Source organism: Bubalus bubalis, chromosome 16 (assembly GCF_019923935.1).
Source record: "Bubalus bubalis isolate 160015118507 breed Murrah chromosome 16, NDDB_SH_1, whole genome shotgun sequence".
Taxonomy (NCBI): Eukaryota; Metazoa; Chordata; class Mammalia; order Artiodactyla; family Bovidae; genus Bubalus; species Bubalus bubalis.
Window position 1 is genome coordinate 7,241,062 of NC_059172.1, and position 245,700 is coordinate 7,486,761.

Genomic DNA, 245,700 nt, shown 5'->3' on the forward strand with positions numbered 1-245,700 from the left:
GGTAAAAGTTGGCAAATATGGTTAAAGGATGGATTTTCGTTACTAATGCATCAATATTAGTTCATTAGTTGTGATAAATGTATCCTAGGATACTGACGTAAGTTGTTAATAGGAAAGGAAGTGGGGGAGGAGGAGTATATGGGAACTCTCTGCACTGCCTTGGAGAAGGAAATGGCAACCCACTCCAGTATTCTTGTCTGGAGAATCCCATGGACAGAGGAGCCTCGCGGGCTGCAGTCCATGGGGTTGCAAGGGGTCGGAACATGACTCAGTGACTAAAACAACAGCTGCACTACCTGTGCAACTTCTCTGTTAAATCTAAAACTCCTAAAATTAAAAGTTTATTAAACAAACACACACTGTGATAATCATTCTTGTATCTTGAAGCACACCTCTGATTCTTTCCTTAGGATACAGCCCCCAAAGTGAAATTGCTGAGTCAAAATGAACACGTATTTTTACTTACCAGAGATTATTCTTTTCTTTTCCCCAGAGATTATTCTTTTAAAGTGCTTTTTATATGAAGATGCCTTGCCGACTTCTTAGAGATGTCTTAGCCTTATGTCTTCATTTCAGCTTTTTCCTACGTGACTGATTGGAAAAGACGCTGATGCTAGGAAAGACTGAGGGTAGGAGGAGAAGGGGGCGACAGAGGATGAGATTGCTGGATGGCATCATTGACTTAATGTACATGAGTTTGAGCAAACTCCAGGAGACAGTGAAAGACAGGGAAGCCTGGCATGCTGCAGTCCATGGGGTTGCAAAGAGTTGTACATGACTGAGCGACTGAACAACAAGACTTCTTGAAGCTGAAATGAAACCAGAGGGATCATGAAACTCAGCTGCCCTGCTTTACTGATGAGGAAACTGGGGTCCAGAGGCCTGAAGTGACTTGCCCAAGGTCAAGTGGCAAGTGAACAGTGGGAAGTAGAACCCATTTCCCTGTTGACTCTTATCTGTGCTGGGCTGTCCTTGGGTGTGTCCAAATGAAATTAAATTTTCTGACTCATGGTGGAATTGGAGTCAACACTCAGACCTGTGTCTTTTTCTGTAAGTAAGTGTTTGCTTCCTTTGTCTTGGACGTGGTTGCTGGAAGCTGAAAGGATTTTTAAATAAAATTAAAGAATGGACTCAGACGCAACTAACAGAAGTGCTTGACTAAGTCCTTGGGCATATCAGTTTTCCTTTCTGAGCCACTGCTTCCTGATCAGAAAAAAAAAAAAAAAATGGAATTCCAGCACCTACTTCTTAGCATCTGACAGGTACCTTGTAGAAATTAAGCAGCTAAGTGCGGATATATCTGCAGAAGCCGAAGAAACGTCATTTAAGGAAAAGGCATTTAAATGAGAACAAAGGGCACATTCTCTGCTAAGTGGTCTGTCATGTCCCAAGAAAGTTCATTTCCTTGCCTATATAGTCTCTAGACAAGGGAAAAATCCCAGACTTGGCATGGGTAAGGATGAAGAGGGCGATGGAGAGGAAGGGAGAGAATTGTTAGACTTCTTGGCTGGAGTTCAGAAACAAATAGTTCCCGAGCCTGGCATTGTTGGGGGCCGGTGTCAGGACCAGACGAAGAAGGCAGACAAGGAACTTGACCGTTCTGACTTGGCTCCGCACACCGTTGCTCAATAGAAACTGATGCGTAAGCAGGATTCTGGAGGACGCAGGAGAAGGATAAACAGGCGCTGGGTGCGGTGTGGCTGCCTGTAGAAGCCCTGCCAGGCCCAAGATTACAGCCATCCATTTCTGACTTATTTAATTTCCAGACATCCTTGCAGGATTTGGGTGATGACAAAAGCTAGTTAAAACAATACTCAAGTCTGGGATTTAGAAAAGCACTGGCCTCTGACCTCAAACCAGAGCCTCTAATCAAAGTCCTGACCCTGACTCAAGTCTGTGAGCGTCCTTCCTTAGCGATATGGAAATAACTTATTTTATTTGCCTATAAGCGTCTGTCAGCACCTGCACCAGATTGAAACTTGGCAGGCAAAATGAGGAAGGGGTCATACTTCTTAAAACTCTATTTTTATGGTTTGAACCTTTTTACTCTTTGAAGGAATAGAACAGGAGATCGAGTTAGAGAGCTCACAGGAGGAGATGGAAGAAGAAAAAATTAAATGGATGGCAATGTCTTCTGATGGTTATTAACTGCCATCAGCATTTTGTAGTGGAAGAGGCAAAGACGCGGGTAGTTTGGTTGGCACCGCCTATGATCTCAGAGCAACAGAAGAAGTGACAGCCCTGAGGTTTTAGGGAAGGACAAAATGGGAATGGAGCATCTGAAGTGGGTGCAACTTCACAAGAATCTAGATTCAAATAAGAATCTATACTTAGCAATCTGAATCTCTAGATTCTAATTGTGTGCTTTTACAGGAAAAAGCAGCTCTGGGCTTCATGTACATGCAAGTAAAACTCTTTACTGGATCAGCTTTTTTAAAACAAAAATTTATTTATTTGGCTATGTTGGGTCTTAGTTGCAGCCCCTGTGATTTTCGTTGCATCATGTGGAGTAATCTGTATGGCCTGTGGACTTTCTCATTGTAGCACTTGGGTCCAGAGTGAACAGGTTCCAGTAGTTGTGGCCTGCAGGCTTGGCGGCTCCACGGCATGTGAGAGCTTGGTTCCCGGATCAGGGATCGAACCTTGCATTGCAAGGCGGGTCCCTAACCCCTTGACCACCAGGAAAGTCCCATTTACTGAATCAGCTTTGATCCTGGTCTTGAAGTTCAATATTAAACATATTTTACTGAGATGACTTAACTGTCCCTGTTGAGCCTGCCAAAACATCTGGTTCCTTATTGATGCCTCCAATTCCACCATCCCTTTGAATTAGATGGTGAATTGATTATGTATCACATGTCAATCCCCGTCAACTGGCAGCAGCTGTCTGAATGACTATGTCAAAACAACAATGAGGTAGGAAAGGACTCCCCCAACTGATTAGCAAGATGAGCAAGAGAGAAGAGTGACAACGCTCTGTGGGTTAAGGCAATGTGCGTTGCAGGACCCATATCTCTGGGAAGGGCAATTTATTAAGCTTTTATATCATCAGCGTCTCAGGTAAATTCATATCAGATCATTTCCGGTGCTGGTTTCAATAGGCACAGCACGCTTCGTAGAAGCAAAAGTCAGGATAGATGGTTCAACCAAGGATTTTTTTTTTCTGATTTTTGTGAATTAAATAATACATGCAAGCTCTTACAAAGATATAAAACTAACATTTAAGTAAGCATGTAATGAATCACAACATATTGAAATTTATGGGAAACATTATAGGAAAGGTGAAAAAAAATCCAAGGCATACGGTCCCCAAGGATAAATCCAAAGCCCAGGAAGATCAGGTCTGGGTGGGAACTCTAGGCTTTCACAAGCCAGCAGAAGGCCCTGCTGTCTGAATCAGGGTGGTTTCCTAACTGGGTAGAAAGAAATCATGAAAAGGGAAGTGAGATGTCACCGACACACTTCGCTTATTCCACAATTTTGCTTTTAAAAGAAACTTCTCCTGCAGGGCTCTGTTCTGGGGGTTTCCTGGGGAGAATTTCAAAATTCTAGACAGCATGTTGGGGCAATTATTAAGAACTTACAATGTCAACCTGGCTTCCCCATGAGCTACCAAGCATACAGAGATGTCTGCTGTGTTTCAACAAGGCCCACGCATATTAAGTTTCTCTACACTGGGATCAGATCAACCTTTCAAAAAAACTTTAACTATTTACAAAGTTTTTGTTTGAGATCCAATAAAATTATTACACCAAATCTATACAATGATAATGTATAATTATCTTATATAATGTATAATGATAATGTAAACTCCTCAGTAAGAAAGGAAAAGCTCTCGAGAAAGGTCCCCAGCCTTCTTACTCCAGTTCTCTCCATGCTTTTTAAGACTTTTTGCCTGGAATGCACTTTCTCCTTTTGGTACATATCTCTTTTATATTAATTAGCATATTTTACTGTCCTTTCTCCTTTGTCTCTCTATTAAACCATTGTTGTTGTTCTAAGACATGTTCTAAGTCATGTCCAGATTTTTGTGACCCCATGTACTGCAGCATGCCAGACTTCCCTGACCTTCACTATTTCCTGGAGTGTGCTCAAACTCATGTCCATTGAGTCATTGATGCTATCTAACCATCTCATCCTCTGCCACTTTCTTCTCCTTTTGCATTCGATCTTGCACAGCATCAGGGTCTTTTCCAATGAGTTGGCTCTTTGTTATCAGGTGGCCAAAGGATTGGAGCTTCAGCATCAGTCCTTCCAATGAATATTCAGGATTTATTTCCTTTTAGGGTGGACTGATTGGATCTCCTTGCAATCCAAGGGACTCTCAAGAGTCTTGTCTAGCAACACAAATTGAAAGAATCAATTCTTTGGTGCTCAGCCTTCTCTATGGTTCAACTCTAACATTCATACATGACTACTGGCAAAGCCATACTTTTGACTATACAGACCTTTGTCAGCAAAGTGATGTCTCTGCTTTTTAATACGCTGTCTAGTTAATACGATGTCTAGGTTTGTCATAGCTTTTCTTCCAAGGAGTAAGCGTCTTTTAATTTTGTGGCTGCAGTCGGGAGACTCTCAAAAGCAGAGTGTGTGAAAGTTTTATTCTGTCCACAAATACTTCATGAACACTGAGGAAGCGCTGGTCACCATGCCAGGCACCAGTGATACAACAGAAAATGAGGGAGACAAGACCCTTGACTGCACAGAACCTGTATCCTAAGGGATCTAAGTCCAGTGACTAGCACATGTCTAGTGCAATCAAGACTGCAAGTCTAAATAAACGAAGGGGAAATCAAGCTACTGGCAGGAATTTGAAATTGAGTTGCTATGATTAATTTGGTAACACATATGTGAAAGGTAATTTTTAAAAAAAAACCAGAAATAGAAAATTTTAAGTCATTTGCATTGTGGTTATATCCCAAGTCATTCTGCTATCACTAACAGCCATTATTGAAAGTGACTGTCCACATGGCAGGAAACCACATTCCTAGAACCCAGGTAGATTTTATAAAAAGTAGTCAATGTGAAATGATGCTAATTTCAATTAAAGAAATGATTACCAGGCTTCCCTGGTGGTTCAGTGGTAAAGAATCTGCCTATCAACCCAGGAAACACAGGTTCGATCTGTTATCTGGGAAGAGCCCATGGGCCACGGAGCAACTAAGCCCATGGGCCACAACTACTGAGCCTGCGCTCTAGAACCTGGGAGCCGCAACTTCTGAGCCCACGAGCCCCAGAGCCCAAGCTCCACAAGAGAAGACCCCACCAAGAGAAGACCACTCACCACAGCCAGAGAAATGCCAACAACACACACCCAACACAGCCAAAAATGAATAAAGTTAATTAAAAAAAAAAAGAGGAAACCAGAATTGAAAGAGACATGTGTACCCCAATGTTCATCACACCAGTGTTTACAATAGCCAGGACATGGAAGCAACCTAGATGTCCATCAGCAGACGAACGGATAAGAGAGCTGTGGTACATATACACAATGGAATATTACTCAGCCATTAAAAAGAATACATTTGAATCAGTTCTAATGAGGTGGATGAAACTTGAGCCTATTATACAGAGTGAAGTAAGCCAGAAAGAAAAACACCAATACAGTATACTAACACATATATATGGAATTTAGAAAGATGGTAACGATAACCCTATATGCGAGACAGCAAAAGAGACACAGATGTATAGAACAGTCTTTTGGACTCTGGGAGAGGGAGAGGGAGGGATGATTTGGGAGACTGGCACTGAAACATGTATAATATCATATGTGAAACGAATCACCAGTCCAGGTTCAATGCATGATACAGGGTGCTCCGGGCTGGTGCACTGGGATGACCCAGAGGAATGGGCTGGGGAGGGAGATGGGAAGGAGGTTCAGGATGGGGAACACATGTACACCCATTGAGGATTCATGTCAATGTATGGAAAAACCAATACAATATTGGAAAGTAAATAGCCTCCAATTAAAATAAATAAAGTTATATTAAAAAAATTTTTTAAGAAATTATTACTGAAAAATTAACTAAGATCCTTATAATTGTAAGGCATGGCTACTCACTTCTTACAATGTACCTTGAATTCACTGTGTCTAGAACATGGACACGAAGGCCAAAAAAGGCTTTGTAGTCAGGAAGACAATATGCAGTAATAGGTTTTTTTTTTTAAGAATCTTTCTTTTATTGATAAAATGTAGTAAATTAATCTTAGTGAATTTTCCCATACCTTAGTAAGCCTGAACATGCTTCCATACAAACAAGAAGTCCCCATATCCACCACAACAAAATGAAAAGTCTGAATATTTTAATATATGAGGAAAATTAAAATACAGCAGTGTTCCCCCCAATTTTTTCCCCATAGAACAATGGTCCAATGAGTTGTTCCTCGTAAAGAGTATTTGTTGTTGTTCAGTCACTAAGTCATGTCCGATTCTTTGCGACCCCATGGGCTGCAGCATGCCAGGCTTCCCTGGCCTTCACTATCTCCTGGAGTTTGCTCAAATTCATGTCCATTGAGTCAGTGATGCCATCCAACCATCTCACCCCCTTCTCCCCCTGCCCTCAATCTTTCCCAGGTTCAGCGTCTTTTCCAATGAGTCGGCTCTTCAAATCAGGTGGTGAAAGGACTGGAGCTTCAGCTTCAGCATCAGTCCTTCCAATGAAAAGAACATAGAGTCTGGGAAACGCACCGCTCGTAAGGCCCTCTTGGAGTTTTACAAAGCACACTATCACATTAATGTCTCTGAAAAGTTCTGCAGGAAAGAAACGTGTTGAACTTTGTCATCATCTCCCATACTTATTTCAACCACTGAATTCTTCTTTGAAGGAACAGCTATTCAGTTAGTGTAGGAAAATCTGCTTTGAAGTTCAATTTATAAAACTCTTCTACTTAGTGGTGATCTGGCAAATCAAGACATTCTCGAGGTAAAGCAAGATAATAGTGTCAAGCAATAAAACTATTTTTCCTATGAAAGTATTTGTAAATAAAACATGCTGCACAAACAACAATCTTAGTAACATTCTGCATTTTATTTCTAAATGAGTCATCACCTCACCACTAGATGGCAACATAACTCCATTTAAGTTACTCTGTGTGTGTGTGTGTGTGTGTGGTGTGGTGTGGTGTGGTGTGGTGTGGTGTGGTGTGGTGTGTGTGTGTGTGTGTGTTTTCCTTTGTGTCTCACTCTTTACAACCCCAGGGACTGTAGCCTGCCAGGCTCACCTGTCCATAGAATTTTCCAGACAAGAATACTGGAGCAGGTTGCCATTTCCTTCTCTGGGGGATCTTCCTGACCCAGGGATCGAATCCATGTCTCACGTTTCCTGCATTGGCAGGTGAGTTCTTTACCAGCTGAGCCACCAGGGAAGCCCCATTTATGTTACAACCACACCAAAAAGAATATTTAAGTTTTCTAAGAATGTACATGTGCATTTATTCACTTTTAGTCATTCGTCCAAACACTTATTAGGAACTTTTAAGCTCTGATGAATGTTGAAAATAAGAGGAAAAACGCGACAGCTGACTGTTGCTCAGAGGACTCGCTGGGGTACGGGGTCTTTCTTCGGCATCTGCGGAGATGTGAGAAGAGAGCTGCAGGTTGAAGTTTAAAAGGAACAAATGGAGCTTGGCAATGGGTTAAAGATGTTAGCTGCGGACTTTGAAAAGTTACATGAAAACCATCATCCAAAGAGGTAAGAATCTGCGTGATGAAATTTACATGACCAGTACAGTCTCGGCCTCAGTTTGAAGCCAGAAAGGACGCTCCAGGAGAGCGTTTTGAGAGTTTGAAGCCAGAAAGGACGCTCCAGGAGAGCGTTTTGAGAGTTTGAAGCCAGAAAGGACGCTCCAGGAGACACTGGCAGCGGTGCCCGGTCACTGCCCTGGACCCAAGGCGGAATTTCTCTTGTGTGCCTGCAGTGAGGGACAGCTGAACTGCTACACCTGAATCAAGTGAAACGATTCCTGTCCTGTTGTGTGTGAGCTGTTTCCATCTTACGTGTCCCAAAGAAGTCCCACGAGCCTGTGACGCTGGTGCATGAACCCCAGCCCTTGGCAGTGAGAGGGGACCCCTTACCACTAGACCGCCAGGGAATTCCCCACGCGGTAGGCTTGACTCCACTGTGCGTGCTAAGTCGCTTCAGCCGTGTCCGACACTTTGCGACCCTATGGACTGTAGCCCCCCAGGCTCCTCTGCCCACTGGATTCTCCAGGCAAGAATACTGGAGTGGGTTGCCATGCCCTCCTCCAGGGGGTCTACCCGACCCAGGGATCAAACTCAGGTCTCCTGCAGCTCCTGCATTGCAGGTGGATTCCTTATTGCTGAGCCACCAGGGAAGCCTTGACTCCAGAGGGGGTTGAATATAAACCCCCAGCTCTTTACTGCTGCTCTTTACGTGCCACTTGCCAGATTCTGCTCCCTCAGATCACTGTCACCCAAAAAAGAGAGCCGTCTGGGACCCTGCCAGCCTGCCCTGAATCAATCTCCTAATGCCTTCCACACACACAGACGCACACATAGAGGCACAATGATTGATTGCCTAGAATGAGTTCCCCCAGGATTTCCTCTTATCCTCAATTTTCTTTAAACTTAACCTTCGGTTTTGAGTCACTGAGTTGGCTGTTGTACCAAATGATTCTTTAGTCTTACAAGTTGTCTCCCAGGTGGGATCAGCACAGATACAGGTGCTGGTTGCTAATTTCTATAAAAATAACCGCCTCCAGAGGAGTGTCATTTAAGAGTTCTTTGTGGGGGGGAGAATTATTTGGACTTCATCTCCAATAGTAGCTAAATAATTCAAGTGACAGGTTAACGCAGAAAATCTTTTGCAGTTAATACATAACTAAGAACATCCAGAATGCAACACACACAGTTTAGGTGATATTGGTATAGTGGTGGGAGAGCAGTGATTGTAAAATGAAGATAATTAACATGTACACTGGGATTCCCAGATGGCTCAGTGGCAAAGAACCCACCTGTCAGTGCAGGAGATGCAAGAGACTTGGGTTCAATCCCTAGGTCAGGAAGAACCCCTGGAGAAGGAAATGGCAACCTGCTCCAGTATTCTTGCCTGGAGAATCCCATGTGGCCAGAGCAGCTCGGTGGGCTACAGTCCAGGGCGCCACAGAGTTGGACGCGACTGAATGCGCATGGTCGTAACATGCACACGCTCTGTTGGGGGAGACTAAGGGGAAACAGGTGTTCAGCCTAGAAAAGCATTTCTCAGTGGATTTCCTATGATGTCAATGTGGGTTAAACTTTAAAACATTTAAAAACTGACTGACTAGCATTTGTGAATTCCAGATTGAGATCCACGTAAGAGCAATGTTTTCTTCTAAGACTCAGAACATTCTTTCATAAATGAGAGTTTGTTTCCCACTAAATTGATCTTACACAGTTGACTGGTTTTGGTAACTACAGATGTGATGGCAACAGAGAAAAATAAAATATGGATAAAAATAGGGAAAAACCCAATAATCCCTGGATTCCTGGGAAATTAGGATGTCCCATCAATTTAAAAACCATATTTTTTATTGAAATTTTACTTCAACTGCACAAATGAAGGTAGCATGTAGGAAATTTAAATGACACAGTATGATAAAAATAGCAGAGAGCCAAAAACTCTAAAAAGGAAGTACACCCGAAGCATAAGAACTCGACATTCGTGTTCAATCTTCAGTTTTGATTGACACTTGCTGCCTGAAAATAAGGCACAAAATAACTCAAGCATAAATCAAAATGAAGAGCCTGGAAAATTTCTGATTTCCTACATTTTCAAAAAACTCTATCATTGCAGCATACAGGCTTTCTCCCGTTTTAATCTCAGAAGCTTCAGAGAAAGGGGAATGGATTATATGCACACACCTGAGGGCACACACAGGGTGATGAGTAGAGGATCTAGCTCCTTCTCCCTACCACGTAAGTCTCATTTTATTTACTCTTTCCCCTTTGTCTAATGATTTCTGTCACCGTAATTGCCATCATCACTGTTCCTTTACTAGTATTGCAACTTAAAATTTAAAAGCAGCTCTGCAGGTGTTAGCCCACTACACAGCCCATGGATCTCATCTGGTCTGCCACCTGCTCTTGAAAAAAGTTTGATTGGATATACTCTCCTTTGCTACAATTGTCTATGGCTATTTTTGTGCTATAATGGTGGTTACAAAGTACTGGCAAATATCTAAAATAGTTACTATCTTGCCTTTTACAGTAAAAGCTTGCCAACACCTGGTTTATAGTTTTGTACCATTTTTAACCCTATTTTTGGTAACTGTACTATGGTTATGTTAAATGTTAACATTAGGGATTAATAGAGTACAGAAATCCTTTGTATAACACTATTTTTGGAACCACTCTATAGTCTAAAATCAGAAGAGCTGACTCATTGGAAAAGACTCTGATCCTGGGAAAGACTGAAGGCAAAAGGAGAAAGGGGAAAGGGGTGGCAGAGGATGAGATGGTTAGATAGCATCACCAACTCAATGGACATGCATTTGAGCAAACTCCGGGAGGTAGTGGAGGACAGAAGAGCCTGGCGTGCTGCAGTCCACGGGGTCGCAGAGTCAGACGTGACTTAGCAACTAAACAGCAATGACAAGGCCTTGAAAAGGTCACTACATATCAGTATGACATGCACTACGGTGTGCAATTTAAAAAGCTAGTTTTGTGGTGCTTGTAATTACATTATAAACATGTCCACATGCATAAATGTAAAAAAGGTTGAAAACCTACAATGAATCTACAACATACTTTTTAAACACTTTATTTTTATGAATTTATTTTGCTGCATCAGGTCTCACTGCATCACGAGGGATCTTTCATTGCAGTGGCAGGCTTCCTAGTTGAGGTACTCGGGTTCGATAGTTGCGACTCACAGGCTTAGGTGGAATCTTAGCTCCCAGACCAGGCATTGAACCCTAGTCCCCTGCATCACAAGGCGATTATTAACCACTGGACCAGCAGGGACGTCCCAAATCTACAATATATTGTTTTACATTTGACCACTGGTTCGTATTTGTAGGAGTCATAATTTGGTAAAGCATTGTAATAATTTAGGAAGGCATCTACATCTTTTAATTCTGGATGAATTTTATGCTTGAATCTATGACATTGCATGAGGACTAAACTTGAGAAACTTCCTATCATTCTAAAATTCCTCACTCTGGACAAACCATTTTTAGGACGCTTTCTTGTAAATATCACCCTCTAAAAGCATATACAGTTCCACTTATTCTGTATTTTATGATCTTAACCTACATAGGGCTGATCTCAATTATTATCGCAACATCAAATATGACAGGGAGACAAACCTGAAACACTTACAACAGTATAACTTGCCAAATCCTTTTTTATTTATTTAGTTATTTACTTCTGGCTGTGCTGGGTATTCGCTGCCATGTGTGGGCTTTTTCCAGTTGCAGCGAGTGGGGGCTACTCTTCGTTGCGTTTGCAACTTGCCAAATTCTTCACCAACATTCTCTGAAAAAAACGAGAATTCTCAAGTCTTTCTCTCCTTTTTTTAAAATAATTTTATTATTTTTGGCTGTGCTGGGTCTGTGTTGCTGCTCAAGCTTTTCTCTAGCTGCAGCGAGCGGAGTTTAACTCGAGTTGCAGCGCTGGGGCTTCCCACAGCAGGGGTTTCTCTTGTTGCAGAGCAAGGGCTGTAGGGCACTCGGGCTTCAATAGTTGTGGCACACGGGCTTAGTTGCTCCACAGCAGGTGGGATCTTCCCAGATCAGGGATCGAACCCATATCTCCTGCATTGGCAGGCAGATTCTTAACCACTGAGCAGGCAGGGAAGCCCTCTCTTCTTTATTTTAGCAATGGATTATGGAAAATGTGCGATTTTGTCTTGACATGAAAATATTTCACGGCACGGTGATCTTACCTGATGGGTTTCGTATTTTCTATGTAACTGATACAGGAACTCCTATACGATTGTCTTCCATCTTGCTATAAAGGTCAGGGGGGAAAAAGCGGCAAGCTGGGAGAGAAACAGCCAGAGTAATAACATCTGAAGGCTTTCAAAGTATGTTGGTTTTTTCCCTCCTTTCCAACTGTTTGTCTCCATCATCTTACAGCTCACAAAATGTAAAGGTTTCATTGTTGTTAGTGTTCTTTGCAGGGGTTGGTTTTTTTGTTTTTTTTTCTCTCTCCAGATTAAAGTCCTATCTCTCCTTTGTTTCTCTAGGGAGCATTTGACTTGCTCACTTCCGGCTTGATTGCATCAGTGAGCTTTTCTTTTGGCTTAATTCTTTTCTCGTTTCATCTAAAATGTCCTGCTTCAATCTGTCCTGGTCCAGGCCCTCCGTCTGGACTCTGCCGGCACTGCCCTGTGACCAGGGTGCAGAGTCTGGTCTGTGTAATGAGTCATAGGGCCTCTGGTCAAAAAGATCTGATTTTCCTTCGGAGAATCACATCTGGAAACAACAGGTGACTTGCTGCCATTCCTTGTATTTGTTCTTTCCCAAGGTTTTCCTGTCGGTTCAGGTGTACTGGTTGAAGAGGCCTTAGAAGTTACAGGCTCTGAATCTTCATTTTTGTCCTCTTTTTGTTCTATTGTTGATCCCTTTTCAGCAATTCTTTTCCTCCTGGCCAGCAGGGCACTCATTTCTTCCACTAAATCAGTACCCTCTAGAGGAAGGGGTCCCTTTCCACGACCAGTATCTCTTTTAGATGAGGCCAAATTTACACCAATCAAACTTCCTCCGCTTGGAAAGAGGCAGTCTCCATCCGTGACACTTTGCTAAGTTTTGGGCCAGCAACTGCAGCTGCAAGTCCAGTTAAAGGGCAATTGTCTTCAGACGTGAATCCCGGGGGGGTGGGTCGGGGGTGGAATCCAGATGCAGGGAGGTGAGGAGTAGGAAGGGGGGGGTGGAGGAGGAGGGCGTACTTGACTAGGAAGAGGTGGTGGAGGAGGTGGAGGCCCTGAGGATGGAAGTGGAGTGGGTGGAGGGGACCCTGGGGGAGGAGGGGGTGCGGCTGATGCCTGGGCAGGACCTGGGCGGGGAGTGGAGGGGTGGCTGGGGTGCAGGTGGTCCCATGACAATGCCCTGAGCAGCTGCCTGAAAGCCTGGCTCCAAAGCTGAGGAGGCCCCCGGCACAGAGTTCAGAGGACTCTCCACAGAGGCAGAGGTGGGGGCATTTGATATGCACTGCTCTCGCGCCCTCTCTAGCTGCTCCTGTGCTGTTACCGTCCCCTCACCAGGTCCAGTCTCTGAAGCCTCTCCCACTCCTCTCTCCTGCTCCAGTGATCCTGACATTCCCTCTTCTCTCTCTCCAACTGCTCCTGTTCCATTCGCTCCCTCCCCGGCCTCTCCCTTTCTACCCTCTCCCTCTCCAATCTCACCCTTTCCCTTCTTTCTCTCTCCAGCCTTTCCCATGCCAGCTCCTTTTATGGCTGCTGAGCTTGTAGCTGCCTTCTTTGAATTTCCAAATTGTGATGGGCCATTGTGAACTTGGGCAGGTAGTCGGGAATTTTGTCCCTGTTTCCTATGAATTCAACACTTCTAAGGCATGCATCAGGGCACTTGTGGACACTGGCATCTTCTTTGCTGCCAAAGTTGAGACCCTACACCTGTCTAGCATCCTGCCCTGGGTGGAGGGTCTGAGTAGCTTGATTGTACTTCAACCCTTTAGAACAATACAATTTATCATGATCTGATGATGGTCCTGAATCTTCCTGCCCACCTCTCCGAATGTGTTGCTGTCTGTATGATATATATGAACTCTGCTGAACCCAGCAGAACCGCCAGCTGGCACCCACTTTTTCCTGGCATCATCTTAAACCCTACAGCAGCTCTTGCCTGATGGATATTCTGTTTAGTTTTTATTTTAAACATATTATGTGACTCCCTTCTCCTCTGCAGTTTTTGCTGAAAAACCAGCTGATAACCTTATGGGAGTTACCTTGTATGTTATCAGTTGCTTTTCCCATTGCTTTTAATATCTTCTACTTTAAATTGTTGTCATTTTGATTACAGTGTGTCATGGTGTGTTCTTCTGTGGGTTTATCCTGTTTGGAACGCTCTGTGTTTCCTATGGGTGACTGTTTCCTTTCCCAGGTTAGGGAAGTTTTCAGCTATTCTCTCTTCAAATATTTTCTCAGGCCCTCTCTCTCTCTTCTCCTTCTGAGACCCCGATAATGTGAATCTTAGGGTGCTTACTGTTGGTCCAGAGGTTTCTTAAACTGTCCTCTTTTCTTTCTTTTTTCTGCTCCACCATAGTGATTTCCCCTACTCAGCCTTCCAGCTCCCTAGTCTGCTCTGCTTCATTTACTCTACTATTGGTTCCTTCCAGTGTGCTTTTCATTCCAGTTATTGCATTGTTCAATTGTTTTGGTTGTTCTTTATACTTCCTCTTTGTTTAAAAAATCCTTCTAACTTATGGATCTGTGCATCCATTTTTCTCCCTAGTTCTTGGATCACCTTTACCACTGTTACTTTACCACTGTTTACAAGGGCTTCCCTTGTAGCTCAGTCGGTAAAGAATCTGCCTGTAGTGCAGGAGACCCAGGTTCGATCCCTGGGTTGGGAAGATCTCCTGGAGAAGGAAATGGCAACCCACTCCACTACTCTTGCCTGGAAAATCTCATGGACAGAGGAGCTTGGTGGGCTGCAGTCCATGGGGGTCGTTTGGTGGGCTGCAGTCCATGGGGTTGCAAAGAGTCGGGCACGACTGAGTGACTAACTCATGTAACTCATTACCATTGTTAGTCTGAACTCTTTCTTCGGTAGACTGCCTATCTCCACATCACTTGGATTTGCTGGAGTTTTATCTTGATTCTTCATCTGAAACAGATTCCCCTGCCACCTCATTTTGGGTTAATTGTGTTTCTCAACTCTGGAGAAGCAGCCTTCAGTAGGAGAGGTCCTATGGGTCCCAGAAGTGCCCTCCTCTCTCATCACCCAAGGGCCAGGGCCAGCGGTCCCAGGGCAGTGTCTAGCCTGCATTTGCAGACTACAGGCTGCTGGATTGTAGCTTTCTTCCTTCTAGTTTCTGCTCCCTGGTGGGTGAGAGGCTGGTCTAGAAGCTTGTGTAGGCTTCCTAGTGGAAAGAGCTGATGCCTGCTAATGGGTGGGTGGAGCTGGGTCCTGGCCCTCTGGTAGGCAGGATGGTGTCTAGGGTTGCGTCCAGAGGTGACTGTGGGATCAGGAAGTCTTTCGGCAACCTGTCTGCTAACAGGCGGAGCCGTGTTCCTGCCAGGTTAGTTGTCTGGCCTGAGGCATCCGGCTCTGAAGCCTACAGGCTGCTGAGTGGGGCCAGGTGTTGCTGCTAAGGACCCAAGCAAGATGCCTGCCTCAAGGAGAGTTCATGCAGAATAACCCCCCAAATATCTGCCACCAGCTTTTGGACCCCAGCAGGAGCCACAGCTGCGCCCCACCACCCCATGAGACCTTCCAAGACCAGCAGGGAGGTCTGCTCTAGGCTCCTATGAGATCACTGCTTTTGTCCTCAATCCCCTTGCACATGAGATTTTGTGCAATCCCTTTAAGAGTTAAGTCTGTCTCCCCCGGCCCTGTGGCGCTCCTGCAATTAAGCCCTGCTGGCCTTCATATCCTAATGCTCTGGGGAGCTCCTCTTCCCAATGCCAGACCCTCGGGTTAGGAAAAGGACTCTCACTCCTGTGGGAGAGCGTCTGTAATATAATTATTCTCCAGTGTGTGGGTCCAACCCAGGGGGTGAGACCTTCACACTCCCCCACACTGACCACTCATTGGATGCAGGGGGCATAACCATAGGCCAGGCAGCTCCCTTTAGCTGACAAGGGGTTGATTATCTTGCAGGTACACCCCTCATAACATCTTGTTGCCACTTCTTTATGCCTTCAGATGTAGACGATCTGTTTTGGCAGGTTCCGGCCTTCTTTATCGATGGCTGTCCAGCAGTTAGTTGTGATTTTGGTGTGTCCATGAGAAGAGGTTAAGCTCAAGGCTTTTCCACTTCACCATATTGAAAGAACAACTACTGTTTTCGGAAAAAAAAAAAAAAAAAGACTACATTAAATAGGCATGTGGATTGTGTGACACATTCTTATTTTTTAAAGTATTTTATTAATTTTTCTGTTATGCCATTTACAATGTAACAAATTTTTTTAATTTTTTTATACATAAAAAAATTTTAAGTATACATCATAGGAGTGAGAAAATGCAGTGTATGGATAGACAAGTACCTAAGAAATTATCATTGTCTGTACTAAGTGGCACAAAGGTCACAGGTTGTGTGACTCGGAAGTCAATTTTGACTCAGGGAGGACATGCCAGTCCTCAGACCCTGGGAGCGCCTGGGGTGGGCTCAGTTCTGAGCTTTGAAATTAAGGAGAGATGAAGCTGAAGATCCAGCCTCTCTCTGACTTTCAGACCACAGACACCAGAGCTTTAGTGCCAGGAAAGAACTTGGAAGGTCAATGAGTGCAACACCCTCTCCTAAGTAACCGAGACAGAGATCTTGGGGGACTCAAGTAACTTGAGGGGACTTCCCAAATGACAAGAGGTGAGCTGGGACAGAGCTAGACCTTGAACCCCGGTCTTCTACCGTCCAGCTGAGGTTCTTTCCAGTACTGTATCATCAATTTTGGAATTTAGAAAAGATCCTCCTTTTGCAACTACTTTTTCCCAGCTGGTCCCAGTTGGCTGCTCATCCTCAGATGATCCATCAGCCAAGAGCTGATGTGTGAGTGAATGTCTCCCACAGGATTCCCTGAGGAGATACTCAGAGGCAGAGACCTGCATGCAGGACGTTTGCTGGAGAGTGCTCCCAGAACGAGCACCTTGAAGGGACAGAGAGGGGCAGGACAGGCAGAAAGAGAAGCTGAAGCCTCAGATATTTCCAGTCACTGCTCTGGAGTGCAGATGGTCCTTCAGGGTCGTTCCAGATCCAACCCAGGGGGTGAGACCTTCACACTCCCCACACTGACCACTCACTGGATGCAGGGGGCATAACCATAGGCCAGGCAGCTCCCTTTAGCTGAGAGCAAAACTCAGTGAGCTAACATCAGGGTGTGCAGGGTTTCATTCCTTTTTGGAGACTCGAGGTGAGAATCTGTGTCTGCTTTTTGCAGCCTCCGGAGACTGACCACACTCATTGCCCATGGCCCCCTTTCTCCACCTTTACATGCCAGTCATTTCATGTAACTCTGACCTTTCTTTGGTCCTCTCATCTTTCCAACCTCAGCAGGGACGTGTTCTCTCTTTTTAAGGACTATGTGATTAGACAGGGCCCACCTGCATGATCCAGGCTCGCCTTTCCATCTCTAGATCCTTACTGTACTCATACGTAGTACAAAGTCCTGCCATGTAAGGTCACAGGTTCCAGGGATAAGGAAGTAGACATATGGGGCGGGGGCATTATTCTGCCTGCCACAATATGAATTAAATATATTTATAAGAATACTTCATATGTTCATAGCAGCATTATTCATAGTAGCCCAAAAGTGAAAATAACCCAAATGTCCAGCAACTGATGTGTGTGTATGTATGTGTATATATATAATGTTGTTCAGTTGCCAAGTCCGACTTTTTAAGACCCCATGGAGTGCAGCACACCAGGCCTCCCTGTCCCTTACCATCTCCTGGAGTTTGCCCAAGTTCTTGCCCATTGAATCAGTGATGCCATCCAATCATTTCAGCCTCTGTCGCCCTCTTCTCAGCTTTCAATCCTTCCCACCTTTAGGATCTTTTCCAATGAGTCGGCCCTTCACATCAGGTGACAAAAGGATTGGAGCTTCAGCTTCAGTATCAGTCCTTCCAAGGAGTATTCAGGGTTGATTTCCTTTAAGATTGACTCGTTTGATCTCCTTCCTGTCCAGAGGACTCAAGAGTCTTCTCCAACACCTCAGTTCAAAAGCATCAATTCTTCGGTTCTCAGCCTTCTTTACAGTCCAGTTCTCACATCCGTACATGACTACTGGAAAGACCATAGCCTTGACTATCAGACGGTAACAGGCAGGAAGGCCAGGGGTTTCCAAATGGGGGAAATAGGCTGCAAGTGTCAGACATTTCTTCTCTCTCTCTTAAGCAGCAGGAGGAAACAAACTAGTGTTACATTTTTTCCCCTTCTCTATACAAATTTAAAAAGAGGTTTCTCTTAAAATTCTGTGTTGCCATAATGACACCAGGTTCTACCTGAGCTTAACTTTTCTCAAACCTTGAGCTAACCAATGCATTTTTCTTATGCAAATGTTTGTCTTAAGCTATGTTAATGTGCTGTGTATTTACCCCAGACTCTGTCTTCAAGTTGGTTCCCGTTCTGCCTAAAGGCTCAGAACTGACTTGACAAACCAGTATGTGATACTCATGCATTGTTCTCCTAATCCATGTTAATGAAACTATGTATTTGTATGGAAATCTACCTTTCTTCAAGATTCATGTCAATCGTTTTATGGCCCAGGATGACCCACTTGGTGCCAAGGTTATTTCAAAATGCATCTTGTGGGTGAGAGGGCTGGTGCCATTCTGAGTTTTGAGACATTTCCTTTCTTTAATTAGCAGACTGCTAGTAGCTATGTAACATCCAGCTAAAGACTAGCGGGGGGTGGGGGGGAGGCACTCTTTCTGCCCCCTTCTGAACTCTATGTCAGAAGCTTTCTCTATCTCTTTTATACTTTAATAAAACTTGATTACACCAAAGCTCTGAGCGATCAAGCCTTGTCTCTGGCCCTGGATTGAATTCTCCTCCAGAGGCCAAGAATCCTGGCATCTTTCGTGGTTTAGCAACAACCTTTCAACTATATGGACCTCTGTTGGCAAAGTGATGTCTTTGCTTTTCAATACATTGTCTAGGTTTGTCATAGCTTTCCTGCCAAGAAGCAACTGTCTTCTAATTCAGGGCTACAGTCACCACCCACAGTGATTTTTAGAGCCCAAGAAGAAGGACTCTGTCACTGCTTCTACTTTCTCCCTTCTATCTGTCATGAAGTGATGCGACCCAATGCCATGATCTTAGTTTTTTTAATACTGAGTTTTAAGCCAGCTTTTTCACTCTCATTCTTCACCCTTACCAAGAGGTTCTTTAGAAACAATAGTTAGAACCTTGTATGGAACAACTGACTGATTCAGGATTGAGAAAGGAGTATGACAAGACTGTTTATCGTCATCCTGTTTATTTAACTTACATGCAGAGCACATCATGTGAAATGCCGGGCTGGATGAGTTACAAGCTGGAATCAAGATTGCCAGGAGAAATATATAAATGTAGTATAGCTAAATTTATAGAAACCTAAGTAGATTAGCAGTTCCAAGGGCTGAGGGGGCGGAAATGGTCAATGACTTTTAGGGGTGATAAAAATGTTCCCAAATGAGATTGTGGTGAGTGTTGACTGTTACAGGACTATATGAATATACCAAAGTCACTGAATGGCACAATTTAGAGGTGGGGATTTTACGGTACGTGAAGACTATCTTAAGAAAGTTGTGGGGCTTCCGTGGTGGTCCAGAGGTTAAGAGTCTGCCTTGCAGGGCAGGGGACACAGATTTGATCCCAGTCTGGGAAGATCCCACGTGCCTCAGAACAACTAAGCCCATGTGCCACAACTACTCAGCCTTCACTCTACAACCGAGAACCACAGCTACTGAAGCCGGTGTGCCCTGGAAACCGTGCTCTACAGCCAAGAACCACAGCTACCAAAGCCGGCATGCCCTGGAGCCCTATAGCCTACAGCCGAGAACCACAACTACCGAAGCCGGTGTGCCCCGGAGCCCGTGCTCTGAAACAAGAGAAGCCACTGCAATGAGAAGCCCGAGCACCACAACCAGAGAAAGCCCACACAGGAACAAAGATTCAGCACAGCCAAAAAATAAATAAACAAAAAATTATTTTAAAAAGTTGTTTAAAACTGCCTTACAGGGGATTCCCTGATGGTCCAGTGGTTAGGACTCCATGCTTTCACTGCCAAGGGCCCAGGTTCAATCCCTGGTTGGGGGACTAAGATCCTGCAAGCCTGCAAGTGCAGCCAAAAGAACAAAAGATGCCTTAGAAGTAATGTGTCTTTCATTTTATATCAAGACATTTAGGCATGAGCAACAGGGGTAGCCTAGCCTGGCCAACAGGATGCAAGCTGATCTCTAAACCCCATCCCAGACACATCCAGGAGAGCTCACAGATATGCTACAAATAACCACAGAGCCTTTTCCAACTCCTGCATATGCACCCTGGGCACACAGTGGATATAAACTAACCACAGGGGCTTCCTCAAGTAAACTTAGGCAGCTAGGAGCCCACTAAGGGTTCACTAATATTCTATATGTACATACATCTGATTATAATAGACTGAATTATGGGAAGATATGCACAACAGAGCCTATAGTTATATAACTTGCAACTGTCAACTGGCCTTGAGCATATGCCCATTTCCTTTCTTGACTGATGGTGGGTACAAGCCCTGTTTTGCACAGGACACAACCAAGAGGAGACAGGAGGGATAAAAAGGGGGAAGCCAAGAGGGATGGGTAGGACAACTTCTTTAGGCGTAGAAAGTATTACAGGGTAGGGGTCGTCCATGTGGGCTGGAGTTGAGCCTTTAGGGACCCACCTTTCCAAACCCTAGTTAGTACTTGAATCCCTGGGGCTTATAGTGGCAGTCCCTCAGAGTCCTTCTGGGTCCTGGTTGACACCCTCCAAGTGTATTTCTTGTTGGAAGTGCCCAATGGCCATAGTGTAAGATCAGAGGCTTTGAGTCTCTGGATCTAGAAAGAGGCCATTGACATAAACAAAAGGTCTCCCATATAACATCTCAGAAGCAGGCACTTTACATCTGGTTGTCCTTATTAGTGAGCAACACTAAGACTGAATTCTGGGTTAAGGTGATGCCAATGGATGGAAACTATATTTTTAACAAGCACTTCAGAAAAGTCATCTACCTTACAGGGATAATACTACTTCACAAGAGATGTGATGAAAACGAAATTAGAACATGATATAATTAGTAAAATCATAAATAATGTCCCCTCCCAAGAAAGATGTCCACACCCTAACCCCTGGAACCTGTGGTTATGCTACCTGACGTGGCAAAAGGAACCTTGCAGACATGATTCAGTTTATGTATTTAGAGATGCAGAGATTAATTTGGATTATCTGGGTGAGCTCAACCTAACCACATGAGTCCTTAGATGCAGAGAACCTTTCTCGGAGATCAGAGACAGAGATGACATTGTTGGCTTTCAAGATGAAAGAAGGGTGTCAACAGCCAAAGAACGTGCTGACCTCTAGAAGCTGGAAAAGACAAGAAAAGAGATTCTCTTTTTTGTCTCCAGGAAGAATATAGCCCTACAGACATCAGGGGATCTCTATATTCATGAAATAATCTGCTTCTGAAATAATCCATTTCTAAACAGTACAAGTACTCTATCAACTGTTTAAAACTGCTAATAAACAGCAATGTCTTACTGTATAGCATGGGGAACTATATTCAATAGCCTATGATGAACCATAACAGAAAAGAATAAGAATGAGCTTATAATAAATGAGCTTCCCTGGTGGTTCAGACAGTAAGGGATCCGCCTGCAATGCCAGAGACCTAGGTTCCATTCCTGGGTCAGGAAGATCCTCTGGAGAAAGGAAAAGCTACCCACTCCAGTATTCCTGCCTGGAGAATGCCATGGACAGAGGAGCCTGGTGGGTTACAGTCCATGGGGTCGCAAAGAGTCAGACACGACTGAGCAACTAAAACTTTTTTCATATGTATAAGTGAATCACTTTGCTGTATATCAGAAATTAGCACATTATAAATCAACTATACTTTAATAATTTTTTTAAAAGGGGATTAAAATACTCCCCCCATAAACGAGATGCTGTACTGGATAGGCTCCAGTCTCCTTTGGGGACCACCCCTGCTACACTAGACCCCAGCTCTTGCCAGGGACTCATTCCACCCCTTTGATCACCAGATTTCTGGAAAGCCTTTAAATGGGCAAAACTGCTCTGGGGTCATTCATTTTGTGGGGGAGGGAATGCTGGCTCTCTCCGTGAGAGCAGTCTCAGTGCAGCATCTGTGAACCCTCAATGGTTCATAGAATTGGTAATGAACTTGGTCTCTTTCTCATTGTAGTCCCCCATTCTGCCTCCACAGGCCTCAGAGTTCAGTCCAGTGGGAGTGGGGAGGGAGATAAATCACACCACACCCAGAATGCTCCCCTCGCCACTACAGTTAGATCCTATGGCATTAGGCAGTAACAGGTTCCTTCTCTCCCAAAGCAAGTTTGTTTCCCAAGACTCTTTTCAGTCCCCTGGCAAACAGGTTTGAAGAACAAGAAGTGAAAGGCAGTGAAAAGGTGACTGGAACAGTGGACTCCAGGTGGGATGGAGGGGCTGCACTGCTGGAGTGGGTGTCCTGGGGTTACTGAAAGGAGTTTGCAGGCCCAGCTGCTTGCCGCTCAAAAGACAACAAACAGGCCAGGATGGCGGAAAAGAAAGTTTGCTTTGTTTCAGATTCTGGCAACTGTTAGGGGAGGGTGGCAGACATCTGTCCAAAGGCCAACTCCCCCCACCCCCTCCACGAGAATGGGGTGAGAGCTTTTATAGACAGAGGGGGGCGGTGGCTACATGCAGAAAGAGCACAGTCATCTCTAACAGTCATCTTCAGATTGGTCATCAGTGGTCTGACCAGCATCACCTTGATTGTTTTCAGTACCGTTAATCTTCAGGTCCAGGGTCCCTTTGTTCTCATTTCTTTGTGGCCAATTCTTGGAATTGTGGCAACTCATGTCCTGGGTATGGTCTGGTCATTGTGTCCCTAACTTCTCCCCCTGGTACAGGATATGGCTCAGAATAGTTAGCCCTTGAGAAAGAACTAAAGGTCCTTGACTATGCTTAACAACTACATTATTATTTAGTCTCCTTTAACTGTTTTCCTTTGTTTCTGCATTTCTCACTTCTCTGATTAAACTTATTTTTTGACTAAAGTTTTTCAGTCAAAAGGCAGGCACAGGACATAGTTGGGGGAGGCGGGGGCTATGGTAAGGAACATAGGGTCCTGCTCCATCTCACTAGCAGGACTGAGCTGGAAAAACAGTGGAGAGCAGTTAGAACAGAGGAATGAAACAGGGAATGCCAGTGAAGGGTTGCGGCCACTGTTAACAACAAGAAACAACAGAAGTGCTTAACAAATGATAACTAGCAGGGGACAAAAATACCTTTTCCCCCTGCAAAGAACTATTTCCCCCCCAATAGATCCCAATTCCCCCCACAGAACATCTACTCTGCCCTGTGCTGTGTTCAGTTGTCTCACTCTTGTGACTCCATCAGTTCAGCTCAGTTGTCATGTCTAACTCTTTGTGACCCCATGGACTGCAGCACACCAGGCTTCCCTGACCATCACCAACTCCCAGAGCTTACTCAAACCCATGTCCATTGAATCAATCATGCCATCCAACCATCTTATCCTCTGTCATCCCCTTTTCCTCCTTCCTTCAATCTTTCCCAGCATCAGGGTCTTATCCAGAGTCAGCTCTTCCCATCAGGTGGCCAAAGTACTGGAGCTGCAGCTTCAGCATCAGTCCTTCCAATGAACACCCAGGACTGATCTCCTTTAGGACGGACTGGTTGGATTTCCTTGCAGTCCAAGGGACTCGCAAGAGTCTTCTCCAACACCACAGTTCAAAAGCATCAATTCTTCAGCGCTCAGCTTTCTTCACAGTCCAACTCTCACATCCATACATGACCACTGGAAAAACCATAGCCTTGACTAGACAGACCTTTGTTGGCAAAATAATATCTCTGCTTTTTAATATGCTGTCTAGGTTGGTCATAGCTTTTCTTCCAAAGAGCAAGCGCCTTTTAATTTCATGGCTGCAGTCACCATCTGCAGTGATTCTGGAGCCCCCCAAAATAAAGTCTGTCACTGTTTCCATTGTTTCCCCATCTATTTGCCATGAAGGGATGGGACCAGATGCCATGAGCTTCATTTTTTGAATGTTGAGTTTTAAGCCAACTTTTTCACTCTCCTCTTTCACTTTCATCAAGAGGCTCTTTAGTTCTTCTTCACTTTCTGCCATAAGGGTGGTGTCATCTGCATATCTGAGGTTATTGATATTTCTCCTAGAAATCTTGATTCTAGCTTGTGCTTCATCCAGCCCAGCATTTCGCATGATGTACTCTGCATGTAAGTTAAATAAGCCGGATGACAAAACAAAGCCTTGACCTATTCCTTTCCCAATTTTGAACCAGTTGTTTGTTCCATGTCCGGTTCTAACTGCTGCTTCTTGACCTGCATACAGATTTTTCAGGAGACAGGTAAGGTGGACCTTACCCCATGGACTTAGCCCATTGTGATCCCATTGACAACCTTACCCCATTGTGAACCCATGGACTTATCCCACTGTGACCCCATGGACAACCTTACCCCATTGTGACCCTATGGACTGCAGCAAATCAGGATCTTCTGTCCATAGAATTCTCTAGGCAAGAATACTGGAGTCGGTTGCCATGTCCTCCTCCAGGGGATCTTCCCAACCCAGGGATGAAACCCTTACCTCCTTGCATTGCAGGTGGATTCTTCACCGCTGAGCCACTGGGTAAGCCCCTACTCTGTCCTACATATGACTAAAACTGGAGTATCTTCCAAACACCCAAATCACAAATAGAAGAAACGGCAAATTCCTTTCACCTATGCAAGTGAGCAGCATTTACGTAATTCCAGCAGGGAGCAGCATCAATGTTTACCTGAATACATTCAGTTCAGTTCAGTTCAGTCGCTCAGTTGTGTCCGACTCTTTGCGACCCCATGAATCGCAGCACACCAGGTCTCCCTGTCCATCACCAACTCCCGGAGTTCACCCAAACTCATGTCCATCGAGTCAGTGATGCCATCCAGCCATCTCATCCTCTGTCGTCCCCTTCTCCTCCTGCCCCAAATCCCTCCCAGCATCAGGGTATTTTCCAATGAGTCAACTCTTCGCATGAGGTGGCCAAAGTATTGGAGTTTCAGCTTCAGCATCAGTCCTCCCAATGAACACCCAGGACTGATCTCCTTTAGGATGGACTGGTTGGATCTCCTAACAGTCCAAGGGACTCACAAGAGTCTTCTCCAACACCACAGTTCAAAAGCATCAATTCTTCGGCACTCAGCTTTCTTCACAGTCCAACTCTCACATCCATACATGACCTCTGGAAAAACCATAGCCTTGACTAGATGGAACTTTGTTGGCAAGGTAACATCTCTGCTTTTCAATATGCTATCTAGGTTGATCAGAACTTTCCTTCCAAGGAGTAAGCGTCTTTTAATTTCATGGCTGCAGTCACCATCTGTAGTGATTTTGGAGCCCAAAAAAATAAAGTCTGACACTGTTTCTACTGTTTCCCCATCTATTTCCCATAAAGTGATGGGACCAGATGCCATGATCTTCGTTTTCTGAATGTTGAGCTTTAAGCCAACTTTTTCACTGTCCTCTTTCACTTTCATCAAGAGGCTTTTTAGTTCTTCACTTTCTGCCATAAGGGTGGTGTCATCTGCATATCTGAGGTTACTGATATTTCTCCCGGCAATCTTGATTCCAGCTTGTGCTTCTTCCAGCCCAGCGTTTCTCATGATGTACTCTGCATGTAAGTTCAATAAGCAGGGTAACAATATGCAGCCTTGACATACTCCTTTTTCTATTTGGAACCAGTCTGTTGTTCCATGTCCAGTTCTAACGGTTGCTTCCTGACCTGCATATAGGTTTCTCAAGAGGCAGGTCAGGTGGTCTGGTATTCCCATCTCTTTCAGAATTTTCCACAGTTTATTGTGATCCACACAGTCAAAAGTTTTGGCATAATCAATAAAGCAGAAATAGATGTTTTTCTGGAACTCTCTTGCTTTTTTTGATGATCCAGCAGATGTTGGCAATTTGATCTCTGGTTCCTCTGCCTTTTCTAAAACCAGCTTGAACATGGAAGTTCTCAGTTCATGTACTGCTGAAGCCTGGCTTGGAGAATTTTGAGCATTACTTTACTAGTGTGTGAGATGCGTACAATTTTGCAGTAATTTGAGCATTCTTTGGCATTGCCTTTCTTTAGGATTGGAATGAAAACTGACCTTTTCCAATCCTGTGGCCACAGCTGAGTTTTCCAAGTTTGCTGGCATATTGAGTGCAGCACTTTCATAGCATCATCTTTCAGGATTTGAAATAGCTCAACTGGAATTCCATCACCTCCACTAGCTTTGTTTGCAGTGATGCTAAGGCCCACTTGACTTCACATTCCAGGATGTCTGGCTCTAGGTGAGTGATTACACCATCGTGATTATCTGGGTCATGAAGATCTTTTTTGTACAGTTCTTCTGTGTATTCTTGCCACCTCTTCTTAGTATCTTCTGCTTCTGTTAGGTCCATACCATTTCTGTCCTTTATCGAGCCCATCTTTGCATGAAATGTTCCCTTGGTATCTCTAATTTTCTTGAAGAGATCTCTAGTCTTTCCCATTTTGTTGTTTTCCTCTATTTTTTTGCACTGATCACTGAGGAAGGCCTTCTTATCTCTTCTTGCTATTCTTTGGAACACTGCATTCAGATGCTTATATCTTTCCTTTTCACTTCTCTTCTTTTCAAAGCTATTTGTAAGCCCTCCTCAGACAGCCATTTTGCTTTTTTGCATTTCTTTTCCATGGGGATGGTCTTGATCCCTGTCTCCTGTACAATGTCACGAACCTCCATCCATAGTTCATCAGGCACTCTATCAGATCTAGTCCCTTAAATCTATTGCTCACTTCCACTGTATAATCATAAGGGATTTGATTTAGGTCATACCTGAATGGTCTAGTGGTTTTCCCTACTTTCTTCAATTTAAGTCTGAATTTGGCAATAAGGAGTTCATGATCTGAGCCACAGTCAGCTCCTGGTCTTGTTTTTGCTGACTGTATAGAGCTTCTCCATCTTTGGCTGCAAAGAATATAATTAATCTGATTTCGGTGTTGACCATCTGGTGATGTCCATGTGTAGAGTCTTCTCTTGTGTTGTTGGAAGAGGGTGTTTGCTATGACCAGTGCATTCTCTTGGCAAAACTCTAATAGCCTTTGCCCTGCTTCATTCCATACTCCAAGGCCAAATTTGCCTGTTACTCCAGGTGTTTCTTGACTTCCTACTTTTGCATTCCAGTCCCCTATAATGAAAAGGACACCTTTTTTGGGTGTTAGTTCTAAAAGGTCTTGTAGGTCTTCATAGAACCGTTCAACTTCAGCTTCTTCAGCGTTACTGGTTGGGGCACAGGCTTGGATTACTGTGATATTGAATGGTTTGCCTTGGAAACAAACAGAGATCACTCTGTCGTTTTTGAGATTGCATCCAAGTACTGCATTTCGGACTCTCTTGTTGACCATGATGGCTACTCCATTTCTTCTAAGGGATTCTTGCCCACAGTAGTAGATATAATGGTCATCTGAGTTAAATTCACCCATTCCAGATGCGTGAATACCAGAATACATTACGGTTCGTTATACAAAAATACTCGTATACAGTCTCTCAGAAAAATTCCAACACAAAAGGACACTCTGCCCTTCACTGCCCCCGCCCCCATCACCCACCATCCCATTCCAAGGCTCGCTTAAGGGTGAATAAAAGGAGACAGAGCGGAGATGCACTGACAGACACTACGACGCAGGGAGAGGTGACCGCAAGCTCGAAACCCAGCAGAGGGCGCCCGTCTGCCGGGCCTCCCTGGACCTCGCCCCTCGCGGCAGGATGAGGCCCTATGCCCGCGCCGGCGTTTTTAAAATGGAAACAAACCCGGCCACGCCCCCTGCCCCGAGGCCGCCGGGAAAATGGCGCCGCCCCTTGGGGCTTCCTAGTCGGCCACGCAAAGGTTTCCTCAGGTGGAGTCCGCAGGCTTCCCCTAGCCCCTTCTCCCTCGGCTCCCTCCCTGCGCACCTGGTCGCCAGCTAACTCGGTGGACGCCTCACAACGCAGGATCCGGCCGCCCTCGACCTCTCCGGGCTTCTCCACCTGCCCGCCTGCTCCTCCCCCGGAAGTGACGACACCCGCCCGGCCCTGCTGGTGTCCCGTCGGGCCTCGCGGCGGCGCGGGAAGATGGCGGCGGCGGGAGCCGTGGAACGGAGCTTCGTGGAGGTCGTCGGCGCTGAGCGCGAAAGGCCGAGGCACTTTCGGGAGTTCACTGTTTGCGGCATTGGTACGGCAGCATCCCAGCAGAGCGCGATCCGAACCTTCCTCTCGGGCCTCTCCTGTGGATTCCTCAATCCCTAACCGCCCCCGTTACCCTTCTGAGCCCACATGCCTATTAGCACAGGAATCAGAGCTACCTTAGTGTCCTGCTGCCTCCTCTTTCCTCCCCTTTCATTCTGTATGGACTGTCAGTCCGTCCTCCTCTGCTTTCTCAGCGACCTCAGTCCGTGTCATCCCCAGAGAACCACGTGTGCAGGCTGACCACTGACCTTTTGCAGGAACTGCAAATGCAGCGGCCGGAGCCGTAAAATATGGTGAGAGCGCGGGAGGCTTCTACTATGTGGAAAGTGGCAAGCTGTTCTCCGTCACCAGGAACAGATTCATTCATTGGTGAGTGCTGTGTTTGGCAAACCCTCTGGAAGGTCGGGTCGTTTGGCGGCTGAATTTGCGTGTCTGTCCCTAAGGTGTCATTCATTTTCCGAGTGGTTGTAGACAAGCAAAGAAGAAAAGCCTGCTTTCTGTTTATGTCTTAATCAGTGGAGAATTAAGGAGACCCAGAGTTCTGGAAGAGGTACCCTCCCAGGCAACACTAAAAGCAGAAGAAATGTAGCATAGGGGCTAAAGCCCCAAAGACCAGTTTTAAAACATGAGCCCATTATGTGTTTGTAGTGCTTTACATTCATTCTGTGAATGAAGCTTCCTTCATCCTATGAATGTGTTTGAGCCTTTACTTGTCAGGCACTGCTAGGTGTCCTGGGGACAAAATGACTAACAAAAACAATCACCGTTTTCATCATGCAGGGTGTGGCAGTGTAAGAGAAGTGGACCTACCTTTCATGGGGCAGTTTTGAGAAGGAAAAAGGCATTAAGCTAATGTTCATACATAGGTATATCAATACAGATTTTTCATTCTTGCCTCAGAGGAGAAGAATAGGGCTTTGAGAGGCTAATGGGAAGACCAAGTATCATTGGTGGGGCTGGAAAGGCCTAAAGTAAGTCACATTTCACCTGAGATTAGAAGGGGGAAAGGTTAGCCAGGCAAGGTGTTGCGAGAGAGGGCATTTGAGCAAGTGGGATCACTATCTCCAAAATCCATGAGGTGAAAAGAATTTGACAGGTTTGAGGAACTGACTAAAGATCTATGCGGCTTAACTGCAAATGGGCAAAACGGATAAGGACGTGAGAGATGCTGAGACTAGGTAGCTGGGCCGGACTCATCATGAAGGACCTCAGGCTGTGCTTGGTCTTTGTTATGGTGCACGGGCTTCTCATTACCGCGGCTTCTCTTGTTGCAAAGCACAGGCTCTAGAGCATGGGCTTAGGTACTGCATAGCGTGTGTAATCTTCCTAGGCCAGGGATCGAACTGGTGTCCCGAGAGTTGGCAAGCAGATTCTTAACCACTAGACTACCAGGGAAGCCCCAAGATATGTGAATTTTATCCTGAGTATGTTGAGCAATCACTGAAAGTCTATAAAGGATTACTAACATGATCAAATGGAGAAGGAAATGGCAACCCACTCCAGTGTTCTTGCTTGGAGAATCCCAGGGACAGGGGAGCCTGGTGGGCTGCCATCTATGGGGTCACACAGAGTTGGACACGACTGAAGTGACTTGGCAACATGATCAAAATCACATTTTAAAATAATCAGTCTGCTTTGTGTAAAGTAGATTTGGGATGGATGGGTAAAATACAAAAGAACAGTTTGCTTTTATGATGGACAAAGTAAGACATGTTGGTGACTCAGCTGTGGGAGTGGCTAGAAAAACAGAAATAGATGGATTCGAGATACACTTACAGGGTAGCTTCATTAGGACCAGGTGATAGACTGACTATTGGATAAAGGATGGTAAGGGAAAAGGAGGGAGCAAGGACAAGTTCCTGTCTTTTGGTGTGACTGACTAGATATCCTGCAGAAGGATTGCCATCTTCTGAGATATAGAAGATGGGTTTTGGACAGATGTTAAGTCATTCTTTTAGACGTGCTATTAAAGTGTCTGTGTAGTTGCTCTTTGACAGTGTCAAGTAGGCATTGAACTTTATAGGCTCAGAAGAAAGACCTATGTTAGAGGTGCAAATCTCATTGATTTCAGAAATATTTTTGAGTGCCTAATATGTTCCGACGCTAGAGCTAAAGAATCCACCTGCCAGTACAGGGGACACAAGAGATGTGAGTTCCATCCCTAGGTCAGGAAAATCCCCTAGAGGAGGGCATGGCAACCCACTGCAATATTCTTGCCTGGAGAATCCCATGGACAGAGGATCCTGGCAAGCTATGTAGGGCTTTGGGTTGCAAAGAGTCAGACTGAAGTGACTTTGCACACACACAATGTGTTCCAGTGGACGTTTAGGGACTGGGAACATAGCAGGGAACAGAGCAGACAGTCCTTGCTCTCAGAGGGAGCTGATCAACAACAGTAAACCCAAAAAACAGTAGTTCATCAGGTAATACGTGGAATGGAGAACAGGGAAGGGAGAAGGGGAATTATTATGTTTAATATTTCACATAGGGTAGTTGGGCAAGACTCAGTGATAAGTTAACATTTGAGCAGAGGAAATAAGGGTACCCAAGGGATGAGATTTCAGGTAGAGCCTTCGAAGAAAAAGGGCAAAAATGCTGAGGCAGGAGCTTGTGTGTTGTTTTCAAAGAATGGCAAAGGGCCAGAAGTCTGCCTCTTGGGAGAATGCAGGATAGAGGAATAAGGTAACCAAGGGGCAGATTAGGGCTTTGTCAGTTATTTCAAGGCTGTGACTTTTACTTTGAGTGAGAGGAGGGTTTTAAATGAAGAGGTATAATGAAAAACAGTGTTTTTAAAAGATTGCTTGTCTGCTGTGTTGAGAACAGAGTGTAGTAGGAAGGGGTGGGAGCAGGGAGACCAATTAGAGGTTGGTGCCACAATCCACACAAAAGACGATGGCTTAAAATGAGTTTGGTATTGTTAGAGGCTGTGAGAAATGTTCTAATAGTGGATATGTTTTAAAGGTGATTTTGTTAGCATTTAGTATCAGATCAGATGTAGGGTATATTGAAAGAAAAAATCCAAGGGTGAACCCCAGATTTTTGGCTTGAGCAACTGGAAGTTACAGAGACGCCATCCATGAGTTGGAAAGAAGTGCAGGTGAAGCGGATGTTTTTTCTGGTTTGCTGGGTCCAGGAATTCTGTTTCGGACAGGTGTAGTTTGAGATCCCTGATACACAAGTGCAAGTTTGAGGCAGTGGTCAGGTGAGTGGAGAATGTGGGCTGAAAAAGATACAGATTTAGAAATTATTGTCAGTCAAAGCTGTTAAACCAAAGATGATCGCCTATAGCAGTGGTCGGCAGGCTTCTTGGCACCAAGGACCAGTTGCACGGAAGACCATTTTCCCACAGACCTGGGGTGGGGGGACTGGTTTCAGAACGATTCAGCATGTTACATCTGCTGTGCCCTTGGTTATTGTGCCATCAGCTCCACCTCAGATCATGAGGCGTTAGATCCCGGAGGCGGAAGCCCGCTGACGCAGAGAGGAGATTCGGGTGGTGCGCTAGATGAGATGGCGCTGGTTAGGACACTCCCAGCATGGTGCCGTCTGTGGTTCCGAAGCTACCACATAGCAGAGTTGTACGTGAGGAGGAGCCTACCCTGCTTCCTAGCAGGAGGAAGCTTTAGAAGGGAAACACCCACATTTATAAGATCACTGTAGTTTGATGCTATAGTAATTATATGTAGAGGCCACATTACACTATAAGGTGTGAGTGTGTGGTGTGAATTTTAATCCTGCTGCTAAGTCATGTCAGTCGTGTCCGACTCTGTGCGACCCCAGAGACGGCAGCCCACCAGGCTACCGTCCCTGGGATTCTCCAGGCAAGAATACTGGAGCGGGTTGCCATTTCTTTCTCCAGTGCATGAAAGTGAAAAAGTGAAAGTGAAGTCGCTCAGTCATGTCTGACTCTTCGCTACCCCATGGACTGTGGCCTACCAGGCTCCTCCATCCATGGGATTTTCCAGGCAAGAGTACTGGAGTGGGTTGCATCCTAGCGGAGTTTAATTGAATTGACTATTGTTCTAAAGGTTTCCCAGGTGGCGCTAGTGGTAAAGAACGCGTCTGCCAATGAGGGAGACAAAATAGACCTGGGTTCAATCCCTGGGTCGGGAAGATCCCCCCTGGAGGAGGGCATGGCAACCCACTCCAGTATTCTTGCCTGGAGAATCCTGGGGACAGAGGAGCCTGGAGGGCTGCAGTCCATAGGGTTGCAAAGAGTCTGAACTAACTGAAGCAACTTAACACTTTGTTCTAAACATACTATCAAGTTTGGAAATGTCTCCATTTAACAGAGAATCATATAATAATAGTTGAATTGTATATAATACTGTGTTTTGTAGACTATACAATGTGGTTTGGAATGGCAGAATTGATTTGAGTTTGCTTATCCAAAATTTTTGAATTAGGAGAGTTCACCTGAAAACTATTGTCATACATTTCCATGCAACAATCAGAAAGAAAAGCGTAAACTCTTTTTTTTGTTGTTTTTTACAAATGTCTCTTTTTAATAGGAAAACCTCTGGAGATACATTGGAGCTGGTGGAAGAGTCATTGGACATAAATCTGTTGAATAATGCAGTTCGCCTCAAATTCCAAAACTGCGTCCTTCTACCCGGAGGAGTTCATGTCTCTGAGACTCAGAACCATGTGATAATCTTGATATTAACCAATCAGACAGTGCATAGGTTGCTTTTACCACACCCTTCCCGGATGTATAGGAGTGTAAGTTGGTTAAGTATAATGTCCTTTATTTCTCAAGTTACTTGGTCACAAATTTAGTATTAGAGCAGTGTCCTTTGGAATTGAAGGAAGGATGGATTCCTTGCTAGCCCTAACCAAGCATACGTTCATGTTGTTATTGTTTACTCCGTAAGTCGTGATCAGCTCTTTTGCGACCCTATGGAGTATAGCCCGCCAGGCTCCTCTGTCCATGGAATTGCCCAGGCAGGAATACTGGAGTGGGTTGCCATTTCCACCTCCAGGGGATCTTCTCCACCTAGGGATCGACCCCACATCTCCTGCACTGCAGGCAGATTCTTTACCGAGGAGCCACTGGGGAAGCCTCATACTTTCCTAGTTACTATTTTAAATGATCAAATACATTTTAAGTTGCAAAAATAGTTTCATTAAAAAGAACAGCTTCCTTTTTCAACTCAACAATTTTTTTACTTTAAAAACATTGATAGCAATTGGGAGGAACTGAGCAAAATTCGTTTATTTTGATTTTAACAGATTTTTCTTTTTCATTTCTCCACAGGAGCTGGCAATCGAAAGTCAGATGCAGTCAATATTCACTGACATTGGAAAAGTTGATTTTAGGGATCCTTGCAACTATCAGCCGATCCCATCAGTGCCTGGCCTCTCCCCTGGTTCTGCCACCTCAGCAGCCTGGCTGAGCAACGATGGGGAGGCTCTGTTTGCTCTGCCATCTGCCTCCGGGGGAATCTTTGTTCTTAAACTACCTCCTTATGACGTACCTGGTAAGAACAGGAATGCAGCATGGATTTCATTTTAAACAAACATTGGCATTAAGACAGACATTAGAAGTCCAAGGCCATTATCCAGTGCAGGAACTGCTTCCAAACCACCCTAAAATGGTTATTCATTATTGCTTGCCTAATGAGTCCCTAACACTTTACAGTTTTTCCCAAGAGGGTGGGATTTTATACAGTGAATGAGGAACTGCAGCTTACTGGAACGTAGGAAAACAGGTGGCTGTAAGGTGGCCTATTCTAAGGCCTTTAGTAGGGATGAGTTGACTGATGTCTATTTTCAGTTTGAGGTGCTGTAACTAAAACAAGTTTACCTGAAACAAGGAAGCTCAGTGCTGCTACCATGCTCCAGGTTACCACCTTCTCTTAACCTGAACTATTGTATTTGCTTCCTAATATCTTCCCAGATCTGTCCTTAGCCCTCTGCAGAAACTTCTCAGGCAGACCAAGACATTTAAAACCTATGTTGAGTCATGCCATTCCACTGCTCGAAGCCTTCGGGTCAGGGCTGTTCTTCATCTCACTCCAATAAACCTAGCGTCCTATGGCAACGCCCTGCTGCCTCTCTAACTGCATCTTCTCATTCTTTCTCCCCTCCTTCTCCAAACCAGCCACATGTCTTCTGGCAGTTCCTTGAACATACCAGGCGCATCTGCCTAAGGGCTTTGGTGGTGTTCAGTCGCTCAGTTGTGTCCGACTCTTTGCGACCCAATGGACTGCAGCGCACCGGGCTTCCTGGTCCCTCACCATCTTCCAGTGCTTGCTCACACTCATGTCCATTGAGGCAGTGATGCCGTCCAACCATCTCGTCCTCTGTTGTCCCCTTCTGCCTTCAGTCTTTCCCAGCATCAGGGTGTTTTCAGTGAGTCGGCTCTTCACATCTGGTGGCCAAAGGATTGGAGCTTCAGTTTCAGCATCAGTCCTTCCAATGAATATTCAGGATTGATTTCCTTCAGGATTGACTGGTTTGATCTCCTTTGATCATCCAAGGGGCTCTCGAGTCTTCTCCAACACAGTTAAAAAGCATAAATTCTTCAGTGCCCTGCCTTCTTTATGTTCCATTCATAAATCCATGCATGACTACTGGAAGAACTATAGCTCTGACTATACAGACCTTTGTTAGCACAGTAATGTCTCTGCTTTTTAATATATTGTCTAGGTTGATCATAGCTTGTCTTCCAAGGAGTAAGCGTCTTTTAACTTCATGGCTTCAGTCACTGACCTCAGTGATTCTGGAGCCCAAGAAAATAGTGTCTCACTGTTTCCATTGTTTCCCCGTCTGTTTGGCATGAAGGAATGGGACCGGATGCCATGATCTTAGTATTTTGAATGTTGAATTTTAAGCCAGCTTTTTCACTCTCTTCTTTCATCTTCATCAAGAGGCTCTTCTTCGCTTTCTTCCATAAGGGTGGTGTCATCTGCATATCTGAGGTTGTTGATGTTTCTCCCGGCAATCTTGATTCCAAGGCTTTGGTAGGAATAGTCTGTCCCCAGCTACCATTGTGGCTCATTCTCTCAACTCCTTTAGGTCCTTTCTCAGTGGGTGATCTGACCACTTTTTAAAACTGTAACGCACGCCACCCCCTCCCCCCATTCACTGTACCCTTTCTGTGTTTTCTTTTTCTCCACTTATGGCATTCTGTTTACTTCGTTAACTGTCTGCTTCTCCCTTCCTCTCAATGGAATATTAAGTTCCAGGAGGACAAGACTGTTTTCACTTGTATTTTCTGCTGTATCTCTCGCGTCTAGAACTGCGCCTAGCTCAGGAAAGGTACTGAGTGTTGCTTTTGGAAAGAATGAAGTGCTGCTTCTGAGCAGCAACATGGGTTACCATTTGTAAATGGCAAAAATTTCCCCTTGGAATGTAAAACTGCTGTTGCTATTGATCCAGTAATGATTCAGAATATTTTAGTTAGGACAGATCTATGGAAAAGGTACAGCCTAAGACTTCCTTGGTATAGAAAGCTCACCTGTTATAAATTCCTTGTTTACGGTTGCATGCTCTTGTCTTTGGGTTTCGCCAAGTATGTCATGGGGTGCCTTGGGTATCACTAGCCTGTTTTCCGTCTTGCAGGGGTGGTGTCAGTCGTGGAGCTGAAACAAAGCTCAGTGATGCAGCGCCTGCTTATAGGCTGGATGCCCACAGCTATCAGGTGAGTGTCTCTAGCCAGTGAATCAGAGGGCCCAAGAGTGTGAGCTTTTGCCCTGGTCAGCGGCGATTAGTGCTTCCAGTCTGACTCCAAGACAAATAAATGTTACGCTGGAAAGGAGAAGGGTCTATACAACACCGCATTCCATCTATAGTAACCGGACATGAGCCAGACAGAAAGTGTGCTACTGCACACCAGCCTGGAAACTCTTGCTCCTTCCGTTAAGAGTGTATATTTATAATTTTATTTTGTCTCTTAAATTGCAAACTCTAATGATCAGGTAATTGGCACCAATAAAACGCTAATGCTCAGCCTTCCGTTTTCAGAGGTGACCAGGGGCCTTCAGATCGTCCCCTGAGCCTTGCTGTGCATTGTGTCGAGCACAATGCCTTCATCTTTGCTCTGTGTCAAGATCATAAACTACGAATGTGGTCTTACAAGGTAAATGCTACATTGATAGTTACTGTAAGTTAAAATAGGATTGTGAATTGTAGAGAAATTGAAATAAGTCTTGTTTCCTCTCGTAAAGATGATCAGATCTCTTACTTTGAAAATGATGGGCCATTTCCAGATTCAGACAGTTTTGTTTAACTTTATTTTTCATACACTTCTCCCCTAAATTTTTGTATTTTTATTTTGGAAAATTAAGTCTTACAGAAACGTTGACGTGATACCAAGTATACTCTTCACTTCACGACAAATGTGGTTTTGAAACGCAAGTTGAGAGGCTTCTGCTGGTGGTCCAGTGCTCCCAGTGCAGGGGTTGCATGTTTGATCCTTGGTTGGGGAACTAAGATCCCACATGCCACACAGTGTGGTCAAAACCTTTTTTTTTTTTTTTTTAAATAAAAACTTAAAAAAATAAAATGCAAGTTGGTAAAATAGTGTTCAACCTTTGAATACGAAACAGCTAATCATTTTATCTATCAGACCAAAGAAATGTTTTCATCTCAGCCCTTTAAAAAAAAAAACAAAAAAACCTGTAGGGCCCTTCAGCAGATAAATTACATACAGTCCTAGATATGATGGATATGCATTCTTTAAAAAGGGAAGGAGTTTTTTTTCCATCTTGAATGTTCTTTAATATCACTTACTAATTCTTTTCTTGACAGGACCAAATGTGCCTGATGGTGGCTGACATGCTGGAGTTTGTCCCCGTAAATAAAGATCTCCGGCTCACTGCTGGGACTGGACACAAATTGCGACTTGCTTATTCCCCTTCCATGGGACTCTACCTGGGAGTATACCTGCATGCACCAAAGCGAGGACAGGTACGAGACAGATAAGACGCGTATCGAGTTACTCTGTGTGTACTGGCGTGGAGCAGTAGCTGCAGACTCGAGTCTCTTCAGCTCTCACATCAGCCTCTAGATGTATCTTGCAGTGTTTCCACACAAAAAAATGTTTCCACTTTTTGTGCTACTATGTGAATTCAAAGATCTTAAAGGAAAATTCAGGATGAAAGTAGAGAGTTTAAAGGAACGTGGAAGGAAAGTGAAGTGAAAGTCGCTCAGTCGTGTCCGACTCTTTACAACCCCGTGGACTATACAGTCCATGGAATTCTGTAGGCCAGAATACTAGAGTGGGTAGCTTTTCCCTTCTCCAGGGAGCAAACCCAGGTCTCCCACATTGCAGGTGGATTCTTTACCAGCTGAGCCACAGGGGAAGTCCGTGGAAGGAGAAGTTAACCAAAACTAAACAAGAAAGAGCTAGTTTGAAAGCTCTTTCTAAACTAGAAAGAGCTAGTTTCTTCTGAGTGAAGAAAATGGAGTTGTGAACGGGCTGTAGGTGTTATTAAGTGGTGCAGGGGAAGTTAATTTTACGAAATGATTTTGTTCATCATTCAAACATTAGCTGTTGTATGTCGATGAGGTATTTGGGATACAGTACAGTGGTATAATGGTTGTCTGAGGAGGCCTTACAAAAAGCTGAGAAGAGAAGAGAAGCTAAAGGCAAAGGAGAAAAGGAAAGATACAACCATTTGAATGCAGAGTTCCAAAGAATAGCAAGGAGAAATAAGAAAGCCTTCCTCAGTGATCAGTGGAAAGAAATAGAGGAAAACAACAGAATGGGAAAGATTAGAGATCTCTTCAAGATTAGAGATACCAAGGGAGCATTTCATGCAAAGATGGGCACAATAAAGGACAGAAACAGTATGGACCTAACAAAAGCAGAAGATATTAAGAAAAGATGGCAAGAATACACAGAAGAACTGTACAAAAAAGATATTCACGACCAAGATAATCACGATGGTGTGATCACTCACCTAGAGCCAGACATCCTGGAATACAAAGTCAAATGGGCCTTAGGAAGCATCACTACAAACAAAGCTAGTGGAGGTGTTGGAAGAGCTGAGCTATTTCAAATCGTAAAAGATGATGCTATGAAAGTGCTGCATTCAGTATGCCAGCAAATTTGGAAAACTCAGCAGTGGCCACTGGACTGGAAAAGGTCGGTTTTTGTTCCAGTCCCTAAGAAAGGCAATGCCAAAGAATGTTCAAACTACCACACGATTGTACTCATCTCACACGCTAGTAAAGTAATACTGAAAATTCTCCAAGCCAGGCTTCAACAGTACATGAACCATGAAATTCCAGATGTTCAAGCTGGATTTAGAAAAGGCAGAGGAACCAGAGATCAAATTGCCAGCATCCATTGATTCATGGAAAAAGCAAGAGAGTTCCAGAAAAACATCTACTTCTGCTTTATTGACTATACTGAAGCCTTTGATGGTGTGGGTCACAGACTGTGGAAAATTCTTAAAAAGATGGGAATACCAGACCTCCTTACCTGCCTCCTGAGAGATCTGTATGCAGGTCAAGAAGCAACAGTTAGAACTGGACATGGAACAACAGACTGGTTCCAAATAGGAAAAGGAGTACGTCAAGGCTGTATATTGTCACCCTGCTTATTTAACTTCCATGCAGAGTACATCATGAGAAACACTGGGCTGGATGAAGCCCAAGCTGGAATCAGGATTGCTGGGAGAAATATCAGTAACCTCAGATATGCAGATGACACAACCCTTATGGTAGAGAGCAACAAGAACTAAGCCCTGTGGCACAGCCAAATAAATAAATAAATAGATTGTTGGATATTGTGTTTGGCACGGTTCCGGGCCCTTTATGTACATTAACAGCAAATGCCTGGACTGTGTGCTTCCTCTGGACTCACACACCACACATACCATCCATTTAATCCTAGTGACATCCCAGCGAGGTCGGGTTTGTCCTCCTCCCTCCACTGGAGCTCTGATTCCCCATGCTGGGTGCTGATCTGTCTGGGTCCCCTCCTCACTCCCGTTGGGCTCTGGGGTCCCAGTCCATCAGCAAACTCCGGGAGACAGTGAAGGACAGAGGAGCCCAGCGTGCTGCAGTCCATGAGTCAGGCACAACTGAGCGACTAAATGAGGGCGGTCCCACTCCAGGGTGCCCTTTCACGTGGATGCCCTCCACACCCCCTCAGCGCTGACACTGCGCTGGTCCACCCCCGTGCAGTGGACACCCTCCCCGCCTCCTTGGGCTCTAGTCTCCAGCGCGGGCTGTCTCTCTGTGTGGACCCTCCTCGCCCTGCGTGAGTTTCCACCCTGCCCCAGGCTTTCCACATAGGTGGACGCTTCCTCACCCTGCTCATGCTCATCTCCCAAAGCTAGGCTGCTGCCCAATACAGAGACTCTTCTTACCCCCTTGGGTTCTTTTTTTGTTTCATTTTTTACCTTTTTGGCCAAGCTGCCTCGTGTGCGGAATCTTAGTTCCCTGACCAGGGATCAGACCCATGCCCCCTGCATTGGAAGCACAGAGTCTCAACCACTGGACCACAAGAGAAGTCATTTGTCCTTGGGTTCTTGATTCATGCCACCCCCTCCCTAGGCTCAGAAATTTGTTAGAATGGCCCACAGAACTCAGGGAAACACTTACAGTTACTGGTTTATTATACAATAAATGCTGAAGACGTAGGTAGGGCAAGGTCCAGAAGGGTCTCAAGGCATTGAGGCGCACCACCGTCCAGCACATGGATGTGTTCCCCAGCCTGGGCGCTCCCCACATCCCATAGGGATAGGGGTTTTTAAGGAGGCTTCATCTCATAGGCATGATGGATTATGAAGCCAGTGGCCTTTCTTCCCTTTGTAGAAAATAGGGGTCTGGGCTGAAAGTTGCAAGATTCTATTCAGGCTTCCTCTTTCTGGTGACCAGTTGCCATCCTGAAGCTATCCAGCAGTCAGCTCTTGGAGCAAAAGGTGTTCCTGTCACTTAGGAAATGCACAGGGATTTAGGAGTCTGTGCCGGGAACCAGGGTCAAAGACCAGCTACTATAACAAAAGATGCTCCTAGCACCTCTGTCACCACTCAGAAGATTGCAGGTATTTTAGGAGCTCCGTGTCAGGAGCCAGAGACCGACATGTATGTTCATTGCTACGTCGAAGACTCTGATAGCGATTTGTTAACTCTAGATCATACTGAAAAGCATCGCCATCTTAGCAGTATTAAGGTTTCTGCTTCATGAAAATGGGATGCTTTTCCATTTAATGTTTTATAGTTTTCATGATACAGGTTTTGTAGGGGCTTTTTAATTAACTTATTCCTATGTATTTTATTCCTTTTGATACTATTGTAAGTGAAGTTATCTTAATTTCATTTCAGGTTCCTCATTGCAGGTTTATAGAAATATAATTCACTTTTTTATATTGATTTTATATATACTGAACTCTTTTTAGTTCTAGTAGTGTTATAGTGGAATCCTTGGGACTTCCTATTTATAGGACAGCAACATCTGCAAATAAAGATAGTTTTATTACTTCTTTTCCAATTTATGTGCCTTTTCTTTTTTTGTCTTAATTTCCTTGAACAGATCCTCCAGTATAATGTTGGATAGAAGTGACAAGAGTTAACACCCTTGTCTTATTCCCAGTTTAAGAGAGAAAGCTTCGGGTGTTTCACCACTGAGTATGATGTTAGCTGTGTATTTTTTGTGTTGAGGAAGTTCCTGTCTATTCCTAGCTTGTTGAATTTTTATCATGAAAGAGTATTCAGGTTGGTGCCACTGTGACATTAGGAGATCAGTAATTTCACCCACTGTTGCTTTTTTGCATAATCAGTGCAAATATTAACACAATGAAAAGGGCAAATGATGTAGAATTACTGTGAAGAGTTTTGACCTCACTGACCCCCTGAGATTAGTCTTGGGGACCTCTAGGTGTCTGTGGACCACATTTTGAGAATCTCTGCTCTAAAGATTACACTGAGATCGGATGTGTTATTCTAGGATTAGGGTCAAAGTGAGCAGAGCTACTATCTCCTTTGGTTTAAGCATTAAGGTTCTATTAATGAAGCCTAAAATCAGATACACTTCATTTTTAGCAGCCATGTAATGCTGGTGTGCCTGTTCAGAGTATAATGAAGTTGAGGTCTTTTTTTTTTTTCTTTTTCTAAACAAAAGCTGCTCTTCAGAATGTTTTTTTCTCCCTAACCTGCACATTTGAAGTTTGGTGGTGTTTTTTACCGATTTATTTGTTGGTTGTGGTGGGTCTTTGTTGCTGCACTACAGCTTTCTTTTAGTTGGGGTGAGTTGGGGCCATTCTTAGTTTGGACGCGTGGGCTTCTTGTTGTGATGGTGTCTCTTGTTGTGGAGCACAGTCTCTGTTGCTCGGAGGCCTCTAGGATCTTCCTGGACCAGGGATCGAACCGGTGTCCCTTGCATTGCAAAGCAGATTCTTAACCACTGGACCACCAAGGAAGCCCTGTTTGGTCTTTTTAATCTCTGTAGTAGTTTACATCCATTCCTGTTAGTTTCATTTGTTTCTTCTTGGTTTTCTTTTGGTTCTTTGGACACTAATTCTGTTAAGTGCATTAATTTAATCATTCTCAGCATCATGTCCTCAGTGTTATATTATGCCGTATGTATTTCCATCTGGGCTTCCTTGGGCTCAATGGTTAAGAATCCACCTTCAATGCAGGAGACATGGGTTTGATCCTTGGGTTTGGAAGATCCCCTGGAGGAAAAAATGGCAACCTGCTCCAGTATTCTTGCGTGGGAAATCCCATGGACAGAGGAGCCTGGTGGACTATAGTCCATGGGGTCGAAAAAGAGTCAGACAGGACTTAGCCACTACACAATAACAATAATAGTTTCCATCTAGGACACTAATGAAAATCTCAAACAGAAGTGCGGTAGACCTGTGATGTGGTCTGTAGAATGGTCCTGGGCCACAAATTGTTACTAGTTAGCAGTAAAATAAATACAGAAACTGAGAGAACAGAAGCATAAGTGATTTGACTTTGCCACAGACATTCATGGTTTCTGTATGTCATGAAAGTATCTTTCTGAGGGACTTCTCTAGCAGTCCAGTGATATAAGACTCCACGATTCCCCTGCAGAGTGTGCAGGTTCAGTCCCTGCTTGGGGAATTAAGATTCCCACATGCCACCCAGTGGAGCACCACCCCCCTCCCCCCCCCCAAAAAAAAGAAGAAGAATATTAGTCTGGAGCAGGTTAAAAAATGAAAGAAAAAAAAAAGCGTTCCTTTGTTCCTTTACCACAGGTGGTTTGAGAAGCGCTGCACTAGACCAGCATTCTTCCAACTTTTTGGCTGGAAGATACAACAAATAGTTTACATTGCTATCCGGACACCCTTATGTGGCGATGGACATATAACAGAAAAACAGTTTTCATGAAACGTGTTCACCGTGGGTGATCAACTGATAAACTCTCAATCTTTTTTTTTTTCTTAAATGCTGGTTGAGACCTACTAAGTTGATTCATGTCTCAGTAGTGCTTTGAGATATGTAGCTTGTGAAATGTAGCTGGAGGCGGGCATGAATGTGACCACTACATATTTTTCTCATGCTTCGTACAGTCTATTTTTCTCTCAAAGAGAATCACTGTATTTTTTTTAAAGCTTCTTGTGAGCAGTTGCTTATGGTACCAGGATAGAATCTTCATGGCTCTTATTAGTTTATAGTATATTTTCTTTGTCAAAAAATTATTTAAAATAATGTTCATTAAATATTATTTTTGAGTTTGACATCTTTTTTGTTTTGGCAGTAGAGTTAAATATGAAACATGAATTATTTTGTAGGTTTTTGTTTGTAGTGAAGATTGACTCGAGTTGATTTTTACCATGTGTATGTTTTAAATTGTTTTTGGTAAAAGCATTAAAAATAGGTTTCTGACCATAGATTCTACTTCATACCCAAGGATAGCTACCATGGCAGGGGGAAATAGTAAATATCAAGTGTTAGGGAGGATGTGGAGACATTGGAACCCTTGTGCATTACCAGTGGGGATGTAAAATGCTACAGCCACTATGGGGTACAGCTTGGCAACTCTTCAATTTCCGTATGATCAAGCAATTCCTCTTCTGGATATATACCCCAAAGAATTCAAAGTAGGGTCTTGATATTTGTACACCCACGTTCTTAGCAACAATATTCCCAATAGCCACAAAATGAAAGCAACCTAAGTCTCCATCGATGACTGAGTGGATGAACAAGATGTGGTGTTTACATAAAACGGAATATGATTCAACTTTAAGAGGAAAGAAATTCTGACACATGCTGCAGCGTGGGTAAACCTTGAGGATATTGTCCTAAGTGAAAACACAGCCCCTAAAAGACAGGTACCATTATGTAAAAGAGTCAAGATCCTAGAGATAGACGATAGGATGCTGGTTGCCCAGAGCTGGGCAGTGGGAAGGGTCGGGGAGGGGGGAATGGGGGATTTAACGAATACAGGGTTTCTCTTCTGAAAAACAAAAAAAAGTTTTGAAGATTGGTTGCACAAGTATAAATGTACTTAATACTACTAAGCTGTACAGTTAAAAATAGTTAAGTGCTACATATATTTTATCACACATATTTTTTAAAAATAGGTTTTTGAATGCTAATAAGTCTTGCTTGCTTAGAAAAATGGCATGTTGGTTATTTCAAGTATTAACTTAGCAACTTGTTTTTTATCAGTTCTGCGTTTTCCAGTTGGTGAGCGCTGAGAATAACCGCTATAGCCTAGATCACATCTCCTCACTGTTCACTTCTCAGGTAGGTTGAATCATGCTTTGCATATCACACAAGTACCGGAAAGAAGTACTGGCTAATTTACCTGTTGTAATGGGATTGTAATCTTAAAGTGGAATATTTAATGAAACTTCGTCCAAACAAAATTTGATTTGGATTTCACCCGGTTCACATGGCACCATCTTCAGTTTTCATGTTTTTACCTCTCCTGCTTATACAAGTGTAACTCACCATAAAGTAGTACCTTTTCTGTCTTATTTTAACCTCTTTTTGTTTGTTTCCTCCCTACATTTCTTTCCAGGAGACACTGATTGACTTTGCCTTAACCTCCACGGATATCTGGGCCCTGTGGCACGACGCTGAGAACCAGACAGCTGTGAAATACATCAACTTTGAACAGTAGGGGTCCCTCTCCTCTGTCCTCCTACCTTGCCCCAGGCAGAGTCACACTCAGAAAAGAAGGGAGCTCCTTGTGTAGGACACAAGTCAAATGTGTACATTTAAAGGATTCAGCCTTGGGTTTGCCTGTTTTCTGACATACCTTCTATTTCATTTTGCATTCTTACCTTAACGGTTTTAGGACAGAAAAAAGGATTCTTAGAGTTGAAATGACACAGAAAAATATGCATATATACCATCTTTATTGGGAGAGACAGCACATATCCAAAATACTTCTTTTTTGGTTTGTTTTTCAAACAAGCTCTGGGTGGTTTTATTACAGAAAAGTTGTACATGATTGACTTTTTACCAGCCTGTTCTGGCACGACCCGAATCACCTGCACCCGTTCCCCTGCACCCATGACAGCCAGTGTACAAGCTCTCGTATTTTCCACATGCTCTGCCAGTTCTGTGTTAATACCCCTATAGCGATGGAGGCCTGTTCCAGCTAATATGGCCTAGTACTGTACTTCAGATTTCCCCGAGGCTGGGTGCTTGGCAAGGATGGCCAGTTTCGTTTTGCCTTGTCTGATCGTTTTCAGCGTTTGCTCGTACCCCAGCACCTACTTTCCACTTTTCATGACGGGTTGGAGCCTAGAGTTGAGCAACTCCAGCGACTTTTTCACGTTCACCATCTTACTGCCTTACATGCGGGATGCCCCCAGCCAAGGGCAGCCTTCAAAAAGGCTGGGGAGCGAGAAAAGTCCCAAATACTTGTAATCTGCACATTTCCTTTGTTTTAAGCAAAGGCCGTTTCTGATACCCACAACTTCCAAAAGTCACTGCAGTCCCTTTGAGGTCTCAGTGTCCTCACCCTAAGATAAAAAGTAAATTCTATAACAACAGTGCTTCTCAAACTTTGTTTTTTGAACAGGAAACCCTTTTTTTTTCCTCCAAAGACAATGAACTCCAGTATTTAAACAAAACCAATATTTTATGAGTATAAAATTATAACACAATTTAACATGTTGATAATCTCTAATATTAGATATGTTTGGTATATCTGTTATTTTTATTTACATGATATTCATTTTAAGATTTTTAACAGTTACAAACACATTTAAGAACCAGTTTTGAGTCGGACACTTGTGTAATTCCTGAAACGTCTGAAGGATTCCCTGGATCCTATTTTGATGCTCCTAGAACTGCAGTTGACCTTTGAACAGCATGGATTTTGAACTGTGGGGTCCACTCAATACATCGATTTTTTTCATAGTAGTTACGCTAGTACTGTTGGATCTACAGTTGCTTGAATAAGCTGTACCTGGGTTTTTGAGGGTCGGCACCTGTAAACCCCCATGTTGTTCAAGGGTCAACTATAAAGTAATTGTACCCAAGGGGTCCCTCATGAAACCCATATTCTAGATTAGAATTCTAGGAGTGGTCGCCCCCAGGTTGACCCTGAACCACACCTCAGAAAACAGAGCATACTCCTCATAGATGGCATTCAGGCAAAGTGGGTTAAAAAAGCAAAGAATCCAGTGTTGGGTGAGTTTGAAACCTGGTTCTCCAACTTACTAGCTGTGAGATACCCTAAACCTCACTTTCGACATCTTAAAATGAGGGCAGTGTGTCCTTCAAAGAATTATCATAAGGTATAAATGAAGTGTGGGATTCCCTGGTAGCTCAGCTGATAAAGAATTCGCCTTCAATGCAGGAGACCCCAGTTTGACCTGAGTTGGGAATGTCCCCTGGGGAAGGGATAGGCTACCCACTCCAGTATTCTTGGACTTCCCTTTTGGCTCAGATGGTAAAGAATCCACCTGCAATGCGGGAGACCTGGGTTCGATCCCTGGGTTGGGAACATCCCCTGGAGAAGGGAAAGGCTACCCTCTCCAGTATCCTGGCCTGAAGAATCCCCATGGACAGAGGAGCCTGGCAGGCTACAGTTCACGGGGTCACAAAGAGTTGGACACAACTGAGCAACTAAGCACATACATGAAGTATATCCAGAATTACACCTGCAGAAGGTGTAGCGTATGGTAAATGTAGGATGAAAGTTGGCTATTATTTGTAGATTTGTGTCTAGAGTTTTAATTCAGGAAGATGCCTATTAAAAGAAGTAAGAGCACCTCTATAATGCAGACTTTGCTATGAATATGTTTCTCTTTTGGGGACTATTTTAAGTAGAATCGATCGAGCGCTTCCTGGTGTCCAGTGGTTAAGATTCCATGCTGTCGCTGCAGGGTGCACGGGTCCAGTCCCTGGTCAGGGAAATTCCGCATGTTGCCTGTTGCAGCCGGAAAAAAATAGAACTGATCGAACAGTAGTTGCAGAGGTCAGCAGTGGGACCCTTCCTGCCCAGATAGTGCTAACCGCATAAGCTTCATTTTTATTCATCATCTTTACGTAGACCGATGGACTTTTTTCTCTCTCTAGTAACGTTGCAGGTCAGTGGAGTCCAGTTTTTATGCAGCCTCTGCCAGAGGAAGAAATCGTCATCAGAGATGATCAAGACCCCAGAGTAAGCAACACTGAAGTTTTATATAAGGAGATGATTTACCCTGATCATCAGTTTGAGAAGAACCAGTTGTATTAGCAGAACTCTTTAAGCTGCAGATGAAAGAAACCCACCTCAAACTGCCTTAAGCTGAACATATTGGCTTGTGCTGCTGAGAAGTTCAGAGTTACCTGGTTTCAGCCATGGCTGGAATAATGCCTTTAGGGCTTCATCTCTCCTTTGTCTCTATTCTGCTTTCCTCCTTTTTGGGTTTATTGTTGGGCAGGTTTTCTGAACAAGCTTGCGCTTGTTCAGAAAAAAGAGCGTTTCTGTTCTAGGTCATGGAGTTGACCTTGGCCTGGCATGGTCACTCGGATCAGAAGGAATAGAATATTCTGGCTTGGCATGAGAAACATGTCCAGCCTGGACCTTCTTATTGTGGAGGGTGAAGTTCAGTTGGGTGTGGGTATAGGAGGAGTGATTCTTCAGAGAAAGGTAAGGGGCTTGTTAGTAAAAGAAAGGGAAATGGATTCTGGGCAGGCACAGACCATGGGTGTCCACTATACTAACCGTGTGAATAGATGCATAAAAACTAGAAACAAAATAAATTCTGATTGAGGTATATGCTATGAAGAACACAACTTTAAAAGGTAGTGCTGTAGAGAACAAAACAGGCCAGGCTCCCTGTTTTTCAGGGACATCCTCACGGTAAACAGAAGAAAAACTTGATTCTTTACTGTTAAAATGAACTTAAAGATTATGGGCTCTGGGTCTAAGACATTAACTCTTTGTAAGATTGGGAAACCCATTTTGAGTATCTGAAATTGAATATTGCTATATTTTTAATCCCAAGAGTTTATTGGCATTTAACTTTGATCTAGAAGTCAAAATCACATGCTGGTAAAAAAGTTCTTGTTTTTCTCCATTTTGGTCATTTTATAAATGTCGCTCAGAACCTCAGTGGAAGGAAGGAAATTTGAATGAAGGTCAACCAAATTTGCTGCTTATTGGCAAATCTGGTTTATAAAATTTGATCAAAATAATTAGACAATATGAGACTTTCCGTTTTGTTCTCCCTACTTCATGTCCCCACTTGTTAGAGCTTATTGCAGTTTCGCTTGTTTGTTTTTTATATATATAATGCCTGTTCTTATTGGTTCCTTTCCTTTTTATATGTGAACCATAAATGAGGCCTTTTGTGGATGGTGTAGAAACCAGCTTAGTTTAATTGTTCTTTTACTGGTGTTTATGACTAATAACCTAGATAAGAACTCTTCACTTTTAAGATTGGCGTTTGATAAGCTGACCCACTGAAGTGCCCCGTGAGGAACACAGCATTCTCAGTGTAGTACAACCAGTTGGTTCAGAATGCTAGAGGCTTCACTCTCAGTGTGAAAATATATGACTGCTCCGCCCCTCTGCTCTGTGCAGAGGGCAGAATTTCTACGTTCACGTAATAGAAATGCAGACTTTGGTTTTAATGTGTTGGATTCCTCATTCAAATTTTTCCAAATTTTATCTTTTTTAGAATGATGCTAATTCTTGCTTCAATGTTCTAACAGGAGATGTATTTGCAGAGTCTTTTTACACCAGGGCGATTCATTAATGCAGCTTTATGTAAAGCTTTACAGGTCAGTGAAAAAATATTTCGTGTTGATCCAAGACTCTCCTATTGCTATCATTATATAGTTAATGATTACTGTTAATTTTTGTTGTTTTGCACGTACTAACCCCAACATAGTTTTGTGATTGTATATACAGGCGTTTATAAATACTGTTGTAATTTTTTTTTTTTACTGTTCTTTCCATAAGAATATCAAGAGTCCCAGTGTGGAGAGAGGATTAAGGGCACTTTCCCACTGATAGTAAAGGAGAAACTTGCACCTATACCGTTGTAAAAACATACCTTACTACACTGCATATACACTCTATACTAGAAAGAAATTTTAAATGTTTTCTTGGATAGGTTTGCTGGTACAGTTTTTACCCTTTTGTTAGTACAGCAAAGGTCTGACTTGGTTCAGGTTCAAGGAAACTCTAAAAAAAAAAAAATCTAAGCTTCAAAGTTACAGGGTATAAGAGATGCAAGTCACTTAGACTTCATTAAATTGCCACTTAGCTTCATGAATTTGAAATAATCACTCATAGAATTAAAAAATCCCTTAGAATCTCCTGATCTGACCTCCCACACAAAGCAGAAATACATTGTGAGGCTTCTCTGACAGACAGCTAGTCAGCTTCTAGTTGTCTCTGCCTCCAGTGACAAGTATCTCAGCTCCTCCTGTGTGACTTATCGTTCAGAACTGTGCCATCTGAAAGTTTATCCCAGGGTATTCCTGCCAGTCCTGTGGTTAGGACTCGGCACCTTCACTCTTGGGGCCCAGGTTCAGTCCCTGTTTGGGGAACTAAAATCCCACAAGCCACGTGGTACAGCCAAAGAAAAGTGCATCCTGGTATTAGATCAGATTTAATCCTGCATCATTTAGGTGGCATCTTTCTTTGTGAACTTCATAGAACATGGCTCTTTTCTATAAAGCAGCTCTTCAAGTATTTTAAGCGTTTTCCGTGTTATCTTTCTCCAGGCTCAGTACACCCAGTCCTTTAACTTGCTCCCAGGTGATGTGGTTTCCAGATCCTTGACTTCTCTTCTGGGTACATTCTTGAATATCTGGCTGTTCTGTGTTTTCTTTTTTCTAATAAAACTCCAGGATGACACAATCACTTACTTCTAAGGCATTATTTCTTTCATCTCATCAGCGCTTCTTGTTAACAGTAATCAGTGTACGATTTCTCATGGTGTCTCTTGCAGACTGAGATCCTGAATAATCAGTAAGGCACCGATCACGAGCTTTACTTTAGGAGAGTCTTTCCCAGTAGAGTGACCTACCTCCAGCACTACTCTCGCTCACCTTTGCGCCTGTCAGGATGTATATTATTTGGCATCATCTTCCTTCCAGCTGAACAGTAGATGTTATGTTTCCTTTTGTTTTTTGTAATGACCCAAATATACCTTATTATAATTCTTGCAGGCTCATGAGTTTTTATAGTTCTTCCTGGACTATATAAACTATTTCAACTTGCTGTGATCTCACAATTAGAAGTTATTTGCACACTGTTAAGAGTAAATGTGTTATTTCAGACATGTCCAGTGTCTATTGTATTGTTATATATTGCCTCAGCGTCCTCTGGAGTATTTTTCATTTAGTTTTTAGTATTATGTGGCACTCTGAAGTGTCTCTTTGTGTCTCTTTTCAGATTTTCTGTCGAGGAACTGAGAGGAATTTAGATCTTTCCTGGACGGAACTAAAGAAAGAAGTTACTTTAGCTGTTGAAAGTGAGGTGAGGTTTGATTAAAGAAAGAAAGACAATTTCTTTCATCTCACTGTGGGGCAGATTGGTACCAAGAAATTGTTCAAATTGTTCATTGGACCTTGTTGTAAGAAATGTAAAATTCTAGACCTTTTAATTAAAGAATTAGATACATATTTACAGAGTCTATGGCATATATACTTTCCTATAGTTTAAGGAATATTCACTTCCCTATAGTTTAATAAAATGATAAACATTTATGTTTGGTGGAAGAAAATATCCCAAATGGTATCAAGAGTTTCTTTTTTCTTTTTTTTCTTCTTTCCCAGCTCCAAGGAAGTGTAACAGAGTATGAATTCTCCCAGGAAGAGTTCCGAAGTTTACAGCAGGAATTCTGGTGCAAGTTCTATGCCTGCTGTCTTCAGTATCAGGAAGCCCTTTCCCATCCTCTTGCCCTGCATTTGAACCCACACACAAACATGGTGTGCCTGTTGAAGAAAGTAAGAGAGCGGAAACGCACGGAAGAACTCCTGTAGGCTGTTCAGTGGGTCTTTCAGAGTGCAGTGTCTGTTGTATACTGTAGTTAGCTTTTAGGACTTTGGTGGGTTTTCTCTGGGCGGGGGGAGGGCAACCTCAGAATTATGGTTAATTTGTGTTTAAATAGTCTTCTGCAGTATTTACACTTTTCTGCATCTTGTTCACCTGTTACATTGAAATGATTCCTAATTTGAAAGTTATGAGAATAGCACAAAGCACTTCTAAATCCCCTTCACCCAGATTCACCATTTATTAACTTTCATTTGCTTTTCCTCTTGAGCCACTTGAGAGTTAGTTGTAAATATCATGCCCCTTGGTCCTGACACATTTTAGCATGTATCTAAGCACAGCAGCATTCTTTCATAACTGCAGCACAATTTAAAGATCAGGCAGTTTGATATTGGTTTATATTCAGATTTTACTAGTTGTGCCTAGAATTTTTCTTCCTTGATCTAGGATCCAATTCAAGGTCTTGCATATATTGAGTTGTCATATTTCTTTACTTAATCTCTAACTGTTGTCAGCCTTTCTCTGTCTTTCATGACACTAACTTTTTAAACTATTTATTTATTTATTTGGCTGCATCTGGTCTTAGGTGCATCCTGTAGTGTCTTTCGTTGCCACGTGCGTACTCCCTAGAAGTGGTGAGAGGGCTTAGTTGCTCCAGGCCATGTGGGATCTTAGTTCTCCGGCCAGGAATCAAGCCCTCGTGCCCTGCATTGCAAGGCAGATTCTTAAGGGAAGTCCTGACGTTGATCCTCTTTGAAGGTTACACCTGTTATTTGGTAGAGTGTCCTTCAGTTTGGATTTGTCTGGGGTCTCCTCATGATAAGATTCAGGTCTCAACTATTCTATACCTTTAAACACTGAAAAAAATAATATATTTTTTGTATTTGCAGGGGTACCTGTCTTTCCTTGTGCCTTCTTCCTTAGTGGATCATTTGTATCTCCTCCCTGATGATAATCTTTTGACAGAGGATGAGACAACCATATCTGATGGTAAGAGTGATTATTATGTCCACATTCAGGCTCCTTTCTCCATAAGCCCTATACTTTCATTCAAACAGATACAAAAAACATCGACGGCCACTGTGACCTTTCCTGGTCAGTGTACCTCATTGTACATTAAAAAAAAAAAACTGAAGAGGCCTAAGCATCTCCAAGACTTCAGATAGCTACCTGTCATGTATTCTTAATATTTTTTTAGTATAATATTAACTAGCAGCTCTTCATTGACCTGAGACGTGAATGTCACCTTCCTCTTACAGACGTGGATGTTGCTCGGGATGTCATGTGTCTTATAAAATGCCTCCGGCTGATTGGAGAGTCAGTAACTATGGATATGTCAGTAATGATGGAAATGAGCTGTTACAGCCTACAGTCTCCAGAAAAGGCTGCAGAACAGATTCTGGAAGATTTGATCACTATTGATGTGTAAGGAGAATTTAGGGTAAAGTCCATTTCCTAATGGAAATTTAGCAAATCTTAGTGTCAGTATCAGGTTTGAATGTAATTCAGATATGTACAAAGTAGTGGCTTAAAGTGAGTTGTCATGATTCTAAGTAGCTGTTTTCAGCTTTTAAACAGAAAATCTAACACATGGATTCAAGTCTGGAAACAAGACTCATGAATTATAGTCTAGCTGTTAACTATGAAGTGAAGTCGCTCAGTCGTGTCTGACTCTTTGCGACCCCATGGACTATAGCCTGCCAGGCTCCTCTGTCCATGGAATTTTCCAGGCAAGAAAACTGGAGTGGGTTGCCATTTCCTTCTCCAGGGGATCTTCCCAACCCAGGGATCGAACCTCAGTCTCCCGCATTGTAGGCAGATGCTTTTACCATCTGAGCCACCAGGGAACTGAGCTGTAAATTCTAAAATGTAAACATATTTTCCTCTAATACATTTTGTCTGTCATTTCTGGAAAAAAATGAAAGACAATTTGCTACATGGCATGAAAGTATCTTATATACCAGAGTGATTACTTCACTCCTGTATTACATGGCTGGTTTTCCTGTTTCATAGAGCATTTACCTTACAGGGGCGTAAAGAGTCTATCATATACATTCTCAGAAGTAATGGGTTTCTAACTTCCTTACAGAGACAATGTGATGGAGGATATTTGTAGTAAACTGCAGGAGATTAGGAACCCAATCCATGCCATCGGACTTCTGATACGGGAAATGGATTATGAAACAGAAGTAGAAATGGAAAAGGGATTCAGTCCAGGTAAATGACAAAGTAACAGATATACCTTTTGATTTAGAGAAAACAGTAATACAGTTAAATTTTTTTAATTATTATTATTTTTTAATTTACAGCTCAGCCTTTGAATATTCGAATGAATCTTTCTCAGCTCTACGGTAGTAGCACGTCAGGGCATATTGTTTGCCGAAGTGTGTGTAAAATTGCCAGCACGCGCTTCCTCATCTGCCGAGACCTTTTGATCTTACAGCAGCTACTAATGAGGCTAGGAGATGCCGTAAGTACTACTTGAGGGAAAGCTTGTCAAATCTGAAACCTGGTCTTGACCTGCAGGCACGTGGCAGAGCATCAGCTCCGAGAGCACAGAGACATGTGTCTTTGTTTACTGCTCTGTCCCACGTGCTTGGCCCTTCGGGGGTCCTCTGTGAATGCATGCTGATTTAAGAATGAGAGAGCCTAAATTGCAGATTAAGAATGTATATGGGGGAAAAAAAAAAGAATGTATATGAAGCAGGTTGTTTTACTCTTAACCTTTGTGTATATGATGGTGGGATAATTTTCTAGGATGCTCTCCCAAAATGTAGTATTAGTACAGCTCTGGATGTGATCACAGAGTACCATTTAGGACGGAGGAGAGAGGAAGAAAGAGAAAAAGAGCTTCTCTATTTCTCCAGTGCAGGATTTTCCCTAAGCCGTTTTGAAATTGTAGAGTTGGTTTTGGGGTCCTCCCAGCTCCATTCTGTACCTCCCTTCCCATCCTCGCCTTTTAGCCACCAGACTTCTGTTGCCAGACTGCTGTCCTTGTCTCTCCCCCTCCTCCCCACCTTGAATGTTTCACATTCCAAAGTTAACCTTTCTGCCCACCATCAGAAGACCCATTTATGTCACTCATCTGAGCCTGACAAGGAAGTAATCTGATTAAACTAATTCATATTAATATATAAATAAACTGAAAGCCCTTTGAAGCTCCTGGGGGTGTTTATACTTTTTAAATCAGAATTCATTAACTCAAGTACATGGCTAATGGCAGAATTTCAGGTAAAAGATAAGGAGAAAACATTCTGGAAGATGATTGGTTTAGGACCACCAAGGAGAAGCAGGACCCTTTCCTGAAAGTTGTCTGTCTGTCTGCCTCACAGCTCATGGGATCTTAGTTACTTGACCAGGGATTGAACCCAGGCTTTGGCAGTGAAAGCCCAAGTCCCAGCCACTGGACCACCATGGAGTTCCCTTTGTGGTTTTGTTTTTTGAGTCTGTTGTATTTTAATATTTATTTATTTGGCTGCATCCAGTCATAGCAGGTACCTGTGGGGTCTGTTCCCTGATCAGGGATTGAACCCATGCCCCTAAAGTAGAAGCGTGGAGTCTTAACCACCAGGCCAACAGAGAGTCCCAAAGTGACACACGTTTTTAAGGCTACTGATATTCTTGTCGAGCTTTCCTCTAATGCTCGTATTTATTTTTACCCCAAACCAGAAGATTAAGAAATGTCTTAGATTTCCCTGTTCCTCTTCTTGAGTCCTGAACCTACAAATTTGGTGCACGTTAAGCAGTCTGTTACTATTTTCTTTTTCGCCATCAGCTCCTGTGACCTGGTGAGCTGTTTTTTTATTATTTTGTACTGTTAAGTGGGTAGATCCTTTTGCTGCCTGCTACCCCAAAATGTAATGGGTGTGTTGCTTTTATGTATGCCCTGTGTAACTGTGTTTGTTATTTTACTGCCACCTGAACCTAAGGGTTATCGTTACTAAATGCTATTTCCTGTCTCACCCACCCACCCATGACATATAGGTAATCTTGGGAGCTGGCCAGCTCTTTCAAGCCCAGCAAGACCTACTGCATCGAACAGCTCCCCTACTCTTATCTTATTACCTCATAAAGTGGGGAAGTCAATGCTTGGCAACTGATGTTCCAGTTGATACATTGTGAGTTTCAGTGTTCTGCTTATTTTAAAAATAAATTGTGAGCTTAATGATTCTTTTCCATTGTCTGATAGAAAAGCAAATTAAATATTATGCTGTAGCATGACATGCCTTTAAAATTCAGAGCTTTCAGATAACTCCATTTTCTAAAGGTTAAAGGCAAGTTATAAGAATGAAAATAATATAAAAAAAAGAATGAAAGCAATAAATATGCATTATTATATGTGTGCATGAATGATGTGAAGACAAATGCTGTGGAAAGCAACAGAAGACGCGGGCAGCGTGCCTGTGACTCGGGAGCTCCGCCCGGGGCTGGGACAGCCCGGGTGGGGGGAGGGCGGCAGGCGCGGGAGGGCGGCAGGCGCGGGAGGGCGGCAGGCGCGGGAGGGCGGCAGGCGCGGGAGGGCGGCAGGCGCGGGAGGGCGGCAGGCGCGGGAGGGCGGCAGGCGCGGGAGGGCGGCAGGCGCGGGAGGGCGGCAGGCGCGGGAGGGCGGCAGGCGCGGGAGGGCGGCAGGCGCGGGAGGGCGGGCCGTTTCTTCACCTGTGGCTGCTTCACGTTGACGCGGCAGAAACCAGTGCAATATTGTAACAATTATCCTTCAGTTAAAGATAAATAAATATTTTTTTTAAGTTGAGGTCACAGAGAAAGTTAGGCCACACACGAACATATGCTAATTATCAAGAGAAGACTGAGAGTCTTTATAACCAAAGTAAGAAAGAAAATTTAATGTGTACCTAAAAGACTGACGTTTCAGTTAGATAAGCCACTTTGTTTTCTGGCAAGGGAAGGCTTTTCACAGCATGGAGGCCTAAGAAGTTTCTGCTCTGGCTTTTCCTTGAAGGATCACTGGGTGACATGATGGGAAACAGTCTAAACCATAGGTCATTTTCCAGATACTTTTGTGCTTTCAGTGGAGCTTTCATGTGTAATTTGTTAGTGAAATTGACAGTGTTTTAATCGGCTAACTTCCTGAAGTAATGTTGTCATAGGAAATTTTATTGAGCTTTTTTGTTTTTTTCTCCCTTCCTCACAGGGAGTCTAATCTTCAACATTTATCAGTACTGGAACTGACTGACTCTGGTGCTTTAACGGCAAATAAGTTTGGTAAGGATTGGACTGTGTATGCATTTGATTTTAAGTTTGGCATTTATTGCGTGTTCATTAAGGTGGTCTTTTGCCACCTTTGCTTTAGAAAAGGTGCCTCGGCTGTGCTTTTGGTTTGAGAGGGTGTGAGCAAGCTGTGTCCTGAGACCTCTCTGGTTGTGACAAGTAGTATCAGATCAGACTGAAATGAAGGGTGTTGCCTATGTATATGCGCACATGTGTGTTCTCAGTCGTGTCCGACACCCTGTGACCCCCAGGCTCCTCTGTCCATGGGATTTCCCAGGCAAGAATATTAGAGTAGGTTGTCATTCCCGTCTCCGGGGGATCTTCCCAACCCAGGGACTGAATCCATCTCTCTGGTATTGGCAGGCAGATTCTCTACCACTGAGCCACCTGCGAAGGCATGTATATATGTATGTACACACACCCCCGCATATACATGTGTACAACTGCTTTTCTGTTGTATACTGATACTCCAGTGATTAATCATTTTTTAAATTTACTAAGTTCATATAGCTTTTGTAATCTTGTCTTCAACAACAAATATTCAAAAGGAGTCCTCTCTCATGCTTGAGAACCATTCTGGAGAATTTATTTGTGTTTTGGTATAAAATTTAGACTCTTAGGACTATGTTTATTGGAAACACTTCGAGAGGAATGGCATGACTGTCATGTTTATTTAGTGGCTTTTTTATTGCATTTATGTAGTGCTTCATAGTTTACAGATTGCTTTTATTTATATTGCCATTGATTATACCAGTGATGCATTTTATGTTTTTAATTAATAAATGCTCTCTGTGACAGGTGTAAAATGAATTGGGAGGCTGTCTTAACTGAAAATTGATGCTACTGTCACAAGTTGGTGACTGTTAAAACTTTTTATTTTTAAGTATCTAGCCCTCAGACAATTGTGGAATTATTCTTCCAAGAAGTTGCAAGAAAACACATTATATCTCATCTGTTCTCTCAACCAAAGGCACCTCTAAGCCAAACTGGATTGAACTGGCCAGAGATGATCACTGCAGTTACCAGTTATTTATTGCAGCTCTTGTATCCTTTGATTTAAAAGCTAATTAAAGGTTTTTTTTTCTATCCAAATAGTCTAAGATTCAGGAATATTCTGCCTGTATAATGAAAAATTTTAATGAGGTTGGATGTTTACCCCCTCATCCCAATAAGAAATGATAGTTATTTTCAGGTATCCCCCCCTTTTTTTTTTTTTAATTTGTTTTTTTGCTCAGGGGTTGAGCCAGATTTTATTGGTGCACACACAGTTAATACCCAGATTGCTTTTAAAACATACATTTATCAAATATTTATTGAATGGTTTTGTATGCCAAGCCCTGTGTTAGGTACTGAGTATCCATTGGCATAGTATGCTTGGGCAATATACTAGCTGAAATTAGAAGCGAGCGCCAAGAGGTGAGACACCTGCTCTAGTTCTTTGTTGGTTGCTCTAATGCAGGTGATTAGGCTCCTAGTCTATAACCTTTCCACTGTGCTTAATATTAAAGTTACATAGTTATGTGGGAAGAACATGTGTTATACCACCTTGTCTTTACCTTCTTTTTAAAAACTAAGCCATTTCGTGGAGTTTGGGTGCCCAGTGTGTGTATTTAAGCTTTACCAAAGCAGTAAATACTCTCCTTAACCAATGACTAGGTGGCCTAGCAATCCTGGTTGTCTCTTTCTAGAATGTTTGATGGGAAATTGTCAGTATGTACAATTGCAGGTGAGTACCGTTGAACATTTCAGGACAGTTAGTCTTGTAAAGAAGGGGATTTCTAGAACTTTTTTCTTTGTAAATGTTTTCTGCATTTTAATTGGGCTGATAAGACCCACAGTAATTTACACTGGATTACACGGAAACATACACCAGAGAGATTTTCTTTACTTCATTCTTGGCAGTATGATTCCTAACACAGTGTTTTATAAAGTACTGTTTTTGTTAATTCTCTCTATTGGGTTCTCTTTATAGAAAGAAAATGTATCATTGTCTTCATATAACTCCTTCACTGGAATCTAGTCAGTTGAGCCAGTAAATACCAAAAGTTGGAGATTGCCAAGATGGAAAGTGTGCGTTTGTTTTCATGAGATAGTGTTATTAGAGTCCCGTTTGCTTTCTTAGAGTGTCTAATAACTTATTAATAGTTTAAGAATGGATTAACAGGATTTGGTTTTAACCTCCAGATGCTTTCTGAAAATACAGCTTTTGTGTCAAATGACCACTATCTTCTCTCCCTCTGAAGAACATGGAAATGAATATCTCCTTAAGGGATATTTATCCTCGAATCAGAAACCATCTTTTTTGCCTTTAAGGATTATATTCAGTTGCTGCATCCCTGGTGTCAAGTCAACGTTGGTTCCTGCAGATTTATGCTGGGACGGTGTTACCTGGTTACGGGAGAGGGACAGAAGGTAAACTGCATCTGAAAGATGAGCAAACTTTAGAACAAGGAGGACACTCAGTTTCCATCTCAGGGAGGGGATTGGAGGCATAGAATCCCCCAGATAAGGTTAAAGAAGACTAACAGTGCCAGCAAGGGGCATGATCTACCCGTGGGGACCGTTTAGCTTCATGTACTTTACAGATTATTTAGGACACAAGAAAATATGAAGAAAAATACTTTAAAACCCTCCTGCCCCTGTGCAGTGCTTTTAAGGATACATTTTTGTGACTAAAATATTTCTTAGATACATTGTTGTTTTTTTGGGTTTTTTTTAATACTACAAATATGAATTTTTTTTTAATTTAATTTTATTGTTTAACTTTACAATATTGTATTGGTTTTGCCATATATCGAAGTGAATCCGCCACAGGTATACACGTGTTCCCCATCCTGAACCCTCCTCCCTCCTCCCTCCCCATCCCTCTGGGTCATCCCAGTGCACCAGCCCCAAGCATCCAGTATCGTGCATCGAACCTGGACTGGCTACTCGTTTCATATATGATATTATACATGTTTCAATGCCATTCTCCCAAATCATCCCACCCTCTCCCTCTCCCACAGAGTCCAAAAGACTGTTCTATACATCAGTGTCTCTTTTGCTGTCTCGTATACAGGGTTATTGTTACCATCTTTCTAAATTCCATATATATGCGTTAGTATACTGTATTGGTGTAGATACATTGTTTTTATAGCATGTTTTTTTATGCTGTTTTTTTTTCCCATTATGGTAGTTTACATTTCTGATTTTTTCCCTGACATCCTGTTTTGTAAACTTGCAGACATAAAAGTCCCAAGACTTTGATACTAAATCCCCCACTCAGATGCTACAAAAATTAGCATGGTGCTATAGTTGCTGTATTACAGGTATCCATCAGGTATCTTCTTAAAGTTTGCTTTGTAATTAGCAACATTTAAGTTAAAAAGTTAGATAAGTTAAAATATTAAATAATGCATCAGAGAGAATTTAGATACAACAAACAGTAAATACAGTCATTTACTTACCTAATAATTACTTAAATAATTTTCTTTCTTTTTTCCGGCTTTTCTCGGTACAAGAACTCTTGGCTCATAGTATCTGGAAGTGGAACAATCTATTATAAGTCATTTTATATCCTTCTATTCCTCCAGGCTCTGGAGTGTTTCTGCCAGGCAGCATCCGAAGTGGGCAAAGAGGAATTCTTAGATCGCTTGATCCGTTCCGAGGATGGAGAGATTGTGTCCACCCCCCGGCTGCAGTATTATGATAAGGTTCTGGCATGGTTTGGTCCTTCTTACACCACACTGGGTAAAAATGTAATAGAGGCAGGGAGGCAGATAAATGAGAGTTTGGGGTTAACATACACACTTAAAATATATAAAATAGGTAGACAGTGAAAGTGAAGTCGCTCAGTCATGTCCAACACTTTGCGACCCCATGGACTGTAGCCTACCAGGCTTCTCAGTCCATGGGATTTTCTGAGGAACTGTACTCAATGTCTCAGTTTTGACTCCACTGGGTCTTTGTAGCCGCTCATAGGCTTTCTCCAGCTGCATGGAGCGGTGGCCCCTCTACTTGCGGTGCTCGGCCTTCTCACCGCAGTGGCTTCTCTTGGAGGCGCAGGCTCAATGGTTGTGCCTCATGAGCTTAGTTGCATGTGGGATCTTCCTGGGCCAGGGATCGAATCTGTCTTCTGCATTGGCAGGTGGACTCTTAAGCACTGGATCCCCAGGGAAGCCAAAACATGAAATAAATTGTATTCCAATCTGAAGTACTGTTATATTTCTCCCTAGGTTTTGCGTCTGCTGGATGTCGTAGGTTTGCCTGAACTGGTTATTCAGTTGGCCACATCAGCAATAACTGAAGCAGGTGATGACTGGAAAAGTCAGGTGAGGACTAACTGTATTCTGTTTATTACCCTGGAGCTTTATCATGGGTACGGTGTTTTAATTTCTGTTCTTTTTTCCCCTGTATTTGATACTTAGGCCACTTTAAGGACATGCATTTTCAAACATCATTTGGATTTAGGTCACAATAGCCAAGCCTATGAAGCATTAACCCAAATTCCTGATTCCAGCAGGTAATCAAACCCACAGTCTTACTTAGAGGAGGCATTTTACCAGCCCTGTGTAATCCACAAGGAAAATGTACACTCGTATCCCTTTCTTTCCTTCTAGGCAGTTGGATTGTCTGCGGCAGCTGGTGGTAGTTCTTTGTGAACGTTCCCAACTTCAGGATCTTGTGGAGTTTCCCTATGTGAATCTGCATAATGAGGTCATCTTATTTATCCACTGATGGCTGGACGCAGTTCTGGTGGTTGTCGTGATGGCTGCTAACGTTGATATCTGACTGCTTCCCCTCCTTTAGGTGGTGGGAATAATTGAATCCCGGGCAAGAGCTGTGGACCTTATGACTCACAATTACTATGAGCTTCTGTATGCCTTTCACATCTATCGTCACAATTACCGGAAGGGTGAGCACTTGAAGCGTGTCGTCTCTGTGGGAGGCAGCCTCATCAGTGGTTTTTCATGCTTTACAAAAAAATATTATCTGTTTGACTTACATAATTTTTACCTTACTTTTACCACTGGACAAGTGTTCTCTACAAGCATTTGGGGAATTTATATTTAAGTTCAAGATTTGCTTCACCTCTTTGTAGATTACCTGTTAATCTTAAAGATAGACACTTCTCTGCCAGAATTCCCTGGCAGTCCAGTGGTTATTAGGACTCCATGCTTTTACTGCAAAGGGCCTGGGTTTAATCCCTGGTCAGGGAACTAAGATCCCCATAAGCTGGTTGGTGCAGCCAAAAAAGATATATATTTCTCCCATTTTAGAACATTCCTGAAGCTTTTCCATTGAGATGGTGTTCTATGTGTATCTTTCATCTAATTTTAAAAGCAACTTTATTTCACTAAAGGCACTTTGAATTTTTGTGGCTGGTTTTTTGGGTTTTTTGGGGGTTTTTTTGTGGCTGGTTTTTAAGTTCCTGTACAATTTTGCCTTTGGCCTTTCTTTCTGCTCTTTGTTGTTGTTGTTGATTTACTAATTTATATATTTATTTTTGGCTGTGCGGAGCCTTCCGATTTTCTACAGTTACGGTGAGCAGCAGATACGCTCTGACTGCAGTGTTTGGGCTTCTCTTGCTGTGGAGCACGGGCTCTTGGGCACGCGGGCTTCAGTAGTTGTGGCTCCCGGCTCTAGAGCACAGCCTCAGTAGCTGTGGCACACGGGCTTCGAATCGCCCCATGGCTTGTGGGATCTTCCCAGACCAGGGACCAAACCTGTGTCTCCTTCATTGGCAGGCAGATTCTCTAGCAATGAGCCACCAGGGAAGCCTTTGGCCTTTCTTTTCTCTCACTTGTGCTGATCCTTTAGAGAGTAAGTTGTGGACATCATGACTCAATGCATAAACACTTCAGATGCATTTCAAGGACATTTTTTATATAACCGCAAATTGAGAAAATAACTAATTTTGTGAACTAAATGTAGATGTAGTGCTCTTATCCGACGTGCTCTTATTCATGTTTAAATATTGCCAAACACGGCTAGTACATTTCTCCCATACTGTCCTCACCCCCTGATCTGGGATCACGTCTTGGATTTAATTGGCCTGTTGGTTTAGTCTCCTTTTATCCGGAGCATTCCATCAGCCCTACTTTGCCTTTGATGACACTGATATGTTTGAAGAGGACCGGCCAATCATTTTTGTAGAATGTTTCTGAATTTGGATTTATTTGATGACAATGTGATCTTTATCAGGTCAGCTAAAATTAAGGGATTACATGGCTGTTTTAAGATCATATTTTACAAGATAATCATTGTGGTTATCCTTTCGAACCACTAACATTTTTATACTATTTTCACTCAGGAATTTTTTTTAGATTTCTTATTGATTTTCATTGGAAAGAATAGATGGAAATAGTCCATAGGCCTGTTCTTCATATTCCTAATGCTTAAGTGTGTTTGTGTGTTCTTTGACGAATACAAGAAAGGCAGTGTAGACTATTCAACATCTCTCACTGCTTTCACAATGACAGCATCCGTTACATCCACCCGATTAAGACCAGTTTAGCTGGATTAATGTTCAGATCTTTCTGGAGCAAGGCTGTTTTTCTGACAAAAACATCTTACATATTCCAGGCACTCAAAAGTATTTGTTGGGATGAAAAAGAGTTTGATTGGGTTTGAAAACTGAAAGAGAATTTTTAAATCTGTTTAGTTTCTGGAGTCCCATGCTGTCTTAGAACAATGATGAGAGTATGATCTTGGGGGGTCTTCTGTGGCAATCCAGTGGTTAAGACTCTGAGCTTCCAACACGGGGGACGCATGTTCAGTCCCTGGTTGGGGAGCAAAGATCCGACATGCCATGCGACTCGGCCAGAAAAAAGAAAAAAGAGTTTATGACCTTGAACAGACACTCAGATCCTGGGTGGTGATAGGTGACCACAGAATTGAAACTAGTTCTCCAAGCTAGTGTTCTGTGCTACCTGGGTATGTAGTATCTAAACTTCAAAAGTAACATTTTAGATGTTTGCAGAACTTTTTTTTTTCTGCCTTTCTTCGGGATTATAAAAGTACATGTAGCATAACCTACTGTCTTAACCGTTTTACGTGTTTAGTAGTGCTAAGCACCTTCACATGACTGTGTAGCCAGTCTCCAGAATTCTTTTCACCTTGCCAAATGGAAACTATACTCCTTAAACACCAACTTCTCATTCCCTCCTTCCCCATCTCCTGGCAACCACCATTCCACTCTCTGTCAACAAATTTGGCTACCAGAATCCTCTAGCATTTGACTTTTCATGACTGGCGTGTTTAACTTAGCATGAACTTCAAGGTTCATCCGTGTTGTAGCATCCATCAGAATTTATGATACTCTATGGATGTATTGATAACTTTGATGGAACCTTGGATGTTTCCATCTTTTGTTTGTTATGAATAACACTGCAATGAACAGGGATGTACAAATAATTCTTTAAGACTGCTTTCAGTTGGTTTTTTGGGGGGGAGGGAGTGGTTTATACACCCAAAAGTAGAATTGGTGAATTATAAAGTAATTCTGATTTTTTGAAGAACTGTTTTCCTTAGTGGCTATACCAATTTATATTCCCTCCAGCACGATACAAGGGTTCCAGTTTTTCCACATTCTTAGCAACATGTGATTTTTTTGTTGTTTTAAGTTAAACTTGATTTTTTTTTTTTAATTTTTAACATTTGGTAAGTGTGACAGATTTTCTCTGTGTCTCTAAAGTCACATTTTTGAAATCCTTATATCTGTTATTGCCTTATAGCTGGCACAGTGATGTTTGAGTATGGAATGCGTCTTGGCAGAGAGGTTCGAACTATCCGGGGACTTGAGAAGCAAGGCAACTGTTATCTGGCTGCTATTAATTGCTTACGACTTATTCGCCCAGAATATGCGTGGATTGTTCAGCCAGCATCTGGTGCAGTGGTATGAAAACTTTGTATCCTGGAATTTGGGGATCATTTAACTTATTTTGTTTGGTCCTTTAAAAATACCTCATTTTGCTTCATTTCATTTAAAACTTCCACTAGGATATTTGTGAACTTAATCTGTTTTTGCAGTGATTCATTTGTTTTATGTTACTACCCCTTTGGTTTCCAAGTTCAGAATTACTGTAGGAATAAGTATTGTTTAGGTGCTAAGTCATGTCGGACTCTTTGTGATCCCATGGACTGCGGAATGCCAGGCTTCCCTGTCCTTTACTATCTCCCGGAGCTTGCTCAAACTCATGTCCATCGCATCGGTGATGTCATCCAATCATCTCATCCTCTGTCATCCCCTTCTCCTCCCACCGTCAATCTTTCCCAGCATCAGTGAGTCAGCTCTTTATATCAGGTGGCCAAAGTATTGGAGCTTCAACTTCAGCATCAGTCCTTCCATTGAATATTCAGGATTGATTTCCTTTAGGATTGACTGGTTTGATCTCCTTGCAGTCCAAGGGACTCTTGAGAGTCTTCTCCAGCCCCACAGTGTAAAATCATCAGTTCTCTGAATAAGTATTACAGAGTGGTTTTGGAATTAGACAACCTAACTTCAGGCAAATTACTGTATCTTTTATTGTCCAGTTAGCCTCTTGCATAAAATAGGAATGATGATGATAATAATATCTACCTTCTAGGATTATTTGGGTATTAAATGAGATAACCCATCTAAGATTGCATAGAATAGTGACAGTGCCTGGCCTGCAGAAAGTGCTCAGTAAGTGCTAGCTGTTTTTATTTCATTCATTTTTGTTAATTTAATGTATTGCTATTGTTTTAAAGGAGGTGAACCTTGAGTTTTTCTTATCATGCTGATGGGGTACTCCAGTTACTTGTATAGTTCCTGCATATACTGTTCTATTTTCCAGGGTTATGAGTGGAGAATGTAATTTTGTAAACCAAGGAAGGTCGGGTGGTTTATATGGACATCAAATCAGTGTCTTTGGACTCAGTAAAATTTTAGCTAAGTGAGCCGCGTTTCTTTGTCTAGTAGTCACAGTAACTTTGTGAGAAGAGCTGTGCTAGTTGAAATGGACGTAATTTACGCTGAGAGAATTTAAGCATGAAAGCCCTGGATCATAGTTAATGATATTAAAATAAAGTACTGATTTTTCATAGTTAAATCTCTCGTCTTTTCAGTATGATCGCCCTGGAGCATCCCCTAAGAGGAATCATGATGGAGAATGCACAGCTGCCCCAAGTGAGTTGGGGAACTCAGGCCGACTTTCGCTGAATGGCACGTGTTACACTAGTTGTGTTTATATTTACTTGTTTTTTTATAGTACTTATTATAGTATAAGTACTCATATTGTAGCATATTGTATATGTATGGTAGTTACTTTGTTAAAATATAATAAAGTTTCTTATCAGTATTCTGTCTGGTTGCCCTTTGAAAACTTTGTGTGCCTGTGTGTGAAATGAAAATCCTTAAAAAAGGGTGTGTGTATGTTTGTTGCTTGTTGTGTTCGAGTCAGCTTAAGCTGCATACTTTTTAAAATTGGATTCCTTTAGTGTCTCTATAGAAGCATGATTTCCCTTCTCTTTTTTCCTTTTTTTCATGACAGTGCCTCGAGGCAAGTAGTCTCTGAGTTTTCCAACCAGGGGTTGAACCCCCATCCCCTGCCGTAGGAGCTCAGAGTCTTGGACCATGATTTCCTTCCTTAAAGAGCCTGGGCTCTAGAGTTGGACACACTTGGTTTTAATTCTGCCTCTCACTTTGGGCATGTTCCTTACCGATAAAGATGACAGTATTTCACAGTTGTAAGAGTTAATTCCTTGCAAGCGCCTCCTTGAAGCTGTTATTAGAGTACTTTGACTTGACTCGGCTCTAGAGTGAAGCAGGGTCGTTTGTTTTATTGAGCCCTTTGTTTTCACCCCATCTTCTTAACATTAAACTGACAGTGACTTAGTGTGTAGTGGAAACTGACGGCTTGCGTTTGTCTGACAGGCACTTCCTTTGTGCTCTGGGAATTGACAGTGTTTTCCTTTGGCTTATAGCGAATAGACAGATTGAAATCCTGGAACTGGAAGATCTGGAGAAGGAGTGCTCCTTGGCCCGCATTCGCCTCACCCTGGTTCAGCATGACCCCTCGGCAGCCGCCGTTGCAGGTGGGCATTCAGCACCAACAGCACATTTTAGGACCGGGCAGCAGACGTGGTGTGCCACGTGGGTGTGGAGCGTGTCGTTGTTACTCTGGGCATTCACCAAGGACGTGGTCTTTGGGTTCAGTTCATTGGCATGTCCCAGTGGTTGCACTAAATAGCTGTTTTCCACTTCTGCAGGAAGTTCATCCGCAGAGGAGATGGTCACTCTCTTGGTTCAGGCTGGCCTTTTTGACACTGCCATATCACTGTGTCAGACTTTCAAGCTTCCCTTAACGCCAGTCTTTGAAGGACTTGCTTTCAAGTATGTATAAAATTGCTTTTCTGTAGTCTTAAATTTTCTAACATAGTCTAATCTTCTAGTCTTAAATTTCTAAAATATTCTTAATTTTCTATTTACTTCTTACTGTTGCTTAGTATAAAGCAGTGATCACACAAGCCAGCATCTTACAAGCCAACTTTAAATAAGTTTTTGTGTAGTCTGAATTTTTTTTTTTTTTGGTAGTTGACTGTGAGGTTTTTGTGTGGGGGCGGGGAATTAATCTTGGTTTATAGCGTCTTTTGAGAAATCAGATCTGGCATTGCCCAGCCCACATGCCCGCATGACAGTAGGTAACCTGTGTGCCCACTTAGACAAGACATGTGTTCTCTTCAGTCCTTTAGGGCATCTCTTGGCCCACACACTGTTTAAAAGTGCTTCTTACTGATGTTACGTCACACCTAAATATTGGTCAGGTTGTTTGTGAGTTAGAAATAAACTTTCAGAATTGTTCATCATCAGTTTTCTCTTGTAAGTAAATGATCTCTTATAAGTAAATGATCTCTTAACACTTCTTAATGGCCTTATGGGTCATCCAGTTACTTGACTGTGAGGAGAGAGAAAGCCAATATCCCAGCAGGGAATTCAGTAATAGATTGGAGCTAAAGTTGTCATCTTATCTCCAGGTTTAGTAGCAACATAATGTGCATTTCAGCAAATTGACTTACTGTGTGTGGAACCATTCTCCTTTCAGATGCATCAAATTGCAGTTTGGAGGAGAGGCAGCGCAAGCAGAAGCCTGGGCCTGGCTAGCAGCCAACCAGCTCTCGTCAGTCATCACCACTAAGGAGTCTAGGTACCGCCCCAGACTCCAGCCAGCCCTGCAAGGGCGTACCCTCCACATCTGGCCCCAGTGCACCCAATAAGTGGCTACCTGAATGTATTCCAGTGTCTTCAGATCCTTCTCTAACAAGCCTCAGTACACTTCCCTTCCCTGAGTTGCATATATAATTTGTATTCTGCAGCTTAGCACTTTAGAATTACAGCATTTTGCAGTGATGAAGTCCTTTGACATTATTTTTCAGCCCCTAAATTCACACCGGAATTACTATCAAGATACAGATTACAAAACATCACTCTAATCTTCTAAATCAGAACTTCTACATGATTCTAATGCTTGGTCAGGTTTGGAAACAGGAGTCTGAGCCAATTTCATTATTTTAGAAATCTGGAACAAATAAGTAAACTAAATTGTTGAGTTCATATGTGGTTGTTGGGAAATTCTAATGCCACCTCTAAGTCACATTGGCCCTAATAATGTTAGTTATCATTTAGCTGTATTGTCAATTCGTTATGTCTAAAGATTGTTTTCCTTGTAAATACATGTTTTGAATGGTACTGTAATTATCTATTAAGAATCTGGAACTCATAAGTCCTCTCTTTTCATCAAGTGCTACAGATGAAGCGTGGCGGCTATTATCAGCTTACCTGGAAAGGTACAAAGTCCAAAACAACTTATATCACCACTGTGTAATCAACAAGCTCTTATCTCATGGAGTTCCTCTGCCTAACTGGCTAATAAACAGTTACAAGGTAAGTGGCACCTTAGCTTGTAGAGAGTAGGAACCTGGTCTTTATCATCCTGAATAACTTTATGAGATGATTAAAAAGAAAAAGAGATAATTTATGGAAATATAAAAACAGTTTCTTCAGTCCCTATGAAGTACTGGGTGTGAGATTTAAAGTTCACTCGGTTGTTGATTAAGTTAATATGTGCTGGTGTGCCCAACGAACAATGAGTATTTTAGAACAAAGAGTTTATGTGGGACATTGCATTTACTATTCATTACTCAAGAAATCACAGGAGTGGCTGGAATAGTTTTCAAATACTACAACAGTGTTTCTTTCAGGTTTTGTCAAAATTGGGTTCTTGGGCCACCTGCATTAAATTATTTGGATGGTGGGCTTCTTTGAAATATCTGATTCTTGGGTTCCATCCAAGACTTCCAGAATCAAATTGCCTGGAGTTAAGATCCAGGATATGCATTTTTAACAAGGTCCTAATTTGATTTGATGTTTGCCTAAAGTTGAGGACTACTGTTTCTGAAATACATTGGGAAGAATAGGAAAAAAGAATACAAAGCTTAAAATCAAGAAAGTTAGTCTGTTTTCTTAAGTTAGAAAGTAGAGAAGGCAGCTAAGTTGTTAACGGTTAAGATTGTGATCAAATCAGAATATAGAAAGCATAGTTGGGATAATTAGGAGAACCTTCCTAACTGAAGCTATATTCATTTCTCTCTCACCCTGAGTTCAACACAAATATAATTCAAGCATTGAAAGTTGGTGAGTCTTCATGTATTTCTTAGAATTAATGTGACTATATTGTCACTGGTACTCAGCATTTCTGGGAAGCTTTGTTGACTTTTACTGCTGTCAAAACAAAGTAGGAAAGAATGAAAATGTGTCTTAGGTCAAAAAACAGGTGAGGAAGGCCACTTAACAGAAAGGGCCTCTCAAGGTGCCCGGAGGCAACTAGGCTCTTGAGAATCCAGCCCTCATCCCAAGATAAGCAAACCATGGTGTTGGTCTATTTATAAAGAAAAGGATCAATGCCGGGGAATCGGACACTCAACATTCTTTGGATAGTGCCTGGGTTAGATGGAAACAGGTAAATGTTTTTGACCACTGACTTTTTACAGAAAGTTGATGCAGCTGAGTTGCTCCGTCTGTACTTAAACTATGACCTTTTAGAAGAAGCTGTGGAGTTGGTTTCAGAATATGTGGACGCTGTACTGGGAAAAGGACATCAGTACTTTGGAATTGAGGTAGGCTTGTCTCCACATTTCCTTTAATTCTGTATTATCATACTTGCTTTTTCCAAAGGTTTTTCCAGATAACTTGAATTAAAATTTCAGACTGGAAACAGTATCATTTATTAACAATTTAGAGAAAAGTTGTGTTGAGTGTGTTTATCCTTAATTGGCCTTCAGTTCAGTTCAGTTCAATCGCTCAGTCATGTCCGACTCTTTGCAACCCCATAAATCGCAGCACGCCAGGCCTCCCTGTCCATCACCAACTCCCGGAGTTCACTCAGACTCACGTCCATCAAGTCAGTGATGCCATCCAGTCATCTCATCCTCTGTCATCCCCTTCTCCTCTTGCCCCCAATCCTTCCCAGCATCAGAGTCTTTTCCAATGAGTCAACTCTTCGCATGAGGTGGCCAAAGTACTGGAATTTCAGGGTTAGCATCAGTCCTTCCAAAGAAATCTCAGGGCTGATCTCCTTCAGAATGGACTGGGTGGATCTCCTTGCAGTCCAAGGGACTCTCAAGAGTCTTCTCCAACACCACAGTTCAAAAGCATCAATTCTTCGGCACTCAGCTTTCTTCACAGTCCAACTCTCACATCCATACATGACCACTGGAAAAACCATAGCCTTGACTAGACAGACCTTTGTTGGCACAGTAATGTCTCTTCTTTTGAATATGCTATCTAGGTTGGTCATAACTTTCTTCCAAGGAGTAAGAGTCTTTTAATTTCATGGCTGCAGTCACCATCTGCAGTGATTTTGGAGCCCAAAAACTAAAGTCTGACACTGTTTCCACTGTTTCCCCATCTATTTCCCATGAAGTGGTGGGACCGGATGCCATGATCTTAGTCTTCTGAATGTTGAGCTATAAGCCAACTTTTTCACTCTCCTCTTTCACTTTCATCAAGAGGCTTTTTAGTTCCTCTTTACTTTCTGCCATAAGGGTGGTGTCATCTGCATATCTGAGGTTATTGATATTTCTCCCGGCAATCTTGATTCCAGCTTGTGCTTCTTCCAGCCCAGCGTTTCTCATGATTTACTCTGCATAGAAGTTAAATAAGCAGGGTGACAATATACAGCCTTGACGTACTTCTTTTCCTATTTGGAACCAGTCTGTTGTTCCATGTCCAGTTCTAACTGTTGCTTCCTGACCTGCATACAGGTTTCTCAAGAGGCAGATCAGGTGGTCTGGTATTCCCATCTCTTGAAGAATTTTCCACAGTTTATTGTGATCCACACAGTCAGAGGCTTTGGCATAGTCAATAAAGCAGAAATAGATAATTGGCCTTAGGCCTGCTTTAAGATAAAAGATGACATGAATTTAAAACTACGCATTTGATTTAACTAAGAAAAGCACTAGTTCCCCAGTTGAAAAGAGTTGGGGGAGGAGGGGTCCAGTCATGTACCTATGTGCACACGTGTGTGTGTGCATGGATGCACTTGCATGCATACACACACAATCCCTTGTTGTGAAAAGAAAAAGTGTTTCATGTTATTGAATCCTATGGAAGTAACTGCCCAGAAGAAAGGGTCAACTTTTCAGATTTTCTTCAAATGATCCATATTTTTCCTTTCAGTTCCCACTGTCCGCCACGGCTCCAATGGTGTGGCTCCCATACTCCTCCATTGATCAGCTTCTCCAGGCTCTGGGAGAGAACACTGCCAACAGTCACAACATCGCGGTGAGTAAACCCTCTCCTGAGGCACCTTAGATTCCCTAAGTCCTTGCACTAGCAGTTGCAAAGCCTGCTCTTTTGGTTCTCAGGGATTAAGAGAGGGGCCGAAGCCATGCATTGCCCTTCACGTGCTGCCCAGTCCCTCTGTGAAAAACTGAAAGGGAAGTCGCTCAGTCGTGTCTGACTCTTTGCGACCCCATGGGCTGTAGCCTTCCAGGCTCCTCCATCCATGGGATTTTCCAGGCAAGAATACTGGAGTGGGTTGCCATTTCCTTCTCCAGGGGATCTTCCCAACCCAGGGATTGAACCTGGGTCTCCCAAATTGCAGGCAGACTCTCCACCGTCTGAGCCACCAGGGAATTCTACCCTTTTACGAAATGATTAGTTAAATCACGTGTAAGCTTTCTGGTCCTGGGACAAGAGCTAATGAAGCTTTTATTAAAAATACTGGTATGATTTGCATATTTAGAAATTCATTAAGAAAACAAGTTTGGAGTATTGTATATAATAGAAAAGTCCAGTTTTAGCAGTGGAGCCACAGAGCAGACTCCTGTACTGAACGGTGATTAAATGAAGCACAGTGGCTGACAGCTTTATCAGGGGACATCTGGTTGGTGACATCAAAGTGATAACTTTAGTCTTTTTCAGTCCTTGACCTATCTCTAACAATTCCCTTCTTTTCTCCTACAGCTGTCCCAGAAAATACTTGACAAATTAGAGGACTACCAAGAAAAAGTTGATAAGGCAACACGGGATTTGTTGTATCGTCGGAACTTGTGACCTGGACGGTTGCCCAGGCTTTGTGACCGATTGGTGCCTCTTTGGGCTTGAGACTTTACCCTACAGGAAACCTAGACTCCGGGCCGGCCTTTATACCTGTAAATGACGTGTACAACGTCCGGTCTGCATTCTGCATGAGAGAGAAGGGTGGATGAGTCACAGGACCTGTGCTTGCTGGTGGTGCTAACACACAGATTTCTGGGTTTCAACCTTGGTCTCAGACAGCTGCTTTTTTATATGATTCACAAGCGTTTTTAGAGTTTATATTTTTTTAAACTACCGAAGACATTCTTTATCTGCAAATTAAACCCCACCTTCACTTTCCAAAATAGCTGAGGGTTGTTGGTTTGTTGTAGCTGACCACCAAAAGCAGTCAGTGCAAATCCTTGCATTCTTCCCTATCGCTTTTTGTATTTCAATGGAATTATTTTGGTCCAGAATTGACATGTATTTTCTGTATTGCAGACAGAGGCTAATGATTTTGCGTACTCTTTTCATTATTTATTGTGGAATTTTTTTTTTATGACCTTCAATAAAGTAGTAAATAATTTTCCTAGATTAACCCTAACATGATGACCAGCTGTTAAGGAAGATATCTTGAATCTGATTCTGAGGCTAAAGTGGAATAAACTCTTAGCTAAGAAAAAATTGAAAATTTATCATCTATAAAAATAATATTTTCCAGGTAAATTCCATAAACTGCTATGATTTATGATAATCAAGCCGGACTTGATCATACAAGTAGTCTAATAATGTATTGGACCAAAATATAAACTCTCCTGGTCAGATTTAGAGGCATTCATGGCCACAAATTTGGGGAAACATGAAAAAATAAAGTCTTGAATTTTATTCTGTATATTAAAATTTATCTTTTAAGGAAACTATCTGTATAGTACTTGCTTGTATGCCCTTTGACCTTCCTTGAGTTTTTCATAAGCATTTAATTTTTATACTGTCAAAATCCTATTTACATTATATGTTTTAAATAACACTGAGTTTCCCGGTGGTACTGCTGTTGTGGACGCTGCGGTGTATGGTTCTTCTTTCGCTTCGTCTCGACCATGATTAATGGGAAGTGCTGGATGCAGTTACAGGCAGCACGCGGCCTCGCCCTCCCAGCTCCATAAGCATGTGACTTCCACTTATAGCACAGAATATATCTTGACCTGTATATACATATATAACCAAGAGAAAGCTTTCTCACTTACATTTTCATGAGTGACTAATGGATGATAACCTGCAGTCTGAAAACTATCAAACCCTGTTGTAGCCATTTCTGGAGGAGAAGTAGCTCAAGACTGGCCCTGTTCCAGAAAGCTCCTCATTTGCATAGAAGAGCAAAGCAGTGGTTTCCATGGTAGCAGTTCATGAGACACTGACCAGCTCTTCTGTCCGTTTTCTTCCACCTTCCTCACTTTGATTTCCAACCGGAGCAGAGAGAAGGTGCGCACATTCTTTCACTTCACTTTTCACCTCGCTTTGAGTCTGCAGTTTTGTTTTCTGGACCATGTGATGTATTAATAGCATCATCTTTCCTTGTTTCTTCCAACTCGGACAATTTTCTGATTATAAATTGCTTTTAAAAGGACTCCCTTCTCTTTTAGTACTTAACTACCATTAAATACCAGGGGTAAAGAACCCACCTTTCAATGCAGGAGACATAAGAGACATGGGTTCAATGCCTCAGTCAGGAAGAGCCCCTGGAGAAGGGAATGGCAACCCTCTCCAGTATTCTTGCCTGGAGAATCCCATGGGCAGAGGAGCCTGGTGGGCTACAGTCCATAGGGTCGCAAGGAGTCAGACATGGCTGAAGCCACTTAGCATAGCATGCACCATTAAACATGTGACTCAAGGAAAACTTCATAGTTCTTAAAAAAATATAACAAAATATGACAAACAAGGTTGCACTTTTCCAGCCTGTGACAATAAAAGCAAGCATCATTTCTATTAATAACAGAATATATATATAGCACACAGTTTCATACCAACCATTCTTTTTGTGATCTAACAAAGCTCATTTGTTCTACAAAGCTCTCCATCAGTGAACACATTCTAGGTAACAACCTAATTTACTTCAACCTGATTAATACTTCTTTTTTTCTGCTAGAACACAGTATATATTATAGAAAGTTCTAAAGTTTCTTTTACTTTTTAGAGCTCTTTGTACCTGAAAACAAAGATAGTCTTGTATTACTTTTAATATAATCAGTAGCTCATCGTTAACCCTAAGCCACAAGAATATACCTGTATCTGCTTAGAATGCCATCAGCAAAAGATCAGTTTATTGCTTACATGACCTATGCCAGTTTCTATAGACTAAAAGGTGTTTCTTCCAGTAAATGAGGCTTAGTGATTTAAATGAACTTCCATGGAACACATAAGGTCAAATAATGTGATATAACAAAAAATGTATTTCTTGTTTGTCCCCATTCCTGGCAAATAGCTTATAAATCCTTGTGGAACCCTGAGTGAAAGAAATCCTTGTTATGCTAATAAGGTGACTGTGAATGGGGGCCCTGACATAGCTTTAAGATGGGGATAGTCCCTGGGGAGATCCATCCTGTGAAGGTGAATATAGGCTTAAAACTTCGGGCCAGCCCAACCTCCCGCCTTTCAGCCCAACAGCCAGCCTTTCCGCATCGGTGGTGATGGAGCACATTATTTTCTGAAGCTGTCACAGTGAATCCCCAGTCACTTACTGACCCATGGATTCTGTAAGGTAGCCTCGCATCTTCTCCTCCCACTGCCCCCACTCTGGCCAGTCCCCCTCGCTTTGTCTCTTCATGTGAATGTTCTTTGGCTACCTTAGTGGAAACACAGACCAGTTTGCTCCTCATCCTCTGAATCCAAGTGAAAGTATGATTATTTACTTTTTGGTGTATGCAGCTAAAATGCCCAGTTCAGATATGTGAAACATCAGCACATGCTAGTGACTTTTGAGAGGAGTCATGTTTGAATGCCAGTTGATGGGGGTACGGTGAAAATCAGACATGCAGATACAACTCAGGTTTCCAGGGGAACCAGGCAGGGAGAAAAACAAGACTTATATATATGAGTTGAATTGCACAATTTAGTTTTGCCATGGAGACAATTTCCATAAAGTAGGAAAAGTAGAAAGTTAAGGTTATTATAGGTATCATTCAGGAGAGGAAAGTGTATTTTTTGGAAGCAGAAAAATATTTAAAACTCTTCCTCACTTTTGATGTTTAGCAGATGCTCCAGTGTAATCACAGGCTTTGGAGTTTGGGGAAGAGGTATGGGAAATGGCCCAGGTGACCCCTTCTCCTTCATCCTTCCCTCCCTTCTCCCTTCCAGCAAAATAGACACTTAAAGCCAGCGTCAGAGTAGTTCAATGCATCTCAATAGTGTGCGCTATTTCTGAGGTTGCCCTGCAATAGAGATGAAAGCCAAACACTTTTCATGGGCTTTTGAAAGATGATGCTTGTTTGATGATGTTCAGTAGCCTAAACGAGATCAGCCCTGGGTGTTCTTCGGAAGGAATGATGCTAAAGCTGAAACTCCAGTACTTTGGCCACCTCATGCGAAGAGTTGACTCATTGGAAAAGACTGATGCTGGGAGGGATTGGGGGCAGGAGGAAAAGGGGTCGACAGAGGATGAGATGGCTGGATGGCATCACCAACTTGATGGACGTGAGTTTAAGTGAACTCTGGGAGTTGGTGATGGACAGGGAGGCCTGGCGTGCTGTAATTCATGGGGTCGCAAAGAGTCGGACACAACTGAGCGACTGAACTGAACTGAGTAGCCCTAAAAACTGTTTCTCGTTTCCTTCAACAAAGTCTAGTTTTTCCTTCAATGATTTTGCACAAAAAATAAAATTTTCTTGAAAATGTTTTGACCAAGATAAAATTAAAGGGATCTCTCTAGTTTTGTTTCTACTGCCACACACGAGGTTCCATCAAAGCTAGGCACAAAGAGTAGCTTGGGTGGTTTCTAAACTTCCTACATAGCCCCTCCTTCTCTGATTCTAGCCAGCTCTGCATTCATTTTGCTTTCTCTTATCCCCACTAGCTTCCTGCTTATTTAGAACTTGAAAAGACTTCTGTCTTTCATATACTCTAAAGCAAGCATATAATAGGTACCATTCATTGAAGGCCTGCTGAGTGCCGTGTGTGTCCAGTTTTAGGACATTTGCAAACATCTCATTTAATCTTGCCAGCATCCTTTGAGATAGGCACGATCCCATGTTTATAAACACAGTGAGGGTCAGCAGAGTAAAGCATCTTGCCCTGGCTTCTGCTGCCAATGCACAGTATAGATAGGACTTGAATGCAGGTTTCCTGACTCTGCTCCTGGATGTTGACTACCTGCGTCCTGTCCCGAGCAACGCAGGTCTCTGAGCCCCTCAGGCTTGCTAATATTTCCAAGTGGCCTCATCCAGAATGGTGGGGTTAACTCTGGTGACATCCACCTCAGTATGAGAGTGTTCCTTTCCCTTTTTCCCTTTTGCTTAAGCAAAGGAAGCTGCTAGAGGAGAGTCAGCCCTTGATCATCCGTAACTGCTCAGTTCAGTTCAGTTCAGTCGCTCAGTCCTGTCCAACTCTTTGCAACTCCATGGACTGCAGCACGCCAGGCCTCCCCGTCCATCATCAACTCCCCGGAGCTTACTCAAACTCATGTCCATTGAGTCGGTGATGCCATCCAACCATCTCATCCTCTGTTGTCCCCTTCTCCCCCAACCTTCAATCTTTCCCAGCATCAGGGTCTTTTCCAATGAGTCAGCTCTTTGCATTAGGTGGCCAAAGTACTGGAGTTTCAGCTTCTGCATCAGTCCTTCCAATGTATATTCAGAACTGATTTCCTTTAGGATGGACTGGTTGGATCTCCTTGCAGTCCAAGGAACTCTCAAGAGTCTTCTCCAACACCACAGTTCAAAAGCATCAATTCTTTGGCGCTCAGCTTTCTTGTTAGTCCAACTCTCACATCCATACATGACCACTGGAAATAGTAGTCATAGCTTTGACTAGACAGACCTTTGTTGGCAAAGTACTGTCCCTGCCTTTTAATATACTGTCTAGGTTGGTCATAGCTTTTCTTCTAAGGAGCAAGCGTCTTCTAATTTCATGGCTGCAGTCACCATCTGCAGTGATTTTGGAGCCCAAAAATTAAGTCTCTCACTGTTTCCATTGTTTCCCCATCTATTTGCCATGAAGTGATGGGACCAGATGCCATGATCTTAGTTTTCTGAATGTTGAGTTTTAAGCCAACTGTTTCACTCTCCTCTTTCACCTTCATCAAGAGACTCTTTAGTTCTTCGCTTAACTGCTCACTTGTAAGTAAAATGAGGGCTTCCCTGGTGGCTCAGCTGGTAAAGAATCTGCCTCCAGTGTGGGTTACCTGCATTGGAAGATCCTCTAAAGAAGGGAACAGCTACCCACTCCAGTATTCTGGCTTGGAGAATTCCATGGACTGTAGTCCATGGGGTCACAAAGAGTTGGACACAACTGAGTGACGTTCACGTTCAAACCTCCTGGGAAGACTGGACCAGGGGGCTGGAGATTAAGTTGAGCCACAGTGGCCAGTAAGCCAATCAACCACGCCAAGTGAAAACCGGACAGCAAGACTGAATAGGACGTCCTGGACTGAGAAGACGATGAGCTCGGAGGGAGAAGTGCTGACCTCACAGAGCGGCAGTGTGGGAACTCTGTGCTCCCTCCCAGACCTCACCTTGCGTCCTTTGTAGTAAAACTGAAATCATAAGTAGAGTGCTTTCCTGAGTTCCATGAATGTTTCTGGAGAATTATAAAATTTGAGAGGGTTGTGGAAACCTCATTATGTAGCCAACCAGAAGTGTGGGTGGCATGGGGGTCTCCCTTGAAGCTGACCTCTAATGTAAAGGCAGCTCTGGGGACACCAAGGCTTCCCTGGTGGCTCAGACGGTAAAGAATCTGCCTGTGATGCAAGAGACCGGGGTTTGATCCCTGGGTCGGGAAGATCCTCTAGAGGAGGGCAGGGCAACCCACTCCAGTATTCTTCCCTGGAGAATCCCATGGACAGAGGAACCTGGCGGGCTACAGTCCATGGGGTTGCAAACAGTTGGACACGACTGAGTGACTGACATTGCTTTCTGGGAGACTGAGCCCTTAAGCCTGTGGTGTCTGATTGCAACTCCTAGGGGTAATCCTCAAAACTGAATGCTCAAGACATGCCCAGTTGGAATTGATTGTTGACCCAAAACAAATATTCTGCCCCATTATTTCTCCAGCAAAGATGAGTTTATTCTGAAGCATCAGAGAATTGGCAATTCAGGATCTTGCAACTTTGGCAAGCCATGTGCAAGTTCCCTCAGGGCAAGGGAAGTCGCTGCTTTTTTTGGGGGGGTAGGGCTGTGCTGGGTCTTAGTTGCAACACAGAGGATCTTAAGTTGTGCCACGTAGGATCTAGTTCCCTGACGAGGGATGGAACCCACGCCCACTACATTGGGAGAGCAGAGTCTTAACCACTGGACCACCAGGAAGACTCCGTAGCTGCTTTTCTAAAGAAGTTGGGAGAACTATAGTAAAGAGCACAGGGCTTTTCATTGGCTGAGCCCTTACCAGGAAAGAAGAGGAATCTTCTTCCTATTGGGATATCATCACAGGGTGTGAAAGATTCCTGTCCTGGTCTCTACTTAATTGATATTTCTATTTATAAAATTTTTTATATAAAACACTTAGATGAATAAACACACACAACCCTAAAACTATTTTATGCTTCTGAAACTGGGCTGGCTGAAGCACAACCTGGATTCAAGATTGCTGGGAGAAATATCAATAACCTCAGATATGCAGATACCACCACCCTTATGGCAGAAAGTGAAGAACTAAAGAACCTGTTGATGAAAATGAAAGATGAGAGTAAAACAGTTGGCTTAAAACTCAACATTCAGAAAACGAAGATCATGGCATCTGGTCCCATCACTTCATGGGAAATAGATGGGGAATCAGTGGAAACAGTGTCAGACTTTATTTTTTGGGCTCCAAAATCACTGCAGATGGTGACTGCAGCCATGAAATTAGAAGACACTTGCTCCTTAGAAGAAAAGCTATGACTAACCTAGACGGCATATTAAAAAGCAGAAACATTATTTTGCCAACAAAGATCCATCTAGTCAAAGCTATGGTTTTTCCAGTAGTCAAGTATGGATGTGAGAGTTGGACTAACAAGAAAGCTGAGCGCCAAAGTATTGATGTTTTTGAACTGTGGTATTGGAGAAGACTCTTGAGAGTCCTTTGGACTGCAGGGAGATCCAACCAGTCCATCCTAAAGGAAATCAGTCCTGGGTGTTCAGTGGAAGGACTGATATTGAAGCTGAAACTCCAATACTTTGGCCACCTGATGCGAAGAGCTGACTCACTGGAAAAGACCCTGATGCTGGGAAAGATTGAAGGTGGGAGGAGAAGGGGACGACAGAGGATGAGATGGTTGAATGGCATCACCAATTCAATGGACATGAGTTTGAGTAAGCTCCGGGAGCTGGTGATGAACAGGGAAGCCTGGTGGGCTACAGGCCATGGGGTCACAAAGAGTCAGATACGACTGAGCGACTGAACTGAATTGAAATGAAATGAAGCTGGGACTTCTATGGACAGTCCCTCTCTGCAGCATACCTCCTGTTGAAGTTCCAAAAGCTAGAGTTTTAATATGGATTGGGAAGGTCAGCTTTTGAAATTAAATCAGGGGGTTCCCTGGTGGCAGAGAGGAAAGAATCTACCAATGCAGGGGCCATGGGTTTGATCCCTGTTCCAGGAAGATCCCACAGGCCACAGAGCACTTAAGCCTGTGCACAACTATCAAGCCACAGCTACTGAAGCCTGTATGCCCGAGAGCCCGTGTTCTGCAGCAAGAGAAGCCACTGTAACAAAAACTCCACGATGAAGAGTAGCCCCTGCTCACAGCAACAAGAGAGAGCCCACATGCAGCAGGGAAGGCCCAGTGCAGACCAAATTTTTTAAAATTATTAATAAAAAAGAAATAACATCAGATACAGAGTAAGGCATCGCCCACCAATTGTGATTCTAACTAAATATATTTTTAAATGGGTATTTTACTTGACAAATGTAACTCCTCATAATTTGATTTTACTGAAATAATATCATCACCACAACCAAAACATCCTCAGTAATTCCTGAGGTGGTTAGGCCCTTGGAGATCAGGCCCGATTTTTCTTTAAAAGGAGTAACTCTATGTTTATTCACTCTGTGTGGAGACATAGTCAAACCTTCCCGTAAAAAACCTTCCCGTAAAAAGCCAGATAATAGGATTTGTTGTCTACACAGGTCTCTTTTTACATAGTCTTGTTTGTTTAACCCTTTAAAAAGTAAACCTGATTTAACCATGGTTTGCCCATCCCTAGTTCAGATCCTGATACCTTCATGAGTGCCTGCGTACTAAGTCGCTTCAGTCGCGTCCCACTCCTTGCAACCCTATCGGCTCTAGCCCGCCAGGCTCCTCTGTCCATGGGATTCTCCAGGCAAGAATACTGGAGTGGGTTGTCTTCTTCCTGACCAAAGCCTTGAATCCAAATCTCTCATTGGCAGGTGGGTTGTTTATGCCACCCAGGGAAACCGCCTCCCCACTTCCGAATACCTCCTCTGAGGCCCAAAACAACAAAATATGTCTCTAAAATCAGTGGTTCTCAACCCTGGCTAAGCATTAAAATTATCTAAAGAGCTTTTAAAAAGAAAACTGATATGAGCCTTGCATTTCCACCACTGATTCAGATTCTTATGTTGCTTTAATGTTCTCTGGATCAGGGATCCCCAACCTCCAGGTCACAGACCTGTCTGGGTCTGTGGACTGTGAGGAACCGGGCCGTACAGCCAGAGGTGAGTGGCCAGTGAGTTAAAGAAGCTTCATCTGTATTTTCAGCCACGGCTTCCTATGGTTATTACCACCTGAGCTCTGCTTCCTGTCAGATCAGTGGCAGCATTCAGATTCAGTATGCAAAACATACTGCATTTGAATCATCCTAAACCATCCCCATCACCCTCTTCCTTGAAAAAATTGCTGCTGTTCCAGATGGTTCTATGGACAGACAGGATTGAGAACCCTAGTTACAAACAGTAACAGCCACCTCCAGAATTGGGAATTTCCCCCAAGGAAAACAGCCTTTCACATTTCTACACATTGTGGTTTAGTTCATAACCCCATCTTGGTTCTAGCTAGTTTTGTAATAGGGCCCGGACTTTTGTATAAACAAAATGCTCATTAACGGTAGCAATAGCTACCATAGGGCCTCCCTGTTGGTCCAGTGGTGGAGAGTTTGCCTGCCAACACAGGGGACAAGGATTCAATCCTTTGTGTGGGAGGATCCCACGTGCCAAGGGGCAACCGGGCCTGCCTGTCCACAACTACTGAAGCTCACATGCCCTAGAGCCCGTTCTCCACAAGAAGTCATTGCGATGAGAAGCCCATGCACTGCAACCAGAGAGTAACCCCCAACTCGTCACAACTAAAGAAAGCCCGCATGCAGCATGGAAGACCCAGGGCAGCCAAAATAATTAATAATATTAATAATAATAGCTACTATATAATAATTGCTTATTTTGTTCCTGGCCTAATGCAAAGAGCTTAAAATTATGATTAACAACCCTATGGGTACTGTTACTAACACATTTTAACAGTTGCAAAAACAAGTTTCAGTTCAGTTCAGTTCAGTCACTCAGTCATGTCCGACTCTTTGCAACCCCATGAATCACAGCATGCCAGGCCTCCCTGTTCATCACCAACTCCCAGAGTTCACCCAGACTTACATCCATCGAGTCAGTGATGCCATCCAGCCATCTCATCCTCTGTCATCCCCTTCTCCTCCTGCCCCCAATCCCTCCCAGCATCAGAGTCTTTTCCAATGAGTCAACTCTTCACATGAGGTGGCCAAAGTACTGGAGTTTCAGCTTTAGCATCAGTCCTTCCAAAGAAATCCCAGGGCTGATCTCCTTCAGAAAGGACTGGTTGGATCTCCCTGCAGTCCAAAGGACTCTCAAGAGTCTTCTCCAACACCACAGTTCAAAAGCATCAATTCTTTGGCACTCAGCTTTCTTCACAGTCCAACTCTCACATCCATACATGACCACTGGAAAAACCATAGCATTGACTAGATGGACCTTTGTTGACAAAGTAATGTCTCTGCTTTTGAATAGGCTGTCTAGGTTGGTCATAACTTTTCTTCCAAGGAGTAAGCGTCTTTTAATTTCATGGGTGCAATCACCATCTGCAGTGATTTTGGAGCCCAAAAAATAAAGTCTGACTCTGTTTCCACTGATTCCCCATCTATTTCCCATGAAGTGATGGGACCAGATGCCATGATCTTCGTTTTCTGAATGTTGAGCTTTAAGCCAACTTTTTCACTCTCCACTTTCACTTTCATCAAGAGGCTTTTGAGTTCCTCTTCACTTTCTGCCATAAGGGTGGTGGTATCTGCATATCTGAGGTTATTGATATTTCTCCTGGCAATCTTGATTCCAGCTTGTGCTTCTTCCAGTCCAGCGTTTCTCATGATGTACTCTGCATATAAGTTAAATAAGCAGGGTGACAATATACAGCCTTGACGAACTCCTTTTCCTATTTGGAACCAGTCTGTTGTTCCATGTCCAGTTCTAACTGTTGCTTCCTGACCTGCATACAAATTTCTCAAGAGGCAGGTCAGGTGGTCTGGTATTCCCATCTCTTGAAGAATTTTCCACAGTTTATTGTGATCCACACAGTCAAAGGCTTTGGCATAGTCAGTAAAGCAGAAATAGATGTTTTTCTGGAACTCTCTTGCTTTTTCCAGGATCCAGCGGATGTTGGCAATTTGATCTCTGGTTCCTCTGCCTTTTCTAAAACCAGCTTGAACATCAGGAAGTTCACGGTTCACATATTGCTGAAGCCTGGCTTGGAGAATTTTGAGCATTACTTTACTAGCGTGTGAGATGAGTGCAATTGTGTGGTAGTTTGAGCATTCTTTGGCATTGCCTTTCTTAGGGATTGGAATGAAAACTGACCTTTTCCAGTCCTGTGGCCACTGCTGAGTTTTCCAAATGTGCTGGCATATTGAATGCAGCACTTTCACAGCATCATCTTTCAGGATTTGAAATAGCTCAACTGGAATTCCATCACCTCCACTAGCTTTGTTCGTAGTGATGTTTTCTAAGGCCACTTGACTTCATATTCCAGGATGTCTGGCTCTAGGTTAGTGATCACACCATCGTGATTATCTGGGTCGTGAAGATCTTTTTTATACAGTTCTTCTGTGTATTCTTGCCATCTCTTCTTAATATCTTCTGCTTCTGTTAGGTCCATACCATTTCTGTTCTTTATCGAGCCCATCTTTGAATGAAATGTTCCTTTGGTATCTCTAATTTTCTTGAAGAGATCTCTAGTCTTTCCCATTCTGTTGTTTTCCTCTATTTCTTTCCATTGATCGCTGAAAAAGGCTTTCTTATCTCTTCTTGCTATTCCTTGGAACTCTGCATTCAGATGCTTATATCTTTCCTTTTCTCCTTTGCTTTTCGCTTCTCTTCTTTTCACAGCTATTTGTAAAGCCTCCCCAAACAGCCATTTTGCTTTTTTGCATTTCTTTTCCATGGGGATGGTCTTGATCCCTGTCTCCTGTACAATGTCACGAACCTCCGTCCATAGTTCATCAGGCACTCTATCTATCAGATCTAAGCCCTTAAATCTATTTCTCACTTCTACTGTATAATCATAAGGGATTTGATTTAGGTCATACCTGAATGGTTGTCCCTACCTTCTTCAATTTAAGTCTGAATTTGGCAATAAGGAGTTCATGATCTGAGCCACAGTCAGCTCCTGGTCTTGTTTTTGCTGACTGTGTAGAGCTTCTTCATCTTTGGCTGCAAAGAATATAATTAATCTGATTTTGGTGTTGACCATCTGGTGATGTCCATGTATAGAGTCTTCTCTTGTGTTGTTGGAAGAGGGTGTTTGTTATGACCAGTGCATTTTCTCGGCAAAACTCTATTGGTCTTTGCCCTGCTTCATTCTGTATTCCAAGGCCAAATTTGCCTGTTACTCCAGGTGTTTCTTGACTTCCTGCTTTTGCATTCCAGTCCCCTATAATGAAAAGGACATCTTTTTTGGGTGTTAGTTCTAAAAAAAAGTCTAGCAATTATATCTGGAAGGTACTATATCCAAATGTTTGACTTCAAAACTCCTTATGTACAACTACCATATTTCAATGTTTCTCTTAAGAAATAAATGAGAAAAAAAGAAACAAATCAGAAAATTGGTGACAGGGACTTCCCTGGCAGTCCAGCAGGTAAAGTTCCATACTCCCTATTCAGGGGACACAGGTTCGACCCCTGGTCAGGGAACTAAAATTTCACATACGACAACTAAGCCCTCACTTCACAATGAAGAGCCTTTCAGGCGCAAGGAACATCCAGTGCAGCCAAAATAATAATAAACTTTGATGACAGCTTCAAAACAGCATATACACTTGCTTCTAGTTGTTAATTTTTCAGAAGTTTTGGAAGTCTAACCTCAAGACACTCTAATCCAGTTATTCCTCCCATAGTCAAAGGAAAAACAAACAAACATTGCTACTTATATTGTTTGCATATATTAATGTGCTATATTCATTCAAAAACTCTGAGTGCTTATGTTCCAGAAAGTACATTTCAACCCAGGGAACAAAACAGACAAGTCACTGCTTTCATGGCTTTTGTACTCAACAACCAATCCAAGGGTTCATCTATAAATGAGGAATATGATCTAAAAATTAGAAATAACCATATAGATATCTATCTTATACAGTTATTGTGAAAATCAAACGTAATTCTACACATAAACTGCTTAAATGGTATGTCACACATAGTTATGTGTTCAACATGACAAATTATTAGTGTATGCTCAAGCAAGAATTGAGTGGGCCTTAGGGACACGAAAACATATACCATTGGAATTCTTCAGTCGTGTTGGACTCTTTGTGACCCCATGGACTGCAGCACACCAGGCTTCCATGACCAATTCCCAGAGCTTGCTCAAACTCATGTCTATCAAATCTGTGATGCCATCCAACCATCTCATCCTCTGTTATCTCCTTCTCCTCCTGCCTTCAATCTTGCCCAGCATCAGGAGCTTTTCCAATGAGTCAGTTCTCCACATCAAGTGACCAAAGTATTCCAGCTTCAGCTTCAGCATCAGCCCTTCCAATGACTCTTCGGTATTGACTTCCTTTAGGATTGACTGGTTTGATCTCCTTGCTGTCCAAGGGACTCTCAAGAGTCTCCTTTGATCTCCTTGCTGTCAAAAGAGCTCTCAAGAGTCTTCTCTAATTTGTAACACTGAGCATTTATTATGTGTGAGGTACCATATAAGCAGTTCATATGCAGAACTGCATTTGATTTTCACAACCTTATAGGATAGATATCTATACCATTATTTCTAGTTTATAGATCATATTACTCTTTTATACATGAACCCTGGATTTCTTAAACTCAGTGGTAGGTTAAGTGCTGGTGAGGAACTCAGCAATGAAATAAGATTCAGAGATGTAACCCCTGCAATGGGTCTTGAGGAAGGAAAACAATTTTGCCACGTGATGTTATTCCAGCTAGTCTGAAAGAATAAAGGTGAGAGAAATGCTCTGTGTGGCTGCCTCTGAAACAGGGGAGGGGAGAAAGTGCTAAAGAAAGATTAAACCTAATAAAGCGACTAGATTGGGAAGGTTCCTGGGCCCCATCGCAAAAATTTAGGCTCTTTCCTCCTATGCAGTACAAGTGATTTTTTTTTTCAGCTGATAAGCAACAATATGAGGCATCATCTTTGTGCTCCAAGAAAAAATTTACAAAACCATTAAGAGACCCCCCCTATTCTATTTAGTGTTCAATGCTAGACCCAAATTAAACCCCAATAAACAAGGCGAAACTAGGTGAAAGACCAGGAAAGCAGCATAGCATCCTAGATGACAAACGATAAGAAACATAGCCAAGACGGGCTCAAAATGGAGGACAGGGCGGCAGAGAAAAGACTCCGCAAAAAACGCAGGGGTGGAGCGTGACGTAATTTGGAAGGTAGTCTAAACTCACACTCTTCGGTACTATTGGCTTAACGCTAACCTTTTTCGTTTTCCATTGGCTCCCGGCTCCGTCAATGTGTCAAAATAACCAGTCGCTTAACCCCATGGGTAAAGTCCGCCCTCCCTTCCTGGGGGCGGGGCCAGAAAAGCACACCAGGCCCACTGCGCTTGCGCGAGCGCGCTCTCCGCCGGTTAAAAGTGGATCCCTGCAGGGGGCGGTGTCGCAGCGTATGAATATTGATTACGCATCGCCGCGCCGAGCGCCCGCCCCTCTCGGCTGTCCGACGCTCGCGGCTCGCGCTCGGGCTCGCGATGGGGAAGAAGTCCCGGGCGGTACCCGGCCGAAGGCCCATCCTGCAGCTCTCTCCGCCAGGTCCCCGGAGCAGCACGCCGAGCAGGGACCCGGAGCCGGAACCCGACGCCGAACCGGACTCGACGGCGGCGGCGGCGCCCAGCCAGCCGGCCCCGGCAGCGGTGTCGACGACGACAACCGCGGTGACTGCCGCCGCGGCGGCCTCAGAGGACTCGCCCTCAGAAGGTAAAGCGTGCGCGAGGGCCCTGGCGCCGAGGTGGGGCCAATCCGAAACTCGAGCTCGGGGGCTGCGGCCTAGGTCTGTCAGACTGGGCCTGCGAGGAACGAGAAGCCCGGGCGGGCGGCGTCCGCCTCCGAGGCCTGCTGCGCGGGGCCTGCGGGCCGGACGGCTGTGGGCCCGGAGGGGCGGAAGGGGCCGCGGAGCCGTGTGCGCTCGGCCGGAGCCGACCCAGAGGCGCCATCTCGGGTGCAGGGCTTGGCCCGGCCGCCCCGTCTCCTTCCTTATCGTCTGCTCTCGGTTTTGAATAACTTCACGGGATAAATGGAGACGGTGCGTTTCCTTGTCCTAGCCTCAGTGACCGTGGAACCTGCCGTTTCCTACACGTCATGTGCTTTTCCTTTCGTTTTTGTTGAAATTGAGAGAGGTGCTTTAGAAGTAACCATACTTCTGTTACGCCAGCTCAAGTGTAAGTTCCTCCTAGTTGGCAGGTTTCCGCAACATTCCTGGAGAGGTGGAGCTCGTGGCTTCCCAATCTCTTGTGTTTATCCCCAGAATGGTACTTGGATTAAGATGAACCAGACAGAATTACTTTAGGAGACATATGCCGGAAAAGCCCCGACCTTTTCAGGTGCTAAAAAATAATAATAATAATAATAAAGATCACTTTGGGGGAAAAAATGCTCTAGTTATGCTTATAGTAAAAGCCGTATGGTTAACCTGGAGAGAATTGAACGTGTGCGTGAATGTGTTTTAACTTTGGATTATTTCAGATAATTTTTAAGTATGGTGTTCACATTCTTAAATGTTAACGCCACGAGGCAGAGTGAAGATTCTAGCTATGTTTGTTTCTCGCCTCTCAGTTATTTGGGTCATTGATGGGTTATAGCCACTTTGTTTTGAAATTGATGAAATCTAGACTTGAGAGGTCAAGTCAGAGATGGTTTTGTCACCTGTGTAGTTTTTTCTCTGTTCGGTCATCTGGCTGTTTGCTTTTCGCTGTTCTAGATCCAGATGAACAGGAGGTGGTGGTGGAGGTTCCCAGAGTTGTTCAGAATCCTCCCAAACCAGTCATGACCACCAGGCCCACTGCTGTTAAAGCAACAGGTATAGTTGTGTTTTTTTGGTTTTTCTTAATTCATTGTCTACAGTATCTTTCTTTAGGATCAAATTGTGTTTGTATATGGTGTTTTGATGAATGTTTCAGCAAATTTATACTCCCGTTAAATGGAAATTTAACATCTTTGTGAGGGCTTGTAGTTGTATGTATACACTTTAACCGGTGTAAAATTTGCTGTTCTTGTCTCTCTGTACCCAAATTAATTTCTACTACTTTTTCTACTAATGTTATTTTTTAAATTTATTTTTTATTGAAGGATAATTGCTTTACAGAATTTTGCTGTTTTCTGTCAAACCTCAACATGAATCAGCCATTAGGTATACATATATCCCCTCCCTTTTGAACCTCCCTCCCACCCGCCTCCCCATCCCAACCCTCTAGGTTGATACAGAGCCCCTATTTGAGTTTCCTGAGCCATACAGCAAATTCCCATTGGTTATCTGTTGTACACATGGTAATGTAAGTTTCCATGTTACTCTTCCCATACATCTCACTCTCTCTCCCCTACCATGTCCATAAGTCTATTCTGTATGTCTTTTTCTCCATTGTTGCCCTGTAAATAAATTCTTCAGTACCATTTTTCTAGATTCCGTATATACGTCTTAGAATACTGTGTTTATCTTTCTCTTTCTGACTCACTTCACTCTGTATAATAGGCTCTAGGTTCATCCACCTCATTAGAACCCACTCAAATACATTTCTTTTTATGGCTGAGTAACATTCCATTGTGTATATATACCACAGCTTCTTTATCCTACTAATGCTATTTGGTAACTTGTTTTCTGGCTTCCCCAGTATCTTGGCATTCTTTAGGGAATGCTAATGATGTCTTTTTGTCTTTTTCTTTAAGAAACTGCTCTGATTGGTACCTAGCAAATGTTTGCACAGCTGAAAATTGCTCTTACTGAATATTTTTTAAGCATGAAAGAATATTTGCAACAGTGGTTTTGTAGACAGACCACTGTGGTTCAGATCTCCACTCTAGCATTCATATACTAAGACCTCACGACATCATTCATCTGTAAAACAGATCTTTCAGCCCTAAGTTGTTTTGATAATTACATTGAATAACATATAAATTTCTAACCCACAAGTGCTGAAAATGTTCGTTTTCTCTATATATCTTGAGAGATTAAAGTGTGTTTTCATACTAAATATTCTATAATTGTAATAACTTTGATCTTCTGAATTTGAGGGACTTTTTGAACTATGTACCTGAAGTAACAGATGCTTGCTCCTCCCCATACCCCATTTACCACTTAAAACTGTGAATTAGAAACCTGGAAAATTAGGAGAAGGGAATGGCAACCCACTCCAGTATTCTTGCCTGGAGAATCCTGTGGACGGAGGAGCCTGGTGGCTGCAGTCCATTGGGTCACAAAGAGTCGGACACGACTGAGCGACTAACACACACACGGGAAAGTAGAACACGGGGAAGAAATTTCAGAACTAGGAAGTAGCACTATGTGTTCAAGAGTTGGAAGAGGTTTTATGTATTTAGTATGAAAGACTCTGAAGAGAAAAAGACTATATAGAGCCTTGAATAAACCTATTGCCTATAAGATCCGCTCTGAGCCTGGGTAATTAACCCTGCCGGGGAATTTTGTAATCCAAATTCCCCACAGCTCACCTGGCTGGAACCTTTTACCAAAGTATATAGAACGAAAGCCAGTGTTTATTATTGTCTCTAAACTAGAAAGGGTTTCTATGTGAAAATATAAATTTCCTATCCTCTGCTTTCCCCCAGAAACCCATCAGTGCTGAATTCTAAGGTGCAGATTTTTTCTGTACAGAAATGTCTTAGGTAGTTCTTGCCCTTACCTGTTGTTCAGGAAGTATGGAAAATTGACTGGTATCTACGCCACCCCTTCCCCAAATGAGATATATTTAGAAACTGGAAAGGGGAGATACTGTCTAATAAATATCCACTTTAAAATATTCCTAATCAGTTTAAAATAGTATTTTGGGAATTGATAGCGTAACAACTTAGCTATATACTAAAAAATAATGAAGGCATGATTTATGTGACTAAAGTATTGAATGTGAACTTTTGTATATAAATGAAGCAATTTATGTTCACACCTAGGTGAATCTATGAATTTGTTTATGGAATTATAACAAAGAAAACTAGATTTTACCTCCTGATAAATCTTTTCAGTTTCCACAACACTGGAAAATTTAGTCCTGTTATTAAATAAAAAGTCAAGTTAGACTTAGATAGTTCATGTGCCTGTTGTGATAAAATATATAAAGAGAGTATATACGCTCACTTAATTGTAACATTAGAGTAATAAACATCGATCAACTAATAAACAGTTTCAGGTTTGTTTTTTTTTTAAGGGAATTGCATTGCAGCATTACAGAGGCCATGCTTAATATTTTCAGTTTTAGCTGTGATTTTTGTTTTCTTTGTTTTGGTTGTAGCATCTTATGTTCTGTTTTAATTCATCACATGTTTGAGGGGGGAAAAATTATTAAAGAGAGCTTTGTTTCCCACTTTGAAAAATCTCCTTGTTTCATTTACTAAACTCTAATTGGTTTACTTGTTTGAGATAGAGACCTAAATCAACAGATTCTAAAATCAGGATATATATTATGTGTTATTTTGACAGAGGGAGTAGTAGATGAATAATTGAGCACATATTTTGAAAAGGATGTCAAATTGCTATGCAGGTTGATTTTATTAGTTCTAAGTGCATAATTATTTTGTACCTCTCTTGGTTAGCTGCAGATTTCTTGAGGTTCTGTAAGTAAACTAAATGGCTAAAGAATCATATTTTCTGTTGGATACTTCCTAGGACTTTGGCATTGTTAGAAATGTTGTTTTACCTTTTTGTTCCCAGGAGGTCTGTGCTTGCTTGGTGCATATGCTGACAGTGATGATGAAGAGAATGATATTTCAGAAAAGCCAGCACAGTCTAAGGAAGCAAATGGAAACCAGTCAACCGATATTGATAGTACATTGGCCAACTTCCTAGCGGTTAGAAGTGCTTTTGTGTTTGGGTTTTTAGTTATTGAAGCCACTTTGGAATTTGCATTTCCCCCACTTGTCAGTCTGTATCTCCCGCTCCACTTTTCTTCCTTAGTCCCTCCCCATCACTCTCAACTTCTCCTTTTGTGCTAGTTGTAAGGACAGAAATGGAGAAGAGGAGAGTTTTAACTTGAGAAGCAGAGACTCAAGCTTCTTAAGTCAAAACCCTGTACAGTGGAGGGTTGGTTGGTTTGTTTGTTTTCATTATTGCTGTTTTTTGGGTTTCACCTCAGTAATGCTTGTTGTTTTCACCCTGAAGGAAATTGATGCAATAACAGCTCCTCAGCCTGCGGCTCCTGGAGCAGCTTCTGCTCCACCCCCGACTCCACCCCGACCAGAGCCAAAGGAATCGGCACCTGCCCTTTCTTCCACTACTCCTAATGGGACAGACTCAACCCAGACCGCAGGGTGGCAATATGATACTCAGTGTTCACTGGCAGGAGGTAAGCTTGAGTCTTTGAGTTTTAAATAAACCTAAAGTGTGGTTCTTAAAGTTGTTCTAGGCATTGAGGTTCCCAAAGGTGAAAGCCTATATACCTTAGCCCCAGACTTTAGAATTCTGGCTTTTTAAATACAGTACTTGGAAAATAACTAACTGCTCGGTTATATTTTTATCAGAAGATGATTGTTTGCCTTTTAACCAGTGGCAGATTGTGCTCAGTAAATAATAAAAGCCATTATTTTTAAAAGTCTTTTGGGGTTTGCAATTTATCTTTCAACCATCAAACTGCTTTTTTAAACCATGTTTGCAAAGACAGCTCAGGAGGGAGGAGTTGCCCCCTCCAGGGGACGTTGAACAGTGTCTGGAGAGGGTTTGATGGTCACAGCAGAGGGTGGGGGCGGGGGAGCGTTGCTGCATCCAGTGGGTAGTGGCCAGGATGCTGCTGAATACTGCTCAGGACTGTCCTGCCCAGTAACAGAGCTAAGGTTGAAAAACCCTGGGTTAGATGGTTATGACTTGAGATACAAGGTCAGAATTGTGCAGAAATACGTGCTGCTTGAAATTTGTTTCATTTTCTTCTAGTTGGAATTGAGATGGGAGATTGGCAGGAGGTCTGGGATGAGAACACAGGATGCTATTATTATTGGAACACACAAACAAATGAAGTGACTTGGGAATTACCCCAGTATCTTGCCACTCAGGTACAAGGATTACAACATTACCAGCCTAGGTAAGAACAGACTTGAAAAAGAAGTTAACCTAGAAGAAAATCAGTCTTGTCTTTTGCTCATATTCGCCTTCTGTTGCTTTTGCTAAGTATATGTTTTTTTTAGTTGTGTAACAGGTGCTGAAGCTAGTTTTGTGGTAAATACCGACATGTATGCTAAGGAGAAAAATACTTCTGTTTCTAGTAGTAAAAGTGGACCAGTCATAGCCAAGCGAGAAGTTAAAAAGGTCAGTGTTACAACTTACCTCTTCTGCTTATTTTCAGATCTAAAGAGCTTGAACGCTACTTTGTCATAGGTGTATTATCCTTCTGTTAATATTTTGCAACATAGATGTAAAACAGGATACATTTTGTTTCTTGAAATTTTACTTAATCTGTTTCTGTTTATTGTGTGGCATTTATAGCAGTTCCCCAGTTCAGTGGTTCTTCTGGAGCTTGAGGGTGCCGTAAAGGTCCCTTGGGTCATTGTGAAGGAAATGGGAGCAGCTAAGCAAGCAGGGACGGCTTTAGGGATTTGGTGATTCCACTTGAGTTTTTTGTGTTGTTTTTTTTTTTTACTTTAATACAAAGATGAGCTACCTTAAAAATTACTGATAGTGAAACAGGCATTTTTTTAGCCTCATCAATAAGGAAAGTAAGTAAGTTGTACTCAACTGAGAGAGTGTGTGGGGGTGAATTTTAATTTATCTTGAATTTTTAAATGGTGGGAGGTGTATCAAAAAAAAATGCTTTTATAAAATAATCTGTACAACTCTAAGAGGGAGGTAGAGTAAATATTCCAGTGGAGGAAGTAGACACTTGAAATATAATCACATATTTCATTTTCGAAATATTTCACTTACCTCTCAATCACCTTCACAGCATATTTATGAAGTTATCTCATCATACAGAAGAGGAAGGTGAAAGTTTATCCACTTATGTGTTGAACTGACAAAATTAGGATTTTATTTTAATCTGCTTCTGTTTCTTACTAGTCCTTTGACATACAGAGGAGAAAAGATACGTTTGCGTTCCACCCAGAACAATAATACTGCCTTCCTAAAGTAACATTTCCATTACACATGTGTAAGAAAAATGGTGCAAACATGTACTAATCTGATGGGGATCAGTGGTTTTTATTCAGGTGAAATTTCTTTGAAAGTTAAGCAAGATTATTTAATTCTTTATAGGAAGTAAATGAAGGAATTCAGGCTCTCTCAAATAATGAGGAGGAGAAGAAAGGGGTGGCAGCGTCACTGCTTGCTCCTCTACTGCCTGAGGGAATAAAAGAGGAAGAAGAGAGATGGAGAAGAAAAGTAATTTGTAAAGAAGTAGAGCCAGTTTCAGAAGAGAAAGAAACAAGTACAACAGAAGAAGCAGCAGCAGTAAAGCCACAGGAAGTTCTGTTGGACAGTGTGGAAGACCCGACTCAGGAGGATCTCTGCAGTGTTGTTCAGTCGGGAGAGAGTGAAGAGGAAGAAGAACAAGATACCCTTGAGCTGGAGCTGGTTTTGGAAAGGAAAAAAGTAAGTTTTTGTGAAATATATTTTCCTCCTTCAGGACTGTCATACTCTGGGATCATTGTGCTTCATTTACTCCATTGGTGGGGCAGGGAGTCTGTTCTTCTTATCCTTTCACGTAGATATGTTTAAGCCTATGTAATAAAAACCTGAACTCTGAAGTTGATCTACTGATGCCCTGAGTGTGAAGCAGAGTCTCAACAGGTGTTGTAACAGTAATACAACTTCGAAGCTTCCCCCTTTTGAAAAATTTGAAGCTTTGGAGAGCGGCTGGGCTTCCCAGGTAGCCCAGTGGTAAAGAATCTGCCTGTCAGTTCAGGAGACTCAGGTTTGATCCCTGGGTTGGGAGAATCGCCTGAAGTAGGACGTGGCAATCCACTCCAGTATTCTTGCCTGGAAAATGCCATGGACAGAGGAGCAAAAGAATGTGAAGCTTAATGCTCAGTCCTGATGGAGAGATGTATTAAGAAATACTTCTTGTCCTCAAAGTACTTAAATTCCAAAAACACATGGCTGTCATTCTTGCTACTCACAAATAAGTGTTGGTAAACAGTTAATGACACTCCATTTTCATGTTCGTTGTAGGCAGAATTGCGAGCCTTGGAGGAAGGAGATGGTAGTGTGTCAGGGTCTAGTCCATGTTCTGATATCAGCCAGCCAGCATCTCAGGATGGAATACGTAGACTTATGTCTAAAAGAGGAAAATGGAAGATGTTTGTTCGCGCAACCAGTCCAGAGTCTACCAGCCGGAGTTCTAGCAAAACTGGACGAGAGACTCCAGAAAATGGAGAAACTGGTAATTGGTGCTTTAATTAAACTTGAGAGTTGAGAGATTTAGAGGAGCAATCCTTCTTACCCCTTTTTTGTTCCCTCTGGGGCAAATAGACCGATATCGTGCTTCTACCCTTTTAGGGAAATATGGGGAAGGAAGCTTCTACCCTTTCCTGCTCCACCTCTAATGGAGCAGTAGGAATTCGAGAGGCTGGAATCCAGTGGGTTGTGCAGTCGCTGCTGATTGGAGATAACTTCTCCCTCAAAAACAAAAAAAAATAAGATTGGGTCCCTCCTTCCCTTTTGTTTTAATCACTTGCTACAGTTATCTTATAATCTGCATGAAGACCATGGGTTCTCCTTATCTCTCTCTTTCCAGCTGGTAAGCAAAGCAGGCAGGGACCACCTCTGGGAATCCCAGCCTCATCTTCTCTCTGTATGTACAAGTCGCTCAGTCTTTTTTTTTTTTTATTTTTTGACTGCTTGAGGTTTTTGTTGTGTCATGAGGGATCTTTCATTGTGGTGTGCGGGCTGTCTAGTTGCAGCCTGAGGGCTTGGTCGCTCTGGGGCATGTGAGATCCCAGTTGCCCGACCAGGGATCGAACCTGCACCCCCCAACATTGCAAGGCAGATTCTCAACCACTGGACCACTGGGATGTCCCCAAGTTGGCCAGTCTTTGGTTGGGTGTGTAGATAGTTTGGTACTACCATGAGGATCCCAGTTATCTTCAGGGTGATATAGAAGAGAACCTGCTGCATTCTTCCAATCTGTTACCAGAATGGACTAGTTTTAATCACCAAAATCTGAGTTGAGTGTACCAAGTAGAAGATACCTTACAGGTTATGATTTTTTAATTATAAGAAAACAAAAACACAGGTAATGAATGCAAACATCCTTGTTTGAATTTTTCTTTCCAATGAACAATACAGAAGAATATAAAGTAGAATTCTAAGGGCCCCCCTCCCTCCTTTGTCATTTCACTATTCTCATTCCCTACTCTGAGGTCCATTTTCTGTGTTTTTTGTCTACATATATTATAGACTTTCTGTTTTGTTTTTTATGTGCGTTTGTGAAGTGGGCATATGTGAATTTTAATGTAGACAACATTAACTGTCTAGATAAAGTTGTTTTTCACTACTGCGTGTTACAGACGTCTTCATTTAACTCTTCCCTCACTGATTGCCATCTGTATCCTCGTTCCACGGTTAAAAGTAATACTGCATTCATATTATCCAAAAAAAGTATTAGCCATTCAAATGTCAAAGAATAGTGGATAAATTGTGATGTATTTTTGAAATTGAATACAGAATAGCAGTGAACAGTGAATGGTCCTTTGTTACATGCATCAACATGAATTATCACCAGAAACAATAAGGTTGAATTTTAAAAGCCACAGGGGAATGCATATGTTAGAATTCCATGTATGTAAATTGGAAAATAAGCAAAACTACTGTGCTTCAGGATTTAGCCATGATGAAAGTACAGGCGCTTATTAACATGACCAGGGTGTGTCTGGTGTGAGCATGATGGGAGAGGGGCACAGGGAGCTTCAAGGTGTTACTGATGGTCTTCTGTTAAGCTGGGATGTAGTTACTGGAGTGCTCATGTTCTTTATACATTATACTCGTTATGATACTTCACAATTAAAATCAAGCTTAGCAAACATCTTGGGACATCTGTCTTTATGCAGGTTTTAGTATCATAGTATAGACTGCTAGTGGTATATTGCTAGGTTAAGGGGTATGTGCATTTTAATTTGATAAATCCTGCCTAATTGCCCTCCAAAATAATCATATCTTAGAGCTCTAGCAGTTCTTTGAAATAGTTAAATTCTTAAACCTGTCATTAAATGTAAGATGTCTGATATATAAAAAAAGTAGAAACTAGTCAATGGGAGAGTAGAAAGATTTAGACAATTTGAAAATGCAGAAGCGATATTAATGAACAAATAAAAAGAAAAAGGCCATTGTATAATAAGGTTTAGTACTTAATACTAAATTTCAAACTTTTTATGAAAGCTGTTGAGAGTGGTGTTAAAGTCACATTTCTTCTTTAGATCAAAGATTAACTGAAGTTAAGAAAGAGTACTCAAATTTGTTCTTTTTCTTTTTATCTGTGATCCTCATGAGAGTGATTTATACTGGATATATGGGTTAGTTTGATAAGCAGGTGTTAATCAGATATAACAAAGAGTTCATGTCTTTTATGAACTTTTAGTCCATTTAATTATGTGGTAAACCTGTTCTCTTATGGAGATTCCCACTACCAACAGATGGCACTAACCAGAGGAATAAGTAGGTCCAATAAAGGTTGTCTACAGGTGTTAACCAAGAAGGGAGTTATTTAGTAGTTTAATACACTGCTCTGATTATGAAAGCCTTTTTATCAAAATCCTCTTGATAAAGAATCCTCACATATTCCAGGTTTGATATCTAGCTTTCATAAGTAATTGAAGCCATGAGTGTTTGGAAGAGATCAGAAAAGGAGCTTCCCTGGTGGTCCAGTGGTTAGGACTCTGCACTTCTGCTGCAGGGGACCACAGGTTTGATCCTTGTTCAGGAAACTAACATCCCACAAGCCACTAGACGTGACCAAAAAAATAAAAAGATCAGAAAAGATTAATAGATGGAGAAAGGAAAAGCAGAAACTTTTGGGTAATGTGATAAAACAAGTAAATCCTATATGTAGATACATTTTAGGAAATGTGATTGTAAAGTAGTGGTCTCCAGCTCTTGACACCAGGGACTGTTTTGTGGAAGACAATTTTTCCTTGGACCCGGTTGGGGGTGGGGAGGGTGAGGGATGGTTTCGGGATGATTCAAACAAATTATATTTATTGTGTACTTTATTTCTAATACTGTTAACATCAGCTCCACCTCAGATCATCAGGCATTAGACCCTCAAAGATAGGGGACCCCTGTTATAAAGGAATAATTTTTTTTTTTTGGCTTTTAAAGACAGTAGGTTGGTAAGTCATTAGAGCTTCCTTAACATGTAAGGAACACATAGGCAAAGGAGAGCACTAATAACCTTCAGATACCTTTGCTCTAGGGATAAGAAAGTATATTTGGGGCTCTATTAGTACTGGTCTGTTTGATTTTTTTTTTTTTTTAATATTTTTTTGAAATATAGTTGATCTACAGTTTTGTGTAAACCTCTCCTATCCAGGAAAGTGACTCAGTTATATACATGGAGACATTCTTTTTTTTTCCTTAATATTTTCCATTATGGTTTATTATGGGATGTGGAGTATAATTTCCTGCACTGTAAGACCTTTTTATGGTCCTTTTGATTTAATTTCACATATTTTCTTTTACAGCAGTTGGTGCTGAAAATTCAGAAAAAATGGATGAAAACTCAGACAAAGAGATGGAAGCAGAAGAATCTCCAGAAAAATTAAAAGTACAGACAGTACCTAAAGTAGAAGAAGAACAGGACTTGAAAGTATGTACATTACTTATAAATGCAGCTTGATGAATATTTTTTAATTGGCCAACCATTTTAAATAGGCCGACTACTTTTTTTTCTAGAAAGTAGTAAACTTTTTCTTCTGGATAATAGTAAAAAAGTAATCTTTGTTGTCTTTAAATATAAATAATTTGGTTGAGTGAAAAAGTTATATTTAAGGCTGAAATAAGGAGACTGACTTGATGTAAGGAAATATAAAAATAAATTCTGAATGCTTAACTATTTATAAGTAAGTCTCCATTGGAAAGCAGTAGCTTACCAAATATAGGCCTCTAGTTTGGAAGCTTTAAAAGAAACTAAAGTCACAAATTTAAATAACAAATTTAACCAGCATGAACTATTGGGTTGGCCAAAAAGTTCATTCAGATTTTTCTATAACAGCTTACGGAAAAACCAGAACGAACTTTGTGTCCAACCCAATACTTGCCTTTACACAAAAGGCATGCTTGGTTCCATTCATTTCTGTTCCTAATGTCATGAGAAGAATTGGACCAAGTAAGTATGTGGCTCTTTAAGTGTGCTTTTGGAAAAACCACTTTGCCTATTGTTTCAACTTTAAAAAGTCTATCCAGGCAGCAGCTAGTACAACTGTGCAGGTGGAATTGGGAGAATTCGTTTTGTTTAGTGTATTGCTGGCATAAGCAGTTAGTAATGGATGAGTGATGGTTTGGACAATATTGAGGAGTCCTGTCATTTAGGATCTCTCTTCAAATTCCATGTTGTTTTAGAGTAGATATTGCATACAGTTTCTCTAGACCTTGCGTCATTATTCTTTCTTTCTTCACATAATTTTTAATGTGAATTATTTTACTATAAGTTAGGATTTTATCTTCTACATAACTAGTTGCAGTATATGAGAAAGGCCTTATAGGCAGATCCATTTTTCTAGTATCTGTAATGAAAAATGAAAGACTTTACTTAAAATATTCTGACTCTTAATTTTTCATTTTTTTCTTTCCTGCATTACAGTTTCAGATTGGAGAACTGGCAAATACCCTGACAAGTAAATTTGAATTTTTAGGCATTAATAGACAGTCCATCTCCAACTTTCATGTGCTGCTTTTACAAACTGAGGTAATTAAGCCATTCTTAATATAAACAGTCAGTGTTTGAACGAAATGCATTTTGTTTGAGGAATCTGTCTTATTTATGTTTCAGTCCTAAATTTAAATTACTAATCTTGATATATATTTGAACAACCAACACAGGAAACAAAACTGTGTCTTGGCCAAAGCAAAACATAATCATGGAAATAAATAACTGAGAGTTCGTGTGTAAGGATGATACTTGACTCCTTCAATAGGTGTATATTTTAATATTTTTTTATAAGAAACTAAAATTCTATTCATAGTGATGAGACCCCCCCCCCCCCAAATAATATTGAATGTACTTTTAAAGTATTCTAACATTATAGACCTTTTTTAATTTGGCCTCTCCCTGAGGCCTGTGGGATCTTGGTTCCCCGTCCAGGGGTCAAACCCAGGCCCTCGGCAGTGTAAAGGAGGAGTCATACTGCTGAATTGCCAGGGAATTCCGAGTCCTATGAGTAACCTGTGTACTTTACAGTAGTAGCAGGGTAGGATTAGGTAAGGAATTCCTGTAGGAAGTTAACCAATTTCCCTAAGAACTAAACCTTTAATCTTGATTAATCGTACGTGCGTGCTCAGTTGTGTTTGACTCTGTGACCCCAACAGGCTGTAGCCTGCCACAAGTCTTCTCTGTCCATGGGATTCTCTAGACAAGAACACTGCAGTGGGCTGCCAGTTCCCTCTCCAGGGGATCTTTCCAACCCAGGGATGAAACCTAGGTTTTTTAAATCTCCTGCGTTCCCCTGCAAAACTTTTTTCTTTTTTTAAACCACCAACACCACCTGGGAAGCCCAATTTATTTTTTATTTATTACATGACTTAATTGAATCAAGTATCTACCAAAAATGTAAAGTTACTGGGGAACCATCTTAATATAGTTCACAGGGAAAAACAAAACTATACTGCTACTCATTTTCACAGATGTTGGAGCTTTGGCAGTATTGGGTTCCAGTCTCATTTTTCAGAACTCTACAGAGCAAACAAGACTTCTTAGGAAATTTAGGATGGGATTTCTCTTCCTCTTTGGTCTGTTCTGCCAGAGTATATAGTCATGGACCAGAAGACTTAAGTCCCTTTTCCTCTTCCTGTTGACATAAGAACAAGTCTCTAACGTAAGCTGCTCTTTGATTTTAGACTCGGATTGCGGACTGGCGGGAAGGGGCTCTCAATGGAAACTACCTTAAACGAAAACTTCAGGATGCCGCAGAACAGCTAAAACAATATGAAATAAACGCCACTCCTAAAGGCTGGTCCTGCCACTGGGACAGGTACGCACTCTTCTCCCCTTTTCACCTTTCACCTTTGACATCTCAGACTTGATTTGTGATCGCCACCGCCTGACGACCTAACAGCCTGTCTGGAGACTGAGGGCAGCGGCCTGAGCGGTGCCGGGCGGGCAGAGCACCGCGAGCACTCACAGAGTTTGGGCCAGCCACACGGCGGAGGAACCAGAAGCAGTGTTTAAAGTGTTCCACGTAACGGATTTTTTCCCAAGATTGGACCAAGCTGGTTTTTACTCCAGAGCGTTGTTGCACGGAGTAGGGCGGGCTTGGGGGTTAAGCGCATGCGAGAGCTCTGTGCGCTTTACAGGACCTCTGGAAGCAACTACTCCTGATTAACCTCGGTGAAGTTAAGGAAAGCTTCGTGGCTGAAGATGTGAATGAAGAACAAGATTACTATCTTCTGCCAGCAGGTCAGATGAAAACATTTCTTTTTATATTTGGCTTTTCTTGATTTTTTTTTTTCGTTATTTGAAATCTTTGCTCTTTTATTTTTCAGCTCCCAGATCCTCTCCCTCTCTTTAGCTTTCACTGTGTTTGATATCAAGAGTATGAAATGTGAATGCCACGGTTCAAGAGGGGAAGAGTCACCTTTCGCAAACTTCGTTGTTCTCTTCTGTGGAAGGGAACTTAGTGTTCTAGGAGATTGAGTCCCTTCACTAATGAAACTTGAAAACCCTGTTAAGCATTGGCAAAAAAAAAAAAGAAAAAAAAACATATGAGAGGTGTTTTTCTAAGTCATCTGTTGGAGTAAGAGGGTTCAGGGCTGTATTCACAGAGCTGCTGGCAGTGCAAATAGCTTTGAATTATCCTTGGTTCTCCATCCTCAGTTGTCAAAGCTCTTTGTTGCCTTTGTGAATAGCAGTCCATTAAGAAGCGGTTCGTCCCTGTGAGAGCAGACTGCTGTCCTGGGACAGGACCAAATGGAAGTGTCTTTGTAGGAAAATGGGTCTTAAAACATGTGTTTTCTTTCTTGTAATTTAGGGATCATAGACGATATTTCTATGTAAACGAACAGTCGGGCGAGTCTCAGTGGGAGTTCCCAGATGGTGAGGAGGAAGAGGAAGAAAGCCAAGCCCAAGAAAGTAGAGACGAGACTCTTCCTAAGCAGAGCTTGAAAGACAAAACTGGCACTGATTCAAATTCTACAGAATCTTCTGAGAATTCCACAGGTGGGACAATTTACCTGGTATTAATTGGAGAGAGATGATTTGGGGTGGGGGGGGTGGAGACTTGTATTAACATATAAAAGAAAATATAGTCATGAATTTCTAACTGAAAAATTTCAGGATTTATACTGAGAGAAACTAAAGTTAGTGTTAGTCGGAAATAACCATGTTATCTGCTAAAAAATAAAATTATGAGCCAGTGTATTGTGACTTGCATAAGTATTCTGTCATGCCACAGACAGCTGTGAATTTCCAATAACAGAAATTCTAATTAATGGTAAGGAATTGGATAGTTAAGTTGTCAGTGTTTATGTGGAGATAAGAAATATGTTCTGCCTTTTTACAAAATAGTCTGTTGATTTTGCAACTTCATGTTTCTACTCCACTAGTCTCCTAGGAAGCATGTTTGTTACAAACCAAAATAATGTGAATAAACACTGAAACTAGGACCATGCTTGTTTCAGAGAAGCACAATAATCGATGATTGCAAATCATCTGTTCTAGTATAAAATAATCGAGATGGCTCAGTCCAGTTAAAGTACTCTTAAAGAACTTCAGTTTGGTTATACAGATTTTAAAAAGAAAGACTTTCATAGTTTCTCGGTTACTCTGAAAATCTAAGGAGCCATCACTTGATTTATACATTATGAAAGAAGATACTTTTTTTTTTCTCTAACTCCATCTTTTGTGGAATGACAAAAATAAGTAGGAAGTGAGGCATAGTCAAGACTGTGGTGAACAAACAACCTTTTGATCTGAAAAACTTACATATTTGTTTAAATGCTATATTAAGGTAAGAGTGTATGGAATGGTTTCTAAAGTCATAAACTTTAGGGAACTATATTTGATATTTTGTAATAACTTATGATGGAAAAGAATATTAAAAACATGTATAAAACTGAATAAGTCTTAAACCTTGAGGATAAAAAGAAATTTTTTGTAAGGTGGGGCATAAAGAGCTGTGTTCTCATGTCCTCTGCCTATCAAAAATGATGTTATTATAGTCTACTGGCTCCCCAGTCCCAGTAGAAAAGTTCTGATTGTATGCCAGATGAAACTGGGCATGTACCAGTGGTTTTGTTAACTTCTTAAATAACCTAAGAATCCCGAGAATCCCTAGTCACTCAAAGTAAAAAGACATGTATGACAGCAGTGATAATTTTAGAACATAGAAAAGAAAAAAGGTGGTATTCTACTTCATATTTCAGGGGAAAAAATACCCTGTTACAAGGTGTGCCGTTTCATGAAGAGATTTCCTTTAGATTCGTCATTCTTTGGGCAGCAATGATAGATACATTGCTTTTTTTACTTTTTAGTAGTTAGTGAACCGAAGAGATTGGATGGTGTTTCTGGTTTGGTGATTCTTTTCCTGACCACTGTTTAATGTCCCTTTGTATCTATTCCAAAGCTGAATATTCTGGAATTGCCAGTGCCAAGCGTTGTGTGCATACCTTAGCATTAGATACCTGTTTCTCCCTTTGTTGGTGACACACACAGCTGGCTACTGTCTGGTCAAGGAAGATGCCACTGGTAAACAGCTGATATTATTCTGTTGAATATATTCTCAGCCTCTTGATTAGGAACTACTAAAACCATACGAAAAACATGATATAAATCAAATCCAAGTCTTGTACTGAGGTCTTTGGAATTGGAGAGCAATGACAATAACTATTTTAAGCCAATAAAGTTGATAATGTATATGCTTTCTGTCAACCCAACAATGGTTAAAATCATCTTTTAAAGTAGAAAAACTCCACTGAGGAGTAAGGAAGTTTCACAGTTCTGCTCATTTTTAATCCTTGTTCATTGTTCCATGTTTGAATTTGACATTATATCTCTAAGAAAAGCCAATTTCAGGGTATCCAACATATTTGAGTGTTGGGCTTTTGTCAGGTTAAAGCAGGTTTCTGCTGCTTAACCAAAAAGTCTCTATGGACCTATTATTTGTATAATAGCTTCTTGATTTAAACTGATAAACTGCCGTCCTGCTTCAAAATACTAAGTAGTAATATTTTTCAGGGGAATATAGGAAAAGAATAACGGAAGCCTGCCTTCATAAGAAAGAAAGCTTGTCTTTCTATTTATATAGAAATGAAGATGCATAGAAAAACATATGTTCTTGGGGAATTAAAAATTTGTATCCCCACAGGATTCTGTCTTTTAGCTTAATACTTTAAAAGTTAAGTGAAGTGTTAGTTTCTCAGTCTTGTCCAACTCTTTGCGATCCCATGGATTGTATCCTGCCAGGCTTCTCTGTCCATGGACTTCTCCAGGCAAGAATACTGGAGTGGGTTGCCATTCCCTTCTCCAGGGTACTTCCTGACCCAGTGATTGGACCTGGGTCTCCTGCATTGCAGGTGGATTCTTTACCATCTGAGCCATCACGGAAGCCTAAAAGCCATGTATATACCATATGAATCTCTCCTTGGACTTCAGACTTCATGTTCTCGTAAATGGCGAAGTACACCAACTGGGTTAAATGTAGGAATGAAGAGAAGCATCATGTAATACGGCATCCATGGGTATTCAGACTAGCATTTCTTGGAAGTTTCTATATTTAAGCTGAAGGAGATAATTATCAATGTTAAGACACAGTTTTTATGTTTTGAGTAAACTTAGGATTCAGACATTAACTGTGAAAGAGCTACTTGTGTGATCTAAATTTATCGAGTCTAGTGTGTTTCATATTTACACAGAGTTCAGTTACTGCTGATTAAAACTTTGTTGAAGGTTGTAAACCACATTGTTAATCTTAAACGTACTGTGTCTCGATTTCTCTGCATAGCACTTCCACCATCATAAAAGCATCAGTGCTGCATTATGCTGCTAGATGAGACACCTGCCAATACAAAAATCTGACCCATTTATTTACCTACCGCATATTGTGGTTGGTTTAGTAAAAGGAGGTTTAATAAGCTATAATCCCCAGTGCTTATTACCTTAGTTCTGATGTAATCTTGATGTACTCTAATGTAGTAGACTGCTTGCCCATACTCAGACTGTCTAAGTTCATGTAAAAATTTGTGTTGTGATACGGCACAATGAAAAGGTTAATGAGACATTTGAAGTCTTTTAGCTAGAAAACTGCAGTCTTGTTTTCTGGTGAATTTTTTCAGTTCCCTTTTCCTTGGTAGTAAGCAATTTCTCAATAATTAGAGTAGTCATGTGAATCATCTTAAGGTCTTTTACATAGTGTATCTGTTCCATAAAAACTGAAGCTGTTCTAGAAGCCTAGTGGTTCACAGTTGCTTTAGTTTTGCGTTGTTGTGTGCCAGTGTGGTGTATTTTGTGCAAAGTAAGGTAAAAGGCCTTATCTTTGTTCTCAGCCTTTTATGATAGAGTTCTTATTTAATCGACTGCTTTGCCCATGACATTTGACAGGTGATGGCTCCTGGACCTCTGCTCCGTGAGAGCAGTAGGGGAGTTCCCTGGTGGCCCAGTGTTTAGGGTACTGGGATTTTAACGGCTGTGGCCTGGGTTCAGTTCTGGTGGAGAAACTGAGATCCCGCATGTAAGCCATACAGCGTTAGCAAAAAAAGTAACACTAGACTAGGGGGCAGACCCGGCCACAGAGAGATGGGTTCTTGGGCAAGTCATTTCCCTCCTGGGTTTCATTACCTTTAAAAGGAGAGGGTTAAACTAGATGATTTCTCATGTCTCTTCTACTCCTAAATTCTATGATTTTTAGGGAGAAAATCCCCTTCAGCATTCCTGGGATATATATCTAATAGTCCCAAATAATGTGAAACTTCCCTATTGACGATAAAGAGGGATGGGGAAGGCTACAAGTAAGTATATCTTCCTATTTTCTCTAATCTTAAAAGCTTTTCCCGGCAGAGAAGGGACAGTAATTAACTGACTTCTGCAGCTTTTGAGGAAAGCAAACCTTGCAGCTCCTCAACTCTTAATTTCTTCAGCAGCAATTTCAAATTCTCCATATCTTCAGACAGCTCTTTTCTGGGTTATATTTATTATTATTCATCATTTACCTTGAAGATTCATTCTAATTTCCCCTTTATCATCACTGAAATAAAACATTACCCTCCCGGGTTTGTTGCTGTGATTTAGCAAATGAGTAGTTCACACAAAGATGTGAAGGAATGATAGGGTTGACAGTATCACCTTGCCAATGGATTTTTCTGAACTTAGTAACCCAGATTAATTGAAATGGGTAGAATTTGAGTGTTTTGAATGGGTGCTTCTCTAGGTAATCCTAATCACTTACCTAGCTCACTAAAAAATAAAATATGTGGAATTAATATTGCAAATGCACATCATTCACTCACTTTTTCACTTAAAGAAGACCCCAGAATATTGCCTTCTCTAGTTGCGTATCTTTGAAATAAAAAAAACTTCCGGTTCAGATGATTTGAGTTTCTCCTTGAGTAATGTGATGTGCTTCATTTACTCAGCCATAAATCTGGACCCAGAAAACAAGACTAGTGTAACACAGCTGGGGCAAGTGCTAACTGTAAATTCTATGAATTTATCTTTCCTTGGAAGTCATTTTTGAAGTGAGTTTAATATTTCAGTGACATCAGTATAGAATAGATGTCTTGGGGACATGTGTCAGCAGTCAGTTCATGGGAGTTTTAGTCTTGATGTTTCCCTGATTCCTGTTTGTTTTCATAGGTTCTCTTTGTAAAGAGTCCTTTTCCGGCCAAGTATCTTCTTCATCACTCATGCCACTCACTCCGTTCTGGACTGTCCTTCAGTCAAATGTGCCTGTGCTGCAGCCTCCGTTACCTCTGGAGGTGCCGCCCCCTCCGCCTCCACCCCCTGAGTCCCCTCCTCCGCCGCCTCCGCCCCCTCCTCCGCCCGTGGAAGATGGTGAGATCCAGGAGGTGGAGATGGAAGACGAGGGGAGTGAGGAGCCGCCTGCTCCGGGAACGGAGGAGGACCCTCCACTGAAGCCCGCGGCACAAGCCACAGTTGCCACTAGCCAGGTGAGAACCGCCGCTTGGCGCTCGGAAGAGTGTGGGGCGCTGGGGCGTGACTGGTAAGGCTTCTTTTAGAAGAGGATACTTAACCAGGGCCTTCAGCCACTGACTGGAATCTCTTCATTTCAGAGTTCAGCCGATTCTACCATCTCTAGTTCTCCTTCCACTAAAGCGATAAAGAGAAAAGCTACAGAGATGAGCACTGCGGTAGTCCAGCGATCAGCCACCATTGGCAGTTCTCCAGTCCTCTACAGCCAGTCAGCTGTAGCTACAGGTTAGCACTGTGGCTAAAGTGTGTTTTCATCAGTGTATTTTCTTTGTTTTTTGTTTTTTTTTTAATTTTTATATTAGCTTTATTTTCAGAAGTCAAATTCTAGAAACAAGTCAAATAACCATAAAGAGAATGGATAAACTAACCGTGGCATATTGAAAAATGTCATATTTTTGTCAGTCAAAAAACAAAAAGCACTATATATCACTGATGAATCTCAAAGTAATTATGATATATAAAGGAAAGAAAAATATGGTAAATAGCATATGATTCCAATAATATCAATTCAAGAAAATGCAAGTTATCTATTTTAAGGAAAGTAAATCAGTGGTTACTTGGAAAGGTGAGAAAGGCAAGGAGATTATAGAACAAATGAGGTAAATACACCATGACAGATATGGTCACTATCAGGACTATGTGATAGTCTCAGAGGTTCACACCTGTGTCAAAACTTGTCAAGTTGTACTTTAAATACACTCGGTTTAGCAAATGTAAGTTATACATTGTGTGTGTGTGTTCATAGCTCAGTCGTATCTGACCCTTTGTGACCCAGACTGTAGCCCGCGGGGTTGCTCTGTCCATGGAATTTTCCAGGCAAGAATACTCTAGTGTGTTGCCATTTCCTCTTCCAGGGGATCTTCCCAACCCAGGGATCAAACCCTGGCCTCCTGTATCTCCTGCATCTCCTGCACTGCATGCAGATTCTTTACCGCTGAGCCATCAGGAAAGCCAGAGATATTATACCTTAGTAAAGCTTTAAAAAATAGCTCAACTTAAAGATCTCTATGCCCCAGTCTTTTTGACAGAGAAGTATGGCAACCATACACTCCATCTCTCTTTATGCCCTGGGGGGTGGGGGTGGTTGTCAAACCTGCATCAGTGCCAACAAATATGGTGAGTAATAGAGAACATTTCCACTGAAAGTCAACGGGAATGCTGTCTGGGTCACAAGAGCCACAGCCAGGGACTACTGCTGCTGCTGCTAAGTCGCTTCAGTCGTGCCTGACCCTGTGCGACCCCATAGACGGAAGCCCACCAGGTTCCCCTATCCCTGTCCAGACAAGAACACTGGAGTGGGCCGCCACCTCCTGCTCCAATGCATGAAAAGTGAAAGGTCGCTCAGTCGTGTCCGACCCCCAGCGACCCCGAGGACTGCAGCCTACCAGGCTCCTCCATCCATGGGATTCTCCAGGCAAGAGTACTGGAGTGGGGTGCCATTGCCTTCTCCCAGTGTATTTTCTTTGTTTCCAGAACTAGATGTCATAAATTAAAGACTTCTCTATGCAAAGACTGTTTATATGCTGTTTCTTTCAGTTACTGAAAACCACTATTAATAGTTTACATGCATCCTTCCAGGTTCTTCTTTGTGCATTTACATAACAGTGATTTCGATGTTAAGTACCTTAATGCTGAAACATTCAGAAATTCATAATTTGCCACCAGAAAATGTGACTTTTTTTTTAGGTTTGGTTTTTCTAAAGGGGAAAGGTACATTAGAATCGCTTTGTAGATAATCTAACTCCCACTTTCCTTTTCCTTCTTTTCTTGTTTTTGGCTTTGTCACAATGTCCTTTTTATAGTTGTTTCATTTTATATTTTCTATGTTAGGTCAACAAGCGGCAGGGGTTGGACACCAGACTGCAGGAGTTGGACACCAAGCAATAGCAGTTAGCCATCCGGCAACAGGAATGGGTCATCAGGCCAGAGGAATGAACCTGCAGTCGAATTACCTCGGCCTGGCGTCGGCTCCTGCACTTATGGGCTATGCTGAATGTTCTGTGCCGCTGGCAGTGACCGCTCCCACGCTGCAGCCGGTCCAGGCCCGAGCTGCTGTGCCCACCACTGCCATTATTGAACCTCCTCCTCCTCCACCTCCTCCTCCTCCACCACCACCACCACCAGCTCCCAAAATGCCACCACCTGAGAAGACGAAAAAAGGAAAGAAAGATAAGGTAGAGTACATAGCTCTTTAAATTTGTATTTAAAAATTTTGTTCTGTTGAGGTGATATTTAAAGTTTACATTCAGTAGCATTTAGTATATTCACACTGTGCTGCAACCACCCAGCCTCGCTGGTTATGTAACATTTTCATTACTCCAAAGGAGAGCACCTGCGCCCATTACGCAGCCACACCTCAGTACCCCTTCCCTTGGCCTCGGGCCTACCAGTCAGCTTTCCATCTCCACCAGGTTACCCACGCTGCAGTGGTGCATGTCTGGCTTCCTTCACTTAGCACAGTGTTTTCCGGGTTCATCCATGTTGTAGCTTTCATCAATACTTTGTTCTTTTTATGGCTGAATAACCTTCTGTTGTGTGTATGTACCACAGTTTGCTTATCCATCCATCCATTGATGGACATTTGGGTTGTTTCATACCTCTTTGCTGTTTTTTTTTTTCTCTCTGCTGTTGAGTACTTGTTCCCGTTTCTTTTGGGGGTGTGTGTCTGTGTGTATTTAGAAGTGAAATTGCAGGAGCATATGGTAGTTCTGATAACTGTTGGAGGAACCATTTTCCTGCAGTGAATGAGCCATTTTCCATTACCACCAGCAGTGTTGAGGGGCACTAATATCTCCAAGGGCTCACCAATACTAGTTACTTGCCATTTTCTGAAGGTTACCATACCAGTTGTGGCAGGTATGAAGTGGTATCTCATTGTGGTTTTAATTTCTGTTTCTCTAGCGAGTGAGTGAGTATGTTCAGCATCTTTCATTTGCATCCTTCATCAATGCGCCCACCATGAAGGTACAAGATCTTTTCGGGCCTTTTCTAGGCCTATATGTTCCCTGGACGTGGACTTGTATGTGGTTGGTTTTTTTTTTTCCCTCCTTTCCTCTTGTATATTTACTTTTAATTTTCCTAAGGATTTCACACTTCTTCTATGAGCTTTTTATGTTCTGTTGTATTCCTGTGCACAGAAGCATTTGCCCCCAACTGTCCAGATGACATCTGTCCCGCTGTGGTTTTCACAGGCCGCGACTGCCGCTACCTTTCATGGCTTCTAACCCGAGATCCAACATATACCACCATTCCTAGCTGACCTTGAAGTCAGACAACACTGAACCAGTCCTGAAGGCATCCACAGTCTGGAACATTTCAGACACCCCACTCATTTCCTTCCATCTGGAGTGAGGGAACTGAGCCTTGGGCCATTTCGTTCCAGCCATGCTGGGGAGAGTGTGGAACGAGGGCACGCAAACCTGCCCCAGAATCTCCTGCTGCTCTTGGTGCAGGTTTTTCTCGATTGGCTGTTCTCTTAGTTGCTGCAGAGCTTTGACTGGTTTCTAGAGTTCCCACAAAACCATCTTAGTCCGTTTCTTATTTGTTTATATAATATTTTCATGGGATCAGCAAGAGCTTGGAGCTTCATAGTCTGCCAGCTTTCTGACATCACCCTCACAGACCCTTTGAATTCCCTAAATCACCTAAAGAAACTTCCTCATCAGCTTTTCCCTTCCCAGTGCTGCTACTCCATTGTCTCAGCTGTCATCTTTTGCTCCAGGGGTCAGTGGGGCAAATTCTTTGCTTTACATGGTTCAAGGGACCTTCTTGAAGAAGTTTGAGTTACACAAAAAATAGAGTATTTCTGGATTGACCCGCTTGGACAAGCTGGTACCATGGTTCCAGAAATTATCTGGAAATGAAGTGCTCTGAAAACTCAACAGTGCCAGGATAGTGTCTTGAATGAATTGCTGTCCAGCTCACTGTGCCCCATGCAGCTCTCCCGAGCCAGCGTACTGTCGACCACCTACATGCCTTGTCTGTGTTTACCGGTCCCCCTACTGTTCATTTTTATGGAATCAAGGTTAGAGTGTTCAGTGCTCAGGAATCATTTCTCTTATGAAGCCTTCCTTGCCGCTCTTTCTTCAGTCTTCCAAGAGAGATAATCATCTCCACCTCCATTCGTTCAAGTAATTTTTTAGACAATCATACTCTTACGGTCATATAAATAATAGTTTTTTTAAAAATACGTTTACTTATTTTTTGGCTGTGTTGGGTCTCAGTTGTGGCACATGAGATCTGCACTGTGGCGTGTGACATCAGTAGTTGGGACACGTGGGCCCGGTTGCTCCACAGCATGTGGGATCAAACCTGCATCCCCTGCATTGCACAGCAGATTCCCAACCACTGGACCATCAGGGAAGTCCCTAAATAATAGTTTCAAAAATCTAGTATTCTATGTTAACATGTCATTTTTATGGACTTATTTGAAAGCAATGTTGCATCTCTTTGGTGTGACAGGCCATTTTTTAAAATGCACGATATGTGCTTACTTGAAATACCTGATTTCAAGAATATCTGAGACCTATATATTTTTTCAATCTTTTTGCTCAGGTTTTGTATGCAGTTTACTAGAAAAGAATTCTAGCCATTTAATCTTTTCCTCTGACTGCAAGGTTCCCCTATTTAAAATGTGTTCAAACAGCCAGTGCAACTCTGGATCCATGGTTTTGAATGTAACAAACAATGCCTAACTTCTAAAGCATAACTTACTTTCCCATGACAGATAGGAATCAAATACACTTTGAATTTACAAAATCGTATGGAAGTCAAAATGAAACCGCCATGACTCTACCTAGATCTATGTTGTTTCTAATCATATTTGCAGAAATCTGGCGAGAGGTTGTACTGCAGTGAGCCCTCTATTCATAGTGACCATTACGACAATAATTCTTGTTACTTCTTACTCAGTTGGTTGCATTCTGACCCAGAATAGGCTGTGCTTGGAGCTTCCTGGACGGGCGTGTGTGCAGTGGGTCAGATTGGACCACAGGCGCAATAACAGGATGGGATGTGGAAGGTGTGTGCAGCAGAAGGCTTAAGCATTGTACACGGGCATTTCCCCAGAATGTTAAAAACCTGTTATTGATAGTCAGAATAGGGTATTGAGCCAGGGAGGCAAGTAATTTTAAAAGACTGAAAAGATAAGCTTGTTTTCTCAACTCTTTCGGGTGGTTAATCACAAAATCTGTTTGTTTTAACTGTAGGCTTGGAAAACAGTTTGGGCCACTATACGTAGACCTCGTAAGAGCACAGCACTCCTTCATACCTGCCACTTGAGGGCCTGCTTGTTGTATTTAGAGTGTAACTTGGCCAGGATCTTCCCTGGTGGCCAAGTCTTCAAAAACACAGGGGGTGAAAATTAGTTTTTATCAGTGTCTAATATAATATTTCTCTAAATTCAATGAACTAATCACAAATATTAGAAGGTTTATTTTGAATACATACTATCTGTCAAGCATTCTAAGAACTTCATATTCAGTAACTATCAAAATCTCTGCTTTTGTAGAGCTTTTCTGTTGGGCTTGGAGAGGGTAGGGGGCAACTGGGTTGCAGAAACAGATAAGCAAATATATGTTTAACGTTTAAAAATGCAATGAAGAAAAAAGTGTCAGAGGACTGAAAGTGAGTGGGCTTTGGGAGGCAGTACTGTTTCATATAGTCTGGTCAGAGAAGGCATCTTTGCTAGAGCGCCATTGATCAGAACTCTGAAGGTAATGATAGAGCAAGCCATATTGTATATATAGCAAATATCACAAGGTTTTTTTCCTTAACTGTGAGATTCTGTGTTTATTATAGGCAATTTAGAAACTGAAGGTAAGCTAATAGGAGAAAATTGAATTGTAAGTAGTATCTTCTCTTAGAACTGATCTTATAATTAATGTTTTAATATTCCTCTTTGTTTTTTTTTTTTTTTTCATATTTAGTAGTCGTGTTTGACTCTGTTGGCTTTTTCCAGAAAAGTTATCATTTGTTTCTCAGCACTGTGTTTCAATTGATAGGAACACTACATCCATTTAAACTCATAAAAGGGTACATTGTAATTCTGAGAAGATAAGGGCAAGAGTTTTGAATTCCATAGAATAAGGCTAAAGGAAATTTTTCTGACCTGATTTCGTAAAATACCCCATTTACAGACAGGGGACACATGTATGCCTATGGCCAGTTCATGTTGTCATATGGCAAAAAACCATCACAGTGTTGTAATTCAGTTCAGTTCAGTTCAGTCGCTCAGTCGTGTCCAACTCTTTGCGACCCCATGAATCGCAGCACGCCAGGCCTCACTGTCCATCACCAGCTCCCAGAGTTTACCCAAACTCATGTCCATCGAGTCAGTGATGCCATCCAGCCATCTCATCCTCTGTCGTCCCCTTCTCCTCCTGCCCCCAATCCCTCCCAGCATCAGAGTCTTTTCCAAAGAGTCAGCTCTTCACATGAGGTGGCCAAAGTACTGGAGTTTCAGCTTTAGCATCATTCCTTCCAAACAACACCCAGGACTGATCTCCTTTAGAATGTTGTAATTAGCCTCCAACTAAAATAGTTTTTTTTTTCTTCTTCTTTTTTAAAAGAAAGAATACCCCATTTACAGTTTTTAGGTTTTTAACCAAGCTTGGTAGAAATTTTTGGCAAAAATTTAGAATGGTACTTGTGTTTGGTTGATTTTGAAGTTCACTTACTCCTTAGAACTAAGGAAGAGATCTTGATCTCATGTGAAGAACTTGTTCTCTTGTTTTATGTATTATATTCTTTCTGACCTTTAACCTTTGTTACAGGCAAAGAAAAGTAAAACCAAAATGCCGTCTCTGGTAAAGAAGTGGCAGAGTATCCAGCGTGAGTTAGATGAAGAGGAAAACTCTAGTTCCAGCGAAGAGGACAGAGAGTCGACCGCACAGAAGCGCATTGAAGAGTGGAAGCAGCAGCAGCTGGTCAGGTAAAGAGGAGGGCTCTCAGACGGGCAGGCTGTACTGCTTGCAGCTGTACTTGTAGAACTGTTGTATTCTTCAAGTGTTTGTTTTTATTTTATTTTGTTTCTTTACGGCGTGCTGGGTCTCACTGCTGCGTGAGCTTTTCTCTAGTTGCAGAGTGCAGGGGCTGCCCTCTGGTTGCAGTGTACGGGCAGCTCCTTGCAGTGGCTTCTCTCATTGCAGAGCATGGGCTCCAGGGCACATGGGTCTCAGGAGCTGCAGCTCCCGGGTTCTAGAGCACAGCTCAGTAGTTGTGGTGCACAGGCCTAGTTGCTCTGCAGCAGCATGTGGGATCTTCCCAGCTCAGGGTTTTGAACTCATATCATCTACATTGGCAGGCGAATTCTTTATCACTGAGCAACCACGGAAGCCCCCATGTTCTTAAAGTCATAGCCCTGATTTCTTTTTTTTTTTTTTTTAGCCCTGATTTCTTTACAAACTTACCCCCAAGCAGTTTTAAATTCATATAAATGTTTTTTTCCTATAAAAATTACAGTCTAGCTTTTTTCAAAGACATCAGAGTTGTAATCAGTTCAGTTCAGTCTCTCAGTCGTGTCTGACTCTTTGCGACCCCATGAATTGCAGCACGCCAGGCCTCCCTGTCCATCACCAGCTCCTGGAGTTCACTCAAACTCATGTCCATCAAGTCCGTGATGCCATCCAGCCATCTCATCCTCTGTCGTCCCCTTCTCCTGCCCCCAATCCCTCCCAGCTTCAGAGTCTTTTCCAATGAGTCAGCTCTTCACATGAGGTGGCCAAAGTATTGGAGTTGCAGCTTTAGCATCATTCCTTCCAAAGAGCACCCAGGACCGATCTCCTTTAGAATGGACTGGGTGGATCTCCTTGCAGTCCAAGGGACTCTCAAGAGTCTTCTCCAACACCACAGTTCAAAAGCATCAATTCTTCAGCACTCAGCTTTCTTCACAGTCCAACTCTCACATCCATACATGACCACTGGAAAAACCATAGCCTTGACTAGACGGACCTTTGTTGGCAAAGTAATGTCTCTGCTTTTCAATATGCTATCTAGGTTGGTCATAACTTTCCTTCCAAGGAGTAAGCATCTTTTAATTTCATGGCTGCAGTTACCATCTGCAGTGATTTTGGAGCCCCAAAAATAAAGTCTGACTCTGTTTCCACTGTTTCCCCATCTATTTCCCATGAAGTGATGGGACCAGATGCCATGATCTTAGTCTTCTGAATGTTGAGCTTTAAGCCAACTTTTTCACTCTCCACTTTCACTTTCATCAAGAGGCTTTTGAGTTCCTCTTCACTTTCTGCCATAAGGGTGGTGTCATCTGCATATCTGAGGTTATTGATATTTCTCCCAGCAATCTTGATTCCAGCTTGTGCTTCATCCAGCCCAGCATTTCTCATGATGTACTCTGCCTAGAAGTTAAATAAGCAGGGTGACAATTTGCAGCCTTGACATACTCCTTTTCCTATTTGGAACCAGTCTGTTGTTCCATGTCCAGTTCTAACTGTTGCTTCCTGACCTGCATACAGATTTCTCAAGAGGCAGATCAGGTGGTCTGGTATTCCCATCTCTTGAAGAATTTTCCACAGTTTATTGTGATCCACACAGTCAAAGGCTTTGGCATAGTCAGTAAAGCAGAAATAGATGTTTTTCTGGAACTCTCTTCCTTTTTCCATGATCCATCGGATATTGGCAATTTGATCTCTGGTTCCTCTGCCTTTTCTAAAACCAGCTTGAACATTTGGAAGTTCACAGTTCATGTATTGCTGAAGCCTGGCTTGGAGAATTTTGAGCATTACTTCCCACTAATTGTTCATCTTAGGCAAAGAGCTATCTTAACCCTGAGCATACAGGGGAAAATAGTCATCCCCATTTACCATGTAGCTCCAAGAGACCAATTTTTAATTTAACAAGATTTAAATATAGCTAACCTAAGTTTTTATTCTTTATTTTCATGATTTTTGAAGGTACACATACTGAAATGACCAACATTCCTTTAGTGTAACCAGTTGTTCAGTTATGGTGCATTACCTGGAGCATACTGGTAGTGATGCCAGATTTTAGGTTCATCTCCGATAGGTTCTAGCACTGCTCCTTCTGGCACTTAACAACATCCATAAATGCAATACTTATGGAAGTGTTTGAAGGAATTCCCTGGCAGTCCAATGGTCAGGATTTTTCACTTTCACTGCTGAGGGCCCAAGTTCAGTCCCTGGTCATGGAAAGATCTCCCCCATGGTGTGGCAAAAAAGAAAAATTGAGAAAGGATAGCCATCTTTGCTTCATAATTCAAAACATTTTCATTTTTAGATCCATAAACACCAATTGGAATAGTTATTCCAGTGAAGTCTTTGTTCCTAAAATACGTTTCTCTCTAGCCACTGCACACCTGTTTTTAGCATTTGTCCCACTTACAAACTTGATCAAGTACGTTTTAGCATACAGTAGCATAAAACGTGAAAACTTATGCAAATACTGTATTTCCTTTTTGACCCATATATTCACTCATTAATCTTGAATTTAAGAAAATTCATCTGGATTATGATCTTCTTAACACTCGTAGCCTGAAATTTTACTTATCCAGTTTTACCATCACAATTTGAATGTACAGTGCCGCTATCTCTTTGTATCCATCTGAATTATGTAATATTGAGGGCTGTCCCGGAGGAGACTGTGAAGATGTTGTCTCCAGACTTTACTTCCTTGAAAGGTGATGCACAGGATTTGGGGCAACACAGGAAGAAAACTGCAGGATGGTATTAATGATAATTTAGTTTTACTTGTGTATCATCCTTGTAGATGACTCCATTATTCTTGAGTTTTCTTACTATTTAGTCCTTTTTAGTGTTGCTGGGAATTGATTAATCATTAATTCCTACAGTGATGAAATAGTAAACTATTTCAAGATGATGGGAAGTCACAAAGATCTTGTAATTTATCTTATTTTAGATTTATAAAAGGGTCTCATGCACTCATTTTGGTTATTGCAAGATAGAATCTGAGTTTTTGTTTTGTCTTTGCTGTGCTGCACAGCTGGTGGGCTCTTGGTTCCCTGACTGGGCCCTCCACAGTGAGAGCACAGAGAGTCCTGACTACTGTACAGCCAGGAAATTCCCAAGAATCTTGAGTTTGGTTTTTGTTGTTGTTGTTGTTTTAAATCATAGCATACTATATGGTTTACCTGTGAACAGATAGCATATTGTTGTTGTTTAATCCCTAAATAGTGTCTCTTTCACTACCCCATAGACTGTAGCCCGCCTAGTGAATCTTGAGTTTTAATCAGTTTTTTAAATAATTGAATTTGAATAAGCCGTGGAAGATCAATGCTAATTAGAACTAATGAAAGAGGATCTCAAAAACATCAGGTCTACCCATCCCTGGTGGTATGTTGAGGGTTAAATATATCTTCTTAGAGGTTAAGTAAATAAAGCTAGGATAAAGACTCCTAACTCCTTGGAGCCAAGAAATACTTCTACAAGCATGTGTTATTTTCCTTCAGTGTAGCTTTAATGGTTACTAGGGAGACATAAAAATAAATATGCACTTAAATATAAATACAGCTGTAGAGCAGAGTATTTGTATGTGGTTGACCTATCAATTAAGAAATTTGATGAAAACTATTCTGGTTACTTAGCTGAAAAATTTGAAACTTTGTCATGAAGATAGATGCGATAGATCCAATTTTCAGCTTTAGTCAGTTTTTATTTGCTAGGAAATGAACAGCTCCATTCTTTTTTTTCAGTGAAGTAATCTGTCTGTTTTCACAGTGGCATGGCAGAGAGAAATGCTAATTTTGAAGCCCTTCCTGAAGATTGGCGAGCAAGACTGAAGAGACGAAAAATGGCTCCAAACACATAGTTTTTTACTTTTTTGTTACTGTGTGCTTTTTTTTTTTTTAATGTTCAGAGTCTTAACCAGTTTTACTGTTTCCAATAAACTATAAATGTTATGAGGGAGAGCATATGAATTTGCTGGGCAAGAGCATACAAAATTCCCCCATTTGTGAAATGTATTCTGTTTTGCCAAAAGGTGAGGTGGCTGAGCCATTTGACCTGGCTGCCTTTATTCTCACACTGGCAAACTCAGCATGTTAGGTACATCATCAGTCTGGACGTGTGGCTCATGACACTTCTGTAGAGGACTCATTGACGAGAAGGGAAGGATTTTCCTGCCTAATAGAGGCTCTTGTAGTTTCTAGTGTGGCACACTGTCTCTCGTTAACTTCTTCAGAACAAGTGCAATTAAGAAGGCAGCTCTATACTCTACCTTGCTTAACTGGGATTATAGGAATTTCCTTCTGACCTCTTGTCTTAGTCTGCCACCCCCAAAGTGCTGAGGTATACAAACTCATCCATGTTGTGCTAACAGACGGCCACACTCTCTAAATTTATAGAGTGTTTCTCACAAATTCTAGAACTGATAAAGATAGCTCAGTCGTTGCACATACCAGGTGACATATATAGATTTCAGTATAGGCAGCAGCAAGTGTTCATGCCTTTGAGACCCCCCCCCACGTGGGAGTCAATGCAACGAGCCACTGGATGTATTGCTGTGTCTCCATTGTCCTGCCTTGGTCCAGAGTTCACCTCCCATTTATATGTGAATGTATTCTCCATAAAATTCCAGTATTTAAAAAAGCAGTTTACTGTTCTGTACTTTATATTGTATCACAATCAGGTAAAAGTCACTTTAAACTGAAGAAAAAGCAAATTGTGTTTTAAAGCTGTTTGTATTTCTCCAGTTTCTGACCTTGTAAATTTGTATATATGCACTAATAAAGCCTTTTTTATACTTCTGATTGGTTATCCTTTTGGTCCTGTTTTGCCTGTTACTCCATGAAGATGTCACCAAGACTTACTTTGAGTCAGTCGTTTTTTCTAATCACGTAGGCGTAAGGCAAACATTGAGAAGCTCTTAGGAGAAAGAAGAGTGTCGGGATCTGGAGCCCGTTGCAGGGTGGGAGGATGGGGTTAGAAAACAGGACTCTAGTATCAGAAAATATGATGTGACTTAAGTTTTGGAGCTTGTGGTCTATAATATTAGCTTGTATTTAGCCTACTTAAATCCTGGAAATGACAAAATGTGGTTAATAGTGTGAAAAAAAAGGTGCTTTATACTCTCACTAGTTACAAGAGTTATATATAACTCATAGTCATGTAAAGTTAACCAAAGAACAGTAGTTAAAATTGTATTCCAGTATATTTATATGCAGCTAACTAATCAGTGTCATATATACTTGTGTGTTGGTTTTTATTTATACAAAAATCGGGGTGACCATTTTGTATATACATTGTTTTTCTTGTCATAGAGCACATTTCTGGAAAAAGGCTATTGACTAGTCATTAAAGCTTTTGCTTTTAACTGCCTAACAGTTAACCAGATTTCTAGGAATTGTTGACAGGAACTAAGTGCCTTTGTCCCTATCCTGCCAGACCAGAAGCATTTTTTTGAATCTGACAATTTGATAGTCAAAGTGTGGGTTTTACTTTGTTTCTTGTATTTTTCAAAGCAGAGGGTAATTTTTCAATTCTAGCTCTGGGATGGAGGGAATAGGTGGAAGAGGAGAAGCAGCTCCCTTTGAGTAATACCCAACAGTTTCCTTAAAGCTGAGAAACTTTTTTTTTTGGCTGCCCCATGGAGCATGCCGTAGCTACCCACCAGGGATCCCACCTGTACCCTGCAATGTAAGCGCGGTCTCTTCTTAATCACTGGACCGCCAAGGAAAGGAACAGTGGAAGTGTTAGTCACTCAGTCGTGTCTTACTCTTGAGACCCCATGGACTGCAGCATGCCAGGCTCCTCTGTCCATGGAATTCTAAAGGCAAGAATGCTGGAATGGGTTGCCATTTCCTTCCCAGGACCGCCAAGGAAGCCCCCATCAATGCAATTTCTAATCCCCCGAGTCCGGGCTGCAATACTCTAATGAAAAGAGTAACAGTAACAACCCGGGCTGCAATACTGTAGTGAAGAGTAACAACAAAGCCTTGGTACTGCAGTCGTCCACTTTCCCCTGGTTCCCCACACAAGCCTCGGAGGCAAGGCCTGGCTCCCGGAAGCGCCAAGCCGCCCCGCCTTCCCGCTTCCGGTTCTCGGTTGCTAGGCTACCGGCGCCCCAGCGGAAAACTGGCTTGGCGAGAGCTCCGCAAGGGCGTCCTCGGCCGGGTGCGCGGCGGGGCCTCTGCCTGCGGGTGGTTACCCCCCGCCTCACTCACGCTCCTCTGTCGCGGCCGGCTCCGTGCCCAACCCCTGCTGCCCCGAACAGTCCGGGGCGCCGAGGCGGTAGCACCCTTCCCCCTGGCCTCCCAGGAAATCTCTACGCCCCATCGCTCGACTCTCCGGGAAACTGCCTTCCGCCACCTTCTCCCTGACCAGGAAACCCCGGACCCCTGAATTCAGTTTTCGGAGCCCCTGACCTTTCTTTTCCCACCCTCCCCGAGACGACTCCTCCGGACTCCCCTCCCCTTTTCTTTGACTGTCCAGCGGCGTCCTGGTGGTGGGCATCCCCCTCAACCCGGAAAAGGAAGCATGGAGCCGGCAGGGGTCCTGGCGCCTCGGGAGGAGGAGGTCGGAAGACTAACCACCCTCCCAGATTCCTCAGGTGCCCACCCGGGCCTCATGGCGGGCCCTGGTTTAGAGGGAGGGTGCCGCGTGGGAGCTGCGGAGCGGAGGGAGGGGACGGGAGTGGATGTCGACAGGTGACTTCATTTGTCCTGCTCTGGTTTATTTTAGCTCCTCCTATGTAATCAACTGCCCTTTTGGAAATTGGGCAGGGGCTGTTGCTGGGTGTCACTAACTGGTCTTCAGCATACCATGCAGAAGTAACATGTTCCCAGCATTGGAACCAGAGCTGAAGCAGGAGGTCGGTACCCACTCCTCTCCAGAAACCCAGTACTAGCTCAGAAGGTATATTCTGTTGGCACCTTTTTCTGGCTAGAGATCTTGATCCCAAAGGTAGAATCATGTGCACAAATGTCTTTCACATGGTTTGTTTTTAGAAGTTCTCAGGTGTGGCGTCCTCTGCGACCATGCTTGTGTACCTTTGTTAAGAGTCAGTATCACTCTTTTAACAGGCTGTTATAATAATGATTATTATGAAAACATTTTCCTGATTGAGATGGTTTGTCCTTTCACAGACTCTTCCTGATCCCTATGAAGACTTTATGTACCGTCACCTCCAGTACTATGGCTACTATAAAGGTAATATCTCGTTCTAATCCAGCATCACCTTTCCTGGGTCATTGAAGTACATTGTTGGATCAACTGAGAGAGTTGTGCTTGGATAAACTAATAACGAATTTTTTGAGCAGCGTTAATGGGAAGTACTTCCTTTCCCCACTAATATGCTCTGTCACTTCTATTGAGTGTCCGTTTATACAGAGGTCTGTCTGTCTGTCCTTGAACCACTACCACCCTTTCTTAATGACATGACATGGCATTAAAATAGTCTTGATATCTGGAAAGAAATGTCATCCCATATTGTCATTTTCAGAAGTGTCTTGGCTAACCTTACTTTTTTTTTAAATTTAATTTAATTTTTAAACTTTACATAATTGTATTAGTTTTGCCAAATATCAAAATGAATCCGCCACAGGTATACATGCCTCAGGACGAGGCACCTCTTATCCTGAGTGCTCCACTTCCACTCTGAGCACTTACCCTGACTTGGTCATACAACTGCTGGGTTTTTCCTGCCTCCCCAGCCCTTCCTTTCTACTTTAGCATATGCCTCTCAAGTCTTCTCCTCAACGTGAAATGGAGAAAATTATGTTTAACTCACAGAAATTGGAACGCGAAAGCTCTTTGGAAAATGGGCTATATTGGTTGTAAAGGCCTGTGGTCTGGCAGGTGGTGACTGGAAGGCAGTTTGCTAGTAGTAATTGTTTGAGTGTTGACCTCAATATTGGATGTGACCAACTAGCCTTCAGCATCTTTCACTAAACTGCCTGTTCTTAGCTCAGAGAGGCAGTTTACCAAACTCTGCTACGCACCAGCGCATTTGGAAGAATAATCCTCGATACCTGTTGAATGGCTCTTTTGGAAAAAGAGAGGATTTGATACCGGACTGCTTGCAAAAGGAGAAGCGTCTATGTGAGTAGTAATCGGTGTCATATGTCCCTAGAATGCTTAGTCCCTTGAGCACCTGCTCCTGAGGTTGAGGAGAACATGGCCTGACGTGGGAGAAGCCAGGGCAGCACCCTTGAACGCTGTTTCTGACATCACTCAGAAATGTTTATCTTAAAAAAAAAAGAAAAATTTTAAATGAAAAGAAAAATAACAAAACAAAAAAATATTCTGTAGATCTGCTTTGGATTGTAGGTTTAAAGTACCGTGTATTCTGCATGGTCTTCCTCCAAATTGTTGGAAAATTTGTTAAAACTCTTCTGTCAAGAGTAACATGTTGATTTTTTTTCATGCAGTTTTTATGGATATATTTATTAAGGCTCTTTGCATAGGAGTGGTGGAAACCAATCCAAGCTAACTTAAGCAAAAACAATTTTTTACAGGGATTCCACAAGTTTTTTCTAGAATCCGAGGGTAGGAATGCAGTTAAATTTCTCTCTCAATACGTATCCAAGCAAACATCAATTCACTTCCCTTTACTGCACAACCTTCCTCCCACACCCCCTCCCCTACCCCAGCGGCAATCCTCTCACTATTGAAACAGCCTCATCATTGGTTTCTGGTTCCATGATGCCCCCTTCCAATCCACTTTCCACACAGCAGTGTTTTGTTTTGTTTTGTTTTCTTTTTATGTGCAAATCTGATTGTATCCCTTTTCTGGTTAAAAATCTTTGAATGATACAAGACCCAAAAGCTATAAAATATAACACTGATAATTTTTACAGCAAAACTTTATGTTGAGGAAAAAGTTCCATTAGTAAAGAAAAATAACTGAAAAAATTTTTCGTGAGAAATATTGTCAAAGGATTAATTTCCTTAACAAAATAACTTACAAATCAATAAGCAAAAGATGACCAAATAGAAAAATGGACAAAGAGCATGAGCAAGGAGTTGGTAGAAAAGCAAACACAGCCAATGCAACATGCAGCATGGGCTCCCCTGGCGGCTCAGTGGTGAAGAATCCGCCTTAGTGCAGGAGACTCAGGAGGTGCGGGCTCGACCCCTGGATCAGATCCCCTAGAGGAGGAAATGGCAACCCACTGCAGTATTCTTGCCTGGGAAATCCCGGGGACACGGGAATCTGGTGGGCTACAGCCCTAGGGTTGCAGAGTTGGACACGACTGAGCACACAGGCGTGTCCAGGGATTAATTTTCTTAACAAAATAACTCTTACAAATCAATATGTAAACGATGACCAAATAGAAAAGATGGACAAAGGACATGAGCAAGGAGTTCATAGAAAAGCAAACACAGTCAGGAAGCTTTTTGAAAAGATGCTCAATTTCACCCCTAACTAAAGATACAAATCAGTATGTCAAAGTACCATTTTGTAAATTATGAGACTTGGGCAAAAATATTTTTATGATTATACCTAGTAGCGGTCAGGAGATGGTAGAACACCCTCCCACGCTGCTGTTAGGAATGTGAATAGATAGACTTAAATTTTTTTATTTATTATTATTATTATTATTATTATTTTTTTTTTTACTAAGCAGGCCCGCCCCTGCTTAGCTTCCGAGATCAGATGAGATCCGGCGTCTTCAGGCTGATATGGCCGAAGACTATTATTATTAATTTTTGGACTGTGCTGGATCTTCACTGCTGCACGGGCTTTTCTCTAGTTGCGGCAAGCAGGGGCTACACTCTAGTTGGGGTGCGTGGGCTTCTCATTGTGGGGGTTTCTCTTGTTTCGGAGTGTGGGCTCTAGGGCGCGAGGGCTTACGTCGTTGTGGTTCACGGGCTCTAGAGCCCTGGCTCAATAGTTGTGGCACACAGGCTTGCTCTTTCTGCAGCATGTGGGGTCTTCCCACATCAGGGACGGAAGCTGTGTCTCCTGCATTGCCAGGCAGATCCTTTACCACTGAGCCACCAGAGAAGCCCCTAGACGGACTATTTTAGGACGGCAGTTTGGCAATAGGAGGGAAATATTAACGGTACTTAACCTTTGATGTAGCAGTTCCGTTTTCATGTTCAAATATGTGTCTTACACTTTTGCTCATCCCTGTGCTCAGAAGGCTCTTCCATTCTGCGTCCCGGAGCTCCTGGCTGGGAGTGGAAAGGCCAAGGATGAGCGAAGAAGACTGTCAGGGTGGGGTGGCGCAGGGGCCAGCTGACCCCCCACCTTCAGTCCCCTCCTGTCCCAGTTTCTGATGCTTGAAATAACATTAATAAGAAACAGTTGCCTGTCTTCATATAGTAATAAAACCATAAAATGCAAAATCAGCTACAGAAGTAACACAACAATGCAAAGGAATTTTAGAGTATAATTGGTACCCTGACATCTTCCAACCCCCACCCCCATTTTGGTCATTGGAGTGAGGAAGATATTTTTCTTTATCTTTGTAGCAAACCATTTATTGTGTTGTTTTTTAAACCAGAAAAGTACAAAAGAAGTAAAAAAGGAATGAGTTACAATATACTTGTTTCAAAAAGGGAAAAAGAAGGGGAGAAAGAAAGCGGGGGGGGGGGGGGGGGGGGGGGGCGGAGAGGAGAGAGAAAAAGAAAATATACATATAAGGTTAGAAAATCCAAATGGTAGAAAAAACACAAAAGGAAATTAAGAGCTCTCCCAGCCCCACCCTTAATATAGCCACTACTGTAATCTTTTTTTTTTCAGGAAAAAAATTATACCCTCAAGTATCTAGATATTTTTTCTTTCTGATTGCTCATAGAGGATCCTCTACACAAGCTTTACTTTGGCTTTTTTTTTGTTTAATATACGCGTTCCCTATGAGCACAAAAAAATATCTACCTCACTCTTTTTAAGAGCACCAACTTATTAATATCTATTAATGAGTTTTCCATCTCGTTAATATGTCATACTTATTTTAACTTCCCTTTTGATGGATGCTTTGGTTGTTTGCACATTTTTACTATTTGAGCATTACTGCAGGGAGCATCTCTACATATGTATGCTGATGAGCTTTTGTAAGAAAATCTATAAGGTAATTCCTAGCAGTGGGATTGCTGAATCAAGGGTTAGTGTGTTTTAAGTCTTACTGCTGCTAAGTCACTTCAGTCGTGCTCGACTCTGTGCGACCCCATAGACGGCAGCCCACCAGGCTCCCCTGTCCCCGGGATTCTCCAGGCAAGAACACTGGAGTGGGTTGCCATTTCCTTCTCCAATGCATGAAAGTGAAAAGTGAAAGTGAAGTCGCTCAGTCGCGTCCGACTCTTCTCGACCCCATGGACTGCAGCCCACCAGGCTCCTTCGCCCATAGGATTTTCCAGGCAAGAGTACTGGAGTCGGCTGCCACTAAGTCTTACTGGACACTGCCAAATTTGCTTTCCAGAAAGATTGCACCAAATTTGCCTTTTTGTCCTGAGGTTCTGAGGGTAGTTGTTTACTTAAACCCTTGTCAGGGTGAGTGTAAAACAGGTAAATGCTTTTCCTCTCTTAATTAGCTAAAAAACTGATATCTCTGTGTCATTCTGATTTACATTTCTTTGAGTGAGATTGAGAGGTTTACCATCTTTTCACATGTTTGTTGCCTCCCCCACTGCCCCCATTAAACAGTATGGGAAATGTGTAGACATAGAAGTGCAGGGACCCAAAGGTGGGGGGACGGAAGGGATGGGGGGAAAGGACAGAGGAAAGAAAGATCCGTAGGACAAACCAGGCCTCTTCCTTCCTCTTTCCAGGGCCTAGCTGTCTACCTTCCACTGTGCGCAGACAGACAGGAGCTATGAGCAGAGGTACTGCACGTCCTTCCAGGCCAGAAAATGCACACTCCCTTGTGGGAATGTGTCTTCTCCCTGCTGCCCACCAGCGCTGGGAGGCGCCACCCCTGGAGCCTTTCCTTCCCCTGCCCTTTCTCGTCATTCTTCCTCCCATTTCCTTCCTCTGCCCTTTCTCCTTGAAACCTTTCTTTTCCTCCCTTTTCCCTCTTCTTTATTTCCTAAGAGCTCTTCTCTCTCTCCTGCCCCTCTCTGCCTCTACTCTCTCCATCCTCTCTGTTTTGTAAGTGTCTCTGTCCTTTGAATGATTATAGCAAGAACTTGAAATTCAGTTTGTAGATTGTTACATTGTAGTTAATAAAGTTTTATGTCCTTTTCTAAAATGCTGGTGGTCAAATTGAAAGTTGTGGGTTTTTGGTTTTTTTTTTTTTGCCTCTCTCTCTAGACAAAAATAGCATACATTAAGTAACTTTTATTTCCAACCCACTGTTGAAATGTCTTCAACCCATTAACTTTGATTTAAAAGACAAAACAGTTTCTTCTGACTTACTCTAAACCTTTACATGTAAGTACTTTAGAGCAGAATTTTAGCTTAAGTGTTAGTGTTAGTCGCTCAGTCCTGCCCGACTCTTTGGGACCCCATGGACTGCAGCTCACCAGGCTCCTCTGTCCATGACATTTTCCAGGCAAGGATACTGGAGTGGGTTGCCATTTCCTCCTCCAGGGGATCTTCCCAACCCAGGGATCAAACCCGGGTCTCCTGCACTGCAGGCAGATTCTTTACCGACTGAGCTACAAGGTAATTTTAGCTTAACGTTTTATAATTTCAATATTGTCAGCCTGGACTAAATCTCTTTGAAGGAGAAAGATGTCATAGGATTGCATATCTGTGATAATATTTTAATACAATGCTTAAAATTCCTTAATTGTTACAGTTGAGCAGTAAAATTGTTGCTCAAAAGGAAAAGGAAACTGCTCACTCCTTACCTTTCCCTTTGGCAGATTCTCTTATGCTGAGTTCACCGTTTGTTAAGAGCAGACAGCTTCTTTATGATGACATTGGCGAAGTAAACCCGCATCTCAGAGAACCCAGAGATCTCTTTGCTCTTTTCTCTGGCAGCACGCTGCTACAGGCTCCAAGGTGGCCAATAGAATGTGAGGTCATCAAGGAGCGCATTCATCATATTGGTAATGTGACTTATGTGTCATGGCCTCGCTCTTCTGATAGTCTGTATGAGAGTTTTAAGTTCTGTGCATAGTAAAGTACAAGGCAGGATAGATTCACTATCTGTTAGCTCACTCGAAAATGCTTAAGCTCTGAGAAACTGATACACACTCCCCAAAGTCAAAAGTCACACTAATGTTTAAATTTATTCATAGGTATTTTACTCTTTTTGATGCAGTTGTAAATGAGAATGTTGTCTTTTCTTTCATTATTCATGTATAGAAATGCAACAGATTTTTGTGTATTGATTTTGTATTTTGAAAAATACAAAATTTGTTATTAGTTCTAACAAGTTTTCTGAATTTGTTATTAGTTCTAACAGTTTTCTGATAGAGTCTTTAGGGTTTTCTATATATAATATATGTCAGTGGTAGTTGTACTTCTTCCTTTGCAGTTTAAAGAGCTTTTATTTCTTTTTCTTGCCTGATTGCTCTGGCTAGGATTTCCAGTACTATGTTGAATAAAGTGATCAGAGTAGGCATACTTGTAGTGCTCCTGATCTTAAAGGAAAAGCTTTCAGCTTTTCACTGTTGAGTATGATGTTAGCTGTGGGCTTGTCAATTCATGGCTTTTATTATTTTGAGGTGGTCCATCTATACCCCCTTTGCTGAGAATTTTTGTCATAAAGGATGTTGGATTTTGTTCAGATGCTTTTTCTTCATGTGTTGAAATAATCATATAATTTTTATCCTTCATTTTGTTACTGTCATGTATCACATTGGCTGATTTGTGAATGTTGAACCATCCTTGCAACACTGGAATAAATCCCACTTAATCATGGTGTATGATTCTTTTATGTATTGTTGAATTTAAGTTGTGTCTTTCTATGCCCTTGGCTTTCATCAGTGGCTCCTGTACTTAAAATGGTAGGAAGCTGCCCAAGTCCCATATGAGAAATCTTTCAGAACGTAGTACTAATGAAAAAACCTTGTTTCCTCTGGAGAAATTGGTATACTTGTTCCTTTATAGTAATAAGAAAAATGTAGCTGATCGTATTGTCCTGACTTGGAAGCTCAGGGACACATTTTGTAGAGTTGTTGCACCAACTTTCTAGCTTATTTTTAAGTGTTATACTTCTGTTGTATATGCTTTTTGTTAAAAATTTCTCCATAGTCTTTATAGAAAGAAGCAAGGTATAATTAATTTACAAACACACTGGAAACTTAGGATTGGAATTTGATTTGATTCAACCAGACTAGCCATTTGAATAATCATTATTATTATTTTATATCAGTTCTAATAAAGTACCTTTTATATTATTTCTTATTTTGTGCTTTTTCAATGTCTTCTTTCAGAGTGGGTTCCACCTCAACCAGAATATTTCTATCAACCTACAGGAAATGAGAAGATACCAGAAATTGTAGGAGAAGAAAAAGGCACAGTTGTCTATCAGTTAGATTCAGGTATTGTTATCACACCAAACAGTGAGTAATTAGTCATGACCAAAGTACAATAAACATATTTTCTATAATAAAAACGATTTTCAAAAATCCATTGTTTAGTGGTAAACTGAGTGGTAGCCCTGAAATTCATAACTGATCAGTTTTAAATATGTAATCACTTTTTAAAAAATGATATAGAACCTTTTCTTAATAGTTCTGAGTCCCTTTCATCTCTTCTTCCTTATTGTTCTTCCTGAAAGTCGGACGTTGGCTCTTTGGGGAATTGCTCGTCTTTTCTCACCTGCTTTGCCACAGTGAGTGCTTTGTAGTTTGTGTGTATGACTGGCGTTTATGCTGTAGTCTCCTGCATTAATTTGCAGGCATCCTGTTGGTGTAATTCATGTCTTTTATAAAAATGTGCTGGACACTGTGCCCAAGAACAAAATACATATTCTTTTCAAGGGTACATGGTAAATTCCCCAGGATATACCATGTATAAGGTTATAAAGCAAGTCTTAATATGTTGAAAAGGATTGAAGTCATACAAAATATATTCTCTGACCACAGAAAAATTAAATTAGAAATCAACAGCAAAATGAAATCTGGGAAATCTACGAATATTTGCAAATTGAATAGCACATTTCTCTTAAGTAACCCACAGGCTAAAGAAAACATAAGTGTTCAAAAATATTTTGAACTGATTGAAAATAAAACCACATATCAGAATTTATGAGATGTATCTAAAGCACTGCAAGGTCAGTTTATGACTTTAAATGCCTGTATTTAAAAGGAAGAAAGATTCCAAATCAATTACCTAAGCCTCCACCATAATAAATTAGAAAAATAAGAGCAAACTATGTCCAAAGTGAGCAAAAGGGGACTCCCTGGTGATCCAGTGGTTAAGAGTCTGCCTACCAATGCAGGGGACATGGGTTTGACGGTCCGGGAAGATCCCACATGCCACAGAATAACTAAGCCTGCGAGCCGCAAGTGCTGAGCCTGTGGTCTAGAGCCCAGGCACCGCAACGAGAGCAGCCACGCAGTGAGACGCACACGCCGCAGTGGAGAGCAGCCCCTGTGACCGCAGCTGGAGAGAGCCGTGTGTAGCAACAAAGGTCCAGCACAGCCCTAAGTAGATAAATAATTTTTTTAAAGTGGGCAAAAGGAAGGAAATAATAGAAAAATGGAAGTCAGTGAAATAGAAAAGTAATATAGGAAACCAAACCAGGGGTTGGTTCTTTGGAAACATCAACAAAACTGACAAAACTGTAGCCAAACCGACCAAGGAAAAAGGAGAGGAGAACACAAATGATCAAAATTAGGAGTGAAAGGGGACACAGCCATCAACTCTACAGAAATCAAAACAATTACAGAGTAATGCTATTAACAGCTTTCTGCTAGCAAATTAAGCAACACAGACGTACAGGAAAAGTTGCTGGAAAAAACACATATTATCAAAACTGACTCAGGAAGAAATAAAAAGTCTGAACAGATTATAACAAAGAAATTGAATTAGTAATTCAAAATCTTCCTGGGAAGAAATCCCTGGCGCAGATGGCTTAACAGGATTTATTTGAATTGTACCAAACATCTAAGGATGAAATAGCCCTAATTCTTCAAAAACTCGGAAAACAGAAGAGGAAACACTTCCTACCTCTTCCTTTGAAGCCAGTATTCAAAGCCAGACAAAGGCATCACGAGAAAACTATAGATTAGTATTCTTCATGAATATAAATGCAAAAATCCTCAACCAAATACCAGCAAACCAAATTCAGCAGCATATTGAAAGGATTGTACACCATGACCAGGGGAGACTTGTTACAGGAAGCCAAGGGTGTTTCAGCATAAGAAAACTGATGTGACAAACCACATTAATAGAACAAAGAGGGAAAAAACTACACAGTCATCTCAGTCGGTGCAGCAGAAGCATTTGACAAAATCCAGCCTTTCATGATAGCATTCTGAAAACTGGAAACCGAGAATTTCCTCTGTTCAATATCCTTTATTGATACTGGATATTTATTGATAAAAGGATATTTATGGAAAGGAAGAATCAACTTCAAACTCACTAAAACAGCCATAACAACAGTAGGGACAGTAACAAGTGCCAGGGAGGATGTGAAGCAGATGGTAATAGTAACCTTGAAGGCAGAAAGGAGATGTCATGTTAAAGAGCTGTGAATCAGCCCTTTCCGCCATCTTTCCGTGCTGCCAGAATGGTGCGCATGAATGTCCTGGCCGATGCTCTCAAGAGTATCAACAATGCTGAAAAGAGAGGCAAACGGCAGGTCCTTATTAGGCCGTGCTCCAAAGTCATCGTCAGGTTTCTAACAGTGATGATGAAGCATGGTTACATTGGCAAATTTGAAATCATTGATGATCACAGGGCTGGGAAAATTGTTGTGAACCTCACAGGCAGGCTAAATAAGTGTGGAGTGATCAGCCCTAGATTTGATGTGCAACTCAAAGATCTAGAAAAATGGCAGAATAACCTGCTCCCATCCCGTCAGTTTGGTTTCATTGTACTGACAACCTCAGCTGGCATCATGGACCATGAAGAAGCAAGACGAAAACATACAGGAGGGGAAATCCTTGGATTCTTTTTCTAGGGATATAATACAAATAAAATGCCTCAGAGGACAAAAAAAAAAAAAAAAGAGCTGTGAATCAATAGATAGAAATGGTCAGAAGAGAAGTCAATTTTATTAGAAGAGGAATATGTACCAAGTGTAATTAGTAGAAATGGAATGTAAGTTAATAAAATCGCGGGGGGAAGGTTAAGAAACAGCAAGAGATAGGAAAGAGGAAGCTGCAATGGGTTTACATTCCTACCACAGGAAAAATAAAATGAGCGGATTTTAGCAGAGAGGGTCCATCTGAGATGTGGTTATACACGCTCTCCTCCCAGTTGCCTTGGTTTTGGACTCTCATCTCACTGTTTTGGCAACACTTACTATATTCAGTGAGGTAGAAAAGATGAAGCAACTACCTAGCTCCACCTTATGGAACGTCTGAGGAGGATTTTGGGAGACTTTAAAATCTAAGATCAGGGGACTTCCCAGGCAGTCCAGGGTTGAGACTTTCCTTCCAACGTAGGGTGTGCAGTTTCAATCTGTGGTTGGGGAGCTAAACTCTCACATGCTTCATAGCCAAAACACCAAAACAGAAAACAGAAAAAAATATTGTAACAAATTCAATAAGGACTTTAAAAACGGTCCACATAAAAAAAAATTTTTTAAATAAAATCTGAGATTGTAAGTCAGTTGACTTGAGTGATAATAGGGGATGTATCGCTCCTAGGACCTCAAGAAATTCTTGGTATCATAAGCCTGTTTTACCTGTCGGTGACCTTGTAGTCATTTCCAGTAAACCAGATGACCACGGATCCCCACTGCCTCATTGGTTCTATCCAGACGTATTTCTACAGAGGGAGAAACCCTGGGGCTGAGAGCTCATTCTCCCGATACGGCAGCTTTTGTGAATTGTCCTGTTAATACACATTTGCGGCAGCTGTCTTGATCTTGCCTTTGGATTCATCAAGTGGAGTTAAGCCCACCCTCCTGGAGGAATGAAGAAAACGAAAACTGAGAAGATGGGGCTCCAGGGAGAATCTGGGAGTTTGTCAAGTTAGGAGTCCTAGAGCAACCACGTGCTCTAAGAATGTTGTGGGTTAAATAAGAAAGAGGTTTTGTTTTTGAGATATGTTACTGTGGGCTATGAATTGGATCATTTTTAATGTTACCTAAGAGGCTCAAGAAAATGTTGAAATTCCTTTATTAATGACATCTGGTTGCTGGTCTGTACATTGATTATGGTTCCTTGAAAAGATTGAACAACATGGGACTCCAGCTCTTAAATGGATCATACGTACTCTGCTGCTTTCTCTGCTTTTACTTCCTCTGTGCTTTTACTCCCATTTTATACTCACTTTCTCTTTTGCTTTCATTTATTATCCAAATTACTTACTCTCTAAGTCTCCACAGTGACAAGATTGCATATAGAAGCAAAAGTCATAATGTGAATCTATCTACTAATGAAAGATTATCTACTTATAAAAGCAGGCCCTGTACATGTTTCTATTTGTTTAGTGCATGTATCCATCCTGCCCCATGGTCAGGATCTTTGTTGATGTCAATCATCTGTTGATTGGCAGATATTGCTAATGTCTGACAACATAACGCAAGTATAGTAAAAAATAATTGCAAAGTGAAATTATCCATATAAGTGATGCAAGATTGTATAAAGTCAATGAATATTAAATAACTACTTGCTTCACTTGCAAAGCCGTTGACTACTAAGAATATAGACATTTCTTATTTAAATATTCCTTGTTGTTAAACTAAAATAGTGCTTAACAAAACATGTACTGGATAAATGGATTCTGAGTGGAACTTGGACTAAATATATATATCTCATCCACAGTGCCCACTGAAGATTGCTATTTTACCAGTTCCAGAGTGGGAGGCAAACGGGGAATTATCAAGGAACTTTCTGTCTCCTTACAAGGACCAGAAGATAATACTCTGCTGTTTGAATCAAGGTTTGAGAGTGGGAACCTGCAGAAAGCTGTCAGAGTGTGAGTAACAGAGAGGAATTTCCCAAAGGGATGATGACTGAAATGACTGAGAAGTGTCTTCAGGAATCATGTTAAGGAGTCAGGAGTGTGTTTGTAAAAAGAGAAAAGTGATGAGAGATGATTGTGAGGACAATGAAAAAGAATGAAATAATTGTGACTCATATTTTCCTCTAGAAAAAAAAAAATTATCCAAACTGTTTTTTCTACTTCTAAAAGAAATTAGTGCACATTTGAAATTTGCTTTATGGACCTGAAATAGACTGTTAGATATTTCTCCAGCAAACATGCCCTTATTCAAGATCGACAGAGAATTGCAGTTCGGGGTCTGCAGCCACAGGGAGCCACGAAAGTCCTGTAATGCAAGGGAGGGAGAACAGGTAGCTGAGAGGAGAAGGGAGTTGGGAGGCTTTAGTAAACAAAAGGTTCGTAGCTTTTCATTGGCTGCATCCTTACCAGGAAGGAAAGAGTTCTTCCTATTGGGCTCCACTATCATTGCAGGGCTTGAGAGCTCCCCCTTCTGGTCTCCCAATTCTATTTAATTAGGGTTTCTGTTCATTAACTTTTTACAATCTTAATAAAAATGTTGTTTAGTTACTAGCCCGCCAGGCTCCTCTGTCCATGGGATTCTCCAGTCAAGAAGACTGAAGTGGGTTGCCATTTCCTTCTTCAGGGATCTTCCCAACCCAGGGATCAAACCCACATCTCTCATGTTAGCAGGTGGATTCTTTACCGCTGAACCACCAAGGAAGCTCCTTAATAAATACCTAACATAAAAAGTTGAAGTCCTATAATCATACCTCCCAGATGCAGCAACTGTTTATATGTATTAATTTTTGTGTATATGCATTAACTTTTTTCTCTGTGGATAGATGTAATATGTAGAGATTACATGTTTTTTAAAAATAGTATGCATACTGTTTGTTTTTTTAAATACATACTGTTTTGCATGTTGCTTTTTTCCACTTAACAAGTTTTAGATGTTTTCTTATGGCCGCACCACAGATGCATCTCCTTATTTTTAATAGCTCATGTTGTCCTATCATATGGATACTCTATATCTTATTCGCCTTTTTCCCCAACTGATGGGAAATGAAGATGTTTACAGTGTTTGGCTTAATGAATGAATACCCTTATGCCTTTGTATTTTTAAGTATTGGTGGTGTTATGAGACAAATCCTAGACATAACATTGTTGGGTCAGGGTTTGATCACTTCAGTAATGCTAGTTGTTGTCCAGCTGTCCTCCCAACATGATTTCAGTCCCCATCAGCAGTGTGTGAGAGTGCCTGTTTCCCAGCTCTGGAATGCCAATGAGATGGAGGCAGAAGGAACATCCTATTTTAGTCCACACTTCATGAGTTTTGCTTGTGGATGAGCATCCTTCCATGATCTCTGGCATTTGTATTCTGTCTTCTGCAAGTTCAACAAGGTGAACGCTTTCCAGAAATGTCCCCTCATCTTCAAATAAGTGAGGATCAGGTATAAAGACAGCACAGAGGGCTTACAGGCCTCCTCTACAGAGATGATATCCAGAGTGCAGCTCACAGGCAGCACTGGCTGTGGCCTCACTACTGTTCACGCATTTCAGAGAGAGCTGCTGAAGTAGTTAGAAACTGCCGTCGGACACTCCTGGAAGGCACCCAGGCGCTCACGGGCTCCCCACCACGCTGCGCGGCAGTGTCGGTCTCGACGTGCTTCCTGTCCCACTCCGAAGAAGTTTTCTTTCCCCAAGTTCCTGCTGGCCTGATCCATGAATTGGCAAACTAGGGAAAATAGAAAATAAGTGTTTGATATAACAGGCTTTTCTGTTGCAGTAAGACCTGTTTTTATCAGGAGAAAACAGCATTTGTTTTGTGAGGGGCGAGTGGAGTTACAGAGATGTGCTTCTGTGTTCTCTATTACAGAAACACCTTTGAGTATGAACTCACCTTGCGAACTGACCTCTACACAAATAAGCACACTCAGTGGTTTTATTTTCGAGTTCAGAACACCAGAAAAGATGTCACCTATCGCTTCACCATCGTCAACTTGCTAAAACCCAAGAGCCTCTATACTGTAGGGATGAAGCCGCTCATGTACTCCCAGTTGGATGCCAGCACCCACAGCATTGGCTGGAGGAGAGAAGGAAATGAAATCAGGTACTACAGGAACACCGCGGATGACGGACAGCAGCCCTTGTACTGCCTCACGTGGACCGTTCGGTTCCCGCATGACCAGGACACTTGCTTCTTCGCACACTTCTACCCATACACCTACACTGACTTGCAGCGCTTCCTCCTGTCGGTGGCAAACAGCCCCGTCAGATCTCAGTTCTGCAAGCTCCGGACTTTGTGTAGGAGCCTAGCAGGAAACACCGTCTACCTGCTCACCATCACCAACCCAGCCCGGACCCCTCAAGAGGCAGCTGCGAAGAAAGCTGTGGTCTTGACTGCCCGCGTGCACCCCGGAGAAAGTAATGGCTCCTGGATTATGAAAGGCTTTTTGGACTTCATCCTAAGCAACTCCCCAGATGCTCAGCTCCTCAGAGATATCTTTATCTTCAAAGTGGTCCCCATGTTAAATCCAGACGGAGTGATCGTGGGGAATTATCGGTGTTCGCTGGCTGGAAGGGACTTGAACCGGCATTATAAGACCATTCTGAAGGACTCTTTCCCCTGCATCTGGCACACCAGGAATATGATCAAGAGGTGAGGCTTCTGTCCGTTGGTCTTACACTGTCAGCTCTGTCTAATGTGTGAGCTCTTTCCCAATGACATAGGAGTCAGGAATGGTTTTGGGGACAGTCTGTAATGTTCTCTTTGCAGCCATGTGGGTTTGTTAGTTTTCACATTTTTAAATCATGTCTTATCTCTGGGTTGAAACTAAACATGGAGTATTTCACTAGAGGTGTTTTACTTACAAGTGAAATGATTGAATGTAAAAGGTCAAAAGTCAGGGAGTTCATAGGTCTTCATGATGAGATTTGTGTAATAATAATAATAGTACCTAACCATTCGTCAGTTCCTGTGTACAACAGGCAGTATTCTCAGTGCTTCCCACATGCCCCATTGAGTCTCACATTCGCCCTGTGAGATGGGCACAGTTGATGTCCCCATTTTATATAGGATGAGGAAATTAAGGCCCAGAGAAGTTAAGAGACTTGCCCAAGGTCGTACAGCTAGTTCTCTGGTTGCAGAGTCTGAATTCCTTGTTGCTGCTGCTGCTGCTAAGTCGCTTCAGTTGTGTCCGACTCTGTGCAAGCCCATAGACGGCAGCCCACCAGGCTCCGCCGTCCCTGGGATTCTCCAGGCAAGAACACTGGAGTGGGTTGCCATTTCCTTCTCCAGTGCATGAAAGTGAAAAGTGAAAGTGAAGTCGCTCAGTCGTGTCCGACTCTTAGCAACCCCATGGACTGCAGCCCACCAGGCTCCTCCATCCATGGGATTTTCCAGGCAAGAGTACTGGAGTGGGGTGCCATTGCCTTCTCCAGAATTTCTTGTTATCCTCTTATAAAGAAAGAATAATAAATCAATTTGCATTTTCTAAGCCAATGTAAAAGTAGTTGAAGACTAATGATATAACAGCACCCACCTTAAAGAAGCTTCCATTTCACTGGACCTGAAATTGCAGCACATAAAAATATGTGGACTCACGTACCTTCTCACCGTATCTGTGTGAATGGCTGAGAGCAGCTTTGGGTTGATAGGCAGAATGGCTCAGAGTGTATATTGGAGTTGGGCAGGCCTGGGTCTGAGACCTGGTTTTACTACTGACTGCTTCTGTGACCACGGAAGCCTCAGTTTTCTTATCTGTAGAGTGGGGATAATAATACCTGCCTTGGGTGGTTACTGTGAGGCTTAACTGAGATAATCCATGTTATCTACTTAGCACAGTCCCCTGCATGTTGTAAAGGTGTGGCATTTTTACCATCATCACAGAGAAGGTAACTGTGTTTAGAAGATTGAATAGGTGTCCTGGTCATCCAGAGACAAGAGCTGAGTCTTAGAGGAACTAACCCTGGAATGTCAGAAACCAAGGCTGCCTTTGGTTCTTTCCCCTCTCTGCCTGTCTCCCTCTTTCCACAGGTCGGCACCAGGGTGGGTTTTCTTTCAGTGGATTTTCTCCTCTCCTTCCACAAGGCCTGCCCATCTCTGCTTTCCATGGCTGGCAGGGCAAGGAGTGCTGGAGACATGTTTACATCAGGGATGAGGTTGGGGGTCCTTTGAAGGTCATTACGGGCTGAAATTTTCTTGGGAGGGAAAGTATCAACAGACATGCTTAAGGAAGAGACTCCAAGGGATCCTTGACTATTCTCATGCCTTTGTATACTGACTAAGTCCTGTGTTTGCACCCCCCCATAGGCTTCTTGAAGAAAGGGAGGTTCTCTTGTATTGTGATTTCCATGGCCACAGCCGGAAGAATAACATCTTCCTGTATGGTTGCAATAACACCAATCGCGAGTTCTGGCTTCATGAGCGAGTCTTTCCTTTAATGTTAAGCAAAAACGCACCAGATAAGGTAAGCACGAAAGGTAATTTCCTGTCCACTGACTGAGGGAGGAGGATAACTCATCCATTCCTGTATGCAGTGTCTGATTTGCCACTTTGTTGCCCTTCATTATCTTGGGTAAATCCCAGAGCGCTGGACTTCAAGACTTTATAAAAGTGTGGCTTTGAGAATAACACTGTGTTCATCAACCAATGAAAAGATAAATAAAACTGTAGTATGTCCACACAATGGAATGTTATTTGGCAGTAAAAAGAACTGAACCGCGATACACCCGGACTCAGATGAACCTTGAACACATTATGCTAAGTGAAGAAGCCAGACACAAAAGGCCACATGTTATATGATTCTGTCCTAGGAAACATTCAGAAAAGGCAAATCTGTAGAGACAGAAGGTGGTTGAGTGATTGCCGAGGGTGGCAGGGTGTGTGACAGCTAATGATGTGTCCTGGATTTCTTTTTGGGGTAAGAAAATATTCTAAACTTAGGTTGTGGTAATGGTTACACAACTCTGTGAAGATATTTAAGCCACTGAATTGTGCACTTCAAATGTGTGAATTGTACGGTATGTGAATAATATCTCCATAAAGATGATTTTTTTTTTTAAATGGCTGTTGGCTGCTTTGCCCTGGGTGTAAGTTCAGACTCATAGTAGGTAGAATTCTCTACCATCTTCCACCCTGTGGCTGGCAATGGAAGAAGGAATTGAAAGACAAAACGCTCATGTTATATGAGCCTCTACAGAAACATGTATGTAATACAAGATCACAAATGACTGTAAGGCAGTAGAGGACTCATAAAAACAGCTTAAGAGTCTTTAGTGGTTGGTTGAGTAACAGCTCTGTGACAGTTGTATCTGTGCTGATTTAAAAGTCAGTTTTCAACACCAGAAATAGAGTCACAACGTGTAATTGGCATTGGAAAGAAGACGTTAGATTGGGTTTAGAAAAGTATTTAAATGATAGCACAGATTTTTCTTACATAAAGATATAAGACAGGGACTTCCCTTGTGGTCCTGTGGTTGAAAGTCCACACTTCCACTGCAGGGGGTGAGGGTTTGATCCCTGATCAAGGAACTAGGATCCTGCATGCTTCCTGGTCCAGCCAAAATAAAGAGAATAGGAATAAAAATGGCCCTTTAAAAATAATTAGGCCTGAAAAAAAATCAAACAAAAGTATAGGACAAAGGAATCCCCTGGGGGTCCAGTGCTTAGGACTTGGCTCTTTCCCTGCTGTAGCCTGGGTTCAATCCCTGGTCAGGGAACTAAGACCCCACAAGCTGTGCAGTGTGGCTGGAAAAAATATACAGAGGACAAATATTTCATATCTGCGACTTATTTGTTAAAAAAGGAAACGGAAGCTTTTATTCCTTCTGCCCTGTTTCCCTCCCTGCCTCTTTTCTTTCTTTTCTTTTTTTAATCTTCCTATTTTTTCCAGGAATCTCTTTCTTTCTTCAAATGAAATCATATCCAGAACGCAGTATCTAAAACTTGAACAAACTCTTTGGCCAACCCAATATATGTTTACAAATTCCAAATGAGGAAAAGAGTTGGGGGTGATCATGAAATACGATGGAGGCTATTGAACTCCAAGCCAGGACCACATTAGTGTTAGGAGGTGGGAGAGTCTGGGCAGAGGTTATAGGGGTGAGGGATACACAAATCACAGATAGAGGATAAGGGTTCTAGATCCAAGGGTTCAAGGTGGGGAGGGGTAGAAAATAAATCTCAGGCTGGCTGGTGCCTTGAATACTAAAGTAAGCCAGCATTCCCAAACAGGTGTTGAAGGAACCCTAGTCCTACAGAATGTCCCTGGGGAAGGTGGGAAAGGAAAGGAAGAGTTCACAGGCAATAAAAATCAGAATCTACTCTCTCCCCTAGTGAGAGTCACAGTCCACAATAACACATTAAATGAGAGGTCCTGCAGAGAAGGCCTGTTTAATTGGATTAAACCTTCATCTCCCTGACCAACAAGACTGCAGAACTCATTTTTTCATCTGTAATATCTATGACACCCCTTGGTATTTTATGGAGCATATGTTAGAAACTAATAGATACTTCCATTTTTTTTTAACCATATTAGTGAATTTTAGACATCTTACATTTGCCAGTTTATGATTAACAGAGGGTTTGGATTTCTCTTTAGTTCTCTTTTCACAGTTGTAACTTTAAAGTCCAAAAGTGCAAAGAAGGAACAGGACGCGTGGTGATGTGGCGGATGGGGATCCTCAACAGCTACACCATGGAGTCTACGTTTGGCGGGTCCACCCTGGGTAAGCTGTCTTTGGTAGATCACGGGCCATTATGGCAAGAGGAAGACAAGCCAAGCACTGGCAAGGTGAAATCCCTTTGAATGTTGGGGAGATAATTGACCTAGAAGATTTTCTTGTCTGTGCTTTAATGCTAAATTTGAAAACCCAAAATATGAGTGTGAAATATACTGATGGGGCAGTACAGCACAGCGGTTGCTCAGGGCCTGGAAGTACAGCAGGCCTGAGTTTGGGTTTCCTTTGCGTGCATGCTCAGTCACCCAAGTTGTGCCTGACTCTTTGCGATTGCATGGTCTGTAGCCCGCCAGGCTCCCTTGTCCATGGGATTCTCCAGACAAGAATACTAGAGTGGGTTGCCATTTCCTCCTCCAGGGGATCTCCCCGACGCAGGGATCAAGGCCACATCTCCTGCGGCTCTGCATTGGCAGGCAGGTTCTTTACCACTGAGCCACATGGGAAGCCCTTTGAATTTCCTTTAACTGGCAATAATATTAGTACTTGTATTACAGGTACTACCTAATGAGATAGATAGTGTTCATAAAGCATTTGGCCTAGTGTTTATCACAAAGTAAAACCTCAGTAATTTAGGCATCATGATTGTAAACTTGATCATTGTCAAATATTCTCCTGAAATGGACTAAGAGAGAGACCCTGACCAGAAGCATAATATTCTAATATCAGAGGTGGTGTTTTTAATGAAATATTATTCATAAATTAGATTTGCATTTGCTCATGAAGACTTAGTAAGAAGTCCTATGGATTTTTTTTGTCCCCAGGCAATAAAAGAGACACTCATTTTACCACTGAGGATCTGAAGTCCCTGGGTTATCACGTCTGTGACACCCTTCTCGATTTCTGTGATCCTGACCGAACCAAGGTAAAAATGGGCTCTCAAGACAGGCGGTGATGTCACTGGGATCGTTGTCACACGGGTCCAAAGTCAGCCCAGTGGGGTGACAGGTGATCTTTATTTTCCTCCTCCTATTTTTCTGAAGTTTTTGTAATCAAAGACAGTGAGGAAACCTCAGTCTGCACACTCCCGGCCGAAGGTAAGCCCTCGTCCTTCCCCCGGAGTGGGGGCCGCAGCGCCCCTCCCATGCAGCCTCTCCCTCGCTCCTGGGCCTCCCTGTGGCAGCACCGGAGCTCGCTCCCCTCCCTCCTGTCTCAGAAAATCAGGCGTCCTTTCTCTTCTCCAAAACCGTCTCTGCCCTCGGTGCACCTGCCAGCCTCCCCCGTGGTCTCCCTGAGGTCTTGCCTTATCAATCACCTCTTCTCTTTTCTGGGCCTGTTTCTGTTTTTTTTTTCCTTTTCTTCTTCCTCTTAACTGCAGATGTTCTCAAGCTGCCCCCATCCTAAATCACAAACAGAGGCTTCCTTTGGCCTTGTTTTTCCGGGAGCTTATTTCTATTTCCCTTTATTGTTCGCCTTCTTAAAAGGGAGCCTGAACTCATGGTCCCTAACTCATCTCTCATGCCCCCTCTGAAATGTCCACCCTGGGAACACGTGACATGCACCACTCTGGATGCAACTGTACCATAAAAAAAATACTTAAAGGAGAATTTGACCTCAGCATAGGGCCTATTAAGTCAGATTTGCCAGAGGCCAAAATCTGAACCACCCCATTCTAACTTTTCCTTCTTTGCTACTCAAAAATATGAAGCAAATCCGACCTTTGCATTGTTCAAGAAGTTTATTAACTATAACCAAGGGAATGGCTAAAGCAGTATTCATTGACATTCTTCCCTACAAACGCTTTTGCCTGTTCCCACAGCCCATGTAACTTACTGTTAACATGCCTGTAGTAGCAGAGGTTACAGTTACTCACCCCTGTGTTCCCAGCAATAAACAAAGTGCCTTTCAGCATAGTTAGTATATGAATAAATAAATGAATAATCAAGAATAGCTTTTTTTTTCAATTCCATAGTTCATGCAGTGTCTGGCAGAGCTTAAAGAGCTCTTACAACAGGAAATCCATAAGAAATTCAAGGAACTTGGACAAGATATGGATTTAGAAAGAAGCTGGAGTGACATCTCTTTGTCTGACGTTGAATCCAGGTATCAAACTTCATTTCAAAGTAAAACCAGAGAGGTTCTATTTTTTTAAATTATTGTCTTGCTTGCTCTGTTGTGTTGGTTTTGAACCTCAGATGCAAAGTATTGAATAAAATCATGGCACACTTAGGTACACGTTGTTCTTTCAACAACTAGGTATTAAGTGCCTGGTCCTTGTTAGCCTCTCCTCTCGGCTCTGGAAAGGGTTAGAGAGCCCTGATTTGTGGCCCCAAAGTAGTTCTGCCGACTCAGTCTCCCAACAGTCTCTTTAGGAACCGTAACAACCAGACCATCAGGCCAGGCAGGGCGTCGCACTCGCCATGTCGCCTCTTGCACTCTCCCAGAAGCCTCTGCCTGACTCACAAGGACCCCTGCACCAAGGCCTCTTCACTTGCAGTCTCAAAAACAAAACGCTCCCTGCATATCAACTCCTGCGCATTGGGCCCAGTGGGGACTGACTCAAAAGCACCCTGGCTGCATCCTGACATGCTCAGCAGGGATACCCTGATGGATTTAGTGAAGAATTATTGAATCCAGTCTGCCAGCCTCAGCACCAGCCTCCATGGGGCTCGGTCCATTCCCGGCATCACACAGAACAGCGGGCTGTGTGTGCAAGCCCAGTGTGGCTGTGTCTCAGTGTGCACACACGTCATTTTAGACATCTTCTGGGGCATACCGCGTCTCACGCTTCTATCCCCTTTGTTAATGTTCTGTGTTATTTCCAAAAGGGACTTTAGAGGCTATTATCTGGCGGCCTCAAAGGCTGCTGCTCAGACTGGAAAAGCCTGTGAGAACAGGGAGCTGGGAATTATGAGAAGCGAGAGCTTCCTTCCCGCTGCTTTGCTGCAGGGCTCCTCATTGTGCACTGACAGGAGGGAGAGGAGCACGGACAGAATGAAAGGGCTGAGCAGAAGAGCGGCTGGGGATGCTGTCCTTTCCCAAGAGATCTGAGTTTTGTGCCTAAGACGCTTTTCATATACGGAGGACGTGTCACAGGGCACAGCTTTCAGTTCTCGCCAACCACACCCCAGGAGAGGAGAAAATAGAACGCGGCTCAGAAACCGAGGACATGATGAAGAGGATGCATTCTCTGAGTCCTTATTCATCCCAGCCTGTGAAGAAAGGGGGAGATGACGGTTTGCGGGGGGACTTCAGATCAGCCTAGACGTTCATCTGAAGCTTTCCAAGGGGGATTTGGGGTGTTTAAAGTAATGCTCCTAATCTGTGACCTACAGATCTTTTGTTATTAAATGTATCTCTTTGTATTTTCAACGCATTCTTAAAGAGTAACTAGTCACATCCTTGCTCTCTGAGCTGGTACTGACTAGACGGGCATCGCACACTGGAAAGAGCCCCTGCTCTCAGACAAACCACAGCCCCCTGCTGTTCTCTCGGGCTGTTCTCTGTGGGATTCCTTAAGAATCCCACAGCCTCTCCCAGTCACTGCCAAGGGCAGCTTTGTCCAGCTGGCCACTATTTATTTTGCCACACGGGTCATCTCTGTTTCCTGTGCCTGGTGCACTGCCTGGCATGCCGAGGTGTTCGCAATGAATGAATGGTTGTGCTTGTCTTGATTTCTTAGTAATTGAAATACACATTGCGGGCAAATAGCAGACCAGGTGTCCTCACCCCATGCCACTATTCTGGTCAGTGTTCCACAGCCTGGAAATTAATGACAGGTCTTTCCCTTTTCCTTTCCTTCTGGAAACAGCACCAGCGGTTCTGACAGCTGCCTCTCAGATGGCCTCCCTGTTCACCTGCTGAACATAGCGGATGAGGTGAGATTATAGAGACTCGGACACCCAGGAAGTAGCAGCCTAAGAAAAAGCCTGACACTACTGAATAGTTGGGAGGAATTTTCAACTGTCCTAAGATCTGCAGAAAATATAGTAATAGCATCCTAACTGGTTACCCTGCCCTGGAGTCCTTCTTTTTGTCCTTTGCAACTTTCTTCTTTAAAACCTAGGGAGGAAAAATGTGAGGACTCCACATGTATTCCAAAATTAACAAAAAGTGAGGGGGAAATGTTTAACTTAAAGTGAAAACCATGTTAAGAGGTAGAGGTTGTTAAAAGCGACACACACATTTTTAAAAGTGTTGGAAAGTGTTTTTGTTTACATGGTCTTAGGTAGTTTTCTTTTTTTTTTTTTTGGTAGTTTTCTATATTTCTGTATATTGATATTTTTGCCCTGTCTAGTCACAGACTTTTTTTTACATAGATATTATAAGAGCTTTAGAGACAGCAAAATATTTGTTGTGGCTTATTATGCATTTGATTTCCTAGCTACATTAAGAAATATCTTCATCCTAGGGTGAATTTAAGGCTGTGTCAGATGAGCCAGCCATATCAGACTAGACCCTACAATTTCTTCAGCTAGATTTAACAGCAGCATCCGAATAAGCTTCACCACACCATGGGTAACTGGAAAATTAGTACCAAGCTTCATTTGCTTAACTATTAAAGCTACCTTGTGGTAACAAACTGTATCAGTTGATCACACAGCTAGTAATCAGTATCGTCTGTACTTGCCAATATTGCCTTAAGTAATGTGCTTTCTCATTTTATATCACAGATATTTGGTTATTGGTAAAGGTGCCTCTTTGGCAGTATATCTATAATAGGGGGATTTGGCGTGTTAAGTGGGGAGGGGTCCCTAGTAATGAGGTAACTGAACTGTTTTTTGGTTCTCCAAACCAACAACAACTCAACACTCTGTGAGGGCCCACATACTGGGTTAGCAATGTTGTCTTAAGCATTGTGTGAAAAGAGTGCTCCCTATGGGTGGGTGTCTCTCTGGAACCTTCAATGGCTAATTTCTCTGTACTTTCTGAAATAGTTGAATCAGAAGAAGACGATGTATAAGAAGAAAAAAAAGGCACTTAAGTCGAGAAAACAGCGAAACAAACAGTATCAGAGACGTACTTTGATGCTGGAGTCAAAGTTGACTGAAGATGCCCCAGTAAGAACGCCTACGTCTGCTGTCTGGTTAGAGTGTTCCTCAGTGGGTGCAAGAAAGAGCTGAGGTTTACTCTAAACCAGAAAGGGAATGGGAAATGGGACGGGGTGGGGGCGTTTTCTATGTGGATTTCAGAGCTCTTACCTGGGTCCTCAAAAGCAAAAGCTTTTGAACTGTGGTGTTGGAGAAGACTCTTGAGAGTCCCTTGGACTGCAAGGAGATCCAACCAGTCCATCCTAAAGGAAATCAGTCCTGAACATTCATTGGAAGGACTGATGCTGAAGCTGAAACCCCAAAACTTTGGCCACCTGATGCAAAGAACTGACTCATTGAGAAAGACCCTGATGTTGGGAAAGATTGAGGGTTGGAGGAGAAGGGATGACAGAGGATGAGATGGTTGGATAGCATCACCAACTCAATGGACATGAGTTTGAGTAAACTTCGGGGAGTTGGGGATGGACAGGGAGGCCTGGCGTGCTGCAGTCCATGGGGTCGCAGAGAGTTGGACACAACTGACGTGGGTCCTCTGGACATCCCTGAGCATACTTCAGCTTGGCCCTTACACTAGACTCTAGCACAGCAAGTCCAGGAGTCCACCAAGTCTGGATTTGTAGAGGAAGGAGGTAGTGGTGGAAAAGTGGTGGCAAGAGCCAGTCCAGAGTGGCTGGGTGGTGAGAGATCAGGCCTGGTGCAGACCAAGGTCACTTGGGCACCTCCTTCCTCACGGCCACACCCACGCCACACCCCTTGCTCTCCAAAGATGAAAAGGCCTTCAGAGACGGGAGATTCGCTCTTGGGTGAATTGGGTCTGTTGTGAGTAGATTAATTATAACAGAGCAACTGAAAACTGTTCTCTTTGCAATCCTTCTAGGAAAGGGCAGGATTTCCTTCTACTCTGCAAAAGCCTACTGCCTTTTTCAGAACTTCAGAGAATGCCAGTTCTTCAATGATGAAATATGAAAAATCAAGATTGAATAAGGTATTATTTTTGCCTTTTTTTTTTTAACTCACGCATAGAAAAGTTATTAAAAATTTTTTTGGAAATATATTTAAAGTGTACAATGTGATTTTATACACACATGCACGCACGCACACACACATATATACATTGAGAAAGGATTGTCACCATTTAGTTCATTAACACATCCATCACCTCCAAGATTTACTTTTTTTCCTGAAAGCGCTTAAGCTTGGGGCTGTCTACTCTGTTCCGTTTTTAGTCTTTGTCACGCAGTTGCTCAGATTTTTCCAATTAGTGCATCTCCCCCTCAGGGCGAAGAATGCCGTGGCCCCTTGTCACCCTGACAGTGCAGCTGGGAGCAGGGGGACATGAGCATTGGTGGGACACTGACACCGCTCTGCATTGGACACCGTCGAAGTCTGATATCACGCATCGGTGAATTGTGATTTTTATACCCAAATCGTAAGAGCAGGCTGCTGGACACTGCGTCCATCCATTCAACAAACTGAAGTGTACACTTCGTGCAGGCCACCTACTGAACGCCGGGAGGGCAGCATCAAACCAAACACCCTCCTGCCTCAGGGACCCTGGCGTCTGCTGGGGGTTTTAACAAGTAAGCAGGAAGTTAGCGTCCAGAGTAGGATGCGATAGGAAACAGAAGGGACAGATCCAACCGACTTTTTAGTGCTTTGGAGCGTGGCTATAAAATCCGCGATTCTTCTATGTATAAAGTAGGTTTGGGTACAGTAGTAGCCAAACAGCGTGCGTGAGGCCTTCCTTGTGCAGAGCGCTGCGCCGTGGGTGAGGAGGATAGATCAAGGCCCCACGACGTTACAGCGCAGAGCCCGAGCAGAGCGCAGCCTTCTTCGTTCGGTATCGAGGGCCATTCGGCGTCCGGTGCGATAGCGGCGGGAGCGCACGCTGTGGAGGCTGCCTTCAGCTCAAATCCCAGCCCCACTGTGTCATCCTCTGTGAGTTTCTTAACCCCCCGGGGCTCCGTTCCTGCATCAAAAATGCTGGTGTTGTAGTATCTACACCATGGGGTTGTTGAGAATATTCTACATGAACACATGTGTGAAGTGCCCAGCACATAGTAGGCATTCAGTAAGTATTAGTTCCCTTCTTTTCTTCGAATTACTGTATTTGCATTCTGCCTCTCTTTTCAAAGTGAGAGAACCATAATGAATCAACATGCATGAATAAAAAGTCCTCTGTGTGTTTTATACAATCACACACTTGTCCAAGTGGAAAATTTAGTGAGAATATGGTCCTTTATTTTAGTCCCAGTTAAACGGAAGAGGCAAAAGCACCTCCCTGGACCCAACAGATATGACCACCTTGATTTTGACTAAGAATAAAGACAGAATACAGGTATTTCACCTAATATATGTATATGTGTGTGTGTGTGTGTGTGTGTGTATGTATATCTATATGCCCACATTGATTTTGTTTTTCAAATGTATTATACGATTGGAGGGGTGGTGATCCAAAGTCCACACAGTGTTGTCTCTGTGGATTTGTTCTGTTGAGGCAAACATCTCAGGTGGTTTGCCTCCTCAGGCTGCACACACCTGACCAGCCCGGAGCACAGCCCACAAGGCACCTCAGGACTGGGGAAGCTCACCCAGGGCTGAACACTTTCCATGGCGAATTTTATTTTGTGTCAGTGAACACTTGTTAGGCAGCTAATTGTTTTGTAACTCCACAACAACACTTCAGGTAAAAAGTGGTAGTGAATGCAGCGATTCTCAACCCAGGAGATGTTAACAACAAATTGGGGTGCGACCATCAGGTGTGAGGGGTGTCTCACATCCACTTACAGTGACCGTTCAGTACAGAGGTTTGTGAATGACCCGCTTTTTTAGAAGAATAAGTTTGAATGAATTCATATTTGTCCCTATAATAACATCTCTCTTGCTCATTTGTACCTGGGCATTCTTTCCTTGTTTAGTTGCTAAGTTGTAGCCAACTCTTTTGTGACCCCATACACTGTAACCCTCGAGGCTTCTCTGTCCATGGGATGTCCCAGGCAAGAATACTGGAGTGGGTTGCTATTTCCTGCTCCAGGAAATCTTCCTGACCCAGGGACCGAACCTGTGTCTCCTATATTGCCAGGTGGGTTCTTTACCACTGAGCCATCAGGGAAGCCCCATTCTTCCTTAGAAGGAGGAGAAAAAAATAGAGCTGGTGAACCAGCTGGCAATGCCAAAGAATATTCAAACTACTGCACAATTGCACTCATCTCACACACTAGCAAAGTAATGCTCAAAATTCTCCAAACCAGGCTTCAATAGTACATGAACCATGAACTTCCAGATGTTCAAGTTGGATTTAGAAAAGGCAGAGGAACCAGGAAAACACGTGGTCTCAAATAACCCTGGCTATGTCTCTGGGAAAGTGCTGCTCACATGTGTCCAGGTGGAGCAAAAATTGAGGACCACCGTATTACTGTGGCTAGATGGCGCTTGTGGTAAAGAATCTGTCTGCCAAAGCAAGAGACATAAGAGATGAGAGTTCAATTCCTGGGTCAGGAAGATCCCCTGGAGGAGGCCATGGCAACCCACTCCAATATTCTGGCCTGGAGAATCCCACGGACAGAGGAGCCTGGTGGGCCAGATAAAGTCCATAGGGTCGCAAAGAGTCAGACATGACAAGGAATTTAGTATGCACACGTGCGCTAGGTAGAGATTGGATGGTTTTCTCAAGATCAGATCCCTGCCATCTTCCCAAGTCTGCTGCTTGGGGATTCTGAGAATGATGCTCTCATTTACCCATCAGTATCTTATGAAGATCCGACCATGTGGGGCCCTCTGACGGCTGTATAACATGAGCCCTCCCTTAAGGCCATGATCCTCTAGGAGGAGTAACAAGGTAAATAGTCCAAGCACCATGATATCACAGAAACAGAACAGTGAAAAGAGAGGTGGAGATCAAGTCAAGTCCAAGAGGATTCTGTGCTGACACGCTGATAAGTGATGACTGTCCCCTTTCCTCATACAGCGTCCACTGCAAGATGTATGTAGGTGGCTAAAGCCGAATCCCCCCACTGAAACATGCTGGTGAGGCTTAACATGTAAATTGGGGTTCATTTAAGCCCAGCAGAGTAGCTGAATGCCATCCAAGCCTTTACTTCTACTCCATTTTTCTTTAAATTTCTAGTTTAATGTTTCTGTAACAGAGATGTAGGTGTTTGACTTCCATGGTATGTCAGAGAAGAGTTTAAAAACTCTGGGCAGTCTCCAACCTTGTAAGTCAAGTTCTCTTTCTTTGTGTAAGGTTTCTAAACAGCTTATAAAATGCAATCCCTGAGCTTCTCGGAGCAATTAAGCTATCACCCGTGGACTTTTCTTTGGCCATCTCAGGGACTAGGGCGAATGCTTGATTCACCCCTGCCCTGTAACAATGTCGGCTACTTTGGTATTTGAGGAGAAATGCGACTACCTCTCTCTAACTCCTTGTACCAGCAGCCCCAGTTCTAACTGCAGCTTTAGGAATTGCAGCACAAAGTGATTCAACTCTTCTATCTTGTTTGCACAGAAAGAGAAGCCAGGATTTACAGTGTCTTGCAATCCAAAGAGAAGCACCAACCCCAGCCAAGAGCCAGCTCCATCAGTGAAGCCAAGCTGGTCCGGGAACAGATATCCTGGCACAAGGGGAAGCCACAGGACCGCCGTGGCATACCCATCCTTGCACATATACACCTACCCATAGAGTGCCTGGGCCAGGCCACACAGGCACTTCCTTGCTGTGTTCTGGGCTCGGCACATTTTGTAACGAAGGGGTTTGTGTGCTCAGGAGCTCCATCCACGTGTTGCATTCTGTGCTGTGCGTCCATCATGCACCATGCACCTGACCCCAGGAGCTTACACTGCATGTAGGATCTCAGGACGCATACCTCACGACTTAAATTATTTTTTCATGAAATGAAATTTTATTGTGATGTATCCAAAAGCTTCCCTTATCAGAAATTGAAGTGCGTGCTCATGAAACTACAACACAGATATACCTCAGTTTATATATTCTCTTCAAAATTATGTGCAAAGAAGCTTTAAAAGAGCAGACTATTTTAAACGTACTCTGGGAGTTTGCTATATTAAATAAAAAGTCTTGCACCAGAGCTTCTAGCGACGAATGATCAGTCAGGCTGCGGTATATCAGGTTTGTTCAGGGTGAGGTGTTCCCACACAGAGGAAAAAACTCATGTTATTACCTGGAAGTCAGTGTTGCATAATATTATGCTCAGCATGGTTATGTAAGTTTTTTAACCCATTGATTAAAATTCTTTTTCTCCCACAAGTTATTGCCTTTGATTGGTTAACTGCGTAATCTCGTGTGAATAGCTACTTTAGATTTTCTGTCCTTGGCAGGCCCCAGGCACCATCTGCCAACTACGTCCTGTCATGTCAACATGCTGGGGTCACTCCAGTTCATGCCAGGCTTCCTGCTTTGACCTGTTTCCTTTTATGTTGGGTGGAAAGTTTCCTAGTATGTTTTGTGTTATGACTTTTAAACCCTTTCAGCCACCACCACTACCTGGATGACTAGAGATTAGAACCACATGGAAACATATTCTGTTAGAATCCCAGTGTCAGTGTCTCTCTTTTTTTAATCAGCCGACTCTTAGGTTATGTATCTGTTTGTGTATTGTTGGCAGCACTGGGCCTCTGTTGCCGTGCGTGGGCTGTCCCCAGGTGCAGAGAGCCGGGGCTGCTCTCCCGTGGGGGCACACGGGCTTCTCGCCGCGGGGGCTCCTCTTGCTGCAGAGCGTGGGCTCTGGGGTGCGCGGGCTCAGTAGTTGTGGCACTTGGGCATGGTTGTCCCGAGGCATGTGGAGACTTCCCGGACCAGGCATCGAGCCCACGTCCCCTGCATTGGCAGGTGGATTCTTAACCACTGGATCACCAGGGAAGGCCAGGCAACTTTATTTTGAGAACCATTCTAGGTTTACCGAGAAATTGAAATTTTTTACTACAGAGAGTTCCTATATACTGCCCACCTCCCCGAAACCCCTCGGGAATATCTGCCCTTGCTTTTTACATAGGAGTCTGCAAATGGCCTTCTTCTAGTCCACACCTTACCCCCTGAAACTTTAGTCATCTAGTCAACATTCTATCTAGAAATCACCCCACCAAAAACCCCACTTTTTGTTACTAAAAGGATATCGTTAAAGGACAAGTCCCAAAACAAACTGCTCAGGGCAAACCTTGTTTGAAAGTTGTTCAGAAATACTTTTTTTTGTTCCAAATAATTTTGGAGAAAACTAACTTTAAAAATTACTTTCTAGATGACTCTACACATGGACATCACCAGATGGTCAATACAAAAATCAGATTGATTATATTCTTTGCAGCCAAAGATAGAGAATCTCTATACAGTCAGCAAAAACAAGACCGGGAGCTGACTGTGGCTCAGATCATGAACTCCTTATTGCCAAATTCAGACTTAAATTGAAGAAAGTAGGGAAAGCCACTAGACCATTCCAAGTATGACCTAAGTCAAATCTCTTATAATTATACTGTGGAAGTGACAAATTCAAGGAATTAGGTCTGATAGAATGCCTGAAGAACTATGGACAGAGGTTCATGACATTGTACAGGAGACAGAGATCAAGACCATCCCCAAGAAAAAGAAATGAAAAAAGGCAAAATGGTTGTCTGAGGAAGCCTTACAAATAGCTGAGAAAAGAAGAGAAGCAAAAGGCAAAGGAGAAAAGGGAAGGTATACCCATTTGAATGCAGAGTTCCAAAGAATAGCAAGGAGAGATAAGAAAGCCTTCCTCAGTGATCAATGCAAAGAAATAGAGGAAAACAAGAGAATGGGTAAGACTAGAAATCTTCAAGAAAATTAGAGATACCAAGGGAACATTTCATGCAAAGATGGGCTCAATAAGGGGCACAAATGGTATGGACCTAACAGAAGCAGAAGATATCATGAAGAGGTGGCAAGAATACACAGAAGAACTATACAAAAAGATCTTCATGACCCAGATAACCAGGATGGTGTGATCACTCACCTAGAGCCAGACATCCTGGAATGCAAAGTCAAGAGGGACTTAGGAAGCATCACTACAAACAAAGCTAGTGGAGGTGGATGGAATTACAGCTGAGCTATTTCAATTCCTAAAAGATAATGCTGTGAAAGGGCTGCACTCAATATGCCAGAAAATTTGGAAAACTCAGCAGTGGCCACAGGACTGGAAAAGGTTCAGTTTTCATTCCAGTCGTAAAGGCAACACCAAAGAATGGTCAAACTACCGCACAATTGCACTCATCTCACACGCTAGCAAAGTAATGCTCAAACTTCTCCAGGCCAGGCTTCAACAGTACATGAACCATGAACTTCCAGATGTTCAAGCTGGATTTAGAAAAGGCAGAGGAACCAGAGATCAAATTTGCCAACATCCATTGGATCATCAAAAAAGAGAGTTCCAGAAAAACATCTACTTCTGATTTATTGACTACACCAAAGCCTTTGTGTGGATCACAACAAACTGTGGAAAATTCTTCAAGAGATGGGAATACCAGACCACCTTACCTGCCTCCTAAGAAATCTGTATGCAAGTCAATAAGAAACAGTTAGAACCAGACATGGAACAGACTGGTTCCAAATTGGGTAAGAAATATGTCAAGGCTGTATATTGACACCTTGCTTATTTAACTTCTATGCAGAGTATACATCATGAGAAATGCCAGGCTATATGAAGCACAAGCTGGAATCAGATTACCAGGAGAAATATCAATAACTGCAGATACACAAATGACACCATCCTTATGGCAGAAAGTGAAGAACTGAAGAGCCTCTTGAGTAAAGTGAAAGAGGAGAGTGAAAAAGTTGGCTTAAAACTCAACATTCAGAAAACTAAGATCATGGCATCTGGCCCCATCACTTCATGGGAAATAGATGGGGAAACAATGGAAACAGTGAGAGACTTTATTTTGGGGGGGCTCCAAAATCACTGCAGATGGTGATCGCAGCCATGAAATTAAAAGACAGTTGCTCCTTGGAAGAAAAGCTATAACCCAACCTAGACAGCATATTAAAAAGCAGAGATACTACTTTGGTAACAAATGTCTGTCTAGTCAAGGCTATGGTTTTTTCATTAGTTGTATATGGATGTGAGAGTTGGGCTATACAGAAAGTTGAGCACTGAAGAATTTATGCTTTTGAATTGTAGTGTTGGAGAAGACTCCTGAGAATCCCTTGGACTGCAAGATCAAACCAGTCAATCCTAAAGGAAATCAGTCCTGAATATTCATTGGAAGGACTGACGCTGAAGCTGAAGCTCCAATACTTTGGCCACCTGATGCGCAGAACTGACTTATTGGAAAAGACCCTGATGCTAGGAAAGATTGAAGGCAGGAGGAGAAGGGGATGACAGAGGATGAGATGGTTGGATGGCATCACCGACTCGATGGACATGAGTTTGGGCAAGCTCTGGGAGTTGGTGATGGACAGGGAGGCCTGTCTGTCTGCAGCATATACATCTCCTGTGGGGCAGGCGTGCTGCAGTCCATGGAGTCAGAGAGTCGGACACGACTGAGCGACTGAAGTGAACTGACTGAATTTTTAAAAAGTATGATATTTTTGGAATAAAAATCAGAATACATGATCAGATTTTTAGAAGTGCTTTTTGAGAGTGAAAGCTTCCTGAGAGCTGTGGTTTGGCTGCTAAGATGCCAAAGGAGCAAAAAGGAGAGAATCCCATGTCATCCAGGCACAGCCTCCACATCCAATAATTGTCAAAAGGCCAAGGCAGTTCAGTGCTGGGCCCCGCCCAGCCCACACCAGCTCCGGAAAGGAGTAGCTACTCGTGTTCTTTAGAAAAGAGGGGCAAATCTTCCTGCTTAGATTAAGAAAAAGTGCCCCACAGGGAATGTACACGCTCAGCAGCTGAGCCACCGTGCCTGTCATTTCTCCTTCTGCTTTTGATGGGATGCTGGGAGAGATGACCCTGGGAAGAAGCTGTGAAATGAGAAACAGGTAATTAATTCTGTGTGGATATGAAAAGTCTCAGGGTGCAGGAGAAACAGCGCAAAGCATCTTGACCTCTAAGAGTGAACCTTGAGAATGAAATGAGAGAAAAGTCGAAACATAGTGATTTATTTGGGTCAGAGAACAAGATCGACTTTACTGAACATAAAGGAGTGATCTTCCAATTTAAAAAAAGAAAAAAAAAACCCTACACTGGACAGTTGTAAACAAAGGTGAAGGATACGGGGGGAAATAATAATGTGCTTTATACTTGGTTTTCTTTTTAGTTATGTCATGCTTTTTGAGTATACTTTTTCTTTATAAACTGAATGCATAGTCAGTAACAAGTAGTTTTTTTAAGATTTAAAATGGATTTCAGGTGAACAGGTTTTCTTTCGAAGCGTCACTTTTTGGAGCACGTGGTCGCAGCTGAGCTCCTGCTGCCCTCTGGCGCCAGCACAGCCCGTTTCTGTTTTGAGACATGACAACACTGGTAGAGGCCTCGTGAGGTGAGGTGGCCACAGTGGCCATTGCCCTCCTCTCTGGAAGTTTCCTGATGGACCATCAGACACTGCAGCTCTGTATAGACATAAGAGTTTCATCGAAAGCAAGAATTCTAGGTGTTTTTTCCATTTGTCATTTTTAAAGTACAAGGATTTGGGAATTCCCTAGTGGCTCAGTGGTTAGGACTTGGAGTTTTCACTGCTGGGGTCCACGTGCGATCCCTCATGGGGGAACTGTGATCCTGCAAGCCGTGTGGTGTGGCCCAAATAAAGTGCAAGAATTTGAGAAATCTGGCACCCAGCCACTCTGAAACAACCCTTGCTCACCAGTTTAACGATGTTGTCACCAAGTGTTTTAGCTGTGCAGCCTGCGGAATCTGAGTTCCCCAACCAGGGATTGAACCCATGCCCCCTGCAGTGGAAGCACAGAGCCTTAACCCCTGGAGCACCAGGGAAGTCCCTAATGTCAGCAGATTGAATCCCAGCTGTTGACAAAAACGTCACACAAAAGGCTGTGCTTTGCGGAAATAGAACTGCTACCTTCTGGTTTTCCAGGCTGCTCTCAGACTAGCTCTGTCTTGATTACCTAGAGTAGCAGCAATGTTCCCAGGACACAGAGACTTGGCCCTTCTGCACAGGATGCCTTTGAAGCTGCAAAGCCTACTCTGTCCTTTGTAAACAACAAAGATAAATCTGTGTGGCCTGGCTCGGCTTAGTTGAACTACATCCCACCAGTGACACCTCTGTCCATTCCTAGCAGTATCTTCCTGGGGAAGATGAGCTCATCTCTGAATGCCTCCTGAGGTCTGACAGCTTTACCCCTTTTCCTCACCTTGATGCCACCTGATCGGCTAAAAAGAAGCTTGGAATTTATTTTCCCCTTTAAGTGTGTTTCACCTTGACTCTGTGCAGCTGAGTCATGTGGTCTCTGAGAAACAAACTTTCTTCTGAAATTAGATTCAGAAAGCCAGTATTTAATTAGCATGCTTATAGACAAAGCCCTACTGACAAAGTGTGCACCACGTGTCTAGAGTAATTCTTGCTTAGGAAGGGTCAAAAGAAAGGAAGACCCTTCAGAATATAGAAAGAAAGAATGCTCCATGAAAATTCCAGCTTCCTGTTGGCACTCCTACCCTATGACATAGTCTCTTCCCCCAGACTCTTTGATCAAAAAGAATGCAGTGAGCAGTGACTAAGGAACCACAGAGAGGGCAAAGATGTGTCAGACTCTATTCCTGTGCTCCAAGCCCAGGTGGGAACAGACCAGTGAACCCAAACAAGCCCGCCAGTAAGACATTCTGCTGTAGCTCGAGAACATTGTTATGGGTTAGAGAGAGCCACTAACTGAAATGTCAGATACCTGGGTTTGAGTGCCACCCAGGCTCGGGGCAGAGGGAGTGCAGTTGCTTAACAACAGCTCTGGACCTTCGTTCTCTGACCTGAAAAGTGAAGTGACGGTCCAAGTGAAATGATCCCTAAGGTCCCTTCATTTTTCACAAAATCATGATGGTTTGAATACTTCTCCCAGCTGTTGATCAGGGATTGCAATAAGGTGCCTGAAACAACATTCTTCTTTGGCCTGGGCCAGCTAGACCCTCTCTCACGGCCTCTGGTCCTTGGGAAAACGAAGACACTTCGGTTGCTCTAAGTAGATCCCCTCCCATCCTGTCCCCACCAAGTCTGGCACAAGCCATCTCTCCCACTAGTCCCCTGAACCATCAGATTCGGTGACCAGAAGTCAGTAAACACCTTCTCTGCTGCCGCTGCTAAGTTACTTCAGTCGTGTCTGACTCTACGCGACCCCATAGACAGCAGCCCACCAGGCTCCGCCGAGCTCAAACTCCAGCCACTCCCCTTCCTGTCTCTCTCTCTCTCTCTCTGCTTCTCTTCCTCCCCCATGCAGCCCAGACACAGGGTGCATTGCGTCAACCACTCTTTTGCCAGCGCACCAGACTCCTCACCCTCCATCCTTCTGCACATCCACCTGGTAGTTCCCCAGCTTCAGATCCTTCCAGCGCCCCCCCCCCCCACCTCCGCCCCCACCGACCATCTGTCTTCTCTACTCCTACACCCGGGCTGCCAAAATGGCTGCAGGAAAACCAGCGTCAAGTGCACCGGGGCCCCTGCTCATGCGTCTCCTCCAGCCTCGGAAATGTATCCTCTGCTTCTGAAACTGAAGAGCTCTTTCCCTTCCTCCTCCTCCCTTTTCTCAAGTGCCCTGCCCTCTTCCAGCAAACAATCCTTTTTTTTTAAGTAATTTTTAAAAATTTTATTTACTTGACTGTGCTGGGTCTTCACTGCTCTGCAGGCTTTTCTCCAGCTGCAGAGAGCGGGGCCTACTCTCTGGTTGCAGCGCGTGGTCTTCTCATGGTAGTGGTTTCACTTGTTGTGGAGCACAGGCTCCAGGGTGCTCAGGCTTCGGTAGTTGTGGCTCCCGGGCTTGGTTGCTCCGCTGCTGCTGCTGCTGCTAAGTCACTCAGTCGTGTCCGACTCTGTGCGACCCTAGAGACGGCAGCCCACCAGGCTCTGCCGTCCCTGGGATTCTCCAGGCAAGAACACTGGAGTGGGTTGCCATTTCCTTCTCCAATGCATGAAAGTGAAAAGTGAAAGTGAAGTCACTCAGTTGTGTCCAGCTCTTAGTGACCCCATGGACTGCAGCCCACCAGGCTCCTCCGCCCATGGAATTTTCCAGGCAAGAGTACTGGAATGGGATGCCATTGCAGCCTGTGGGAAATTTCCAGATCGGGGATCCAACTCTTTTCTCCTGCATTGGCAGGCAGAGTCCTTACCACTTAGCCACCAGGGAAGCCCCATGGCAAACAGTCTTGTTAGAAAGAAGTGGTTAAGAAGCTAAGTGCTGGTGGGCTGGGGGTAGGGAGAAAACTGCAAAGGAATTGTGAACGCTTTTTGCAGGTTTATCTATGTACTTGTATTTGCAAAATGGTTCTGAAACTATTTTTGATATATTATGTGATTGGGCAAATTAATAAATGTGTTGATGCTTTAAGAGCCAGAGTGTTTACTCTGGAAGAAGAAACATACAAATATTTAATGGAAGGAAACAGATTAAAAAAAAAAAAAAACTTGTGGAAATGGATTGGAATTGGAGATATCAGTGTGCATTCATGATTTCTAAAATACGTATGGGTATGTATATTCATATATATATATATATATTCAGCTGTGTCTGCTAGGAAGGAGGGTCTAAAACCAAACACACCTCATTAGCAATAAGCATATTTTGCACTGAGATTTGTTCTTCCATGCCATTTTGCACTTAAAGGAATCAGGGATCATTAGAGAAATGGCTGATTCCAGGGGCTAGTACATCACAAATACGAGATGAGCGGCCTGGAACATTTTGTAATGCGAAAACGTAAGAAAGCACTTAAAAAATTAGTAATATTAGGAAGCATTTCACAAGAGAAAGGAGGCAGCTTGAAGAGGCTGCCACCAGCCAAATCTGGGATATTAAATGGTGGTAGTGGTGTTCAGTCGCTCAGTCATGTCCAACTCTGCAATCCCATGGACTGCAGCATGCCAGGCTTCCCTGTCCTTCACTATCTCCCAGAGTTTGCTCAGATTCATGGTCATTGAATCAGTGATGCTATCTAACCATCTCATCCTCTGCTGCCCTATTCTCCTTTTGCCCCCAAGCTTTCCCAACATCACGTTTTTTTTCCAATGAGTCAGCTCTTCACATCAGGTGGCTAAAGTATTGGAACTTCAATTTCAGCATCAGTCCTTCCAGTGAATATTCAAGACTGATTTCCTTTAGGATTGACTAGCTGGATCTCCTTGCAGTCCAAGGGACTCTCAAGAGTCTTCTCCAGCCCAACAATTTGAAAACATCAATTCTTTGGCACTTAAACTTCTTTATGGTCCAACTCTCCATACATAGCTTTGACAATAAGGACCTTTGTTGGCAAAATGGTATCTTTCTTTTTTAATATGCTGTCTAGGTTTGTCATAGCTTTTCTTCCAAGGAACAAGAGTCTTAATTGAATGGCTGCATTCACTGTCTGCAGTGATTTTGGAGCCCAAGAAAAGAAACTCTGTCACTGTTTCCACTTTTTTTCCCCATCTATTTGCCATGAAGTGATGGGACCAGATGCCATGATCTTAGGTTTTTTGAATGTTGAGTTTTAAGCCAGCTTTTCCACTCTCCTCTTTCACCCTCATCAAGAGGATCTTTAGTTCCTCTTCACTTTCTGCCATTAGAGTGGTGTCATCTGCATATCTGAGGTTGTTAATATCTCTCCCAGCAATCTTAATTCTAGTTTAAGATTCACCCAGCCTGGCATTTCACTTGATGTGCTCTGCATATAAGTTAAATAAATAGGGTGACAATGTACTACCTTGGCATACTCCTGTTGAAATTTTGAACCAGTCCAAAGGTTCTAACTTGCTTCTTGACCTGCATTCAGGTTTCTCAGGAGGCAGGTAGGGTGGTCTGGTATTCCCATCTCTTTAAGAATTTTCCACATTTTGTTGTATGGGATATTAGGTACCAAAATGATTAAGGACATTTATAAATAATAAACCCATTAGAAAAATCAGGAATCATTTACTTCATATTAATGAAAAAGGGAGAGAGAGAGAGAAGAAAAAGAAAGTATTGGGTTGCCAAAAAGTTTGTTCAAGTTTTTCCATATCTTACGGGAAAACCTGAATGACCTTTTTGACCAACCCAACAGAATGAATGCTGAGAGTCAACCAGTGAGGCAGATGGAGTGCTGGAGATGGGACCAACGTTTCACAACCACCATAGTAAAATGGATCAGGCAAGAAGCATCAATGGAGGCTAAATTTAGAAGGAAACATGAGGAGCAGGATACATGCATGGGTTCAAAGTGTCTCCACTGTTAAATCTGGTCTCCCATCCAAACTTTGGCAGAGCAGCCAAGATGAGCGCATTACAAGGCCGTCTGATCATGTTGGTCCCCTTGCAGGGGCCCATCTCTGACATGGCCCTTCTGCCCCCTCAACCTCCCTTTGAGTCTCTAGGAACATTAACCACCCCTCCCAGATCCCTGCATACCACCCTGTCACCTCATTACTTAGCAAACACCTGTCACCTTTCAAGACCAAGTCAAATAGTAACTTAGCCTGCAAAGCTGTTTTGATGCTGTTTGCAGGCGGAACTTGCCAGTCCTTCTTCACCTCCTGGAGACTCTGATCTCTGCACTTGAAACACTTCACTGTACCAATTTGTTTACTCAGCTGCCTTTCCCAACTACAGTGATTTCAACCACAGCCCACGGGGGAAAAACAAATTTCACACAAAAGAGTTATTACTTCATACATTCAGTCTAGATGTCAGGCAGCTCCAGGAGTGCTTAATTTATTTAGCAGCTCACTGGCACCATCAAAGATCCAGGCCTTACCGTCTTCCATCTGTCACCTTTGATGCCAACTTTGTTCTCAAGTTAACTCTGCCCTATAGTTGTATGACTATAGCAAATCCAGGCAAACCACCAGATCCAAAAACACCCAGTGAAAGAACCTCTGTCCCTGGATGTCTTTCTTTTTCTTTAAAAAAATTTTTTTATTTACCTATTTATTTTTGGCTGTGTTAGCTGACCGACAAATAATTGATGCTTTTGAACTGTGGTGCTGGAGAAGACTCTTGAGAGTCCCTTGGACTGAGAGGAGATCCAACCAGTCCATCCTAAGGGAGATCAGTCCTGAATATTCATTGGAAGAACTGATGCAAAAGCTGAAACTCCAATACTTTGGCCACCTGATGCGAAGAGCTGACTGACTGGAAAAGACCCTGATGCTGGGAAAGATTGAAGGTGGGAGAAGGGGACAACAGAGGACAAGATGGTTGGATGACATCACCAACTCGACGGACATGAGTTTGAGTAAGCTCCAGGGAGTTGGTGTTGGACAGGGAGGCCTGGCGTGCTGCAGTCCGTGGGGTTGCAAAGAGTCGGACGTGAGTGAACTGAGGTCTCTGTTGCTGCATGTGGGCTTTCTCTAGGTGTGGCTTGAGGACTCTAGAGTGTGGACTCAGTAGTTGTGGTGTGCAGGGTTTGGTTGCCTCGTAGCATGTGGAATCTTCCTAGCCCAGTGATTGAAACTAGGTCCCCTGCATTGGTAGGCAGATGGGCTACCACTGGGCCACCAGGGAAGTCCTAAAATAACGGTTTTACTTTGGACTAATTTTTAATTTACAGAAAAGTCACAACTGTAGAGCTCCCCTACACCCCCTCACTCGGCTTCAGTTTCCCCGCATGCTACCGTACATCGCAGCCAACAAAATATCGGGACATTGCTAAGTCTGAACTCCAGACTTCACTGGAATTTCACCAGTTTTCCGTTTAATGTCCTTTTTCTATTCCAGGATACAATCCAGACATTACATTGCTTTTCTCTGCCCTATCTCCACAGTCTCCTCTGGTCTGTGGCCCTTTTCCAGTCTTTCCTTATTTTTCATGATTTTGACAGTTTTGAAGAATACCAGTTAGGTGTTTTGTAGAATGGTTCCTCCAGCAAGGCTGGTCTAAAGTTTTTCTTATAATTTGATCGGGGTTATCGGTTTTTGGGTTCCCTGGTAGCTCACATGGTAAAGAATCCACCTGCAATGCAGGAGATCCCGGTTCGATTCATGGTTCCGGAAGATGCCCTGGAGAAGGGATAGGCTACCCACTCTAGTGTTCTGGTCTGGAGAATTCTGTGGACTATACAGTCCATGGGGTCACAAAGAGTCGGACAGGACTGAAAGACTTTCACTTTGATGGGTTTTTAGAAAGAATGCCATAGAGGCAAAGTGCCCTTCTCATCATTTTATGTCAGGAACACTTGCTGCCCACGTGACATCCCTAGTGATGGCTAGGAACGCCTTCCCAAAAGCCCTGGAGAAGATTTCCCTTCATGCCTTTTTTTAAGAAAAATGTTTATTTATTGGGCTGCGGGTCTTAGTTGCAGCATATGGGATCTTCACTGTGGCCTGTGGGATCTAGTTTCCTGACCAGGGATCAGACCCTTGCCTCCTGCGTTGGGAGAGCAGAGTCTTAGCCACTGGATCATGAGGGTAGTCCCCTTCGTGCCTTTTATTACTGTAAAAAAATATATAGGTTTATCACAGAAAATTAAGGAATCAGTTAAGCAATAATAAGGAAATAAAAACAACATCACTGTCACCCAGAGATGATCAGAGTTAACAAATTATTTTTAATCTTTTCAAGTCTTTTGTAAAAATGGTTTTCTGTTAAATAAGATCACATTCTACACACTGCTTTATAACCTACTTTCAAAACATAGTTTTAATTTATTTTTAAAAAGACATAATTCAATCAATCTACCAGTATTAAAAAAAATCTGCACAGTGAAAGATCACACCTTCTCTCAGAAATATTAATGACAACAAAAATAAGACATGCCTTAGTGAAGTTATTGAAATTCAAGGTGAAAGTAAGGCATCCAGGCAGAAAGATTAAAATTTTAACAAGCATATATTTAATATTCATATATTGTAAATATATATAATATATTTTCCATACTCCTTTTTTGAAAAATCTACTAGAAAATGAACTTGAGTCAACCAAGAGATGAATAGAGACAACTTCACCAAAAGAACTCATAGAGAATATAAAAGCCATTTTATTTTATTCCAGTCTTGGGACTTTAAAAAATGTGAATGCCTTTTATTATAAAATGGAATGAAAATATTATAAACCTAGCAATATGTTTTTGGCCAAACAGCTTGTGGAATCTTAGTCCCGACCAAGGACTGAACCTGTGCCCCCAGGAGTTAGAGTGCAGAATCCTAACTACTGGACTGTCAGGGAATTCCCAAACCTAGCAATATGTAAATTATATTTATAACAATAGTTGAGAGAGAAGGAGGAGTAAAGGTGAAAAGTATTGTGATGATGCTGATTTCATAAGAAAAAATGTAAAGTTGATAAATCAAGTGGTAAGTATATTTAAAGATATAAATATGAACTCTATTGGTACTTTGTGTGAACACTGTGAAATGCAAGAATACAGTTGTGTGGGACCTGGAAGTAAGGAAGATGGTGAAGATGGGGAAGGGAAAACAGTGAATATAAATTTATTTCACATGATTACAACAGAACCTTTCAAATATATCTGCTGCTGCTGCTAAGTCGCTTCAGTTATGTCCGACTCTGTGAGACCCCATAGACGGCAGCCCACCAGGCTCCCCAGTCCCTGGGATTCTCCAGGCAAGAACACTGGAGTGGGGTGCCATTGCCTTCTCCATCAAATATACCTATGCACACTCAAAAAGAAATAGTTCATATAGTAAAAGTTTATTTTGAAGCTATCCACAAAAATCTATTTTTAAAGTTGTAAACACTTTTTTAATATTGAAAAAAATTATAAAACAATAATATAACTATGACCAAAAGTATTTGTCATATCAAGAAATGTAAATTGACTAAATTTGTCTATTAAAAGAAAATTTCAATCTGTGAATTTGATCTGCCATTCAGCTATCAAAAAGTTCTCTCAAGCAAATCTTTGGTCAAAAAAGAGTCAAAACCAAAATTTTTAACTACTGAAGGACGTATTAGAATATGTGAGCTAAAGCAGTGTTTGAAAGGAAATTCACACTTAAATTCTTACGGTAATGAACACGAAAGGGTAACAGTGAATGAAGTAAGGGTAACAAAGAATAGTAGGCAGAATTCTAAAGGTCTCCATGGTACTTCCCTGGCAGTTCAGTTGTTAAGACTCTGTGCTTCCATTCCAGGCAGCCCAGGTTTGATCCCTGGTAGAAGGAACCAAGGTCCCACATGCCATGTGGCCCAAAGTAAAAGTCTCCCCCAAGGTCCCCATCTTTTGCTTATTTAATCAAGCACTAATCTAGGTACTGCTATAAAAGGGTTTTGCAGATGGAATTAAGGTTATTAATCAGCTGACATTAAAATAGGGAGATTATTCTGGATTATCCAGGTAGGTCAAGTATAGTCACATGAAATCTTAAATTAGAAGAGGAAAACAGAAGACTTCATCAAAGAGGTAGGGTAGAATAAGAGGCAGAAGAGATTAGTAGACAGAAAGTAGAAGTGTTAGTCACTCAGGTGTCCGACTCTTTTCGACCCCATCAACTGCAGCCCCACAGGCTCCTCTGTCCTTGGAATTCTCCAGGTAAGAATACTGGAGTGGGTAGCCATTCCCTTCTCCAGGGAATTGTCCAGACTCAGGGATGGAACCCAAGTCTCCTGCACTGCAGGCAAATTCTTTACCATCTGACCCACGAGGGAAGCCCTAGTAGACAGGAGACCAGAGATTTCTGAAGGATGAGAAAGATTGGATCCATCATTGCCAGTTTATGAAGATGAAGTCAGGGAATGTTAGCAGTCTCCAGAAGCTGAGACAAACCCCTGGCCAACAGCGAACAAGGAAATGTGAACCTCAGTCCTATGACCATGTGGAACTGCATTTGAATTCTGCCAACAACCTGAATGAGCCCGGAAATAACTTCTCCCTGAGAGCTTCTAGATAAGGACCCAGTGGGTCAATGACTTGATTTCAACCTGTGGGACCCGGAGCTGATATCCGCCACTCCTACTGGACTTCTAAGCTGCAGAACTGCCAGATAGTAAACTGTTGTTTTAAGCCACCAAATCTGTGGCAGTTCATTATGGTAGCAATAGACAATGAATACAGCATCTAACTGAAGGAATTAGAACAACTAAATGAAGTCAGCTACCCCACATCCAAGATCAGGGGCAGAAGCCAGGAGGATCCCATGCCCGAGGGGCAGCGGCCAAGAGGAGCTACCCCGGGTCCGAGGTCAGGGGCGGCGGCCGAGAGAGCCAGGCTGCAACAGCGCAGGAGCAGCCAAGAGGAGCTTCCCCACGTCCGAGGTCAGGGGCGGCGGCCGGGAGGAGAAACCCCACGTCCAAGGAGTGGTGGCTGCGCGGGCACAGGAGGGCCTAGAGGAGCTACTCCACGTTCAAGGTCAGAGGGGCGGCAGTGAGGAGATACCCCTCGTCCAAGGTAAGGAGCAGCGGCTGCGCTTTGCTGGAGCAGCCGTGAAGAAATACCCCAAGTCCATGGTAAGAGAAACCCAAGTAAAACTGTAGGTGTTGCAAGAGGACATCAGAGGGCAGACACACTGAAACCATAATCACAGAAATCTAGTCAATCTGATCACATGGACCACAGCTTTGTCTAACTCAACGAAACTAAGCCCTGCCCTGTGGGGCCACCCAAGACGGGCAGGTCATGGTGGAGAGGTCTGACATAATGTGGTCCACTGGAGAAGGGAATGGCAAACCACTTCAGTATTGAGGTATTCTCAATGCCTTGAGAACCCCATGAACAGTATGAAAAGGCAAAATGATAGGACACTGAATACAGAATGAAGCAGGGCAAAGGCTAATAGAGTTTTGCTGAGAGAATGCACTGGTCATAGCAAACACCCTCTTCCAACAACACAAGACTCTACACATGAACATCACCAGATGGTCAACACCGAAATCAGATTGATTATATTCTTTGCAGCCATAGATGAAGAAGCTCTATACAGTCAGCAAAAACAAGACCAGGAGCTGACTGTGGCTCAGATCATGAACTCCTTATTGCAAAATGCATACTTAAATGGAAGAAAGTAGGGAAAACCACTAGACCATTCAGGTATGACCTAAATCAAATCCCTTATGATTATACAGTGGAAGTGATAAACAGATATAAGGGACTAGATCTGATAGATAAGAGTGCCTGATGAACTATGGATGGAGGTTCGTGACATTGTACAGGAGACAGGGATCAAGACCATCCCCATGGAAAAGAAATGCAAAAAAGCAATTGGCTGGCTGAGGAGGCCTTACAAATAGCTGTGAAAAGCAGAGAAGCAAAAAGCAAAGGAGAAAAGGAAAAATATAAGCATCTGAATGCAGAGTTCCAAAGAATAGCAAGGAGAGATAAGAAAGCCTTCCTCAGTGATCAATGCAAAGAAATAGAGGAAAACAACAGAATGGGAAAGACTAGAGATCTCTTCAAGAAAATTAGAGATATCAAGGGAACATTTCATGCAAAGATGGGCTCGATAAAGGACAGAAATGGTATAGACTTAACAGAAGCAGAAGATATTAAGAGGTGGCAAGAATACACAGAAGAACTGTACAAAAAAGATCTTCATGACCCAGATAATCACGATGGTGTGATCACTCATCTAGAGCCAGACGTCCTGGAACGTGAAGTCAAGTGGGCCTTAGAAAGCATCACTATGAACAAAGCTGGTGGAGGTGATGGAATTCCAGTTGAGCTATTTCAAATCCTGAAAGATGATGCACTCAATATGCCAGCAAATTTGGAAAACTCAGCAGTGGCCACAGGACTGGAAAAGGTCAGTTTTCATTCCAATCCCAAAGAAAGGCAATGCCAAAGAATGCTCAAACTACTGCACAATTGCACTCATCTCACATGCTAGTAAAGTAATGCTCAAAATTCTCCAAGCCAGGCTTCAGCACTATGTGAACCGTGAACTTCCAGATGTTCAAGCTGGTTTTAGAAAAGGCAGAGGAACCAGAGATCAAATTGCCAACCTCCGCTGGATCATCGAAAAAGCAAGAGAGTTCCAGAAAAACATCTATTTCTGCTTTATTGACTATGCCAAAGCCTTTGACTGTGTGGATCACAATAAGGTCAGGCAGCAACAGTTAGAACTGGACATGGAACAACAGACTGGTTCCAAATAGGAAAAGGAGTACATCAAGGCTGTATATTGTCACCCTGCTTATTTAACTTATATGCAGAGTACATCATGAGAAACGCTGGGCTGGAAGAAGCACAAGCTGGAATCAAGATTGCCGGGAGAAATATCAATAACCTCAGATATGCAGATACCACCACCCTTATGGCAGAAAGTGAAGAGGAACTAAAGAGCCTCTTGATGAAAGTGAAAGAGGAGAGTGAAAAAATTGGCTTAAAGCTCAACATTCAGAAAACGAAGATCATGGCATCTGGTCCCCTCACTTCATGGGAAATAGATGGGAAACAGGGGAAACAGTGTCAGACTTTATTTTTTGGGCTCCAAAATCACTGCAGATGGTGATTGCAGCCATGAAATTAAAAGACTCTTACTCCTTGGAAGAAAAGTTATGACCAACTTAGATAGCATATTCAAAAGCAGAGACATTACTTTGCCAACAAAGGTCCATCTAGTCAAGGCTATGGTTTTTCCAGTGGTCAGGTATGGATGTGAGAGTTGGACTGTGAAGAAAGCTGAGTGCCAAAGAATTGATGCTTTTGAACTGTGGTGTTGGAGAAGACTCTTGAGAGTCCCTTGGACTGCAAGGAGATCCAACCAGTCCATTCTGAAGGAGATCAGCCCTGGGATTTCTTTGGAAGGAATGATGCTAAAGCTGAAACTCCAGTACTTTGGCCACCTCATGCAGAGTTGACTCATTGGAAAAAACTCTGATGCTGGGAGGGATTGGGGGCAGGAGGAGAAGGGGATGACAGAGGATGAGATGGCTGGATGGCATCATTGACTCGATGGACGTGAGTCTGGGTGAACTCCGGAGTTGGTGATGGACAGGGAGGCCTGGCATGCTGCGATTCATGGGGTCACAAAGAGTCGGACACGACTGAGCGACTGAACTGAACTGAAATGAAGTCAAAGAAGGCAGATGGAAGGAATTACTGCAGTTAGTAATAGACATAATTGATTGGGAGACCAACAGAAAGCAGTCAATGTGTCTGAGAGCTGGTTGAACTGTAACGAATCCTCATAACCTGGCAGGGAGTTCAACGTGTTTCCTCAATTTCATGAGCCTTTACTGCACCAGTGGCCAAGGATGGGCAAAACAGCAAAGGACAAAATGCATATTCTTGAACAAGAAAAGCCTTTATAAAACAGGCAAGCTTAGCTCTGAAAATAGCCATGTTGGTAATCACTAAAGTAAGCCCAACTAGTAGGTAGGCTGCAGAAATATTTTTTCTCTCTTTGCCGTGAGAAGAATTTAAGCGCCACTCACTCTGCTATATGGTCTTCTGTCTTTCTGAGTTGTGAGTATGGGCTCTGATTCTAGCAAATTGATTTAACTCTCTTCTTTCTAGCTTTTCTGTCTCCTGTATTAAAACTTTTGTTTTTGGACTTCCCTGGTGATCCAGTGGCTGAGACTCACACTCCCAATGCAGGGGGCCCAGCTTCAATCCCTAGTCGAGGAACTAGGTCCCACACGCCACAGCTGAGACCTGGTGCAGCCAAATAAACAAACATTAAAAAAAATTTTTTTTTTAGTTTATCTGCCAGTCTCAAGAGCTTTCATTTGCCCTCACTGAGATTTTCCAAGAGTATACTGATCATTTGGAAGAAAAAAAGGGCAATGAAAGAGTTAAAATGTTGGAAAACCTAATCAGGAAAAAAAAAAAGAGTGCATATAAAGGCACCAAAGAAACAATGATTCCAATGGGAAATAACCACAGACTCACCATACTCGACGGACATGGGTTTGGGTGGACTCTGGGAGTTGGTGATGGACAGGGAGGCCTGGTGTGCTGCGGTTCATGGGGTGGCAAAGAGTCGGACACGATTCAGCGACTGAACTGAACTGAGGAAGAAATCATACACAAATGGACTTAGGTGTGAAACGAAACAGACTCTCTGACATAGAGAAGAGACTTGTGGTTGCTGGGGGGTGAGGGAGAGTAAGGAAGGGTTGGACTGGGACTTAGGGAACAACAGATGCAAAACATGACATTTAGGCTGGATAAGCAAGATCCTATTGTATAGCATGGGGAACTTTATTCAATATCCTATAATAAACCATAATGGAAAAGAATATGAAAAAGAAGGTATAGGAACTGAAAAAAGAATCATAAAAGGCTACTTTGCTTAGCTCTATGTGATTGAATTTGAAAGCATGGATGAAATAATTTTCTAGACAATACAAATTATCAAAAGAGATGGAAAATTAGAACAAAGTACTTTAAAAGAAATAAGGAATGTTGTCAGAAAGCAACCCCCCCGAAAAAAAAAGAACACCAAGTCCAGATAGTTTCATAGGGTTACTGTACCAAAACTTTAAGAATTGTTATTTTAAATGTTGTAGAGGATTAAAGAAGAACGTGTGCTGTGTGTGTGCTTAGTCGTTCAGTCGTGTCCATCTCTTTTTTGACCCCGTGGACTATAGCCCACCAGGCTCTTCTCTCTGTGGGGATTCTCCAGGCAAGAATACCGGAGTGGGTTGCCATGCCCTCCCCCAACCCAGGGATCGAATCCTGGTCTGCCTGAACTACAGGCAGATTCTTTACTGACTGAGCCACAAGGGAAGCCCTAAAAAAGAACACATTCTTTAAAAAAAAAACAAAACTATATTGTATAACATTGTTGCCAAATGACAATACCAGCACAAAGAAAATTAGGGACCAACCACACTTGTGTCAATTGTATCAAATTCTAAAATCCCAAATAAAATATTATCAAATTGAATCTAAGAGAATTTAAAAGAATAACACACCTTAGACTAGGCCAGGATTTCTCAACAGCTGCACTGTTGCTGTGTCCAGATATTGCCAAATATCCCCCAGGGGACAAAATCACTCCTTGTTGAGAATCACTGGTCCCCGCCAACCACTGGGTCAGCAGGTGGCAGGTGACCCACTTCTGCCCAGTGATTTATGAGCAGTCTACCAGGGAAGGAATCTGGAAAAGTTTTCTTTCTCCAAAAACAGAGGCATAGAAAAAGACCCACCCCCCCGCCCAACCTTGTCTTTCTCTGACTATATTACTGCTGGAGAGAGAGCAAGACCAGCTTAGGGAGAAGATGGTTCCTCTTTGAAGGGGGACGAGCAGGGCTGGAAAGCCAGCCTGCAGGTGAGGGTGGTCTTGGGAAAGAAGCAGGATGGTATCTCTGCTGTCCCGTCCACCCCTCTCATAAGCCCAGGACTCATCTTCTGCCAAAGTCCTACAGACTCAGAGATCTTCACCTGCGCAGAATACTGGAACTCCTCAGCCTCCTGATTCTGTCAGATGGGGGAACTCAAGCTTGGCGAGGGGCGTGAACGCAAGGTCGTAAAGCAAATGTTATTAATAAGTTCAGCACTCCTGGGTTTCTTACTCCTAGCCAAGTGGGCTTCCCATTTACTATCTGTTCCCCATTGAAAAGCCAGCAGAGAGAATTCTCTAGTGATCTGGTGGGAAGGAAACTGACACACTCACTGTCTAGTAAGTTCCAGAGGTTTCCACTGGACTATTCCAACGAATACTTCCTGAGTACCTGTTTACCTGGCACTGAGAATGTGGCAGTGAGCAAAAAAGACAAAATCCCTGCCCTCCTAGAATAGCTCATAGTTTAGTATTTTGTGGGAAGGGACAAGCTTTAAAATTAATTATATAATCCTTTAGAAGGTGATAAAGGCTAGAGAGAAAAATAAAGAAGAGAGGGGGAGTAGGGAAGTGCCAGGTAGCTTTTGAAATTTATCCCAGTGAGCCAGAGAAGGAGGGTTTATTCACCCCAACTTCAGCACAAAGTGTTTAAATGACTCACCCAAGATTGTCAACTAGCTAAGTGGAAGAATCAGATTTGGAAAATGGGAAAAATGTACAGGAGTTCTGATCTCTCTCAAACTGCCTTCCACCCCAGGAGTCTTTTATCCGGCAAATCCCCAAATCTTTCTCTGGGTTTCATTATGACTACAGATCTTTCAGCAGCTTTTGACGTTACTCACTTCCTTTCTCTTCCAAAACTTTGACTTCAGTGACTCTTCTGTTCTAGCTCTGTTCCTTTCCCAGTTATCTCTCCCTCTTTTCACTTTTTCCTCTCACCACCTGAATACGGGTCACCAAATATGGTCACCATATTGAACTGTATTGGGAACACCATTTATTTACTTATTTTATTTATTTATTTGTCTTACTTTTTGGCTGCACCCTCCGGCATGTGGGATCTTAGTTCCCCGGCCAGGCATTGAACCTTGCACCCCTTGCATTGGAAGTGTGGGGTCTTAACCACTGAACCCCTGGGCAAGTCCAACACCACTCGTTTAAATCATAGTCCTTGAGAATAGCACTCTTTGGAGTCGCTCAGTGCACAGCTTGGGGAGCTATATATGGCAGCCCTATACTTTTGCACTTCTCTTATTTATGCCACTGACTTTAGTTCCCTCTCTACAGGTTCTTCCCAAAATTTCATGGGCAGGTTCTACCCTACACCATTGGAGAACATGGTGCAGCAGCCTGCAACACCCCCACTCAACCACACGCTCTTGCAAGAGGCTCTGTACCTCCCAGTGCCCACAGACATCATTAAGGCAAACATGCTTTCGTAGCACCACTAACGCACAAATCCATGAATGAAGACCCCACTCGATGGGGGGAGGGGCAAAGTAGGCGTAGGGGACTAAGACGTACAAACTTTTACGTATAAAATAAGTAAACTATAAGGATATATTGTACAACACAGGGAATATAGCCAATATTTTATAATATTCATACAAATAAAGTATGAAAGTGAAAAGTGAAAGTTGCTCAGTCATGTCCAACTCTTTTCAACCCCATGGACTGTAGCCTGCCAGGCTCCTCTGTCCATGGAATTCTCCAGGCAAGAACACTGGAGTGGGTTGCCATTCCCTTCTCCAGGGGATCTTCCCAAGCCAGGGATCAAACCCACGTCTCCCACATTGCAGGCAGATTCTTTACCAGCTGAGCTACCAGGGAAACCAGAAAGTACAACCTTTAAAAGTTGTGAATCACTATGTTGTACACTTGTAACATATAATATTGTACTATACTTCAAAAAAATCAGAAAAAAAAAGTCCTCTTGCTAAATGGTCTCTATGGTTAGACATTAAACATCCTCTGGTTAGACAGTGTTGTTAAACATCAATCATTTTGATGTTGAAACAGTTTCTGGATTTAATTAGAATCAACTTGTGCATTATAACTCAGAAAGTTACAATTTGATATTATATTTTCATGTGCCAAGTTGTGTAGGCATATCATTTCATTCAATTCTCACAGCAATGGAATGAAGTAGACAGTACTAGACTCATTTTTCTAAGGTTCAAAGACATCGTGTGATCAGCCTAAGGTCACAGAGTTAATAATTGGTAGAGGTGAAATTCGGACCATAGATTTCCAAGTCCATTCTCCCTCCCACTCTGTAAACTGCCTCCCTAGCACCATGCTGAGTACAGAACAATATTAATTAAAACTAACATTTGGATTTCAATATACAGTTTTTAAAAATCTTATCCTATGCACAATTTCATTTAAGGCTCCATAATAATCCTGAGAGGCAGGTAGTAGTTTTAGATTTAGATACAAAAATTAAAAATCAGATCAGATCAGTCGCTCAGTCGTGTCTGACTCTTTGCGACCCCATGAATCGAAGCACACCAGGCCTGCCTGTCCATCACCAACTCCCGGAGTTCACCCAGACTCACGTCCATCGAGTCAGTGATGCCATCCAGCCATCTCATCCTCTGTCATCCCCTTCTCCTCCTGCCCCCAATCCCTCCCAGCATCAGAGTCTTTTCCAATGAGTCAACTCTTCACATGAGGTGGCCAAAGTACTGGAGTTTCAGCTTTAGCATCATTCCTTCCAAAGAAACCCCAGGGCTGATCTCCTTCAGAATGGACTGGTTGGATCTCCTTGCAGTCCAAGGGACTCTCAAGAGTCTTCTCCAACACCACAGTTCAAAAGCATCAATTCTTCGGCGCTCAGCCTTCTTCACCGTCCAACTCTCACATGCATAGATGACCACTGGAAAAACCATAGCCTTGACTAGACGAACCTTTGTTGGCAAAGTAATGTCTCTGCTTTTGAATATGCTATCTAAGTTGGTCATAACTTTCCTTCCAAGGAGTAAGCGTCTTTTAATTTCATGGCTGCAGTCACCATCTGCAGTGATTTTGGAGCCCAGAAAAATAAAGTCTGACACTGTTTCCACTGTTTCCCCATCTATTTCCCATGAAGTGGTGGGACCGGATGCCGTGATCTTCGTTTTCTGAATGTTGAGCTTTAAGCCAACTTTTTCACTCTCCACTTTCACTTTCATCAAGAGGCTCTTTAGTTCCTCTTCACTTTCTGCCATAAGGGTGGTGGTATCTGCATATCTGAGGTTATTAATATTTCTCCCGGCAATCTTGATTCCAGCTTGTGTTTCTTCCAGTCCAGTGTTTCTCATGATGTACTCTGCATATAAGTTAAATAAACAGGGTGACAATATACAGCCTTGATGTACTCCTTTTCCTATTTGGAACCAGTCTGTTGTTCCATGTCATTTACAAATCATTTTGATACAAAGGAGAGCCAGGACTGAAATGAAAGTCTCCTCTTCTTTCTCTGCGCCAGGTTCTAAGTGTTGTTTGATTTAGAAAGTAGAAGCTGGAACTGAAAGGTCGAGGACAATGCTCTGTGTTTTTTTTTTTGTCCCTAACAACCTGTGGCCTGGTAGTCACTTTAGTAACTGTTCGTTTATCCAATAAGTATTTATTGAGCATCTCATATGTGTCCTTCACTGACTAGACAAGAATCAAAAACTGTCCTGGTTCCTGAACTCACTGGGGGTCTATATTCTGGTGGAGGAGATTAAAAGATAAATTCCAGATAATTAAAAGTATTACAAGACGCTGTGGTAGGAATAAAGCGGGGGTGGGGGGTGGTAAATTTAAATAGAGGTCAGAGAAGGTGTTTCCAAGGAGAATGAATGACTGCATGAATAACAACACCCTGATGGGTTCAATATTCAAACTCATCTAGGTTTTGCAGGTCATTAGATTGTTTATTTATAGTTGGACTATAAAGAAAGCTGAGCTCCGAAGAATTGATGCTTTTGAACTGTGGTGTTGAAGAACTCTTGAGAGTCCCTTGGACTGAAGCAAGGAGATCCAACCAGTCCATCCTAAAGGAATCCAGTCCTGAATATCCATTGGAAGGATTGATGCAGAAACTGAAACTCCAATACTTTGGCCACCTGATGCGAAGAACTGACTCATTGGAAAAGACCCTGATGCTGGGAAAGAATAAAGGCAGGAGGAGAAGGGGACGACAGAGGATGAGATGGTTGGATGGCATCACCGACGCGATGGACATGAGTTTGCGTAAACTCTGGGAGTTGGTGATGGACAGGGAGGCCTGGCGTGCTACAGTCCATGGGGTCGCAAAGAGTCGGACGCGACTGAGCGAATGAACTGAACTGAGATTATTTATGATTCTGACGCTGAATATTCTTTGGACCTTACATTGGTGATCCCAAAAGCTCAAGTTCAGAGGCAAGCACATCGAAGAATCCTGTTACAATTCCTTTTATTCCTCTGACCTTGCCTTGGCTGACAAGTGTCAGGCCCTATTGCCACGCCCATTCTTCCCCACCCGGAAGCTCCCTGCCTGCGCAAGCGCAGGAGAAGTGGCCCGTTCCTAGCGGAGGGCGGGGGAATCCCAGCACGTGACGCGTGCGCCCGGGCCCGTAAGCCCCGCCCCGACGTCTGCGCCGGCTCGCGAGCGCCTGCCGTTTCTGAGGGCGGGGCGGTGGGCGGGGACTGAGCGGGGAGGCGCGCTCCGGAGCGTGCGTGCGCGCGCGCCGCGGGCGGGCCAGTGAAGCCGGCGGCCCTGGCACGTGACCCGGGACCGGCTCGGTGGCTTGGTGGCTCGGTCTGTCTGTCCGTCCGCGGGTGCCATCATGGCGGACGCGGCCAGTCAGGTGCTCCTGGGCTCCGGTCTCACCATCCTGTCCCAGCCGCTCATGTACGTGAAGGTGCTCATCCAGGTACGAGTCGTCGCCATTCCCTCCCCCGTTCGGCACCCTGTTCGGTGGCCGCTGCCCAGGGCGCCTGAGGACCGGCTCCAGCCTTCCGGGCCTTCAGTCTCCTGGGATGCTGCTGCTCCTTCTTTGCTGCTCGCCCCTTCCTTCCCTGCAGGGACTACTCCCGTCGTCCGCGGAGCTCCCACTGCCCGTGGGCCTTCCCGAGGTCTCGCCTTCAGCCGAGCCGTGAGGCCCGCTCCTTTCCCGGTAGCCCAACTGCCGCCCTGCCCTGCCCTGCTCTGCCCGGTGGCTCCCCTGAACTTTGTTTTCTCTTCCACGAGGTCGATCCTGGCCGGGCGCCGCCAAGGACTTCCCAACCTTTCCCCTCTGCGCTCCTCTGAAATGAGCGTTCTTCTCTTGTCCCCCGCCCCAAACGCAAGATGTGAAATCTGTTAAAGACAAATTTGAGATTTAAGGGGAGCCCACGTTTTATTAGCTTTTGTTTCCTCTTTTTCTTCTTCTTTTTTTTTTTTTTTTTTTGGCTGCTGTTATTGCTGCTTTTCTGTTCCGAGATTTTAGCACCAGATACCCGGAGAAACACAAGGAGCTCATTCAGAAGTGATTGCTGAGTCAAATTTCGGAAGGACGCACTGAGCGCTTTCCAACAGCAGCCCGTGTGGCTCATGACAGTGAAAATCCCACCTGTCAGAGCTAGACATCAGTTCAGCCCAAGTTTTGTTAGAGAGTTTTAAGTACATGTATTAGTTTCTAATCTTCTGTGAAATAATTCTTAAGGGGTATTTTCTATTCATAGGCAGGTATGCCAAGTTTTAACTGACGAGTGTTTTCAATTGCCTTTCTAAATTTCCATAGACAGGTCTTTTAATTTTTGAAACTTTTGTTGAGTGTTGAGGTCATTACATCATGCATGGTACCAAGGATAGAAGCCCTGTCCCCCACCATCCACCTTTCTGTCAGAAATAGGCATGACATTAGGGAAGGCCCCATTTCTTACTTTTGAGTTTATGATACTCAATTCATACAACATGTTGCTGAGTTGACCCATGTGGATTCAGAACCTATAAATAAAAAACTATTGTAAAATGAGTTATTTAAGAACAGTGGGGGGACTTCCCTGGTGGTCCAGTGGCTAAGTCTTGGAGACCCCCACCCATCCCCCCTTGGGGGAATCCTTGATCAGGGAGCTAGATCCCGCATGCCACAACAAAGATTGCCGAGTGCTACTACTAAGACCTGGCACAGCCAAGTAAATAAATATTTTTTAAAATTAAGAACAAAGGGAAATCTCTGGAGGTCTGCACTTTCACTACCAAGGGCCGAGGTTCAGCCCATGATCAGGGAACTAAGATCCCCACAAGCTGCATAACGTGTCCAAAAAATACAAAAAGATCAAATCTTTGAAATGTACTCTGATATCTCTATAACAGAATTGGCACATTTTTAGCTGGATAATATCTGAGATGAAAGCATTTTGCCATAAATCTGGTATAAGCCCATTACCCAGTCATTATCCAGGAGGCAAGGTTTTCTAGTGACAATCAGAACGGTTGCCTCAGAAACTCCTTAATCCTGATTACACAACATCCTTGTGTTGCCAAGTGTCTCAGGGGTTTTGGTGAACTTCCCAAATACTCAGTTTTAAAAATAGTTGCACTGTGAGCCTTTCCGGAGTTCTTGAGTTGAATAGGTTGAGAATCACAGCAATAGAGAGTCAAGACCATGTCCAACAGCATTCATTCACTCAAGGATCTCTTTGGCACTAAAGACTCTGAATATATTGTAGAGATAACATGATGAAATTAACTCTAAAATGGCCTTCATTAGATTTTTCATGACTGTCTGCTCCTTTAATACATTTAGCTTATAATTGTTTCCTAAATGAATTATTAAGCTGTATCTGCGTTTGCCTGTGAATGGTTTGTCTTGCTAGCCAAATACGAAGTTGACACTGGCTTAGTCATCTCACTTTGTCCAAATATTAAAAAAAAAATGCTAGATTTTCTTATTTTTTTAAATACTTATTTATTTATTTAATGTATTTGGCTGTGAGTGAGTGAAGTCGCTCAGTCGTGTCCGACTCTTTGCGACCCCATGGACTGTAGCCTACCAGGCTCCTCCCTCCGTGGGATTCTCCAGGCAAGAGTACTGGAGTGGGTTGCCATTTCCTTCTCCATAGATTTTCTTTAGAAAATACTTTTGAGCATCCTCAGTAAACTGTAGCTTTCTTAACACAAAAATTCCCTTATTCTGTTTTCAGTTTAATACTAGTCTATCTCAGCTACATGTTTTTTTTTTTGTAGAATGTGAACCGAAAGAAAACTTGGAGTTCATTGAAACCAGTCTTAACCGAGTGCCAAAATTTAAGACAAAACAAGACCCTCCCCCCCAAAAAAAAAAATGGACAGGGGTGATAACTTCGTTACTGTCGTGGAAAACACACGGCATTTTAACTTGTGTTAAAAATTATAACTCCGAATTTGTTCTTTATTCAAGACCTTGCAACCCAGGGATTCCTGGGAATGTTGCCTAGTATTGATATATCCTCTTATTTTCAAAGGTGGGATATGAGCCTCTTGCTCCAACAGTAGGACGAAATATTTTTGGGCGGCAAGTCTGTCAACTTCCTGGTCTCTTTTGTTATGGTGAGTGTCTTTTGATTTATTTAGAATTGGATGAATGACATTGGCAAATGTGATAGGCAGGAGTCACTGAAAAAAATATATAGAAAACATGTTTTCTTGAAATTTCGGTGTGACCATTTCTTTCAGCTAGAATGTAAATCTCTGATTTGTGTTCTTAGCTCAGCACATTGCAAGCATTGATGGGAAGCGTGGATTGTTCACAGGCTTAACTCCAAGACTGTGTTCAGGCATCCTTGGAACTGTGGTCCATGGTAAAGTTTTACAGGTAATAAGAAAATCCATCTTTCCATAGATTTAGATTACCTTTTAACAACAGTTTGTCTTACTGATTAAGAGCAATTGCAAAGATATATTTATATTCAAGGCTTTTCTTCCTCTTGAAAAACATGTACTTGAAATACTCGTTGTTAATTCTTTTCTGGGAAGCAAAGAGAATTTGTCTAAGATGAAGTAATTGATTTTGATCTACACAAGCTTCCTCTGGACCAGGTGTTCTGAGCAGAAATTAAGTGCACTTATTTGAGCTCCTGAATAGCTTACTTGGGGCTTCCTTCATTAGTAAAGAATACGCCTAAAAAAAAAAAAAAAAAAAAAAAGAATACTCCTGCAATGGGGGAGATGGGACAGGAGCCTCAGGTTCAATCCCTGGATTGGGAAGATCCTCTGGAAAAAGAAATGGCAACCCACTCCAGTATTCTTGCCTGGAAAATCCCATTGACAGAGAAGCCTGGCGGGCTACAGTCCATGGGGTTGCAGTCGAACTTGACTTAAAGACTAAGCATTCATGCATAACTCATCTTATTTCTTCAAAAGACGAAGGAAGCTGATTAAAACATACATTTCTGATTTTATTTTCCTCTTATTCCTAGTGTTACTCCTAGTAAAATATTTTCTGTGACAAACTTTTTTTTTTTTTAACTTAAGATAAACGTTAAAGTCAGGATAGTGTTTATTTATGGGAAGAAGAAGGGAGACCAGGCATGGGATGCCAGGGTAATGGAAATGATCTTCCCTGATCTGGATCATGGCTGTGTGGATATTTGCCATTTAATTATTTGTTGCACTGTACATTTGTATTCTGTGCACTCTTTGTTTTTGTGTTATACTGCGTAAATCTGAATGTTTGTTTTTTAAGAAAACCTCACCCACGTGTGTGCATTGACTATAAGGGTGATGGTTACTTTTGAGAAGAGGGAAGGAAATGAAGGGTGGAACTTTAGCTGTATCTGTGGCAGTTTATTTTACAAAGGCAAGAAATTTTAAGCAGAAAGGTCAAAATGTTAACATCTGTTTAAGCTTGGCAGGTGATACAGAGGTAATGAGTCGTTTCCTTAATTATTCTGTTTGAGTTGTCTCATAAAGTGTTTTTAAAAACATCACAGTTACATCTTTTTCGTGGTTATCCTTCTGCTTTGCTGTCTTCTTTTAACTTTAGATACTTTGGCTGTACTTGTCTCTCAGTTGCTCCAGCTGCAGTGCAGGTCAGCAGAATTGCCTCTTGGTATATTTGTGGAGGTGTTATACATACAAATTCTGTACCATTTAGAACAGTTCGTGGGAAGGTTGTTCAGTATGAGTAGGGTTGAGAATATAAAATTAATAGGTTTTCTTGTTCATTAGTCTGTCTCCCACTGGCGCCAAAGATATATTACCTTCTGTGCTCTAGTTCTTAAAAGTGTAGCAGTATTTGCTAACCAAATCTATGTAGTATTTTCAATCTATATATCAAATGTGTTAAATTCCAAATGTTTGCAAACTGTTTATTTCAGGCACTACTCAGTACAGTCCTCTATACACTTTTTAAAGTAGCTTTAATGGTGCCCCATTTCTACTGGATAAAAATGTGTTATCATTTGATGAGCAAATCATGATTTTGTTGAACAGTTTCATGATCTGATTAGCTTAGGTTTTAAATTCTCTTCAGACTTTGTTGAGTTGATTTGGAGAGGTTTTCCAGTCAGTTCCTCTTGTGGAAACTGTTTTGTTATTCATTATACTTACTCTTGTCATCATGCCTGTGTACTGATGAGCCACTATTTTGGGTGGCCCTTGGTCAGGGTCACCCAAAATGGTATTCCATTATTCTGGCTTGGAGAATTCCATGCACTGCATAGTCCATGGGGTCGCAAAGAGTTGGACACAGCTGAGTGACTTTGACGTGGGTCAGAGTGATGGAGTGTTAATGGGCTGATTTTTTTGGGCCTGGATAGTACTCTCTTTTCCAGCCACACCATTATCCGATGCAGTGAAAGTGTTGCTGTTACCCAAGTGAGGTTTAGATATTTTTTTTCAATCTGTGCTGCAGACACCATGTTGAATCTTCGTTCTCCAACCAGGAAAAACGCATGCCTCTTGCAGTGGAAGCTCAGAGTCTTCACCACTGGACCTCCAGGGAAGTTTTCCTGTGGGAAAACAGTTGTCATCTGGTTCAAAGAGGTTAATGTGTAGTTTTAGAGCAAGAGTGAAATTACTCTTGTAATTACTCTTGAATTACTCAAGTTCCTTTATGTAAAGGAAAAGTAAGACAAACTTGAGGTAGCCAGGTTTCTGGAATATGTGTTCACATGTAGCCAAGTGAAATAGAATGGGGTCTTGGTACTACACTTAGAATCAAAAGCACTTTACACAGTCAAGAAGAAAGACCAATTTAGGAATGACAAGACTGTTTTAGACTTTGTTCAGTTCAGTCGTGTCCAACTCCTTGCGACCTCATGAATCGCAGCATGCCAGGCCTCCCTGTCCATCACGAACTCCCGGAGTTCACTCAGACTCATGTCCATCAAGTCAGTGATGCCATCCAGCCATCTCATCCTCTGTCGTCCCCTTCTCCTCCTGCACCCAATCCCTCCCAGCATCAGAGTCTTTTCCAATGAGTCAACTCTTCACATGAGGTGGCCAAAGTACTGGAGTTTCAGCTTCAGCATCATTCCCTCCAAAGAAATCCCAGCGCTGATCTCCTTCAAGATGGACTGGTTGGATCTCCTTGCAGTCCAAGGGACTCTCAAGAGTCTTCTCCAACACCACAGTTCAAAAGCATCAATTTTTTGGCACTCAGCTTACTTCACAGTCCAAGTCTCACATCCATACTGACCACTGGAAAAACCATAGCCTTGACTAGACAGACCTTTGTTGGCAAAGTAATGTCTCTGCTTTTCAATATGCTATCTAGGTTGGTCATAACTTTCCTTCCAAGGAGTAAGCGTCTTTTAATTTCATGGCTGCAGTCACCATCTGCAGTGATTTTGGAGCCCAAAAAATAAAGTCTGACACTGTTTCCACTGTTTCCCCATCTATTTGCCATGAAGTGATGGGACCAGATGCCATGATCTTCGTTTTCTGAATGTTGAGCTTTAAGCCAGCTTTTTCACTCTCCACTTTCACTTTCATCAAGAGGCTTTTGAGTTCCTCTTCACTTTCTGCCATAAGGGTGGTGGTATCTGCATATCTGAGGTTATTAATATTTCTCCCGGAAATCTTGATTCCAGCTTGTGCTTCTTCCAGCCCAACGTTTCTCATGATGTACTCTGCATATAAGTTAAATAAACAGGGTGACAATATACAGCCTTGACGTACTCCTTTTCCTATTTGGAACCAGTCTGTTGTTCCATGTCCAGTTCTAACAGTTGCTTCCTGACCTGCATATAGGTTTCTCAAGAGGCAGGTCAGGTGGTCTGGTATTCTCATCTCTTGAAGAATCTTCCACAGTTTATTGTGATCCACAGTCAAAGGCTTTGGCATAGTCAATAAACAGAAATAGATGTTTTTATGGTACTCTCTTGCTTTTTCCATGATCCAGCGGATGTTGGCAATTTGATCTCTGGTTCCTCTGCCTTTTCTAAAACCAGCTTGAACATCTGGAAGTTCCCGGTTCACATATTGCTGAAGCCTGGCTCGGAGAATTTTGAGCATTACTTGACTAGCGTGTGAGATAAGTGCAATTGTGCGGTAGTTTGAACATTCTTTGGTGTTGCCTTTACTATTGGAATGAAAACTGACCTTTTCCAGCCCTGTGGCCACTGCTGAGTTTTCCAAATTTGCTGGCATATTGAGTGCAGCCCTTTCACAGCATTATCTTTTAGGAACTGAAATAGCTCAGCTGTAATTCCATCCACCTCCACTAGCTTTGTTTGTAGTGATGCTTCCTAAGTCTTGACTTTGCATTCCAGGATGTCTGGCTCTAGGTGAGTGATTATACCATCGTGATTATCTGGGTCATGAAGATCTTTTTTGTACAGTTCTTCTGTGTATTCTTGCCACCTCTTCTTAATATCTTCTGCTTCTGTTAGGTCCATACCATTTCTGTCCTTTATCGAGCCCATCTTTGCATGAAATGTTCCCTTGGTATCTCTAATTTTCTTGAAGAGATCTCTGGTCTTTCCCATTCTGTTGTTTTCCTCTGTTTATTTGCATTGATCGCTGTGGAAGGCTTTCTTATCTCTTCTTGCTATTCTTTGGAACTTGAGTTCTGTATATCTGAACAAGAATTAAATTGAAATCTGTTCAGGATAATGTAGAAGAGACTGTTGAAAATTTTATTATCAGTGAAAACCAAAGTCTAGAAATGAGTGAGAATTTTTAAAGATGCCTGAAACTGTTAGAATTAGTTTCTGGCCAAAGATCTGGAATTTGGCCAAAACCCATCATTTCACTTTGTGATGTTTGTCCTCTTCCCTCTGATTTTCTTTTTAAGAAATGCAGTTCTTTTTGCAAAAGACAAGTGTTGTCTATTTTTTAAACCTCATTATGTCTAGGAAGTCAGTTGTCTGGTTCTTATATTTCACCTAGCCCATCTTCTATTTCTGAAATATCCCACAAATAATATTTCCTCTTCCAATGCAGCCTAAGCTCTGGCAGTTTCATGTATCTTTGCCAGAATTAAGAAAGCATCTTCTCTCTTGTTTGGCTCAGAAACAGTCAAATTCAAAAGGAAAAGGGAGGCAGGTTTAGCTATTCAGGCTTAGTACCAATTCTCTGTTCTTTGTAGGGAAGGAAAGCATCTTGCCCTAATTTGGTATCGGACCTGAGTTTTCCCATGAAAAAGTCCTGAGGCTTTTTCTGTGGCCTTAGTCCTCTGAGTATGTACTAAGTTGTTTCACTTGTGTCTGATTCTTTGCGACCCCATGGACTGTAGCCTGTCAGACACATCTGTCCCTGGGATTCTCCAGGTAAGAATATTGGGGGTAGGTTGCCGTGCCCTCCTCCAGTGGATCTTCCTGACTCAGGGAGCAAACTGTGTCTCTTCCATCTCCTGAACTGACAGGAGGTTCCTTATACCAGCGCCACCTGGGAAGCACTGTTTTTACCAGTTTATTTTGTTAGTGTGTGTTTAGTAAATAACGCTGTTGGAGTTGTGTTTTGTTTTCCTTTTTCTTCTTTTTTAATATTTAATCTATTTGGCTGCACCTAGTCTTAGTTGCGGCCTGTGAGATCTTTTACTTGCAGCGTGCGAGCTCTTAGTTGGAGCGGGAGGATCTAGTTCCCTGATCAGGACCCAGGTCTTAACCACTGGACCACCTGGGAAGTCCCTCCTTTTTCTTTTTAGATATGAGTTTTTGTGAGTTGCCCAATCAGTATGTTAAACTTAGCAACAGGATCATCTTAAAGACACTTGTTAATGTTAATATTTCCAAGTGTTAATTAGAAATAGAAGTTAATGGGAAATTTACAGCCCCAGCCCCCCCAAAATCAACCATTTTAATATCTGCCAATCAATAGGGTTTTCCTTTTATGTCCTGTCTCAGTGACACTACGATAGACCTAATCATTCTTTTCTTTTCTCTTCCTTTGTAGCATTACCAGGAGTGTGACAAGGCTGAGGTATGTTGAAGCCAATGTGTACACTTGAGCCCATTTTCCCCGAAAGCCGCTGCTGCTCAGTGTCCTCTTTAGGAAAAGGGACAAGCAGTCAGCTTTCCTTTCATCCTGGAGAGTGTTTTTATACAGGGGCCACCGGTTTGACCAGTTCTGTTGAAAACCATCACAATAGCAATCTTTTGTTTTGATTTCCAGGAGTCAGGATCTGGAAATGTACAGAAAGAAGTTTCATCTTCCTTTGACCATGTTATCAAGGAGGTGAGATGATTATGATCTCTCTAAATCAGAGTGGAGTGGCAGTTATGAAATCAGGATCATCAGGCCTGTATGTTCAGTGTTCCAAGGGAAATTAAACCTTTGATTTAATACGGGCTTTACTGGATGCAGAATAGAAAGAAGAAAGCATTGCTTGCTGTTTGGAATTGATGCATTTCAAGGAAACATATTTTTCCCACTCATTTCATCTTTAATATTGAAGAGGTTTCTATTGAAACTTCTTAGAGTTGAAAATCTCTGGCCCAAAAGTGTTAACATATAGTAGCCGAGGCCCTGCGTGTGTTGAACATTATATATCTAGAAATGCTTTTACAACATTATTCTGACTTTGAAATGCCCTCATTCATTTCCCACCCCTATCTTCTGCCATTGGAGTTGGTTGCACGCCTAACTTAATAATACTGTTTTTTATTTCTTAGTCTTGATATTATCTAATTGTCTATAGTAAGGTCATGATTTTCAGTAAAAGCTGCCTTCAAAAACATAATATTGTGGCTTTCTGGATGGCACAGTGGTAGAGAATCCATCTGCCAGTGCAGGAGCCTCAAGAGATTTGGATTCGATCCCTGGGTCGGAAGGATCCCCTGGAGAAGGAAATGGCAACCCACTCCAGTATTCTTGCCTGGGAAATCCCATGGACAGAGGATCCTGCTGGGCTACAGTCCATGGGGTCACAAAGAGTCGAACACAACTGAGTAGTGACTGAGCAAGGAGCACAGAGATACATGTATTAATATGTGTTTTATATTTTCTGAACTTCATTGAGTTCATCCTGTGGCTCTTAGAACTACCATTAGAGTAGAGGTGAGGGATCTCCTAACTAAGTGCAAAAATGAACGACAGACCTTCTGTGTTTACAGCCTACCTCCAAGTGTTGTGGTTGAATTTTTTTACTAACCTCTTTACAGAATCCTGGGTAAGAAAGATAAACTGGGATAAATATAGGAGCTCCAGGATACTGCACAGTTAGTTATAGGGTTGTGGTCAAAAAACCAAACCAAAGTTGTTCTGCTGTCCTCAAGCTGTTGGTGTAGATTAAATAGAGCCTGACATTTGCCTAGTGCAGATATCAGAGTCTCTGAAATCACTCCCAATGAGAGATCCAGTTAATCATCTAAATACAGTCCTCATAGTTTTATCCCAGCTAGGATACCACATCTCCTGCATTTCAAGCACAGACCTCCAGGAAAGTCCCTTTACCTGTTTCTTTGCTTTTGTTTTTCTTTGAGATGATAATAGAAATCTGCTTTACAGAGAAGTTTTGAGACAGAACGTTGAAGTCCCTGAGTGAAAGCTGTGCCAGAAGGCACTGTATCCTCGCTTCCTGTTCGGGCTGCTCTTCCTGACTCAGGAGCGCTGCGCCACCCCCTTTCTTACCCTTCAGTAAGAAAGTGACGTCTTGCAGGAATTTAAGTGTCATTTATTCAGATTTCACAAGTGTGTGTGTTGATTGTTTCTAGACAACTCGGGAGATGATGGCTCGTTCTGCTGCTACCCTCATCACACATCCCTTCCACGGTAGGTCTGCAGTGAACAACTGAAATTCAACTCTTTATCTCTCTCTGTATCATGATCTCTCCTGTCTACTTCCATAGGTTGACATGAGAGTTCACTAAAGTGCCTTGCCTGTGTGTTTTTGGTTTGCTTGTTTTGGTTTTTATCCAATTTATCCAGATACCAAAAGTGTCTGTAGGTGGGCAAAACTTTTTTTCAGGGCTATTAAAATTTATCTGGAGGTAGGTTAAAAATCTTTCCTCTGTATTCTTTAGTGATCACTCTGAGATCTATGGTACAATTCATTGGCAGAGAATCCAAGTACTGGTAAGTGTTTCTGTTTTCAAGTCTTCAAGGAGATCTGTTAATGCCAAATACTTTACATGTCTGTGATGCCTTAGAGCTTGCAAAGCAGATGCATATATCTTATATCATTTGACCTACACAGACACACACAACCACTGAAGCCAGAATTCACCCTGACTTCCATGTGACTACACCCTTCAGTTCAGTTCAGTTCAGTTGCTCAGTCGTGTCCGACTCTTTGCAACCCCATGAATCGCAGCATGCCAGGCCTCCCTGTCCATCACCAACTCCCGGAGTTAACTCAGACTCACGTCCATCGAGTCAGTGATGCCATCCAGCCATCTCATCCTCTGTTGTCCCCTTCTCCTATCTCCAATCCCTCCCAGCATCAGAGTCTTTTCCAGTGAGTCAACTCTTCTCATGAGGTGGCCAAAGTACTGGAGTTTCAGCTTCAGCATCATTCCTTCCAAAGAACACCCAGGACTGATCATCCTTTAGAATGGACTGGTTGGATCTCCTTGCAGTCCAAAGGACCCTCAAGAGTCCTCTCCAACACCACAGTTCAAAAGCATCAATTCTTCGGCGCTCAGCCTTCTTCACAGTCTTAACTCTCACATCCATACATGACCACTGGAAAAACCATAGCCTTGACTAGACGAACCTTTGTTGGCAAAGTAATGTCTCTGCTTTTGAATATGCTATCTAGGTTGGTCGTAACTTTCCTTCCAAGGAGTAAGCGTCTTTTAATTTCATGGCTGCAGTCACCATCTGCAGTGATTTTGGAGCCCAAAAAATAAAGTCTGACACTGTTTCCACTGTTTCCCCATCTATTTCCCATGAAGTGATGGGACCAGATGCCATGATCTTCGTTTTCTGAATGTTGAGCTTTAAGCCAGCTTTTTCACTCTCCTCTTTCACTTTCACCAAGAGGCTTTTTAGTTCCTCTTCACTTTCTGCCATAAGCAGTATCTCCCCTTCTGTTTCTGAATTCATCTGTCTTTGCGGAATGAGGGAGGTAGAAAGGGGAGGAGGGGTGGGGGTATAACCTTGTCCAAAGTGGCAGTTGAACCTTGTAATCTGAATGTACTTTACCTTTCCTCCTTCTAAACCTAGTGGACTTTGTGACTCCATAGCAACAATCTATCGGGAAGAGGGCATCCTAGGATTTTTTGCGTGAGTAAATTACTGATTTGTGGATGTGATTTTTGTGTGAGTAGGACACTTTAATGAGAACGAGGACATGACTCCTTGTTTCAGCCTCAGGGAAAATGTACTCTCCAGGTTTATTTCATGTTAAACTCTGTTTTGGCCCCTCTGACTTAAATGCTCTTGTAAGAGATCCCAAACTTTTGCTCTGCACATCTGAAACGGTTGAAAGGAGAGGGTTTTTTTAAGTAATAAATTCATTCCAAGTCTCTACCGTGAAAGTAAGTTCTCATTTGCTATATAATTGATGAAATGAGGAAAGTTCATTTTGGAGAAATGGAAAGGTATCTAATAGGTGTCTTTCTTATCCTCAGAGTATATGCACTGTGTTCATTCCCTTGAATTTACTTTAGAAGAACTTAGGCTACTACCTTAGTTCTGTTAATGACAAAAACTGCATTATTAGCTAAATGGTCCTTTTTGATTTTCAGTGTTTCCACATCGTTGATTTTTGTTTGAGTATCATAAATATTCTGGGAAATAGACAAGATAGCTATTATTATTCTCATTTTAGAGATTAAAAAAAACAAAACTGATGCTCTGGGAAGTTCATTTGCTGATAAGTGGTAGAAGTGGCATTTAATCCTTGGTCTCAGTCTGTGAGGTAACCTTTGTCCTGGTGCTCCACACGGCCTCGCCTAGCGTACCTAGGCCCTGGAAATGTGTCTTCTGATGCCTCCCACCTGTGTCCACGTTTGGGCCGTTTTCACTTTGTCCTTTTCTCATCTTTTGCATGGCCAAATTTGGATATCAAGTAGTCTAGCAATAATCATAGTTCAGTCTCTTCTCTGAAGTAGGCAAATTATTTGCCTCCCTGATTATAGTTATTAATAGTAAGTTGAGCCATTGGCCATAGCTCAGAGGGATGTAGCCTTTAAAATTCTCATTTTAAAAATGAGAATACAAGTTATTAGATATTAGCTTCAAGAACAGTTGTGTTAATTAGAATGAACTGGTTACGTTCTGGTATTCGGTTCCTTTCAGTTCTCTAGCATGTTTTAAAATCTTTATTTGTTAATTTTTTAATTGAAGGATAAATGAATTCTTGTATGATTTATATAAATAAATATAAATGAGTGAATTACCTTTCAGCTGATCACACCTCTTGGCTCTTGTCTTTGTTGCTTCCTCACACAGGGGCCTTATCCCTCGCCTGCTCGGTGACATCATCTCCTTGTGGCTTTGTAACTCGCTGGCCTACCTCGTCAATACCTACGCACTGGACAGTGGGGTAGGTTGGGTTCCTGATGAGACGTGCTGGCGCTGACTGCACGGCCCCCAGTGGCAGCTAGGTTAGCTTTCCAGTCAGATGGCAGCTGGTGACATGAGGCTCACCATTATATAGCTAAATATTAACGGTCAGGTTTTCAGAGGGTAATGGAATGATCTACGCTGCTTACCTCAGACAGAGGCACCTGGAAAGGGTGTGGCAGGGTGAGCCTAAGCGTCTGCAAGGAGATTGCTTCTTTGTTGATGCCTAATGTTAGAGGACACCATGAAGCAGGACAGTTCTATCGTATATTCAGAGGTTTCATCTAATTGGAAGTGCTCAGGGGACTCTTACATTGGGCTTTCTGGAAACTTCAGCCTGGGCCGGGGGTTTGAGAATCAGCTTTCCCTAAAAGTCATGTTTCTGCAGCCTCAGCAGCTGTAGACCTCTTTGAACCCAAGAGAGTTCCATAGCATGGTGGAAACGAGAACACACCCAGGCCAGAGGTAGGACCAGAAATCCATGCGCTTGGTTACTTGAGTAGAGACTGATCTTCCCCACAGCATCTGGGATACAGCTGGGTGTATACAGAAGGAGTGAGTTGGCACGAAGAGTACCATCAACGTGGTTTCCGGGGGTTGTATTTCTAGGACCTGGGAAAAGATTCCCAGTCTCACTTCCTGGTGCTTTTGAAATCCTGAGGCCATTAGTTCCTAGAAGCCATCCTAGTCTTATATGAACTTGCCTATTAATGTTGAGTCAAGGTGATCATTTTGACCACTGCCTTTTTATGCTCCTAGCCAGTCTTTTATGTTTTCATCCTGTAAATTAATTTTCAGGTTGTCAAAGAACTTGAATTAAAAAATAGACTGTTTTGATACGGGGAGGACAATTAGCTGTTAATACCAGCTTAATTTTCTCACTCGTTCTAATAAAGGCTTTCTTCCTGTTATAGGTTTCCACCATGAATGAAATGAAGAGTTATTCCCAGGCTGTCACAGGAGTAAGTTTTTAAACAACCTCTTAACCTTTGAGGAGTATTGTTTTCTTTGAAATTTGGAATGTGTCATTATTGTTTTTTGGTCAGAGGTAGGAACAACCCAGAGTCCCTGCATCACAGTGGCAGAAATAACAAACCCACATGGTTTGGTGCTGGTCAACTTCCAGAGGGGTCAGCGGGCATTTCTCAACACAGATCTGCCCCTGCCTCCTCCTGTGTCCTGCTGAACGTATACTGAAAGCTTCAGTCTCTTTACTTACGTGGAGTCTTCCAGTGGTTGACTTTTGAAGTAGCTTCCATTGTCTTTGGAAAGATGTTTGTGTTTTCTTGTTTTCTTCAGGGCTGTTTTGAAACGCTTATTGTACTTAGTTTTAAATGTTGAAGTTCAGTTGTATGTGAATGAGTCTCAGTCACAGAATAAGAGAAGTCTTCTGACCTTTGGTGAAAAGGTTGCAGGGTAAGGGGAGAAATATCTCCAGACTCCAGAATGTGTACTTTAGTCTTGACCGGGGATACAGAGAAGGCAGAAGCATTGTGGCACATTTGAGCACAGTGCAGTGGGGCTAAGGCTGAGAAGGAGGGACATGAGAGAGGCCAGGCATGACTTAGTAACTGAGCTGCTTTTTCCTCCTTACAGTTTTTTGCCAGTATGTTGACCTATCCCTTCGTGCTTGTCTCTAATCTTATGGCTGTCAACAACTGTGGGTAAGTGCCTTGCATTTCTTGTCCTAGGAATTGGCTGCCTGTATGCCTGACGGGCAGAGCAGTCCTGGTGGAAATTTGGCAGGGAGAGGCGCAGGCGGTGCCATGATAGGTTCCCTGTATGCCCGACGGGCAGAGCAGTCCTGGTGGAAATTTGGAGAGGCGCAGGCGGTGCCATGATAGGTTCCCTGGTTTCCCGTCTGCCCCATGCACCGGCAGTGCCGTCGAGTTGTATTATAAGCGGTCTCTTCACAGCCCGCTTTGAAACAGAGAAGGGCACAAATAATATTTCTTAAGTACTTATAAATAGTATGTACTTGTCAGTAGTCTAGGTTCTTTTCTGAAAATAGTGGAATAATGACCACTCTCACGTCTTTTCTTTATATTAATCCTTATCCTCTCTTATGAACATTATGAAAGGTATGTTAGGGATTGAATGACAACCTGTACCTGTTTTGCATCAGGGCTTCATGGAAAAAGTGTTTTAAAGTTAGCAAAGTAGAAAATTTGGTTGAAAATGCAAAGTTTCTTGACCTTTCATGTATTGACTGGGAAGGAGGGCCGAGGGTGGGGATGGACACCACTGATTTCCAGATGCCAGGTGACTGCCAGGTTGGACAGAAGTTTTAACGTCTTGATTTAATTCTGTTACACTAGGGTACCCGTCACAGCACGCCATTAGACATATCACTGTTTTCAGACAGGGTATCCAGTTGATAGCTGTGTAGAGTTTTGAGCACAGTTACCATATTGTGTTTGTTCTGTGATTTGCGGATCGGCTGCCACGTTGTAGCCCAGAGCAGGCTTGAAGGATGAGTTAAGTGTGTTGTTGTTATTTGCAGTTTTTTAGAGAAGTGAGTGGCTTCCCTGATGGCTCAGTCGGTAAAGCATCTGCCCACAATGCCGGAGACCTGGGCTTGATCCCTGGGTCGAGAAGATCCTCTAGAGAAGGAAATGGAACCCACTCCAGTATTCTTGTCTGGAGAATTCCATGGACAGAGGAGCCTGGTGGACTGTGGTCCATGGGGTCACAAAGAGTCAGACACCACTAAGTGCCTAACTTCACTTCCAGAGAAGACGTGGGTGGGAGTCGCGCCTGAGGAAGAGCGTGTAGTCGCCAGTTTCACACCGCTACCCGTTGTTACATTTGGAGTCTTTTAAACACCACATAGTTTTAAATTCCCTTTCTCAGCTCTTTAATCATATAACTACTATGTTATAGAATTTCATTTGTTCACTAATTAAAACCTAGATGTTTTAGAAAATACATAACTAAAGTTTCTCTTGTTGTTTAAATTCCCTTTCTCAGCTCTTTAATCATATAACTACTATGTTATAGAATTTCATTTGTTCACTAATTAAAACCTAGATGTTTTAGAAAATACATAACTAAAGTTTCTCTTGTTGTGTTGATTCAAAACCTAAATGTAAGAAAGTGGGATCTGTTTTGGATGCTCAGTCTTTCCCCTGTGCCAACAGAATTTGTTTCTATAGAACCGCTAAAATTGCTTCTCAGGAAACCTTCCAGGCAGAATATTTTGACCAAGATCTATTGAGCTCTTGAGAGAATGTTTTATAAATATTGACTTCGGTAACTAATCTCTTTTTCTATTTCAGGCTTGCTGGTGGATGCCCTCCCTACGCCCCAATATATTCTTCTTGGATAGATTGCTGGTGCATGCTACAGAAAGAGGTACTTCTCTCTCATTCTCTCTCTCTTCCTCCCTCCCTCTCTGCTCCCCTCTTGATATTTTGTGGGGTTTTTTTGCTTGTTTTCTTAAAAGTCTCTGGGATCCCAGGTTAATTCTTATAGGTTATCCTTTAGTTACCAGTTAAATGTATCCTTTTCAGTGGTCCATATGTCGCTCTGGCATAGCTGTAAAATATGCTGCTTAGAAATCATCAGGAGAGGTAAAGAAGGAAGAATTCTTGGATGTGATCTGGAACCCGTTTGAGTGGTTACATTCGAATTACAAATAAGGTCTGGGCAGTCAGTTATTCTGGTTATTAAAATGATACCCTCGATTTCAGATTACTTTTTCCAACCTCATCTTCTTGTAACTTGTCAGAATATATTCTGAAACGTATTTTCTAGTATATTTAGAGAGGCTGAGCAGTAGTTGTTTGTTTACAGCATTGTCTGTCACAGTGATGTCAGCAGAGCTGCTCTCTTCTGCAGTCATGTTAGTGGATGCGGCGTCCAGATTCCAGTGTATTGTTTGCTTTTGCTATGGGGTAGATCATCTCCAACCAAAAATTCTTGATCGGTCTAGGCAGAGCTTTAATAGGAACCAAAATAATGAGTGGCTGAGCGCTAAATTTAACATGGAGTCGCTTAGAGTGGCCATCAGTTGAAAGCTGTTTTTGAGTGGGAAGCACTTTGTAGAGGACTGCAGAGGAAAGCCTGTGAGGAAGCTCTTTGTTGTACGCTGTTAGAGCGCTGGAGACACCGATGAGAAAGGCCTTTGTTCACGGGGCTCAGGCTTCCCAGCCTCAACTCGGAATGCAGAGGCCTAAGCTGGAGGGCTTTTGCTTAGTGGACCCAACAAGCCCCTCTGTGAACCCAGGCCAGGACGCTTGGATGGTTGCCAGACAGACCTAACGTGAACATTCAACTCTCTGCTATAGAAAGAAACCAAACAGAAAATTGTTAGGGTATCAGACACTTCACAGTTGAACCTTTAAGTGCTTAAGACAACAGCAAATGTTAATTGACCATTCACTGTATACGAGGCATCATGCTAAGAGTTCTCCGTGTTTCAGCTCATGCAACCCTCAAAGTAACCTTGTGAGGAGAGATACTGTACTTTACTGTTCCGCCTCACATATGAAGAAACTGGGACTTTGAACAGTTAAATAATGCCAGTTGCGTAACCCACAATCACACAGCTTGTATTTGGGAGAGCAGGATCTATGAACAGGTTGTCTCACTTAAGTCTGCTCAGTTAAACTCACAACATGACTACTTTAATTATAAGATTTTATAAGTACTCCCTAGAGATCTGACCGTTCGGTTCAAAACAAATAAAAGCTGACATGGAGACTTCCTCGGTGGTCCAGAGGTTGACTCCGCAGTTTTACTGCAAGGGGCACGAGTACCAGCCCTGATCAGGGCACTAAGATTCCACATGCATGCAGCCAAAAAACAAAATACAAATAAAAGCTGGCGCTTGCTACGTGTTAGGACTGTTCGCGACACTTGGTCTGAATTGACACACTTGATAGCCCAGCTAACTGGCGCATAGCAGAGCCAGAATCTGGACTGGGAACATCTGTCTAAATAAGAAATACTTGCCTTTATCCACGTGTCAAATGGTAGGTAGTTCCACAGAGGCTCAGCTTGCGTCGGGGATGACACGTCGCTGCCCCGTAGTACAGCGGCATCTGCACAGCGATGGCGATAGACATTCTGGTCGTTTGCATCATTTCGTTTCTCAGAAATATGTCCAGTTGGATGTCTTTGCTGCTTTGGACTAGCTGACCTCATTTTCACACTAGACTTTATTTGTATTTATTTTATTTTTCTTTCAGGGAAATATGAGCCGAGGAAATAGCTTGTTTTTCCGGAAGGTCCCCTTTGGGAAGACTTACTGTTGTGACCTGAGAATGTTAATTTGAAGATGTGGGGCAGGGACAGTGACATTTCTATAGTCCCAGATGCACAGAATTATGGGAGAGAATGTTGATTTCTATACAGTGTGGCGCGTTTTTTTTAATAATCATTTAATCTTGGGAAAATGGAGGTGTTTGGTGTCTGCCTTTTTTGTTCTTTTTCCCAGCACATGATTTATCACTGATACTCCCACTGAAATGGGACATTTTTACCCCAGGTTATTTTACTTAAGAAGTTGCATTTACCTAAAGGTACCGGCAAGTTGTCACGCAATTTGAGTCTCAATTTAAGGTTTTGTAAAATGAAGAGAGTACAGTCCCATGAAGAAAGAGAAATAACTCTGTAAAACTTAAGAAAATGAATAAGGCAAATGATACGGGAAGTCATAAACTACCTTTTCTTTGGTAGACCTTAAAACTCAGCGGCATCCACTGGAACCTGCCTCCCAGCATATTCTTCTTAGCACATTCAATTAACCCTGGCTTTCATACCTCACAGAAAGGACAATACACGCCTAACCTACCCTAGAAAATCTGCACGCTGTTAATTGCAAAGCAAGAAATTGTGTTGCCAACAACAAGAAAAAAGGACAGTTACAGAGAAAAAGCAAAATTTGGAAAGGAAGTGTAATGTCTCCTTTTTCACCCCTCACAGAGGTTCTTATTGTCATATGAAGTATGAAAAGCAAATACTGTAGCGTTAGCTTTGCCAGTCCCTAAATTACATCATTATACAGTTCTAATTGCATGTAATCTCTTGTTCTCCGGTTTTTGTTTTGTTTGCATTTTGTCCTTGCAGAAGGTGAGCAGTTTGTTTTCCATTCCTCATGACGCCCTTGGAAGGTGTACTTGTAACCCCACGTCCGATGGTGCAGACTTATATCCGTAGGTTTCTTAGACTACTGACCAGCTCGCATGTCATACCCTCAGTCAGGCATGTTAACATTCATAGTAGGGGAAAAATCATTTTAGAAGGAAATAAATTTCCACTCAAACATAAAGCTCTTATTTTACTCAGGCCTTTTCCAAGCAGGTTAAAATGCTCTTAAAATGAGAAAGCATTTGGTTTTACTTATTTAAATAATCCACTGGGTTGTTGCCAAATGAGTAAACGCGTCATTTGCTGTTTCTCAGAAGAATTCGCTACTTCCCGTCAAAGCAGCAGCACCCACAGTGTTAGACTGAGCATGCAGGGTCTCCTCTCCTCGCCCCCACACGCCGAGTTTAAGAGTATAGCCTGAAGCTCGTGAGTAGCTTACCTTGAAATGTCTTTGATGTCTCTTTGTCTCAAAAAGCAATGTAAATTTTATATTCTATTCAATATTATCTGCATTTGTTTTAATATAAAAATGTTTTGCATTACCTACTTTTTTTTTCCCCCCAAAAAAGTCTTCAAGTAAAGATGATCTAGGAAACTGCCCTGTTTATGACCTTTGGCTTCTGTCTTCACGCACGCCTGCCTAGTTGGGGAGCTTGTCTGACTATGAGAACCAGTCTGCCACCAGAGGGCGCCAAGGCTCTGGTTTTGCCTTTGAAAGTTGGGCTGTGGAAAAATTTCACCAAGGCCTGGGATTAATCAGCGCACTGGCCGACCCAGCTCACTGCATCCAGGCTGTCAGTCCCATAAGGGCGCTACACCTGTGCTTATTGTTCGGTTGTGTCCAACTCTCTGTGACCCCGTGGACTGTAGCCCCCCCCAGGCTCCTCTGTCCATGGGATTTTTCAGGCAAGAGGACTACATTTGTGGTCCTCCATGAAATTTTATAAGCCATTAACATACTCAGAAGTTTATTCCGGGGCTGGTAAATGCAGGTAGGTAGGTACTTTTAAGAGACACACAAAAGAAATAATGAAGTGACTCATATGTAAATCATGTAAACCTAGATAAGGATTATCTTGTGGGCTGTACTTGTGAAACTGGTACAGGTGGTTTGGCTTGGCAGGGCTGAGCTAAGTTGCCAGGAAGTATTCCCTCTGGGGAGTGCGCTAGTCACTGAAGCTTGACTGAAGGAGAGAATGTGGGGTTTCCTGGGACTTGGGTGCTTGTAAAAGTACCAGGCTATACAGACAACTTTAGGATGAAAGAAACTTTAAACCTAGTCCTGGATCCCAGCTTCTCATGTTACCTAAACACACCGTAGTTTTGCTGTGATTTCCTCCTCTAGGAACGTCCTCCTTCCCTCTCCCCCTTGAAGTGTTCCCTATATGGTAAAATTCAGTTCTAGGGTCATCTCTTTGTGAAGTCTCTCTTAAGTCCTCTCAGCTGGACAAGATCTTTGCCTTCAAACTCTTCCTCCCCCAAGGCTTGTAATGATATTGCCAACTAAACGGACAGAAGAGAAACTACACCCCACACTGAGTTCAGGGCTTACACAGCAGCGGCATCGCTTCTCTCTGATCTGAAAATCTGTGGGAAAAAATTATATTGATCCCTTTAAAACAGGCCCACTGAAACAGCAGCCTCCCTGGGCTTTATGGGAAAAGTGTAGCTGGTGAAGTGAGAGTGCATGAAGTTGGTCAGTTTAAGGTGCCGTGCGTGGCAGACACGGCAAACAAGGAGAACAATGGTAGTGACTGTCCCGCCTGCCATGGAGGCTTGACTTCTCATAATCTTTGGTACAGTAGGTATCTCCACTTTAGAAATAAAGAAAATGAGACTCAAGTAACTCATTCAGAATTATATAGCTAGTGTGTTTCAGAGCCAGGTTCAAGCCCGAGTCACATTCCAAGGCATGTTTGCTGCTTCCTAGGAGCAATGGAGTGCTGAGAGAAAGTAGCCAGTCAACCAAATGGTAAGGGGTCCATCCATCTGAGGACGGGTGCCCTCCCTTGTAGTCAAATCAGTGGACCAAAGAAAAGAGCCTTCTGCAGGATAGTGTAAAACGGTCTTCGATTAGAAGAGACCTGGTCTTTTGCCTCTGCAGAATGATAAATAGGTGAAACAACTGAAGATAGAAATGATCACCGTTACTTGTCTAGGCTCTTGGGATTTATACAAATGGGACACTTACTGTATGTCCCATACAGTCCCATAGGCTTTATTCCTATGGGCACATCAGTCCAGTACATCTACTCCCCATTTGAAGGCTAACAGTTTTTGAAAGTGATTTATTTACATGTCAGCTCCTCACTGGATTCTTTTTTTTTTTTTGCCTTGGCTCATGGGATCTTAGTTCTGTAACTAGAAATGAAACCTGGACCCTCAGCAGTCAAAGCATGGACTCATAACCACCGGACCACCAGGGAATTCCCTCAGTGGATTCTTCTGAAACATACTTGCCTATTGGATGGGTTCATTCGTGCTGCCTCCCTCAGTGCCATAGTAATTTGTATCTTTGGACTTTTGGGTGGCTTGTTTTTGTTTTTTGTTTTGTTTTTTTTTTTTGCTTTCTTTTTAGTTTCGGTGGAGCCATGCAGCTCTGGGATCTTAGTTCCCCAACCAAGGATCAAACCTGCACCCTTGGCAGTGAGCACAGAGTTCTGATCACTGGGCTGCCAGAGAATTGCTCTGGAGTTTGTTTTTAAAAGTAGACAAAGATGGGTGTCTCACTCCTCTAGAGAGATTTTTTTTTTTTTAGGGTTAAGGATGTCACATGTGACATCTCATTTTTTTCTCCCTCTCTTGATCCCTCATTTTATTGTCTCATCAGACTTGAGAGAATCAGAGTCTTGAACTCTGATTTTTGTCCTAGAGAGAAAGTTGCAAATGAAAGATCCTTTTGCCAGCAGTGCCCCCCCCCCAAAAAGAAATCTTTGCAGAAGAATATCTTGGCTAGCAGCAGCAATTGGTTTTCTAAAGCAACTGTTTCCCTTCCAACCAACTTTGTCCATATGAGTCAGCTTCCTCCTCTGTTCCTGCCTTCCCACGCTGTCTTGGGGAGACAGGTCTTCCAAACACACTGTCGTGAGAGGAAATGTTGAAAAGCCCGTTTGCCTTGGTCTCATAAGTGGATTCCTCTGCAGCCAGGGCCCCAGTCTCCTGTCTGGGATCAATTAGTCAAATTTTGTATTAAAAACCACAGTTGTTCTGGAACCAACTTACTACCACCCCAAAAAAACATGTTTCCAAGTAGATTCAGATTAGTACCACAGACCAAAAATGGCTGAAGACAGTGCTTTGGAAAAGGGGGAGAAACAAAAAGGCGACCTGGAGGAGTTTTTGAAGACTCGCCAACTACCTGAGGGAGAGTAAGTAAGGAAATAAACCCGCCCCATCCCAAATCCAAGAAGCTGCCTGGGGTGAGAGAACCTTTTCTAGCACTAATTTTTGCCTCCCTCGGGCAGCCAGAAGAATGGACTGTTCCCTGGTAATGCCACATTTCCACGGAAAAATCTATTAGGCTTTGCAGTTTTTATTTCCAAACTGAGTAGTACGAAGAGCCAGAGGTGAGGTAAGGACAAGAAGCAGAAGTGTGCCTACCGACTTTCCATCCTGTCTGCGGCCCTGCCCTGCTGGCACCCCAAAGACTGGTGAGTGTCCTCTGGCTGGAAGCGAAAAAGGAGGTGAAAACGCAGCGACAGCCGCGCCTCACGTCAGACAGCTCCCCACCTCCTGCAGTCCAGCATCTCAGGCCCTTGCTCCCGAGGGGACCACACTGAGAGTGTATACAGAACCCTCAGCCACTCAGCACGCAAAGCGCTGCACAGGGGCCGTGGGAAGGGACTACATCTCCACAGCCCCCTGGGCCTTCCTGTGCACTGAGGAAAGGACGGAGTCTGACGAGAGCATCAGAACTAGGGAAGTTGGGAGGATTAAATAGAACCATGTGTGAAAAACCAAGGCCTGGGAGTTCCCTGCCAGTCCAGTGGTTAAAACTCCACGCTTCCAGTGCAGGGAACATGGATTTGATCCCTTGTTGGGGAACTAAGGCCCCACCCTGCATTATTTTTCTTTGAGGCCAAAGAAAAAAAAGCAAACCCTGGTATACTTGCAGTGATGCCTGTTGGACAGGCAGAATGTGCCAGAAGTTGAAACCAAGCTCCCTGGGATCCACAAGAAGAAAAGCTCACATCCAGCTGGGGGGACTCCGGGAAGACTTCATGGAGGAGTAGACTTTGAGCTGGTTCTCTAAGGGCAGGTTGGCGGGAGGGGAGCAATTCCCGCCTCTGTCACTTAGCAGCCCTGTGACCTGGGACTAGTTATTTGATTGTATTAACTTCAGGCTCCTCATCTCTAAAATGAGGGTAATACTCCTCTTGCTGCTAAGTCGCTTCAGTCGTGTCTGACTCTGTGCGACCCTGTAGACGGCAGCCCACCAGGCTCCCCCGTCCCTGGGATTCTCCAGGCAAGAACACTGAAGTGGGTTGCCATTTCCTCCTCCAATGCATGAAGGTGAAAAGTGAAAGTGAAGTCGCTCAGTCATGTCCGACTCTTAGCGACCCCATGGACTGCAGCCCACCAGGCCCCTCCGTCCATGGGATTTTCCAGGCAAGAGTACTGGAGTGGGTGCCATTGTCTTCTCCGAATACTCCTCTTACTGGAGCATAAATTTGAGTCCAGTGTCACAGTAACTATTGGGAATGTGGTAGCTGTTGCGGTTATTTAAGAACTAGAAGGTAAGGTGATACTGTACCCGTGCAGATAACGCGGGCAAAGTCACAGAACTAGTGAAGCTGCAAGCTGAGGGAAAGTGGGATTGCATCTCCACTGACAGTCCTCACTAAATGCTTATTCAGCATCTTCAGATTCAGTGACATCTCAGCCCACCTCCCCGAGCCTGCGCTGGTGCTCGCGTTCTCACACTTTATTCCGCACTTGCTGATCACCCTGTTTCCCAGGCTGAAAGCCTGGAGATGACCCCGAGTCTTGTCTACCCCTCCCTCTTCTTCGAAGTCAGGGCTGGACTCTCAGGTGCCTCTTGAGTTTGTCTTCCTCCCTTTGTCCCCACCGCCTCGGCGCATCATCTCTGCTCAGCTGTCGCGGCAGCCTTCGATCTTGTGTTCCCGCCACCAACGCAGGACAGTGGGCAGTAAAGCCGGGGCTCTGTGGCGGGATCTGGTTACGGAGGATGGCTGCCCCTTTCCTCTGCGGGCGCAGGCTTTTGGCAAGGGACAAAGCACTTTCTGACGTAAGTTTCCTGAGACGTCCTGCCCCAGAATCCGTAAATTCATGTACCTGACCCACGTTGGGCAGGCGGTTCTCCAGCCTCTGCTCTGTGCGTCTGTACCTGCTCCCAGCTGCTCTTTGTATCTGTTCTCTTCCGCTGGAGTCTTCCGCAGGAGGAGCAAAGCCGGGAGACAAGGATATTTATAAATAGAAAGTGGGTGTAGAATTCTGCAGTGGCAAATGTTTTTTAAAAAGGCTAATTCCATCTCCTCCACCATTTGAGCTTTCAAATTCCTGTCCACCTCCTCATCTTTCATCTTTTCCCAAAACTTTCTGCACTGTCCTTGGTCAAGGCCATGATCAACTTGGAAACCATGGTGGTTAAGAAGTGTCGCCTGGAAAGAGGTGCCCCTATAGACAACCATACAGAGTAAAAGCTATCAAGATAGTGTAAGGTGGTAGTGGTGGTTTAGTCACTAAGTTGGGTTCGACTCTTCTGTGAATCCATGGGCTGTAGCCCACCAGGCTCCTCTGTCCGTGGAATTCTCCAGGCAAGAATACTGGAGTGGGTTACCATTTCCTACTCCAGGGGATCTTCCCAACATAGGGTTTGAACCTGTGTATCCTGCATTGGCAGGTAGGTTCTTTACCACTGAGGGAAGCCATCAGGGAAGCCCTACTTACCACCTAATAGTAGAGCATTAATTGGTGGCCTACTACATGATCTGCCGATGTATCCATTAGCTTCAACCCATAAAACAGCCATATAAACAAAAAACAATCCCATTTTATTGATAGAAAAGTGGAGTTCAGGTTTAACTGATTTGCCCAAGACTGATAAATGACAAAACCAGGATCCAGATCTGGGCCTGCGAACCTGGAGAATTTCTAATATGTCATGCACATATACTGAGTTCTATTTTTCTACATAAAAATAAGGAAACCAATTTAAACAAGGAGGTAAAAATGAAATGATGAGAGAGAACTTGTGATTTTATAACCATGTAGATATATATATATATCATTGTATATCATGGTTGCATACTCAAGCCCAACAAACTGGCTTAATTAAGAGATGGGATTTAGATACTTCCCCGGCAGTCCAGTGGTTAAGATGCGTCGAGTCCAATGCAGGGAGTGCAGTTTCAGTCTTTGGTCAGGGAACTAAGATCCCACACAGCTCACAGTGCAGCCAATAAAAAGGAAAGAAATTTATTGGCTCAAGCAACAGAAATGGCCAGGTTAACCTGTTGATGCAAATAAAGGCCTCAGGACTCCCGCGGGCCACATCCCTCCAGCTCACCTCAGCCAGGTTTCCCTCAGACAGGCTCACTCCACTAGGCAACTAGATGATAAATAGCAGCTTCACTCATGTGCTCATAGAGCTTATAATTTCAGAGTAAAGATCTCTTAGGGACGTTCCATCTGTAAACCATTCCATTCAGTATGTCTCGGGGATGGAGTACTCTACTGGCCAGAGCTGAGTCAGCCTCAGTGAATCCATAAACAGTCGGCCCTCTGTATCTGCAGATTCAAGGGTCTAAGGGTCACAGGGGCGTGGCTCGTCACAGGCAGGTTCACCAGGCACAGACATACACTGCAGGGTGTCCGGAAGGCCCAGCTCGGCCAGAAAGGGGAAAGAAGCAGCAGCACAGTCCACCAAGAACGTACGCTGTGAAAACCAGGAGCCTGAGGTCAGCACAGGGGTTGATGGGTACCGAAAACTTATGCACAGGGGTGTGTGTGTGTGTGAGAGTGTATAGTTACTCAGTCACCCCATCAACTCCATAATATCCCCATTTTTCAAGTGAGAAAAAATGGAAACTCAGAGATGCAATTTGCTGGGAAGGGACAGAGCTAGAATTCAGATCTGGATAAGCTTGACTCCGAATCCTGTGTGTTTTCCATGCAGCAGAATGCCAGCCCCGGAGAAGCCTCTAGGTGAGACTGACAGGTGAGCGCTTGGAGCTACCAGCCCTCAGGAGTCCACTTATGCCTGCCCAGCCCCAGGGTGGGGGCTGGCAGCCACAGTCCCGCACAGCTCCCTGCTGAGCCGCCCTTGACGAGCATCAGCAACCAGTGTCTCTCCCAGTGGGAGGACGCTCCTACCAGGGAGCGGCTCCGCCAGCCTGATCTCTGACCGTGGGAGAGAACTGCCTGGTGCTGTCGGTGACACGGGGTCCACGGACAGGTGAAGGAAGAAGGAGGGGCGTGTCGGCTGTGGGATGACTGGGCAAGACAATAAATAGTAGAGTCCTAGGAAAAGAGAGAAAACTTATGATCTCACGTTCAGAGATTTAAATGGGAATGGGGCACCAGAGAGAGAGGAGGCTCTGAAACAGAAAATGAGGACAGCCCATCTTCTCTGATGGCTCAGATGATAAAGAATCTGCCAGCAATGCAGGAGATCCAGGTTCAGTCCCTGGGGTGGGGAAGATCCCCTGGAGGAGGGCATGGCCACCCACTCCAGTATTCTTGCCTGGAGAATCCTATGGACAGAGGAGCTTGGCGGGCTCCAGTCCGTGGAGTTGAAAAGAGTCGGACACAACTGAATGACTAACACTTTGATCTGCAGAAAATCCTCGGACAGGAAAAGGGGGGAACCCAAAGAAACCAGCAGAGCTGTGCAGAGAGCTCCGTGACAGGCTCACAAATCCAAAGGCAGGTGTAAGAGGAGGAAGGTTGAAGTCCTTGATAAGCTGAGACTTGAAAGAGTTCAGATAGTAAAAGACATTCTTGGTTACATTCAGAGAAGGAGGACTAAGGAGAGGATGGGGGTGAACATGTCAGGTTAGCAGTTGTTGGAAAGCAGGATACACAACCCCGATTTTCTTTGCTCTTCATCAAAGAAGAGCATTTCTAAACTGGAGTGAGGCAAGAAAATGTGGGATAGAGGAAACTAAAACTCCAGAGAAAAGACAGTAAGTAAACCCAGGCACCCATTTAAATAAGTTGCAAGACTTTCCTGGTGGTCCAGTGGCTTGGACTTCGCACTCCCAATGCAGGGGACACAGGTTCAATTCCCTGTTCAGGGAACTAAGATCCCACATACTGCATGGTGCAGCCAAAAATAAAAAATAATAAAATGAGTTGCAAATCCCAAGGTGTTAAACTTTGCAGAGAAGATCCTGGAGCCCTTGCCAGTGTATGTGAGAAAGCCGTGCAGAAGGGAAAGGGCCCCCAGTGCCTGATGGCTGTGCCTGTCCTGGTGTTAGAAAAGAGGAAAAGATAGATTCTGGAAACTCTAGGTGGGCATGCTTCAGGTGAATCCCCAAACTTATTCTAGAATATAATGAACTGGGTTTATATAATTAAATTGGGTTTGAGAACACCTAGAAAAAGAAAGTGGCAGAAAGTGAAGAGGAACTAAAGAGCCTCTTGATGAAGATGAAAAAGGAGAGTGAAAAAGCTGGCTTAAAACTCAACATTCAAAAAACTAAGATCATGGCACCCAGTCCCATCACTTCATGACAAATAAATGGGGAAAAAAGGGAAACAGTGACAGACTTATTTCCTTGGGGTCCAAAATCACTGCAGACTGGTGACTGCAGCCATGAAATTAAAAGACGCTCCTTGGAAGAAAACCTGTGACAAACCTAGACATATATTAAAAAGCAGAGACATCACTTTGCTGACAAAGGTCCTTAGAGTCAAAGCTATGGTTTTTCCAGTAGTCATGTATGGATGTGAGAGTTGGACCATAAAGAAGACTGAGCACCAGAGAATTGTGGGTTGTGGTTCTGGAGAAGACTCTCGAGAGTCCCTTGGACTGCAAGGAGATCAAACCAGTCAGTCCTAAAGGAAATCAACCCTGAATGTTCATTGGAAGGATTGATGCTGAAGTTGAAGCTCCAATACTTTGGCCTCCTGATGTGAAGAGCTGACTCATTGGAAAAGACCCTGATGCTGGGAAAGACTGAAGGCAAAAGGAGAAGAGGGTAGCAGAGGATGACATGGTTAGATGGCATCACGGACTCAATGGAAATGAGTTTGAGCAATCTCTGGGAGATAGTGGAGGACAAAAAAGCCTGACTTGCTATAGTCCATGGGGTTGCAAAGAGTCCAACACGACTTAGCGACTGAACAACAAGAAATGAAAAGAGTTGGTACCTTCACTAAAAACAAGATGTTACCAACAGAAATCCAGTTTGTTATTATTTATTTGGAAAGCCACTAGGAACATTTCCTTGGACATATTGTACCCTGTTTCCAGTTAGACATCAAATGTCTTTCAATCTAGACAACCAGGAAAACGATGGCTACTCCTAGATCGCCCATCTGGTGGGCTTCTAGCCCATTCAACCACTGTGTGCTGCTCCCCTCAGGTTGCTTATTCAAGGGATGCAAATCCGAGGAGAAGCCTTAAAGTTCATGCTTCTGGATTCTGCATTTGGTCAGCTCAGTGGTTAATCGTGTCTGTCACACTGGAAATGCAGATGGCACCACTATGGGGAGGAAAAGTTAATATTTGGATGTCAGAATCAAGACCCTAAAATATCTTAAAACAGTGGGCTGAAACTAACCGGGTGAATTTGAAAGAAGTGGAAAGACCTGCGTTTTTTTTTTGTTTTGTTTTGTTTTTGTTTGTTTTTTAAGACCTGCGTTTTTATGTATTTTTAAAAAATCAGCTGCGGTAGCTGAGGATGAAGGCAGTTTGGCTTGATGGTACATATGAAAAAGGCTGAGGGCTTTCAGCTGACTCAGGTTGAATAGGAGCCAGCAGGAACCCAGCCGCTGCTTAAAAAGATAGTGATTCTCCCTGCCTTTTTAAATTTTAGGTACAAAAGGGTGAAGCAGTGAAAAGTATGTCTTTCTCCCATAACCATTTCTCTTGCCTGGAGGCACCTGCTATTAATGGTTTCTAGAAGATTCTCTCAGAGGTATTCTATGCACAAAAAAAGCAAATGCATATTTAAAAAAAAAATAGAAATGGTAGTATACTGTACACTCTTTATTTCCTTAAAACAATATTTATTTCATAATTCATTAACCTGTTTGATTCATTACTCAAAGATATAGACCCAATGTATACTCAGAAATGGTCATAAAGATCTCTCTCACCTAATAAACTATTACTTTATACATTAGAATTACCAAAAAAGTTATTATAATAACTAACAGTATAGCTATAACACTTGCAGCATGGAGACCTGAACTTAAAGCAGTTCTCAACTAAGTCTTGAATACAAAATGCATAGGATTTAACAGATTTTCCAATATATTGCAATGGGTTGGTCCTAAACTCCTCTTCTTGCTTAAGTGGAAACTCAGGGGAACTCTTTCAGGAAAGCATCAGTGGAAAAGTGGAATTCTGGATTAAAAAAAAAATAAAGTTTTAGGAACTTTGAGTCAGAGGAGAAAAGAGGTCATCTTATTGGGAAAGCAAAGGAGGTAAAATTATTTCTTTCCATGAAACTGTCCTCTCCATTTATAGCAAGGTATGACTTTGAGGGCCAAGTACAGCCGGAGCAGACTTATGGAAAAAGAAGGCTGATGAGTAGTCTAGCCTGTACTGGAGTTCAGATTTTACACGACAGCAACAAAATAAAATTTTCAAACAATACACATGAGGATTTTAGAGCAAAAGACTTAACCAGCATTCATTCAACAAATATTTAATATGGAAGTCATATTCTAGAGTGTATAGATGAAAGATATGTTAGAAATGATAAATGCCACAAATAAACAGAAAATAGCAAGTTGTTTGCTTTTTTTTTTTTTTTTTTTAGGGGTGATAGGATTAGGACTGGGTTATAGACAGTTGTTAGGAAATATTGTCTCATTTGGTGATATTCAAGCTAAGACATAAAGGAGATGAAAGACTCATGTAGAAAGCCAAAAACAAAAAGCCAGCCAAGAGTTGAACAATAATGTTTTAGACAGGGGAGCGAATGTGAGGGAGAGAAACGGCACATGCAGAATGCAGCTGCTATAATCCATGACTTGTGGAGGCGATGCACAAAGCATCTTTGAAAGACCAGATGACCACAGCTTGGCCAAACTTTATTTCAGCTACATACCGATTGCCTCAAAACAAACGTACCCCTTGTTTTTTCCACTTAACAGTAAATCTTAGAGATTATTTCATATCAGTATGCAAAATGAGTCCTCATTCTTCTATAAACAGAGTTATTAGTATTCTATGTCTCAGAATTTATTGGATGGGTCCTCTATTGTTATTGCAAACAATGCTGCAGTGAATAACATGTCATTTCAGATGTGGGTATATATCAGAATAACAGCTTTTCAGGAAATAGAATCAAAGAGTTGAAGGGCATGCATATTTTAAAATTCGGTAGATAATGTCCAATTATCCAGCGGTACTGGTTGACCATCCCACTAAAAGGGTATGAATGTTTCTCTACCTCCTCACCAGCAGAATATGTTATAAACCTATTGATCTTAGATAACGTGAGAGGTAAAAAAAGGATGGCATCTTATTCTGAGTTACTTGTATTTTCTTTTTTATTAACTGTTTGTACCCTTTACCCACTTTCCTACTGAGTTGTCTTTTCTTAGAGCTCTTATATATTAAAGAAATTTGCTCTTTGTGCTATGAATTACAAATATATTTTCCAGTTTGTAGTTTGTCTTGACTTTGCTTCTGGCAGTTTGCTATGTTAATATGTTTTCCTTTTAAGCTGTAGTAAAAAGCTTAAATTTTTTTTTAATGAATCCTGGGTTTTATGTCATACTTCAAACTTGGCTGAGCACGCACACATGTATGTATATATGATGTATGGGTCCAACTTAGAGCTTTCGAGGTGGCCACCTGGTCGTTGCCCCACAGTTTATTAAATCATGTGTCTTCTCTAAACTCCCACTTTTATAATATGTATTTGTCTTCCAATACATATACATATGTATTTATAATATATAATATATGTATAATATATATAATATATAATATAAATATGTATTTATAATATGTATTCCAATATTTATTTGGAAAATTTGAAAGAAATTAAAGTTTTTCTTGATATTTTAAATTACTTTTCAAATGAAAGGACTAAATATTCATTGTAGAAAATTTGGGAGATAGAAAACATTTTACAAAGTAAAATGTCCCTGAACCCACCATAAATAACTATTTTGGTGTTCATCCAGTCAATTGCTGCATAGTTATATTCTCTACCTAATTGATGCACTATGTAAGTACCCACCGCCCCAATTTTGCAGCCCCCAAAGGTAGTGTGATCTCAGTGCCCAAAGTGGAACCAGTCGTCGTCTGACCCAGGCTGAACTCTTCCCTTCCTGTCCTCCCAGATGCCAGCGAAAGAGGCGGAGTAAACGCTTTTGACTCTTCCAGTTTCTTTACTTGCCCCTCACCTTCTAGTCACCAGGTCCTCCGTGTTTTCCCTCCAGAGACTCACAAGCCCTAAATTATGAAGTCTGCTCAGTGTACATCCACAGAAACCAAGACCTGGGGAGAGGAAATAACTTGTAAAAGTTGGAGTGTTTTTAACCTCAAGAAACAGAGAACTCTGCTCAAAATGGCTCCACCGTCTTCCACAGTGAGAGGGCCCTCGGGAGGGTGTGGAGTGACCTGTGCCTCCAATCCCCTCTGCCAACATGGGCCAAGAAGGACCTGAAACAACAGCTCAGATGACGAGTCTGGGTTCGCGGGGAAACTCAATCACTGTACTGCCTCTTCAGTCCGACTGTGACACGTTCTAGTTCCCCCAGCCTTCCAACTATCTAAGGCTGTGCAGTAACTCAAAAGTTTCTGGTTTAAAACGGTCAGTTCTGTCCCTAGTGGATCTGGAAGTGCACTGGGTCAGCCGGGTGGGGCCCACTTGGAGTTCTTTCGCAGTTGCCATCAGACAGTGCCTGGGCCCCGAGTCATCTTGGAGGCTTCCGGACTCATACCGCAAACAGCGGATGCTGGAACCTCAGCTGGGGTCAGGCCCAGCTTCACAGGGTGCCTTATACCACTGCACAGAGTCCCACATGTGGTCTCTATGCTTGGTGTAAGGCGGTTCTCACCTCCTCAATTCTTAATTTTTGAACAAAAAGCCCTGTCTTTGCATTTTGCCCTGGACCCTGCAAATTAGATAACTGGTCCTGCCTCGGGCTGCTGGCCACCACATCTACACACAGCCTTTCCATGCGGCCTGGGCTTTCTCACATCATGACGGCTGGATTCCAAGTGTGAATTTCAAGAGAGCGAGCACCAGACAGAAGCAGCATCACCTTTTACAGGTGAACCCAATCCTCTCTTAGAGGGTGGTGGCATGGTCCCAGTGTAAGAAGAGCAGGGTGGGAGTCACAGCTGTCTTTGGAAAATGCAATTTGCCACGTCTAGTCAGGAGCAGGCCTTGACCTCCCCATCTGCAGAAGGACCTAGGGATCTGCTTTTGGGAAAAGGGCCAACGGAGAGTTAGGAACTTGCTCCTCACAGCCACTCCCAACTTCCCCCATTCCCGGCTGTTTACCAAGTGCTCAGAGGGATTGGAACCAGGCGCCATGGGGCCAGGAGCCCAGCCCAGGTGCTCTGAACGTCTGCTCCCCCCGGAAGGCTGAAATCTCCCGGGGTGGCAGGGACTCAGTGCCCTGACATCTGTTTCTCCTGCCAGCTTCTCTGCTTGGCTAATGATCCCTCCCATTTCATTTCTCCCCGGGGCTTGTTGTTGCCTTTCTCATTAGCTTCCCCTCAACTCCCAGCAAGGTCCCTTGACTCTGAGCTCTGCTAATTCCCCTGTAATCCATCGGCAAACCAAGAAGCTAATTAAATTGTGAGCTTGTGTGCCTGTGTGCCCTCTGTCTTTGCAACTCTTCTCAGTCTCTCTTCCATCTGTTTCTTCCCTTTCTTTTCTTTTCTTACTAACCCTGTATAGTTCAGATTGGACACTTGGATTAGATTCTTATAGATCTCCCTGCCTCTTCTGTCTCCTGCCTTTCACTCTGTGGCTGGAATAATCTTAAAATACTGCTCTGGGCACTCCTCCCTCCTGCTGCAGGTTGAACCGAGCTCCTTAGCTCAGCATTTAAGGCCCATACACCTTAGCTGCCACGTCTCCTTCACAAACCCTTCCCCCTTCAACTAGCCACACACTGGTGCATGTATGCTACTTCCATGCCTTTACTCAAACTTTTAACTTAAACTGGATCCCACTCCCTTACTCCTCTATCAGCACTATGTAAAATCCTCACCATCATTTAGAAATAACTTCTCTGACACTGCCCTGATTCCCCCAGGAGGAATTTCTGCACCTCTCTCCTGGTGCTGATCTCTTTTTACCTATTGTGGTTCTTTATACCCAAATCCTGCCGCTCTCCCTAAATGATCAGCTCCTTGAGAGCAGAATCTCTACATCCTATTCATCTCAGCTTCCTCCTGAGTACCCTATTTAACACTGTTTCAGAAAATCTCATTGTTGTCTCCTGGCCCAATGTGGCAACTGGAGCTCCAGCCTTCATGCATACATTCCAGGAAAAGGGAAGAGGGGGGGCAAAAAGAGTGGGCCTAGTCAGTCCCTTTAAACCACTTTCTCTCCTAATAATTTTTGTTGTTGTTGTTTTGGCCAAGCCATAAGGCATGGGGGAATCTTAGTTCCCCCGCTGGGTATCGAATCCATACCCCCTTGCAGTGGAAGCTCACAGTCTTAACCACTGGACCACCAGGGAAGTCCTTCCTGATAATTTCTGCTTACATCTCACTGACAAGGCCTAGCTGCAGGAGACACTGGGTACATTGCCTCCCTTCAAACTCCAGGGCTCATTCCTCATTTTACAGATGAAAAAGTAAGGCCCAGAGAGGATCAAAGAATTAGGCTACAGAGGATAGTGGTCAAGGACTGGGTTTTGGAGCTAGATCGACCTGAGTTTGAATCCTTTCTGTGCATTAACTTTTTTACTCTTCCTTTGTAAAATTGGGTTTGTGACATCTACTTCAGAGGATGTTAAGAAATTAAAAGAGGACTTCCCCGGCAATCCAGTGGTTAAGACTCTGTGCTTCCATTGCAGGGGATGGGTTTCATTCCTGGTCAGGGAACTAAGATCCCACATCCCTCACAGCACAGCCATAAATAAATAGGAATTAAATAAGACAATGGGTGAAATGAAAAAGCACGTACCACAGTTATGGTTCATTGTCTATTTGAGATCCCCCAAAAGTTGACCCTGAGAGGTTTGGATACAAGTAGTTTATTTGGGGGAGAAGGCAATGGCACCCCACTCCAGTACTCTTGCCTGGAAAATCCCATGGATGGAGGAGCCTGGTAGGCTGCAGTCCATGGGGTCGCTAGGAGTCGGACACGACTGAGCAACTTCACATTCACTTTTCACTTTCATGAATTGGAGAAGGAAATGGCAACCCACTCCAGTGTTCTTGCCTGGAGAATCCCAGGGACAGGGGAGCCTGGTGGGCTGCCGTCTATGGGGTTGCACAGAGTCGGACACGACTGAAGTGACTTAGCAGCAGCAGTTTATTTAGGAGGTGATCCCAGAGCAGGGTGAGCAAGTGGGGAAGTGAGGCAAGAGAGGAAAGCAAGCAAAGCCTACAGGGATAAGCAGGTTTTCCCCATGGACAACTTTGGTCCGTTCTGCTGGAGTCTGAGACTGGAACACGCCTGGGAATTGAGGATTGTCCTGCTTTCAGGGGGACTGAAAGCTAGAGGATTTATTCACTTAACTCTGGACCCTCCTTGTTGAGGGTTACCCTGGAGGTGTTTATTTTCCACTTGCAGCCTGCACCACCCTTGCCTCCATAGCTGGGAATGCCTCAGGAGAGACACAGCAAGCTCAGGAGCTGCCGGCAGGTGACCTCCACGTAGACCTGGGGGCTTGAGAGGGGGCGCGGGTAGCATGTGCAAGACGCAGTGAAAGGAGCTTGCTATAAAAATTATTACTGTTGCTCCAACTTGTTCCAGGACAGAGCTGGAGCAGGCAGGAGCTACAACTGAGCCCTGGGGCTGTCTGCTCTGAACCCTGCTGCCCCCTCCGGGGCGCCCCCACCCCCAGAAGCCCACTAGCACATGGCACCCTCCTCCTCAGTATCTCCTTGACAGTGGCCCAATCCCATCCTTTGACGCAAACCCTACTGCCATCTGCCTCAGCCGCCTGTCTCCACTCCCCAGCCTGACTGCTCTGGTTGAACGTTTTTGGGGACCCAGGGAGTGTCAAATGGCTTTGAGCCTGAGACAGAGCCCCACTGGGCTTAGCTGTTCTGCCTCTAGAGTCCTGCCTTCTTCCCAGTCCTCCCACCGTCGGAATCACACCTTCAAAGCGCACCTTCATGATGGCAACCTCCACCTCCTTGTTCAGAAGAGGCATTGATGCCCTAAGAACGGTTGTGGCTGCCCCAGATCGGCTTCCGGTCTTCCCCAGCCCGCCTAAGCCTCTCCCCACACCCCTCCTAGACCTTTACAGGCTGGTGAGGTGACAAAGGATGGTCCAGAAGGGCTAGACAGGGGCTTCATCCTGTGTTCCCCCGAATACCCCGTGCCCAGCCAGAAATGCCTCCATCCATTCCTTTCTGTTCAGGTACATATCCATTCACTTCATCTTTCCCTCAACACCTGAAGAATATTTAATGAGTTCATCACTGTCAACACCTTCATGAGGACTAACCCATGTTAGATTAATGGGGTCGTGTAGGTTCTGAGAGTTGCAGGAGAGCTCCAGAGTGCAGGGGGTCACAGAGGGGCTGGGGCAGAGCCAGGACTAGAACTTGGGCCTCCTGAGTCCGAGGGCTCCTGCTTCTGGCAGCTGGGAGTGGGGCTCTTCACGACCATCCATTCAGCCAGTGCATACCCAGCACAGCCTTCAGGAGAGGACTGCAGCCTCCCAGAGGTGTGGTCAGAGTCCAGGGTGGAAGCTGTGGAAGGGCCCCGGTGAGTGCCGCGGTGGGACGGCAGCTGCTCCCAGCCCGGGGGTCCTGCTGGGTCCTGCCTACCCGGGCCCAGCTAGGCCGGGTGTCAGTGTCCCTCTGCACACAGGCCCCTTGAGGCCTCCCATCGCCTTTCTCAACCCCTTCCCTCCTTGCAGATGCTGTGAACGCAGCCTTTCCGCCACAAGGCAATTCTGCAGGGACACCCCTCCTGCGTCGCCCCCCCCTCCCCGGGGACGTCCCCCGGGCTGACTCTCTGATGCCTGGGAGTTTGGTCTTCCTCCTTCCTTCCTAACCAACCATGGCCTTTTCCGATTTGGAGGGGAGGAAGAAAACGCGGTCACTGTAAGCCCCTCCTTTCCTGGCAGCACTGACCCATTTATCCTTCTCTTCTCGCAGACCCTCTCCCCTCCCCTGAACCTGGACATCTGTCCCCACCGAACTCGCTCTCCCCTTCCGCTGCCCTTGCAGCCCCGAGGCTAGTCCAGTCTCCGCGCCCCACTCCAGCCCCCTCTCCTCCAACCAGGGAGGAGGCTGGGTCTCTAGACAGCCCCGAGCCACCCCGGGACTGGGGGCGGGGGTGGTGGGGGGGGGCTGGGGGGGGGTCGGCCTCTGCCTCAGTTTCCCCATCTGCTAACTTGGATTCCTGATGCCTGCTCTGCACACCCAGAGGCTGAAGCCCGAGGGAGGTCACGGAGGAGGACGAGGCCGGCACTCGCGCGGCCCGCGCGGGGGCCTCTGTGCGGTGCCCCTGGGCCCCGGCGCTAGGCGCGCCCCTCCCTCTCTCCCCCTGCCCGCCTCTCCCCGCGCGGGCCCGGCGGCTCGCTCTTCAGCAGTCCTTTCCCTCGCCGCCCCGCGCCCACCCACCCCGGGGTCCCCGCGCCCCGCCCGCCCCCGGCACCGCCGCCCCCGCCAGGCCCGGCCCCGCCGCAGCGCGGGCGGCCAGTGCGCAGCCCGGCGCCCGCCCGCAGCCCGGAGCCGGATCGCGGGCGCGGAGCGAACCCGACCGACCGCCGCCCCCAGCCAGGTGAGGGCTGCTCTGGGGCGCGGGGAGCCAGGCTTTCTTCTTGACGGGAAGCGGGGGCCGGGAATTGAATCCTTTTTTTTTTTTTTCCCCCCCTGAAAGGAGGATCTGGGAGCTTCTTCCATGAAAGAGGCTCAAGGGCTTTTCATCCGAAAGGATGGATGAAGGAAGGTCTGGGGGAGAGAGGGTCTAAGGTACCATTTTCTGAGGGATTTTTTTTTTCCTTTTTTTAATGAGAAAGGATTAATTGGCTTCTTCCGTGAAAGGGGGACTCATCTTCTTGGGAGCCCGAGGGGCTTTCAAGGTAGGTGGAGAGGGCGCTTTGGGCAGAGCTTGAGGGAGGGGGTGACTGGGGAGTGGGGTTCGCTGGGAGGGTCTCTGGAATCCCCTTAGCCTGGCATGGCTGCACCTCCACGGTCGGTTCCGGGGCTCTGTCCAGCGCACCGTGTCCTAGATTTTTTTTCTCTTTGAAGATGATTGTTTTGAGCCTCACCTGCACGAAGCCAGGAACAGCTATTTCCTTCCCTGGAGCTGTGACGCCCACCCGACACCCTCTCACCTCTGACCTGCTCTGGGAAGGGGGCTTAGGGAAGGATGGGGACCTAGGGATCAGAGAAATGGGCAGTGCCGGGTACCAAACACACAGGAAGACCCTCTGGCACTGGCAGGGTGCACCAGGCGCAGCAGGGAGATTACCAAGGGTCCAGTGGGCGGATGCTCCCGGGGCAAGACCTGCTAGGAGAGCCACACAGTCAGGAAGAGTTGCGATGCTCCCATATTCCCAGGAGACAAAAACGTTAGTTTTCTGGGTTGGTTTTGCTTTCTTCCCCCTTCGCCCTAGATCCCAAGACTCAGTCCACCTCTCTCCCCTCCTGTTTTTGCAAAAAGGGAAACTGAGGCAGATAACAGGTTGGCTGGACATGTCTACGTTTAGAAAGGAAAGGTGGTGGAGAGGAAAGCACACTGAATTTGGAGCCAAAAGACCTCCATTCAAGGCTTGCCTCAGGGCTCCATGGGTGACCTTGGGCCAAAACGCTTCCCCTGGTTGGACCTCAGCTTTCTCCCCTGTAAAATGGGAGAGGGCCCACCCATCTTGCAGGTTAGCTGTGACACCCAGATGGGTGAAAGAAGTGCCCTGGGAAAGGGACTGTGATGAATACTGTGAGATGCAATCTTCACTGCTGCAGGGACCCCCCACTCCCAGCACCGCTGCCTTCAACAAGCGACTGGCTAGCCCAAGCGGCACCTTTGTAAGAATGAGAAAAGGTACTGTCTCTGGAAGGAGAGTGTTCAGCTGGGCTAGGCACTTGGGGGTCTTTCTTATGAGAAGCAGAAAAAGGCACACTTTCCCCAGCTGCAGCAGTTCCACACAGTTGGGCAAATAGGATGCGGGCCGCACTCCAGTGCCCACCTGCCTTCAGGTGAACATCCTTGTTGAGTACAGCGCATCTGGACGCCTGCTCCTGGCACTCCTTCTTGGCAGGCCCCCAGCACCTCTAAGCAACACAAAGGTACACACACTGCCAGGGCATTTCCTGTAGAAGCCCACATCCTAGGCTGTTGCCAGCTCATTTTCTTTCCCGCTTTGCCTCCACTTCAGGGCTTCAGGGAATTCAGTCCCCAAAGCCTGTGCCCTACTAGGAAGCATTATGGAGGAAGCATCTCCCTATCTTCCAAGAGACAATCCTCTGAGTCAAGTAGTGCCTTCACCTAGCTTCCAGGGGTAAGGGTTACTGAACTCTAACCCCTTATGTCAAGAACTTGATCATCAACTATACTCCAATATAATTTTTAAAAATTAGATTAAAAAAAAAAACACTTGATCAGATCAGTTTTCCCCCAAAATCAACTGCACTGCCATCCAACAGAGGTACTCACACCTGCTATCTCAGAGCATCCTCAGTAAGCTTGTTAGGTGGATATCCTCCCCCAGTTTATACAGAAGGGGCCATGCCCGGAGACATTTGGGAACTTGCCTAAGGTTTCACAGCATGTAGAGGAGCAGCGCCAGGACCTGAGCCCAGGTTTAGCTGCCAGTCTTGTACACCCCACTGCTCCTACTGAGGAACCGAGCTGCTGACCTCACAGACCTGGCGAAGCCCGCTGGAACCGCTCTCCCACTGTATCCTTAGCAGCCCCTGGCTCTCTCTTTCCCCTCAGGGACCAACCCCCAAGCCCAGAGGAAAGAGTCCCTTTTTCTTCTTACTCTGATTTTGTGGAGGGAGGGAACTACCTCAAAACCCAACTGTCCTGACCTCTTCAGCCCAAGAAGGGCCCCTGGTGATTCTGGAGGTCCAGTGTGGGAGCTGACCCTTGACTGGGTCAGAGGCCAGGAAAGGGGTCAGTTCAGTTCAGTTCAGTCACTCAGTCGTGTCCGACTCTTTGCGACCCCATGGACTGCAGCACGCCAGGCCTCCTTGTCCATCACCAACTCCCGGAGCTTACTCAAACTCATATACATTGAGTCGGTGATGCCATCCAACCATCTCATCCTCTGTCGTCCCCTTCTCCTCCTGCCTTCAATCCTTCCCAGCATCAGGGTCTTTTCCAATGAGTCAGGTCAGGGAGCAGCTATTTCCTGCCAAGATGGAGGTTTAAACAGCAGCCATCAAGGAGGATGCCAGTACAGACAGCCAGTGCCTGAGTGAGGGGCATGCTAAGGGCCATGGAACAGACCAGGAAAATGTAGCCAATTGGAAGCTGAAGATAACCCCGGGGCGTCCTGACCACCTTCTGTGTTTCCAGGGCTCCTGGGTGTCAAGGAGGAGGGCATGTGGCAAGCGCAGCAGACAGGGCATTAGGACCCTTGAACCTGAGCATTTCCACTGGTATCTGTCTGCAAAATTTCACACAAAGGGGTTTGGTTACAAAAAGAAAAAGAAAAAAAAAGTCACTGATCTGACTGTTCACAAACTGTGGTCCCTGGACGAGCAGCATCTCTGCATTACCTGGGAACCTGTGAGCAATGGAAATTCTCAGGCCTCATCCTAGACAAGTGGAGAAGGAAATGGCAACCCACTCCAGTATTCTTGCCTGGAGAATCCAATGAACAGAGGAGCCTGGTGGGCTACTGTTCATGGGGTCACAAAGAGACGGACAGACTAAGCACAGCACATCCCAGGCGAGGCAGGGGTGCTGGCCAACAATGTGTTTTAACAGGCCCTCCAGGTGACACCGAGGCCCGCTTAACTTTTGAGAACCTCTGAGCCAGTCTCGGTGTGTAGAAAACCAGAAGTCCGATTTGTGGGCCAAGGCGGGGTTGTGTAGGGGGACCCGGCCCCTGGCCGCCCCGCCAAAACCCTCATCTCCCTCCCTCTCGTGCCTCCCGTCCCAGGCGCCATGCTGCTGCTGCTGCTGGGCCTGCTGAGCCCGGCGGCCTACGGGGCTCCGGGCCCGGCCCCGGGGTCCGCGGAGCTGCGCTCGGCCTTCTCTGCGGCGCGCACCACCCCGCTGGAGGGCACGTCGGAGATGGCGGTGACCTTCGACAAGGTGTACGTAAACGTCGGGGGCGACTTCGACCCGGCCACCGGCCAGTTCCGCTGCCGCGTGCCGGGCGCCTACTTCTTCTCCTTCACGGCGGGCAAGGCGCCGCACAAGAGCCTGTCCGTGATGCTGGTGCGCAACCGCGACGAGGTGCAGGCGCTGGCCTTCGACGAGCAGCGGCGGCCGGGCACGCGCCGCGCCGCCAGCCAGAGCGCCATGCTGCAGCTCGACTACGGCGACTCGGTGTGGCTGCGGCTGCACGGCGCCCCGCGCTACGCGCTGGGCGCGCCGGGCGCCACCTTCAGCGGCTACCTGGTGTACGCCGACGCCGACGCGCCCGCGCGCGGGGGGCCGCCCGCGCCCGCGGAGCCGCGCTCGGCCTTCTCGGCGGCGCGCACGCGCAGCCTGGTGGGCTCGGACGGGGGCCCCGGGCCGCGCCACCGGCCGCTGGCCTTCGACACCGAGCTGGTCAACATCGGCGGCGACTTCGACGCGGCGGCCGGCGTGTTCCGCTGCCGCCTGCCCGGCGCCTACTTCTTCTCCTTCACGCTGGGCAAGCTGCCGCGCAAGACGCTGTCGGTGAAGCTGATGAAGAACCGCGACGAGGTGCAGGCCATGATCTACGACGACGGCGCGTCGCGGCGCCGCGAGATGCAGAGCCAGAGCGTGATGCTGGCGCTGCGGCGTGGTGACGCCGTCTGGCTGCTCAGCCACGACCGCGACGGCTACGGCGCCTACAGCAACCACGGCAAGTACATCACCTTCTCCGGCTTCCTGGTGTACCCCGACCTCCCGCCCGCCGGCCCACCGGGCCTCGGGCCGCCCGAGCTCTGAACCCCAACCCGGAGAGCCGCTCGGGGTGGGGTGGGGTGGGGTGGGGTCGGGTCGGGGGCGTGCATGCCGAGGCCGGACCCGCGGCCCGAACGCCCCGCCGGCGCGAGCATGACGGCCCGCCGCGCGTGGCGGACTCTGCCAATAAAGTGGGCCTGTGCCGGCTCCTGTCTGCCGGGGTCCTGCGCTTTGTCCTCACTGCGACGCTGTTGTCTTGGGGCGGGGCGGGAGAAGAGGGACCACCCCGGTGGGGGGTCGGCAGGCCTAGGGCAGGATTCTCCCTGGGCAAGCGAGGAGGTGAGAATTTGATTGGACCCTTCTTGTCTAACTCCGCGTGGGTCTCCCCTCCATGTCCGTCTCCAGTCGGTCCCTGTAGTCCTTCCCCGTTGAACTCCGATGTGATTTTTAGGGCCCATCTAGTTCCTTTTTTGTGACAAGGGACAACACCCCGCGGCCTCACTGGGTGTATGGGGTTCAAGGAAACGGTACACCGGAACGGGCGGTGGTGAATGGGAAAGGCAGCTGGTATCTGTTGCCCTGATTCCTGCCTTCCCAGGATGGGGAGGGGGGTTTGCTCAGAGTCGCGGTTAACAAACTTATCTGACACAGAACGACACAGGGCTCCAGGAGGCCAGAACAGAACATTTTATGGGATGAGCTACACAGGATCAGAAACACTCCAGCCAGCCTCAATCTCCTTCCAATCTCACCCCCTTCTCTGAGCCTTGTTGAGATGGTCCAAAACAACATTTCTCACTTCCCTGCCCCCCAAGAGATAATGTTCCTCCACCTGTTTCCCCTCATTCTTCCAACAGACTGAACTAAAAATGTCCAGTCTATTCTCCTAGCCCAGATGGGATACTTGGGCAACTTAGGGACCCCCAGAGCCTCGGGTTTAAAAGAGGTATCGACATAAGACTGGGCACTGGGCACTTAGAAGTTACCTGGGCTGCCGGGGTAGGAGTTGGAGGGTCTGACCTGGCCTTACTTGGGAGCTTCCTTTTCAGCATCTCTTAAACACACTTTTCAAACACACACACACACACTGCCTGCAAGTCCTGCCCTTAGGTCTGTGCCTGCCGGTCTGGGACCCAGAACCTGGGCCCAAGGAAGAAGATAGGGGAGGGGTAGACTGGGGTCCGGTTATACAAGGCAAGCCCAGAGACCCGAACACAGTGGGAAGAACCCGGTGCCAGATGGAAGCCCCTGCCTAAGGTGGGTCTGGCTCAGGTTGGGGATGGGGGGAGAGGAGGAAGGAAGGATGGCAAGCAAAAGGGGAGGGTTAGGGGAAGGAGTCAACAATGGAGGCCCAGGGCCCTAGAGAAGGGGGCTGGCCCTGGGGGCAGAAGCCCTTGCACAGGTCCCAGAGTGTTTCCTGTGCCAGGAGGGTGAAGACCTGGAACCAGCGGCCTCTCTCCTCGGCCTCGCTAGCCACATGGAGCCGGTAGACACAGGACACGCCTGTGAGGAGCAGATGTTCAAAGTCCCAAGGGCCAAGAGGAGGTCCCTTCCGCAGGTCTTGGAGCTGCTGCAGCCGCTGCTCAGCGCCCTCCAAGTCCCTGGGCACCTGGTGCTGCAGGAGGAGCCTGAGCCGGCGACCTGGACGTGTGGATGCCAGTTCCTCGTCCTGGAGGTGCAGCTGTCCCACGATATCCAGCTCCAGCCCCGCCCAGAGCAGCTGCAAGGGGAGCCACGTAAGGGGCAGGCTGGGGCCTAGGGAGCAGGTCAGCGAGCAGTAGTGTGCCGGGGGCCCCAAGCAGGCAGTAGGACCCATGCTGGGTTGCCCCTCCCCCAGCAGCCCCAGCTTGAGGCATCCCCCTTCCCGACCCTGAGCTCGGGGACCACTGGTACTCCCACCCCCACGTCCCAGGCTGGAGGAAAGACCTCGAACATCACTTCCGGGGCCTCTGGCTCCTTCGGGCCACCTCCCACGCTGGTGCTGTCCATGGGCTGCCCTGGGGCAGCAGAGAGGAGTCAGGGCCCTGCCAAGCTCTACCCTGAACACCCCAGCATCCTCAGAGTGCCCCTGAGCTGCCTGGTAGGGGTGCCCAGAAGTTCTTCCAACTACAAAAGAAGAGGAATGCCACCCCATGTCCACCTCCCCCTACACACATGCACATAGACATTCACTCTCCCAGGCATCATCCCAAACCCAGATACCATCTCGGCAAATGTCCATGACTCCTCCTCGAACTTCTACAGTTCCCCTGGCCAAGAGCTCCAGCCCAAGAGTCACAAGACACTTCACTTCCCATTACCCCTCCCTATCATCATCTGGGGACAGCGTGACCTGAAACAGTGCCAGTGACCCTCCCCAAAGGCGAAGACTCCTTTGAGGAGGACCTAGTCCTTTCCTGCTCCTCAGTAAGGGACTGTGTGCAAGACAGGAGGCCAGACAAAGCAGGATGCCTGCCGCAGCTTCCGCATCTCTCTGCGGTGCTGCCTAACCCTTGGAATGTCTGCCCTAAGCCCAGGGCAGTTCAGGAGGTCCTGCTTTGCACATCAGCCGGAAGAAGCCCAAGGCCCATTGAGAGCACCGAGGGCGAACCACCCTCACTTCACCTGGACCTTTCTGGTTCTGAGTGAGGCCCACATCATTCCGTCCCCCACTCCGCAGCACAGGGCAGCCTGGCAGCTATCACACCCACAGTTCCTAAGCCCTGCTGGACTCAGAGAGGACCAAGTGTGACTGCTGTCAGCCAGCAGCCTTCCTTAGCTCCCTCCACCCCACCCTAAGGCCCGGGTACCTGCATGGTGGTAGGTTGTAGTCACCCCGGGGAGGAGGCAAATGGCTACCGTCAGCCAAGCCAGGAACTGCATTGTCCCGGCCATGCCCCACCAGGCCCTCTGAGTCTTGTTCTTCGCGGTGTCTCTCTGCACCTCCATCTGCCTGGCACACACTGGGGCTCCAACTTTCCACTAGGCTGCTCCAGCTGCTCCCTGCGTTGCGTGTCGGTCTTCAGAGCTCAACAGGGAGGGGCTGGCTCTGGCTTCCTAGGGGCTCTTTCCATCCCAGAGAAATGTGGAATCTGGTTGTTGGCAGTAGGAGCCTGGCTCCCAGCTTGTCAGGCCCTAAGCCTATTCCTGCCCAGATGGGCGGGATGCTTAGTTAATAGAAAAAGGCATTTGGTAGCAAACAGCTCAGGCTTGGCCCTCCCAAAGAGGTAGGCAAGACCCCAGGCAGTAAGACTGCCTTACTATCTGTCCTCACCCCCAAAACACTCTGCAACTGACTCTAGCCTGACACTCAGTCTGGCCCAGTACAGCCTGGCCCAGCCTCCAGGAAGCCCCTCAGTAGCCAAGAACAACAGCCACAAAGCCTGATCTTCCAGCTGCTGGTGGGCTGGCTGAGTGGCCCCTGGACAGGTCGAGAACTCTTCCCCCTCAGGCACTCAGCCGCTGGCTGAACAGACCCCAGACTGGCTGGAATGGGGAGTACTGTTTCCTGGAGACAGATCAGCAGCTCCTGATTGTCTTTGGCCCGACTGGGACCCTCCTTTGCTTGTTTACAACATTCTCAGCTCAGACCAGAGTCCAGGAAGATTCCCTTAGCCCAGGCCTGATGCGCTGTCAGGGTGCAGGACACAAGGTTCAGAATGGGCTGCAGCTCATCCTGGTTCTGGGAACCTTGTGGCTTGAACAGGATGAGGGTGGGTGAGGGTTGCCCTATTTTCACAGGCTCTCTGGACCCATCAGCTGCCACGAGATAGTCTGCTGTGACAAAGGGCTTTCTCCAGCAGTGGCCGAGACTCCACCCCACACCCGTCCTAAGCCCTGTGAACTGTGAGAACTTTCCATTTCAGTTCCAGGATCTCTCAGAAGTATATCTAGGCGTGCAAGTTAAGCCCCATCGAAATAGATTCCCGGTTTGGAAGTCTCTCTAAGGGAGTCAGCAAAACCCCTGCCTGCACCTCTCTCCTCTCCTGAGTCCAAGCTTCACTTCTACTTATGGTAAGCACGCAGAAAGTGGTGAGTCTAGTAGGATTTTATTTACAGGACACTCAATTATAGATAAGGTGCTTTCTAGGATCCACATGCCTTCCCTGAAACTACTTGGCTTCAGGTTTCTTGTCTCCGGCTTCAAGCTTGAGACTCTCGGGGGGCTGGCGATAGGCAGGGAAAACCTCCCATGGGCTGTTCAGATCAAACTTGCGGAACTCTTGAGCCAACTCCACCGGCTCGGCCACCACCCGCTTCACCTCATCGTCATAGCGTAACTGGAGAAGAAAAAGGCAGGCTTGAGCATTGAGGAAAGCCTGTGACAGCCACTAAAGGCCCACTTTCCCAAAGCTTTCCTCAGCCCCCTTACTCCTCTGCCCTGGACTCCTGTCCCAGCCTCTTTTAAGTCTCCATCCTCATCTGTGGTACCCATTAGGTCACAACCCAACCACCATCTAAAACGGCCTCTACCTCAAGCTCTGCCATCACCCAGGCAGGCTTCCCAGCCCGTTACCCTACATCCTGTGCTCTGAGCTCTTCTTCCACCAGAACTGACCTTGCCCACCTATCCACATACTCCTTTTGGTGAGACCTTCGTTCTCTGACCAGGGATCAAACCCGGGCCCATGGCAGTGAAAGCATGGAAGCCTAACCACTGGACAGCCAGGGAATTCCCTCCACACACCCTATAAGTTGATGGTAAGCATTTGCCCAGGATGAGGGAGCAAGTCAGTGGCTGAAAAGAATAAACCTAAGCCGACAAGCACTCAAGTTGAGGCCCGGTGGCCTTGGCATTATCACTGCCAAGATGCAAGGTAGTAAACTTGGCACGACTCTTCCTGTTCCTGGCAAATCAGCAGCTGGATAAGGCGAGGACAATCAGCTGCTGCACATGGGACCATGCTGAACATTAAGAAAACAGAAGCATCTGGGCACCGAAGAGAAAAGGCCAGATTGCCACTACCTCAACATTTCTAAAGTTACTTTGCTACGAAACCATGTATGTCTATATACAATAAACCACCTTCCTGCTAGTAAGCTGCAACACGCTGCAGTGGTGAGTGAAGCACTGAATTCAAGGGCTGAAGATTTAGTGTCTTGCCTTCTCAAGAGATCCAGGCAGGGTAAAGAGACACTCCACTTTCAGACCTTGGTGACAAGCTGTGTCCTGAAATCTGCCTCAGTCATTAAAATGACCATTAAAACCATTAAAATAACGGGTGACAACAGCTGAGCATTTACAATACACCAGTTTTAAACAAGTTTTAAAAACACCAATTAGTTTACTACAAATCTACTGTTGTTAAGTACTACTCTTGTTCCCATTTTGCATATAAGAAAACTGGGTCAGAGTGGAGCTTGGATAGAGTGCAGCATCGATGCTCTTAACCTACCACGATCCACTGGCCATAATTCCTGCCCAGCATCCCTACCAGTCCCTCCCTCTCATACTTCCAAGGCTCCTACCTCAACATAGCCAGACAAGGGGAAGTCTTTCCGGAAAGGATGTCCCTCAAAGCCATAGTCTGTTAGGATTCTTCTTAGATCAGGGTGGTTAGCAAAGAAGACTCCAAACATGTCCCAGATCTAGAAGAAAGAGGCGACTGGCCATCACAGAGGTGAGGGCTGCACTGCACCCACTGAACCCAGCCCGATTCGCAGCTGGCCCAGGTGCGGGTCCACCACGTGCGGAAACTCACCTCCCTCTCGTACCAGTTGGCGGCCTTGTACACAGGCACAGAAGACTCAATGGGCGTTAGCTCGTCCGTATAGGTCTTCACACGGATCCGCGAGTTGAAGCGCAGAGAGAGCAGGTTGTAAACGATCTAGGGAGAATGGAGGGAGCCGGAGGACCAAGATGACCACAGGCTGAGGGGTCTGGGACCGAAGTCCTTGAGTGGGACCATAATGAGGGGATAAAGTTCCACCTTGTGAACCTGCCTTCTGTCCTGAAGCTCAAAACCCCAAGATGCTCCAAGACTCATAACTCCTTGCAGACGCCTAAGCGACACTAGCTCAGCCTGTCAGCACGCTTATCTCTGCTCACACTACTGGACGTCTCTCAACTCCTCCCCGCCACCCCACCCTCCGTGGGACTAATACCTGCTCTCCGAATTATCATCAAGAGTCAGCACAAACTCTCTCTCTCCCTTCATAAAAGCCTTCTAGAATGGGCTAAGTGCTCCTCCTGTGTCCTTACAACATCCCATGAATTATGTGATTACAGTAAACTGTAAAAAAATACATATCAATATGTTGAATCTGTTTTGTTTTCATAGGCTTTTCTGGAGTGTAAGTAACGGTCACTGTATCTACTTTGTGGCGGTGGTTTAGTTGCTCAGTCGTGTCTGACCCTTGCGGCCCCGTGGACTGCAGTTCCCCAGGCTCCTCTGTCCGTGGGGTTTCCCAGGCAAGAGCACTGGAGCGGGCTGCTATTCCCTCCCCCAACAGTACACTGTTCTACGTGTCCTTCTCCCTCACTAGAGTGTGGGGGACTTCTGGAGGGCGGCAGGTATTGGGTGTTACTTCTCTTTCGATCCCAGGATCTGGCAAAAAGAGTAGGTGACGAGTAAACAACAACAGCTAAATGTACTGAGAACGTACTGTGTGCTAGCAACCTACCTGAACTATCTCAGTGAATACTCACAACCACCCTGTGAGGTAGGGTGGTTTCACACTTTTTAAAAATACTTATTTCGCACATAAGAAAAACTAAAGCTCAGAAAGACCAAACAAAATGTTTGAAGTCACACGGCTTATTAATGGCAAAGCTACAACTAAAACTCAAGGTCTCCCTGATTTAGAGACCCCGCGTTAACTGCTGTGTTGTATTTGTTTAACCTGAACTGAAACTAAGGCGGCTACGGTTCCCACAGGCAGCTGTCACCCTGAAACTGTTCTGTCCCCTTCCCTCCTTCATGCTCCAAACCTCAAATCTCCTGACTGACCTCAAAACGGTTCTGCCGGGTGGGGATGTCCACCGCCGTCAAGTCAGCCAAGGATTTGAATTGTGCGTTGCTGTGATCCCTGAGGAAAGTCAGCACTGGGATGACCCCATCAGGATGGATACAGATCTCTAACTCATTGAAGCAAGACACCTGACGACACAGAACAGGAGAGGAGAGGGAACAAAGCTACAGACGGAGCAGACAACTTCAGCTGGAATCTCCTGGTTTAAGGCAGAGAGAGAAGACCAAGATGGGATGCAGGAGTCTGCGCTTTGATTCCAGGCTGCCCACTCCCACATGCCCTGAGAACATGGCTCTTTCTTGATCCAAATCCAAACACCAGTAGTGAATATTACCTGAACTTGCTGGACATACTTGGGCAGGATTTCAGCCACATACTCTCCAAAAGCTGAGAGCTGCTTGTGGGCCACATCATTCCGTGGTCTGACAGTGGCTGGAAGGAGAAGGCGTATTTTGAAAAGGAAAGTAGAAGGCAGCAGGCAGCCCTGCAGACTGAGCCTGCTTAGTCTCTTGAGCTTGTGAGGCACGCTGTTCCCCAGTCAGGACTCCCTGTAGAACCCTGAGAAGGTGAAGATAGAAAGCTCCTCTTCCACGGAACAGGAAGTGATGAAAACTCTGGGGAAATGCTACCTGCACGATCCATAAAGACTCACCTATTATTACAGCTGGGGTGTTTGCTTCTTCTCAAAACTACTCCATAGTTCTTTTCAATGCCTGCAATTCTGCTAAAGCAGCATGGGTCTCAGTTCTCTTACCACACCAGGAGCTCTTTCAGTGTGAGAACTAGAACTTTTATGATTCTCTGTATCTCCTTAACATCTGGCTCATAGTAGGTTCTCAAACTAAGAACTTCAGGGCTGAAAAGTCCTCACAGATTATGTAGTTGAAACCTTTTTTTTTTTTTTTTTTTGGCACAGACCAGGAAACTGAGGCCCAGAAAGGGGGAAATACCAGGTCTCCTGATTCTCAGGCGGCTTATGTTGACTGGAACTTATCTCCATACGCTCATTCGTGCCACACTAAATCACTGGAGCAACTACAAATCATAGGCTGCAGAGTAATTGTTTTCTGCGCCTTTGGCAGCAGGCAGGCCTGCTCTATCACTTACTAGTGCTGTGATCCTGGTCAACCTCTCTGAACTGTGTCCTACTCTACTGTAGAAGAGCATAATACTATCTACCTCCTAAGATTGTTGTGGGAACTATGATCATTCATTAATCGCTTAGCAAGGTGCCTGGCATACAATAAGCACTCAATTAACGTGAGCTACTATTATAATAGGGCTCAGAGGCCCAGAGTTTATGCTTCTCATTTTAAAGAGCTTACAGTTTAATCAGACAGACAGAAATGGACAAGCGGCAACAGGGCCGTAACAGGCCCAAGGACACAAGAAGGACGCGTGCAGTCAGCTCTCCAAGGACAAGCAAAGGCTTGCCGGGAGGACGCAGAGAAGGACGGGCCAGGACAAGGGCAAAGCAAACATCTGACAAAAGGAATGAACACGGCCCCGCCTGCAGTCCCGAGAAGGGCCCGGTCTCGCACATACTCACGGCGCGTGTCGGCCGCAGAGCTTTCCCGCCTCACGGGCAGCAACAGCACCGAGGGTCTCCCGGCCACTGCATGGGAAGACAGAGACACTGAGGCGCAGGATGAGGCCTGAGGGACTCCCTCCGCTGGGCGCGTCGCCGCTCCTGCCCCGGGCCTCAGCCGGCTGCCCACTGGTCACCTCTGGCCGGCGCCGCGGACCCCACGAGCCTCTGCCAACAACCCCGAGCCGCCGCCGCCGCCATGTTTCCCGGATGTACACCAGGCAGCCGAGGCCAGGCCCGTAGGACACGGACCCCCCAAGGGCACGGACCGGAAGCGGAAGTGTGCATCAGACGTTCTTCCGGGCGGACGCGGGGCCAGAAGCAGAGGTTCCAGGTTCCGGGCTTCGGAATGAAAGGAGGGAAGGCAGGTGAGAAAGCAAAGCCCGCAGGTGGGGAGACCGTGAGGCGAATGCGGCCCTAGCTTGGTGTGACAGAGGCTGGAGAGAAGGCAAGGATCCTAAAGAACCAGTCGGATGAGAGGAGAAGAAGGGACGAGAAGTCTGGGTTCCACATTCCACACCCCTCCCCCGCTCCCAGAGCTAAGCTTTTGCTGAGGGCCGGCGGGCCAGGCTAGAGGGAGGGGAAGAGAAGAACGGTTTCCCTGGCGACCGTTTCCCGGGCGACTCCAGGTGGAGCAGGGACACTGAAGGTGGCGATGGGCCGCCTCTGGCCCCTTGCCGGAGAAGGATCGAGCTCAGTCTCGCGTTCTGGACGAAGCCTTGGGGAGTCATTAGGGCGAGCAGGGGAGTGCCAGGGAGAGGCTCAGAAAAGAGCAGATGGGGAGCTGAGAGATGTCCCAGGCTGAATCTCATATTGTAAGGTCTGGATTCCCTGCGCCAGGGAAGAGGAGCCTGGCTGCAAGGACGTAGGGGTCTTCTTGTCGGGTTCTGCTGCCGGGAGCCTCCACAAGTTTTACGTCCAGGGGTTATTTGGTTGGACTTTTTAAAATCACGGACTTCCTCCAGTCCCTTGCTCTCATACGTTGATCTGAATACCAAGCCTTTTGTTACATCATGGAAAAGGAGTTTTCTGTGTTTTCTCAGGGAAATACCTCACGTAGGAAATCTTGATTTTATTAGGTATGTGATGTCACTGTGAGAGAATGAGCCCAGCTTTGGTTCAGGGGGATCATCAGAGTTGTCATTAGCAGGGCCAGGACTAAGGCTAATCTGGGCTGACCGTGCCCTCCTCCCTTTTCCCTTCTCTCTCCCTGAATTGGACAGTTAGATTCATAGACTGTGGCTTCCTTCAGTTACTCAAGGTGGTGTTGTTTTACAGACAGCTGGCAGAGAGAGAAGTTGGCTACCACCATGGAATCACCAGAGGAACCTGGAGCATCCATGGATGAGAACTACTTTGTGAACTACACTTTCAAAGATAGGTCACACTCAGGCCGTGTGGCCCAGGGCATCATGAAACTGTGTTTGGAGGAAGAGCTCTTTGCTGATGTCACCATCTCCGTGGAAGGCCGGGAGTTTCAGCTCCACCGATTGGTCCTCTCGGCTCAGAGCTGCTTCTTCCGGTCCATGTTCACTTCCAATCTGAAGGAGGCCCACAACCGGGTGATTGTACTGCAGGATGTCAGCGAGTCTGTCTTCCAGCTCCTGGTTGATTATATCTACCACGGGACCGTGAAACTCCGAGCGGAGGAGCTGCAGGAGATTTATGAGGTGTCAGACATGTATCAGCTGACGTCTCTCTTTGAGGAATGTTCTCGGTTTCTGGCCCGCACAGTGCAGGTGGGCAACTGCCTGCAGGTGATGTGGCTGGCAGATCGACACAGTGATCCTGAGCTCTACACCGCTGCCAAGCACTGTGCCAAGGCCCATCTGGCCCAGCTGCAGAGCACAGAGGAATTTCTTCACTTGCCCCACCATCTACTCACCGATATCATCTCGGGTAAGCAGAGGGAGGGGGAACGTCATGCCCAGCTGCACAGGTGTGTGACATCCGCTGAAAGTTCTCCTTTAGGACAAGGGTACCCTCAGACTCCTGGTGCTAGTTTACGTTATTATTCTTGATAAGAGTTTACTTAGATACCTTCTGAGAGAGAGCTTGAGTTGACATTTAGTAGTTAATGTCAGAGACAGAGGTCCTTCTAGAGGAAGAGCTTAGGAAACCAAAGCAGCGTTTCACATTATATGCAAATATTGAATTTAAAAAAAAGCTGCACTTAGCCACGAAAGGTAGTGAGGAGCTACCTGCATTTGTATTCTCACCTTTCTTGTGCATCAGTGTTCTCTTCCATTCTATACTTGGCATGTGTTTGTGGGACTGGTTACCTGAGTAAACTGACAGTGAGTCAAGATAGTTAGGGGCTTCCCAGGTGGCACAGTGGTTTAAAAAAAAAAAATCCACCTACCAATGCAGGAGACGCAAGAGACATAGATTTGATCCCTGAGCTGGGAATATCCCCTGGAGTAGGAAATGGCAACCCACTCCAGTATTCTTGCCTGGAAAATCCCGTGGACAGAGGAGCCTGGCGGATTACAGTCCATAGGGTTGCAAAGAGTCAGACACCTAAATAAGAAGCTTCTCAAGTGACTGGCCAACTTTTAGGTAACAATGCTAACCCTGCAAATGAGGTATAACTGTACTTCAAGTGTGAGCTTTGTAGCCCAGTAGATTGCTTCCATGGCAAATAGGAGAATATCAAGTCATCCATTTTGATTAAGGAAAAAAAACAGGGCAATTTTAGGTTAATTTCTCATACACACACATACATATATATACATGGTGGTAGTCTAACAAAGAGATTCACATTTTTAAAGCCACTGACTCTAAATTTCCCTTGTGGATCCTTAGACTGCCGTTGACCATACCTTTCCTCTGACTCTTGCAGATGGAGTTCCATGTTCCCAGAACCCAACAGAGGCAATAGAATCCTGGATCAATTTTAATAAAGAAGAAAGAGAGGCTTTTTCAGAGTCACTCAGGACTAGCTTGAAGGTAAGGCAGATTTCTTTAGGGTTGGGACACCATACTATCCATGCATTCCAGCCATCTATCAGCTTGGCCTCTTTGATGGCTGGCAAGTAAGTCTCTGGCTTAAAGCTGATAAGAGCTGGGGTGGAGGATATGTATGTGAGCCTAGAAGCCAGCAGCCTCTGGGCTCCAAAGCTCCTTGAGAGAACTACTTTCATCATTGCATTAATGACCAAAGCACCAACTCGTCATAGTTATAAAGAAAGCTGGGAGGATGAGTGTAACAGGTTTTCTGTCCCAACATAAGGTGCCTGAAAGACAGTGGTCAGAGGAGAGTCAGGGTGACACACGGTAGCTAGAAGGGTGGGTCAGAGCAGGATCCAGGGCGTGGCCCAGGACGCAAGGGTGTGCGTCTCAGCTGCGCCTTTAGCCTCGAGCTGATAGACACCGTTTATAACTTTAATTTCGCCAATAGGAAATTGGGGAGAATGTACACATTTACCTGATCGGGAAAGAGTCCTCTCGTACCCACTCGTTGGCTGTGTCCTTACACTGTGCGGAAGATGACTCCATCAGTGTAAGTGGCCAAAACAGCCTGTGCCACCAGATCACAGCAGCCTGCAAGCATGGCGGAGACTTGTACGTGGTGGGAGGGTCCATCCCTCGGCGCATGTGGAAGTGCAACAACGCCACCGTGGACTGGGAGTGGTGTGCACCTTTGCCCCGAGACCGACTCCAGCACACCCTGGTGTCTGTGCCTGGGAAGGACGCCATATATTCCCTGGGTGGGAAGACGCTGCAGGACACCCTCTCCAACGCAGTCATCTATTATCGGGTGGGTGATAATGTCTGGACTGAGACCACCCAGCTGGAGGTGGCTGTGTCAGGAGCCGCTGGTGCCAACCTCAACGGGATCATCTACTTACTGGGGGGGGAGGAGAATGACCTGGACTTCTTTACCAAACCGTCCCGACTCATCCAGTGCTTTGACACAGAGACAGACAAGTGCCACGTGAAGCCCTACGTGCTGCCCTTCGCGGGCCGCATGCACGCGGCTGTGCATAAGGACCTGGTGTTCATCGTGGCTGAGGGGGACTCCCTGGTGTGCTACAACCCCCTGCTAGACAGCTTCACCCGGCTTTGCCTTCCCCAGGCCTGGAGCTCTGCCCCGTCCCTCTGGAAGATCGCCAGCTGCAACGGGAGCATCTATGTTTTCCGGGACCCGTATAAAAAAGGGGATGCCCACACCTACAAGCTTGACCCTGCCACTTCAGCTGTAACGGTCACCAGAGGCATTAAGGTGCTGCTGACCAATTTGCAGTTCGTGTTGGCCTAAGGCTGTTGAGGACAGGAGCAGCTGGCGTTTGCCCTCCCTCCTTCCAGCACCTCCCCATCCAAACTCAAAAGTCCCCCGAGGCCCCCCAACTCGGCTATTATGTTACTTTCTGATACATGTTAGAAAAGCAGCACCCCAGCCCTTCCCTGAACTCCTACAAGAGAGTTCTGTCTGGGGTTTTTAGACTGCTGCTGCTCAGCCGGCTGCTAGAACTGAGAGTAGGCCAGCCTGTTCGCCACCCCCTTGTAATCTTGAGCCTCACTCACTTCAGATCGCTTAGAGCCAGCCTCTTCTCCACCCCTAGGCACAGCCTCCCCTCTCTACCTGATCAATGTTAAATAGAAGCACCCCTGATCCCAGGACAGAAGGAAAGATGCCCAGTCTCTGTTTTTCTTTTTTTTTTTTTTTTTTTGTAGCCTGCAAAGTGGCTCGTTGGTCATTTTCCCACAAAGAATTAGGTGTTAGAGTTCTCCTTCAGGTGTTGCTTGGAAAAAATGGACTAAACCGAAGGTGTCCTTCACCAGCAAGAGTCTACCCTAGAATTCAGGATGTGCCGTCCATTGTTTTTCATCTCTCCGTCAGAAAATGTACACTTTGGTTTTATTTTTGGCTTATTCCAAGGAGTAAGCCAGAAAGAAGTAGAAAGGATTATTTCTGGTTAATAGCAGAAACTTTTTTCAAACTCAAATATATAAGGTCACTACTCTTTTAAAAGCTCTAAGGTAAATCAAGAGCTAGGAACTGTTCATACAAATAAAAGTTTTTGAAGGCATATGTGTGTGTTTTGAATTCTCAAGGGGTGACTTCCTAAGGGGAACTGACTACATCCCCACACACTTCTAAGTCGCAACAATGACCGAATCCCGCGCTTCCTTTGCTACACACAGGACGACTGCTCCAATGCGAGGACAGCCACTTAAGGCCAGTGGGTTAGGGTTCTGACGGTGGGAAAGAGCTGGGGCTGCATATTTCTCTGCCCTTCTCCTAGTGTTAAACGTCTTTGAGTTATGGGGCTAAATATTAGGCACAACATCAGGTGCACGACAGGTTTCTTTGATCTTATAAACCCTCAGCTCGGTCCCATTTCCCCATGCCCCATGAACAGAGCCACAAGAAATCTAGCCACACAACAGCGTTATTTCAGGAAAATGAAACAAGACAAAGGGAGCAAAATTAACCCCCACTTAGCACATTCATTATGTCAAGTCTGGGCTTAAGCCCCCTTGGTCCTGTTAAGCACTTTCATTCTGTAGGAAGCAGCGCTGTGTCGCATTCTTCCCGATCCACCTGTGTCATGTCAGGGATGTGTGATGAATCTCCTTCTTGGCCGCCCCTGCAGTGGTCACCTTGTGGAACTCTTTGAGAACTTCTAGCTGGCCAGGTCTGATGTAGATGTGGGACCGGATCTTGCTGATGGCTCTTATGGCCTCCTCTGGAGTCCAGTGGTACACCTGAAGCGCAGGGTTGGGAAGTCAGAGAAAGGAAGGAGCAGGTGTTAAGGGGTCCTTGACCTGATAACCAGTGCTCAAGGGCTCTCAGTCTTTCTTTAAAAGCAAAAACAGAAAACCATGACCCACATATTTTAAGTTGGAGAACACTTTAGCCCCCTCAGCCAGCCAGTCCCACAATTCTGTGCAGCAGGCTGGTGGGTTGAAGGGGACACAAGTCAGTCTTTCTACCTAATTCTTGTTCTGCCAAACCCTGGAAAAATAGGAGGTTCAACACGTGAAGCTCAGGTCCTAAATTCACACGGGCCTAGGCCTACTAGATACCCTCTCTGAGCTAGGCTGTTGGTTACGAGAGTTTCCTGGAAAGAGTACACAATTGATATCATAACTCGTCACTGTGGCTAGAAAAGAGTACTTTTAAAATTTTTTGAGGAGGGCTATCTTTGTGTCCTCAAGATACTTATTTGTTTAGAACTCAACAGAACCAAGAAAGTAGATTTTTAGTCTGCTGGTTCATTTCTCACTTGGCCCAAAATATCTCCTGACACCCAGTTTCCAGCAAAACAGACTCCTAATGACCCAAGCTTTAGTATTGTTAAATCATATATTCACCAGGCCACAGTAACACAAGGCCAGGCCGTTTATCTTTACATTTCCTTTTACCTTAAACTATCTAAATTACTTAGTCAGTGCTCTTCAGGGGCCTCACAGGTAACAAAAATGAGCTGGGGTGTGTAACAGGAAATGACGGACTAGAGAGTGCTGGCTTCTAAATGTTTTTAAAAGCATCCCTGCTGCCAGTCATCAAACTGATAGGCAAAATTCTGCTGGAGCCACTGTTTCTAGAAACTAATAACCAGGACTGTGCTCTGAAATACTTAACAAGATGTGAGTCCTTTAGAGCCATGATCAGCACTGTTCTCTACAGCAATGTATTTCCTGACGGACCGTTTATAACAAATGTTTCTAGCCTTTCGCTTGTATTAACATCCTTTGCAATTCCATTCTTTGCCTGCTCTAGGTCAGTGTTTGACATAGTTCTTATTTGAGTTTTGTAACACATTTAATTTGAGGAAACTGAGCATTGGAGAGGGTAACCCACTTTTGCCTAAGGTCACACAGGTGGCAAGTTGCAGCCTGTCTGCAAATTTCAGATGTTTTCCACCTCCCAACGGCCTAAAATTGGGAACGCGACTCCTTCCAGCAAGGTCCGCCAGTAGATTGGAGAGCTGCTGTACAGGGGACCAGTCCATTCCCTGGTGGCCCAGTGGTAAAGAATCCGCCTTCCAGTGTAGGCAATGTGGATGCGCTCCCACTTGGGGAACTAAGATCCCACATGCTGCAGGGCAACTATGCCCACCCTGCAACAAGAGAAGCTCGTGAACTACAATGTAGACCCAGCACAGCCAAAATAAAAAGAGGGACTTCCTTGGGGGTACAGTGGTTAAGAATCCACCTGACAATGCTGGGGACATGGGTTTGATCCCTAGTTCAGGAAGATTCCACGTGATGCAGAGCAACTAAGCCCAAGAGCCCAAGAGCTATTGAGCCTGCGCTCTAGAGCCCAGGAGCTACAACTACCGAAGCCCCCGAGCCCTAGTGCCTGTGCATGTGGGCTAAGTCGCTTCAGTCGTGTCCAACTCTTTGCGACCCCATGACTGTAGCCCACCACGCTCCTCTGACCATGGAATTCTCCAGGCAAGAATACTGGAGTGGATTGCCATGCCCTTCTCCACGGGATCTTCCCGACCCAGGGATGGAACCCAGGTCTCTTAATGTCTCCTGCATTGACAGGTGCGTTCTTTACCACTAGCGCCACCTGTGAAACCCAAGTACAGTGTACAGTGTCCAGTGCCTTACTCGGCAATAAAAAAGAGGCCCCCACAGTGAGAAACGTGTGCACCTCGATGAAGAGTAGCCCCCGCTCACAGCAACTAGAGAAAGCCGGCAGTCAGCAGCGAGGACCCAGTGCAACCAAAAGATAAAAATTTAAAAATAATAAAGTAAAATAAAAATCAGATTGCTTTTAGGAACAATCTGGGGGAGAAGAGGGCGCCAGTCCAGAAAGCCCTTTCCTACCTGAATGAGATACGCGGCCACCATAGTGGCACTCCTGGAACGCCCGGCCTTACAGTGCACGTAGACAGACTGGCCTAGCGACTGGTACTTGATGGTAAACTGGACTCCTTTCTGGAGGTTAGCCAGGGTTGGGACCCCAGTCATGTCTACCGTGCTGAGCCGCAGCTGCTCCACTCCTGCTTTCTCCCACTCCTGGGGCCAGGTCCGCCAGCACAGAAAAGAAAAGGAAAAACGCCTGATGTGAGTGGCAGGAAGAGGGACTCCAGTGAGGCAGCAAAGCAACAAGGAAGGTTCACGGTGTATGGTAATATATGCGGTATACTGTTGGCCTAAAAAGAAACTTCTTTCAGAAATGTCTTTAAAATGACTGACTTAATGGTCTTTCATCAAACAACAGCAATGCTTCTGAGTTAGAATTATGTCCAAGATTTACAGCGTTCTTAGTATTTGAATTTTTAGTGACAAAACACAAACTGTATAAAATTCATCGACGAAAGCTGCGTAAACAGTTTTTTTGCATGACCTTGGTGCTTGTGCAGTGATCCAGGTGCAGGGTTCGACTACTACATTTTTCAAGGCCTTCTATTTCTCTGCCCATAAGTATTCTCTTTTTTACCACTTTTTTGGAGAGGGGTATGTGGTAGAAAATAAGAGTTATTTTAAAATTAAAATAACATACCTACTTTTGTTTTTGCTTAGAAGAAAGAAAAGAATCAACAGAAGAAATAAGGCCTCTGGCAAACTGGGTAACTTTTTTATTTTTTGCCTTAAGACTTGAGGTAGACTTTTTGTTATTAATCTCTTCAGCAAATCAGACACATGACTCTGAATGAAGGTCAACATATTATACAGCTAACGAAATTAACCAAAAACAGCTAAATCTGGCAGTGTGTGTTTACACATCAATTACATCAAACACTTGGGGAGCCTGCTACATCAGATCAGATCAGATCAGATAGTCACGTTCTTAGGCCGTGATTTGAAGTTCCTGAGTCAGAATCTCTTAGGGGTTGTACCTAGGAATGTGCTGTCTTAACAGACAGCCGGATAATGCTTCCCTGGGCTTCCCTGGGGCTCAGACGGTAATGAATCTGCTGCAATACAGGAGTCAGTCAGTTCAGTTCAGTCGCTCAGTCGTGTCTCTTTGCAACCCCATGGACTGCAGCACGCCAGGCCTCCCTGTCCATCACCAACTCCTGGAGCTTGCTCAAACTTATGTCCATCTAGTCAGTGATGCCATCCAACCATCTCATCCTCTGTCATCCCCTCCTTCTCCTGCCTTCAATCTTTCCCAGCATCAGGTCTTTTCCAGTGAGTCAGTTCTTTGCATCAGGTGGCAATGCAGGAGACCCGGGTTCAATCCCCCGGTCAGGAAAATTCCCTGCAGAAGGGAACGGCAAACAACTCCAGTCTTCTTGCCTGGAGAATTCCATGGACAGAGGAGCCCAGTGGGCTATAGTCCACGAGATTACAAAGAGTTGGGCATGACTGAGTGACTAACACCACTACCACTAGATAATGCTTAGCCATATTAAAACATCAGAACCATTGCCTTGGAGATTTCTTTTCTCTAGGCTAGTGAGATAAGATAGCAGATCTTGATGCCTCACACCCAGAGACCAAGCACTTTCTGTGGCTTGCTCCACAGGACCAACCACACTGAGGCTAATAACACATTTTGGCTAATAACTCCTGAGATTCTGTGGCAAAGTTCTGTGGGAAATCCAAGGAACTGCTATCTATTCTTTAAAAATGTATGCCATCACTGATCAATAGATTTAAAATGTGAGTCACAATTATTTTTTTAGATTTCAAAAAAGATCTATGGTTTGAAATAACTGCATGTTCATTAGGCTCTATCAGTACCGTAAACAGGGAAGATAATTGTGCAGTGCTAATAGAAGTCAAACACTAGAAAGACAGGGCAACACCTAATAACCATCATGAAGAGTTCCACCAAAAAACCACTCACATCTAATGAAAACTAGGTTTTAGGCTTGAACTTCATTTATGACCATGCTTTGGAGTTCCACTATCATCTCTAACATATAAATGAAATTCTCTCGAATAAAAACCAAATGAATTCTATGCAGTTTTTACAAAGAGTTTTATGATACAGTTATCAGGGACTGGGGGTAGCTTTCCTTTTTACAGTTTATAGGGCCTTCGTCTTGAATATCTAACAGTGTCCGATCCATACTTAGTGCTCATTAAGTTCTGAATGAATGAAAGCAAGGCAGAGAAAAGTTGCCTTTCAGGACTTCCCTCGTGGTCCAGTGGTTAGCACTCTGCTCTTCCAACTGCAGGGGTCGCAGGTTTGATCCCTGATTGGGAAACTAATATCCCACAGGCTGCGAGGCGTAGCCGAAAAAGAAACGTTGCCTTTCAAGTTTGGTTACTGATGTGAGTTACCAAAACCGAGAATACACGTGTGCAGAAAGGAGTAATCAAAGTTGGGCAACTCTACTGTGAAATACCTTTCACATCAATTTTCTAATTCACAAATTAGATTCTACCCCCATCCAGCCGCAAGACTAGCTCCTCAGAGGCAAAAAAAAAAAAAAGCCTGGGACGCCCGTGTCTGGGGCAAGGTAGAGGGGTGGCGGGCGGGGCGCCGGGCCCCGGAGCCTCACCTTGGAGGAGTTGCACAGGAACCTCGTCTCATACTCCTCGTTCATGGTGATCACCCCGCGCACGTTCTCGTCCTGGACCAGCTGCCGAGGCAAAGGGGGAGCTCAGAAAGGGGAGGGCGGCCGAGGCCCGGGCGGCGCTCGCCGGGCTCGCAGGCCCCGCCGCGGCCCGGCCCGGCCCGGCCCGGCTCACCCGGCGCGTCATGCTCCGCAGCGGCAGCGCGCCCAGCAGCACGGTGGAATCGATGCGGTGGTACCAGTCGCGGTGCGCCCGGCCGGGCATCTTCCCGCGGAACACTGTGTAGAGCAGCGTCGGGTAGTAGAGCACCCGGGCCAGACCGGCCTCCAGCAACGTGCCGGCCGCCATCCCTGCCCAGCCGGCGCGGCGCAGCGGCGACCCGCCCACCGTCGGGCAGGAGGCGGGCGACCGCGGGCCGGGCCAGGGGGGCGGCGAGGCGGCCGCGGCCCCCAGTGAGGACGACCCGGCCGGCGCGGGCCTCTCGAGCGTCGCGACCTCGGGCCCGGCCCCCGGGGAGTCGCCGGGACCGCCGGGGGCCCCCGGGACCCACACCGTGGCTCGGGAGGAGGGGCCGCCGGCCGCCAGGGGGAGGGACCCGGGCTTCCCGGGCGGGAAAGGGGGCCCCGGGCCGAGGGAGGGCCCGTCCCGTGGACCCAAGGTTGTGAGTCTACCGCGTGTGGGGAACTGTGACCCCGGCCTGTGGCTAGTGAGCCCCCGCCTCCCGAGGGAGGGGCTGTGACTCCAGTGGGGGGGTGGGGGGCCCTGACCCCTGCGGGTGGAACTGTGACCCCGGCCAGTGAGCCTGGGGCACCTTCGCCAACCACCGGCCAGACCGAGGCGACGGTGACCCCACCGAAGGGCGGGACAGGACCGGGAAGAGGCTCTCTGCCAGGGAGTCCAGAGCTCAGAGCCGAAGGGATAGTAAGGAGAGGGGCCTGATCCCGGACAAATAGGGGACCTGGGTTCGTCCGGCCCTTCCCACCCCATTCCCACATCTGCCTGAAGTCCTGGCTCCCGCCTCCTAACTAAACTGCAGTAAGTATGTGTGTGTGTGTATATGTACATAGTGAAAAATAGATACCAGTTGAGTTCAGTCGCTCAGTCGTGTTCAACCCTCTGCGACCCCATGGACTGCAGCCCGCCAGGCCTCCCTGTCCATCCTCAACTCCCAGAATTTACTCAAACTCATGTCCATGGAGTCGGTGATGCCATCCAACCATCTCATCCTCTGTCGTCCCCTTCTCCTCCCGCCTTCAGTCATTCCCAGCATCAGGGTCTTTTCAAATGAAAAATAGATATAAGTGATATCTGCTCTGTTTATGAAAATATATTAATATTAAAAATATTATCGTAGGTACTTTTCTGGCGATCTAGTGGTTAAGACTCTGTGCTCCCAGGCAAGGAGCACCAGTTCCATCCCTGTCAGGGAAATAAGATCCCACAGCCTTGAATAGGCTAGACCAAAAATTAAATAAATAGAGGTTTAAAAATATATATATTATGATAAACATAAAACCTACAACCTGCAAATAAGCAAGAGGAATAGTTGTCACACTGATTATTTATAGTTAAATAGCACTCTGAAAAGTACATCTTGTGCTTTTTTTTCTCACTCAGTCGTGTCCCACTCTTTGCGACCTGTGGACTGTAGCCCGCCAGGCTTCTCCATCCATGGCATTCTCCAGGCAAGAATACTGGAGTGGGTTGGCATTTCCTTCTCCACATCTTGTGCTTTTTAAAACAGCTTATCTCCTAGTACAAAGGACACATATGAATAACAACTAGAACATACAGGAAAGCAGAATTTAATCACCCATAATCCTACCACCTCAAACACATTTTTTTCTTCCAACTTTCTTTTCATGTATTATCATTAAATTTTTTAATAACAGTTTTATTGAGATATAATTCACATACCTTACAAATTACGCATTTAAAGTGCACAGCTCAATGGCTTTTAGTATATTTGCAGCGCTGTACAGCCATCACCGCAGTCAATTCTAGAATGCTTTCATCATCCCCCAAAGCAGCCCTATGCCCATTAGAATAATCACTCCCTGTTTTCCCTCAACCCACCAGGCCTTGGTAGTCATTCGTTTACTTTCTGTTTCTGTATACACATTTTTCTATGCAAGCACAGAATTTTGGAGTCATATAATAGTGCTATGTGATTTATGTACACCATTTAAAAAATCGATGGTGTCATTTTGGTAAAATTTTGTGTCACGGTGTTTGTTCGTTCGTTCGTTTTGGCTGCTGCCATGGGGTGTGTGGGATCTTATTTCCTTGACCAGAGATGGAGCCCACGCCTCACTGCAGTGGAAGCCCGGAGTCAAGCACTGGGCCACCAGGGAAGTCCCCATAAGCACTTTCAATATTACTACATTATTTTTATCATTTATAACGAACCTAATTATTACACCATAATGTGATCATTCTAGTCTTAGATATTCAGGATAATTCCACATTTGTATTATAAAACATTTTCAACATGAAATTTTTTTCTACTTTTTTTAATATTTAGAATTACTATATTAGGATAGGTTCCTAAAAGTGGAATTACTGTGTCAAAAGATAGTTTACAAGTTTTGCTCTATATAAAGTATATAACCTGAAAAGTTTCATCCTTACCCCCAAACCCACTCTTCAGAAATACAGATTTTTACATGCATATCTTTTTCTAACATTTTGTGATGAACCTTTTCATAATAAAAAATTAAATAGATTCAACAGGGAAAATTCATATAATCACTATCCAAACTCAACAATTAGCATTTTATTGTTTGTTTTATCACATTCATCCACTAATCCTATTTTTGCTACATTGAGACTATATATATTTTTATAAAAATTGACTCATCCTATACCTATTGTTCTATTTCCCGCTTTTTACACTCAACATTATTTATAAGTATTATGTCAAGATGTACATTTTCTTCATTCTTTTCAGACGCACATCGTATTCCAATATATGAATTCCCATTCAATTAAAAAATATTTATTGAATGTTCTATATATTCCAAACAATATTCCAATACTTAGGATATGTCAGTGGACAATATCAGTGAAGATTTCTGTTCTCTCTTGCCTTTCCTGTATGAACTATATTTTGGAGTAACCAAATACCTCCAGTTGGTGAGGGAAAGTTATTTACAGCAGACTTCCTGTAAATGCATATGGAAGGAATAATGAAATTAGAAACTCAGGATTGTGCATTTCAGCCAATAAATGTGGAAGGAAAGATAGGATTAGAAAGACAGCATTTTGCAATTTCTAGTGAAATAATTGATACTGTCAATGGTCACCAATGTATAAAAGCATGAGATAAGGTGATGATAGGAAACTTTACCATGGACAGATCAGGCTGATTTACCTGAACCACAGATACATCTCTGCATTGCTGAAATCAGGACAACCTACCTGAACATCACATTTCCAGATGTAATGCAGTGTGATGCTCACACCACCAACCTCAAAAATGTCAAGCCTGACTTTTACGAGGCCTCTAGGGCTAAAGTTCATTTATAGGAGATGTAGGTGATAAGACCTTCCCAGGTTGCACAGTGGTGAAGAATCCGCCCACAATGCAGGAGACCCAAAAGACGCTCCTTGATCCCAGAATCAGAAAGATCCCCTCGACTCAAGTGTTCTTGCCTGGAAAATTCCATGGACAGAGGAGCCTGGTGGGCTATAGTCCATGGGATCACAAAGAGTCAGACATGACTGAGAGGGCGCACCCACACACAAACACACACACAAACACACACACACACACACATACATACACACAGGTGATAGAAAAGTGAAAGTGAAAGTTGCTCAGATCTAAACCGTCCCGGCTCCATGTCCGGTCTGCAAAAGACCACAATGGAAGAGAGATCGCCCGCTGAGGTGTAGGTTTCAGGGGTCAGACTCTCAAGACAAACAGGACTGAAGATGCCCGGGGGTCCTCACACAAGCTCTCATCCTAAGTACACCTGAGGAACGCCAGGAGATCCTGATAAGGAATACTGAACTAATAAGCCACCACCAACTGGAAGAGTTCGGGAAAGGTCTAAAGGAGACACCACATGTTCTTCCACTCCCCAGAATCCCTCTCACTAGCATCCATCTTGGCTGAGTGATGCGTGGGCCACCAGGAAAGACTCTGAATTAGAGTGATTGGCCAAAGACCACCTGGAAACTAATCCCATCACCATAAAACCCAAGACTGCAAGCCACGTGGCAGAGCAGTTCTCCTGGGTTCACTTACCCTACTGCTCTCCACCCCGGTGCCCTTTCCCAATAAAGTCTCTTGCTTTGTCAGCAAAAACAAAAAAAAAAAAAAAAAAAAAAGGAAAGTTGCTCAGTCCTGTCTGACTCTGACGCCATGGTCTCTACAGTCCATGGAATTCTCCAGGCCAGAATACTGGACTAAGTAGCCTTTCCCTTCTCCAGCGGAATCTTCCCAACTCAGGGATCTAACCCAGGTCTCCCAAATTGCAGGCAGATTCTTTACCAGCTGAGTCACAAGTGAAGCACTGGAGTGGGTAGCCTATCCCTTCTCCAGCAGATCTTCCCCACCCAGGAATCGAACCAGGGTCTCCTGCATTGCAGGCAGATTCTTGACCAACTGAGCTATCAGGGAAGCCCTAGGTGGTAGAAGGGTAAGTGATGTAATTATAGGGGAGCAACAGACAAATCCAGAATTTGGGACACTTGGCAGGAACAGCTGACTCAGTTCTACAACAAGTCAAAAACATGAAAAAAAGGGGGAGAGGGGAGTATAACGGACTCACTTTGCTGTATACCTGAAAATAATATGTTTGTGAATCAACTATACTCCAATGAAAATTAAAAAAAAAAAAAAGAATGAGAAAGCAGCTACCTCAGATTAGGAGTCCTAGAGGCAAGACAACCAGAAGTAAACACTTAAGCCATTTAGATCCTAATTCAAATGAATCAGCTATTAAAAGTCATTTTTCTAAATGACAAGACAATTGATTATGGACTGAAATAATACCAAAGAATGACTGCTAACTTGTTAATGTCATCATGGCATTGTTACAATGTAAGAAAATGTCTCTAAATATATTGACTACATGCTTACTAAAGTAAGTAGAAATAGATGACACATGTGGGACTTGCCTCAAAATACTGCACCAAGGAAAAAAGACGGATTAGACAAATATGGCAAAATATGAACCATTGTTGAGTCAGAGTAACGTTCTTTAAAATTTTATTAGTTTATGTTTATTTTGGTCTGTACTGGGTCTTCTCTGCTGCCCGGGCTCTTCTCTGGTTGTGACGAGTGGGGGTTACTCTCCAGCTGTGGTGTGCCGTCTTCTCCTGTTGCAGAGCATGGGCTTTAGGGCTTCAGCAGCTGCAGCTGCCGAGCTCTAGAGCACACTCTCAGTGGTTGTGACACACGGGCCTACTTGCTTCTAGGCACGTGGGATCCTTCCGGACCAGGGATCGAACACATGTCTCCTGCATCAGCAGGTGGATTCTTTACCACTGAGCCGCCAGGGAAGCCCCAGAATGATGTTCTCTGGGGGTTCATGATGCCCTCCTGCCTATTTTTTAAAAAAGTATTTTCAAGCTAAAAATTTTAAATAGGGTTTTTAGCACATCAATGTGGCTTAATGAAAATGATAGGTACAGCAGATAATCTTGTATGACTTTTTCATTAAAGATTCAACCGCATTATTGTGTGTAGGTGCTATTCATTAAATTTTCCTGCTTTCTAATAATCCATTATATGGTTATACCATCATTTACCTCCCCATTCTCCTGTGATGGAAATTTAGATTGGTTTCCATTTTTATTAATGAAGAATGTATCAGTAAGCAGTTTCACCTTTTACGTAGTCAAATATTTTTTTTGTTGTTATTCTCTCCACCCTGGATTTGCTTTTTAGTTTCTGATTATAATAACACATGCTTATAAAAAATGCAAGCACTTCAAAATTACATAGTATAAAAAGTAAATGTCTGCTGCAATCTCAGCTCCAGAGAAAACCACTCTTATATGCATATCCCCCAGTGATTTTTTTTTTTTTTTCCTTTTTAGGAACTGTCCACCAAAATTCTTTTTTTTTTTTGGCTGAGCGATGTAGCATTTGAGATCTCACCTGACTAGGGATTAACCCATGCCCACTACATTGGGAACCCAGAGTCTTCACCACTGTACCTCCAGGGAAGTCCCCAAAATACTTTATTCACTTTTTTTACAATGTCTGAGCAGTCATATGCCCAATGTCCCTTAGAATGGGAAGTGATATAGGACTCAGTTCTATCTCCAATGGGATGTGAGCACCAGTAATGTACGCAAGGACGAGGACCAGCGGATCTGGTCCATAAATCCTCCACAAACCTCTCCCATACCCTCTTTCTCTTCTTGTGAGATGAAATAGCAATGGTGATGGCTAGAATCACCATGCCAGGAAGCAGTTACAGGCGGCAGAGTCCTCATTAATCTGGGTCACTAAGAACGACTTAGAGTAGAAACCACCTGTCTTCATCCTCCCACTAACTGGGAGTATCTGCTCTCATCTGTTAAGGGAGAGAGAAATAAATTTCTAATTTGTTTCAGCTATTTATTTTAGGTCTAATTGTTCCAACAGCTTAACCTATCCTAATGTATGTGCATTGCTGCTGCTGCTGTTGCTAAGTCGCTCAGTCGTGTCCGACTCTGTGCGACCCCATAGATGGAAGCCCACCAGGCTGCCCTATCCCTGGGATTCTCCAGGCAAGAACGCATTACTCAGTTGCAATGTGAAGTCCAACTTTTTTTTTCTTTTTACTATACCAAATATACATACTATAAAATACGCCATTTAAACCATTTTTAAGTGTACAGTTCATTAAGTATTTTCACATTGTTGTTAAGCCATCACCACCATCCATTTCCAGAACTTTTCTCATCTTCCCAAACTGAAACTCCATACCCATTGAACAAACTCCCCATGTCTCCCTCCCCTCAGCTCTTGGTAAACACGGCTGTAGCTTCTGTCTCTATGTATGACCCTGAGTACTCTAGGTCCCTCATATAAGTAGAATCATACAGCATTTGTCCTTTTGTGACAGGCTTACTTCCCTGAAGTTTCATCTATGCTGCAGCAGCTGTCAAAACTTCTTTCCTTTTCAATGCTGAATAGCACTCTTACATATATATACATACTATACATATATACATATATATATAGGCTTCCCAGGTGGCTCTTGTGGCAAAGAGCCTGCCTGCCAATGCAGGAGACTTAAGAAATACAGGTTCGGGTTCGATCCCTGGGTCGGGAATATCCCCTGGAGGAGGACACAGCAACCCACTCCAGTATTCTTGCCCGGAGAATCCCATGGACAGAGGAGCCTGGTCACATTTTGTTTATCCATTCATCCCTTGGGTTGTGAATCCCAGCCCTTAATTAGCTTGGGCAAAAAGCTATATTGAAATTTTCTTTTTCTTTTTCAATATTTATGGCTGTGGTGTTGGAGAAGACTCTTGAGAGTCCTTTGGACTGCAAGGAGATTCAACCATTCCATCCCAAAGGAAATCAGTCCTGAATATTCATTGGAAGGACTGATTCTGAAGCTGAAACACCAATACTTTGGCCACCTGATGCGAAGAACTGACTCATTGGAAAAGACCCTGATGCTGGGAAAGATTGAAGGCAGGAGGAGAAGCAGACGACAGAAGATGAGATGGGTGGATGCCATCAGTGACTCAGTGGACATGAGTTTGAGTAAGCTCTGGGAGTTGGCAATGGCAAAGAGTCGGACACGATTGAGCGACTGAACTGAACCGATGGGTCCTCACTGCAGTGCACAAGCCGTCTCCAGTTGCAGCAAGTGGGGCTATTCTCTCTTTGCAGTGCTCAGGCTTCTCATTGCAGTGCTTTCTCTTGCTGCTCACAGGCTCTAGAACTCTGGCTCAGTAGTTGCAGCCTGGACTTACTTGTCCTGAGGCATGTGGGATCTTCCTGGATCAAGGACTGAATCTGTTTTCCCTGCAGGGGAATTCTTTACCACTGAGCTACCAGGGAAGCCTGAGAGACTATTTTTAATTTTAATAACTACTGTTAAATTTTCTTCTAACATCGCTATATCTGTATACATTGAGTACCTGTTGTATGTTTTTTCACAATTTTAACAACCTTCTAAATTTAATTATTTAATTTAGAGGACTTACCTGGCAGTCCAGTGGTTAAGACTCTGAGTTTCTATGGCAGGGGAGTTGGGTTTGGTCCTTGTTTGGAAACTTAAGATTCCTACATGCCCTGCGGTGTGGCCAAGAAGTTTCTAAAAAAAATTACTTAGTTTCCCATTCTGACAGGTAAAAAAAATGCACATTGTTTTAATTAGAATCCCTTAATTATTCACGAGTTAAGTTTGAACACCTTACCTTTGTCACTATTCCTATGCTTCCTATGCACTGCGTGTTTATTTCTTTTGCAGGTCTGGCTAATGGCTTTTTGTTGTTACTCTCCCTGGCCACAGAACCTGTACAGATTCTAAGTGTATGGCTTGATAAATTGTACATATCTACACACTCATGTAAACTCCACCCAGAATAAGACATAAAACATTCCAATACTCCAGAAAATTCCCTGGAGCTCCCTCCAATCAATAGTCAATGTTCTCTCCCTAGCAAAGATAACCTCTATTCTGACTTCTTTTTTTCGCCCATATTCAAATTTCAGTTGAATAAACTCATACAACATATGCTCTTTTCTTATGACTTGTTTTGCTCCATTTTATGTCTGTGCAGTTCATCCATATTGTTATATACAGTTGTAGTTTGTTCCTTTTCATTGCTATATAAATAGCCTGTTGTAAGTATATTCCATAATTTATTTATCTATCATTTCCAGTTTGGGCTATTATTAATAAAGGTACTACAAACCATTTTTTTTGGGGGGGGTGGGAATAAGTATTCACTTGTACTGGGAGTAGAACTGCCCATGTCATGGGGTACAAGGTCATTTAACTCCTTCAGTTTCAGATCAGATCAGTTGCTCAGTCCTGTCTGACTCTTTGCGACCCCATGAATTGCAGCACGCCAGGCCTCCCTGTCCATCACCAACTCCTGGAGTTCACTGAGACTCACGTCCATCAAGTCAGTGATGCCGTCCAGCCATCTCATCCTCTGTCGTCCCCTTCTCCTCCTGCCCCCAATCCCTCCCAGCATCAGAGTCTTTTCCAATGAGTCAACTCTTCGCATGAGGTGGCCAAAGTACTGGAGTTTCAGCTTTAGCATCATTTCTTCCAAAGAAATCCCAGGGCTGATCTCCTTCAGAATGGACTGGTTGGATCTCCTTGCAGTCCAAGGGACTCTCAAGAGTCTTCTCCAACACCACAGTTCAAAAGCATCAATTCTTCGGCACTCAGCCTTCTTCACAGTCCAACTCTCACATCCATACATGACCACAGGAAAAACCATAGCCTTGACTAGAAGAACCTTTGTTCCTTGAGTTTAGTGAAAGTGAAAGTCGCTCGGTCCTGTCCGACTCTTTGCGACCCCATGGACCATACAGTCCATGGAATTCTCCAGGCCAGAATACTGGATTGGGTAGCCTTTCCCTTCTCCAGGGGATCTTCCCAACCCAGGGATCGAACCCAGGTCTCCTGCGTCTACATCACAGGCCGATTGTTTACCACTGAGCCACCTGGGAAGCCCATATATTTGACAAGAAACTTGTATTCAAAATATATAAAGAACACCTCCAAACCAAAACAAAAAAAAAAAAAGAGAGAAAAGAGAGAAAAAAAGATTGAATAGGCGATTCACACACACACAAAAATATCCAAATGGTCAATAAGAATTATGTGTTTGTAAAGTAGCCATTAGGGGGAAAAAAAATTAAACCACAATAAAATATCACTCCACTTGCATCAGAATGACTAAAATTAAAGGATTTGAAAGGGGCTTCCCTGGTAGCAGAGTGGTTGAAAAATCCATGTGCCAATGGAGGGGACGCTGGTTTGATCCCTGGTCTGGGAAGATCCCACATGCCTCAGAGCAACTGAGCTGGAGCGCTGGTGAGCCCGAGCTGCGCAGGAAGAGAAGCCACTGCAATGAGTAGCCCTCGCTCAAGGAAACTAGGGAAAGCCCATTCGCCAACAAGAACGACCAGGACAATGAAAATAATAATAATAATAAATCTTAATTTAAAAAAACACTGAAAAAGTATTTATTAAAATATTTAACCGAGCCTCCTATTCCTCACTTGGTATGATCATCTTTTTTTAAAAAAAATGTATTTTTGGCTTCAAGTCAGTAGTTGGAACACTTAGGCTCAGTAGGTTCAGCTCACAGGCTTAGCTGCTCCAAGGCATGTGGGTTCTTCCTGGGATCGAACCCATGTTCCCTGCATTGGCAGGTGGTTCTTAATAACTTCCCTGATAGCTCAGATGGTAAAGTGTCTGTCTACAGTGAGGGAGACCCGGGTTCAATCCCTGGGTTGGGAAGATCCCCTGGAGAAGGAAATGGCACCCCACCCCAGTATTCTTGCCTGGAAAATCCCATGGACAGAGGAGCCTGGTAGGCTACAGTCCATGGGGACACAAAGAGTCAGACACGACTGAGCAACTTCACTTTCACTTTCTTAATAATTAGACCGCCAGAGAAGCCCTCTTTCTGGGTTTTATCTCTTTCTCTCAACAAGCATGCTGTTTAGCAAAAATGGGATCTTACTGTACCTATTAATTTGTCACCTGTTTTATTTATTTATTTGATTGTGTTGGATCTTAGTTGTGGCACCCAAGATCTTCGTTGCATCATGCCAGAATTTTCATTGCCGTGAATGGACTCCCTAGTTGTGGCATCGGTAGTTGTGATACACGCTCAGGCTTAGTTGCTCCGCAGCAGGTGGGATTCCTAGTTCCCTGACTAGGGATTGAACCCAAGTCCCCTGCATTGCGAGGCAGGTTCTTAACCACTGGACTACCAGGGAAGTCTTATCACCTGTTTCATTCACTATGTGTCATGAACATTTGCTCACAATTAAACGTTTTTCTGTACTATTATTTGAAAAAGCATATATATATATTATATGTATATATAATATTCTAGGCTATGGATATATCATACTTTATCACTCTGTTTTTGTGTCAAATTTTATGCAATTCCAACAATGTTATGATCCATTGCTGCTCTTATCCTGATTATTTTCTCAGGAAATGCTCCTAGAAAGATATGTAAACCTTCAGATTCCTCCAGACAGACTATCTGAATTTTACTCCCACCAGCACGTGGAAAAAGGCTTGCTTCCCTGAACCCTCATTAACATTTTTAAAAACAAATCTTCATCAATTTGGAAGGCAAAAAATTAAATGGGAACCTCTCATCCTTGTTTACCTCACACCAGGCTTTTTTTGCATTTGGGCTGCTGAGTGTTTTTGTCTATATTGTGAAGCCCTTTGAATTTGAATCTGTAGCCCTCATGTAACTGTTCTGCCGCCCAACTCTGGGCTTAGTGGTAATTAGATTCAAGAGTGACACTAGCGTCCGGCAAGAACTGGCCGAACGTCCAGCGGCAGATAGAAGGGGAAAGTTTCTGGTTGCCCGTCCAGAACTATCTATCGAGCTGGACACTTTGAGAACCAGAGAGAGAAGAGGTTAGCAGGACAGGTGTGGCCGCTGCTCCCATTTAGCTCACGGTAGGGTGCAGGGCTGACTGAGGGGAAACTGGGTCTTGTTCTGATGGGCGGGGCCATGCTCAGTAAATCCTTAATCCAATTTTCTGTTGAGGGGTGGAGCTGTGTTCCCTCCCTGCTGTTTACCTGGGGCCAAACTATGGTGGAGCAGCACCACCTCAGATACCACCAGAGATGCTCAGAGAGCTCAAACAAACCCTATGCGCACAGAGACTGGCACAGAACTGTGTTTGAGCATCTCCTGCGGAGGTACGGGCCGGCGGTGGTCTGCCGCAGGGACAGGGCCTTTGGGTGCAGCAGACTTGTGTATGGAAAAAGCCCTCTTAGAGGAGGTCGCCATTAACCCCACCATAGAGCTGCCAGAACTTACACAGGACTGGGAAATAGACTCTTGGAGGGCACAACAGAACCTGGTGCACAAGGACCCAGGAGAAAGGAGCAGTGACCCCACAGGAGACTGACCCGGACTTGCCTGTGGGTGTCCGGGAGTCTCTGGCGGTGGCCTGCTGCAGGGTTGGGGGCACTGAGTGTAGCAGTGCATGCATAGAATCTTTTGAAGGAGGTCGCCATTATCTTCTTTACCTCCACCATAGTTTGGTGAAAGTGAAGTCGCTCAGTTGTGTCCGACTCTTAGCGACCCCATGGACTACAGCCCACCAGGCCCTCCATCCATGGGATTTTCCAGGCAAGAGTACTGGAGTGGGGTGCCATTGCCTTCTCCGTTAACAGCGGCTAGGCATATTATATTTACTTGGAGCTGGTATACTTGGTGACAGCCTTAGTGCCCTCGGACACGGCGTGCTTAGCCAGCTCCCGGCTCCAGATAAATAGCAGAGAGGGAACACCACAGCTACACCCATCAACAGAAAATTGGATTAAAGATTTACTGAGCATGGCCCCGCCCATCAGAATAAGATCCAGTTTCTCCCTCAGTCAGTCTTTCCCATCAGGAAGCTTCCATAAGCCTCTTATCCTCTTCCATCAGAGGGCAGACAGACTGAAAACCACAATCACAGAAAACTAACCAATCTAATCACATGGACCACAGCCTTGTCTAACTCAGTGACACTATGAGCCATGCCCTGTGGTGCCACCCATGGTGGACAGTTCTGACAAAATGTGGTCCACTGGAGAAGGGAATGGCAAACCACTTCAGTACTCTCGCCTTGAGAACCCCATGAACAGTGTGAAAAGGCAAGAAGATAGGACCCTGAAAGAGGAACTCCCAGGTCGGTAGGTGCCCAGTATGCTGCTGGAGATCAGTGGAGAAATAACTCCAGAAAGAATGAAGGGATGGAGCCAAAGCAAAAACGATACCCAGCTGTGGATGTGACTGGTGATAGAAGCAAGGTCCGATGCTTTAAAGAGCAATATTGCATAGAAACCTGGAATGTTAGGTCCATGAATCAAGGCAAATTGGAAGTGGTCAAACAGGAGATG

General features: G+C 44.0%; 10 protein-coding genes, 1 long non-coding RNA gene, 1 other non-coding gene and 2 pseudogenes across 28 annotated transcripts; 8 read left to right on the plus strand and 6 right to left on the minus strand.

Moving 5' to 3' along the window:
• Positions 1–10,565: 10,565 nt before the first annotated feature.
• LOC102410061 lies at positions 10,566–14,574 on the minus strand (annotated as a pseudogene).
• On the plus strand, positions 14,462–14,533 carry TRNAY-GUA. Its single transcript has one exon. It is a non-coding gene; the product is annotated as a tRNA-Tyr (tRNA).
• A 239-nt stretch (positions 14,575–14,813) lies between the features above and the next one.
• On the minus strand, positions 14,814–27,921 carry LOC123329693. Its single transcript, XR_006545214.1, has 2 exons — positions 27,828–27,921; positions 14,814–15,964 (listed from the first exon to the last, which is right to left on the minus strand). It is a non-coding gene; the product is annotated as an uncharacterized LOC123329693 (long non-coding RNA).
• A 12-nt stretch (positions 27,922–27,933) lies between these two features.
• NUP160 (nucleoporin 160) lies at positions 27,934–72,257 on the plus strand. Of its 2 annotated transcripts, none has more exons than XM_044929114.1 (36): positions 27,934–28,086; positions 28,358–28,469; positions 32,612–32,822; positions 33,358–33,580; positions 35,667–35,745; positions 36,069–36,183; positions 36,855–37,013; positions 43,698–43,775; positions 44,053–44,150; positions 46,569–46,653; positions 48,192–48,260; positions 49,885–49,968; positions 50,268–50,438; positions 51,375–51,474; positions 51,744–51,909; positions 52,574–52,701; positions 52,794–52,954; positions 54,469–54,602; positions 55,634–55,704; positions 56,595–56,754; positions 57,367–57,436; positions 58,024–58,122; positions 59,283–59,402; positions 59,925–60,020; positions 60,117–60,211; positions 60,309–60,405; positions 60,499–60,604; positions 63,426–63,586; positions 64,780–64,876; positions 65,638–65,748; positions 65,923–66,046; positions 66,756–66,857; positions 67,453–67,594; positions 68,701–68,826; positions 70,388–70,492; positions 71,177–72,257. In XM_044929114.1, exons 1-36 carry the CDS (start codon positions 27,987–27,989, stop codon positions 71,264–71,266), a joined length of 4,245 nt encoding a protein of 1,414 aa, XP_044785049.1. In that variant the 5' UTR covers positions 27,934–27,986; the 3' UTR covers positions 71,267–72,257. The 2 variants fall into 2 exon arrangements, with proteins under 2 accessions (XP_044785049.1, XP_006057463.3); XM_006057401.3 differs by having other exon boundaries at positions 64,780–64,840.
• On the minus strand, positions 44,314–44,824 carry LOC112579566 (annotated as a pseudogene).
• Positions 72,258–85,531: 13,274 nt separating the features above from the next.
• FNBP4 (formin binding protein 4) lies at positions 85,532–117,142 on the plus strand. Its single transcript, XM_006057399.3, has 17 exons — positions 85,532–85,825; positions 86,826–86,924; positions 89,781–89,917; positions 90,228–90,411; positions 90,993–91,140; positions 91,244–91,364; positions 92,307–92,642; positions 93,222–93,432; positions 96,728–96,852; positions 97,846–97,950; positions 99,099–99,232; positions 100,229–100,416; positions 105,046–105,359; positions 105,483–105,627; positions 107,233–107,576; positions 112,176–112,333; positions 116,112–117,142. The coding sequence occupies exons 1-17, from the start codon at positions 85,600–85,602 to the stop codon at positions 116,200–116,202; spliced, it is 3,066 nt and encodes a 1,021-aa protein (XP_006057461.1). The 5' UTR covers positions 85,532–85,599; the 3' UTR covers positions 116,203–117,142.
• A 1,281-nt stretch (positions 117,143–118,423) lies between these two features.
• AGBL2 (AGBL carboxypeptidase 2) lies at positions 118,424–148,344 on the plus strand. 9 transcript variants are annotated; one of them, XR_006545216.1, is made up of 19 exons: positions 118,424–118,941; positions 119,073–119,202; positions 119,477–119,540; positions 120,297–120,431; positions 124,107–124,160; positions 125,145–125,330; positions 126,663–126,770; positions 131,172–131,325; positions 133,229–134,011; positions 135,665–135,821; positions 137,955–138,081; positions 138,855–138,955; positions 140,003–140,133; positions 141,842–141,908; positions 142,968–143,090; positions 143,959–144,066; positions 144,360–144,661; positions 145,330–145,419; positions 147,586–147,601. XR_006545216.1 is itself a non-coding variant. In XM_006057391.3 (18 exons), exons 2-18 carry the CDS (start codon positions 119,167–119,169, stop codon positions 147,757–147,759), a joined length of 2,598 nt encoding a protein of 865 aa, XP_006057453.3. In that variant the 5' UTR covers positions 118,425–118,941; positions 119,073–119,166; the 3' UTR covers positions 147,760–148,344. The 9 variants fall into 9 exon arrangements, 8 of the variants coding, with proteins under 8 accessions (XP_044785052.1, XP_006057453.3, XP_025121835.2 ...); XM_006057391.3 differs by lacking the exon at positions 144,360–144,661 and having other exon boundaries at positions 118,425–118,941; positions 147,586–148,344; XM_044929117.1 differs by lacking the exons at positions 144,360–144,661; positions 145,330–145,419 and having other exon boundaries at positions 147,586–148,344.
• On the plus strand, positions 128,930–129,408 carry LOC102406258 (40S ribosomal protein S15a-like). Its single transcript, XM_044929121.1, has one exon. The coding sequence runs from the start codon at positions 128,966–128,968 to the stop codon at positions 129,356–129,358; it is 393 nt and encodes a 130-aa protein (XP_044785056.1). The 5' UTR covers positions 128,930–128,965; the 3' UTR covers positions 129,359–129,408.
• A 23,656-nt stretch (positions 148,345–172,000) lies between the features above and the next one.
• Positions 172,001–190,609, plus strand: MTCH2 (mitochondrial carrier 2). 2 transcript variants are annotated; one of them, XM_006057389.3, is made up of 13 exons: positions 172,005–172,220; positions 174,775–174,859; positions 175,018–175,124; positions 180,650–180,676; positions 180,869–180,931; positions 182,410–182,467; positions 182,719–182,770; positions 183,863–183,922; positions 185,093–185,186; positions 186,121–186,168; positions 186,803–186,870; positions 188,485–188,560; positions 190,399–190,609. In XM_006057389.3, the coding sequence occupies exons 1-13, from the start codon at positions 172,134–172,136 to the stop codon at positions 190,483–190,485; spliced, it is 912 nt and encodes a 303-aa protein (XP_006057451.1). In that variant the 5' UTR covers positions 172,005–172,133; the 3' UTR covers positions 190,486–190,609. The 2 variants fall into 2 exon arrangements, 1 of the variants encoding a protein (XP_006057451.1); XR_006545217.1 differs by lacking the exon at positions 190,399–190,609 and having other exon boundaries at positions 172,001–172,220; positions 186,803–186,979; positions 187,051–188,557.
• A 16,223-nt stretch (positions 190,610–206,832) lies between these two features.
• On the plus strand, positions 206,833–213,865 carry C1QTNF4 (C1q and TNF related 4). 3 transcript variants are annotated; one of them, XM_044929123.2, is made up of 3 exons: positions 206,833–209,382; positions 209,617–209,683; positions 212,714–213,865. In XM_044929123.2, exons 1-3 carry the CDS (start codon positions 209,005–209,007, stop codon positions 213,694–213,696), a joined length of 1,428 nt encoding a protein of 475 aa, XP_044785058.1. In that variant the 5' UTR covers positions 206,833–209,004; the 3' UTR covers positions 213,697–213,865. The 3 variants fall into 3 exon arrangements, with proteins under 3 accessions (XP_044785058.1, XP_025121844.1, XP_025121845.1); XM_025266059.3 differs by having other exon boundaries at positions 209,263–209,382; positions 209,621–209,683; XM_025266060.3 differs by lacking the exon at positions 209,617–209,683 and having other exon boundaries at positions 209,282–209,382.
• Positions 213,866–214,221: 356 nt separating this feature from the next.
• On the minus strand, positions 214,222–217,514 carry FAM180B (family with sequence similarity 180 member B). Of its 3 annotated transcripts, XM_006057385.4 has the most exons (3): positions 216,441–217,514; positions 215,578–215,648; positions 214,225–215,371 (listed from the first exon to the last, which is right to left on the minus strand). In XM_006057385.4, the coding sequence occupies exons 1-3, from the start codon at positions 216,577–216,579 to the stop codon at positions 214,976–214,978; spliced, it is 606 nt and encodes a 201-aa protein (XP_006057447.1). In that variant the 5' UTR covers positions 216,580–217,514; the 3' UTR covers positions 214,225–214,975. The 3 variants fall into 3 exon arrangements, with proteins under 3 accessions (XP_044785060.1, XP_044785059.1, XP_006057447.1); XM_044929125.2 differs by lacking the exon at positions 215,578–215,648 and having other exon boundaries at positions 214,222–215,406; XM_044929124.2 differs by lacking the exon at positions 215,578–215,648 and having other exon boundaries at positions 214,223–215,371; positions 216,441–216,584.
• Positions 217,515–217,660: 146 nt separating this feature from the next.
• NDUFS3 (NADH:ubiquinone oxidoreductase core subunit S3) lies at positions 217,661–222,464 on the minus strand. Its single transcript, XM_025265697.3, has 7 exons — positions 222,328–222,464; positions 222,152–222,217; positions 220,937–221,034; positions 220,581–220,730; positions 219,333–219,458; positions 219,100–219,219; positions 217,661–217,910 (listed from the first exon to the last, which is right to left on the minus strand). Exons 1-7 carry the CDS (start codon positions 222,389–222,391, stop codon positions 217,743–217,745), a joined length of 792 nt encoding a protein of 263 aa, XP_025121482.1. The 5' UTR covers positions 222,392–222,464; the 3' UTR covers positions 217,661–217,742.
• On the plus strand, positions 222,390–227,223 carry KBTBD4 (kelch repeat and BTB domain containing 4). Of its 3 annotated transcripts, none has more exons than XM_006057386.4 (4): positions 222,390–222,558; positions 223,469–224,089; positions 225,033–225,139; positions 225,591–227,223. In XM_006057386.4, exons 1-4 carry the CDS (start codon positions 222,390–222,392, stop codon positions 226,449–226,451), a joined length of 1,758 nt encoding a protein of 585 aa, XP_006057448.2. In that variant the 3' UTR covers positions 226,452–227,223. The 3 variants fall into 3 exon arrangements, with proteins under 3 accessions (XP_006057448.2, XP_044785057.1, XP_006057450.1); XM_044929122.2 differs by having other exon boundaries at positions 222,520–222,638; XM_006057388.4 differs by lacking the exon at positions 222,390–222,558 and adding an exon at positions 222,769–223,269.
• A 347-nt stretch (positions 227,224–227,570) lies between these two features.
• Positions 227,571–233,301, minus strand: PTPMT1 (protein tyrosine phosphatase mitochondrial 1). Its single transcript, XM_025266058.2, has 4 exons — positions 232,802–233,301; positions 232,612–232,692; positions 229,979–230,170; positions 227,571–227,902 (listed from the first exon to the last, which is right to left on the minus strand). Exons 1-4 carry the CDS (start codon positions 232,973–232,975, stop codon positions 227,744–227,746), a joined length of 606 nt encoding a protein of 201 aa, XP_025121843.1. The 5' UTR covers positions 232,976–233,301; the 3' UTR covers positions 227,571–227,743.
• Between the last annotated feature and the right edge of the window lie 12,399 nt (positions 233,302–245,700).

Excerpts from the sequence above, each read along its gene's own strand:
- FAM180B (XM_006057385.4), bottom strand. The coding sequence starts at position 216,579 with ATGGAGGTGCAGAGAGACACCGCGAAGAACAAGACTCAGAGGGCCTGG. Across the intron at positions 215,649-216,440 it reads TACAACCTACCACCATGCAG|GGCAGCCCATGGACAGCACC; the intron begins GTACCCGGGCCT and ends CTGCTGCCCCAG. Across the intron at positions 215,372-215,577 it reads CCCCGGAAGTGATGTTCGAG|CTGCTCTGGGCGGGGCTGGA; the intron begins GTCTTTCCTCCA and ends CTCCCCTTGCAG.
- LOC102406258 (XM_044929121.1), top strand. The coding sequence starts at position 128,966 with ATGGTGCGCATGAATGTCCTGGCCGATGCTCTCAAGAGTATCAACAAT.
- MTCH2 (XM_006057389.3), top strand. The coding sequence starts at position 172,134 with ATGGCGGACGCGGCCAGTCAGGTGCTCCTGGGCTCCGGTCTCACCATC. Across the intron at positions 185,187-186,120 it reads CCTACGCACTGGACAGTGGG|GTTTCCACCATGAATGAAAT; the intron begins GTAGGTTGGGTT and ends TTCCTGTTATAG. Across the intron at positions 188,561-190,398 it reads GGTGCATGCTACAGAAAGAG|GGAAATATGAGCCGAGGAAA; the intron begins GTACTTCTCTCT and ends TTTTTCTTTCAG.
- NUP160 (XM_044929114.1), top strand. The coding sequence starts at position 27,987 with ATGGCGGCGGCGGGAGCCGTGGAACGGAGCTTCGTGGAGGTCGTCGGC. Across the intron at positions 58,123-59,282 it reads TTACGGGAGAGGGACAGAAG|GCTCTGGAGTGTTTCTGCCA; the intron begins GTAAACTGCATC and ends CTATTCCTCCAG. Across the intron at positions 60,021-60,116 it reads GTGATGACTGGAAAAGTCAG|GCCACTTTAAGGACATGCAT; the intron begins GTGAGGACTAAC and ends TTTGATACTTAG.
- FNBP4 (XM_006057399.3), top strand. The coding sequence starts at position 85,600 with ATGGGGAAGAAGTCCCGGGCGGTACCCGGCCGAAGGCCCATCCTGCAG. Across the intron at positions 85,826-86,825 it reads AGAGGACTCGCCCTCAGAAG|ATCCAGATGAACAGGAGGTG; the intron begins GTAAAGCGTGCG and ends TCGCTGTTCTAG. Across the intron at positions 86,925-89,780 it reads CACTGCTGTTAAAGCAACAG|GAGGTCTGTGCTTGCTTGGT; the intron begins GTATAGTTGTGT and ends TTTTGTTCCCAG.
- AGBL2 (XM_006057391.3), top strand. The coding sequence starts at position 119,167 with ATGTTCCCAGCATTGGAACCAGAGCTGAAGCAGGAG. Across the intron at positions 119,541-120,296 it reads GTACTATGGCTACTATAAAG|CTCAGAGAGGCAGTTTACCA; the intron begins GTAATATCTCGT and ends GCCTGTTCTTAG. Across the intron at positions 125,331-126,662 it reads GGAGCGCATTCATCATATTG|AGTGGGTTCCACCTCAACCA; the intron begins GTAATGTGACTT and ends GTCTTCTTTCAG.
- PTPMT1 (XM_025266058.2), bottom strand. The coding sequence starts at position 232,975 with ATGGCGGCCGGCACGTTGCTGGAGGCCGGTCTGGCCCGGGTGCTCTAC. Across the intron at positions 230,171-232,611 it reads TCCTGTGCAACTCCTCCAAG|GAGTGGGAGAAAGCAGGAGT; the intron begins GTGAGGCTCCGG and ends ACCTGGCCCCAG. Across the intron at positions 227,903-229,978 it reads TGGCCGCGTATCTCATTCAG|GTGTACCACTGGACTCCAGA; the intron begins GTAGGAAAGGGC and ends CCTGCGCTTCAG.
- KBTBD4 (XM_006057386.4), top strand. The coding sequence starts at position 222,390 with ATGTTTCCCGGATGTACACCAGGCAGCCGAGGCCAGGCCCGTAGGACA. Across the intron at positions 224,090-225,032 it reads ACTCACCGATATCATCTCGG|ATGGAGTTCCATGTTCCCAG; the intron begins GTAAGCAGAGGG and ends TGACTCTTGCAG. Across the intron at positions 225,140-225,590 it reads CACTCAGGACTAGCTTGAAG|GAAATTGGGGAGAATGTACA; the intron begins GTAAGGCAGATT and ends TTTCGCCAATAG.
- C1QTNF4 (XM_044929123.2), top strand. The coding sequence starts at position 209,005 with ATGCCTGCTCTGCACACCCAGAGGCTGAAGCCCGAGGGAGGTCACGGA. Across the intron at positions 209,383-209,616 it reads CGACCGCCGCCCCCAGCCAG|AAAGGATTAATTGGCTTCTT; the intron begins GTGAGGGCTGCT and ends TTTTTTAATGAG. Across the intron at positions 209,684-212,713 it reads GAGCCCGAGGGGCTTTCAAG|GCGCCATGCTGCTGCTGCTG; the intron begins GTAGGTGGAGAG and ends CTCCCGTCCCAG.
- NDUFS3 (XM_025265697.3), bottom strand. The coding sequence starts at position 222,391 with ATGGCGGCGGCGGCGGCTCGGGGTTGTTGGCAGAGGCTCGTGGGGTCC. Across the intron at positions 220,731-220,936 it reads AGTATGTCCAGCAAGTTCAG|GTGTCTTGCTTCAATGAGTT; the intron begins GTAATATTCACT and ends CTGTGTCGTCAG. Across the intron at positions 219,220-219,332 it reads CCAACTGGTACGAGAGGGAG|ATCTGGGACATGTTTGGAGT; the intron begins GTGAGTTTCCGC and ends TCTTTCTTCTAG.